Source organism: Chionomys nivalis, chromosome 20 (genome assembly GCF_950005125.1).
Source record: "Chionomys nivalis chromosome 20, mChiNiv1.1, whole genome shotgun sequence".
Lineage (NCBI taxonomy): Eukaryota > Metazoa > Chordata > Mammalia > Rodentia > Cricetidae > Chionomys > Chionomys nivalis.
The window spans coordinates 45504410-45764684 of NC_080105.1; the positions used below are offsets into that span (position 1 = coordinate 45504410).

The 260275-nt window shown below is 42.5% G+C and overlaps 8 protein-coding genes, 1 long non-coding RNA gene and 1 other non-coding gene across 11 annotated transcripts; 5 read left to right on the forward strand and 5 right to left on the reverse strand.

The window, feature by feature from the left end:
* Positions 1-15675: 15675 nt before the first annotated feature.
* LOC130862629 (ankyrin repeat domain-containing protein 36C-like) lies at positions 15676-108825 on the reverse strand. Its single transcript, XM_057752340.1, has 50 exons — positions 108584-108825; positions 107044-107158; positions 106709-106882; positions 103343-103449; positions 102161-102298; positions 99200-99261; positions 97313-97346; positions 96308-96419; positions 94710-94806; positions 91698-91768; positions 89705-89792; positions 86100-86294; positions 84395-84477; positions 80736-80829; positions 77596-77624; positions 77435-77507; positions 76623-76651; positions 76457-76529; positions 75107-75135; positions 71510-71576; positions 70755-70813; positions 70019-70047; positions 69637-69734; positions 66166-66242; positions 62673-62781; positions 59450-59523; positions 58757-58844; positions 55871-55944; positions 53850-53943; positions 50604-50677; positions 48803-48896; positions 46819-46886; positions 45195-45285; positions 44000-44028; positions 43835-43916; positions 41285-41352; positions 40508-40574; positions 39906-39976; positions 37493-37655; positions 36757-36898; positions 35109-35142; positions 31913-31976; positions 28702-28912; positions 26516-26687; positions 23458-23528; positions 22630-22747; positions 20670-20869; positions 19446-19680; positions 16783-16895; positions 15676-15721 (listed from the first exon to the last, which is right to left on the reverse strand). The coding sequence occupies exons 1-50, from the start codon at positions 108823-108825 to the stop codon at positions 15676-15678; spliced, it is 4827 nt and encodes a 1608-aa protein (XP_057608323.1).
* A 16955-nt stretch (positions 108826-125780) lies between these two features.
* Chrna6 (cholinergic receptor nicotinic alpha 6 subunit) lies at positions 125781-132378 on the forward strand. 2 transcript variants are annotated; one of them, XM_057752695.1, is made up of 6 exons: positions 125781-125859; positions 127326-127465; positions 128859-128903; positions 129709-129818; positions 129923-130901; positions 132247-132378. In XM_057752695.1, exons 1-6 carry the CDS (start codon positions 125781-125783, stop codon positions 132376-132378), a joined length of 1485 nt encoding a protein of 494 aa, XP_057608678.1. The 2 variants fall into 2 exon arrangements, with proteins under 2 accessions (XP_057608678.1, XP_057608679.1); XM_057752696.1 differs by lacking the exon at positions 128859-128903.
* An 11579-nt stretch (positions 132379-143957) lies between these two features.
* Positions 143958-167563, reverse strand: Chrnb3 (cholinergic receptor nicotinic beta 3 subunit). Its single transcript, XM_057752341.1, has 6 exons — positions 167515-167563; positions 157558-157730; positions 155610-155654; positions 147686-147795; positions 146613-147495; positions 143958-144092 (listed from the first exon to the last, which is right to left on the reverse strand). The coding sequence occupies exons 1-6, from the start codon at positions 167561-167563 to the stop codon at positions 143958-143960; spliced, it is 1395 nt and encodes a 464-aa protein (XP_057608324.1).
* A 5753-nt stretch (positions 167564-173316) lies between these two features.
* Positions 173317-173447, forward strand: LOC130863280 (small nucleolar RNA SNORA3/SNORA45 family). Its single transcript, XR_009055709.1, has one exon. It is a non-coding gene; the product is annotated as a small nucleolar RNA SNORA3/SNORA45 family (small nucleolar RNA).
* A 14514-nt stretch (positions 173448-187961) lies between these two features.
* Positions 187962-189098, reverse strand: LOC130862631 (protein Tex24-like). The gene has a single exon (XM_057752342.1). The coding sequence runs from the start codon at positions 189096-189098 to the stop codon at positions 187962-187964; it is 1137 nt and encodes a 378-aa protein (XP_057608325.1).
* An 8383-nt stretch (positions 189099-197481) lies between these two features.
* Positions 197482-213477, reverse strand: Eif4ebp1 (eukaryotic translation initiation factor 4E binding protein 1). The gene is made up of 3 exons (XM_057752752.1): positions 213276-213477; positions 200146-200322; positions 197482-198356 (listed from the first exon to the last, which is right to left on the reverse strand). The coding sequence occupies exons 1-3, from the start codon at positions 213415-213417 to the stop codon at positions 198325-198327; spliced, it is 351 nt and encodes a 116-aa protein (XP_057608735.1). The 5' UTR covers positions 213418-213477; the 3' UTR covers positions 197482-198324.
* Positions 213478-232398: 18921 nt separating this feature from the next.
* Positions 232399-234768, forward strand: Adrb3 (adrenoceptor beta 3). The gene is made up of 3 exons (XM_057752738.1): positions 232399-233725; positions 233899-233966; positions 234297-234768. The coding sequence occupies exons 1-2, from the start codon at positions 232533-232535 to the stop codon at positions 233936-233938; spliced, it is 1233 nt and encodes a 410-aa protein (XP_057608721.1). The 5' UTR covers positions 232399-232532; the 3' UTR covers positions 233939-233966; positions 234297-234768.
* A 7604-nt stretch (positions 234769-242372) lies between these two features.
* On the forward strand, positions 242373-247920 carry Got1l1 (glutamic-oxaloacetic transaminase 1 like 1). Its single transcript, XM_057752917.1, has 9 exons — positions 242373-242487; positions 244044-244225; positions 244585-244696; positions 244884-244993; positions 245190-245282; positions 245371-245521; positions 246211-246376; positions 247363-247505; positions 247733-247920. Exons 1-9 carry the CDS (start codon positions 242373-242375, stop codon positions 247873-247875), a joined length of 1215 nt encoding a protein of 404 aa, XP_057608900.1. The 3' UTR covers positions 247876-247920.
* Positions 247100-251557, reverse strand: LOC130863037 (uncharacterized). The gene is made up of 3 exons (XR_009055692.1): positions 251353-251557; positions 247803-247925; positions 247100-247452 (listed from the first exon to the last, which is right to left on the reverse strand). It is a non-coding gene; the product is annotated as an uncharacterized LOC130863037 (long non-coding RNA).
* Positions 251558-252421: 864 nt separating this feature from the next.
* LOC130863035 (40-kDa huntingtin-associated protein) lies at positions 252422-255918 on the forward strand. Its single transcript, XM_057752916.1, has one exon. It carries the CDS (start codon positions 252466-252468, stop codon positions 253594-253596), a length of 1131 nt encoding a protein of 376 aa, XP_057608899.1. The 5' UTR covers positions 252422-252465; the 3' UTR covers positions 253597-255918.
* Positions 255919-260275: the final 4357 nt, after the last annotated feature.

The following is a 260275-nucleotide window of genomic DNA, read 5'->3' on the forward strand; positions in this document are numbered from 1 at the left end:
TAATTTCCTCATTGTGGCGATGTTTGTGTATGATGGCTGAGCAGGTGATAAGAGGGTATCTGTCCCACAAGATGTCTTCTTAACATTTGCGGCATGGAAAGTTCCATTAGCCCCTAATTAGTTTCTCTTACATCACATGCTTTATCTTCTGAATTTTCCCTTTCCTTTCTTTCTTCTTATGTGCTCCCTACAGTAACTTACAGGAAGAAATATGAGCAGTATACTTTCAGAATAACAATGCCCAATTGTTACATGTTTTCCTTGCTTTCACAAGTGAGTGATGGTTTCATTGGGTTTAGACTTCTCGTTTGGTACACATTTGCATTGCTGACTCCTTTACCGTGTTTCCTCACCACTTGTTTCCTAACATACTGTGGGATTGGCATCAACTTATTATTATTGTGTACATTGTGAGTTCCACAAAGATGAATTTGGGGCATGTTTTCTCTCATAAACTGAAGAGTTCTTGGGCCATGAGAGGACCTAAAGACATATTCATTTAATCCGAGTAGTGTTGGCATTGAGAACTCAAAATGGCAGTGGAACCGTCCACTCAAACACTAAGCCCCTCTTGTGTCCAAAGAGTCTAGGGCAGAGGAGTAAGTAAAGCGTGAGCTTTAGCAGCCCCCTTCATCACTTGGCCACACACCCTATGTTTCTGAAAAGGCCAGAACAGCCTACTTACTGGGAAACTACAAATAAAAACCCAAAATAGGGTTAAAAAGAGAGACAGACTCTTTTCTTGATATGGAAAGGAGTGAAGTTTTCATCCTAAGTGAAACTGATTCTAGACTGCTTTGGACACAGTGGAAACCTGAATGGTTTGGATACTAGAAATAATTGCAGTAATTCTCTATTACTGAAAACATCACAGAGGTTATCAAAGATTTCATTTTGACCATAGGGCCTTAGGATGGGGAACTTCCTGGCTGCTTCTGTCAGCCAGACCACGTTTTACAGGCTGGATGTGCTGCACATTAAACCATATATTTCAGTTTCTCACCTGTGCATGTACGTGGAGGCTTTTCTCCACCATGGGCAGGTCAAGTCCTTCCGTTCAGGAGTGTGATAAAGGACTTCAGGAATGCTTGGTAAGGGGAGGCAGAAAGAGCCATTTCCTTTTTCTGAACTACATGACAATAAAATTCTGTTAAGTAAATGGGGTCCACACTGACCATCGAAAGCTCCATCTGCTTTTCCTGTGTGGGCCAATGTGAGAATAAATGCTGCACATTGCTGGTAGGGAAAACACTTTTCCTTCCCCCTCCTTGGCTCAGTAACATATAATTGTGTGTGTGATTTTATTTATTTATATACAATATGTATTCATCTACATAGGTATTTATGTCAATTTGTTTAGAATAGAAACCACAGTGTTGTTTGTTTACTCGTGACACATCAGTAAAATGGCTTTGCACATTTGTTCCTGCCTTTGATTTAAGTTTGGTGCTAGATTCTGCTTGTTTCTTCGCTCAGCATCAGGCTTTTGTAATCGAGTCCATCAATTCTTCCGAATGAGCAAAGTCCCAGTCATTCTTGTCGGCTTTATCAATATCTTACCCAGCCACTCTGAAATTTTCTCTTTTCAGGGACAATATTCAATGTGCCCCCCCTCAGATCACACACACATGCACATACGCACTCATGCACGCATACACGCACTCACTAAATCAATGATAGCCGTGTAGCTGCCCCTCAGTAAGAACCAACCCCACTTCTGTGACAAACATATGAGGCTGTCCCATAGCCTGCCACCTCCATGCTAATGTTGGGATAGGACATACAGCTGCACCTCAGAGCTTCTGAGACTCCAACCCTCCATCTGCTGCTGGCTCCTAGAAGACAGCTGTGAAGGTTTGGGAATCATTCAAGCAGGGCATGAAAAAGACCTAGAGTCTGTCTTAGGTATGGTTGCTATTGCTGTGATGGAAGACCATTGTTGGGGGCTGCAGACCCCTGGCCCCTTGACTTTCTTTGCCTGCCTCAGACCCTTTGCCTGCTGGAGTGAGAAGAGCAAAACAATTTGTTTACCTGTGCCTGCAGCTGCTCTGAGCACGAGACCTTGATGGCAGGGGAGTGGGTTCTGGTGAGGCCTGCAGCTGAAAGATCCCAAGAACTGGGGCGTGGCTTTCAGTTAAGGATCCCTATATAAGTGTACCCGGAGCACAATAAACTTGACATTCTTGTATCAAGAATGACCTGTGTCCCCCGTGTCTCTGTCTGTCTGTGTGCATGTATTTGTAAGTTTCCTGCTTAGTTCCCAGCTCACATACCATCCCATAATGCAGGCACCACACACCATGACCCAAGCAACTTGTTGGGGGAAAGGGTCTATTTGGCTGACATATCTTGAGTCAAAGTACAATGAGGAAGCCAAGGCAGGAACTCAAACCCCTCACGAAGCTGGAGGCAGGAGCTGTATAGACACTCTGGAGGAATGCTGCCTATTTGAGTGTCTCCTATTCATTGTATGTCTTCATAAGTGTGATCCTGAATAATCTAATGACATAGCCAATACTAGACTGTCTTGAAATTTCCTCTGCCAATGCCATTTATCCAGAACTCTTCAATTTAACCTCCAGCAAATTTTTAAGACAAGGGCAAAAAGCAGCCATTCTTTACCAAAATATCACAAGAATGGGCTCTAGAAACATTTACTTACATTTTAGTATAAATATAGCACATATGTGGAACATAAAATATATGATTACATATTCTATAAAATGTATACTATGTGTTATATACATAGTATACATTTAATAGTATACATTATAATACATTTATATGTAAATATTGCATCTAAATTTAATATTAGAAATAATATAACTTTAGTTTCTTCAAAATGAAGACTCATAAAAACTAGAGAAAAAGATTTTCATCCTTTTATTTATTTTGTTTAATTACTGAAGCTATTTCCGCATGGAAGAAGAATTAATTTTTCAAAGTTTATTTTTCCTTAGATGCAAATATACTTATGCTTGAGCTGGCTGAAGCGCAATGCCTAATGTCCTTTCTTAGGGATTATCCTGTTATAGCTAGAAAGTGAAAACAAAGAATATGTCTTGGAAAAAGAGAAATGGGGGCTCCCACCCCCACTCCCTGTGGAGAGTTCCCAATATTAGGTACAAGCTACCTGCTACCTCAGGTGGCAATGATAATACAATTCTTTCCGATCACCTTCCACAATTTTCAGAACCTTCACAACAGTCTTAGAGTCAGTTTGCTTTTCATATGAATTAAATTCAGGAGATTCATCCAATGTTTGTATACTCCTTCCCCTGTACTCCATTTAGAGACTTCTCTATTGTCTTCTGCTAACCTCTAATGATAGAAATGCATAAACTACGGTTCTCTCTCTCTCTCTCTCTCTCTCTCTCTCTCTCTGTGTGTGTGTGTGTGTGTGTGTTTGTGTGTGTGTGTCTTTGAATGTGTACTCATAGTCACATGTCACAGCATGTGTGAAAGCCAGAGGACAGTTTTTGAGAGGCAATCTCCATGTCATTTCTGTCACCCATGTGGTTCCAGCCACTGTACATGAGCTTCCAGGCACTCTGACTGGCATCTCAGCAGAAGCAATGTGCCCCCGGGTCCTAAGGATTGAACTAACGTTGTCATGTTGGCACAACTAGAGCATTTACCCACTGAGCTAGCTCCCAATATATCTTACATATATTTGGTCATGGTATTAATGTCAATGCATTGGGAAGTTGGCCAAGTATTTCCCAAAGACTACTGAGTATCATTTACTTTAATGATCTCTGCTATAAGAAAACTGATATAAATGAGAGGTAGTTTTCAAGCAGACACAAGAAATTTAAAAGGTCCAGAATATTCTCTCTAGCTTATCTGAAAACAATATAAAGGGTAAAATCAGGGAGGAAAAAAACTCAAATGTAACCCTATAACATATGACCCTGTGTGGAGAGAGGTCAAGGTGCAGCCAAGGGTGCAGCTGTAAGCCTAGATCTTAAGAAGATTTATGGTACCGACCTGCAGATGCTCTCAGTCAAGCAAAGGAGCTCAGGTTAAACACACTCTGTACAGAAGCCTGGCACTCTTCAAGCAAAAAGGAATACACTTCCAAGGAATCATGGATGCGACTCTGAAGAAGGCTTAAAAGAAAGGCCAAGCATCTTAAACAAAATTTTACCAATAACAGTCTTTCCAGCTTAGAGTAGAATGGATGAGAAGAGAGGAAAATAAAAACCTAAGAAAATTGACGTTTCTAAGCCCCCAGTCTAGCAAAGATGGACATCATCAAATAGAGGAAGCTACTATTTATCTGGGGAGAGAAAGGATGGAGGCTTGGAGGACCAAATGGTAGGGGCAAGGATCAAGAGGAACAGTGGATAAGTTTGTGAGGACAGAGATGGGTCATAATCAAAGAGTATTCTCTCCCTCCTCCCTGGAGTAGGGGCCCTAATAATATGTGCTCAGAAATAGTGCTGAAAGACAGGCTTTGGTTTCCATGGGCCTCCATCATTGAAGACAACTCACACCTGGGAGTGGCCTTGATGATTCTCTTTTTCCAGCCTCATTACTGTATACTAGCTGAAAGGATGAAATGAATTGTTCATTCAGGTCACAGACCTAGCAGTCACAAGGAACTATGTTGAGGAACCCCATACGTATCTAGCCCTGACTTGGAAAACAAGACACAGGACTTTTAAGCCAATGCTATAAAGAGATTAAACGCTAGAGTAGACGGAGTGCGAGTATTTTGTATGGGTAAGGTATAAATTTCTGTGGTCAAAGGGCAGACTGTAACCTTTGAAAGACAGTTAGTTACTAATAATTCCTCTCCACTGTTTGTACATTTTCTTGCCCTTCTATAAAATATAGAATCTTGCCCTCCTTTCTACTGAATCTATTCATCTAAATATAGAAGAAGTGTATGAGTAACCAATGTGTCACTGTGGCAAGTGTTTCAGAACCTGAAAACTTCTTCTACTTTCAATGGAGCCAGCACTTCGTAAGAGAATCAATTATTCAAATGAAGAATAACTCCCATCCAGCTGCCAGCTGTTTAGACTAGTCCCACTGAGAGAAGAGACATGTAATGAATACCATTTTGTGTGCTGTATCCCAGTAAAACTCTCAGCCAAATACAGTGATGTAGGCTAATCCAAGAAATATCAAGAACAGGTAAAAAACTAAACAAACAAACAAAAAACCCAGAAGTCAAACCAAAGAATAAGCAATAAAAAAAACTTACTCTGTTATAAAAATCTTGTAAAAAAAATTATGGGAAAAAGATAATTGAAGCAAAACTTATCACATTTCTTTTTCTTGTTATTTGTTAATTGTTTGAACAAAAAGTGTTTAAAACATGCATTGAAAAGTTTTTGTCAGTTTGACACAAACTAGAGTTATCTGGGAAAAGAGAAGCTCCATTGAGGAATTGCCTCTACTGGTCTGTGGGATTGTCTGTGGGGTAGCATTTTCTTGATTGCTGATTCATTCGGGAGGGTGCAGCCCACAGTGAGCCATGCCACCATGAAGAAGGTGATCCTGAGTTGTATAAAAACGCAGCCTGAGCAATTCATGGTAGCTTGCCAGTATTCAATGTTCCTTAATGTTCCTTTTTTCTCTCTCTCTGTTTCTGCCTCCAGATTCCTGGTAGAGTTCCAACTTGACTTCCCTCAGGGATGGAGTGTAATTGGGATATGTAAGCCAAATATACAGTTTCCTCACCAAGTTGCTTTTGGTCATGGTATTTATCACAGCACCAGAAACCTAACTAGAGAAACTGCATAAAGGTAAACCACAAGTTTATTTTTATAAGTCAAGAACTAGTTGCATGCCACAAGATTAACCATCATGAAAATAAGCAGGGTATTAGATAAAAATAGAAATCATGTGGTCCCCAAAGCCTTTAGCATAGCCAAGTAATTAGACTTAGAGACTATTCAACAGAGGACCATGACATTATGACTCTTGTTTTCCTGAGGAACTTTAATTATTGTAGCACATGAGTGGGTATATGAAAGTTGATTTATTACCATGCTTCACGTTGAATGTGCATCTTATAGATTTTCTATGTGTGCCATTTTTATAGTGATTTTTCAAAATATGAAAACTTTCTAGAATTGACAGAGAAAATCATCTCCCAGACTGGGAAAGCATAATATTGATCTAGATGAATAAGAATCACACACACCTGCAATTAACTGAAATCTGAAAACAAAACACAGCCATGTGAAGGCAATAAGGACATAGAGGGAATGGCTAAGCCAAAATCACTAGGAACTGGGGAGATCAAAGTAGGCCAGAAAGAAGTTGCCTTTACAGAAAATAATGCACGCACATGGTGTGCTCATTGAAGAAGAGTCTGTGCTTACTATAGAATATGTTTCCATTTTCTTTGTCCTCGAACCCGTTGCTAAGACACACAACTGTCCTTGCTTCTATCACATCAAATAGTCTTTGCAGTTTTAAGCTGTTATTTTCCCATTGTTTTGAGCTCTCAGTTGTTGACAGTATTTATTAAACACCAGACAGTGCAGGTGGGCATTATCCAACGCTCCACACTCCCTCTTTCCACTGTCCCCATACAAGTAAAGAAGTCCAAGTAAAGGAGCAGTGTCCATATCATTACAGCTAATACATAGGTCTCCAAAATTCTGAGACATATATCATGATATTGCACTGCAATGTACATTTCCTCAAGATCATTTTTAATGCTCAATGATTCACCTGCTTTATTATATGTCTACTATATATAATAGCATATGCCATATAGACTAGAGATGTCTCCTGGGAATGGCACCTCAATTTTTTTAGTTTCTCCAATAGTATGTAATTCAATTAAAAAAAAAAGTTGAGTGAAAACTTCTAGGAGTTGCTTGTGGATTGTTGACTAAATCAGAATACATTAGATATTCATGAGAAAACATACAGGGAATACATTAGAAGTTCAAATTCTTTTTAAGTTATACAAATAATTAAGCAACATTGTTTAAAAAAACCTTCTATCCTAAAATGCAACTCAAGTTAAAAAAATGACACAAAAGTCAAACATACTTTCAAAGAGAGTATAGTGTAAACATAGATGAACCACCACGTACATCAAGAACTCACCCAGTGTTGGTACCACACCAGACCCCTTCAATGGCAAGCACAACTTTGACAATATTAATTGTTGATTGTTTTGTCTCTTACATTTGCTTAGGCTATTTATCTTTTCTCCTTTAGGATTTTTTATGAGCCCAGTATGAACTTATGTGCCTCTGAAATGACTAAGGTAATGCAATCTTATTCTGACTTCTTTTTGTGTTTGCTTAGAAAGTCCTCAGCCCTCTCCACCTTTCCCCATCTCCCCCAGCAATTGTATGCACCTTGGAACCACGTTTGAGATTTGCATGGCTTTCATGGTCCAGATATATTAACAAAAACTATTAGACTAAAATAACTAAGGAAGATAAAAGGCCCTTAACCACTGAGCCATCTCCCCAGCCCCTACTCAGAACATTTTGTCTCAGCAACAGGAAAAGAAACTAAGATACCCAGTATGAAGAATCAAATGTAACAAGGTTACAACATTCAAACATCTTTTTGTGGTACCGCTATGAGCTGCCCAAGATGGTTCTAACAATCAACATTTCCACCAACATTTATAAGAGTAGCTGTTGTCTTGTATCTTTCTAACGCTGGAAAGTGACTCCAAAGTAGCAGCCTTTATTATTTTAACTAGACTCAGGGACATATAAGGTAATAGTATGTTGCTATGGTTTTGATGCAATTTTCTTTTATACTATTGAAGCTAAGTGTCTTTTCATACTGATGACACACTTAGATTCTCTGATAATACATGATTATCAAATTATCCTGCCTATTCTTCCCTGACTTATTAGTTTCTTTTTTTTATTTTTTAAGGCTAAAGTTGATTAAAAACTTGTTAGTTATACACATAAATTCATTTGTTTAACATTCAAAAATTAGTTCAATGCTCTGTTTTTTCTTCAATTTGCCTACCTTTTTAATGTATATTTCTTATATCTCTGATATTCTTCCCATTACAATTTTATTTTTTTCACCAAACTCAAACCTTTTGTATTTTTTTCTTAAATGTAGATCTCCTAATAACAAATTGTGGTTGTATTTTTTTTTCATTCCTGGAGGATAATTTCATGGCTCTAGAAAACTACAAGTTGTTTATATAAGACTCAGGAAGGCCTTATTCCATTCTTTTCTAATATTTTCATCAAGAAGTCTGCTGACAAAATTCTTCACAGATCTTGAAAGAGCAATGCTCAGCTTCATATGGAAAAACAAAAACCCCAGGATGACCAAAATAATCTTTCTGACTCTAGAGTGGTGTCTCTTACCATTTCTAGAAAATTCTCCAATATTTTTTCCAATATCACAGTTTCATTCTCCTGGGACACCAACTATAAATCTCCTCTCCTTGTCTTAATATTCTAGCTGTTCCTTTTCAAGTTTATTCTTGTCTGTTTTTATCTGTGTTACATTCTTGATAGCTTATATTCACCTCTGGCCCAGATCATTGTTCCTCTTTTCTTTTAAAATCTATGTTCAACCTACTATGTGAAGCCTAACAAATGAATCCTAAACTTGTTATTGTGTTATATAATTGTAGGACATATTTTTTTATTCTTTAGCAATCTGCTGCTTTTATGGCTCCTTCCCCTCCCCCGACCAGCTTCCCTTTTTCCTTCTGCTGAGTATGGAATAGTATCCTTATGTAGCTTACAGACTTACATTATGTGTTGATTCTTGTGTCACAAACACAAAAGCTGGAGAAATGATTTGAGGTCTAATAAAAGGTGTTACCTCTTTGCATTCTGCACGTCTGTAAAGTGGCAATGCAATGTGGTATTTAATTCAGTTCAGTGCTCTGGACAACCAGGCTAAGATGCTGAAACACTTGAGAATCACACATTTCAACTCCACCCCCCTGTGCTTTCCATCAGTTCAGAGTTTGTAATGGCTATCAAGCCTCCATCTGTTGAATGAGGGGGGAAGGATCTTCGATTCAGTTTGTCATTAAGTATCACACACACACCAACTCAGACCACACCGCATACACGTACACACAACATACACATACATACCAAATCACACCATGCACACACCACATACACACAAACTCACATCACATACCACACACTACAGACATACCACATACCACACACACACACAACACACACATACACACACATAAAATCATATCACATACTCACATACTACACGCACATACCACACTCACACACATCAAACCATACCACATACAGTACACACACACACTGCACCATACATGTTCACTCTCACACACATGCACACACAAAATAACATCACGTATCACACACATCCACAAACACACACTCATATCGCACCATACCATACCAGCCACACACACATACACAGCAGCTATCTTGCAAAATATAAATGAAGTATGAGATGAACACTCACGACTTAAATTCAACTTTAAACACATATTTCGAACTACAAAGTGGCACTAGTAACTTAACGAAAAGATTTTTGTCTAAAACTGTATTTTGCTGACAGATTTGTAAATATGCCAAGCACCAACCATTTCTAAGATGCACTTTATAGACTCTAAGGAACACACTAGAAGAATGTTCAACACATGCTCTAATCTATTAGCGTCAAGATGTTGTCAGACTCCTCAACAGCTCTCATTTCTCGCACAGCAGAGCCCTTTTCTATTCTTACAGTCCCATCCTGAGTGTCTGCTCCAGTCCTGCCTATTGCCTGTTGCTGAGAGTGCAGATGTGGGCTATCGTAAGTGGCAGTCGGCTCTTGGAAATGTGAACGTGCCAGAGGATGGCAGCAGAGCGCTGTGAAATGCTCACAGGTGCAGCGAGAGGAGGCAGATGGCGTTGAATTAGAAGCTGGGGAACAGTTAGTACAAGGGTGCCCCAGAGGAAGACCTTGTAGGAAGAATCTGGAGCTCCTTTGGCCTGGTCTTCCCTGTCCCGGGGAGATGGGAGAATTACCCCTTGTTAAGCAAGTGCCACACCCTTCATGTGTGTTATTTCATAGAATTGAACACTCTCACCAGCACAGCGTGGCGGGCATGTTCATTAAGGAAGTGAAACTTGTTAAGATGCTGACGTGTGAAAAGGTGCGCTCATTTATCTAGACACGACTAGGAACCAAGCCTGTCTTTGGGCCTAGATTGAAGCTTCTCTCAAGCTCTGAGGACCCAGATTTTGCTGTTTCAAATCTACGGTTTTTCTTCCCAGTTACTTTCATTTCTTACTCTTTGTCTTCCCTCTTACCTTTCTGAGAAGCCAAATAATTTATCCCACCTGAAATAATACAAATCCTAAATGCATATATTGAAAACAGCAGGAACAGAGATGTTTTGCTTGATTCGTGATTTTCAAAAATTGGATGACTTTAAATATCACCGACAAATGCATAAAACATAGTGACAGATCCATACAGTGCAATACATCTCACAAAAAAAGTATGAAGGACTAGAGTTCTGACACCATGCAGACTATTGGTGATTCCCAAAATAATTATGCCAAGCGAAAAAGAAGCCAGACACAAAACACATGCACTGCGCAATCCCAAACCTTGTAGAAGGGAAAACAAACAAGCAAAAACCAACCTGCTCATTTTTAAACCAGTTTCCACATTCTTTCAGCAGATGCAGCAATAAGCATATGGCAAGAAGAGATTTCCACTCGGGTTTAGAAGTATGATACAGCGTTAGGAACTGATAGCTGAAATGGGAAGACATGTGGGTGCAATGGGGTGGGGCTATCAATTTGTTTCACAACACCTGGATTGAGAAAAGGTTGTTTTATTTTTCTAAATTACGTGCCGAGTAGCACCCAGCCTGCTCTGACTGAAGCATCCAAGATTCCCATGTGGGGGCAGGAGACTGAGGTTAAGTTTCAGACCAAGGAATGTGCGATGCTTAACCTCTTGTCTACTTGATGTGACTTAGAATCACCACGGAAACATACTTCTGTGTTTGTCTATGAAGGTGGTTCCTGAAAGATTTAATGGAGGAGAGAACTACTCTGAATGTGAATTGCTTCATCATCTGGGCTGGGGTCCTGGACCACATAAAAAGGAGAAGGTGAGCCAAACCCTAGCATCTTTATTTCTCTGTGTCCTGACTGTGAATGTGATCCAATCAGTCTTCTCTAGCACCTGCCACGATGACTCCTTACCATGACAGACTGTCCCTCGAACTGGGAGGAAAATAAGTCCCTCCTTCTTTCCTTGAGTCGCTTTTGCCAGGTACATCAATCTGGCTGATACTGCCCTGGGATTTCTGCCATCAAGATTACTGTGGGGGAGACCAGACTGACTGCCCAGGTGGTGCATAAGTCTCTGGATTTTTAACAGATTCAGGGAATATTTGGTCTATACTTCCTGCTTCCTCTGGTAAAACTTGCCCTTTCCAGACATCTGTGATGGGTGTTGGTAGCTTGCCCCACCAGCCCAAGACTATAGGTCCTCTCCTCTGGGGCCACTTGATCACTCAGCTCTTTCCACATTATGCTTAGCTGTCCAACCTCATACTGGTCAGTAATGTCATAGCTAAATTATACCTTTCCTTTTTAACCAGCTCCTGGAATTTTCCTTCTCCTAGCTTCTGAAGAGCCTCCTTGTCTCTTGGCTGACACTGATGCTGCGCCCTCTCCTCATCTAGACTGCCTTGCTGACTGAGAAGTACAGGACACCTTCTGTCAACCCCACACTACCTTCTATGCCTGCCACTCTCAATCCCATTAAAACAAACATTTAGTACCTTCCTTCTTATTAAAGATATTCTCAAGCCCACTCACTTGTTCTCTAAGACCCCTATCTTGTCTGTGCTACTATTCCAGACACTTAAATGATTTTTATGAATAGCTGACAGCAGGCTTCTTGGTGGCCGCATAGACCTTAAAACTCTTCACAGAGTTGTGGCAATAAACATGGCTCTGGCCAGTACCTCCGCCATGAGGCTAGACTCTCAGAAAGCTAAGAAATGGGCTGGATCTAGCCGTCAAAGCCATGGCTTTAATCCTAGCCATATTGCTTAGCAAATTAAAGACTCGTGTAGTCAGAAAAAGAGGGATACAGTAAAGATGGTTTCAGAAGAAAAAGCCTCTTAACAGTTTACAGTGTGTTTTAAAATATATGTAGGCTTGGAAGAGAAAAGAAAAAAGTCCTTAAAATAAAAAGAGAGTAGTTGGCTGTGGTGGTACACATCTTTAATTAAAATCTAATCAAGGGCAGTACTTTGTCATCTTTGCTGCTAGTTGGTGACTGGATCAGGGCCAAATTTCCAAGAATGCAGTTAGAAAAGTCAGCTGCTGTTCCATGCAGATGCTGTGGTTCCAGAAGATGTCTCTAGAATACATCAAGACTGCCACACTGAGGCCTGTATCCATGGTGGAAGCATGGAGTATCTGCCCACCCAGTCACACTCCTGAAAAAGAGAGGGAACAAGGAAAACACTGCTGAAAAAATCATAAGAACTGAAGTAGAAGATGTGAACACCTCTGAAACATTCTCTATGTCTGAACCTAAACCATTCCCAGAACACAGGGAATGTCTTTTTGGTGTCTCAGGTTTGTTTCCCACTGCTGTGATAAAAACAGGCAGATACAAGCACTTAGAGGGGGAGGGACTATCACCAATCCAAGCTATCATCCACCAGGTCAAAGTGGCAGGAACTTGAAGTAGATAGTCATAGTACAACTACCCCAGAGCAGAGCGTAACAAGCCAATGCGCACACGCTGGTGCTCAGCCACACTCTACACTTAGACAGCCCAGACTCTCTAAGCCTAGAGAACAGTGATGCCAAAATCACAGGCTTTTCCACATTGCTCAGTGTCATCACTACACCCACCCCCAGGCATACCTGCCCCAAGGTCCATCTCCTAAGTAAGCCCAAGTATTACCAAGTTTATAGTAACTACTAACAATGAAAGAAATGTGTTAGAAAGTCTACAAGACAGAGCCAGGAGGAACCTACCAGTGATTCTCTGAATCATGATGAGTTAGTAAGTCATAGTGTCAAAGAACTGATGGAGGTCAGAGTGGAGAGAGAAATGATAGAAGACAGACCAGGGATTCAAGAGGAGAACTAGCCTCTGTCTAGATTTAAGCCTGACTGCAAATGATGCCCTGATATCAAGAGAGCATAAGTTAGACATGGGTCCCATCAAGAAGCCAAGAGCCTCAGCACGAGCCAAGTCAAACAGTACATTCTCCACCACAGACTGTATTACTGCAAAATGTCTAACAGTGCACAAACCTGGGGGGGAGGACTAACGTCAAACCTCTAAGCTTTGTTCTGGCTCAGAAATAGACACATGGATCATCACCCTATTAAAGCTGAGGATCGGTTGACTTTCAACCTATGTTTTTAAAAAATGAAATGTTAAAAAGAGTCTTTTAATTTAAAAAAATGTTTCTGATAGAACTGAAAAGTCACATGCAAAAAAAAAGTTGGCCTCTCCACAAATACTGTACGAAAATTAGATAAATATGGACCCTTAGGTTAGAGAGAAAACTATTTGCTTTGTCCGATGGTTAATCTTGTTTGACAAATTGACTACATCTGGAATCATATAAAACCCAAGCAGCTAGCACATCTGTGGGGGATTTTCTTGGATCATTTCGGGTGGGAAGACCCCCCCTAATCTGGGCCACAGCTGCTGATGGCAGCCTATAGACAAGGACATGGAAGAGGGAACGTCATGCATTCTGCTTGCCTGCCCTCACCCTCTCCAGCAAATCATCTGCCCTGTTGCTTGGGCATTTCTTTCCTGGTATTGGAACCTACTACTTCTTCAGGATTCTAGAGTAGACTAGAGACCAGCAGTTCTGCACTAATCCTCTGAGACTCTAGCGCTAGACTGGGACTGTTGCAGCCTCAGCCTTGTGCACTAAACAATTACTGGATTCTCGGTCTTTCCATGGGAAACTGCCATTACAGGGCCACCCAGACCACAGCCTGTAAGTCACTCCAGTAAATTTCTTTTTAATATATAGACATTCCTTCTATCAGTTCTGATCCTTTGGAGAACCCTGACTGATACACCCTGCAAACAAGACCCAAGTCTTACCCCCAAAACCCATGTAAATTTAAAAAAAAAAAAGGCTGGGTATAGTGATACCCACTTGTAATCACAGGGCAGGAGAAGCAAAGGCAGGCCCTTGGTGCCAACTATTCTATTTGTGGAATTCCAAACCAGCATAACCAGTAAGATAAAACTGTAAATAAACTGCAAAATAAACAACAAAAAAGGTTTGAGTTGTCACCCCGGGTCCTCTGGCCTTGCATGTACAAATAAATGCATGCTCCTGCATACAGACGCACTTGCACCTACCTATCATCTGTCTATCTCTCTATTTTTCCATCTCATATACACACATATATATGATAGCTAAATGAAAGAATTAAAAAATAGATATTTTAAAGCAAAATATAACAATAAAGCTTGACTAGAGCTGGCAATAACTACTTTGATTGGTCGCAAGAAGAACAAACAAATCAGTGAGACCTCAGGAAATCACGCTGTGGTGCCTGAAATAAACTCAGCGACAAACTGCAAAGGGCAAGTTGTTAAATGGAAAAAGTACTTGAAAATCAGATATCTGGTAATGCACCAAGATCTAGGATAAATAAAGACAACACATATAAAGAAAACTTCATAAGTCTTTTAAAATTGAAAAATCGTTTAAACGTCATTTCTCCAACAAGCAAGTTAGCAATACAATCAAGTGAACAAAACATGTAATCCACCATCCTCTCGTTAGTTATTACATATATGAACTTTACGTCACTGTAATGGCAACGTTTTCAATACAAAGTGACAGAAAACAAGTGTTGGCAAGGATAGAGGGAAGGGATACCCCTCCTGTCTTGCTGGTGCAGACAGTATGGAAAGCAGCATGCTATGGTCAGCAACTCCAAAATGGTCAGCAGGGGACCACGTGACTCAGCAACTTCACCCACAAATACTCATCCAAGAGGAAGGAAAACGTGCAGATGTGCTCCATAGCAGGCTGATTGCTGTTGGGGTAAACACAATTCATGGCGGGCCTCCACACCTAACAGTCAGCGACAGAAATAACAGCCTACGGCAGGAAGGGACCTTGACAGAAGCCAGACCACTTATTGTGAGAGTCCATTCCTTTGAAATGCCCAGAACAGGTAACGTATAGGAAGAAATGTCAACGTAGTTTCCCAAGGCTGAGGAAGGAAGTGCGTATAAGATGGCTACCAAGTAAGAAGTTTCTTTTTAGGGTGACAGAAATGCTCTAAAGTTGAATTTCAAATGACATCAACTGTGGCTCAATAGATCTTTTCCGAAATACTGACTTTATGCTCATGTCTTGGGGTCTTGTCCCTCTGTAAAGTTTCAGGACATAAGGGGGTCAACAGCAGACACTCTTAATAGGAAAAGGTGAGTTTAGTCCATACACTCAGTCTGCAATGGTCTTACAAATAGTCGTTTCATTTGTGAAGCATTGAGCAAAAAATTTTTTTCCAAAAAAAAAAAGGAAGGAAAGAAGAAAGAAAAGAAAAGAAGGAAGGAAGGAGGGAGGGAGGGAAGAGGGAGGGAGGGAGGGAGGGAGGGAGGGAGGGAGGGAAAAGAAAAGTGAGCTTTAGTTTTTAAACTCACCTCATAGCTCAAAAATGACCAGTTTTTGAATTTCCATGAGAACTACATTTCATGCCCAATTTTTGCCATTTTCAAGAGTTTCTCATTTCTATAAGAATGTAACAGATAGTATATTTTATCAGACTTAATAATTGCTTAAGCATGTTCTGATCATATAAAATAAATGTATCTATAAATTGTGACCTAAATTTAATCTAGCTTTTCTTGAAAGAATTTTATTTAATTATCTTAAGCAAAGAGTCTCAAGACAATTAATATATACATCAGTCAAATAACTGACTATATATATATTTTTTACAGGATTCTTATAAATAATATTGTCACGTTCCATATACTTATACAAAACATCAACTTATTATGAGCTTTAACCCAAAGTTCACCTAAAGAAATGATAAAACATACTTTATAAAATTCCTTGTTCATTTGTGTGTGTGTGTGTTTGAAACTGAATAGCACACACCTCTTGGGCACATGGGGGGTTACCTATGGAAAAGGAGTTTATAACATGCTGCATTTTATAACAAAAACAGAAAATATACACTAAATCCAGATATTTTTATTATTAAAGGTAATCAGAAGGCTTTGTATTCTAAACTTATTTAATGTTGGATGGAATCCAAACATGAAAAGAAAAAAAAACTTTAGAAATAAAACATCATGATCAAAGAAGTAGACTGAGAAGCCATCACACACCAAAGATGGTGTACTAGTTTTCAAGACCCTGGAGAATATTATGTTTCATCATATTTCATGTTCTAAAAGCATTCGGGCTAAGTGTGATGACACACACTTGAGGTTGCCATATTTGGAGAACTGGGACAATAGAATTGTGGGCTATAAAATGAGACCCCGCCTCAACAAGGGAAGAAAGAAGGCTCAGATCATTAAGTAAAACTTAAACACAGTTGTTTTGTTGTTATTTCACTGTGTGCGTGTGTGTGTGTGTGCGTGTGCGCGTGTGTGTGTGTGTCTCAAGATGTGACTCTGTTTGATGTGTTTGGCAGTAAGCACCTCTAAGCATTGAGCCATCTTGTAGACTTAGAAACAGTTCTTCTGAAAAAACATAAATAAAATGAATTTATATTTAGATTTTATTTCACATATAGCTAATATGAGCGGTTGACAATATTTGAAATACTAAAATCTTACCTAGTTATCTCCTTTGCTAGTTCGTCATTTTTCTTCTGCTGCTGATACAAATTATATTCTAAAGATTGCTTTAATTTGGAAAGTACTTCGATCGATTTTTCCTCGTCTTCCATCTTCAAGAAATCATAAAAAATAGCTTTAAAACCCTGGAGACTTATTCTTCTTTCTTAAAACTATGATGAAGCTGGGTGGTGGTGGCCCGCGCCTTTAATCCCAGCACTAGGGAGGCAAAGGCAGGCAGATCTCTGTGAGTTCAATGCCAGCCTGGTCTACAGTGGGAGTTACAGGACAGGTTCCAAAGGTACAGAGAAACCCTGTCTCGAAAACAACCAAACAATCAAAGAAAGAAACTATGATGAATATGCATAAAAAAATTTAATAAGTGTGATAAACCTAACACAACCAAGGGAAACGTAAAATAATTGATTTTTTTCTTATTTATCAACAGAGCTATTTTCAAATGTGTTTATTATTATGTGTATGGATGTTTTGAAAGCATGTTTGTCTGTGCACTGTGTGTGCAGTTCCCAGGAAGGCCACAAGAGGGTACTAGATTCCCAGAGACTGGATTTATCAAACCTGAATCCTTGGGAAGAGCAGTCAGGTCTCTTAACTACTGAGCTCTCTCTCTGGCCCCCTACTTAATTAGTTTAATTAAAACATTATTATAAAGAACTTGCAAGTAAAACAAACACAGCGAAATTAGCCAGGCCCAAAGTGTGCACATCGCAGGAAATACGGTTAGAACAGCCATTCTGCAACTCGGGACCCTCACACTGGATTTTACCCTTTCGCTGTTGAGTAGGTTTTTATGCACTTAAATCCAGCACTAAAAACATTTTAAAAAACATGAAAACTCCATGATATATTTGAAACAAGAAAAACAATTAGCTTTACAACCTCTTTAATGACTTTTCTAAGAGTTAATTATTACCATGAATTTTTTGGTTTGGATGGTGGATAAAAATATAAGGATGCATAAAGATATATTTGCTTCAATGAGATGCAAAGATTGGGCCCAGTGAATTTCAATGTGTGATGGTTTTCTATAATAAAATTTATATACTCAGAATCATTTATATTTTTCATTTTTCTTGTTCTTTAAGTTGCTAAAATGTATTTGGATAAAATGCAAGACTTCACGAATAAGGATTGTTAAAATTAAAGTATGGTTACATTTATACCCTAGTAAAAACATACCATAGAAGCATTTTAATAGTTGCAGATAGTCCAGGTTTACTTAAGTCATAATTTACTAAGTTATTTTTTTGAAAACCATTGTTTTATTTTCAGTGTATCTTTTTATCCTCGTGTGACTTTTGAATGAGATAAGCACACTCATTCTCTATAGGCAGTCTCTGGGAGTGCTAGTTTTCACCTGTGGCTAGGAAGTTTTGCCGCAAGCCTCATCCTCTCTATAGCGCATGACAGCATAACAGAGTCTGATTCACATGGTCCCATCATCCCCTCTCACTCACATCCCACTCAGCTAATGTGTGTTAGGATGCCGTGTCAACAACGAACCCGTTTTTCATTACCTAATGATACCAGCTTTTACACTAACATCAGATCCTCAACCGAAACAACTGCAATGAAAGATTTTGAGAGTCAAGGACACTTCAAGTTCTTCTGTTTCCTTTACTCTTCTTTTTCTGCCATAACTTTTGCTTTACCACATCAACCTGACTCTTCAGTGTGTGTGTGTGTGGTGTGTAGGCTGAAGATTGGTGTCCAGTGTCTTCCCCATCCACCTTTCCACGTTATTTTTTGAGGCATGGTCTATCTCTCTTGGTCAAACCTAGGCATGTATCACATACTGGGACAAGTATACTTGAATTTTTCTTTTGCCTATTCTGCCATATGCGAGCCGATCTTAGGTCCACAGACATGGACACTGGCTATGAGCACAATCACACAGCTGGTGAGTAGGGCAGAGGTGAAGCAGTGTCCACTTTTACATAAGAACTGGACATAGAGACTACGAAGAGTTCTTAATGACAGTTGTTTTCATTTAAAGGCTATCGGTACCACTGCCATCTTTGCCACCAGTCATTCAAATGGGGGTGAAATACAGAGTCAGGCATGGCCTTTCCTTGCTGACGTGAACAGTGGATCAATAAACATATGTTTTAAAATTGATACAAATACGCTTTAAGGTAAATCACAATTAAGGATATCTTCTTGTTTAAGAAAACGGAAAAACCTAGTTCTAAGAGTTGCTTTTGTTTTTCTTTCATCTAGTTCACACATTACTTCTGGTGACTTTGGATTATTCACACCCATATGTGGTGAAGTGTTTGTATGCCGGTGACACACTCATGATAAGTGTGCAGATCCAGGAATCTGCGGTGAAACACTCGAGCATTCTAAAGACCAACCAATCTGTAATCCTCCAGAAATGTCCGCCAATGCCACAAAATCTGCCCACAGTGACAGTCACTGTGAAATTATGTGAGTATAACTTTAAACAGCGTTTACAGCCATGCTATTGTATCACAGTTATTTACTCTAATGGGGAAAGACAGAGTGTTCACACTTTAGAAAAATGCATGTTTTGCTTTCTATTGTAAATAATATATATTGTAAGCAATTTGGTGATACACGGAACTTGGAGGGAAAAAAGGTTTCTATTGCAAGTCTGAAAACAGAGGAAATGACCATACCGTCACTGGGTAGCTTCGCATGCAGTCATCAGAAAACCGTGGGTTTCCTGGGAGAACCATGTTTCCACATGGGAAGAAGTGTCTGTGAGGGCAACTGCTTGCCACACAAGGGTTCTCGAGAGAAAACCTTGTTTCTGGTGTGTGCAGAGAAGATGTGTCCTGCTCCACTGTGATGTGAACTCGCGTGCAGGATTTATCTAGTCTCCTGTTCCTGTAAAGACCGAAAGGGTGTACACTATAATATGGATCTCATCTATCCATAAATGTCTTCTTGTATTTTAGAAGCACTGTAAGAATGCACAGAATTTCCCCCTTAAACAGAATCTTAACACTGAAAAGTGTATAGAAGCATGCCTGCCATGCAGACAATTACAGGTTTCAAATCATTCCAAAGGATTACTTATAAATTTAGGAAAATTTTGAGGTAACAAATACCCCCAAACAATATCAGAAGTAAAGACAAAGCTATCAAAGACTTATGATTTCACAGGTAAAAATGCTGCCCTCTGGGAGGACCCCACACCTATAATCCTTAAGGCTGGAGCAGAGATATTTTAATTCAAAAGGCAGTGACATGAGATTACAGATATGGTAACTATATGGTCATACTAGTAAGTTTACTAATATTCACTTATTAAATATTATATTGTACTCCTTAACTGTTCCTGAGTAAGATGGCAAAGATTTGTATGGATACTTGCATTTATTAAAGAAGTTTAGGGGGTTAAAAGAAAATCTCCTCAAGGACATTTCCAAGCTTCTGGTTTTAACACTTTGTCCAGAATATGGGTGAAATGAAGCACTGGACGATGGGCAATCATTCGTGGTAGCACCAAAGGGAACAGTCGAGGAAAGCTAGTTTAGGAAGCTCCAGACCATGTACAAGGAAAGTAGCTAGCCTAGGGTTTCCTTACAATCTTCTAAACAGCACCCAGACTTACTATTTCTATTTATGGGCTAGCTAACGAGCAAACGTATCGCTAACATCCACGTGAAAATACTAATGAAGAAAATCACATGTCTAATCAAAGGTGGAGGATATAACATAGTCTACACTGGAACCCCGTTTTGAAGGCCAGTCTTGTACGGTCTAAGATTATTCTCCAAAGCTATTTTGGCTAGCTTGCTCTTGCACTTGCTAATCTCATGCCCATTTCACTGTAAGTTCTGTCCTGTAGGAAAGCTAGGGTTCCTCTGCTTTCTGCAGTTCCTGGTTTTACTCACTTGTATAGCAATGCATTGCTGATCCTTAATTCTTCTATACACTGTTGCTCATAACTTTTCTGGGCACTTGTATTTGAGTCTTTTCCGGTTTTCATTTTGGAGGATTCAGACCGCAGACTCTGGATTCTGATTCCTGTCTGACCCATCAGGGAAATGTTCTCACATAATTCCTCCAAAGTTTCTTGAGTACCTGCCTGTGTCTAAAGCAAATTGAAACAATATGTTTAGAGAGAAATAGTCAAATATTTATTACAAATTTGATAGGTTTACTTTTGAATAAACTATTCAAAGAGCATTTTTAAACTCTTGTTTAAAATATTTATCATCAGGGACGGCTCAGAGATTAAGATCACCTGCTGATCTTGCAAAAGACTGGGTTTGTTCCCCAGAACCCATATGGGAATTCTGCAGAGCAAAAGCTCAATGTGGTTAATGCCCAGCTGCAAACACAGTCTGTCTGTTTCTCTGGAAAGGGAGAACCCATCGTAACAGAGAACTGGGGCATGAGTCCAAGGCCAGGGACCAGCCTCAGAATTTTCAAACCTGCATGAGTGTCTTTCTCAGTGCCTTGTATTCTCCATCCTACTCTGGACTTGGGGGTCAGGGGTCGGGAGTGGTTAGGACTTCAGCAGAGAGTTGGTTATGTGGGCTATAAATGACTTATTCAAAGGAGGTGTGTTTTCTAGGCCCTAGCCTAATACTATGGTCTAGTTACTGCATCCCCATCTGGACCCAAGAATGATGGTAAAGAAACGATTTTAAGTTGTGACTCTCTGGATGGTTTATCAGAGAAAAGGGGGTACCTTAAATGATCCAGAAACAAGTTGCATGCTGCGGGCAGTGTCCTTTGGAGTCAAATGCAGTAAGGACAGACCTTAGCTTACTGAAGGTGGACACTTTAGTAAGATGTTGAGTAATAGCAGACAAGACATTAGAATAACGGAAGGGAGGTTGCAAGGCTCCCATGAGAGCAATTTTCCCTACGCAGGGAAATGCACATAGTAGAATATTCTCTGAGTTAAGAACAGTGAGTGAGGGGATTTATTCCTTCAAGATTAGCACTGGAAACACTTGGTCTACAAAAAGCAGATCTTTTATCTGACTTCAATGATTTGATTTTTAAAGAGAGAAGGCAACTTTGAATTTACTGATTTTTTTTTTAAATGTGCAGAGGGTGGGGCCGTTGAACACAAGGTCTGATGTCTACTAAACAAGCCCTTGATGACTGGGGCACATGCTGAGCCTGTCTTAGATATTCTAATAAGTCTTTACCTCCAAGAAAAAATAAAGAATTTTAAAATCATTTAAAACAGATTTGAATAAAACAAACATACTGCCCTTTGAATGAAATGCCGGGGGCATGATTCTTTCTGACTCTCCAAGCTCGTTTCTATGGAGAAGAACCCCATGTTTGCATCCTTCCCACATCTACACACAAACAGATTGTGTTGAGTTTTAGAAAGCCAAGTTACTCCTTCGAGTAAGGTGTTTCTTTAAAATAAGCTGCCAGGACACAGTGTAATTTTAAGCACTTTATGATGTTGACCAGCACACTTCATTTCATCTCATTTTCTTTTGTGATAGTGAAATTGTCCATGAAGAACAGATTATCAATTGTTTTCCTCTGAATACTTTCTATATGTGCATATATAATATACTTTCAATATGTATGTATGTATGTATGTATGTATGTATAGATAAATACATATCTTCGTGAAAGCATTGTTCCAAAGATCTTTCCTGCAACATTATCAACTGGCACCAAAGTCATCTGTTCTATTAAATCAGCTGCTTGAGTAAAGTCTTACTGGTGTAAGCACTAGCAGTGGCAAGCAGTGGCAATAAGAATACACAAATATCTTTTCAGTGAGATACTTAATATATTCCCTAAAACATTGACATATATTTTTAGGGAAGAAAATGCCTTTTGGCATGACAAAAATGAATGATAGTGACCTACCAATTTTTCATTTTGTTCCAATTTTAAAGGTGAGTTTTGCAGACACCCACGAAGCTCTTCAATTTTCTTAGCTTGCTCTTTTACTTCAACTTTTAACTCAGAATGTTCTTGCTCAATCCTAAAAATGCATGTTTTAAAATAGTTATTCTCATAGACTAATTTTTAGTATCACATTTTAAATGTCTTTTTTTAATTTAGCTCACAAGATAATGGATTTTAATGCATTTTAGACATGCATATCATTAAACATTGTTCCTTCTTGTCCCTTGCCACCCTCCTCATCCCTTCTCTCTGTCTGCCCTACTTCCTCCCCACACCTGCCATCCTGCTCTCCTGCCACAGGTGACCTGCCACATCCACTTGCTCCCTTTCTGCCTTGCCCTAAGACCCCTTGCTCCCGTTCATCGCTCCTCTTTCATTATCCTATATTCCTATACAATATTACATCACTTTTGAAAAATTATCTGAAATAGAAATTGCATAAATTATGATATATTTGAAAAGTATGTGATTTAGAAATTGTATCACTTTCCAGTCTTACTTTGTAAGAATATAACGCAAAGTTTAGGTATGATACAAAAAGTCCTATAATTCTTCATTTTTTATCTATTTATAGTATTTGGAGAATAACCCAGGTTGACATTCATGTGAGTATATGTTCTATCACTGAGATACTTCGTAAACTCTGAAATGTGTTTCATGTGACTCCAAGCATATATTCCAGGCTTCACACCCATATACTAACTCATAACTGATGTACCTTCCCATTACACATCTTACTCGTTATATAAACACTCAAGTCACATCAAATGCTACTTCCAAGTATACCTTTGTAAGTGATCTTTCATCTTCTGGGCAGTTTTTAGAGTTTCTATGTGTTGTCTTTGTGATTCTTGCAACTAAATAAAAGATTGAAAATAATTTTACTAACATGGTAAATCTAGCCATTAACTGATAATATGCTAAAGTCTTTAGGAACTCATCTAGATCCCTTTCTGAACAAGCAGTCTCTGAACCTGGGTTTTGAAACTTCCCAGATATCTGAGTATTGCAGCTCACAAGGTCTGAAGTAATAATACTGTCTCTCTTGTCAACGAAACATGTCTTGACATTTCTACCAGACCAAAATATGTTATTTTTAAAGAGTGTATTATCTGATAATGAAAATAACGGCCTGAGAAATGGGAAAAAGGAACACCCTCATGGTATGTATGTATGTATGTATGTATGTATATATGTATGTTTATTGCATTCCAAATTCTACATCATCACTGTTGTACAAAGAATCCCTAGACATGTAAATGGCCACAACTCGGCCAGTGATATGACATAGTGACCTCACATCTCATCTTTTGTTGTTTCTCTGAAGTGTGTGTGGGACAGCAATATCTGCACAGATGCCCCAACATCTGTTTCATGTTAGCATCCTGTATTCCAGTCTCTTCATCTATGAGACTGACATCAAAGTATCTACCTCGCTGGGTTACTGGGCAGATTCGAATAGCAAATGTACACAGATTATGGTTATGTGACCCATGGTGGCACATCCCTGCTGGTAGCTTTAATATTATGGTGGTATTTTGTTTTGCAATAAAATTTGATCTCTTAAGGTGCAGCGTTTCCATGGGATAGGGACAAGAGCCCCAGAATGTGATTCCAGTATTTTGTAAAGCTTTCACTCATTTCACTGACAATAACATTATCCATTTCTAATAATTTATGGCTCAAAAGGCTGTCAAGATTGTTCATGAAGCAAGAATGATACAGCACAATGTAAGCAGCATGCCTTGGTCAAGTCACTTAGTAACAATATGCAATACTACCCCCTAAGAGGCTATCTGACATATCTGATCTGAAATTATTGGATTATACTATAACATCAAGATTCTCTACATATTCACAGGATAATATGTGATGTTTGCTGTTGTTTGACACCACACTAACCTTTCCTGTTCCACCTCCACACCTTCAGGAATATTCCACCCCATATATGCATAACAGGTCCTATATTTCTAATCTATAATCTGCATATTTGAGAAAACCTATGTTTATCACACTGAATTGAACTTACATTTAGTATGATGACCTCAAATTTTATTAATTTTCTTGGAAATGGTACAATTTTATTCTTTTTTAATGTGCATTGGTGTTTTGTGCCTGAATGCATATCTGTGTGAGGATGTTAGTTCCTATGGAGCTGGAGTTACAGGCTCCAGTTGTGAGGGCCGTGTGGGTGCTGGGATTTGAACCAGAGTCCTCTGGAAGAGCAGTCAGTGCTCTCAACCACTGAGCTATCTCTTCATCTCCACAATCCTATTCTTCACTGCCCAATAAAACTCTATTGTTTGTGTGTACCACATTCTCTTTACCCATCCAACTGTTTATTGACATCCAGACTGGTTCCATGTCTGAGCTATTGAGATTGAATGTCATAATAACATGGATTTGCAAGTATCTCTGTGGTTTTCGTATATCCCTTTACAGAAAGCCACGCCCAATAAGAATACAGAGTTGTGGAGCCAGTCCCAGTAGGGACATCTATCTACAAAGAACCTCCCTCACCTAAGGTTCAGGGAACATTGAAGACAAGTGAGCAGAAAGATTGTCAGAGCCAGAAGATCAGAGAGTTTATTAGCTGTGTCTCCTGGTAATGTCAGAAAGTCTCATCAACGTGACTGCCTGTGAGGTGAACAGTGACAAGAGTGGACAGAGGAAAGCCTGGGAGGCCTCAACCCCACACAAAGAACTGCAGGCAGCTAAGGAATACTGAGCATGGCAGGAATAGTCTTTCCCAGGGAAGAGCACACAAATTGGGTACCCAACACCCAATAGTGAACTCTGGAAACATGCATAAGTAACATTATACAGACTAAGCAGTCTTATTTAGGGATAGATAGATAGATAGATAGATAGATAGATAGATAGATAGATAGATAGATAGATATTCAATATTTATGGAATATTTGTTTAACTATGTAAATATATGTTGGATTTGTTTATGTTGTGGAATATTTGTTTAACTATATAAAGATATGTTGCATTTATTTAATTACGTAAAGACGTGAGACTGTTTCACCTTGCCTGTCTAAGGCGCCTGATAGGTCTGATAAAATGTTGAATGGCTAATAGCGAGGGAGGAGGTATAGGTGGAACTTCCAGACAGGGAGAGTAAGTAGGAGGAACTTAGGTTTAAGAGAGTAAGAGAAAAGGAGATGACAGGGAGACGCCAGGGGCCAGCAGACAGACACAGAGGGAGCAGGAAAGTGGGACAGACAAAACGAAAAGAAAAAGTAAAAAACCCCAAGGTAAAACATAGAGGAATAGAAACAAGTTAAACTAAGTTAGAAGAGCTATCGGAACAAGCCTAAGCTAAGGCCTAACATTCACAATTAGTAAGTTTCCATGTCTTTATTTGGGAGCTGGTTGATGGCCCAAAGAAAATTTCAACTGTGTGTGTGTGTGTGTGTGTGTGTGTGTGTGTGTGTGTGTGTGTAAAATAACAATTAATGAAAAAGGAACCATTAACTTGAAAGACAGTGGGGAAAGGTCTATGGGAGAGGTAGGAGAAAGAAAAGGAAAGGGGGTAATTATCTGATTATATTATAAACTTGAAAATAAAAGAAATGATCTTTAAAATAAGAGCAAAAATGATATAAATGAAAGCCATATGAATAGGAGAGATATGCGATGATATTATCTTGCCTACTGATGCGTCAGGTGTGTTAAGCTTCTGTAAGCATAGGACCATGAGAGCTTGGCTGGTAATGTAAACTGAAAGAGATATTTAATAGATCATATTTCTGTCATTAAGTACAACAAATACATTAGTTCACCAAAGGGGCAAAGTTGAGAGAAGATGCGAACGCTTTATTTGAGGCCGGTTTACCTCCTTCAAGATGGCTCTTGCACTCCTCAGTTCCATGTCTCGTGTTCTCAGATGTCTTTCAAGCTCTGCCATTGCGGCTCTTTCATTGAACTGCTTTTGTTTTTCGTGTAAATGTTTCTTAATATTTTTCTGAATAATTCTTGTCTCTTTGAATTCTTTGCATAAAGTAAACCTGAGGTTAAAGTGCTTATTGTGAAATTAAATTTGTCAGAAAATGCAATGTTCACACTGATCTTTATAGGTTAATTATTATTATTATAAATTGTATGAAAAATATAACACAAAAACAATAAAGTTACATTGTCAAATACTTTTACTTTCTAGTCTTATATTTCAAATTTTGTTACTTAAGACTAGGTTAAGCATTATATAGAGTGAGCAGGTAGTATTTAATAATATAGGTATATCATGATGTATTGTTAAATGTATGTATTAATTATTTATATATAAATGTAATAACAGTTAATATAAAAAGAGGCCATGAAGTAGAAAGAGAGCAAGCAATGGTATATGGAAGGGCTTAGAGAAAGGAAAGGAAATGGAGAAATGTAATTATAAGCTAAACAATTTTAAGGTAAAAGAAAAAGACTAGATTAAAAAATCTAACCTCATTTATGCTTTTTTTATGATTGCTTGGGTTTTTTGTAATTATTCTACCTTACTTTGTTGATCGCTATGTCTTTTATTAAAAACTTCAGAGTCCCACTTGGAACAAGACAATAACAAATAATTAAACTAATATTAAACATCATGTTCCTTCATGATAGAGAGCAGCCACACAGACATGTTGGCATGTGTCAGGTCCAATAGAAACCTGGGGCAAATGGTTAACTGTGGGGCCTATGAGCAAACCCAAGCGTGTGATGATCTCCAGGCTCATTCCATACCTGAGGCTCCTCTTCCCAACGCTTCCCACCCCGCCTGCTACCCTAAACTCCTCCAGCTCATGAGCTTTTCTTCCCCCAGCTTCTGCTTCCCATATAATCCTGTCATCTTGGTCGTGTGCTCTAGCTCTAATGACTCCTCTTCCACCTTCTCCCCGTCTCTCTTGGTTCCTTCTCTCTCTTTGCCCCCTTTCTCTTGACCCCCTCTCCTCTGGTCCTCTCTTACTGTCCTCTCCAGCCCTCCTCTTTCTCTCCATGCTCTGGACTCTTCCAGATGCCTCTGGCTATACTCTCTCTAATCGACAATAAAACCTTCTCTTCAGGCATCCCTTGGACTGACCATGCCCTCACCTTATACAGCATGTGTTTTTAATCCCAGTGATCTGAAGGCAGAGGCAGGTGGATTTCTGTGCTCTGGGCCAACTAGGGATATGCAGTGTGAGCCTGTCTTGAAAAATAAAGATTTCTTTTCTTATCTGTATATGAAAGTGATGCTGAAGAATCAGTAATTGTTTCCCATTTTACTCTTTATTCGATGTGTGGTGATGTAGAATAAGCTCGATATTTGTGTGACCTTCAGACCTGGTTAGCATGCACAAGGACCCCAGTTTCATCTTCAGCACACCAATTAAAAAATGCAATATTTGCCAGGTGGTGGTGGCTCATGCCTTTAATTCCAGCACTCAGGAGGCAGAGGCAGGCAGATCTCTGTGACTTTGAGGCCAGCCTGGTCTACACGAGCTAGGACTGTAACACAGAGAAAGCCTATTTTGAAAAAAAAAAAAAGTGTATTTTTTAAAGAAAAAGTTTTCAGTCTATTAATAAGACCATTTTATGCTCTATGGGTAGAATTATGAATGAATATAAACGTGCTTGAAAAAAGCTAGGAATATTAACCAAAGACATTTTTAAATTTCCTATATTTTAAATATATGATTTTATATTAATGAACTCACTAAAAGTAAATAATTAAGATTGTAAAAAATTGCTTATCTAAATGATAATACTTGCTGAATTATTTCTATGTCAATACAATAAAAACTCCACACAATATCATGTGGTAAATAGTGACCTTTCAATATAGATGATGTCTATCATGCACACATTAAAATTGGTATTTTAAAGATGATATATTTAATTATCAGTGATATCCATGATTACCAATTTTTTATTATTCCCAACAATTTCTTGATCCATAAGACACAGAATTTTTTTCCTGTGAAAAATCTATGATGAAACCAGTAGTTACAATACTCTCTCTCCATATCTCTGACATAGAGTTCTCAAAGTAGGGTGTCATACCTCAGTGTCCAGAATTCTTCATCCTGTTCCACTATTTCATCCTCTAACTTTGATTTCTCCTCTCTTCTTTCTGTTAGCTCCTTCTGTAGAGCAATAATTTTATTTTCTATTTTTTGATTTTTTTTCCTAAGTAGTTCATGGACTTTATTAAAATCTAATAATGCATTATAGGAACTGGGTGAATTCTGTATTTTTAATGATCCTCCAGAATCTGGATAAAGGAAAGAAGAGACGAAATAAAATACATTAATTAGTGTTTTATCTGTGTAAAAAAAAACTGTACATTTTGACCTCCTTTCATCTATGCTCTGGACAGAAATAGACTGGATGCCAATGATGAAAATTACATTAAACTAAATTCTGTAACAAGAACACACTAGATCTATGTTCTTAAAGTTCAGTAGAAAAAAAAAACAGATTAATGACCATTTGGATACCTGTGGTTAAAAAAACCACAAGAGTTCTGTGATCGCATAAGATTATCTGCAGCTGGAACAAGAAGATATCTCAGAGGAACAGATGGCGACGTAGGAAAATAATGAATGTGCCTGGAGCCGCTAGGCAGATGGTACAAAGGATTCTAGACCCTCTCCAAAGGTGCGGAGAAAACTGCGGGCTGCTTCTACCTAATGCAGAGAACGTTAGTAGTTAGTATATACGAAACAAACATGAAATAAAATGCTTTAAGCAATTTTCAAGACAATGGACTTCAGGTAGTGAAAACAATGGATTCCTAAAGTCCCAGCTCCCTGCTGCAAGAGGGATTTTAAGACAAAACACAGAAAGAATTGAAGATGCCAGCAAAGGTGAGATTGCACAATCGTGTTTAAGAATTGAAAGCAGAAGGATCCTAGGTTTGAGGCCAGCGAAGTGCTGTCTCTGAAACCAAAGAGAACTTCTGGCACTGAGGTTGTAGCTCAGTGAGAGGGAGAGACTGCCCAAGGCTCTGGGTTTACTGAAAATGTATCTACTGGGCTACTGAGGTTAGGTAACAAACCCAAGGATAACTAACACGTAATCAATGTCAGAGAGAGGGCTCAGTGGGTGAGGGTTCTTGCTGCCAAGTCAGGTAACAAAAACGCTGCAGATTGGAGTAACGTGATCGGACCCTGGGCAGGGAAAAGCATCACGAACACAGAACAGCGCAGTTCGGCAGAGAACCCCTGTGTGGGTGACCACGTGTTAGCAAACGACCCAGGCTGAAAGGAAAGCATCTGAAAAAGTTTAAGGAAGCTGGGACTGGTGCCTACACAGTACCAAGGAAAGTGTCCACACCCATTCGCCAGGCAAAAGATTTCCCTTTAACCTACTAAACACCCCAAATCCCAAGTTTCAGATCGCTGCACCTATATTATGGCTGACATCTGCCTGTAACTCCAGCTCCCGGGCATCAGACTCTCTCCTGGCCTCTATGGGCACAAGGCAGACACTCATATATACACATAAATAAAAATTAAGAATAAGGTAGTTATTAAAGTTTCACATCAAAAGCCTTACTTCAGCTTTAAGAAACATTTTTAAAGGATTAATATTAAGGTAAGATTTAAAAAGGAAAAAATATAGAAAAAAGCAAGCATTCTACAAAGACTCAATAGTGTCCCTCATAAAGCTTTATTAGGGCTTTTTTATTATTATTGGTTTTTTGTTTATATAATATGGTTTCAGACTTAGTGTTTTTATGGGTTTTGCTTGTGTGTGTTTCTTGTGCTTTTTCTTTCTTTTTAAAAATTTTTAAATCTTCATTCATTTGACTGTTGTTGAGAAGAAGAAGATGTGAAGTTGAAAGGGTAGAGAGGTGAGGAGAATCTTGGAGGAGATGAGAAAGGGGAAACTGTGATCAAAATATATTGCATGGAATAATTTTTCAACTATATAGACACATTTATATATACATCTACATACACACATATATAATATATATATTCATAGACCCTAGGGAGAATATCTTAACTTCTATAACATGAAAAATTAGAAAACTTGGAGATCTGGGCTCTTGTAAGCTATCAATCAACTGATATCAAACAGCTTGGAGTTTCCCAAGACTACAGAAACATAAAAGAAATTTACGATATTCTCTAACTACTACTCTGTGGATTTCTTCCTCAGCTTATGTCCCTGAACCCTGACTATGGATGGTGTGAAAACAAAAAATAACAGATACATATACAGAGAAAAGCTGGAATTGTGTGAGCTGGGATTTCTAACGGAGAAGCCTCAGCACTTGGGTATCTCAGTGTGTTTATTGCAGACATTGTTAAACAGGGAGACGGGGTTAGTGTGTGCAGCTAAATTAGGTGGGTTTGGCTAATCTTGGTAGGTGCAGTCTCTGTGGGGGAGCGGCCCTCAGAGAGTAAACACCAGAAGAGAGAAGGCTATGGTGGACATTTCCTGCACACACTCTCAACATTCACACCAGAGGGAGAATTTGTTGTCTTTCTGAGCCTCACCTAGGGAAGACTAGGCCACTCCCAGGGGGCAGAGTCACTGGGTCTTTAACACTGCCCGTGTCAAACAATACACATTAACTCAGAGTCCCACTAGTTCCCTAAAGCACTCTATGATATTCTCTTAATATACCTTGTATGAGAAGCAAGGGAAACTGTGTAATTTTATTAAAATACTTGAAATGCAGATAAATCTGACAAATATGGCAAATTTGTATATAAAAAACCTACAAAATATTTCTAACAAAATAAAATCCAATTTTGTAAATGAAGAGGCAAACTTTGTTGAAGAGTCCTAAGATCCATTATTAATATTTGAAATCTCCAAGTTTGCAGCAGAAATAATTGGCAAGCTGATTATAAAGTTCACATGGAAGTTAGAGATGTAGCTCCATGATAGATGACTTGCCTACTATGCACAGGAACTGGATACAAGAGAGAGAGACAGAGACAGAGACAGACAGAGACAGAGACAGAGAGAGGAAGAAGAAGGAGGAGAAGGAGGAGGAGGAGGAGGAGGAGGAGGAGGAGAAGGAGGAAGAAGAAGAAGAAGAAGAAGAAGAAGAAGAAGAAGAAGAAGAAGAAGAAGAAGAAGAAGAAGAAGAAGAAGAAGAAGAAGAAGGAGAAAAGATTACCAAGGAATGTAGAGTCCCTAGAATACTGAAAAATACTGAAAACCCTGAAAAGTAAGTGGGACCAGACTGCTGATTTACATACATATTCTAATAAAATTAACTCCCAAGTATTTTTGTGTTTAAATAACTCACCATCTCCTGAAACTGGTTCAGATGCCTGAGTTACATCGACCATAGCTCTTACTTCTTTTGTCACCTAAAAGATAAATACTATTATAAAAATATCATTGATATTCATACCACATAATGTACAAAGGTAGTGACTACTAATTTTATATAAATAAAGCCAAAGAATCCCCTGAAGAGAAATTTTTTAAATCAATACATTTTATTAGTTCCATAAGGGTTTCATATGATGTATTTTGATCATATTTACCCCCTCCCCCAATCCTTCCCAGACCCACCCTCCTCCCCTACCCACCCAACTTTGAGTCCTTGTTTTTTAACCCTTCAAGATCAATTTATACTGCCCAAATAATCTTACATGTGCTGCCTCTTCAACTAGGGGCTACCCTCTTAAAGGAAACCGTCTCTCCCAGCAACTAACACTTGCCAGCAGCTTCACAGCTAACAGTGGGATTGTGTAGCGAACTCCCCTCTCCATGTTGGGATTTGGTCTGGCTCGGGCTTACACAGGTCTTATACAAGCTGCTACCACCACTGTGAGCTCATGTGTAAAGCTGCCCTTTTGGGTTTAGAAAGTACTGTTTGCTTGTAGCCATAAACTACCTCTGGCTCTGACACCTTTTCTGACCCTGTTCTGCAATGATAGTGAAGCATTGGGAATGGGATTGAGGTACGTGTATTCTCTGCAGGGTTGAGAATTCTGCTATCTCTTATTCATTGCACAATAGCCTGATTTGGGTCTCTGTATTAATTGCCGTCTATTGCAAACAGAAGCATCTTAGATGAAGGTCAAGAGGTACATCGATCTGTGAGCATTAACAGTGAGTTTTAAGAAGTCAGTTTAGTAGTGTGTCCATTTAGAAGCATACTAGTAATAGATTCATCCCTAGAGCCTATGACCCAGTGACCCAGCTAGACATAAGGTCTCAGACTGCTAATTATACTGGGATGGGCTTCATCTCATGAAGTAAACTTTAAATACAATCACTAAGTAGCTGTTGCTCCTATGATGTTAGAGCCACTATTGCACCAGTGGGTCAGCTACAGTCATAACTGAAGTCATTACAGCACCAGCTACAGTCATTACTGTAGCTCACAGGATTCACAGTTAAGTCAGGTGGGCAATTTCATTTCTCCTGCAGTAGCTTGATTAACACCTTTCATCACTATGAAAGTAAACCAGTAGGGATGAAGCTTCCATCCATCCCAGTTGGGTGGTGTCATGTTCTATGACTCAAGGAGGTGGTGTCCTCAGGAAAACCCATGTCAGAATGGCTAAGGTCAACAAATCAAATGCCTACAAATGGATGTGTGGGGAGGAACATTTGTCCATTGTTGGTAGGAATACAAACTGGTGCAACAACTATGTGTATCAGCCTGGAAGCTTCCCAAGGAGCTAAAAATAGATCTACCATAAGATCCAACCATATAACTCTCTGCAATATACACAAAGGCTCCATATCCTACCCTAAAGATACTTGCTCATTTGTGTTCATTGCTGTTTTTTGTTTGTTTGTTTGTTTTGGTGTTTTTTGTTTGTTTTTTTGGTTTTTTTGTTTTTTGTTTTGTTTTGTTTTTGCTTTTGTTTCGAGACAGGGTTTCTCCGTAGCTTTTGGTTCCTGTCCTGGAACTAGCTCTTGTAGACCAGGTTGGCCTCGAACTCACAGAGATCTGCCTGCCTCTGCCTCCCGAGTGCTGGGATTAAAGGCCTTGCGCCACCATCGCCCCGCCCGGCTTGTTCATTGCTGTTTTAATCACAATAGGAGGTAATCATTCTAAGTAACCAAGACCCAAAAAGAGAGATGCCAGATGTTCTCGCTTATCTGTGGGTCTTAGCTTTGAATTTCAAGCATGCGTGTTTAATTCATAATACCCGAAGAACTCAGAGAATTTCTGAAGGGGCCATAGCCAGGTGCTTTTAAAGGAGAAGAGCTGGAAGGCATAGGTGAAAGGTGTTTACAGGGGATAATTAAACAGGAAGGGCTAAAGTGGGGATGGGGAGCAAAGGGTAGCGTAAAGGAGGGGACTTGCGTAGGGATAAATAATACTAAAGACATTTCGAAAAAGGTATATGGAAACCTCCTACTGTAGACATTTCTGTACATAGAGAGAGCTAAAATGGAGCTACCCGATCACATGGAAACAACCCTCTCTAGACACCAGAAACTAACAACTTCAAAGCCCAGTGCCAAGAATAGGTTTCTTCTTTTGGAATTGTTGACCCATGAGGCCCCATAGAACCCCAAATATCACAGCCTATTGTCATAGCTCTTGGTTACCTTCTAGAATTTAAAAATAAAATGGATGCTTTTCTCAATAGCTACTTTTTCATAAATATAATTTCTTTCAAAACCGGTGGTTTTAGACAAAAATATTCCATATTCTCTTTACTGTAGTGATATTTTATATGTAATCTAACAAATAAAGCTTGCCTGAAGATCAGAGGGCAGAGCTAAGCCACTAGTTAGCCATAGAGGCCAGCAGTGGTGATATACACCTGTAATCTTGAGACAGAGGCAGATGGATCACTGTGAGTTCAAGCCACCCTGGGTTACACTAGATAGATCCAGTTTCAAAGAGAAACAGAGCCAGGTGGTTTCTAAGTACTTGAAAGTTTACTCCCAGTTCTTCAGAGCCACACACCTTTAATCCCAGCACGAGGGAGGTGGAGACAGGAGTGACTGGCTGGGAGGAGAGAGGAATATAAAGTGGGAGTAGACAGGAGATCGGATGCAGTCTGAGGGTTTCACAGAGACAGCATTCAGTCTGAGGACTCCTAGAGATAGAATCACCCCTTTGGTCTGAGAATTTGATGGAGGTAAAAAGAACTTTCTAGCGGCTGATTGCTCGCTTTCTCTGATCTCTCAGCTTTCACGCCCTAATAACTAGCTCTGGGTTTTTGTTATTAAGAACAATTAGATTCATGCTACACTTTATCTTTTATTTGCTTTATATTTTGAGACAGGGTCTTCATCTGTGTCCCACACAGGCCTGGGACACATAATATATTCACCTGGACCCACACTCATGAATCCTCCCTACCTTGATTTTAAGTGTTGAGATTACTGATGTGTATGGGTCTGGGGCTTTTTATACTTTTTCACTTTATGTTTTATGGTGTATTTTAACTCAGAGTTTCATAAGATTTCACTGCCTTTTATGTAACACAGTGAATAAAGAAGTACTTTAGATTTCACAGTACCTTGTGTTTTCCCTTACATGTTTTCTTTCGGGGCCTAAAAAAAACAACACAAATAACTTTTAAGAAAATGATAAGCATGTAAAATAAAAATAAAATACAAAACTATTTTTATATCTATCAGTTTGATCTATCCTATTTATTGAGTCTAATAGGACGAGCATAATGTTATCTGCATTTTGATAGATAGCAATAAACAATATTAATTCTTTTTTAAATTAAACTTTTATAAATACTAAAATCTATTTGAAAAATATTGCTTGATTCCTTACTTAAAGGAAACAATTCAACAACAATGTTTAGAAGTAGATTTTCAAGATCAACTAAGCATGTACTGGCTTTGTGGGAGCCTAGTCTGTTTGGGTGCTCACCTTCCTAGACCTGGATGGAGGGGGGAGGACCTTGGCCTTCACACAGGGCAGGGAACCCTGAGTGCTCTTTGGACTGGAGAAGGAGGGGGAGGGGAAGTGAGGGAATGGGGGAGGGAAATGGGAGGAGGGGAGAAGGTGGAAATTTTTAATAATAATAATTTTAAAAGAGTCAGAAAATGCCTTTACTGGGGTATCTTTAGGCAACTCTGAGGCATTTTCTAGATTAATGGTTCTCGGGGGAGGTCCCAGTTCACTGTGGATGGTATCAGCCCTAGGCTGGTGGTCCTGGGTTTTGTAAGAAAGCAGACTAAGCAATCCAGGAGGAGCAAAACACTAAGTAGTTCCCCTCCGTGGCTTCTGCATCAGTCCCTGCCTCCAGGTTCCTGCCCTGCTTGAGTTCCAATCCTCACTGTTTTTAATGATGAACTGTTATATGGAACTATATGAAAAAAAAAAAAACAAACAAAACCTTTCCTCCTAAAGTTGCTTTTGGTCATGGTGTTTCATTATAGCAATAGAATCTAAATAAGACAAGCTTCAATCACGGTACCACTGAGTTCTGGTTTAACATGTATAAAATAAAGTTTTACTGAATGAAGCACACTCATTCACATATCACCTGCAACAAGTTTTTATACATACTATGAAATTACTCAAGACTTCTTTACCAATTTTATTTACGAAAAAATTGTAAAATCTGTGAGATTTGTCTTTTTCTTCTAATTTGACAACTGTCTTATTTAGAGTTTCTGTTGCTGGGATAAAATAAACTATGACCAAAAAGCAAAACAGAGAGGAAAAAGTTTATTTAGTTTACACTTCCACATTGCTGTTCATCATCAAGTGAAGACAGGACAGGTTACTAAACAGGGCAGAATCCAGGAGGCAGGAGCTGATACAGAGGCCATGAAGGGGAAGCTGCTTACTGGTTTGCTCCCCATGGCTTGCTCAGCCCACCTTCTCAAGTCACACAGGACCAGCTGCCCAGCAATGTCACCACCCACCATGGGCTGGGCCCTCCCACATTGATCACTAACTGAGAAAATGACTCACAGCTGGATCTCGAGGAGGAATTTCCTCAACTGATGATTCTAGCATGTATCAAGTTGACACACAAAACCAGCCATCACAACAACACTGATTATTACCTTTTGAATAAAATCCTTAACAATAAAATTTTATGCTCTAGAAAAAGCATAAAATTTATCACATGAAAATTCTCCTAAATAGAATTTTATAGGACAATAGCAATTATCTACTACTAAATATTATGCTCTTACCCATCATGATTTGCATTCTCCTTAATAAGAAATCTCTGGTCATTGATTTCTCCAGATTTTCTCTGTAGAACTAGTTCATCCATAGTAGAATCAGCAATACCACCAGCATCAGCATCAGTACCACCACCAGCAGCAGCATCAGTACCACCACCAGCAGCAACAGCAGCAGCACCACCACCACCACCACAAATAGCAGCAGCAGCAGCAGCACCATCAGCAGCAGCTGCAGCAGTGTCACCACCAGCAGCAGCAGCAGCATCACCATCAGCAGCAGCAGCAGCACCATCAGCAGCAGCTGCAGCAGTGTCACCATCAGCAGCAGCTGCAGCAGTGTCACCACCACCAGCAGCAGCAGCATCACCATCAGCAGCAGCAGCAGCACCATCAGCAGCAGCTGCAGCAGTGTCACCATCAGCAGCAGCTGCAGCAGTGTCACCACCACCAGCAGCAGCAGCATCACCATCAGCAGCAGCTGCAGCAGTGTCACCATCAGCAGCAGCAGCAGTATCACTATCAGCAGCAGCAGCATCACCACCACTAACAGCAGCAGTATCACCACCAGCAGCTGCTGCAGCAGTGTCACCATCACCACCAGCTGCAGCAGTATCACCAGCAGCAGCAGCAGCAGCAGCATCACCACCAGCAGCAACAATACCACCATCAGCAGCAACAATACCACCAGCAGCAGCAGCAGCATCACCAGCAGCAGCAGCACCACCACCAGCAGCAACAATACCACCAGCAGCAGTAGCAGAAATACCACCACTACCAGCAGCAGCAGTATCACCACCACTACCACCACCAGCAGCAGCAGCAGCAGGGGAGGTAAAAACAGCAGCTTCACAGGGGTATTTTGCTATGTCTATTCCATTGCTTGCACACATCTTTGTTTTTTCAACCTGCAACAAAAAGACACAAGTGAATTTTACTTCCTTCCTTATTAGAATTTTTGTTTAAACCCATATTTAGAAACATCACAGTTTGGAGCATGAGTAACAAATGAATTTTCCTGTTCTCTACTAAGATATCATCCCCCCATTTTATTTTTGATCATTTTTTTTCATTTTGAAAGTAAAATGTCAAGAAATAAAGATGCTCACAAAATTATAGGAGTTGATTTTCCAAAACTTGTAGACTTTAGACTCAATCTTTTAGGTTAAACTTGTCAAATAAAGAAGAAAGAAAGAAAAGAAAAAGAAAATGAGCAAGTTTACCAGAACTTGGCATGTAAAAAGTACAGTAACTAGTGTTGGCAAGTGTTGTAGTTACCACTGCTCTGCAGTGCTGTCAACGCCTTTAATCCATGCACTCAGGAGGCAGAGGCAGGCAGATCTCTGAGTTCAAGACCAGCCTAGAGCAAGTTCTAGAACACCCAAGGCTACACAGGGAAACCCTGTCTCAAAACAACAACAACAAAAGTCTATTAACAACAATACAAAAGCAAAATAATTACATGTTAATTCAAACTAAATGTAGCTGCTCAAAAGTAATTGGCTCCCATAGGCTCGTGGGGAGTGATATCATTAGGAGGTGTGGCCTTATTGGAAGAAGTCACTGTGGGTGTGGGCTCTAATTTTGCTATGTTCAAGTTGCTCTCAGTATCTCTGACCACTTTCTGATGGCTGAGAGTCAAAATGAGGACTCTCAGCTCCTTCTCCAGCACCATGTGTGCCTGCATGTCACCATGCTGCACTATGATGACAATGGACTTAACCTCTGAAAATGTAAGCAACCCCAATTATTTTTTTTTTTTACTTTTTAAGAGTTTCCATGGTCATGGTGTCTCTTTAAAGCAATAGAAACCTAACAAAGACAGTATATTTGGTTATAGTGTTACACATCTATACTAACAATTTGCGTTATGTCCAATTTAGTATATTCATTCTACTATCTTCTAAAGAGTGGATAAAATGTTAATAATAATTACTGTTTTCTTATGCTTGGCTCGAATAAGTTTACTGTTTATAAACACTAAAAGCACCTTTTAGAAGATATTAATCCATTATACTGAGAGCCAGATTGATTTTTATGACCCTACACAAAGCACAATTAAAATTTCAAGAGTGTAATTCTTGAGTGAAGCATCATTATTGAATGAAATAAAAATATTAAGTTGCTTCACCCTTTAACATCAACACAACTCAATAAAAAGTGATATAGTTCATATTTTTCTAGCCTTAAAGAAAGTGTGTTTATTATGTTTAATGCACTCCCTACTAAAACAAAAATAAAACAGGCTAGATGCTTTACCAGATGAATTCTACCAAATATTTAATGAGTTAGTAGACTGGATAATACATAGAAAAGAATGTTGGTCATGTTTGTTTTATTAAAACGAAATAGCTAGTATAATAAGAAACAGAAATATATGACATAAGTTATAAAAATAAATGTAAAAATTCTGGATAAGCAGATTCCAGAAGTATATGATTATACATCATTGAGAGGTTTCTTAAAGATTTATTTTTATGTTTGTGTGTGTGTACACAGGTACCTGCAGAAACCAGAAATGGTTTCAGACCTCTGGAGCTGAGAAAGTCGGGGTTAGAGAGGACTGGGAGACAGACCCTTGAGTTTTCTCATTTCCTGCTCAGAGATTTCAGCGATGTCAAAGGGATGGCTATGTTGGGTGAAGGCCTTATCTCCTGGTTTTCTAAAATTCTTCAGGTCAATAGTCAAGCCTTCATTCTGGCTGCTGACCAGCTGTCCATTTGCAAGTACTGGTGGGAGTGGCGGCCGGTGATGATGATAATGCTTCCTTGGAATACAGTTCTGCTTCTCCAAGTTAAAGATTTTATTGCTCTGCATTTTTGCACCTTTGACTTCAATTTGAACATAATTTAAACTCTTTAATCAAAAGATTCAAATTTGATTTTGCCTTCTTTATCATATAAAAAGGTTTTGCAAGTGGAGGCAAAATCATGATTTAGAATTTTTGGCCTCAGGAGCATAAAGTTTGCCTATGTTATTGTAGATTCAAAGAATATCTTAAATCACAAATAATTAAATTACTTAAAATTATCTATTGAATTGATATATATTTTACACAGAGAAGCTTGCAAAATAAGTCCACTTGTTTTATGATATAATATTTAAAAGAAAGAGACAACAGCATTGAAGGAGTTATTCAGATTTGAAAATCTACATACCAATGATTGATTGCTCTCTCTGCTATAACATTTGTTTTGTTCATCCCCTGATGCTGCTTCTAAATCTGGTTCTGTTGACAAAAAAAAATTATAGTTAAAAATACACATATATATATATACATATACACATACATACATACATATAGAGTCATCAATTTAATATGTATGGCTGAACACAAATTTATTGCCATTTATAACAAACAAAAATCCAGCTCTGCAATACAATTTAATTCAACCTGTGACACCCTCTTCATATAACTTCACACTTATCCAATACTCGACAGTTCTGTATCAAAAAATTGTTTCACAGAACATGAGGGATCCTGTTGGACGAGTTGGGGGTGGGACAGAGCTGGACATCCGTCAACTTTCTTCCTGTTGACACACTATACTCTACCTCTCTTGCTTTGCATACTTCTTCTTTGAACATACTTAAAATGTAGTCATACTTGACTTCCTGTCATGTCACTCTGAACTGAAAATGTCACTGAAACTTCATGAGAACATTCAGCACACTCCTCTATAAACATGCAAGAGCATCACTCCCCTTATCTGTGGTAAGCCCTCTTCTGAATGATTGGTACATGGCAGACACTTCTTACCTTCCTCTTCTTCACTTACAATATCCTTGCTTCTTTGACCCACAATCATGGATAAATGGTCAATGCCCTTTAGTTGAAGATGTTTAGCTGAATCCTGAAGATGAATGACAGCAGAGATTTGCATGAGTGTTTCCTAATTACTTTGTAGCTAAAAGCCAAATTTTCTACTTTATGAGCATGCATTCTGGAAAATAACAGATGTATGTATTGCAAACTTAAAACCAAACTGAAGAGAGAAAATCACGTGTGCTCTCTGGATCCAGTTTATTTTTAATTTCATTGGATGACTACATAAACTGACTGGATTGAAGGAATAGAAATTAGTAACAACAGTAGTTGGTAACTTTAGAATGCATAACTGTTATTTATATCCCATAATTTGAGGGCACCTAAAACATGTACTTAAATATATTAATTTCACTTGCTTGTCTATAGCATTAAGTATCTAGAGAAATTCCAATGACTCAGTTGTTTTAACAAAGAGGCACAATCATAAAGAATTACATAATATAGCACAGGAAACTAAAAAATAATACTGAAACCTATTGAACACATCCCAGAATAATGTTTAACTACCCACAAGATACTGTAGATTCTAAGTTCAATTTTTTTACAACTTCAAATTTTTTCTTGTTAAATATTTTTAAAATTAAATTTTTGTCACAAACTACTAATTATATAGAAAATCTTTAAACTCTAAAATATTAATCCATTTAGCCTATGATGAGTTATTTACTAAAATATTAATATAAAAAGTAAAATTGAATATGTACATACAGTCGACTGACTGTTTTCATAGTCATTACTTCTTTGCACCTCCTCTGATTTCGCTGATGAGTCTGATTCTAAAGAAAACATAAATATATGTACTTAAAGAATAAAAATTGTTTATATAGTGTGAGTCCTTATACTAAATGGTGAAATATTTAGTGAGGTATAAAACAAAAACAAACTCAGTAGGTTTCATTTAGATGCTCTATATTTATGCATATACATGTGTAAAAGTAATAGCAAAAAAGAGAACGTCCATTTGCAAAAGAGTAGAAGGGGACATTGAAGAGACTAGATGAGTGAGAGGGAGGAAAGGAACAGGATGAAGTAATATAGCTGTATTTTAATTCAATTTAATATGTCAATAAATATACTAAAAATAATTATACTAAGAATCAAAATTTTACTTTCTCAATTAAATCCTCCAATTAAGCTTAATTTTCAGTTTGACATTCTCTGACTTATAAAATACACATAGTTATCAAGATGCTCACTACAAATTGCTATCTTGATATTTAAATTTAGGTTCTTCTTTGTTGTTAAGTACTTTTGATATCTCATAGTTGGGACTTTTGTGTCTGTCTTTTCTGATTTTCATTTTATTGATACATGCCCTGAACTATATGCAAGTATAATTTAAATTACAATACAATAAGCACTAATCGACCTACTATCTAGTTTATGAAACAGGACACTCCCATTAGTAGACTTCATCTGTATGAGTCTCCTCACTGACTTCTTCCTCTGCTTCTCCTGTAACCACAATTTTAACATTTCTGACTACTATTTGTTTGAATTTCTGTATGACTCTGAATCCATGAAGCCATGAATTCCTAGGTAACTATATTTGCTTTGTCTGTTTTTAAACTCTGTATAAGTGGATTATTAGAACAGAAGAAGATAATGAGATGAGTATGACAAAAACTTAGAGGGGTTTACTGTATGTGGTTAAGAAGGAGACAGGCAAACAAGAGAGAGAGAAAGAGAGAGAGAGAAGAAAAGAGGCAAAAAAGAAAGAGGAAAAAGAGAGGATGGTGAGGGATGAAAATGAAGCATACATATGTTAAACTACTGAAATGATATTCACTAATTTGTATGATAATTAATTAGTAAAGTTGAATGACTTAAAATGGAAGACTGAGGAGGAGTCAGATATGCAAATTGTGTGTAGAACCTTAAAATTATTAGAAATAAATTAGAGTGGTTACCATTGATTTTTCAATTGAGATGGGTTACTATAAATGTGAAAGAAAAAATAATAGGAGGCGTGATGGAAATTGGTGAGGAACGGTTCGATGAAAAAAAAGCACTATCTAAAAGGAAAGCAGTCCTGAATGGAGTATGTTTCCACGGTCTCCCCGAGTGTAAAATTACTAAAGATTAGTCCAGAAAACATTTCACTGAAAGACTGGAAATATAAATTGTCCTCCCTAGATGCTGGTATTAGCATTATCATATGAGATACGAGAAAACTACATGGACAGTGACGTTGATTATGTATACTTTGATGTTTTCTCCTGTATGTGCACATATGTCGGTAAAATACTTGGAAGATTTCTCAGAGGTGTATGCATATTGCATATAACAGGCTCACCAAAACAATATTATCATGGAACAGAGTTTAGTTCACTGTCAGAGAATAAGAAGGACATGGAAGGTGGCACTGGGAGAAACAGGTAAATAAACAAGCAGGTGAATAGAGAACTCTAATCACAAGGAAATCAGAAGAAAAGCAGACAAGCATGGAAAAGGAGAAATAATAAATACACTGTATGAATATCTAACTTTAGATTTGCTACTGGCAGTAACTGAAGTTTGTAGTACAGAAATTACATAAAGTTTGCCCAGCACACAGTGTTTCCAGCCTGAATTAAAAAGCACACCGGTCTTTTTAAAACATGGCTTCTTTGTGTGTAATTCGGGATCACTCAAAATTCCTATGCATGAGAAATCTTTGCCCCAGTCTACCAAGTAAATGACTGTAAACACATGTAACTAATGTTTGAGGAAACATCATTAATTGTTTTTAAAAGTGGATTTTAAAAGTTAAACTTCCCTAGGAGTCAACAAAGCATGACATATCAAGTTGAGACAATACCAAGCTCCTCCCCCTGCATCAGCTTGATATGCCATGCTTTGTTGACTCCCATGGGAAGGCCTTACCTTTTCTGAGGAGTGGATGGGGGGCTAGAAAGGAGGTGGGAGGAGGGAATGGGGGGAGAGGAAGTATGGGAAACTGTGGTTGGTATGTAAAATAAAAAATTTTAATAAAAAAGTTAAATTCCACTAAAACCTCAGAAATACTATGTTTCCAATATAGGACTGTGGATATATTAGTGCATAAAAGTTGAAACACTTGTGTTACAGCTGATGATTATAGAAATTCTGTCTTATACTCACAAGCAGCTTGCGATGGAACAATGAAAGTCAAAATATTTTAATTATTTACATAAAATGCTTTCATCAGATTTGAAGAGCTGAGAAATTTGGATTCAAAGACTGATAATGTCAAATGCCCATAAAACACATGTGAGAAATTCTTATTTCTAAATTTACCTGCCATTAATGATATTTCCTGCTCCGTTGTTGGATCTTCAGTTGGTACAGAATCCTGCTTTTCAGTGGTAGCCTGCACGGACTGGAAGGGAGATATTTAATAATGTTTGTGCATGTCTTATATTGGGGAGCTAACTACACACAATAAAATGGAAACACTATTACCTTCAATTCGGTATATTCATCAGAAGAGCCTGAAAAGTGAGAGACATGTAACTAGCTATATATTGACATGACAAAGTCAATCAGAATTTCATGCTGAATTAAAGTAGAAAATCATTGGTAGAGTTATCACTGGGTCTACTTCCCTTAAGAGTGGGATTCAGTTTGATTTCCCATTGCTTATTCTGTATGATGACAGAAACAGAATTGAAACCAGAGGGAAAAAATGAATGTTACTAAGAAGAAAAGACAGATACCAATGTGGTGTTCAAAATTAATTGGAAGGAAACTGGCCATGATACTAAGGAATTTTATGGTTTTTCCACGTTATTGTAATTTAGGAAGCAAAATCAATCATAAATGTTCAATAGAATGGATAAATTATTTGTCTTCAAAAAATTTGTTCAAAGTAATCATCTTGGATGTTTACTTGTACAATACTAAAGTATAAAATGTTCCATTTTGGCATGTATTTGGGAAATATTATCAACGCATTTATCTCCTTCCATTTATAGAAAACTTTTAGTAAGCATGTTGTAGAAGGTCTATAAACTAAGCTATAACATAAAGCCTATGTTTTTGCCTCTAATGCACAATTGTCCCAATAAAATATAAGCCAATTTTTCAAAATCATTTTGAAGTTATTAAATTTCTACATTTGAAATCAGGATAACCTTTACTAGAAAATATAAATAAATTTATCATGTGTAGCTAATTTTTCCATAATTGCATGGGCTCCAGATAATGTGAATTATCTAGCATCTTTACAGAGACTCTAACAATCCTGACAATGACTGAAGCTGGCGTCTTCCCGGCCACAGCCCTGAGATAAAGGAGTCCCACTTTAATGGTCACATTGAGGAGGACAAGGAGTCCTGGGGTGTTTTGCTTTGCCTTTCAGACATGATGCAATCCTACTAATTTTCATTCTCCCCTTCCTGCCTCCGTTATAGACAGTCTTTCCTTCCCTTGGCACCTTGTTTCCGTACGCTCCACTGTGTACTCCGACCTCAATCTCTTTGCTTTGTTTCTCCATAGTCCCCCTTTTTTCTCCTAAGTAGCCCTCGCTTAAAAACCTAGATATTTGAAATAATACTGAGGTTCTCTCAGCGATTCTCTCAAGGTAAACAAGGCGTTATGCACACATTCCACAGGCAGTTGCCAGCAGTGAGGAGAATTTTGGAAATACAGCTCTTACACATCGTTTCCGTGGCTTCTGTGTTCTCTCCTTCTTTTGCCTCCATACGTAGCCGAACACTCCACTTTGGCTGAAATCGCTCTAGGATATGCTGTTGAATTTAGCATCATTGTGAATTAAATTTTTCCTAGTTATTTCTAGCTCCCCCAAAAACATTATTTACTCTTTCAAAAGCAATAACACTTTTAAAATATTGAAAGATAACCAAAATTCAAAGGAAATCCTCATATATGCTCTCCAAATCAATCTTACCTTCATCATATTTCTGACTACAAAAATTCCCCATGACTGTCAAATGATCCCATACCCATGTGTGTGTGGGCAGCAATAATTGAACTCACAGCTTTACCGAATGACAGAAGCATCAACAATAGCACATGAAGTTGAGAGAGTTACATGATACAGAGGAGCCAGAGGGAGATGTGGGGCGATCAAAATACACTGTATATATTTATGAAATCCACAAAGAATAAGCAAAAAAGCTATCATGTTTTAAATGAGCACTGAAGACACGAGGCAACATGTTTATAAACAGAACAGAATCAGTATGCACACTTGCATAACAAATTAATTTTATGATTTTTATTTACTGTCCTCAAAAAACTCTGAGCATTTTCTAAAAATATGTATTTCAATACATTCTCGTACTCCTATTGTTATAAGCCAGAATTACATCTAAGTACATTCTAAGTACAGAAACATTTTTTGTGTTGAAAGAAGAAATGTGGAATGAAACATAGATGTCTAAGTGGGCAAAAGTACATACCATGCAAGCATGAGGAGCAGAGTTCAAATCCCCAGCACGCACTTTCAAATACTTGGATACACAAAAGATGCACATGCAAATGACCTTCTCTGAATTTAGATTTCAAATTTGCTAAAGAAAAATCTCAGCAAATGTGATGTGGTGACATCATTTCTGATTTTTATGTGAAGCAATCACAGAATTCGACACCTATTTTTTTTGCTCTTGAATTATATAACACAATATCCTAATCTCCTCTACTTGATAAATGGAAATGTATCAAAATCATAGCAACCAAACTTTCACATGAAGGAATCAAGCAGCAGTTTCTATGTTCCAATAGCACGTTATTATTTGGAAAAAATCAATGAAGGCTAGACTCAGGAGAACTTCATTCTAATCCCACTGAGGGCATCTATGTATGACTCTATTGTCTCACAAGATGTATTAAAGACAACCAAGTAAAAGTTTATTTGGGGGCAACAATGCCTGGTAGTAAATATCAAATTTTTGATGGAATGGGAACCACGGATTTCATAATAATCATATCCAGGGATGATAAATACACATACTTGTTAATAAGTTAGACATTTTAGTGGTTAATCAAATTTAATATACCCTGTAAATAAGAAGTGAGGTTATGGGATTGGACAAAAAGAAGGAATGAAACATTGTGGAAAGCTGCTAAGAATAAAGATGAGCTTAGTCACTGCTGATGGTTAAAGATAGCTTACTGGGAAATAGCTTTCAAGATGCTAAATTACATATTAAATTACCATTTAGTGATTTTTTTACGTATGCCTACAATATAACTGGACGTGGATTGTGGTCACATTTTTATCAAAAACTAATATAAAATAATTTTTTATATTCACATACCAACTGTGGCTTCTTCTCACTGTCATGGCATCCTGTTTGTTCTTCTGATGTAAATAGTTTAGGGGATTCTGCTAACAAATTCATACAGAGAGTTAAAATTAACAATGTGAACAGTTAGAAAAACATGATCTAGCCAGGCGGTGGTGGTGCACGCCTTTAATCCCAGTGCTCGGGAGGCAGAGGCAGGCGGATCTCTGTGAGTTCGAGGCCAGCCTGGTCTACAAGAGCTAGTTCCAGGACAGGAACCAAAAAAGCTACAGAGAAACCCTGTCTAGAAAATACAAAAAAAAAAGAAAGAAAGAAAAAGAAAAACATGATCTATATAGTTATTCATTTAAAAACCTTTAACACTGAGCCAAAAAATGTGCTTTAATTTAGCAATTAAACATTTCAATTAAATTTAATGTTCAGCTGGATATTTATTTACTTTCTTAGGGGAATATGTACAACTATCAAGAATTTTATATATGAATAGAGAAACAGTAGGAGGCACCAGGTTACAGTTATGCAATATGTCAAATATTCACACAAATATTCCCAGTAAACAGAAATGAACACACACATAGAAGCAGTATTGATAATTATGTGCAATCATATAAATCATACATTGCACACTATTTCTACCTGGGGAGAGAAATATATCAAAACTCTACTTCCTTATTTGCAATTTCTTATACCTCATTATGCAAACACCGTCTTACTCATATTGCAAATGTATGTCTCTACTACTCTGACACACCTTTTTCTTCTCATAAAAGTCAGCAAAGGACAGGAAATCTTCCTGGCTCTCACTTTCCAGGTCAACATGTGCTTTTCTCTGAACTACCTTAGAGTTTCATTCTTTTTCAGATGCCTCCTTCCCATGTGAACTGATAAGTATTTCTTTAGATATCTAACTTTTTGCTTCTTGCCTAAAAGTGATGATGTTTAGACTACTTTCTTACCTATGATCATGATGATGATTATGATGATTACTTTATATGTATGGGTGTTTTGTCTGCATGTATAACTGTCATCGTGTACATAGCTGGTCGCTGTGGAGCCCAGAATCAGGTATCAAATTCCCTGAAACAGTGAGCCTCTAGTGGGTACAGGTAATTGACTATGGGTACCTTATCAGAGGTTCCAGTGCTGTTTATCGCTGAGCCATCTCTCCAGCACCCGTTTAGGTCATCTTTTGTGTAAGTAGTGTTGTTTTTATTTTGCTTGATAATTATTCACTAAATTCTTACTGGTTCATGACTTGGAATGTGTTGGACACAAGCAAATGTTTCAGTGGATGGTCGTACATAGGTCCTTCCTGGGGTGATTCCTGAAGAGTGAGGGCAGTGTGGACATGTGTGCTGATGTGGAAGGCAGGAGCAAGAGACAAGTAAGACAGGCAAAAAAAAAAGTGTTGAACTGAAGAAGTCACTGTCTTTGACAATAACTTGAGTACATGTACAACTTGGCTGCAGTCGTCTGTCATCATTTACTGTACAGAAGTCAGCTCTTTAAGACTTTGCATTTCTCTCCTCTACCCACATTGAGGAAAACAAAGCAGCTGCTGGCTCTCCTGTTGTTCATCTCTGAGACATTTCAGTGCTTCCATCTTAATTCTTCCTACATGTATAGCACGATCACCCTTTGTTTTGTGAAGGATTTATTTCCAGAATCTCCACTAAAATCACTGGCATGATTTCCCTGTATTTATCTTTTGTAACTTCACCCATTTTAATCTTTGTTCAATCTTTTTAAACTCTGTTTCCTAAAATTCTTGTTTTAAATAAAAGTCTGATGCTCTTTAACCTATAAAAGCTTCCCCACTGACATCTGAATGCAAATTCTTTCAGGAGTTCGAGGACACATACACACTGTAGTCACTAGAACTTCCTGATTCTTAAGTATGTCTTGGGCAACTTTCTTTGGTAAAGAGACTGTCTCCAACTTCCTGTTTTATTTCAGGGCATTCCCTGCAATGACCTTCTATTAATGGGGTTTTTACCTTTCTCTCCAGTGGCTCCGGTGTTTTCTCTGCTTTCTTCAGGACCCACAGACACTCGAGCACTCCACTTTGGTTGAAATCGCTCAAAGATGGGCTGGTAAAATGAGCATGGGTAAGGAGCTTGATAATTGACCATAGAAATCCAGAGGAGACATTACAGAAGAGTCTACACCGTACATCCTTAAACAAGAAGTCAACTTCAGAATGCCACACTAGTATTTGCAATAATCACAAACCACCAGAATTTTGAAAACGTATATGAAAGCAAATCTTATTCTCCTCTTGCTATTACAGGATGAGACACTAAGGTAATTTGAATGGACAGAAATGCTTCTTGTCTCAAAGCAAGAAATGCACAAGAAAAAAGCCTTTCTACCATGTGCTCTTGGGATTGCCCTGATCATTGTTAGAGAATTAAAACTCAAAAGATACTAGCTACAACTTTTACAAGAAAAGATCTGATTGCATAGAGAGACCAAGTCATATGGAAAACTTCCTTAGTTTACCAGTTAAATAAGAGCATGAGAAAATTATATATCCTGTGCAAGTTTTAAATCTTAAGACAGAATAATGAAAATTATAGGAAGCATTAATAAGGGATGAAACATAAAAACTTTTATAAACTAAGCTCCTGAAATGTGCCCCGCACTGAGGGCCAATTTGTGTCCATATGCCATAGCAATACAAATGACGGACGGCAATTTCCCTTCTGGTTAATTTGACCAAACTCAAATTTTCCACTTCCTTCCCTGTGTCTTCTGTCTGTGTGCAGTTTGTTACTGGTCTGCCTGTTGTCTCTCTGTTCTGTGAGTCTGATCTGTGTCTGTGTCTCTGTGTTTCTGTCCCTAACAAGGATCTTTCCTCTGTATTTGTCATAACAGAACTTTCCTCAGGAAAGGAACAAGGGCATTCTTACAGAAATGTTTAACAGAGTTTTAAAGGGGAGTAATCACCTTGTTGACCTTGAACACACTCAAAACTGTAAACGGCTCTTATCAACTATATCCACATATGGTTTCCAATATTTTTTGGATATTTATTATTTAAGGTTACTATCAGTATGTTGGTTGCTCTCAGCAAATGATTATCACAACACACACATACTCATACACATACGTTATTCTGTCCAGGGGAATGGAACAGTAGCTTAAAACTTATGGTGTGCATTTAGCACAGGTTATAAAACTGATTGCATGGGAAATCCAAAGCACAGTATGGTTAGTTAAATTGTTCTCTTAAAGTCAGATTAAGTTTAAACAAGCTGAGCACATAGTAGGATACTAGGCTAAATAATGGTCATAAATGGTCACAAGGGATATTATTAACTTGTCTGCAAGGTTCAGTCTCTTTGGAGTCAAGAGATATTTTAAGAAATATGTGCCAACATAGATCCCCATATTCATGTATCCTCCAATTAGAATTTTCAGTCATTGAGAATAATCATCATAGAATTAATCAGTTTCAGGAAGCATCATTCCTCTACTGTTCGTATCTTAAACTGCTTAGTCACCAGTTCAAATCTGGTCTATCTCTGTAGAGAAGATATTATAAGAATGGAACTCCTATAATATCAACAAGAAAAGGTCATGTAAGAAATCCAAGGGTCAGACTGAGGAGACATTAGTTACTGCAGATTCTGAAAATATCATGCATGGTCCAGTTGACAAAAGGTTTTAAAGTAGCTATGATTTATTAGATATGATCCCACTGTTCTCTACGGCAGTGTGAATATAACTGCTTCAGCCTGTCTTAAACGTTCACAGGTGGAAACAACCTTAGAAAAATGTCAAGTCCTGAGTACCTTCCGCTGCTTCTTATCACAGCCATTCTGTTTGGTCTGTTCCTCCTCCGGCCTCAGTTGTACTGTTGTGGCTCCTAAAAAATGCATATGTGTACTCAGACATTGAAGCGGTGAAATAAAACCTAGTTCATCTATTTAACCAGTGATTTAAAAAAAAATTGAAAAAAAAAAGTAACAAAGAATTGGATTTTTTTTCCATTTTCCTTTGTATTTTAATTATTGAGACACACGAGACAATCACAAGTTTTAGAAGGAGCTGGAGGTACAGTGAGAGGACCGTTTATTTTTCTGACATATCTGAGCATAACTTGACATCAGAATGCCCATATCTACTGGATACTTAGGATATATTTTCTTCAAAAACAGTGATTAAGTTAGGGAAAGACTTGGATTTTTAATTTAACAATTATTCACTTAAATATTCACCAGCTTGGGAAGTGTAATTATCTAGAGATTCATACAACAAATAGACACAGAGGAGGAGGCATGATATTGAAGTTGAGCACCATGTAGGATGCATGCATAAGTGGTTACGGTAAACAAAAACTAGCACAACTTTGGGAACAGAACTTATAGGTACACAGAATCCCATACAGCCACTCTACACACTATTTTCAATTTTAATTTAATGTAATTAAGAAAATACAACCTTTTATACCTCATTAAATTAACACTTGCAACATATCCTAAATGCTTTACTCTACTACTCTGGCAAATGGCTCCCTTCTTAGAAGACTTAGCACAGATTGTGACATCTTTCTTGAGTCTATTTTAACCCAAGGCAGAACACAAATGGCTCTGTATTTTCTTTATTTTTTTTTTTGAGACAGGATTTCTTTGTGTAATAGCTCTAACTATACTGGAACTAGCTCTTGTAGACCAGGCTGGCCTTGAACTCACAGAGATCCGCCTGCCTTTGCACCCCAAGTGCTGGGATTAAAGGCGTGCGCCACCACCGCCCAGTTTACAGTCTTTAGCTCAACACATATGTTTTCCCCATAGCTATCAAAGAGGAATTATTCTTTTTAAATATTTGCTTTATCTTATCTTTTGGGTATTAATTATTTCTCCAGATATCTAACTCTCTTTTCCTTTTTATTAAATTATTTTTTATTTTATATTCATTTACTATATTTGCATTATTTTCTCCTCCTTACCCTCTCTTTGGGCCCATCCCAGGCCCCCTCACTATCTTCATCTTAACTTCCTGGCCTCCTTTTCTTTATTAATACAACCTGTTGAGTTTGCTCTATTACTTGCGTGTATATTATACCATTTGATATTGGATAAGCAGTTAGAAAACTAATCCCTTGGTAATAAACAACAGCTGTCTAATTATACACAAAGGCCTCTCAACAAGAGAGAAATCTTGCCTGATACTTTAAACTTAGTCAACTACCTGAGGGGAGTAGGGTCAAGGAACCTGGAGGCCAACCTACTACGGACCCCTAAACCAGTATAATTTCTAACTTCATTATAAACACTTACACTGACCCCCACAGAGAAGTATAGATCTCACCCTCATCTAAGGTGCTTTTTTATACAATAAACAGACCATTATTCTCAGAAGACTACAACTGGGCAAAATACAGAGAGACTTTGGGAAGCCCATACACAAACCCAAACCATGTACCCAAGGTACAAGGAATACGACAGAAGAATGGCCCAGGGAGATTTTTAAGAACCAGAGGACCAGAGAGTCTACTGTGGGTTTATATCTTCTGTATGTGACAAGGAAGCTACACTGATAAAATCTAAACAATACGATTACCAAAACAAGGCCTGAACAACAACCACATCATTTGACTTGCTGAGGTGTATGGGGGTGGATTTCAAATGCTTTGCCCCTAGATGAAGAACTACTACAGGCAATTATTGACAAGAGAGAGGGAGAGGGAGAGGGAGAGAGAGAGGGAGAGGGAGAGGGAGAGAGAGAGAGAGAGAGAGAGAGAGAGAGAGAGAGAGAGAGAGAGAGATCTAACTCTTATTCCTGGCCTAAGGGGGACAATTTTGGAATCATCTTTTGTAGAAGAAGTGTGTGTGTATAATGTATATTACTCAAAAATTATCTCTTGAGTTGTGACTAGATTCATGCTCTGGAATGTGCTGGATATAAAGGAACATGTCAGTGATGCTCATACACGGGTATTATCTGAGGTGTCTCCTGAAGAGGGAATTCAGGAAGGTAAAGAGGAGGAAAGTGAAAGAAAACTGTGGAAGGCAGGACCAGAGAGGTGGAGAAACAGTGGATGACCAGAGCCAAGCAGTCCATGACATTAACTCAAGGAGGTGTACAACTGGCCACAATTGCATATGTGTACCTATTGGGAAGAAAACCTGGTTCTGAAAAGCCTGGTGCTCCAATCCCAGTGTCTTCTCAGCAATGAGGAAGAACACGAGTTGGTGTTTTGCTCTTCTCTTAGACACGTTGGTACTCTCCCTACATCTATAGCACCACGGCTGTCCATGTATAAAGAGCTTGTGTCCATGCTGTCCACTGTAAACACTTGCATGTTTCCTTCCTGGGATTCCCTGAAATCTCTCTCATTTCAATCTCCGTTACCTCTTCTGTAAATACTCCTCCGTGTCCTAAAATTTCCCAGGTTAAACAAAATCTTGAGTAACCACACTTCAAATATGTCTACTCTTACTACATCAGTAGGCACATATTATCAGGCCAGTCATTGACGCTCACAGGGTTCATGGCTGGGTAACACAGATGGTTACCTTTCTTCGGTCATAGCTCCACAAGACCTGGTATTTTCACCCTAATGCTCACCAGTAGCAAGGAGTGTAGGAGGCCTGGTGATTTGATTCTACTCTTAGTCTCTTAGATTAGACTCTTTAATGCTTCTGTCTTATATTTTTCCTATATTTATAATACCACTGGCTTTCATTTTGTAAAGATGCTTTCAATTATGTACCGCGACCTTATTTCCCTTTATTTACTGCTTGTTAATCATTTCCATTTCAATCTTTTTCTCTTCCTAAACATTCTTCTATTACCTCAAATTTATCATTTTTAACAAAAACTCTGATGATTTTAATCCTGCTTTAGCTCCCTTGCCAACACTTACAATGTAACCTCCTTTAGAAACTTAGGAAATAAAGATCAATGTCATGTACTATCATACTATTCCTCCAAGTTAGCATAATTGGAGTCTCCAAGTATGAGCAAAGAAGGTCTCCATCTTCCTGTTTTAATAGGTATTGCTTCAAATGACTTTTTATTAACAGAATTCTCACCTTTCTCTTCAGCCGCTCCTGTGTTTTCTCTGCTTTCTTCAGGATCCCTAGACATTTGAGCACGCCACTTCGATTGAAGTCGCTCAAAGATGGGCTGATAAAATGAACATCGGTAAGGAACTGCATGGAGGTTGCCTAAAGCCTTCCCAAGATACGTCGAGACTTCATATCAAAAGCAACTAGACATATATAAAGGATGCACTGTAGAAAAACATATGTAATGAGATCATAACATATGCTCTCTCCATTGCATCTGCATTTCCTTCATATGATAACTGGTCATAGACATCCAAAGGAGATACCATCATAGACAGAAGAGACTGAACTGTGTGTGTTTAAATAGGAAGTGAGCTTCAGAATACTTGACTAGCACATGTAGTCATCACATGATCACCTGGTTTTTAAACAAATCTTCCTCTATTGCTGTGACAGGATGGGACATTGGCATTTACATAGGCAGAAACATTTTCTGTCAAAGGAAGAAATGTCAAAGGAAGTGAATTTTTATAAAATAAGCTGTTGAGAATAAATGGAACACTCTTATACTTGATCCTCTTGGAATTAAAGTACTAAGCACATTGAATAAACTTTTAATTAAGAAAAACCTGGCTTCTCAGAGAGACCAGGTCAAGTTTGAAATTCTTCTTTGCCTTACAATTAAATAAGAGCTCGAAAATGCTAGATAGTCCATGTCAGAGTTTCCTATTAAGAGAGAATCATTAAAAGTATATAAAGCATTAAAAAGAAATGATGTGTAAGAACTTTAAAAACTAATTACATAATGGAGGCATTTTGAGCAAATGTAGCCAAATCATATGAACGTGTTAATGCCTAGCAAAGTTGTTTAAACACGACTTGGGTGACCATTTAGATAACTGGCTTTTGTAGTGACAACACAATATTGAGATGTCCCAAACCACCTCTAAATAACTACAGAAGAAAGCATTGGGAGTGTGTACAGTGTTATGCCAAAGCAAAGAGGTATAGAGTATAGAACACATGATCTGCCTCCACGCAGTCATAACCAAACTGTGCTGCCCCCTGGCCTCTATCCCCTCTGCTTGTGGTCATGGGCAAGATGCCTAAGAATCACTTCATTACTGTGACATTGCTGATGACCTCCAATTTGATCTTCTGTGTTAGGACTATACTTTTTCCTTAAATATTTTTGTCATATATAACACATTTATACTTTTCTAAGTACCAGAGGGTCTTTGACAGGGTGACAGGCTGGCTATAGCTCTATCTTCATTTGTCACACCAATTTAATTTTAATCTTTGAGATGATCCTCTTGTTTCAGCTTCTTAAGCACTACGGTCACGTGTGTGCACCAGCTTATCCATGATTCCTTGTCTCATCCTTACATCTGATGTCATCTCGATTTATTCAAACAGCAAGCAAAGTCAGTGTGTAATACTGCATTGTATTTGCTGATGTCCATCATTGAATTAATGATAACTTTAAAAGTAATTCCACGGAGCATAACACTAGAGAGCCCATTCTAGAGCATGGTATTCTATTTAATGCTAGTGGAGTCCAATGTACATACCTGTTCACTCACACTCCTGAGATAGCAAAGGCAGTAAGAGTCCAAAGAAAAATAAATCTTTTTACCCTCTGCTATGCCACTATGCTGTTGGTTGATAGGAAATCCGAGGGATTTTCAGTCATTGGGAATGATCACCATAGCACTAGTCGGGCTCAGAAAGGATCATAACTCCGCTGTTCATACTTTAAAGTGCTTGGTCTACCTCTGTAGGTGAGATGTTATAGGAATGGAAGTCCAGCAATAAGAAAAGGTTGTGGAAGAAATCCTAATTATTCTTGGAGGCTTAGGAGGAGTTAGCTGCTATAGATTCTGAAAATGTTATGCATGGCAACATAGACAAAATGTTCTAAAATTAGATATTAGACATGGTTTCATTATTCTCTAAGACAGTGTGACTTGTAACTGACTCAATCTGTGTTAAACATTCACCAATAAGAAGAATCTTAAAGGAAAACGTAAACTCCTGAGTACCTTCCGCTGCTTCTTGTCACTGCCAAACCTTCCTGTTTGTTCTTTCTTTGGTCTCAGTTGTGCTGTTGTGACTCCTGAGAGACACATAGTATAGTTAAAATCAGACATTAAAACAGTAGCACAAGCATCGTCATCAACTTATCTGGTAATACAAATGTTGAAAAAGTAAATGAAGAAGAGCTGGGTTTTTAAGTTAACAATTAAAGGGTTAGATTCATCTCAATATTCAACTAGGTATCTACTGGCTTGGGAAATGAATACAATTATCTAGAGAGTCATACTCCAAGCAGACACATATGCAGAGGCACCGTGATACAGTTAACCACATATGTGGAAGATACATGCACAAGTGATTCCAGTAGACACAAACTAGCTCGACTTTGGAAACAGAATGGGTTGGTGTGGTGCTTTGAAAGAAAATAACCCCCAAAGGGAGTGGTACTATTACGAGGTGTGACCTTGTTGGAGGAAGTGTGTCACTGTGTGGGGAGGCTTTGAGGTCTCATTTGCTCAAGTTTCTTTCAGTGTGACAATCGGTCAACTTCTTGTTGCCTGCAAGCTGTAGCAATCTCAGCTATTCCTCCAGCACCATATCTGGCTCTACACTGCCATGGCCCCTCTCATGAAGATAATGGACTGAACCTCTGAAACTGTAAGTGGGACACCTCAATTAAAGGTTTTCTTTAGAAGAGTTGCTGTGGTCATGGTGTCTCTTGACAGTAATTAAAAACCCTGAGACAGCACGTGGAATCACTACCACCACACTGCACACTATTCTCTACCTGGGGAAAGGAATAGGAATATTTCTTAGACATTTATTCTCTTCTTTTTTTGAGGCAGGGTTTACTCTGTAGCTTTGGAGCCTGTCTTGGAACTAGCTCTTGTAGACCCAGCTGCCCTTGAACTCACAGAGACTCACCTGCCTCTGCCTCAGATTCACCTGATTAAAGGCGTGCGCCACCACCCGGCTTCTAGATATTTTCTTAGCTAAATTACGTCTTACACTTCTTATCTCCTTCCTGTCTGAAATGCTTTGCTCTAACTTTTGATCAGCCTCTTCCTTCTTATAAAACTTCACTCCTGTATTGCTGGTGGGAGTGCAAACTGGTACAGCCCCTTTGGATGTCACTATGGCGATTTTTCAGAAAATCTTCCTCAAGACCCAGCAATAACACTTTGGAGATTCTCAGTCATACCAAAGGACATGTGTTCAACTATGTTCATAGCAGCATTGTTAACCATAACCAGAACCTGGGAACAACCTAAATGCCCCTCGACTGAAGAATGGATAAAGAAAATGTGGTACATTTACACAATGGAGTACTACACAGAAAAAAAATAATGATGATATCTTGAAATTTGCAGGCAAATGGATGAAAATAGAAAACATCGTACTGAGTGAAGTAACCCAGACCCAGAAAGACAAACATCATATGTACTCACTCATACGTGACTTTTAGACATAAAGCAAAGAAAACCAGCCTATAATTCACAATCCCAGAGAACCTAAACAATAATGAGGACCCTAAGAGAGACATACATGAATCTCTAATCTACATGGGAAGTAGAAAAAGACAAGATCTCCTGAGTAAATTGGGAGCATGGGGACCATGAGAGAAGGTAGAAGGGGAGGGAACAAAAAAGGAGGGGAGCAGAAAAAAATGTATAGCTCAAAATCAATTTTAAAAATTTTTTAAAAACTTCACAGTATCAGAATTCTTCCTGGATAATAGTTCTTATTCTTCAGGTCAGCATGTACGGTTTCCTTTTAACAGTCTTGGAAATTTTTCCATTTTTCAAACATTTAATTTTCATGGAAGTTGTCAATTATTTCTTTGGATTGTAAACTCTTTTACTCTTGTCCTACTTGTGGCAATGTTAAATCATCTTTTGTATAATTGGTATCATATTTATTTTACTAATAATCATTTCTTGGGGTTTTACTAGGCTGGCGTATGCTCTAGGATTTGGAGGATGAAGAGTAATATGTCAGTGATGATCATACACAGGTATTGTCTGAGGTGACTCATAAACGCTAAGTTATTGGAAGTAGAGACAAAAACAAGCATAAGAGTATATAAGACATGAGAGAGAGAGGCAAGGATTATTGATGGAGGAGTAACATTACAAGACATTAACGTATTTACATGTTTGACTGGACATTGCTGTTTATCTATCACAAAGAAAACCTAGATAAATAAGACCAAATATTGCAGCTCAACGTCCTCCCAGTAATGAGGCAGGCAGGATACATGGTGTCTTCTAATTTCAGGCTCTTATATTCTGTGGTCCTCTAACTTATAATAATTCTCCCTATATTTCTAATGCAATCACCCTTCAGTTTGTAAAGAATCTATTTGCACACTCTCCCCTACACACACCGGTATGACTCCTTTCATTTAATCCCTGTAACTTTGTCTACATTAATCTCTTTTTTACTTTTTTTTTATTTTAATCTTTTTAAACACTATTCCATTTCTTAATATTTCTCATAATATGTAAAGACATTAGTATTTCTGTTTATATATCAGCTCTCTCAGGGACACTTTCAATGATGTAATTTTGTCAGAAGCTTAAATATACAGATTTCTGTCATGAAAGACTAGATTTTAGTTCATGAATATTGACTGGGCAGTTGTCTTTGGTGAAGAGAGCAGTTCCATCTTCATGTTTTAACAGGCATTCCTTGCTATGACTATAAAGTTCTTTTGGGGGGAGCGAGTTTCAAGACAGTGTTTCTCTGTAGCTTTGGAGCCTGTCCTGGAACTTGCTTTGTAGACCAGGCTGGCCTCGAACTCACAGAGATCAGCCTCTTCTGCCTTCTGCGTGCTGGGACTTTATAAAGGCATGCGCCACCATTGGCTGGCTCAACTATAGAGTTCTTACCTCTCTCTTCAGCAGCATTTTTCACATGTATTTCAGGATTTACAGACACTCGAACATTCCATTTCAGCTGAAGTTGCTCAAAAAAAGGCTGTTAAAATTAGAATCAGTAAGTACTTGCACAGAGATTTCCTAACTGATCTCCAAGAACATCACAATACCTTTTCTTAAAAGCAAATAGCTAAAATAAAAGACGCATGTCCTGAAAAATAAACATAGATATGTAGATATATCAATGATAGATAGATAGATGACAGATAGATAGATAGATAGATAGATAGATAGATAGATAGATAGATAGATAGATAGATAGATAGATGACAGATAGATGATAGATAGATAGATAGATAGATAGATAGATAGATAGATAGATAGATAGATAGATAGATGATAGATCCTTATATATACTTTCTAAGTAACATCTCTATTTCTTCATACAATGACTGAGCCTAGAAGTCCATTGGTTTATGTTTTTACTTTGCAAGTAGTTTGAATTTGAGCAATGATGAAAAAATTATGCAAGAAACTCAAGGTCCGGGCACTTAGTTATTATAGATACTGAAATCAGCATGTATTGTGCGCTAATGAGGAAGAAGGGTACTGAAATTAAATGTTAGATGATGGTCCCATTTCTACTTAGGACTGCGCAACCTAGGACAGCCCCCTTCACCAGTGAAAATTCAAATTGCTGAATACCTTCCACTGCTTCTTGCCTCTGCCACACCTTCCTGTCTGTTCCTCCTCTGACCTCAGCTGTGCAGTTTTGGCACCTGATGAACACATATGTGAAAGATCATTCAAGAAAGCAGTGAAATAAACACTACCAGCTACAAATTTATAGATGCAAAAATTTCAAAAGTAAACAATAAAATGTTGGATTTTCATTTTGCAACAAAATTTTTAACTAATCTTGATATTCAACCAGATGTTTTCTGGTACAGAACAAAAATGTCATCATCAAAGCTTCCTAGATATTACATATAGACAATAGGAGTAAAAATATTCATCCCTTTATATATGTGCCAAAGATATATGCACTCATTATTCCAAAAAACAGAAATGAACACATCTTCAATAACAAAATTGTCAATGTGAATCACATATTTTCACAGTGCTCATTCTTCCCTACTTGCTAAAACTAACACACTGAAGAGCCTCTGGGCATATCTTTATTCTGGTTACCCCTCATTTCTGTAGTGTTTGTGCCTAAATATTTTATTTCCAGTCTAGAAGTGACAATTTTTTAAGATTTTGAAAAATAGTATTTTACTTGTTTTTCTCTAAAATTATTCACTGAATTTGACTGGAATTTAAAGGGTAAGCAAATATTGCAACAGCATCCTTACACAAACATTGTTGATTTGTCTATAACAAGAGGGTAAGTATATAGTGACCAGGATGGTAAGATAGCATGTGAGGCATTCTAAGGGACTCGCCGAGTTTCAGCTTGCAGATATGTCTAAAATTATAGGGAGGATTGAGGTGGACATCATCTTATTAGTAGTGCATGAGAAAGTCATAGAAATGATGAAGGGCTGGAAAGGGAGGGCTGAAAGGAAATAGGTCATTAAGGTTTACTGTATAGTTCTGAGTCAGTGAGCTCCCACTAAGTCAGGTCAGCTGTTTCAGCGTGTGTCCCCATCATGGTCTTTAACCCTTTGTTTATATTATCACTTCTCACTCTCTTTGGCTGGATTTTGGGAACTCAGGTCAGTGCTTTGTTATGGATCTCTGTGTCTGCTTCCATCAGTTGCTGGATGAAGGTTCTATGATGACAGTTGAGGTAGTCATCAATCTGACTGCAGAGCAAGACCAGTTCAGACACCCTCTCCACTATTGCTTAGGGTCTTAGCTGAGGTCATCCTTGTAGATTCCTGGGAATTTCCCTAGTGCCAGGTTTCTTGCTAGCCCCATAATGGTTCCCTCAATCAAGATACTTCTTTCTTTGTTCTCCCTCTCTGTCCTTCCCTCATCTCGACCTTCCTGTTCCCTCATGTTCTCTTCCTCCCCTCTCTTTCTCCCCTCTTCCTTTCCTCTGCCCTCCTTTCTTTCCCACTCCCACGTTTCCAATTTTCTCTTAAGTTCTTGTCTATTTACCCTTCCCAGAGGATCCATGTATGTTTCTGTTAGGGTTCTTCTTGTTATCTAGCTTCTCTGGGGCTGTGGACTATAGGTTGGTTAACCTTTGCTTTGTGTCTGATATCCACTTATGAGTGAGTGCATAAAATGAAGGGAAGGTGAAGCAAGAGGGAGGAGGGAAGAGAGTGGGAATGGGATTGGTATGTAAAATTTCAATTAAATAACAATCATAAATAAGATGCTTGAACACTAACATTTGAAGGGAAGATTCATTTCTCACTTTTGCAACCTAAAAAGATCAACTTAAGATATGAGAAGGACAATATTTTTGGGTGGCATATTAAAAACATAGAGACAAATTATCAAGTAGAGTACAAAACTGGAAACTTATGAAATCCTGAATGTAATAAAAAGGTTTCAAAACATTTAACAATACTAACTCAGAAAAATATTTAAGAAAAAAAATAATTGGAAGAGGGTAAATATAAAGTTGGACCCCTGGACAGCTAGACACTAAAGCTGCTTTCTCTTGAAACACAACAAGAATTAAGTGACACCATTGTTGCTTACTTTCCCCTTTCTCCTATCTCCCTGTGTTGGTAAATTTTATTTAACATTTCTCATGAATGTGTGTTTCTTGTAAAAAAAAATAATTAATAAACTATATGATGAATAGGTTTCAGTTCATGCCTGTTGTACATAAGTGAAGCCTTACCCCAAAACAATTTATGTTGAAAAAACTATAATTATAGCCAAATCAGAAGAAAAACCATCCAAAGAATATCAATTCAATGAGTATATAAATTTGGATTTGCTCGTCAGTAATTGTGTTTGCATGTAACTGAAACTGTTCTATAAATATGAAATTTATTCTTTTGGTTATGGATAGTAAGACAACCTGTTTTATTACATTGCAATATGTAAATTTCTGGTGCAGTCTAAATATCATGGTTGACTAGGGCCACTGACTTAATGAGCACGTTAATCAAAACACAAATTATATAGATAATACCTACAGACTATTTCCACAACATATTAAAAAATACTCTCTGCTTTTACTAGACCAGTTTTTATATACTTTGTCTTTGAGAATTCCATACATTGGGCTCTCATCATCTTCACCATAGCTCCTCCCAGATCTAGTCCTATACACCTCACTTTGTGTCCTTTTTAAAAAAATTATGTTCGATTTGTGCTGCCCATGTATTCTTGGGTATATGGCACTCCACAGGTGATGTGGGAGTGACTTCCCACTGCTCCTTCTACACACAGGAGTATGGTCAGTATACCTGGGTCTGCACTTTTACAGAACACTGACGCCGCCTCTCTTAGGGGAAAATAGGGCTTCCTGCCCACCTCCCTTCTGCATGCTAAGACTCATTTGGCCTTGTGCTTTCACAGGTTTCGGACATTCTGTCATAACCTCTGTGACATAATACATGATATTCATAGGATACTCAGCACTCCTGGTCATGCCTCAGCCTCCCGGTTAACTGGATGTGAATGCACAGATGACTTTGAGGAAATGCTCAAGATGTGCATTCTGGCGACGAATACCTGATCTCAACTTATCACTAGGAAACGTATGGATTCTAATATTGGGACACAACTGAGCTGATACATAAGCACCAAAGTGCGCAAGTGGAAACTCTTCATGTAGAAAACCAAGTCTTAATCAGCAAATAACTCAGTTTTAGATAATGATGGTGAAATGATATTCACATTTCATATATTTAATCCTTCCATTAAATTAGAGAAGTATATTGTAGGGAATAAAAGACTGGACATTTTGAATAGTCATAAGTGCTAGTTTCAGGGAAATAGCTATTGATAAATGTACCTGCCGTGAGTGATTTTTCCTGCTTCATTGTTGAGTCTTCCATTAACACTAAGTCTTGATTTTCAATGGCATCCTGCATGGGTTTGAAACAAGATGTTTGATGGCACGCCTATACGTCATACGGTAGGAAGTTAAAGATACAGAACAAAATGATAACATTTTTACCTTTAATTCAGTGTATTCAGAAGGAAGACCTGGAAAACCAGACACTCGCAATTAATTGCATGTTAGCATGACAAAGTCAGTCAAAATTTCATGTAGAATCAGTGTGAAAAATAATCACCAGAGTTATCATTGGGACTATTTCTTTTAAGATCAATGTTTGATTTATCCTCACTTTGCTTGCTCTGTTATACTCTCATTAGGAGATAAAGTAAAAGTCAAGTACAAAATGAGGTTTTTAACTTTAATGAAATGAAACTTTTTAAAGTGTGATTACGATTTCAATAAACACAGCTAAATAGAAAAAGACTCTGGTATCAATGCCAGTGTTTCACTCCTAATTGATGGAAGGAAAGGTGACCTCTTTCATGAAAAGTTATTATCTAACCAGATGTTAAAATGAACAGTAGCGTGACACTGGAGATATTGCCAGTCCAACTTTCAGAATAAAAATCTGTTTTCTCCACATTATTAATTCAGGAAGGAGAACATAGTCATAAAATCTAGGGAAATACACAAGTCAATGTTTTGTTAAAGAAAGCTTTCCAATTTGAATAACCTCCATATTAATGGTAAAAATAATTATGCAATAAGTATTTCTCCTTGCTGGTAGATAAGGATTATCATGAAGACTACATTTCCTTTTTCATTCTGGTTACAATACAACCCCCCCTTTTTCTTCATATGACAGGGTTTCTCTGTATAGCTCTTGTTTTACTGGAACTTGCTTTGTAGACCAGGCTGGCCTCAAATTCACAGAGACCCACCTACCTCTGCTTCCCAATGCTGGGACTAAAGATGTTTTTTAAAAATGCCCTACATTTTTAAATAAATATTTCGCATAAGGTCTGATCAGTATCTAAAATGTGATAAAATCCATAAGAAGTTTACAGCAATAAAATAGGATTGTCAAATAAAAATAAACTGAATTTTCACAAAATTAGCATATACTAACCTAACCAATTACCTTTGTAATCAATACAACAGTCAATATAATGTACAATCCTGGTGTGCTTTTTTCCAAAATTTTATTGGCTTCTTGTATTGTGTGAGTAGTCAATTTGCTTCAAAATTATTTCCTGAGTCATTGGGATCTGACACCAGAATTTAAAACATGAAAGCAAGTGTGTCAGGGATAGATGGTCCTTCAGAAATTCTGAAAGATGGAGGGAAGACCCAGGGCATGAAATGCTATAGCAAAGAAGCGTTAAATGGCAAGAATATCAGTCTAAAGGTAGTCATAATTAGTAGAATCAGAGTACCTGATAGTAGCTGGGAAAAGCTGAAAAATATAGTGTTCTGCAGGAGTTGCATTGTGAAACCTTTATATGAAGCTTAAAGTTACATGGTGTAATTCCAAGGAACATGGACAGTGATGTTTGCAGCTGAACTTCACATGCATCTTTGCCACTAAGATGCATCTTCCTGCACGGCTAATATACTGCCATCCTCTAAAATAACTATTTCTGCAGTCTCTACTCAAACAAAACTACCCGATTTTTCTCCATGTCCTTCCTATGCTCTTGAATGTCTTCACTTTTATTTCAACCCCACTACTACTTCTCATTTTCTAATATTCACCAACTGAGAAACACTCAGTAGTGTAACTCATCTCCAGCTGAGAGTGTGACTCTCGATTTAACCCGTTTTCCCAGACTTGGGGATGTATGGTGCTCATATGTCTGCAGATATATAAGCAATTGAGTTGAAACTTTCAGCGTCATCCTCAAGAGCACTCTCCACTCCTTTTAAGGCAGAGTCTCTCCTGCCCTGGGGCTCACCACTGAACCCAGGCTGGCTGGTGAGTGAGCTCCAGGTAGTCTCCTGCTCCTGCTTTCCTATAACACATGTGACCAGGCCTGGCATTTCTATGTGAGTCCCAGGGTTCAAACTCATATCCTTACTTAAAATTGAAGAACATTACCAACTGAGTGTTTCTCCACCTCCCTCCATTTAAAAATAATATAACTTAAATATGTAATAGGTTATGTTGGGGTGGGTAGGAAAATATCTCACTCCCTCTGTCTTAAGCATTGGTAGATTTAAATTTTTTTTCAAGTGTGTGTGTATGTGTGGTGTGTGTGTGTGTGTTCAATTAGCACATGTGGAGGTCAGAGGTCCCAGTTGCCTCTCAATTTCCACCTCATTGAGCCAAGGCCTCTCTTTTTCTTTCAGCTGGAGAGCTGGCTGGACACTGCTGCCTGATTCTCCTACTCCGCACCCCCATTTGGCTGCAGATACGCACCACCACATGAGGTTTTGTACATGGGTCCTTGGATCAGTCTCGGTTTGTCAGGTTTCAGTAGCAAATGCTTTTATGAAAAATCTCCCTGAGCCTCTTGAATGGAATTTAATCAAACAGAGTTCTTACCTTTCTCTTGGTCACTTACTACATTGACTCCTCTTTCATCTTCAACCATGGATGAATGTGCAGTGCCCATTGGTTGAGGTTGCTTGAACATATTTTTAAATTAGTGTCAATATTAAGTTGCATAAAGATTTCCTAATCGATTTTCAAAAAATTTAATTTCTATTTTAAAATTAATTGTATTTAAAATGAAACAGTCATGGATGGAAACACAATCTAATGAAGATGGAAAGAAAGAAGGAAGAAGGAAGAAACTAAGGAATAAAAAAGGAGAGAAATGCACTTTACTGGAAAATGTATATTTAAATCAGGAGACCGGAGTTATTCTCTTATACCTACAACTATCTATTGAATATTCACTAATATTTTATGTGACAATTTGCTAACTAAAATTGATTCAGTCAGCCGCTGAATGATTGAAATTTATTCTTTGGAGGAAAACACCAAAAGTCACATTCTATAGTTATTATTCTCCTTAGAGGCAATAGGGTGGGTGACATGTCTCTCAAAAAACAGAGATGCTGACAAGTAGAGAACTAAATGATGCACTGAAACTTTAAGTTGTGAAATACTTAACAATAGGTAATACAATTTTGAGTCACTAAGATAATAATTCCTTAGCATGAATTAAATTCAGGGGAAATAGCTCTCATACTGCTCAAAATTTTAATTTCTGACTGATATAACTCAAATTTGACTGCCTTCAACATGTGAAGACATTAAAGGACTGAAAATCACCCAAACATGATCTTTTAATTGAAACAAATCCAAGGATAAGATTTATTTTATGCCACTATTGATTCTAAAACTAGTGTGTTGCCTAGCTACATAGTTTGAAATTAAATATTAAATCATAGTCTGTTGATTCTCAATGGAAGTCAAAAAGTAACTACATATGATCCATGAATTCAGCATTTGCCAGTGAAAATCTTACAACAAGAATCTATTTAAATATGTATGTACCTTTAGATGTTCCCCTTCATTGTCATCAGGCCATTCTTGTTCTTCCTCTGATGATGAGTATACATCTGACTCCGACAAATACATATAATTAGTTAAGATAAGCTACAAAGACAATTTGATAAATAATACAGAGAGAAAATCTAGTAACTAGTGCTAATACAAAATAGGCATTCAGTTACTAATTTAGGAACTTTGATTTAGTCACATCACTGGAGGAGAAATATTTTATCAATATAAACCTACAATATCAGCTATAATCCTGCAGCAACAGTTATCTGCCTGCATGATCTACAGGTGCAATAGAGGCACAAATATCATGAGAGTAACCTACCACTTACTGATTGAACTTAAGGCCCATTCTTGAACCCTCACTGAAGAGTCCAAAAATCTGAGATTGGAAGGCCATGGTTCTAAGAGAAAACCTACTGGCACTTTTCTGCTAAAGGAATATGCAATAAGATGACTCCTAATGATATGATGAGGTCACCATAGAACAGTACTTCACTCAACCCTCATCAGAAAAGCTTCTTCTTGTAGTGGGTAAGAAGTGACCTAGAGAAGCACAACTAGACAATGCACAGTGAGCGAAAGACTTTGGAGCCCTCAGTCCTAAGTGGGATGTCTTTATCAAGCCCCTCCCCTCAGGACTCAGGGATCTATGCGCAAGCAGATGTAGATAAGGTGTCAGGCCGGAGCAGATGGGTGATTCTGAAAAGAAAGCATCTTTCAGGTGCAGCAGGACTGAAACACAGATGAGCTCATGGAGATTTGGGCAGCATGCGTAAGACCTGCGCAGATTCAAACCAGACAAAATGCCAGAACTACAAAGACAAAGTGGACACAAATTCCCACCCCTAACCAAGACGCTATTTGCAATTGCTACCTTCTGACAAAGGGGAAATCAGTCACTCAAATGGCATGACACCATAGTGGCAACCACACTCTAGGGAAAGTCCCATGCCCAGGAGTCAGCACAAAATGAACTCCATATTTTTGGGGTGTGTGTTCTTATTTGGTTTAGTTTTATCTTGGTGTAATTTTTTGTCTTGTTGATTTTCTTCATTTGTTTATTTTGATTTCCTTTTCATGATTTTTATATGAAAAGGGGAGAACAAAGTTGGGTAGGTAGAGAGGTGATGAGGATCTGTGGAGTTGGGGGAAGGGGAAAACACTAATCTTCACCTGTTCACTTTAAGGTATCATGTATATTTGAAGGTAAGATGAGCTTGTTGGAGACAGCAGAAAAACGGATTCTATTTCACAATTAATTCAGTTAACTTGTGTCTCTTGATGGGGAAACTGAATCCATTAAATATTTGAAGTTACTTTGAAAGGTGTCTATTGATTGCTGTCATCTGTTGCCGCTGCTGTTATTGTTTGCTGTCTTCTTGGTCCTACACTAACTTAGGAAATGGATCAACTATCAGAAGCTCCAATATGTCACTTCTACAATAAGTCAGTTCCTTGAATAAGGCCTGCACAGAGCTCAAACGCATATGCACAAATTATTCTACTTAAGAAAATGGACACACCAGGAAGTAGCAAAACTGAAACATAAGAAAACCAAATGAGATCATACTGGACATTCCTCTCTAATAGTCCTACGTTACCTTCCAATACTATGATTGATTGTGAGCCTAGCCTTTGACGGCTGAGCCATCTCTCCCGCAAGCTATGGAGGAGGGATCTGTTTCAGCTTATACTTTCTACTCTATCACCAAAGCAGGAGCTCCCAGCAGGACCTGGGAGCAGGAACTGAAGCAAACAGACCACAGAGGAAGGCAGCTTACAAGTTTGCTCAGCTTGCTTTCTTACATAACACAGGACTGCCTGTCCAATGGTGGCACCAATGCAGTCAAAAATTAAGAAAATGCCCCCACAGACTTGCCAACAGGCCAACCTGATAGAAGCACTTTCTCAACTAAAGTTTACTATTCCCCCAATGAATCCAGCTTGTATCAAGTTGACAAACTGATTAACCAAAACAACCATGTTCGTCAAGAAACAATATGGAAACCCTGTCTTGGGAAACCAAAATACATAAATAAATAAATAAATAAATAAATAAATAAATAAATAAACAAACAATGTGAAAAATTAAACCTTACTAATATGTTATATGAGTGACATATGTGTGCATTTAGATTCATTCTCTAAATGAATTAAAATAAACAAATGAAGAAAATAGGTAGATGGGTCAATGTTATAAGGATAAGGATTTGGAATTAAAACTGGTAGTAACAATTCTTGTAAGGTCTCTGGATATTTTCTATAGTAAAGAATATTAATACTACAGGTTAAAGTAAAAACTAGAAAGTATAGTACAGTATAATTTATATGCATAGCAATGTACACTTAAACCGTACCTACATAGCAAATTCTAAGACAGCCAGGCCTACCCAATGCAACCCTGTCTCAAAAACAGCTAATAAAATACTGTTGGCCAATACACTGAGCAAATAGTTCTTCCTATTAACACATACTGGGAAACAAAATGTTTCTCTGACTGCAAAACAGGATCAAAAGAAGAAATTGCCTTGACTTTATCTCCATTGTTCAGTGAAGAGAAAATGGAAGCTTTATCTAGCCAAAATTTAAATCTTTCTCAAATCATCCTAATAAAAGAAGAGGAAAATCCTGCTTGAATAGATTCATATTTCTGTATCTGTAGCCAGAAGCTGCATATTTGGGGGCTTTGTTGTACTTTTTATTACTCAATTAAAATCTTAAGACTAAATAATTCCATATTTCCCCAGCAGTGTGGAGGTCAAAACAAGTTTACAATCCTGACTGAAAACAATCTCATCTAAACCCACGGCCCTCACTCCTATCTACCAATCGTCCCATTATCCAGGGGAAACTAGCAAACTGTGCAACTGAATAGAACCCATTCTTACTTAGATTCTTTCAGCTGTACCATATGTAGTAGCCTAATCTTTTCTGCATTTTGATCAAATAAATTTTTCCGTAAAGAAGAAATCAAATTGGATTTAAATTACCAAAAGACTAGGTATCTAAGTGCAATTAATAAAAATACTTTGAATTCTTAGTGTACATAGTATACTTAGTGAACTACTCAGATAGCTCAGAATACGTCATACATGTGCATATCAAGAAAACTCTAGTCTCTACACTAGTTATTAAGCAGGTACCTCTACAAACAATATTCATCTAAGTGTTTTCAAACTATGCAAAATCCATTGACTTTTGCACATGCGTGCAGGTATTCCGTAGGAAGCATGCTGATTCAGAAATGCGAATTTTGGGATACTAAGCTTATAGTCAGAAATGTGAAGAGAGTATGTTAAGTTACTGAATAACTTTTTGGAAAGATAATGTCACAACAGTGAGACTTCATTTGTGCCAAATCCTCACGTGAAAGTTGAAGAGCAGGGGAATGAAACTTCAAAGACCATGCGCATTCTATGTTTTGAAGCATTTTCCCAGACAGATGGCAGACTGTACCTGGGCCAAACGCTTTTACTTCTTTCCTTGCTGGTGCTTTGCATGGAAGAGGAGTTTTCTTCTGTATGGGTTTTAAAACAAGACATGTAATAGCCGTTGTGGGACTGTATAAACAGCTCAGTGGTTAAGAGCATTTGCTGTTCAAACAGTAAGACCAGAGTTGGGAATCTGATACCCAAGTAACAAGCCAAGCATCCACCAAACACATGTAAACTCACCCAGTGCCGTTTTATGGCCTCTATGCATGCATAGGCAAATCTACAACCACACACATATACACATACCCTCAGGTGGATAGACAAAAATAATACATCTCTTTAAAAGTAACATTTGTTTGTCATAAATAATATGAATTAAATGATGCAAGATAAAATATAAAACGTATTACCTTCCATTGAGCATATTCTTCAAGGGAGTCTAAAGAGTCAGAGACATATTATTTATGAACATGATAAAGTTAAGTATACCTTCCATATAGAATTACTATAAAAATATTCCAGGTTTCTAGCTTTAAAAATATTACTAATTTTAGTTTGGGGGCACCCCTTTTGTTTATCTCTTCTTATTGAAGGAAAACAACCTACATCCGTATGGCATTCCTAATTGTTGGAAAACAAAAGCAAACTGTGATTATGGGATGAATTTGTGACCCAAAATTATTTTTAAGCTCTGACTGTAGGAAGAAACAGAATGGCTCTTTAGCAAGACAGTTCAGGGTCATTCATGCCAGTACTGAATGAGAGTTTGCCATGACCTCCATATACGACAAACTTTGGAAGCTCAAAGAGAAAGGAGAATCTGAGCTCCTGAAAACATTGCTCATTTTTGCGTGTGTGTAAACTACTCTTAGGACCGTGTTTCGGGGTTGCCCCTAGTTTTCACACCTGAAACATTTTTAGTGAGCACTTTGTTTTGTTGTTGTTGTTGTTGTTGTTGTTTTTGGTTTTTCGAGACAGGGTTTCTCTGTAGCTTTGGTGCCTGTCCTGGAACTACCTCTTGTAGACCAGGCTGGCCTCGAACTCCCAGAGATCCTCCTGCCTCTGCCTCCCGAGTGCTGGGATTAAAGGCGTGCGCCACCACCGCCCGGCTTTAGTGAGCACTTTGAAAATAGTGTGTGAACCTACACCACGTGGTAGAAATAAGAAGTGATTAGTGCTGGCTGATTGCCGAAGGTTAAAGATGCCTGAGTTTTACAGGCGAACAGGAGATTACTGAAGTGTTCCATGTGAAATGTAGCCATGTTTACACAAGACACAGTCCTGCCATTGCAGTGAATGGTTATCACTGGATTATATCAAATAACCTGCATTTCTACAAATTGGTTGCTTCTTTCACTCTAGATGGGAAGTTAACGTAACTAGAGCCTTTGCTGCCTCCGTGCTCTCCATGGTCAGTGGAGAACTGAGTGCCAGCCACTCGCCATGGTTTTCCCCCCTCACTCTTCTCGAACTCACAGAGATCCACCTGCCTCTGCCTCCGAGTGCGGGATTAAAGGCGTGCGCCACCACCGCCCGGCACAGGAAAATATTCTATACTTGAATTTGGAGGATAGCATGAGAATCTCGTATGAAATGAGTTGACTACTCTCAAGTTCCTCAGCTGTGACTGACTCTACATGGGCTTCCCAACCCTTCACTGTCTTTCTTAATCTTCACTATTCCTTCCTGTTCCCCAAAATCCTTAGAGGAAAATACCTCATGATTTAAATCTTCATTTCACTTTCTCAGTAATATTCTCAATTTAACCTGCTTTGAAAAAAATAAGATCTAATTATTGCCACTTAAAATACCCTGAGCAATTTCCTTTCACTGGGTAAAAAGCTCAGTATTCCTTGCAAACAAACATGTTGTCATGTAATGTTTGTAAATAGACTTCTTACCTTGCTCCTCATCATATCTTATGCTTTCGTATCTTTCATCTTCAGAGAAAGATAAATCATCAATGCCCTTTGGACAAAGTTGTTAAAAATACAATGTTAAAATTAGTGTCAGTAATGAGTTGCACAGATTTAATAATCACATCCTCAGAAATTATCTGTTTCCTATTTCAAATGTAATTAAATTGAAACTACAAGAAGCATAACTGAAAAACTAAATTATAGATTCTCATACATATTTTTTGAGAATCATTAATCTTATTGGGTCTCTGATTATAAAATTGACAATATAATTTCAGAGGAGACACTTGCATAGATATTAGAGAAGCCAACATTCGTGATTAAAAAAGGAATTAATTTCAGAATATCAGTAATTTTCATTCCTCATAAATTACAAATGATTTTAAATTCATATATTATCAAATTATGACATGTGTACTAGTCATATAATAAACTTATGAACAGTTCCAATGGCATCAATATTTTTAATATTGAAAGAAGAAATATAAAGATGATTCAAACAAAACTTTGTGGTGGTTACTCCATTTTTTATGAAATTAGTAAATGTTTGGGCACATTTTTACTAAAGAAAGTTATTCTGTTGTGGTTGAATAAAAATATTTAAACATTAGCTATTACCTATAGGCTTTTTACAAGCAAAACCAAACTACAGAACTACAAAAACCCTTCAGATAATAAAGAGAAGCATGCTTTCACTCGGCATGGATAAGATGCAAGTTGTGTATTTAAACTCTGTGTTGTCTGTCCAATCCGAGCATTTAAAGAACAATCATGAAGGTAATATTCTGTCTTGCTTTGAGCAAACCAGGAAGTTCCAATATAATACCTAGATGTGGACCACTGCTTTCTTGGATCCCTTGTCCTCTTGCTACAATTTGTCATGGCTCTTGTTTCTGTTTCTTTAGATGGAAACTTAATCCTCACACTCATAAAGATCATTTCTGAGCAAGCATTTCAGCCCTCACTCTTATAAATACACTGAATATAGCACTCATTATCATTCTGCCTTTTCATATTAACTGTTTCTCAGTGAGGAATTTCATATATAATATTCACTAATTATTTAGACATTTGTGCTCATATAACCTCATTTGCTATGTCCATGTTCAACAGTTTAGTGTTTGATATTCAGTAACTGGAGAGTATTCAACATAAAATGTCTGCAGGGAGCAAAGCACCACCTGCTACATTTCAACAGCATATTCTAATAAAATCCTTACAAATTATAAATCCATATTGTGGCATGCATTTATGTACAGATTCAGTGATAACTACAATCACTATATGCTGTAATGCTGGGTAAAGTTAGTCCCCTGCAGTACTATATTTAATAAATTTCTTCATTGAAAACTTTTTTTGATTTGCTTACAGAACACCAAAGTCTCCATTCTGGAAGAAATTACTCTTTATGGATAATGGGATTAACTATACACGTCTATTCTCTTCCATGGCAAAGACAAGTAAAAACACTAGGGACTAAATTAAATAATTCAAGCTCAGTCTTTGGCAGTACTGATTGGTAATAGGCAACATCATATTTTGAATCATTAGAAAAGGTAACTCTTTAGAAGGAATCAAATCCTGGGGTTAGCACTCTGATACTGCTCAAAACTTCTGCCATTTAATCATAACTCTCAGACTTTTTAAATACCAAAAATAATGGAAAACATATTAAGAATCTATAAACGTACTTTAACTTATCTTACACCAGTCTGCTTAAGTACTTTGAAGGGGTGTTAAAACTGAAAATTAAATGATCCATTGGCTCTCCAGGGCAAGGAAAATGGCACTTTCATGTGGCTCCTGGCACATTGTGTACCAATGAAAATGATGATCTTTAAAGGTTTTAATTTTAATATTCATGTACCTGTCTTTGAAAATTCCTGTCACCACACCATTCTCCTCCAGAAGCTTTTATAGTTGGCTCTTCTGTAATATAATTAGTTTAAAAGCTATAAAGTTAGACAAAAATGATAGTTGTTACAACCCATCCCAATGGGTACATCGAAAAAGCAACCCCAGGCTTAGGGAACATTGCAGGAGGGGATGGAAAGTTTGAAAGAGCCATATGTCAGGGACAGAATCAATGTTAAAAATTGTTAATGTGCAAACAAAATCAACAATATTAGTGGCATGAGTAAGAAATGGAGGGATGTAACTTAGTAGGTTGAAAGGTGCAAATTGATGCAATGTTTATTTGGAGATTTACTGAATAGATAAAATCATAATCAAATAGCAAAAAAAAACTTAAAGCTTTTGAATGAGTACAAGAATAAAAACAGATTCCTGTATAAAAGACTCTGCATTATTGGTACCAAATGATGTGTGAAATAAATAAGATGATTAACAATTGGTCTTGCACATCTAATAATTCCTTTGGTATTCTTTAGGAACGCACAGCTTATAGATATCAGGCTCATCTAAAAAGGATATACTGAAATGTCATTGGTATAAGAATATGTGAGGCCTTAGGATCCATATAAAATCAAATTGGTATAATAAATGCTGAATCAATGATTCAATAATATGCATAACATGAATAGAGTTTCTAATGACTATTATAAGAGACATTCGGCTATTTTCTCTAACATAGAATATTAATTCTACATATAGGCAAAAGTTGGCAAAGATATCTCATCATGCTGTATATTACATTAGTTCCTGCAGCAATCCTGCTGCCACAGTTAAGGGCACTGATGTAGAGAATAAATAAATGAAAATAAAAACTGAACAAGACAGAGCCGGGCGATGGTGGCGCACGCCTTTAATCCCAGCACTCGGGAGGCAGAGGCAGGCGGATCTCTGTGAGTTCGAGACCAGCCTGGTCTGCAGAGCTAGTTCCAGGACAGGCTCCAAAGCCACAGAGAAACTCTGTCTCGAAAAAACCAAAAAAAAAAAAAAAAAAAAAAAAAAAAAAACTGAACAAGACAAATAAGCAGTGTGTCAAACTAAAAGAAAGCATAATTTGAATTTGTAATGAGCAATAACTTGAAATTTCACTCATACACCAAAATTATGCTTGCCAAAGAAAGATTTGTTCAGTTGTCTAAGTAGTTGACTTTACAAATAAAAATCATACAGACAACAGTCCTATGTTTTTAAACTATGCAAAAAAAAAATCATTGGACTTTTATACCTAGCACAACTATTCTGTAAAAAAAAAAATGACAATGTTAGTATACCAAGACACAAAAGAAAAAATACTGTGTTAGAGTTAAAACTTTGAAAATATTATTTTGAGCAACTAAATGACTTGTGTAAACAATGGGACTTAACAATGATAATTTAGTCTTTAAAAAAAAAAGTCCTCCCATCAAATTTGGAGGGCAGAGAAGTCAAAATCAAGAAGATTGTATAGATTTTGCATTTTTGAAGCACTTTTCCTACATAAATCAATATTGAAGAATTTACCTGAGCAGTATGACTTTACTTGAGTTGTTGCTGGTGCTTCATAAGAATCTCTTCCTTCAAGGGGAAACTGTATAGATTGTCAAAGAAGGTATTTAACTATGTGTGTGTGTGTGTGTGTGTTTGTATAATATGATTTTAATAACTCAGGATAAGATATAAACTTACTACCTTCACTTGAATATATTCATCAGGAGATTCTAAAAAAAAAAAAAACAGAAATAGTTACATGTAAGCATGACAAAATTTACCATACTTTCAAGAACTGCTTTATAGCAAAAACACTCTTTGTGGTTAGCTTTTGCAGTGATTCTGTTCACTCTAGGGATGTGGGAAGTTTTTAGTTTTGATTTTCAAGTGAAGGAAAGACACACAATAAAAATTTACTGGAAAATAAATAAATTCCATAATTTAATCAAATGACAATTTTCAAATAAAGATAATTAACCCAGTGAACATTTCTAATAAAAGTTATGTGAGTTGGGCAGTAGTGGTGCATGCCTTTAATCCCAGCACTCAGAAGACAGAGGCAGGTGAATCTTCGTGAGTTCGAGACCAGCCTGGTCTACAAGAGCTAGCTCCAGGATGGGCTTCAAAGCTACAGAGAAACCCTGTCTCAAAAAAAACAAAAACAAAAACAACAAAAAAAAAAAAAAAAAAAAAAAACATGTGTATTCATTAAAATGGCATTTTTAATGGCTGGAGAATAAAAGGTACCAGTAATTTTAGAATGAAATCAGGAAATCAAGATAGTATTCCAACAGCCAAAACTGATTATAGCATGGGACAGACTGTATCTTCAGCAATGAGTACTTCACAGTCATTTATCCTAGTGTTCTGTGAGAGTTTACCACGTCCTTCACTTTATATATTAGTTATGAACTATCACCACCATTCACTTCTTATTAAAGAATGGTTCTGAATTTATCACCCTGGTTATTTACTTGTAGAATTATAGCACATAAAAAACTTTATTTTTATAAACACACACATGTTGACTATATTTAGTATAGCATGTTGGATTTTTCCTTACTTTGCAAATTTTTAAATTTTTGAGAATTCATAGATTTTTAATTTTTGAGAAATCATTTATCATATCCATTTTTTCCTTTCCTGCTTCAACTTTCTATGTGTCTCTAACTACCTCCTCTCAAATTCAAAAATTTTTTAATTATTATTGTTACACACACACACACTCATTTGCAAGCATATGTGCAACCTACTGTGTCCATTTAGTATTGTTTATATGTAGATGTGTTTAGAATTGATAATTTGGGATTGGATAATACATCCTTAATAGTCATTGACTGCCTGTAGCTCTTCCTCTAGAGAGCAGCAGACATATTACTTTGGGATCTTAAATAATTAATTTTGAAATATTCAACACTAGAAATTACATTGCATTATTTATATCAAATTCTTATATGAAATTTAGAGAACACAGAAGCAAAAATTTAGAAATTTTAAACATTTCAAACATTTATATTTATTTGTTCATAAATATTAATATTATTAACTCACCTACTAGAAACCATTTCCCATGCTTTGTGTCACAGACTTCATTTGGAACAGAATCATTTTCCTCAACAGTAGTCTGTGTGAATTTAGGAAGTAAGGTACTTAGTAACTCTTGAACTTTTCGTACAAGATGAGGTCAAATTTTCAGGAAAAATAAGAGAGAAATTACCTCTGATAGAGGATAGTCTTTAGGAGTGTCTAAAAATGTCAAAGAGAGGAATAATGAATTCCATGCAAACCTGATATTGACCATGTACGTTCATGGAGAATTATATAGAAAATAATCCTCATGAATGAGAATAGGTATTTTAATGCTAAAGTTTTTGCATGGTTTATTGTGTTCATACAAGCCAAGAAAAATAACAATTGGAAAAAATAACACAAGAGCTAAAAATAAATTAGAATTTTCTGAAAATAAGAGCATAATTCAAAGTAATATCACACTGGTCCATAGTGGCACAAGCATTATGCTGATAACCAACAAATATCTGAGTTTATTTAGCCTACTGAAGGAAAAGTCTTTAAAGAAACAGAGCACAGACAGTCATAGATTAAAGGAGTAAAGATAATAAAATAAATATTAAAAAGTAATAGAGTAAAAATAAGCCATGTATCCAGGTTCTGGCTATTACAAATAATGCTGCTATGAACATAGTTGAACAAATGCTTTTGTTCTATGGTAGGGCATCTCTTGGGTATATTCCCAAGAGTGGAATTACTGGATCCTGGGGTAGATTGATCCCGAATTTCCTGAGAAACCACCACACTGATTTCCAAAGTGGTTGCACAAGTTTGTATCCCCACCAGCAATGGATGAGTGTTCCCCTTACTCCACAGCCTCTCCAGCAAAGGCTATCATTGGTGTTTTTGATTTTAGTCATTCTGACAGGTGTAAGATGGTATCTCAAAGTTGTTTTGATATGCATTTCCCTGATCGCTAAGGAGGTTGAGCGTGACCTTAAGTGTCTTTTGGCCATTTACCTGCTAATAATTGTATCACTGGACTCATATCCCAGGCCTCTTTTGGAACAGATTCTTGCTCTACAATGGTAGGCTATATTAATTTAGAAAAAAATTAATGACTCTTGTACAGGTTATAGAAAATGAAATTAATGATTCAGAATAAAATGAAAAGTAACTACCTTTGATTGAGGACATTCCTTAGAAAATTCTGAAGTTTCAAAGAAACAATCAATTAAATACAAATATGACAATATTGACTGTATATATTTATAAAGAGAGTATGAAAAATAATTATCATGGATAACTTGATGGTTATTTAATTTTGTTTTGATGAATTTTTACTTTGTTTCATTTTTAGACAACTGAGGAACATGACAGAAATCCAGTGAACAAAATTAAACTGTAGCTGTAGTTATACTTAGAATTATCCAAAAGAATACAATCTAAATAAATTAATAGGAAAGACACATATACCACAATATGATATTTTTAACTGATGGAAAGAAAACCTATCTGTGGTCTCAGGAAAAAATCATAATTATGAGGTGACATTTCATTTATTAAAGCTTATCGCTGAACAGGTCAGCACGTACCTCTAATAAAACATTCCAGAAACATTTAAGCAATATTATTAGAGCTATTCATGTTCTCCATGTCATGTTCTAATTTTTCCATCACCTGTCAATCATAAAACTTCAAAGAGATAAATGATTCATATGTTACAGTTTTCAAATTTGGTCAATTTGGGTATTCGTGTGCAGAATGACACTGCATAAAAATTTTCCTCAATGGGCACACATGTGGACTTATAATTAGACATTTAGAATTAATTTCCTTTTTATGGTATACATGTCTTTTTTGGTAAATGCTTTTTGAAAGATACGTGACCCTAAACTACAAGAAAAAAAGTGTAATTTACACAAGAGTGTAAATTTATGTCAAAATTTGTATGTATATATATATATTTGTTTGTGTGTGCACCACTAACAAAAAATGGTTAATTAAAATCACTTTGTGAGATATTATTGACAAATAAAAAACAAACTAGATTGTCACAAGAGGATTATAAAGTACTAATTTGCTACATCTCAAATCAGAGCAGTGCTTTATATGTTATGTATTCAATAAATAACCATATATGCCCTTTTTCACAATTATACTATTCAGTGTACCATGAGAATAGTCAAGTAGAGTTTCATCAATTAACAATCTTCTAAGGAATTTAGCTATCATTTCAAAACCAGATGATTCTGCATTCAAATTAAACTCTTCTGAATCCCTAAAATCATTGTAACCTACATCATTTACAGGAATTACTGAGTGTTGTAGTTCATCACATGACTCTCACTCCCTCTTTGGTTCCAATAACTCATACAAATAGCAATAATTCTCATTTCCATTTGAATCAACATATAGCAAAGATTTCTGAGATGACTTCTCTACAGTTCTTTAACGTTCACTCCAAATTTGTGCATGTTACTTTTTCTTTTTTCTGTGTTGGTTAGTTTTTAATCAACAAGACACAAGATAGAGTTGTTTGAGAAGAGGAAACCCCAGTTGATAAAACATCCCCATTAGATTTGCCTGCAGACAAGCCAGTGGACAGTTTCTTGACAATGATTGATGTGGAACATTCCAGCCCCATTGTGAGTAGAGCCACCTGGGATTTATAATAAAGCAAACTGAGCAAGGTTGGAGGAGCAAGTCAATCATCAGCATTCTTTCCTGGCTTCTACCATAGTTCCTGCCTCCAGGGACCAACCTCAGCATCCCTTGATAGATATATAACCCAAATAAACCCTTTCCTCCTCCAGTGGCTTGTGGTCATGGTGTTTATCACAACATTAGAAAGTATAATAAGATATTTCCTATCTTCAGTTCCACTGGGTAACCTTCTCAGCACATTACTTTCTTTTTGCATTGCTTTAGTAAACTGATCTTACAAGTTCCCTTCCTTATCATTTGGTGTTGAAACAACTGTAGAAATTAAATCATCAAACATGGCAATAGATACAGGATTGGTAATCAAAGAAAATCTCATTGAATCACATTTTCTCAATGACATTTCTATGTTCATTCTCCCCCCCCCCGCCGCCGAAATATTCTCAGAAATAATAATAATAATGTTTAGGTTTTCTTAGATGTGGTCTTGAACTATCAACCAAAGGATCTTTTTCATTTTCTTTAATGAGAAGTCTACACACTGGCTGTTCATTGTCTTTAGAACACCAACTGTACCACTAGACACCTTCTTAGAAATGAAGAATTAAAGCCAGAAGGTGGTGGCACATGCCTTTGATTCCAGCACTCAGGATGAAGAGGCAGGTGGATCTCTATGAGTTCAAGGCCAACTTGATCTACAGAGCAAGTTCCAGGACTGACTCCATAGCTACTGAGAAATCTTGCCTCAAAAGACCAAAAAGAAAAAAAGAAATGAATAATTCCAGAAAAGTTGAACCAAAATTATTTTGAACATTGTCCTCAACAGGTGGATCATGAAACTTTGAGAAACTCTGCTCAATGAGTCTCTTCAAAAATCCCCTTTGCTCTTATTTAACTGTACCGAATCTAGTTTCTATTTGGTGCAATTTTCCCACCATGTCTCCCAATTTGAATAAGCCATTACGTTTTGAATGCTCTTTGGGTCTATTGATGGCACCCTTAATCAACCTATGACTAAAGCCTCATGTTGTTCCTTTCTGTGATGTCATTTTAGGCTCATATGGTATTATATTGGGATTTAAGAAAACTTTTCCACTGACATTAAGTAATATATACAGCTGAGAATAGATATTGATTATATACAAGATAGAACACTGAAGAAGGGTCTAATACATCACATCTTTATGTCTTCCCCAAAGTGAGGAAACAAGACTATAGGAACACATTGTTCAGTCTCTTACACACAGTTCCTCATTAGCAGATCGCTTTGTAGTGTTTTAACATGAGTAATCCCCCACCCATGATTTTTATATGAATTTCCTGCCTTCCCCTGCATGCTGCCTTTCTTCATTCCCTTCATTTCCTCTCTATCTTTTCTACCTTTCTTAATCTATCCCCATTCTTCTCCACCCCCACTTACTTCCTAAACTCCCTTGGTCGTTAAACACCAGAGGGGTAACTTATACCCTTCTCCTTTGTGATAGGCTTCATTTAGCCTGTCTTCAAACTTGTCTTTGACATGTGTGCTACTGAAGCTTAAAATATCCTGTTACTCAGTACATATTTAGGAGGTAACTTTTCTGGCTTGAGGTATATGTAACTCCTTGTGCTTCAAACAAATATTCTATTATGGACTTTTTATTGTCAGATTCCTCACCTTTTTCCTGACACATCACCATTTTTTCTCCTCTTTGATCTTTAACAATTGACAAATAAGCAACATCCTGTGTGTGAATTTGATTAAAGATAGCCTGTTAAAATAAGCACCAGGAATCAGTTACAACATTTTTTAATAACGTTCCTGCAAAATCTCAGTTTTCTATTTTAAAATCAATTAAATTTACCTTAAGGGGTAAGGAGGGGAAGAAATTGGAGGGAAGGAAATGGAATGTGGATCAGACTCAAACATATTATATATATTTGATTTAAAAATAAAAAATTAGATTTAAAATAAATATATATTGAAAATGTCTTACAACAAAAATGACTTAGCATGATGTTTTATTTATATAAATTTGTATATACACATATATTATACGCTTGCAGGTGTAACAATAATAAATAAAAAGAGCTTATCAGTTTGAGAATGGGGCGTCTTGGGAAGGGTTTGAGGGAGGGTAGCTAGGAAAAGGAAGATGGAAAGTGAAGCAATTCTTTTCAATTAAAATATATGTCAAAATTTTTATATAAAAAGTCATCAAACAAATCTCCTAAAGCTGATAAACACATTGACAAAAGTATTAGAGAACAAAATTAGCATGCAAAAATTAGTAGACTTCCAATGGCAATGATACCGAGGAAGAAAAAAAGAAAAGACCTTTTTTTAAAATCTTGAAATTATCTCAACTAATGAAGTGTACAAGCACACAATGAAAACTTTAAGATACTGAAGAAGACACCAGAAGATTGAAAGACCTTTTTGTGCTGTTTTTGTTTTATTTGCAATTTGACATCAACTGGAGTCATATGAGAAAAGGGAAGGTCAGTTGAAGAATTGCCACCATCAGACCAGCCTTAGGGCAGGCATATCTGTGGACATTTTCTTGAATAATGACTGATATGGAAGGGCCCAGATCACTATGGGCAGTGATGTGGAAAGGTGACCCTGGTTTATGTAAGAAAGCAAGCTGAACAAGTCAATGGAGAAGAAGCCAGCTCCTCCACAGTTTCTGCTTCACTTCCTACCTCTACATCCCTTCTTTAACACCTACCTGGGCTCCCTGGATGATTAGCTCGAAATCCGTTAGATGTAATAAATTGTTTCCTCCCCATGTTGCTTTTAGTCATGGTTTTTATCAAAACAACAGAAAAAAAACAAACAAACAAGAACATCTCATATTCTCATGTATATACACAAATATGTATGTTTTGTGTGTGTTTGTATGTGTGTGTGTGTGTGTGTGTGTGTGTGTGAGAGAGAGAGAGAGAGAGAGAGAGAGAGAGAGAGAGAGAGAGAGATCAATTGGAGCCACCCTACACAGGGGAACCATATGATGTCCAATATCCCAGTGCCTGAGTGTGAGATACCTCCTCCTCTCAAGTTGTTGCTCTGATATATCCCTGGGAACCCCTCTCCAAAACATCAGAGATTTTCCCATTGCCCTTGCTTGACCATCATGGCTTGGTAAGACCCTATTGCTGAAGGCACCACACACATTGGTTATAGAATGTGGATAAATCAGTTTGGGACTGACCAAAACCTTCCCCCATGCTGGTTAGCTCTCACGGTACTTATATACTATAAGTTTGCAATGGAAGTAGCTGGAGAGTAATGTCATCAACAGTCTTACCCACCCCATTGAGAACCCTGTGGACTGCAATAATGATCGTCATAGAAAAATAAGCCTATGATTCTAATGGTGGTGTGAATGTTATGGAGGTAATCAGTGACTTCCTGGTTTAAGGCCTGCTCCACAGGAACAAACGCATGCCTGGCACTGTGTATTTGGCTAAAGACCCATGATTTAGTGGGTGAGCCCATAAGCCCCAAGGGTGTACCAGTTACTATTGTTTTACTAAGGAGGCATAATATTAAATCATCCTCTCAGTTTATATGGCTCTTCGAGCAGGTCTTAGACCCCCACAGAGAATTGTGTTCATGTATAGTAGATTATAATTAACACGGAGACTCAAAACTGGTCATAGTACAAAAACTAAGTAACTATGGAGAGCTCAAACACAAATGAAATGTTTGTATCACACCACTTCCCCAAGATTCAGAGAACATTATGGAAGAGGGGACAGAAAGATCGTCATGGCCAAGGGTTGGGGAGGACCAGAACAAAATGGTATCTTCAGGATGTGACAACATAGCTATACTTAAGAACTCATTATAGCTGTAATTGCTGGAACAAGAGCAAGCTGTTCAGTATTCTCGAAGGGACTGGGAATGAGTTTATGAGTCCTCTCCCCTAATTGAAGAGTTAAGGACAGTTAATGGTTTGGGGAGAGGGAAAAACAGTGTTCCTTAAGGGTGTGGCTGTAGTAGGTAGAACACACTCCAGTGATAGAAAAGGATCATGGGGGACAGAACAGAGAAGGAGATATAGAGATGGGAATAGTAGGAGACAAGAGTTACAATGGAGAAAATAGAGGGCAGTGCTTTGACTTTGAATGTGTATTACAAGGAGAGAGGAAAGATGGAGAGATAAATAACACTAAGATGTTTGAAAAGGACATAAGGCGATGTATTATTTTATGAACTTAAATATTTGCATTATATATGTGTGTATATCTGTATATATATATGTAAATATATGTATATATATATATATAGAGAGAGAGAGAGAGAGACTCAACTAATAAGTCTATGACAATTCCTGTTCTCCTCTTCAAAATGTCCTTCTGTATTTATAAATGTCTTCCCTGAGCTTTTATTTCTATTCATGCTATCATTCCAACTATAAATGTAAATAAAACAGCTTTTCCCACATCTGCCTCTTCAGGGCATCCTACCAGAGTGTGCCATCACATCTGAATACATCAATCTTTCCTATCTTGACATCAAGTATGGACAGTATATGAAAAAAATAGTGTTTACTGATTCTATTTTTTGCTTTGTCATAACTTTGTATGTTGAGTGCCTAATTGCCTACTTCTTAGCTGATACTCAGTAATTGAAATTATTCAAGGTCATTCAAGCAAAATGACTGTTGTGAGGCCTGAAACACTAACAAATTCAAACAGCATATGCTTTTCAATTGTTTCCTCCAAACTAGACATCTAGACACTGACATGAAACTCATAGACAATTTGCACTAAGTTCAGTACTGAAATACTCTAGTATTCAGTAAAGCCACTGGGTAACATTTTAATGTAGTTTCTGCCTCCTTTTATTGAAGTATAATGAACTTGAAGGTTACTGTTTGGAGCACAGCACCACTGTCCCTAATGGAAGGTACCTTCTCTTTATAGGCAGTGGGACTAATTGTATATGCCTGTGTTATCTCCCACAATAGGACCAAAATGAGTAAGCGAAACTTACACATTGATAGTACTGACTACTCATTGGAACCCTCGGTTTTTTAGTTTCTTGGAAATTTGATCTATTCTTTAAATAGGTAAGTGGCCATAAGAAGGGAAAACAACATGAAAATTATTTTTTTTCATATATATCCAAGGATCGGGTTTATCTGTTACTTTTAGATTCTAAAAATATTCTGGATTCCATAACTAAGCAAATGGTGTTAAATTAGACATTAAATCGTGATCTAGTGATTCTGAGGGCAGTTTGAAAAGTAGCTTTCTCTGATCCATTTTACATTATTTTATAATGAGAAACATCAGTTTGTAATCCAAATTTAATTACTTAATTACCAGTGGTGGATTCTTTTCAAAGCTGTCATAACTATCTGATTCTTCTTCTGATGTCAATTTTACCGCTGGTTCTTCTGACAAGTCTATGCATGTGATTAAAAGAAACCATGAAAACATTTAGATAACATGATAATGATTATTGCATATATAAAAAATTAAATGCTAGAAACAATGCCAACTAGACTTTTAATTTTCTAACTAGAATCTTCAGATAAGTTTACTCTTCAACAAGAAAACTACTGACTTATTTAACTATCAAAAGCTTCTGTGTATTATTGGTTAATAATCAAGTGTGTCATGTATACAACACACACATCTCAAAGGGTCAGTAACAATCACTCCATTAAACACCAACAAACACACTTTTGAAACCAAACTGAAAAAAAAAATAAATGAAATCATTTATAATAACTGCATACTTTTCTGCATTGAGTCACATTTCATAGTCTATTGGGCACTTTCCTCTTTGACTACTCATTCTGTGTAATTGGAGAACTTGAGATTTATGTTGGTAAAACTGACTGGTTATAGACAAGATCGTTTTCTAGTTACCCTAAGGTAGCGTTAATGTAACTCAGAGCTGAAATGCTACGGTCACTATTCCTACAGGCTGACTTTCTTCTGTGAACACTCAGTGTCATAGGCTGTCTTTCTTCATTTTGATTCTCTTTGCCTGAGTGATTACTCTTGCTTTCTACAACACTTCCCTTGGTGCTTTTGTTTACTTTCCTTTGTATCTTTGTCATTACGATTGCAAATTATTTCTTTATATATCTATTCATTTTGCCCCTGGACTACATAGGTGCTCTGGTGTATTATTCTTGCATACACAGCAATAATTACTATTATTGGGACAAAATGATTACTGGGACAAAAAAAAAAAACAGCAAGAGCACGACATACTGGAACAGCAAATACTGGAATACCAAATAGGGTGTGTGCTGGTGTAGCAATATGGTGACAGGAATAACATCATCATCACTATACACAGCAGAGTCACTTCTCTAAGTGAGCAGACCAAGAAAATGGCTCTATGCAGAGATGGGGATGGAAGTTATATTATGAAAACATATATAATTATACGAGGCTTATACATTGATATTTATTAAACTAGTCCGTGTTATCATTTGATGTGGGCATGGAGCGCTCTAAATGCGGCAGAGACGCCAATGTGAGGGAGCCTTGAGTAAGTGGATGAGAATGATTTAGTCGACGGTAACGCTGCAAATCTAAATTAAAGCAGCCTCAAGCTGAGTGGAAGTTTCCAGACAAGTCTGAGTTCTAAAGTTATCAGTACCCAGTAAGGAACAAATTCTATTAAGTGAATAAATTTACAAGCACCGTTCTATGGAGAGTTAGATGTTACTCATCACTTGACAGGGTATGAAGGGATACGAAATGAGCAGCCTGCTGTGTGTAAGATGGTTTTGTTAAGTTTGTCTTTTGCCATAGAATTTCTGATGCTGAAGGAACCCATGACCGTGTTGAGACACAAAAGTAGAAACAACGAACTCAAGTTGCTTCTCCAAACCAGCCCCTTCAACTTGGAAATGTCTTCTGTAAAACCTATGTCAACAATGACGCTGTGTTATTTAGCACAAATTCTGCCATTCCATCTAATCTAATAGGAGTGAAAAGTCCGTGGAGATTTCCAATATTTAGAGTTTATCTTTCCAGACTAACTGACTGATAGCACAAAACTTACCCTCTTGGATACTCCATGCTTCCTTCATCTCTACTGCTTTATTTAGAACAGAATCATTCATTTCATTGATAACCTGAAAGAGGTTTGAAGGAACAATTGAAGAATAATTGTACATTTCATTTAGTGTGATGCAAATTATCCAAAGTGAAAACATAAAGGCTATTACCATCAAGGGTGAATATTCCTCCCCAGATTCTATTAAAAAAAAAAAACAAAGAGATGATCAATGATAAGTCAATCAATCGTGAACTGATAAAGAGTTTGAATGGAACTCAGCCCCCCTGGCTACCTTTGCAAATGATAAATTTACACTTGGGCTTCCCAGGCTGTGAATTGGCTTATTTTGCTTTTGTGTCCCATTGGGATCATAACATGAAAAATATATACACTAATGAAAAATTGAAATCCAGTTTTGATTAAACTTGCTCAGATTTTCAAAACGAGGTTATTATGTAATGACTATAGCAGAAACACAAAAGGCAATATAACACTATGAATATGCTAATAAATGAGGAGGAAAGGGACTGCTAATCAGAGAAGCAAATAGTGACCCTGAGTTTATATCAACTGTCAAAGCCATTGTAGAATGGAACAGTATATAATTCAGAAGACTTCTGAGCCTTGCTTGTTGGTTGTTTTGTCAACACAAATTAGAATTACCTGGGAAGGGGGAACCTAAATTGGCTGAACTGCCTTCATAAGACTGGCCTGTGGAGCCGGGCAGTGGTGGTGCAAACCTTTAATCCCAGCACTCGGGAGGCAGAGGCAGACAGATCTCTGTGAGTTAAAGGCCAGCCTAGTCCACAAGAGCTAGTTCCAGGACAGGCACCAAAGCTACAGAGAAACCTTGCCTCGAAAAACAAAACAAAACGACAAAAAAAAAAAAAAAAAAAAAAAAAAAAGATTGCCCTGCGGGCATGTCTGTTGTACATTTTCTTAATTGGTGGATGGTGTAGGAGGTCCCAGCCCACTGTGAACAGTGCTACCTCTTCGCAGATAGTCCTGGGTTGTATAAGAAAGCAAGCCAAACACGTCATAAGGAGCAAGGAGTACACAGTGTGTTTCTCCATGGTTTCTGCTTCATTCCTGCCTCTGGGTGGGTAATAACACTCCCTGATTCCAATAATGTATGCAGAAACGCAACAGTGTAATATGGTTTGACCGAGACTACACTGATAGCATCTAAAGTGAGTTCTTCTGTGTCTCCTCAGCATGAGCTTCCATGCCTTCTAGGCCATTTCTCTCTTACCTAGACAATCTTTCCTTTAAAAGACTACCTATAAATCTTGTTTCAATTTTATATAATTTATGGATCATTATGACCACTTCATTCATCTTTGTCTTACAAGAATAGTTAATAACTAAAGAATTATATTTTATAACCTTATAGAGCTCCACAGACTTAGTATCCTAAGAATCATATAGAATTATCCAGTTTCCATACATGTTTGTTTATTTCTTTCTGGGTAAGAACAAACTCAAAAGTAAAGGCAAAATGTACACCTTATTTGGGGCCTACTGTGCTTTCCATAATATACAAAACCCTACCTAGGACTAAGCAGAGTTTATCTAGGTGACTCACCAAAGTTTGAGAAGCTGGGGTCAACACAGCTTCATTCCAAAAGCTAATACATGTCTATTTGAAATCTGCTCTAAGAATTTACATTGCCATCACCCAAACTGAGACTAGATAAGCAGTCACAAACTTTATAATGGACTTTTAATCTAATCCCATGAGTTTCTTCTTTCCAATTCTTGAATTCTCACTTATAGAGCATTACCTTCTGAAGTGATGGTGCTTACGAATGGAATATATATATAAGATATATATATATATATAGTGGATCAATTGTTACAGTTATATTGTTCTTTGTTAATAAGACATGGATTTGAAAAACCAAGTATTTAAATCCTTAATGGGTTCTCACCAATGAAGATATAAAAGGAACACATTGTTCTAGTTTTAGACAATCTTGAGATCTAGGCACTCACGACACATTTTCCTCACAAGTCAAATACATTACTCTGTTTTGCTGCATTTTTTATTTTTTCAGTTTAATTAACAACTTGGCACAACCTAAAATTCCCTGGAAGGGTGCTCTCTATGTAAAGATAATCCACATTACATTGGCCTGCTTGCCAGAGGCTGATTATTTATTTAGCTAAAAACAACTATAGAGTTATTGAGAACTCTTCCAATGGACACGTTTAGCTTTTCTGGATAGTTCTATGGGTGAACTCCAGCCCAGAAGCTCTCAGAGTTGTTCCCTATGAGTGCACAATGAACTGTTGGCCATCAGTGACTTCTAGGCCAGGTGACTTTGGACACAGAGGATGCCCCACCTTGCAGGTCCTCAGAAAGGTGTCTCTGCAGCAGGTAGATGACAGGACCTTTCAAGTCAGACTCCTCCTCTGTGGATGGGTGACCTCACTAGGCTCACTTATATAACCTGTATGTAGCATACTTTCCCTGCTGCAGACATGTTAGGTAAGTAGGAGTCCACTAGAATGGAAATGTCTTTCACTATCTAGTAATTGGTGTTTGGTGCTTCAAAACCCACAACATAGGGCCAGCCCAGTGTAGGCAGGGTTTTCTCTGCCTCCTTGGTCTCCTGCTTCCTCTTAGGATGTCTGGATGTCACACTTGAAACCTAGCTTCTTAATTTCAACCACAACAAAGCAACCTGCACAGACTGCAGCCTTCCTTGACCCTCTTGAAGACACCCATGTCTCTTCCCTTTGCTTTCCCGCTCTGGGTGTCACAAAGGGATCCAATGCCACTCTCTGTCTGCAGGTTCTTCAGCTCCTTCTCAAGGTCTGGCACTGACCCTCATGGTGGCTGTGGTGGCTTGGGGAGGAGCAGAGGTGAACTTTTCCCTTACGCCTTCTCAACTTTGTTATATTCCATGAGGTGTAAAATGCCTCCACAGTGAGTAGCACCATTCCCTATGCAGGGGAGACTGGGCTGTCTACGTGAAGAGGGGAATGAACACCAGGATGTATGTATCCACTATTCATCTCTGGCTGTGGTCATAATATGAGCAGCCAGCTCCTGATAGTGTGACTTCACTTCTAGCATGAGCTTGACCCTGGCATTTTGAGTTTAAATAAACCACCTCCTGTATTTTGTTTCATTCAAAGTTCTTTATCCAGAGAAAACTCAGACACTAACCCTCACTGCATCTAACATACTTGTTCCTTATTGTCACTGCCTTATCATTCTTCATATAAAGAGCTGAGAAAAATGGTAGTAGGAAAACTAGAAATATAATTCAAAATTCACCTTCCTTAGTGATACTCTCAAACTCTCATTGAAACTTGATAACACATTATCAGTTTTCCTTATTCGACATTTATTGATGATTTTCTTTGGTTAGTAGCATACTTCAGCCTCCTGTCATAAACAAGCATCACACAAAAAAATGACTTTTTTGCCAGGTGGTGCAAGCCTTTATTCTCAGCACTGAGGATGCAGAGGCAGGCAGATCTCTGTGAGTCCAAGGCCAGCCTGGTCTACAAGAGCTAGATCTGGGGCAGCTAGGACTGTAACAAAGGGAAACCTTGTCTTGAAAAAAAATGACTTTTCCATAAAAGGTACTGCCTACCTGTTGCTGGTTCATTTGTCTTTTCTCTTCTTGAATCTGCTTCCACAGATTCTTTGCCAGACATATTCGGAAGATTCTCATAGATGCTCTGTTATAATAAGGAGTGATCATGAGTTGTACAAAATCCTCCCAATCGATTTTATGAAGGTGTCAAATTTCATATAATAAAATCACATGTAGTTGAATATAAAAGGAGTACATAATAAAAGCTAAAATATTTGAAAATAGAGCCTCATAGTGCTCTTCAGATCCATTCTAACTTTTATCTTCATGTGGTCACTGACTATGTAAGCAGCATGGAAGGCCAAAAGCACATACAGCTAGATAGTAACAGATGGTTTATATAGTTTAGTCAATATTTTACTTTTATGTATCAAAATCTACTTTGCATGCCCCACAAAAATAATAGAATTTTTAAAAGAAAATGCATACTTAAACAACTTCTCATAAATGCACTTTATGGACTCAACACTGAATATCTGGGGCACTTAAAACGCAAAAGGCAGTTTAGAATCTGATGCAATATGCATCACACACTACTGTTGGTACAATCAGAACTGGATATAATTATGAAGTTTCTTCACATAAATTAGGGATAAAAAGTCTGTATTTTGTTGTTAAAATTGCTTGCTGATTGGAGAAGACAATGGTCTGAAATGGCAAGTTGGGGAGCAGAGGCAAGATGGCGTATTGGAAGCCATAACCATGAGAAGGGAGGGAGAAAGTGATGGGAAGTACTAGTAGTGAAATGAGCAGAGCATAGGAAACAGAAATAAAATGAAGACTTTTCTCTACAAAGAAGCCAGATGCACCCCAACCGCACCAATATGCTCATGCTGAGGCAGGTCTCACCAGTGAAGTATATCCAAGAACTCCAGCCGCCCATCACCACGAAATTCTGACAGTGAGGTGGTTCACATTGCTAGAAACCTAAACTGAAGGTAATAACTCAGCCCTCACAGAGGGGAAAGTGGAGTGAAACCAAGCAATGAAAATGCAGTAGAGATACAAAATGGAATTAAATCAGCCATAAAGAAAGGAAAGTCGCGAAGTTTTCAAAAACGTCAATTTATTTGAAAGTTACTATATGAAGTGAGGGGACCCATACTCAAAAAAACAAATCCCAGCTATGCTTTCAGAAGCAAATCCTAGCGTCTAATTTTTATTATTCTGAGGGGGGGGTATAGGCAAAGCTTATCAAACTAGAAAGAGGACCATGAGATAGGGGGAAAGACTCTAAGAAAATGGCAGGGGTAATAGAATCTACGAGAAATGAAAAAGGGGAACTAATGGGGAAGGAAGGGTGTGATGTGAGGTGAGGAGGATCAGCCTAAACTACTGTGAAAACACCATAATGAAACCTCTTATTTAGTATGCTAATTTAAAAATATTTAAGTAACAAATTTTCAAAAGAAATTCTCTATGGAATGGCTGGATAATATTGCACAAATACTATGTATTATTATATAACCTTTCCCAAGGAAGGAATTTTTAAGTGACTGACTGCACAATTCCGTTAGCTGCGCATCTCTGTGTACGTAATATATTACAAGAGTAACGTGATGATTTCGAGACGTATCCCACGCCCTACTTCCTGGTTACACAGGTTAAGAGCCAACTAAAGAAATTAAAGACACGTTCCTCCTGTCAAGGTAGTCACCTTGATTAGATTCCACTTGGGCTTTCATTAGAAGTTACTTCTCAGAAAAAAAAAATCTTCTCTAAATTTAAAAATCCACGGCCACCAACAGTCCATGCTAACTACAGACCCCTTTAATGCTGTGTAAATTATTTTTCAAGACATGGTTTCTCTTTGCAGCAGGACTGGCTGACCTAGAGCTCACTCTGTAGACCAGTGTGGCTTTGAAATCATAGAGATCGACCTGCATCTGCATCCCAAGTGATGGGCATACATCTCCACTGCCTGGCTTCATACAACGTTCTTAAACAAGAAAAACTTTTTTACCAGAAACTCTAATTTATGTTTACATACCAATGAGTGGATACTTCCCCTCTCATCAAATCTACTGTGATCTTCCTCTGATGTCACTTCTAAGTCTGGCTCTACTAATAAATATATTTAGTTAAACAAATTGTTAATACATCGTACATAAAACAATAATCTTTATAGCAATAGATGGAGGTATCTTAAAACTTGTGTTCATAAAAATTCCATTTTGAATTTCCCTAATTAGTTTGTATCCAGCTTCACAGTTAGCTGAATATACAGCTCTTAAAAGCGTTGCTTCCAGTCATCACCAGTATTTGGGTCAACACTAGAGTTCGACAGATTCCAGATGTAAGAAGCGTTTTGGAGATTCTTCCATACATTCAACCACCCAACAGAAATAAGCGAGCCCTCAGAAGTGAAACTTAAAATCATCACAGTAATGAACAGAATGCATACGAGTGCGCGCTTCTTTATTTCTACTACGAACATTTAAAAATAATCCACTAATTATTTTCTAAACAAAAGTTCCATCATTCTCCACACCTTCGTCTTTCCTACCCTGTTCCCTATATTTGATTATCTCTGTCCACCATTTTAACAGTTTTTGTCTCATCTTTTAATACTTTTTGCCATATAAAGTATTAAGTTATGGCTCTTCCTATACAGATAAATTTTTTCTTGTGTTTGTCTGAGTATTTGTTGATTTTTTTCAACTTTATCTTTATCACTAGAGCTTCAAATTATTTATTTACATGTATGATTCCTTTTTATCTACCCAAGTAGGAACAATCAGCCATTCCAGTGTAAGCAGTCTTTATTACATTTGACTCAATAATTGTTTACTGTATTTTTTCTAAGCATGATACCAGCTTGATACTTAAAATATGAGGTTAGTCAGACACCGGTAAAGAAACTGCAAGTATATGAAAGAAGAAACGTGAGCGACAGACGTTTGGTAGGGAACAATCTAAAAGCAGATTATTAGAAAAGATACCACCGGCAGTCTAGTAATTTCACAGCAAACTCAAGAGTGGAGCTTGTGCTAAGGATACAGTGTTGGATGTAAGTCATGAAAGCCTTCTCTAGAATTTTAAGAAGGTTGGACCTTTTCATTTCAAAATGTTAGCTTGACAAACTCGCAAGTTGATTGGAGGTTGAATGTGCACAGCATTGCATAAATGGAGGTAGATGTTTTATAAGAAATTACTGGGGCAAGATAAACACTATCCAGACCATAACTGGTGGAATGTTTATAGGAATGTTTAGTTATAAATTTATCAGCATCTAGTACAGAACAATTTTGTTAAATGAATAAATGTTTAAGTAGGATTGTATGCTTGGAGAAGTAGACTTGTCATTTGAGAGAACTATAAAGGGAGTTCAGTTTAAGTTGCTTGTAGTGCACATCTTACTAGGGTGTGGGGACCAGGTTGGTGTTTTGTTTTGAATGAATTGATTCTTTAATCTACTAAAGTCATCAAGCAATAACATCACAGTGCAGTCTGGGCTTCCGGATAAATGACGTGAAAAACGTTTATGAAGCAACTGTAATGCGTATGTGATGTTGCATGCAAAGGCTGGTGCCACTACAGAGCAACTGGAGTCTAAAAGATAGTCTTAGCTTAGGAGAAAAGGGAAGGCACAAGTGATGTCATATCACATTATATAATTTATTGTGTTAGACCTGATTCCATGAAATAATGAGATAGTGGCATAAAAATACAAACAGACAATTTAAAACACACAGAGATGTGCATAACCAATAAACTGACCAATTATAATAAAATGAACATTGTCTATAGATCTAATTTATTATTGTGCTGCTTACGAGGTCTTTGAAATTGTGTCTTAAAGGGGAGGCTCTTGTGTTTCAGATTGCTGGGTAAGTGAATCAACGGGCAAATAGCAATTCACTCAGCTACCTAACTACTATTTTACACTTGGAGACCAGCCTTGGGCTTTCGCAATTACGCCCTACAAGTCCCTAACGGTTATAGGTATTAAATCAGGCAAACTTTAGGGGATAAAACATGAAAGAAGAAACTTCTGATTTAAAGCATTCACTTCCTACACAATTTCTTAGCCCTGAAAATGCCAGATACACAGATGAGAAAAGAAATTTAAGAATGAGTAAAATATACTCAGAAAAATATCTGTGCAAAATGTCATAAAAATAGCAATTTTGGTATGGCACAGAAGAACTCATAAAATTTATTATTTCCCATATTAGAATAGTGAGATGCTGTGTTAACTGTTTGAAGGACAGCTAATGTACATTAAATAAGACACATTCGGAAAGGCAAATCTCACGTGTTTTATCTCCTGTGTAGCATCTAGACTTACATATATACAAATGGCATAAAAGCAGAGATAGTATTATTCTTGGAGAAGAACACCAAGAGAAGGGATGGGGTAGGACAAGAGATTTTCATGGGGAAAAACATGAACACAGTAAGGATGTATTGTGAAAATGCTATGATTAAACAAATTCTTTTATCCCTGAATTAAAAATAGTTGTAGGGGCTAGAGAGATAGGTCTGTGATTAAGAGCATGCAGGGGGGCCTGAGCTTAACTCTCAGAATCCACTAATATCTCACAACCATCTACAACTCCAGTTCCAGACAACTCAGCGCCCTCTTCTGGCCTCCACTGGTACTTTACTCACACAAAGAACTCATAAAATAAATCTTTAAAAATAAACAACTGAAAATAACAATGATTTTAAATTTTGAATAGCATGTTCTTCTATTTTCAATTATTTATTATTATTGATAATTGGTATCAATTTGACATACCTCTTCAGTGCCTGGTGATTATGGAGAGGTGAATGAGAGACTAAAGGTTCCTACGTCTTGGCGTTCCATCAACCCAACACTTTGCAAAGGAACAGCAATAACCTCATCTTTGATTTGAACACACATGTGTTGAAGTCATTTGAAGTAAGCTCGCATAAGTTTTCCTAATTAATTCCAGTATTTGGCTATTACATTACCAATGCTCGTGTTATAAACCACATTCTCCAAAATGAGACCTCTGTGATATAAGGAGCATACCTGCCACTTTTCTTCTTGCTGAATTTTCAAATATTTTGTCTATAGCCGAAGATAAACTGCCAGCACAGCTCAGAGGAGCACTCTCAGAGATACTCTGCTAAAATTAATATTAAAATTAGTTGCATAAAATTTTATCGCTTGAAGATATATGACTTGGTCATTTTCTAAGCAATTATACAAAAAAAAGGAGGATGTGTTTAAAATCTCAGTGTTTCAGTATCGAACCTTATACATGCCTCTCTACATCAGGCCCATCTTTGTGGCTTTCTGTGCAAACTTTATAGGGCTAACAATCCCACAAACCAGACAAGGCAATTTATAGAAAAAAAAATATTCATAGGCAAGACTCTTACTTCCGTGCATACTTCCAGAGAGGAGCTACAGGCATAGCACCTAACTCTGAGATTTCACATTGGAAACAAGGGGGCATTTTAAACATGTGCATGCGTAAACACAGGCAACAAGGGATGCTAAGAGAGGGGGAAACAGTCTTCCCCAGAGAAAAACAGACCAATTAGTTACCCATATAAGCAACACTATACAGACCGAGAAAATTATATTTGTATGTTTAGGAACACACACAGAGACATTGTGTAACAACAATATTTTAAGGAGACCATGAATTTAAAAGAGAGAACAGGGAGGTACATGGGAGACTTTGAAAGGGGGAAAGAGGATGGGGCAATGATGTAGTTATAACCTAAAAAAATGTATTTTTTAAAATATGAAAATAAACTTTTGCTATGTGATTAGTATGAGTTTCTGCATTTAGAACTGGATTTTAAATGTAATTCTTTTATTTAATTTTTTTTATTTTACATACCTACCCTAGTTCCCCCTCCCTTCTCAACTCCCAACTCCCCTCCTCCCCCACAGCCCCACAGAACTGGACTTTCTTTGAAGCAAAACATAACTTTGACCACATAAGCAGCTTTCCTGGCACTCCTCATAAAATGGCTTAGAAAATGCCCAATATTCCCTATAATACAAACTTTGAGAAACAGATTTTTAAGTTCTAGATTTTCACATTTCTAATACTGTTAAAGTTTAAATACAGAATCAAAGATAAAAATAGAGGACACACTCTTCTAAAAGATTATAGAATACCAAAATTCAAAGCGTCCTTAAAAGAAAACATAACAAAAATCAAAAAGACAAGAAACATGAATTTTTTTAAAAGATAAATTTAAAATGTAAAGAAAAAATTCTGCTAGATGCCCTGTGCTGTTGAACCTAAAGGCATCATGGAAATTGATTACTATAATAGCACACTGAGTATATTAAAGATTCACTTGGGCATTATCAGTCATGTTAATATAAAAGTCACAGTAAGCTACGTTTATCCAAATAATCATTGACCAAATTTCAAATATTCTCTATTATTGGAAGCCTATTGCTAGTACAATTTCTCTTGGGCTCTGTATTTTCACCCCATTTCCCCACAGCCTCCCAGTAGTTGCTAGGCCTTTTCACTGATTACCACAATTAACAATTGCTGTCTGTGGCTGCTCACAATCTTATTTCTGCTGATTGACTTTCCATGTGCTAAAATGGCATCTGGACCACTACTAAACCTTGGGAGGAAAACAAAAGCAAACCTGGGGCAAGGAAGCGCACTCCGCAGAGGGGCATTTGACCTTGGTGTCACAGCTACACTCATCTTCCTTCAAGACAGGCAAGGGAAGCCCGGGACTAGAACAACCGGAAATCCTACAAAGCAAAGTATGCAGCAAATATGGGTGGGCACAATTCTGAAAATTTTAGTTGACCGAATTTTTTAAAACAGAAGCAAAGGAAGAAGAAAGAAAACATAGAAGTTGATACAGAGAAAAGGTTATTGTCACCATAAAAAGAGAGAGGAGGAGGAGGAGGAAGAGGAGGAGGAGGTAAAACAAAAATGTCATTGAACTAAGTATGTATAGAAACCTAAAGGAGAAACAAAAGTGAAAAAATCAGTAAGTAGGGAAATTAATTTCCAAGTATCCTCTAAAAAGGCGTTAAATATAATATGTATCCACATGCTATGCATACGGATATAGTCTTCACTCCCTGACAAGAACATCCTCTCCTGGCACATTCCTATTGTCCAGAGTGCATCCAAGCAAGGTGTACCAGACAATTGCTGGTACTCAAGACAGGGTACTGGCTGGCACTGTGATTATCAAAATTTTAGACAAATTGTTGGGGGTGTATCTGCACTTCTCAAGAAAATCCTAAAGGAATTTCTATATAAACTTGACTTTTGTTATTGATCTGACATAGAGTTGATCAAGATCTCAGGGCTACCCAGGTCCTTGCCAACCTGTGGATAAGCAAGAGCATGAATGAGGGAGCCAAGCCAAATAGGAGTCAAATCATAGGCATGGGATCCCAGCTACAGTGCCTACTTAGTGAAGAATAAATAGCTATCATAGCATATACTTTGTCTACTGTAAGAAATATGACAAAGAACAGTGTTTTAAATACAAAGCATGATGTTGTGCTTTATATTTAGATATATTATATACATATATTAGAGTAGAATGCTAAACAAATATTTATTTCTCATCTTTCCATTCCAGCACTTCAATAACATACATATTTTATCAACATGTAAAACTTACCTGGCCAATGAGTCATTTCCAGAATCCATTTGTTCTACTAAATAAAAATATAAAATTCATTTTAAACAGATGGAAGAAAAGTATCAGATATTAAAAATCTATGACTCTGATTTTTCTAGAGAACATTCATTTGGAAACACGCCATGACAATCTTGTACAGTAGATATGAATTGTACAGCTGAAGGAGCAATCAGTGCATTAAGACCATTTCGGTTGTTAATATTTATGGAACACAAGGAGTAAGAAAAATGTATGAAGTTTATGAAAGTTCAGTGTGTGTATAATGACCATAATCCTAAGAAACGAATATGAGACTAACTTAAAATGTGGTCATTATGTTATAAACTGAGAGTGTCAAGCAAACTGCATGATATAACTGAACTAACAGCATGAGGAATATTAATAAGGGAATATAATTTACAGCCACACCACCCTGAACACTCCTAATCTCATCTAATTATCTTATTATAACAGAATAGATATTTTCCAAGTAATCCATTGAGTTTCTCAGTTTGGGATGACTCTCCTTATCCCAATGACACTAATCTATGGATATGACATCCTGCAGGGGTCGGGTTCATACAAAAGGGGACCAGGTGCAAGGGCCAGGCAAAGACCATCCACATGCTAATAGAGTTCAAGAGTCCCCTGTGTGCTGCTTGTTCTAGCTAATCCCCCCCCTTTTTTTTACTTTATATTTATTCTTTGTGTCTTTCACATCCTGAATCTGATTCATGTGCATGCCCATGGCATGTTTTCATAAGCATAAAAATGTTTTCATTTTTTAAAAATATGTAAATAAAGTGTCTGAGGGTCCCTGAAGAAAGAGTACCCTAAGAGGCACCGAGTTCCTCACCAATGTCCTCCTCTGTGGCCACATTCCTGATCAGGAAGTAAGGGCAACCCCAGATCTTTCACCTGGAGGTGGAAGCCTAGAACCTCTGCTGGCAGAGCATGCCCTACGTGACAGCGGAGCAGAAGAATGGCCATGCCTCAGAGTGCAGGGTCCAGACTTTTGAGGCCATCAAGACAGAGACCTTCCAAGTTCCCCAATCATTCATATGTTGAGACCAGTTAAGCCATATCAACATCATGAAGAAATGGTCCTAAAGCCAAAGCCGTCTTTCTTCATGTTTATAAATACCAGGCTGCTCTGTCCTTACCTGGTCCTGGAGCTGAAAAACTGTGAGTTATGTAACAGTGTGACCCCCTTCGACAAGAATCTTATGAAAACAAGCATATTTAATAAATACATATGGCTTTTGACATGAAAATTCCTTGTCATTAGAATGTCTGATTATGAGCAAAAATAGGAGTGGGGGCTGGAGGTAAAGTGAACTATATAGCACTTACCTAAAGAGCAGGAGATCTTGGAGTCAATTCCTAGTTCCACAAAAACAAAGATGCTGATTACTTTTTTTCTCTCCCTCTGTCTTTGCCTCTCTGTCTCTCTGTCTCTGTTTCGTCTCCTCTCTCTCTCTCTCTCTCTCTCTCTCTGTCTCTCTCTCTCTCACACACACACACACACACACAGAGACACACACATAGACACACACACACACTTGCTCTTGCTCTCTCCCATGAAACACACATATTCATGGATTTGGGGGTTGTCTGTGTGCATATGTCACTTGCGTGTGGAATCCAGAGATCAATATCAGGGTTTACCTCAATGACTCTGCACGTGATTTTTTTTCTTTGAGACAAGGTCACACGCTTCTTGTTGTGACCCTCATGTAATTATTAACTGAGATCATACTGTAGACTATCCAGAAAGAATTTAAATAAAGGTAAATGTATTTTTCCACTCTTTTTAATGAAAAATTTCTTAGTCCGACATTTTTGTGTATGGTAGGACTGCAAAGAGCAACTCGTTATAAGACTTACCTGGTTCATTATCTTTTTTGTTATTATGTATGTTTTCCTCAAAATCCAGAAGCATCTGTCTACTGTCATGTGAAAATAATAAATACAATTATTATTTTAATACTTATTTGTGGATGGACACTTAAAAGAAATCCCACACTAGCTCAGAATTGAGAAACAGATGGTTATTTATTTAGGGGTAGACTCACAAATCAGAATACTCTGTTTGAACGGAGATCAGAAAACAAATTCCGCAACCAGAACAGTGAGGCCGGAAAAGGGGCCGGACACATGCTCTACATCGGCATAGATAGTATAAGAGGCCACACCCCAGTGGGCAGGTAACCACTAGATGTTAAGACATCCTACATCACTTATTTAAAAAACATTTTTGCATATTTGATTCTTAAGAATATTACAGGGGTTAGGGATATAGCTCCATTAGCAGAGTGTTTTCTAGCAAGCACTAAGCCTGGGGTTCCATCTCTAGCATCACACCTAACCATACATAGCGGCACACACCTGAAATAACAGCTTGTGGGAGGTGGAGGCAGAAAGATCAAGAAGTTCAAATTTATCCTCAGACACATAGCAAACTCAAAGCTACATGGGGCCCATGAAACCCTGTCTCTAAGTAGAGAATATTACTGAAAATAGCAGAGGCCCAACTAGAAGTTTTTACCCCATGCTTGAAATTTATGGGCTCTAAATCTTGTAATTAAGTCTATAATGAAGAAGAAAAAAATGAAGTAAAAAAGTGCATTAAATAAGAGAAATAAAGCTTAAGGCATAGACTGGATTGGCTCACAAGCAGTGAAGTACCCTGATCTCAGAAATCACCCCCACTCCATAACTAACAGCCGTCAACTACTGCACAAGTTGTTCCCCACAGACATTAAGTGAAAAGTAAAAAATAAGGATTGTGCTGTTTGAGTTTCTTTTAAGATTTTATTGGCTAGTATTAAAACATGTACAGGGAAATAAAACAACAAAGTATTTTCTGATGTTGAGTTCTTTCCAAACTTCAAATGTGTGGAAGATTCAAATATTACAACTGCTTGGAAAATATTAAGCCCTTGTTTTAATTATGAGATAATTTGTATTGTGGCTTGTGATTCAGAGAAAATGAATGGTTTAACAGTTTGACACTAACTACTTTATGATTTGTTACTTCCTTAACTAAATGCCTGGAAAGTGAATCCACTCCAAGACCTGATTCTTTGCTTTCCTCTTCATCCTCCCCTGCCTATTTTAAATCATCGTATTTATCTCCAAATGACTCATAAAACAAAACTCTCTTTTGCATGTAGATACTAATGAAACCTGATGTGATCTTGCTCTCTTAAGTCCAACTGTTCTTTGGATCCAGAGACATGCTTAGCTGCTTTTTGTGAGGAAGAATTAAAAAAAAAAATCTCTGTAAACATGAGATCAGGACTGAAATAACTTGGGAAATTGCTACTACTATAGACAAAAGGAGAGAGAGAATCCTTTGAGTGCCTGCCCAAGAAAAACTCAACAGCAACCCTAGACAGGTTGATATAGGGCATCCAAGCACCTAGTAAAAGGTGCCCAGGACATGATAGAGGCTCTGGTGCATTATATGATGGGGTATGGTATTAATCAATAGAGGAACCTTGTGATTTTTCTGCAGCATGATTTGAACTTTTATACAGTTCATATTTGTCATCAGAAAGACACATGAATTTCTCAAGGTGAATTGATCACAAAGGTCAAAGCTAACAGGTGGTTTCTATGTGAGATGCTGAATGAGTGGGAAGGGTTAGATTGCTAACGATGTATGTGGTAGAAGCTAGAAAAGTCCCATTGCCAGAAGAGTGTGGCTTGAGAATATTGCTGAGTTTAAAAACACAAGTACACATGAATTTGAGATACTGTAACTTTCAGTTCTGAGTGTATATTATCATAAAAGCTTAGAAGTCTGGCTCAGTATAGACAACATGGTAGCTAAGATTAACTGCTAACAAATTTCAGGGCATGTTTTATTAGTGATGGAACCAACAGAAACAAAGAATGATAGGTTATCCTCTTCCTTCCTCTCCATCTGACATTTCGAAGAAAATTGGCTTCCTTGAACCTGGGAATCCCTCCAGTTACTGAGAAGTCAAGGAGGAGGGTACAGAAAACAACTCCCTAAAGAAAGCAACACAACTGTCTACTGAACTGGGCATTTCAAGATCCAAGCAGCTACTTGAAAAAAATCAAAAATAGATACTCTCTTTTTTTTATTTTATTTTCTTATAAAGAAAAACATTTAATTGAGGTGATCTCTTACAGTTTCAGAGGCTTAGTCCATTACCATGGTGGGGAGCATGGCAACTGGGCATTTGGTGGTGTGCAGGCAGACATTGTACTGGGAAAATTCTACGTCTTGGTCCAAAGGCAACAGGAAGTGAACTGAACTGAGACACTGGGTATGGCTTGAGCATATATGAAACCTCCACAGTTACATACTTCTTCCAACAAGGCTATACCTACTTCAACAAAGTCACACCTTCTAATAGAGCCACTCCCTATTAGCTTATGGGGGCAAATCACATTTAAGTAGTTCTGTTCTTGTCTAGTTCTTCAACTCTAGCTGACTAGAGCCAGATATAGATGCTCTTTGTATATCATATGTAGGGGTTATATTTGGGGATGGAAAATGCTGATATCCATAAGGTTAAAGGTCTTTAGATCTCTTAACTGGAGATATAGTAAAATGAGAAACCTGCCTAGCACATGTAAGGTGCTGGGTCTGTTGTTCAGCACTTACCAAAAGGAGTCCTAAGCTTAAGCATTCCATTGCCAGTGCTGCTCCTAACTATTCTGCTTGATTCCTAGCTGGCTAGATGGGCTATGTCACTGCCACTCTAAAACCACCCACACAGTGCAATGACACCGTAAGTGGATGATGTGATAGTTGCATTCGATTTTGAATGTCATTGTAACTGTAATTAATATGTTAATGGAAATACTTACAAAGTACAGTGACCTTCAACAGCGTAGCGTAACGCTGTCCATCCAAAGACATCCTTGTAGAAAAAATCAATGCCTTTTTGAAGGAGTAACATGGCTATATCTTTTGATCCACATCGTATAGCATACATCAAGGTGTTTCTGAAATAGCAGAGGGGTAGATTCACTATTATGAAATAAATGAAATCAGTTAAATCAACATAGATTTGTCTTACCAACTTAGTATCTAGCCTGTCTGTCTAGAATTGACATCTACATCGCATCCCTTCCTCAAGGCTTATGGACCATCGGGAAGAGGATGCAAGAGGGTTCTATGAGCCAGAGGTTGAGAAGGAGTGGAGTAAAACAGTGTCTTCTGGGCCTGGCAAGTCTGCTGTGTTCAAGGTCAGCTGTGGCTGCCTACACAGGATCAAGCCAATCACTGGCAACCTCTTAGCATGGGTTGGGGAGCCCCTACTCCTAGCTAAAAAACTATTGACAGTTGACGGCTTCTAGGGGAGGGAGAGTCAGGTGTCTTTAAGGGTGTGTCAACCAAGCTCTGGTGGATGGCACCACATCTAGAAGAACATGGGCAGCACAACCTGAGGTAGATACGTTATTAATTTTTTTAAACAAGAGGACACAAAGTTAGGGTAGGAACATGAGGGATGAACAGACAAGAGTTAAGGTGGACAGCTGGGGTGAGCATGATCAAAATATATGGCGTTAAGTTCTCAAAGAGTTAATAAAGCATTTTAATTCAATTAAATAAGTAAAAAGAAAATTTAAAAATAAAAAGGAAACACCATTAGATGGTTAACAATCTTACTGTGGATAAAAAAATATCATACCTCTAGTTCATACATTTTAAAAACAAATGAAACTCATTTAGCACATAAGTTCCTAAGATCAGAGGATCAACAAAGTCAGATTACAAATAGCAGTCTTCGGTCAGTACTATGAGGCAATGTGACTCACACACAGAGACACGCTTGCACAAATAAAAGATACATATTATTTGTACAGCTCACTCCAAACAATTGCTTTCTTCTCTAACAGACCAAACGGATGCCCATGTCGATGTCTTCATTGTATCCTTGTGAGTTAGTCCTCTTCCTCCAACCAGCCATGTTTCTGAACTGAGTGGTGGTTACTAGTCCAGAATACTACTGATGTTCTAGTTCTTTTTCGTTCAAATGACTTTACCTTCGCATGTCATCTACAACATGTATGTCTGCTCCTTTTCTGACTAAAAATTCTGCCACCTCTACCCTCTTTTCTCTGAGTGCCAGCAAAAGTGGTGTGAAGCCATCCTGCAAAACAACAAAACCAATCTTTAATTCAAAAAGGTACATGTTTTCAGCTTACCTAAAGGTCTTATAGAGGGCCGTACAAATAAAAACATGATAAAAGCATGAAATCACAGAGGCTAAGCCATCCTTCCTCCTAACAGTGCCGCCTTTCACTTCCTCCATTCCCTCTCTGTGACATCTCCTCTCCTGCCAAGAGTGTTCACATGAACCTAACCCTTCCCAGTGCCCACTTCAAACTTATATTTCTACCTCAAATATTTGTTTCTGTTACAGCATTCATTATTTGAAGTCATGTGATTGCTCCCATATATGCTAAAAGCTTCTTAAGGATAGGGGCTGCATCTTCTTTACATCAAGAAACCAAACCCCAGCCGGGCGGTGGTGGCGCACGCCTTTAATCCCAGCACTTGGGAGGCAGAGGCAGGCGGATCCAAACCCCGCACAATGGCAAAGGAGTTCATAAGTTAGTGAGTCGATGGCCAAATTTTCATTTCTATAGCAAGATTTTAAAGTAAGTACACTTGGATCTAAGACAATATGGCTGTCTTCTGCATGAGCACCCAACTGTACAAGTCTCAGGTGAGACAGGGCTTCATTCTTTAGGGAGCAATGTGAAGTTCAGGTTTTTGCAGAGATTTCCTAAAGCTTAACAGTGGGTTCAAGTCACGAAGAAAATTCAGCGTAGCCAAAGCCTCTTTGAGCCCATTTTTTCTGTGCTTTCATTGTTGCTAGGGGGGGTGTTTTCCAGTGACTCTGTACAAAGCAAGTGTGTTTAGAAAGATCAATATCCCAAAATGTAATCAAAAACAAAAAATGCCAGGCAGAGGTGGCACACGCCTTTAATCCCAGCACTCGGGAGGCAGAGGCAGGTGGATCTCTCTGAGTTCGAGGCTAGCCTGGTCTATAAGAGTGAGTTCCAGGCTCCAAAGCTACAGAGAAACCCTGCCTCAAAAAAATAAATAAATAAACTTTGTAATACTTAGTTCTTTCTGCCCTTGATAATTTACATTCTACTTGTATTCAGTTCTCCTGGTTTCACAAAATAATTACTAGTCACATAGAAGCTGAAGTTAAATGATTCCTGTGGACTTCGTAATGTGTGTGTGTGTGCACATAAGTGTGCATGTGTGCTTACAATGCCAGACTGATAATGTCAGGGCGCTATCAACTGAACACTTTCACTGAGATTGGCTACCAGACAGACAACTGTTCTTTAAGTGACAAGGTGATACATGGTTCCCCATCTTCTGATACAGAAACCCTGCTTGAAAAAAAAATTTAAAAAAATAAATAAAAATAAAGGCAGATCTCTGTGAGTTCAAGACCAGCCTGGTCTACAAGAGCTAGTTCCAGGACAGGCTCCAAAACCACAGAGAAACCCTGTCGGGAAAAGGAAAAAAAAAAAAAAAAAAAAAAAAAAAAAAAAAAAAACACAGAAACCCTGCTTGTAATTCACATCTTTGGCTCTGTTAATTTGAATAATGTGGTGGCAAGAAACTTTTAAAAAACACAGCCTCTACTTACTAAATTGTCAGAGACCTTCTAAGTGGTGTATTGTTATTGATGGCTACAAGAAAAGTGGTTTATTCTGTAAGCCAGTAGTCATTGCTGATTGTGACGTTAGCTTTGACTGTCGGCTTGGCACAACTTAGACTCACCCAGGAAGAGAATCTCAGGGAGGGAGTGCCTACATCGGGTTGGTCTGTGTGTGTGTGTCTATGGCAGATTGTCTTAATTAATGTGGAAACACCCAGCCTACTATGACTGCCACCATTCCCTAGCTAGAGGCTCCAGAACTGGAAGAGTGAAGAATTCAAGCCCTACACGAGCAAGTGGATATCCATGCATTCCCTTCTCTCTGCTTTTGACTATAGAGGTTACGGACTCAAGCATCCGATGCAGTGAATTCCCAGAAATGCTGGACCTAGAACTGTAAAGTAAAATAAACCCCTTTGCCCCTAAGTTGCTTTTCTGTGAGGTATTTTGTCATAGCGATGGAAATGAAACTACTTGATAATAATGCTCCATATTTTGCTTCTCAACACAAAAGTAAAAGGAAAGTTAGGGCAGCACTATTGGGAAAGACACATTGGCAGGAAGTAGCATCTAACAACATCTGGTCAAATTCTAGATCCTCTAGAGATGTCAGGACTTTAGAACCCAGGAATACCTATGTTACCTATATGGGGTTTCTTTCCTAAGCTAGAAGTTGTTTCAGAATTCCAAGGAAATGTTTTCGGAGATTTATGCCCATTACTTATTAGATGTACTGAATCAAAATCCACACAACTACATCTGAGAATTAGAGGCATGCAAACAGAACTTCGGTTTGTCTATATGGATATGGATAATTCTCTTCATCATTCTGACTGAAAGGACTCAGTCACTAAAAACAGGAAACATGTTACCCAACACATTACTCAGAATGCAACAAAATTTCAATATAAACAAAAAGCAAACTTAAATAGCCTCTCACCCAGCAAGCAATGGTAGATTTGAGGACAGGGTATAGTCTTTACCTAAGTGGATGTCTCTTCCAGAAAATATACTAGCAAACTGTTTGATCCTCCACATAATTATTGCTTAGGCACTACCAGCCTCATTTCTCCAGAGTCCCCAACTGATCCCTAGACATGTTTGTAATTAGATATTTTTCCTGCTCAAACTACGAATTACTACCTTCAACATGGAGAAACGCCATATCAGCACACAATAACTGATTTATTTTTAATTCCTCTGGCTTTATTCCCTCAGAATTAAATTTCTCATTTAATTCTAATTTCCAGATACACATTTCTGATTAACTTCCCTCCACGTCTTTTCTTCTTCAACCTTAGGCCTCTTGACAAGAGTTTGTCAAGAGCATCACGATTTCCATTTATATAAGTGCTTTTGTTGTCTTCGAGTTTTAAGATGCAGCCATTCCCAAAGTAAACTCTGCTGTTTACTCAGGCCGCTTTGGAAAGGTCAAGGAAAATGGTGAGGAAAAAGATGAAAAATGAGGAAGTTTTACCTTCACCAGATTCAGTGGTTTCTCAAATATTTCACATTAAATGTGTAAGAGAAAGTTGTGCGTCAGATGTTTCTTTCTAAGTACAGATGTTAGACTCACCGCTTCTACAGCTGAGTCCTTCCCAAGTATTTTCACTCAGGAAATTCTTAGGTTTCTAGATATAAAATGTTGACCGCCCCCCCAGCTTTGCCACTATTAAAAACATGTATTTCAGACATTTTGAGATGAAAATGCAGTGAACTGTACTTTGGTCTTTTGTTCAATATCGGCGTGGTATTCAAGCAGTAGGGCAGCCATGTCTTCGTGCCCGTTGTACACAGCATAGTGCAGCGCACAGTTGCCGCTGCTATCCCGAATGTTCGGATCAGCACCATGCTCCAGGAGAACGGCCGCACACTTCTGTTTCCAGCATTGGACAGACTGCATTTTATAACAAAAAAGTAGACCGTTAGCTCAAGGGATTCAAGGTAAACATCCACAATTTTCATTAGCAAGCTACCTGTAAATGGAGGCAGCGTTCTTTCTGTCATGGGCCCTTCGATCACACCTAGCTTATGCAGAAATTAATGCCTGCTACCTACCTTCATCAGAGGTGTGATTTGTCTCTGGTCAAAAGCATCGATCTCACAATTGCTTTTCAATAGAACGTCCACCACTGGGAGCCGGCCATAGACACAGGCAAAATGCAAAGCTGTCCTGTGGAAATGAGAGGAGTTTTTCTGATGGTAGAGAGCACTGTCTCAAAATCCACAATTATTCATGCAATTATAAGTGAGCCATGGATAGATCACATGATCTCCTTCCTCTAGTCAAGTCCTCAGCCATAGAGTTGCTCATTTGAACAGCCCAGAACAGCTTGCTTGGACAGAGAAAAGCATGGCTGGATACGAAATTATTTTTGTCTCATTTTCCTTTCTTTGTCAAAAAGAAAATTAATTGTATTGTTGCTGTTTTGCTTGTATATTTTGGTTTCCATTTTCATGTTTTTATGGGGCTCGTTTTGTGTGTGTCTTGGGGTTTGGGGGTTGTTTACTGGTTTGGTTTTAAAGAGAGAAAGGGTATGGATTGGGTAGGTGGTGAGATGGAGAATATCTGAGGGCCGCTGGGGAGGGGAAAGCTTGATCTAAGTATACTGCATGAAAAAACATTTTTCATTAGAAATAAATAAATAAATAAATCACCTTTGAATTAAATTCCCCTTGGGTTTAATCCTGCTCTGAGCTAAGTCACTTGCTAGGTACCTCTCACTTTTCCTATGCCTCAATTTCCTAACCCATAAAATTAGAAACAAAAAAAGGATATCTAGGTAATTCTCTTGCACCCAGCCCTTGACTGACCTGCCCACCTTGGGAAAGAGTGTCCTCTATTAATCTCTGTGTTTGCATCTGTTTGATTTTCTAAAAAATCCAGTTCTGCTCCATAAACAGGTCATAGGACACTGTTATAAGAAGCCCCCCAGAGAGGAAGTCGGAAGGAGGAAAAAAGGTCAAGAGGGTGGAGGAGGAACAGGAATAGGAAGGGAAAGGAGGACAAAGAGGGAGAAGAGGAAAAGAGGGAGGAGGTAAAGGAAAAGGGAGAGAAGGAGGAAAAGGAAAGAGAGAAGGAAATGAGGAGGAAACCGAAGAACGAGAAGGGGGGAGAAAGAAGTGAGAGGAACTGCTATTTTTTCACCACCAGCACGGAAGATCTCCATGTGGTGCCAGCACCTCAACACATGTCCCTTTTCTTAACGTGGCACCAAAGATCCGTGTGTATGCTGTGACTAGAATACAGGCTTTATTTACATCACCTCCAGACCCCAACCAATACTAGGTCTCTGTGAAAGCCGCGACTCTCCAGCCACAGGGACCTCAGTACTTTGGCGTTTGACGACAGCAGACCCAACCAGACTCTGGTTGCCAGCTCTGTTGAACCACTCAGAAGGCTTCTGGGAAGCAATTAAAGTTCCTGTTTGGCAACTCGGGACCCCTCCCAGGAGTACAGGTATCAGGTGCAGAGCCCCAGAAGTACCGGCAGATCCCCATCCGTCACTGCCCACCCGAGCTCCTGGGGAAACCAAGTAAAGAGACAGACCTTCTCCCATGCTGGGCGCCCGCCCGCCCTCCGTCCCCCATCACCTACCTGTTCTTGTGGTCCCTGTCGAACACGCTGCATTGTCCAAGCATGATGAGAATCTCCATCCGGCCCGCATCTCCCTCCGCGGCAACCCGGTGGATCAGCCCCACAGGTCTGTATGTTGTATGGTATTTTGGATAGTTGGGATATTCACCGAAGAGAAACTCAGAGACAGTCATTTGTGGACCATCACAGAAACCGAAAGGTGTCTTTTCCCTAACCCTAAAGAACTTCTTGGCAAAGGCCATTGGCTTTACGTCCCTTCCCAAATTTTCATCTTTTCTGGTCCCCCAGCCCAATATTAGGTCTTAGTAAAAAACAAGACTCGCCAGCAACATTTGCAGAGAGGGGCTCAGGACTTAACCGTCTCCCAACCAGAGCCTTATACTGTTGGGAAAAGCATGGTTGCCAAGCAACACTTCTAAACAGTGTGCACGTGCTAGCTTGTACAAATGAGCAAGAGCGCTCGCAGCTCTTGACACCGGTAGCATCTCTGAGACAAAAGTGAAGGTGCTGAGCGGGCAAACAGAAGACAGAGCCAAGGAAAAGGCACTAGGAAACACATAGGTGCAGAGACACAAAATTCACACACAGAGAAAATCTGTAAAAGACACAGAACTGAAAGTCATAATATATACAAGGACAAAGAGCCCCAACAGAGCATTGTGTGACAAAGAACCTCCCAAACCGCCCTTGAGTTTATTTTGGATTGGTATCGAGTCCTGGGCATGGAGCCTGCCTGCCCTTGAACATCGTTTGTATTCACAGGGAGACTCCATTGGAGAAAACTAATTTATTTTTCTTTTGAGAGCAGTTATCAATTGGAGATAACTTCTTGTTTAGAGATTGGGGGTTTTTACCACTTTCCCCCTCAGATATCTGTGCATACACATCACACACACCCACACACACACACACACACCCCACAGAGGAGAGAGGGGGAGGGAACAAAACTAATAAAATAATTCTCAATAGGAATTGCACATTTCCCCGGCTGTTACTGGACATTGCTTCGTATTTCTATCCTAGGAATCAGCTCTTGTTTAGCCATGCTGTTGATGCAGTCAGAATGAGTGGAGCAGCTCCGGGCAGGAAAGGCGGGCTAACGGTGAAACAGGGAGGCTTCTCTTCCCTTCTTTGCCTCTTTCCGCCTTCACCTTCCTTGTTCCTTCTTAACACTTTCCAAACATTGTCTGCTTTACCCGCTTACCAAATGCTTTTCTCTACTTCGGCAGCTTATCCTTGGGTCCCTGAGCTTTTCAACTGGGAGCAAGGAATGTGGGTCAGTGGTTAGACATCTTCTTCGTCCACAGATGGAAAGAAAACAGAATCAGGTGCGTAATTCTCTGGGAGTCACAGAAACATACGATGCCAAGTCTGGAAGCAGGGTGACCACAGGTGGTTTCCTACTTTTCTAGAGACATTGTCCTCCGCCACTTTACATCAATACTTTAAAAAGAAATTCTAAATACCCAGGGTTTCTCTGAGTTGGGAGAGCACTTAGCCAGCCTGCAAAAGGCCCTAGGCACAATCGACAGTGCTGTATAAACTGGGCATCGTGGTATTTACCTATAACCCCAGAAATCTGGTGGTGGCAGCAGGGCTATCAGAAGTTCAAGGTCATTCTCAGCTACACAACCAACTTCAGTCAAGCCTTGGATGAGTGTAAATAAATCCCCACATCCCTAAATTAAAAGCAAATAAAACAAAAAGATAAAACATGCTTAACTGGGAGTTAGGATGCACACTTGCAATCTCAGCACTTAGGAGACTGAGGAAGGAGTGTCTTGTATTTGAAGCTAACTGGGGCTGCCCAGAGAGTCTGGGACAAGGGCTAGGATATGGTCAATGTTAAAATGCATGCTAGTAAGTGCAAGGCCCTGGGTTCCACCCACAGTGAAGCAAAGAAGGAGGAAAGGGCATAAAATAGAAGACATTCTTACGGCCAATACATTAGAAAGTTGGAATACAATAATATTTTTGAAATTGCTTGCTTTTTAAAAATTTATAAACAGTAACATCAATTAGGATATTATCCTGGATTAAAAAGTAACATGAAACTTGTATTATTAAAATTATTGTAAGATTTTCTTTTCTTGCTTGCAAAATGTATTACCTTGCTCTGCACTAAAAACAAGGGAGCACTTTGGACATAGTTATGTAAGACTGGATATCTGTCTTTTTTTTTTTGACACAGAAATGCATGAATGAACATTCTTCAGACCTCTTTCCAGCTGTCAACTCGATTTAAATTCAGAACAAGAAAACAACGTGTCTATGAAAAATGTACGTGGAAAAGGCCTTTAATTATGTATAATTTGTGAATCCACTACAGGATAGCACAGTCAACAAAGTAAATGCTATTTTAAACAAGTGCTAACACTGAACTTCAGAAGAATCCAGCATGCTCACCAGTCCCACCGTATGCATGAAAAGAAACCAATACACCAAGTAATCAAAATAGTGGTGATTTGGAGCCACAGGAGAAACACGAAATTGCTAATTGCCAATTGTAGAAGGAGCTCACATGGCCCTATCATGCACATCTACTATCCTGTAAACCCGAGGAAGGGGCTGAGCCTCAGGAATGGGGCGGAATAAAGCAATGAGCCCTAAGAGTGGCAAGAAAGGTAACATTGATGGTGCTCCTCATCAGCACTGAGCACTTCCTGTGCCCCAGTCACCACAGTGATCCTTTAAATTCTTTCTGTTAATCCCCCAGCCATTGCTATTGTGAGACAAGACATTATTTTATATGTGAGCACAGTGACAGTCCAGGAGGTTAAATAACTTTCCTAAAACTCCCTCAGAGCTGGAAAGTGGCTGAGCTAGGATTCCAATCTGGATCCATCTGGATCTAAGCAAACACTCTCAAACTCCTGGAAAGGCTTTTAGAGCCATGAATACTTTATACATTGAATGCTGTAGAGTCCTTTCCGATCTAGGTCATGGTCAGCACCACTTCCACTTTCCTTCCCCTTGGCTCCTCCCCTGTGCACAGAGCTGGGAAGCTAAGGCTGATGAGAAAATGGAGCTGGACCCTACACCCAGTGCCAGGCAAAAAAACGCAGTCAGGTGTGTCTGGTCTCATACACGCAGACTCCTAACTCTGGGAGAACAGTGGGTACAAGCCCAGCAGGGCCTGTGGTTTTCTCCTTGCACTGCTGGGGATGGAAGTCTAGGGAGCATTCTCCTGCTGAGCCACACCTAGCTTTGGGCTTGTTTGTTAGCCCTGCCATGGAGTCCAATCAGCAACTACCAGGGAAGGACATACCCTAGTGAAAATGATTGTAAAGACAGGACTCTGGGAATTCTGGACCTCCATTCCAGGCTCTTGAATTATGCCTTCTTCCAATTATCTGGGGACTTTACATGGAAATAAACATGCTCCAACTGAAAGTTTCCTGATGCATAACCAATTTCAGCTTCATTACCACTGTCCTAGAACCCAGAAGTCAGTGAAATACAGTGTACTACACTGCGGGAGCCCCAGCTGTGTGATTAGAAATGAGAAAGCAGAGGCAACTGCTACTAACTTCCTAGGGCTCTATAATAAATAAGTCACCACAGATTGAGTGGGCTAATATCACAGAATGTTATTCTTTCATAGTTCTGAGGATAAAAGCTCAAAGAAAATGCAGCTGTTGGCAAAGTCAGGCTCTCCTGTAGGCTCCTCCAGAGAACCTCCCCTTGTCTCCTCCAGCTCTTGATGACCCAGGTGTACCTTGACTTACAGCTTCCTACTTCAGATCTCTGCATCTGTAGCTACAGGCCTTGGTCTGTGCCCCTGCCTCTTTCTCCTGTTTCTTCCAAGGAAGGTGGTGATTGGATTTACTGCCCTGTCCTCCACCTTCCATTCCTGTAATTTTTTTTTCTAGAGTGGGATCCTTCATGCTGCTCAGCCTGACCTCAGACACTTGGGCTCAAGCATCCCCCTGCCTCAACTTCCTGAGTAACTTGAACTAAATGCCACACCTAACTAACAACAGATTCCACGCAAGGGTTGACATTAATATATCTAGGAACTTTTCATTTCAAATAATTCACCTAACTTTGACAAACATACATTGAAATACCCCTTCACAGTCGCTCCCTTCTGCAAGAGCAGCACTGACTTCCGTACTCCTTGTTCCTGGGTGATATGGTCTCATTCTTTTCTCTATTTTCTTACTTTTTACTTTTATTCCCTGTCAATCTAGCTAAATGGTTGCCAATTCTGATTTGATGTTTTCAAAACACCAGCTTTTGGGCTTCACAGTTTTCCATTTGGATTTTAACTCTGTTTTGTAGCCATCTCTACTCTAACCTGTTTTATTTCTTTCTTCTGCTTGTTTGGGGTTTCTCATGAAGTAGAGGATCAAGTTCTTAGTTCGAGGAATTTTTCAGTCTGTGTGCTGACAGCTGCACATTTCCCTCTCAGCGACTTCCACTGCATAAGTCACAATTATTAGTTTTTTAACCACAAAAGCTTTCTGTTTCTCTGTCAGTTTTTTCTTTGCCTCATCAGTTGTGCAAGAATGTGTGTTTAATTTCCATGTTTTCACAAACTTTCCGTCTTCTGTTAGTCATTGCAAATTTCACCAGTGTGATCAGAGAGTACGTATTGTCCATTTTCCCCCATCCCATCAGGTTAGACCTCGTCTAACCTGGAGAGTGTTCGATCTTCTCAGCTGGATGATTTGTGTCATCTGCTCTCAGTGCTGCCATTGATACACTTGGACTCATGTTTGTCTTTATTATTTTTCGTCTTCTCTGTGTCTTCACCCTGTTTGCTCCCTGTGTCTCCATCACTGTGCCGTTCTGTGTTATGTGAAGTTTTCCACCGTAAAACGTTGATGCCTTTAACGTGTGGCCTTGTGAAGATGTTCCAGATCCTGACCACTGCCTCCACCTTCAAGGCTCATAGCTCTAACCAGGGCACAGCACACACCCTGTTTCATTCCAGACTGACTCTTGTCTCAGGCACCACTGCCTCTGCAGGAAGTCAGCTTGCCGATCATGCAGTTGACAGTGGAGCTGCTCATTCTGCTGCAAGTGTAGGGCAGAGACTGGGCTTTCAGGGGGTTAGATGTCCTTAGGAGGTGGTTGGTGAGGGTGCCTGGATCTGAGGAACGAGACAAACTGTGATTCTTAATCAAGGTCACTCAGGAGATAACACTGTAGGTCTCCACAGTGGGACCATAAGTTTACAAAATCTGTATAAAGAAAGCCACAGTGTGCTGTTCCCATCTAAAATAGTAGAAGTCATGAAAGCTTTGAAGACAGAAGCCTGAAAACATGGTTAAAATGCAACGTTCCCTGCTTCAAACAAACAAACAAAAAAATATGCATTACTGCTCTTCCCAATGAAGAAAAATATCAGGTGCAAAAGTCACAAATTAAAACATTGCAAACAGGGCTGGAGAGATGGCTCAGTGGTTAAGAGCGTTGCCTGAGTTCAATTCCCAGCAACCACATGGTGGCTCAATCTGTAATGAGGTCTGGTGCCCTCTTCTGGCCTGCAGGCATACACACAGACAGAATACTATATACATAATAAAAAAAATAAATAAATATTAAAAAAAAAAACATTGCAAACACACACCCTGAAAGCAGGAGGCTCGCAGGTAAGGCAGGTGGCATTGCCCTGCAGGTAAGGCAGGTGGCACAGGCTCACAGGTAAAGCAGGTAGCATTGCCCTGCAGGTAAGGCAGGGCTCCTGCACAGACTTGACCCCAGCGAGATGAGACAAGTGGTGCCAATCTGCTGTCACATACAGGTAAGTCAGCACTGGAGGTTTCTGAGGACCTGGCTTCAGAAGGGACTGTGGCCCCCATCTCTCCTGTTGTCTTTCTGATGATGTGATTTCTTCCACACGTGCGTGAGTACAGCTGCGCGACCCCATGTCTCTGCGGGTCTTTGTCAGAGCTTAGAAAATATCATTCATTACTTTTGAGTCCTCCACACAATAAACTAAATAAATCTGCTTTTCATGTATTTACAGTGCCTCAGATATTTCATTAAGGTGACCACTGAGTTTACCTTCAGAATTTGAAATTAGGGTATGGAAATTCCATGCCCCAACATGATACAAACGAAAAAAAAAAATCTTAAAGACAGTGGTCATAATTTTGAGGGTTTTTTTCTCTAGCAATGGTGTGGGTGTTTGAAAGATTAATCTATTTATTAGCTAAGATCAAGGAGATAACAATAGGTTCTAACATGGTGAGGATGAAAAGGCAAAGCGAAAACAAAGTTTGAATAATTTAGATAAAACCTGGCATTCTAAGTGAAGAAATCTACCAAGCCAGGCCAACGTTTACACTGCCTGACCTTGTTGGGTCAGCCTATCATGACTACATCTTTTGGGTGAAGAGGCATTTGCAAGGCCAGAGCTAGAAGACAGGGTTATGGTATCTTTCATGCTAGTGTGAAATCAAATTATATCAAGGCCCTGAAGCTGAAGGTCATGTTTATATAATATTAGACAAATTGCAAAGCTCAGGCTGCTTTGTTTCCTGGAGGCTTAAGCCACATCCTAAAAACTCTTACAGAAATCCAACTTGTATTCTGCAAGGCCTCAAGAGAGCTTGTAGCAAATTTAATCAAATGATAATTGGGTCTCAAATTAAAATTATACATAATCCTAAATTGGACTTAATATGAATATTTGGAGAAAGTAAATTTACTAGACTAAGCTAAGATCTTAATAGATGACTAAAAGCTAATCAAAGAAAAGCCATTGAAGTGCTTGTTTTTCACTTTTCTGGATGTTGTGTTAAGAAATCTTGAAATTAATTCCAACTCTTTTCTTTTGCTCTATTGTAATGTGAAGAACAATGATTGTGTGGTTTCTTTAAAGCTTCATCCCATTATTTTCTTTGTGTAGCGCTTTAAAAACCTGACATGTAATAACTGTACATACATACGTGTGATATTTAAATATGACAATATTTTTTAACTATATATAGTGTGTCTCAACCAGACCATATTAAGTAGCTGTGATGGTAACTTTTGTCAACTTGACAAAAAGTCTAGAATCTCCTGGCAGAAAAGCCTCCAGGCAAACATTATTTGTTGGCCTCTGGGTATAGTTTTGAATATATTGAGATAAGAAGACCTACCCTAAAGGAGGACAGCACCATTCCCTGGGATAGGGCCCTGGGTGGCATAAAAGGATGAAGCTACATAAGCAATAGCATTAATGGTCTCTACTTTCTGACTGTGGATGTGATGCAAGCACCTACACCATGGTGGATAACACCCTGAAACTGTGAGTCAAGATAAATCCTTGCTTCCTTGGCTGCTTTTTACAAGGTATTTTTATCACAGCAACACAAAGGGCATAAGACACTAGACTCTTCATTAGTTGGAATATTCACTCCTCTTCTGTTTGGGGAACATCAGTTGTGCTATAAAGCACATGTTTTGACACATGTCTAGGTACAGAGCTGAAAAGGCATTGTGTATTTGAGATTAGTATTTACCTTAGAATTCTTAGGTAAACTTGGTGCCTATGCTAAAATACAAAAAGTGTCTGGCCACTTTCAGCATCTGAAGATATGATGCTGAGATTCTGAAAATGAAGACACATAAACACTGTGCGCTCACTTTAAAGAAAAGGAACAATGATTGACTTTGAAATTCACAAAAATAAACAGTTCACACTATACAGTGCTTCTAAAAATGTCCTATGTGTCCATATAATGCACACTGTACAGTGTTTCAACTGCGAAGTCCTATGCACAGTGCACAATGTATAACACTTCTTCTGCAAAGGTCCTATGTACAGTGCACACTTGTGTTTCATCTTTTGAGAATTCTCTGTTTAGCTCTGTACCCCATTTTTAATTGGGATATTTATTTTTTGATATCCAGCTTTTTAGTTCTTCCTTTATTTTAGATATTAGCCCTCTATTGAATATGTAGTTGGTAAAAAAAATATATATATTTTCCCATTCTGTAGCCTTCCACTTCAGGCAAATGTAGCCTACAAAGTTTTGGTAGTCCCTTGAACAACCCTGACCAACAACTCAAAAGCATACTGTGGGTTTTGTTAGATGTTCTATAGCTCTTTGGAGGGAATTTCCATTTAAAATATATATGTAAATTTATAAGCTAACTTGTGTGCATTATAGGCATTTTACTTAGGTGGGTAATGCTCTGATTCCTCGAGACTTTTTCTGTCATTCTTACTGTTATTTGTGTCCTGCTGTTCCCATCTCCATTGCTTTTCTCGCCGTCTCCACCCTGGTCCTTTTTACTTTCCTGGCTTCTGCACTTATCCCAGGTTATGTACTGACATCTGAAGATTTGGAGCTAGGAGACTCCAATGAGAAAGAATATTCAATGTTTGTCATTCTGGGTCTAATCCCCATAATTCTTACACATGACATTTTTGTAGCAGACAAAACTGCAAGAAAATATGCCCTTCCATGTATTTTTCTTGATTATCTCTTGATATGACCTTAGTTATTCATTATTAAGCTTCCTTTCTCTCACATTCCTCACACTGAGTTGAAACTTAAAACCAATTTAAATTGGAGATCCAAATCCTTTGGTTAAATTCCCTACAAGCTCTCTTGGTGCCTTGCAGAATATAAATGGGGTCTCCAAGTGAGTTTTTTAGACATGACTATAAGGCTCCAGTAAATAAAACAGCCTGACCTTTCCATCATTGCCATTTGGTCATTGTTATATAAACATGACTTTAAGCCTCAAGGCCTTGAGATGATTTGATTTTATGTTTAGCTAGAAAGCTACCATAATCCCCATAGCATTTAAAATGCCTCTTCACACAAAAGACGTAGGCATGATATAGGCTAGCCCAGCAAGATCAGGCAGCATGAACTGGATTGGTTTGGTGGATTTTTCTCCCCAGGAAGCTAGATCTTGTCTAGTTGTTTAAACTTTGTTTTCTCTTTGCCTTTACAGCCTCACGGTCTTAGAATGTATTGTTGCCTCAGTTAGCTTGTTCATAGTTAAGAGGTCAATCTCAAACACCTGCCTCATTGCTAGGGAAGTAAATTTCAGAATGGTGACCACTGCTGTTAAGATGTTTTCTTTTTACTGAACCAACAATCAGGGAGCCTGCATGAGTCTGAATATATATAGTTTTGTGTATATGTGTGTGTATATATATATATATATATATATATATATATATATATATAGAGAGAGAGAGAGAGAGAGAGAGAGATAGTTGTGTAGCTTGGGATTCCCATGGTTCTATGAACAGTGGGAACTGGGGCTGTCTCTGGCACATCTGCATGCTTAGAGGACCCTTTTCTTGCTGTTGGGTTGCCTCATCCAGCCTTAATATGAGAGGATGTGCCTGCTTTTCTTATAATTGATATGTCATGTTTGGTTGATATCCCTGGGAGACTGCCCTTTTCTGAAGAGAAAGGAGGGAAAATGGATCTAGGGTAGGGGGATGTGGTGGGGGGGAGTGGGAACTGAGAGCAGATGACACAAATCATCCAGCTGAAGGAAGATGGGATGGAACTAGATTTAAAACCTGGATTCAGCTACATGCTCTCTCCAGGAAACACACTGGCTACAAAGATTCAGGTAGGTTTAGTTTTATTTTTAAAAAAAAGGGTTTTAAAAACACAAAGCACCTTAAAATGTCTATAGTAATATCAATAATAAATTAAAAATGCTGCTAAACATACATAAACATTTAAGAGATATGAATCAGTCAGAACACTGATGACATATAGTTGTTATAAGCATGTATGTATCAAATGCCAGAGCACCAAATACATGAAAAAAACCTAACAGAAGTGAACACATCAACATAGTAGAAACAGCAGAAACAGCTGCAGAGGACAAAGCCTCACTTTCAGCAACATTGGAACAGCAAGGTAGAAAGAAAGGTAAGATTCTACCAGAACAGCCAGATTCTTCAGGCGTCCATAGGACTTTTTATCCCTAAGCAGCAGAAGGACACACTTCTGAGAGATGGAACACTCTCCAGGTTAGACGAGGTCTAACCTGATGGGATGGGATGAATGTGATGGGGGAAAATGGACAATACGTACTCTCTGAACACACTGGTGAAATTTGCAATGACTAACAGAAGACGGAAAGTTTGTGAAAACATGGAAATTAAACACACATTCTTGCACAACTGATGAGGCAAAGAAAAAACTGACAGGGGTTAAAATAATAATTGTGACTTATGCAGTGAAAGCTGCTAAGAGGGAAATGTGTAGCTGTCAGCACACAGACTGAAAAATTCCTCGAACTAAGAACTTGATCCTCTACTTCATGAGAAACCCCAAACAAGCAGAAGAAAGAAATGAAACAGGTTAGAGTAGAGATGGCTACAACACAGAGTTAGAATCCAAATGGAAAACTGTGAAGCCAAAAGCTGGTGTTTTGAAAACATAACATCAGAATTAACAGACATTTAGCTAGATTGACAGGGAATAAAAGTAAAAAGTAAGAAAACAGAGAAAAGGATGGGACCATATCACCCAGGAATGGAGGAGTACAGGAGTCAGTGCTGCTCTTGCAGAAGTGAGCGACTGTGAAGGGCTATTTCAACACATGTTTGTCAAAGTTAGGTGAATTTTTTGAAATGAACATTTCCTAGATATATTAATATCAACCCTTGAGTGGAATCAGTAGTTAGTCAGGTGTAACATTTATTTCAAGCCACTCAGGAAGCTGAGACATGGGGGATGCTCTAGCCCAGGTATCTGAGGTCAGGTTGAACAGCATGAAGGACCCCATTTTAAAAGGGGATAAATAACAGGAAGAATGGGAGAGAATGAAGATAAAGTAGAAGAAATATTGGAATTAAAAAACTTCCAATAAATGAAAGAGCAGGATCACATAAAAATTAAGGACCAACATTTAACAAAGACTTCCAAAAGTGAAAGTCTCTCCCAGAGTATAAAATTAGTATTCCTGTAATACAATGATCAGAAAAACCATCACAGAAAATGAAAACTAAAACCAAATCATTTACAGATGAAAACCCACAAAGCAAGTAAAAATAATAAAGTTTCATGTTTGTGTTCTCACAGGATCCCAGTATATAGCTCAGTTTTATCTCAACTTTGAGAGTGACCGTCCTCAGCCTCCTAGATTCTAGGTGGGGTGCTGTGTTACTTAGGGTTTCTATTGCTGTGATAAACACAGTGACCAAAATGCAGCTTGGGGAGGAAAGGGTTTATTTAATCATACAGCTTGTAATCTATCAGCCAGAGAAGTCAGGACAGAGACCCAAGGCATGAACTGGAGCAGAGGCCATGGAGGAGGGCTGCTTACATGGCTTGCTCATGCTGCTATCTTATTCACACCAGGACCAGCCACATAGTTGGCTGGGCTCTCCTTACCACAGCAACTATTAGTTAAGAAAGTAGTCTAAAATTATCTTCAGTTGTACACATTTATTCAGGCATTTTCTCAATTAGGATTTCTTTTCCCACATAACTACCTTCTGTCAATCTGACAAAGAACCAACCACAGCAACAAGGACACATCATGGCGCTTAAGATATTCATGAGCATTTCCAAATCATTACCTTCTATGAGAAAGTAAGAGTTGTCTCCCAAGCCCAGATTTAAAACTAGGCAATGGAAGTGAGACAAACAGACAGAAAGATAGACAGGATGGGAAGAGAGAGAATGCATGTATGTAGTTATGTGTGTATTTGTACATGTAAACCCGGAGGATACCCTCTGCTATCTGCCATTCTTCAGGTTCCATCCACCTTGTTTTTGAGTAAGGGTCTTGCTGGCCTGTACCTATTGGTGAGACTGGCTGACTCTGTTCACCACTGATTATAGCACAGGTTTGCTGTAAATGATGGATTTCCCCCTTTCCCCTGTCTAGAAATGATGACTCTGCCTTTGATCATGAAGGACAGTTTTGCTGGGAATAGAACTCTAGGTAAATGGACTCTCTTTCTGCTTTTGTCCTTTCAAAGCACTGCACCATTTTCTCCCTTCCTACCAGCATAGCCATCTGAACCTCATTCCTAGTCCTCACCAGCTGGAGGGTACAGCTTTGGCATTGGAAACTTAGACATGCTCATCAATGGGCAGAGAAGCTGGGGGCACTGAAGACTCTTTGGAACAAGGCCAGATTCTGCGCTACTTTGGGATTAGAGCTGATTTACGTAGGACCCTATGATTAATATTATGTTCGATTGTACACACACTCTGGTGAGGCCTGAAAATCAAGCTCCTACACATTATTAGATTTATCTCACTCATCCTTGAAAAATAGAAGACCAGTGCAGCACTTTGATTCCTTCAAGGAAGGCAATTGGAAGTGTTCTGGAGCAGAGCTTTGATTTGACTGTCTCTGGACAGTGGATGCTTTCTGTGGTTTCAAGTCTTTATTGCTTTTTAAAACATGTTTGTAGCCAGGCGGTGGTAGTGCACGCCTTTAATCCCAGCACTTGGGAGGCAGAGGCAGGTGGATCTCTGTGAGTTCGAGGCCAGCCTGGTCTTCAAGAGCTAGTTCTGGGACAGGCACCAAAGCTACAGAGAAACCCTGTCTCGAAAAACCAAAAAAAAAAAAAAAAAAAAAAAAAAAAAAAAAAAATGTTTGTCCTAACAAAAACTCAGTCCTTATGAATGTTCAATGGGTGCTTGAGAAGCCAATATGCATCATTGGTGGCTGCATTTCATCAGCTGTCACCACCCCAAGACCACGGCAGGACTCACCCCAGTGCCTACTGGGGTGTTTCATAGGAAACACAGTACCTGCCCAGCATCTTCATCTCCCTCACAGTTTGTTTTAGGACAGATTTGCAGAGACACACATGCCCCAGAAATGTCCAAGACAATAATATCACAAGGGCATGCTGGGAATGGGTCCTTTGCAAATGTTCCTTTGGTTCTCTTGTAGAGGATTCTCCTCAGATGGCTACAGCTGGCCATGGGCATCAGGATCAGCATAGAGCTTTACAAGTTAGACCCCAGAGCCGCAGGAGCAGCAGGTCTAAGGACAGGGCTCTAAATCCAATCACCACCTTCCCTGGAAGAAACAGAGGAGAAAGAGGCAGGAGCAAAGACCAAGCCCCATAGCTACAGATGCAGAGATCTGGATTAGGAAGCTGTAAGTCAAGGTACACTTGGGTCATCAAGGGTTGGAGGAGGCAGGGGAAAGTTCTCTGGGGGAGCCTACAGGAGAGCCTGGCTTTGCCAAGAGCTGCATTTTGTTGGTGCTTTTACCCTTTTATCCTCAGAGCTGTGAAAGTATAGCATTCTGTGCTATTAGTGTTATGATTCATGAGGGCACAACCCCAGCAGGTCCCCTGGCAGGTGGGAGACCGACACATATGCCAAGCAGAGAGAGCTTGGGCATAGAGTTTGTCTAGTGTGTATTGGTAAGGGTATAAAGGTAAAGGGTTATGGAGGAGAGGAGAAAGAGAGAGGGTGGACATAGAAAGAGAAAAAAGAGGAAGGGGAAAGGGAGAGGCAGAGACTACCTCTTCAGAACAAGGGGAGAGAGAAAGAGGGGGAGAGAGGAGGCATAAAATCTGTTTGTCTCAGGAGGAAGGGGGAGGGATTGGGAATGAGCAGGGCTTGTCTCTTAAAGGGACAAGGTACCTACCTAGGTGACAGGGCAGGCCAGCAGATTTATTATTGCAACAATTAGCCCACCCAATCTGTGGTGATTTATTATAGAGCCCTAAGAAATCAATGGGACTTGGCATTGCTTTCTCATTTCCAGTCACACAGCTGGGACTCCAGCAGTAAAATACATTTCATTTCACTGAGCTCTAGGTTCTGGGACAATGGTTAACAAAGCTGGAATTGGTTGTGCATCAAGAAACCTACAGTTGGAGCACATTTATTTCTATGTTGAAGACCCCAGATAATTGCTCTAAAAAGGCAGAATTCAAGAGCCTGGAAGGGAGGTCCAGAATTCCCAGAGTCCTGTCTTTGCAATCATTTTCACTAGAGTATGTCCTTACTGGTAGTTGCTGATTGGACCCCATGGCAGGGCTAACAAGCCCAAAGCTAGGTGTGGCTCAGCAGGAGAATGCTCCCTAGACTTCCATCCCCAGCAGTGCAAGGAGAAAACCACAGGCCCTGCTGGGCTTGTACCCACTGTTCTCCCAGAGTTAGGAGTCTGCGTGTATGAGACCAGACACACCTGACTGTGCTTTCTTGCCTGGCATTGGATTTAGGGTCCAGCTCAATTTTCTCATCAGCCTTAGCTTCCCAGCTCTGTGCACAGGGGAGGAGCCAAGGGGAAGGAAAGTGGAAGTGGTGCTGACCATGACCTAGATCGGAAAGGACTCTACAGCATTCAATGTATAAAGTATTCATGGCTCTAAAAGCCTTTCTAGGGATTTGAGGATGTTTGCTTAGATCCAGATGGATCCAGATTTGATTTCTAGCTCAGCCACTTTCCAGCTCTGAAGGAGTTTTAGGAAACTTATTTAACCTCGTGGATTGTTACCGTCTTCACATATAAAATGGTGACTTGTCTCACAATAGTGATGGCTGGAGGATTAACAGAGTAGAAGTGACTCCTCTAATGGCTGGCACAGGGGAAGTCCTCAGCACTAGGACTTCCCAGCATCAGCGTTTACCTTTCTCATCAAGGCAGTTACCATGCTCTATCCCACTCCTGTTCCACGGGGTCTTCCCTTTGTCTCTTTTAGTGAATATCATTTGTTAAATAACTTTTACAAAGAAAGAACAAGGAAGGTGAAGGGGGGAGGAGGTAAAGAAGGGAAGGGAAACCTAGCTGTTTCATTGTTAGTCAGCCTTTCCCAACCAGATCCCCACACCTCTCCTCCTACTGTGTCAACAACATGATTGAGCAAGGGCTGATTCCTAGAATATAAATATGAAGTAATATCCAGCAACAGCACGGGAAATGTACAATTCCTTTAAAAATTATTTTATTAGTTCTCTCTCTCTCCTTCTCATGGTGTGTGTGTGTGTGTGTGTGTACCATGTATGGACAGATAACCACTGAGACCACTGAGGCCAGAATAGGGAATCAGATCCTTGGAGTGGGAACTATCTGCTGAACAGGTGTTGAACTCTCTGGAAGAGCAGCAAACACAACTAACCAAGATCCATCTGTCAAGCCCAACTCCTTTGTTTTTTGAACTGTTACTGGTGATACTGATTAAGATAAGGACGGTGCTCTAATGAATTGAGATGTTACTAATGATATTGATTAAGATAAGGGTGATGCGGAAGAATTACGATGTTGTTGAGGATACTGATAAAGATGAGGGTGAGGCTGTAAGATGGAGGCTGTTACCAACAGTCGCAGTCTTGCCTGAGGCTACAGAAGCAATGCTGTGCAGAACACATTGCGAGGAAGCATCTCAGAGGCCAGCACGCAAACCCTTATTGAACTGCTTTTCTGCTGCACAGGCTAGTGGATATTCCGAGCTCTGGGTCTTAAGGAGCGAAGGTACTAATTGGAAGGTATTCAAGTCTTTCCCCCTCTTTTCTCGGGAATAGCTCATTCTATAGTTAGCTGTCAGGAAAAGGAGGTTTTTTTCCTTGGAGGTCTAAGAGGAGATAGAAGTGAGGAACTGTCCCCAGAGAACAAGAGGAAATCACTGAGAGGCAACTGTCACCAGACAAGATCTCAAATGCATCTTCTCATGAGGCATCATTACCATTAGACTGCTTCCCTCAGAGTCTCACACAGCAGCAAAGCTGGGGTACACACACAGCTCAGTGTTCAGTCATGTGACCTCCACAATCAAGGCTATTAGCATCAACTAAGGACACACAGAGCCCGAGGTTTCCAGAGAGTTCCTCAGAAGCAGGCAGAGTTCCCAGAGTTCTCATCGACTTGACCCCTAGCACTACAAAAAGAAACACCCAGCAAAGGGTCCCGGGTAGCCTCTTTGCATCTGTCATACAGATTTAGCTTGTCAGCTGAAGACAGCAGGCACCACCAGCTGTGCCTCCCTAAGGCCCCTCCTCTGCTACAGCCCTAGGCAGGCCAGCTGTGAGCCTCCCCGAGGCCCAGAAGCTAGATGTGAAAGCCCTGTCCTCTTCAGACTCTAATGTGTGTCCAGTAGAAAATACACGCATACAGCAGCTACAGTGTGCACTTTCGGACACAGCCCCCTTGATCCGTGACAGCCGAGTGTCATCCTGACTCACTTTGTGTCTCCTCAGGCTCTCTGAAAACTCTGTGGTACTTGAGGAAAAGACAAAGCCTAGATACTAAGGAGAGGATTGAAATGATGTGTAAGAACTGAGGGACGCAGGGTGAGGCCCCCGCCTGTGAGTTCTCCCTCTGCAGATTGTGCCGCTTTCACAGTGGGGCCCTAAACTCTGAGAACTCCTTGAGAGCTAACATTTTATCATCTAGTTCCTCTTTAAGCAATGCTGAGATCTAAGCCAAATGGTCAGCTAATCAGAACCCGACCAGTATCACAGCTACAAAGAGAAGGGGGAAAGAGCAGAAATCTAATCAATACCGGCCCCCTCCCCAGGGAACTAAACAGGAAAGTATCTGGTGGATAGCCGTTCTCATTCTTTGCGATTTGATCTCTCTCCTGATGTAGGGTCACAGCACTCCGAAGAGCAAGGCACTTGGAGAGCTGGCATTAAAAAATGAAAGCCGGCACAAGCGTGCCCTCTAAACTGTGCCAAGGAAGACAGGAATTGGGGTTATTTTAAACAGATTCCTCTCCAGTAAGCCTCAATTAAACAGCAAACTGTGTGAATGCTTTGGTGCTGGGTGGGTGTGTGTGTGTGTGTGTGTGTGTGTGTGTGTGTGTGTGTTTTCTGTAGTGGGAGTCAAGTAAATATGTGCTTAGACCCCTAAAGCAGCTGTTAACCTACGGGTCGTGATACCTTGAGTCAGATGACCTTTACACAGTGGTCGCATATCAGATATATGATATCCCGCATTTTAGGAAGGTGGAGAACCCTAAAGAATAATAGGTGCGGTGGCAGGTCTCCAAGGGGCCTGTCTCATCGTGTCAAGTCCTGCCTTCCTTCGCCTCTCTTGCACAGAGATCTAGGGTGACAGGAAATGAGACAACCCTTCTGAAGCGGCAGTCTTGGCTTCCCTTGCCCTTCGCTTCTGCTCCGTCCCACGATGCTGGGAGCAGCTGTGTGATGTTCCGTGTTTTCATTTCGCAGAAGATCCGTGTGGGTCGCCACGAGCTTCCGCGGCTTTAATGGTCTGATTCCTGCAGCTGTCTGACAGCTGCGTCTTTCACCACCCTCTGGGTAGAAATCAGAATTCAGGTGCTTTTATCATGCTGACGGGCCGGGACCAGGGGTTCCTTCGCTTGGGTTTGTGTCTGAACCTATGTGGATTCTTGGCTCCCTTGAAAAGTAAGTTACTTCTGCTTACATCCTAGTATGATTTTAGCTCCGTGCATTCACTCTCCTTTCTCAGCTTGTCTACATCCAAATGACTAGGGGGCTTTTATTAGTTAGGTTTAACCTAACAGATGAGATTTGGGGAGCAGTGTGGGAAAGCATTGCAATATGCTGTAAATCGTATTTCGTATTTCTAACTAAAGTATGTCTTCCCGGTGAGCACACAGAGTCATGTTTTCATAGCCGTTCATGCTATCAATGCTCTCCACTTATTTATTTGTGACTATATGTAATACATTTTTCAAAGAGCAATTTGTTAGTTGGCACTTATCACGCAGCTTGTCAACCTTCCCGTTGTCAGTAACTGGCCTCATCTGGGAAACCTGTCTCAGTGTCTGTACCAAGAGTGAGCTTTCTCGTCTTAAGAGTTGACTCAGACATGGCTGCTGTGTTACTGTGCTACTGGGTTTCGGGGTGGGGGGCTGATGGAGGGCTCAGCAATAAGAGTCTCACAGGGGGGACATGGCAATAGGAGCCAGGAAGGTTTCTCGCTAGCTTCTGAATAAATGTTTCCATTGTTTTTAATTACACTAACGAGAATGACAGCTGGCAGGCAAAGGTTTTCTCTCCTGGGGCCCTCCTTCCAAATGAACACCTGAAGTGGCTTCAGGGAGAAGCACAGCAGTTAGTCTCTGGTTCTTTCCATCTGGTCAGGATACGAATCTTTTGGGGAAGTCCATGGCGTATTTCTGTAGTCAAATATGAACTGTACAAAACAAACTGTGGGGGGTGTTTCACTGGGGTGTTGGGGAAGTGAAGTGTGCTAAAGAAACTAATTTCTTAAAGAGTTAGAGACACAGGTGGCACTACTGGCCAGACTTTAATGGCTAAAAAGGGTACTGAGAATCAATTTGCAATTGCTTTTAAGGGACTTTAAGTGAATTTATTTTAAAAACTCTGCATTTGCACAAATCTAAAAATAAATGATTCCAAGGTATATTTTTTAAAGGTCGTGGCTTTGGAGGTTTTAGGCAATGATTCGATACTATGTTTGTCTGGTGAGGGTGCCAGCCTTGCCAGGTGTAAACCTACAGACCTCCACAATTCCCACAAAGCTTCTGGTTCAGAGGTCATGCTGTGAGTTTTGTTTAGTGACACAAAAATTTCCCTCCTCATGGCTTTCTATTCCACGACATTTATGGTGCCCTTGACTTCCATGGGCAGTCTTCTCGGGATCACTTTGTGGACACTGTACTAGTTCTGAGAAGCCTATGTAGTCGTTTTATCTCCAAGTTGAAACAAAGTAAGCACGGTTAAAAAGGGGGTGGGGTTGAGTGGCCCTAGTGCAAACAGGTAGGTGTGGGCCTAGCTGGTGCTGTGCTGAGGCTCTGGCTGAGGCAGTAGCCTTGGGCCAGGGAGGAGTTAGCTCAGCCCCTACCCCAGTGCTTCCCTGATGCTTTCCTCTGTGTACCACGCAGGCTGCACAGGCTGTGCATCTGAAGAGCAGCTCTTCCGCACACTGTTCGCTCGCTACAATCGATTCATCCGGCCGGTGGAAAACGTCTCTGAGCCTGTCACTGTGCATTTTGAGTTGGCCATCACACAGCTGGCCAATGTGGTGAGTGCCTCGGACTCCAGACGTATTGCCAGGGGACTGCGTTCCCAATGCGCATGCACTTTGTGCACCTGATGGGCCCAGAACTCTGTCGCACAACTTAAAAGTGAATGTCGGATGACCTGTAAAGGGTCGTTCCAGGCCCTGCGTCAGGCTTTGCATGATTAGAAGTTCTTTCAAAGTCAGATTATAAAATACAGACATGAAGTCTAGTGGAATGGAGGCTCTAAGTGAATTATGTGTCATACTCTGTGGCCTTCTGTAAGTTCCTTTGGGATCATTTCAAGGGCAACTGGAAGTAGGCTCTTTTGTTTTCCTTTTATTCCCCCTTGTTCTAAATAATCTTTCTCTTGTCCCATGGACACGAGGTAGAAGAGTCTGTTTCTCAAAGTCCAGAAGGGGTCTTATCTCCAGGGCCTGGACTTCAGCCCCAGTTGTACTAGTAGATAGACTAGGAAATTAAGGGAACCCTGGAATGTCACCAGAGAGAGCATCAGAGATGGTCCTGAGACTATCATATACATAGAGGAAGCCTGTCATCTTCTAGACCAGCCCAAGGATAGGGAAGTGGTCCTCCTGCCCTACAGCATCTGTCCTGTGGGTCATTCGAGGTGACTTCTCTAGGTATACTTAGGCAGACACCACCAGGCTTATCCAGTGGACTTTGTTGAGCCAGCCTGGTCCTTTAACTCTTGATTGGATGTGCGCATATTCTGGTAAATAGTGGGCTCATGTTTCACATGCCAGAGGTTTCTTCTTACCTGGCTAGACCCACTTGATCGATTAAAAACTATTTATCTCATATCTCTTCTGACCCCTTCTTGATTTTACACTGGGCAAGATGCATGTGGACTGGGCTGCGGAGAGTAGAGAGCTAAACTGGGTGTCCCCTGCAGTCTGGTAGGACTGCCCCTCTCCTCAGCTTCACCTCACACCCTGATGATGGACTCTCTCTCAAGACAACTGTCTTAGGGAGAAAGGATGGCAGCCAGTGTCCTGAGTAGGTGGATTTTGACATTGGCATGTGGCTACTAATATAATTCATATGTGGCATATAAACAGATTAAATAAAATGAATTTCTTTTTGTATAACAGAACAGCCTGTTGCCCCATCACTACACTTTTAGCCATAATTCTTGCTTTAAGACTTGTTCCCAGAGAACTTAGACAACAATGCAGACACTAAGACAGACTTACATAGATCAAATCTACATGGGAAGTAGAAAAAGACAAGATCTCCTGAGTAAATTGGGAGCATGGGGACCTTGGGGGAGGGATGGGGGGAGGAGAGAGGCAGGGAGCAGAGAAAAATGTAGAGCTCAATAAAAATCAATTTTAAAAAAGACTTGTGTTAGCAAGTACATGGAAGGCTGAAAAAATTATTTCTCCCTCCCAGGATGAAGTCAACCAGATCATGGAAACCAATCTGTGGCTGCGTCATGTATGTGTCTCATGCGTCTCTCCCTTTGAACCATGCCCACGTGTGTCCGCTCAATGACGAACCCACCCACATTACCTCTTTCCCTCCACAGCCTATGATAGACATAGAATATGCTCTGTTTGCAGCTGGCTTAATGCAGACAGTGTGTGGGTAGAGCCTAATGTCTTTGACATAGAGCCCTCTGCCCTTTCTACTTTCTGCTCTCAGACCTCTTCTTATCAATTACTGGAGTCCCAAGTCTGATATTTACTTTCCTCTTTGATAGCTCTAGGAAGTCAATGGTTGAGGTCTGGAGAGCATATTATATAATCAGTAGCTGACTTTTATAAGTTATAGCAGCGTCTTTGCTCTTTAAAGTCTAAATAGTGTACACAGTGCAACGGACTCATCCTCATGCATGCAAATTGTGTTTTATCATTAGGAACAAGTTGCTACCCCAGTTTGAACTGAAGTAATCCATGAAACACAATATGAAGCCTTAAGCTTGTTATAGGTATGCTAAAATCAGCTCAGCTATTTAGCTCCCATGCCCATGGTTATAATCCTCTGCTTTTAATAGGAATCAATGTAATCTTCAAAATATCTTATTTTTTAATCAAGAAAATTATTGAACTTACATGAACATTTGGCTTGCAGGGAGTAAAAGGGTTTGGGACTGGGGTTCAGAGAGGGCAAAGGGTAACAGTAATCAGAATCCCCAATGTACAAGGATCACATTGTTAAAAAGCAAATTTAACAACAGTTAACACACAGCAAGAACACCACCACCACAACCAGAAATGGCTCTTTGTTTCCTTTCTTTTAGATCTGGAAGGACTACAAATTACGTTGGGATCCAAGGGAATACGATGGCATCGAGACACTTCGTGTTCCAGCAGACAAGATCTGGAAACCAGACATTGTTCTATATAACAAGTATGTGTGTCTAGACAGATTCACAGTCAATTGCCAAAATCTTTGACCCAGGTGACCCACAGAAAAGGGACCGTGTTGCTAAAAGTGTGTGGCTTTTCTTGCAGTGCTGTCGGCGACTTCCAAATCGAAGGCAAGACCAAAGCTCTTGTGAAGTACGACGGCATGATAACCTGGACCCCACCAGCCATCTTCAAGAGTTCTTGTCCTATGGACATCACCTTCTTCCCTTTTGATCATCAAAACTGTTCCCTGAAATTTGGTTCCTGGACTTATGACAAGGCTGAGATTGACCTCCTGATCATAGGCTCTAAAGTGGACATGAAAGATTTTTGGGAAAACAGCCAATGGGAAATTGTCGATGCCTCTGGCTACAAGCATGATATCAAGTACAACTGTTGTGAAGAGATTTACACAGACATAACCTACTCTTTCTACATCAGGAGACTGCCCATGTTTTACACCATTAACCTCATCATCCCCTGTCTCTTCCTCTCCTTTCTCACCGTGTTGGTCTTTTACCTCCCTTCTGAGTGTGGCGAGAAAGTGACTCTTTGCATCTCTGTTCTGCTTTCTCTGACTGTCTTTTTGTTGGTGATTACCGAGACCATCCCATCCACATCTCTTGTGATCCCACTGGTGGGTGAGTATCTACTGTTCACCATGATCTTTGTCACCCTGTCCATTGTGGTGACTGTGTTTGTGTTGAACATACACTACCGCACCCCAGCAACGCATACCATGCCCAAGTGGGTGAAGACCATTTTCCTTCAGGTTTTCCCCTCAGTTCTGATGAGGAGGAGGCCTCTGGACAAGACAAAGAAGGCAGGGGATGTTAAAGACCCCAAAAACCTTCCTAAGAGACCGGCAAAGGTCAAGTTTGCTCATCGAAGAGAGCCCAAACTTCTGAAGGAATGCTGCCACTGTCAAAAGCCAAGAGAGATGGCTCCTGGCAGGAGACGATTAAGTCAGCAGCCTGCACCATGGGAGACAGAGAATTCAGAGAACTCACCAGACATGGAAGATGTGATCGACAGTGTTCAGTTCATAGCAGAAAACATGAGGAGTCACAATGAAACAAAGGAGGTGAGCATATACCCCTTTCCTCCAGCCCGCTGTGCCCCCAGCAAACCTATAGGCACTTTACAGACTAGTCAGAGTATCGGTGGGAGTTATGCTTGTGTTACAGTCAGACCGAATCATCTAAGAGCAGCTCTATTATCGTGCAACATTGGAGAACCTGGATTAGAGTTTACGTAGCTACAATGAGATGATATGTAGCCCTACAACACATCTCCAATCTGCATTTACTTACAGTCAAATGCACCTATGCTACACATGCAAGACAGGTTGATTCGTGGAACAAGCCCCAACACAGCAAACAGTAGTAAAGAGAGGGAGGGAGACTGCCCAGGGAAAGGCGAACTGACTGAGGTGTTGCCTGAAGTCGCAGTGATGAAGGACACGAGCTCCTTGGCACTCAGCAGCTCGGGTTTCACTTCCTCTACTAGAGGCGGACATAGACCTGAATCAAAAGCATCTTGGAGATGTGCTCAGCATGCATACATTCTGCTCCTGTCTCCCACACTCTCACGCCAGTAACTTGCTCTCCCTCCCCCAAAGCAAGGACTCAAAGATACCATGCCAGCTCCCCTTGCCACCCCTTGACTAGCTGAGGCTTCCAGAAGCTCTTGCCAGGTGTCCGGAGTTGTTTCATAACTATAGTTCCCTGCATCTTTAACTCCTAGTAAAGGAATATCAGGATCCCCAAAACCGCCCTGTTGACGCACGGGGAGAAACTGAGAACACCTGGCCTAACACGTGTCACAGGACAGGAATGGCCAATAAGCTCCCCTCCAGGCTGGCATCATTTTCTGTGTAGGAGATACAGTTACTACTGACCTACCGTGCCATGCAGGTCCCCTAATACACAACCCACAGAGGCCATAGCAGAAGGCTAGAAAGAGTTCAGGTGTGCAGAAGCTCTCTCTGGTAGCATCACTTTGAGGCTTACTTTCGGGTGAGGGGTTCTCAGTCATAGCCCACATCCTCCAGCCTATTCTCTCACTGCTTCAGACTCAGGTCCCCAAAAGGCCAGGCTCTATTTATGCGCAAGTGACAGGAGTTGGATTCTCAAGCAGAAAATTTGGGAACTGTCCCTAGAACCAGGAAAGGACGCTTGTCACAGGAAAGGGGTCATAAAAGTCTTCGGCACCGGCCATGGCCACCCATGATGTATATCTACCCTCCTCAGACAATGAGAACCACGTAAGAGACACGGGCAGGCAGACATAATACCAATAATTGATTTTGAAAGTATTGGAGAAAGTTGCTTTGTGGGAGAAAAACACTATTCATAAGACAAAGCATGTTTTCCTATGATCCTGGTTTTCAAAGCTAGCCTTGATTTTTTTTTTTTATCACATTTCAGGTAGAAGATGACTGGAAATACATGGCCATGGTGGTGGACAGGGTCTTCCTCTGGGTGTTTATAATCGTCTGTGTGTTTGGAACTGTGGGGCTATTTCTACGGCCACTGCTTGGGAACACAGGAAAGTCTTAATCTTTATTTTCCTTTTGCCTTCTGGGTCTTTTAGATGATGTGTTTGTTCTAAACTACTTACCACAAGAAAAGGCCAAGCACCCCGTCTCCTAACCTACAACAAGAAGGGAAAGGCAAACCATATTACAACCTTAAGAGCCTAGATAAATATCTCCGTTGTGCAGGGTGTCCGTTAGAGCCTTTTACCACCAGAGCTGCAGTGTTCCCCGGCCAGAAGCACTGACTCAGTTTCCCTATGCTGTGCACACTTTGTTTCCAGGAACATGCATGACCCTCACAGAGCTAGGCCCCCCATCTAGCACCAGTCCACACTGAAAAGTGACTCTCTTGTATCTGAAGCTCCTGTTGGTTGTTGCCATGATGCACAAGACTGGAGAGAAACTCTGGAACACTGCTGACATTCGCAACACCTGCCTACTCCTGTGCCCTACTGTCTTGTGCACGTCTCTGTGACGGAGCTCACAGTTCTCCGGCACACGCATGGTTAAAGGAGAACAGATGGTGTCTCCCTTAGTGGACTAGTCAATCAGTTGTACTATTGACTTTCTGTCTGTGTGAAATATCACCTGAGATATCCAATGTGAAAGGAGGAAGTTGCTGTGAATTCATGGTTTCAGAAGCTTTAGTCCCTGATCCCTGAGCCCCATTGCCTCTGGACCTTTGGGGAGGCAAATCATGACAGACATGCCCAGTAGAGGGCAGCTGTCCACTTAATGGTAGCTACCAAGAAAGCAAACAGAGAGGGAGAATCTAGGGTGCCAATATTCCTTCCAAAGGCACACCCCTATGACTTAACTTCTTCCCAGAGGGCCTCATGTTCCAGAATCTCCACAGTACAGAGGACTGTCTTTAACACATGTCCTTGGGTGTGATCCAAACCACAGCAGTATGGTTCTGGCAGGACACTTGACTGGTACCCAGCTCTGTGCTAGGTGCTACAAGGGTAACACAAATAGATTCTTTCCTTTGCAAAGTTACAGGCTTTTAGAAAAGTCATACATGACAAGATCAACAGGATCGGGTAATGGAGAACACATTTACAGCAACCCAAATGAAAGAATCTAACTGGGAAGGACCTAAAACCACTCTTGTGTTTCTAATAGGTATCTGTCTAGTCTTTCCTCATGAACCCTTCACATGCTCACTGCATGGAGACAAATAAAATTTGTATGAAATTTTAATCTTGTGCCATTTGGAGCAATTTCTTTTCCGAGTGGGAGGGCATTGGGAGTTGTGTGGTGTTCCATACCAGTTACCTGTTGGCGTGACTGTGCTAACTTGCAGGTATGTCTTAGACAACAGCCCGCAGAGTCCAGTAAAAGGAGCTGTTTTCAGTTCCACTCTCTCCTAGCAAGTCCCTGTTCACGTGCATAGGTATTTTCATGATTCAGTTTTACTATCTTATGCTGTTGTCCCCAAAACAAAATCAACAATCTTTGCCAGGGCCTGTATGATGGACTGTCTGACATCCTTGAGGAGTGGACACCTGGTCCCCTTTCGGGATAAGGCTGCGGAGACAGCGATACCTCTCTCTGGACAGAGGCTTCATGATGGGTGGTTTGATAGGGGCTGACTCATATTGGACAATGTTAAAAAGGGATCTCTGAGATCCTCAAGGATGCTGAGTAAGCCGTGGGCCTTGCCAAAAATCCTCTACAGGTTGGGGGCCACTTTAGTCTGTGCTACAATGGTGGTTCAGCTACACCAAGTAAATAGATGTCTTGGGTAGTGGCTCCATCCTCCTGCAGATCTGGGTGGCCAACCATATGACTTTGTGGGGTTGTTTATTGTTGTTGTTGTTACTGCTGCTGCTATTGCTGTTTTTAATTAGAACATTTGTTTTGCTGTGCTATAAAAGTTCCTTACACACTGTTCAAACAAATTCTCCATCCAATGTTAGCATACACATTTTGTGAATTGCACTGTATGAATGAAGGGTAAGAATGATCTCAGGCAGGGCCTGGAGGAAAGCATCTCAATGCTTTCATGCTTGAGAGATCATTAACATTTGAGAATTCTTCAGACTTCCTGGCCTAGCTTCCTAGGAATTACCTAGCAATTATCAAAAGATTCTCTACTAAACAAGCTAGTAACACAACTTTAAAAAGAAGTATGCCACATTTTTTTTGGAGCAGGGGAGCCACAACATTTTTTTTTCATAAGAACAAAAGAAAACATGAACTGAAAATCTGTAAATAAGCACTAAACAAATTGTTAAATACATATTTAAGGGTTTTAATTTTAGAATATTTCTTGATCATGATCCACATTATTCACTGAGAAAGGGCCTCTCAGTCAAATCCAAAGTTCACAAATATGACTAGTCTACTACCAACCTGGTCCAGGGATGGCCCCTATCTGTTTTCTAAGGCTGGAATTACGGGCAAGCTGCCACACCCACCTGACATCTACCTGTGTTCTAGGAATCCAAATCCAGTCCCCTGCCTGTAGAGTAAGTTCTTTAACTGCTGAGTCACCTCCATAGCTCACTGGTTTTTGTTAGACCAGTCCAAACAAGTTAGAATCCAATCATTCTTCCCTAGAGATCACAAACAGGTGCAGGTGCATGCACACGCATGCACACATACACTTTCCAATTGGTGTTTAGAAATGTCTAAAATGGGGGCTGGGGAGATGATGGTTCAGGAGTAATAGTTACTATTCTGCCCAAAGACCAGTTGAGTGCCCAGCGCTCATGCCAGGTGGCTCCCACCTACCTGTGGCTACAGCTCCAGAGGATCTGATGTCCTTTTCTGCCCTGCACACTTGTATCATACATTCATGCACACACTCTCATACACACACATGCCCACATATACTTAAATAAAATAATGGAAGTAAATCTTTAGAATATCTAAAAGGTCATTGCACCTGTCCAGATGAGCAGGGATGCCATTATCCCTTGGGACCTGGGGAATAAGGACACTACGCTTCTGTACTCTGTGAAACAGGTTGATGTTGAACTTTTCCTGTCAGAATAGCCACATGACAGACACCCCTGTGAGAAACCAAGACTCTCTTGAGGGTCCTTATTTGGAGCATAGTGCTAGAAAGATGAGCAGACATTCCCTCACATAGCACCTTGCAGCGAGAGCATCTGGCCTGTTGGGGTGAAGCAGAGAGATCCTTGCCTAGTCCTTTGTGACCCCCCAGAGGGTAACTTAAAAGCTTAAGAGTATTTTTACCTGCAAGTCAGACTGGCTATAACCAGTATTAGTTACCTCTTTGATGGCTATGATGGTATATTTGACAAGAATCACTTTATTAATGAAAAGATTGTTTGCATTAAGTTGAGAGGCTATATAGTCAGTCTATCATGGCAGAGAAGACATGGAAGCAGGATCTGAAGCAGTTGGCCACATTACCTCCATGATCAGAAAGTAGAGAAACCAGGAAGTAGGACTGGATATGAAACCTCAAGCCCCATCCTTAGAGAGTCCCTTCTTCCAACTAAACCACACCTCAAGGCCCACATTAGCTGTGAACCATGTATTCAAACACATGACCTAGGGAGTCATTTCATATTCAAACCACAACACAGGATTTCTTCATGGAGCTGTTTCTAAGTTACTTGAGTAGATCATCATACTGTTTCCGATTCTCCTGGATACCTTCAGATACTATAATCTTCAGGTCTATCTGAATCCCCATTGGTGCCCACAGCAGAGACCATCTTCCAGTGTTCGGTGGGCGTGTCTAATGCAGCAGTGGCCTGAACTGATTCCCTACAGTGGACAACCCTGCCCAGAGCTTTGACGAGCCACACCAGTTGCTCTCAAAGAGTTAGTCAAAGATAAAACCAATAACCATGAGCCAAAGATAAAATTCTACTTTTATTTTCATTGTTTTGTTTTGGCATACTGGACAGAAAATGTACTGAAGAAGAAATGCAGGCCAACTTAAAGAGAAATAGCCATCAGCATAGTTAAGAGGACCCATTTTAACACAAAACACTGCTTGTTTTAAAGACAGAACTTTGAGGCAATCTAAAGGTTCATCTCAGCATTTCATTGAAACATTATCCTCTGGACATTACAGTGGTCCATGTGTCTAGTTAGATACCATCTTTCCAGGGTCCAAGGCAATGGGTGTTACTAATTGTCTATGTCCTGTAGCCACAGGCTATGCTACCCAGCTTACTACGGGACGTAGAGATGATATCAAACTGTCACCATCTGTACTCAGTAATTAATCATAACAATAATGATACAGCAGCCAGAGCGAATAGGATGCAAAGTGGTCCTCACACGACCATCTATGATGTATTCCTGACAATGATGCAAAATCAGGACAGTTAGGATCACTGTAGTCATGTCGGACTACAGGAAATTCAAGGGACAAAGGAACAAGCCAGATGGTGTTTGAAGCGAAGGGACTGAGAAATGAAAAGGGGAGACGTTCTCGTTGATAGTAGAGTTAATCCTCCCAAAAAAACATTGCCAAGGAAGAGACTAAAATGGACTGAAGAGACACAACAACCCAACCCTGCACCAGGTCTCATTTCAGACATCCTAACTACAAAGCTAGAGTACTTCTGAGTCAGAAAAAAACACAATTAAAATAAACTATTTTGTTAAATATGACGATATTGTTTAGGAAACGTTCTCATGTAAAAAATAATTCATTCTGGTCACGAGAGGGGAAGAGCTGGCCCCGCCCCTCACCAGCTGCAGCACCGGTAGCACTGTTGACTGGGGCAAGGGTGAGCCAGCCACAAGAGTGTGAGCGGGAGAGTACTGGCCCTGCCCCTCATCTGCCATATGGTGGTGTGGTCAAGGGAGAGATGTCCTCCTCTCTCCACCTATCCCCCATTACCTACGGCAGGTGAAGAGCTGGCCCTGAGGTTATGAGAGCAGGAGAGCTGTCCCCGCCCCTCACCAACTGCAGCACTCAGGAGAGCGGCCCCTGCACCTTGCCTGGACAACACAGTACAGCTGGCCCTGGTGGTGGAGGTGCAGATGAGCCAACCCAGAAGGGACGGAAGTAGAACGAGCCCCAATCCTTGCTCCTTGCTGCATAGGGTGAACTAGCCCGGGCAATGCTGGAGAGCTCACCCTAGTGGTGAGGATGGGTGGACTGACCAACCCTGCAACCATTCAGGTCAAGAACCAGGGCTAGGAGTGGGCCCAACCCAACATTCACTCCATCTGTGATCTGCTGGAGCACATGAAGGGGCTGGCCCTGCAGATCCAAAGCTGCAGGACCTCCACAACACAGGGCAACAACAGGATTTTCAAGAGGAATCCCAGTGAGGGCTCAGTATTGATAGCATAGCAGAAAACAGAGACCTCAAACCAGACCAACGACTCTTTGCAATGAATACTTGCAAGTAAAAATATATAAACCAAAGAATATACTGTGTGACTCACTGTGTCACACTACAGCTTCCACAATGAGATCTTTCTCTTTTTTCTTTCCTTTTTTCTTTTCTCTTATTTACTTTATTTTGGGGGGGAGGAAGAGCATTGCAAAGGCAGAGGAGGGATACAAATAGACAGAGAAATTAATGGGATTGAGATGCATAATGTTAAATCCACAAAGAATAAATAAAAGCTAAAAAAAATAAAATTCTCTCAAGGTACACATTGAAAACAATGCACTGAGCTAGAAATGTTGGGGCAGGCTACACAAGAGTACACCATGTGGGTAATCCAATCAAACATTTCTAGTATTCAGAAGGTGCCATGGAAACTTCCTAAGGAAGGAGGCAACCAACTATAATGCCTATGAACCACATCAATAACTAGCAAGTCAGGGTAACACTCCAGGTGCAGTAGTAGCGCACAAACCTTGATGGTAACCAACAGCTCTCTAGCTGGACTTAAGACTCTCTCAGTAGCTAACTACTAACCTAGTTAACTACTCAGTGCTACTGAAGTCATGATCATTAGGGGAGAATCTACAACCGCTAATTCAGTAAGCCAGCATAATCCCTAACAACAGTCTAAAATAAAAACATTTGTCTTTATATCTACCAATGAGTGTAGTCTTCACCCCTCATCAAGGAAACTTCTCTTGGCGACAGATGGAAAACACTACAGAAAACTACAACCAATCAAAACACATGGGCATGGAGCACAGTCCCAAGTGATATGTCTACAAAAGACTCCCACACCTAAGACTCAGGGAACACAGCCAAAGAAGAGGCAGACGGATTGTAAGAACCAAAGAGTCAGGGAGTTTTGTGTCTCTTCTTAACATCAGAAGCTACATCCACAAAGTGTCACCAGTATGACTGACCACACATGAACTGAACAAAGATGATACCAATAAACTATTGGGGGCTGCGGACCCTTGGCCCCTTGACTTTCTTTGCCTGCCTCAGACCCTTTGCCTGCTAAAGTGAACTGAGCAAAACAACTTGATTACCTGTGCCTGCAGCTGTTCTGAGCACGAGACCCTGATGGCAGGAGAGCGGCTTATGGTGGGCCTGTGATGGAAAGATCCTGAGAGCTGGGGCATGGCCAGAGCCCTATATAAGCTGCCCCTGCGCACAATACAGTTGGCCTTCTTGTATCAAGGATAATCTGTGTCCCCGTGTCTCGGTCTGTGTTTTTAAGTCTCCAGATTAGTTCCCGGCTCGCGAACTGACCTGTAGTGGCACAGGTGCTATGATAAGCAAGCCGAACTGGACGCAGGAAAGCCTCAACTCCACACAAAGAACCGTAGATAGCTGCAGAAAAGCTGGGAATGGGAGAGGTGATTGTCTCTAGGGAAGAGCACACCAATTGACTCTCTAGTGCCAAATGGTCAGCCCTGAAAACATACGTGCACATAGCATTATATAGACTGAGGAGGTTACATTTAGAAACATATATTTGTAATAATACATAAATGCATGCAATAACAATTAGTGAAAAAGAGAGGCCATAGATTTAAAAGAAAGTGAAGAGGGGTATACAGGAGAACTTGGAAGAAAGGGGAGGGAGAAATGTTGCAATTAAATTATAACCTTAAAAATAACCTTCTGGGACTGGAGAGATGACTCAATGGTTAAGAGCACTGGCTGTGCTTCCAGAGATCTTGAGTTCAATTCCAGGCAATCACATGGTGGCTCACAACCAAATGTAATAGGATCTAATGTCCTCTTCTGACATGCAGGTATACAAGCAGAGCATTCATCCATAAAATATGAATCAATAAATAAAAATTTAAAAAAAAAACTTCTGGGATCTGGTTTAATTCATGGAAACACATTAAATAAGCCTTGTCTACACTCTCAGCCCTCTTAGACACGTCGGGGACACAATGGAGATATTGGACAAGTAAGGAACTCACCCTCACCAAACAAGAATAATCACTTTCTAAACCACATAGTGAAAGTGGGGAGATCTCTGGGGCTGTGTTCTGTCAAGACCCCTCAAGAGCTGTGGGGTGTGAGCAGACACCCAAAGGATGAGATCAACCAAAGAAACTATCTGTACAGGTTTGTTTTTTTTTGGGGGGGGGGGTTGAGACAGGGTTTCTCTGTGGTTTTGGAGTTTGTCCTGGAACTAGCTCTTGTAGACCAGGCTGGTCTCGAACTCACAGAGATCCGCCTGCCTCTGCCTCCCGAGTGCTGGGATTAAAGGCGTATGCCACCACCGCCCGGCATCTGTACAGGTCTTGCAACACCCATGCACTGATTGGAATCAGCTGTCAAAATTTGCCCATAGATTTTTCTTCCTATGCAGAGGAAGTTAATCTTTTTAACTTTCCTTTCTCTCTCTCTCTCTCTCTCTCTCTCTCTCTCTCTCTCTCTCTCTCTCTCTCTCTGTGTGTGTGTGTGTGTGTTTGCTATGCTAAGGCATTTGTGCAGGTGGCACTGAAGGACACCTTAATGGGAGTCAGTTCTCTCCACCAGGTGTGTTATGGGTATTAAACTCAGGTCCTCGGGCTTGGGAGACACTGCCTTTATGCGTTGAGCCCTCTCTGCAGGCCGAGGATTTCTTTGCTTTCATGTTATCTTTTGGAGTACTCCCCCGGGATCATTATGCTATGTAAATATTTATCCTTTTCTATATTTGAAACTCTTAATATCGTCTTCCACTTTAGCTTCTGGTAAAAATAAGCCACGTGCACATACTGGGGTTTAACCTTTCCTTCATTTGTAACTATCTGTATTACATCAGGGAAAGTTTGTTGTAGAAAATGGCTCCGGATGGTATTTTTCAAAATGTAAAATTAGATTCAGCTCTAAACACTTTTTCTGATATTAATACTGCCCCTTTTCCTAGCATATTGACAGGTAAAACATGATGAGTTAGAGTCAGGGCAAAGGAGGGGGATGATAACCATTCGTCCTTTCATCCCATTATCAGGAAGTCACAGGTAAGCCTTGATTTTCTGTCCTTCGGTAGCCACACGGCAGACTACATTCCCTCCAAGGAACAAAGCTCCTGTGAAGAGTCCTGTGGTTCTGCCCTGAGGAAACTACAGAGCAAATGTCCAAGTGCAGGACTGAGAACCTCAAAGGTCATGAATCCTCCCTCTCCGCTTGCTAACGATCCCCAAGCTAAAGTCCTCCAGGACACAGAGTCAGTTTAAGGTCCGCTGCTCATACTGCTGGCTAGCCACAAAACTAGGACCAACCAGCCTCCTTCCCTGGTTTTTATTTCACTCCCAGCACACTGTATTCCACCTCATGTGCTGGATTGGCACAGATCTGAGCAAGGTGGCAGGGGTGGGGGGCAGTGTAGGCTGTGCAACAGGCCCTGAAGAGGCTCAGGCAGAGATTCCCCTTTACTGGTTATGGCTAAGCTCAGTGGGAACTCCAGACCAGGGTTTAAACCATCCCTTCTATAAACACACTTAAACACCATCAGAAGCGTCCAAGAAAGACCAGCTAGAGAAGTGTGGCCAAGGACTGAGTCAACCATAAACAGTGAGAGGTGGCTGCAGGCTGTGGAGCCAGGGGTGGAAGTATGATCCTGGCAGCCTAGGAACGGAGACAGCCCCTGTGCTACTTCCGCTGTGTGACATGAACAAGAAGCTACCAACGAGGACCTTGCTCATACATACCGACACTGACAGCCAGAAAGGGACCAACTGCAGGATGTGACTAAGGCATAAGAAATAAGGCAGCACAGATCGGACTCAGGGGGATATTTTCTAAAATAAATAAATATATTAGGACATGGAGTTGACGGATGGGGATAGGGAGTAGATCTGGGAGAAGTTATGGGGTAGGAACTGGAGGTAAATAGGATCAAAATAAGTTGTGTGCAATTTTCAAATAAGAAAATGTTATGTTTTTACAAAGAATTTAAAAGTATAAGAGAATCGGTATAAGTCAATCAGTGAATAGACATGGAGAACAGGCCTGTTAGGGTCCATGAGAAGCCACATAGAAGACCACCAGTCATGCACTCAATCCGCAAGAGCGCTTTATTAAAATTCCAACATGTTGGGGTGGCACGTGGCGACAAGAGAAGCCCGCAGGCTCCTTTTAAGCAAGATTAGCAGAATTTCAGGGAGGGGACATTAGTCTGGGGGTAACTGGTGGGTTTAAGCAAGTTTACAGGTTGCTATAGAATTGGTTGGTGACCCAGTGGTTAGGGGCTTTTCAGCTGCAGGGTAGAAGAAGCTACCTCTAGTTCTCTTAAGCGTGCACAAGGCTGCAGGGCACCCTCTGATTGGTTGTCCCTGGGTTGCAGCTTTCCCAAGAACTGCTTGCTCAACTCCAGCTGGTTCTAGTAACTGCAACTAAGGCCTGGTCTCTGGGAGGGTTACTGTCATGGACCTTGTCTGGCTCCCCCAGCCCTCTCAGGCCCAGCAATGACAAGATCTCTACCAGAAATTTCAAGAGGAAAAGAGAGAAAATGGAGAAAGATAGTAAAAGAAATAGTAGAAAATCATCATAATCTGAAGATGTTAGTCATTGAATGCAGAGAGGAGATGGGGGAAGAGAAGGGTGGAGAGATAGACAGAACTGGATGGATATCCCTGTCTGCTTAGACACAATATGGCATATCTAGGTCTAAAGATAAAAGGAAATGCTTAAGAGGATTAGGAAGGAAAAAGTATGAACTAGCAGGAATAAGAGGACGCAACTCTTACTGTGTTTTGCAATGACGATAATCTGAAAATAAAACCTTAGATTGGGGCTTTAAAACCTCAGGGACAAATCACTTAGAAGCACCAGTCTAAAATAAAACAGAGCAGAGAGTTTCAGCACTGTGGAGAACAAACTCCTTTAATAAAACCTGGGAGGGATTCTGTAGCAGCAGCAGCAAAGTCAATCTGATAAATGTTCCCTCTCAATCCTAGAGGAGCCATGGGATGGGGTGGGGAAAGGAGGGAGACACAGGGAAAGGAATACAAAGGCAGAGACTCAGTGGAGGAAAGCAATTCTATCTGTGGTGATTTGAATAGGAATGACCCCCACAGGCTCCCGTATGTTAGTACTTAGTCATCAGGGAGAGTCACTACTTGAGAGGAATTAGGAGGTGAGGCATTATTGAAGTAAGTGTGGCCTTGTTGGAGGAAGTGTGTCACGGGGGGGGGGGTGAGTTTTAGGGTTTCAAACACCCAAGCCAGCCTCAGTGTCTCTCTCTTCCTGTTGCTTTACAGATCCAGATTACATACAACTCTAGGCTAACTCTCCAACACCATGTCTGTCTGTGTGTCACCATGCTTCCCGCTGTAATGATAATGAACTAAACCTCTGAAACGGTAAGAAAACCCCGCAATTAAATGCTTTCTTTCATAAGAGTTGTAATGGTCATGGTGTCTCTTCACAGCAATAGGATACTGGGTAAGACATTATCCAAATCATAATCAAAGAATATCCAGCACTTTTAATTTCCTAAGAGAAGAAAGGTGTGCATTAATGAATGCAATTCTAGTAACTAATGGCTGCTTTTCTGTTCTAACTTATCTTGATGAGATCTCACAAGTCGCAAATCACCAGAGCTCCTACTGGTACCATTAGGAAAGCTTCGCAATGCAGTGAACCAAGTTCCAGTCACACCTGTCTTAGAGAGTTGTCACAGCCAATCAAGACCAATGTCAATGAACACCATATTTGTGGGACATTCACTGACAAGTGGCATCTTGGACCAGTGTGCTCACAGTGTTCTAGGCCAAGAGTTGTACCTGTATAGTTCCTGAAACTGTTGTCAAAATGTGGTCAACTCACATTGGTAGAGAAGAACCACATGGCACCAGTATGCAGCTCAGGCCAGCCATCAAGAGAATGGGCAGATACCAGGGGTACCAGAATGGGCAAAATGCAGGCATTTAGGGATGAACAGCTGAAATAGTTCGGGAGATCAACAGATGCAGAAATTCAGGGGATAGAGAGGTGCAAGCATGCAGGAATGAATAGCTGTAGGAGTCTGGGGCCTCCTGCGCAAGAACGGAAGTTGGCGTCCTCTTTGAATTGTCCAAATCCATCTCTAAGGGCAGCAACCCATTACATTAAATCAAACCCACATTTTCACAGGGTCCTCCAATCACAGAAAGCCCAGACAATGGGACGGGACAAGGGCCCTGCAGCTAGTGCGGGCATCTGCATTCTGCGCTCATGCCAGTAGCTGTCAGTCCTAAGGCGGGGCTTGTCTCTTGCGTGTCTTCTAAATGGGTCTAGAGGGTTGTTCCTAAAGGAAACGATGAAGCCACATCTTCAAGGCCGGAATGAAAATCAGAACGGAGCCCACAACGGAAACTGTCAGGAAGAGCCACAGGAAAATGCGGTCAAGAACTTGGGCCACAAATTTCCAGTCTTGCACGACCTGCAGAAGAGAAAAGGGCACCTTTCATTCAAGAGGCCCAGCGGGGCTTCTGAACCCATTAAGGGGTGTGAAACGAGCAATGTTGGAATCGGGACACGTTTTAAAGTTTTCAGAATCTATATGTACATCGTTAACGGCATGGGCTTAGTTCTAACCAGTGATGTTTTTCGTTGCACCCCAAGAAAATAACTTGCAAGTTGAGTTTTGAGGAACATTTATCAACAGTGAAAATGTACACAGAGAATTGTTTGTATACTTGGAAATATTGCTAATCAAACACACATACAAATAAAACTCATTTTTATACAATGCTTCCTGATATGCCTATGAAACCAACCACAGATTGACATCTTTGGAGCAGTTTTAAGGAAGTGTCACAGGGCTTTCCTTCTCTCCCACATGTGGGCGTGGATCCTCCAGCTCCAGAAGACATCACTGAGGAACAGAGGGAATGACAGGTAGAACAGGCATTATAAGAAAGGGGTCGGGGCTGGAGAGATGGCTCAGAGGTTAAGAGCGTTGCCTTAATCTTCCAAAGGTTCTGAGTTCAATTCCCAGAAACCACATGGTGGCTCACAACCATCTGTAATGGGGTCTGGTGCCCTCTTCTGGCCTGCAGGCATACACACAGACAGAATATTGTATACATAATAAATAAATAAATAAATAAATAAATAAATAAATAAATAAATAAATGTATTTTTTACAAAAGGGGGGGGCTATGGGGCCTTTAGTGAGGCTGCGATTCTGTAGGAGAATGGGTCCCAGGCTTGCAGCAGCAGGTGCAAAAAGGGACAAGCCATGAGCTAGGGAAATCTGTGAGAGAAGCATAGGAGCTCACTTTTGAAGGGACACAGAGTCCAGCTTCTACACTGCCCTCAAGCTAACAGCAGTTGCACAGGAAGCTTCAGAGCATAATCACAAGAAAGAAAACACACCCAGTGGAAACCACTTCGGATCTTGAAAGAGGAGGGAGGAGAGGGAAACGGATGGAGGAAGGGAAGGATTTTCTGTATTCTAGGGACACACAGGACCATCTCCCCAGGAATCTCGCAGCAGGACTGAGTCTCATGACAGATTGCCAGGGAAAACCAGGACATGGTACAGGGAACTGCTAACCAGCTGAGTGCTGCGATCAATATTTTCAGCTGTTGATAGGATTTGCTAAAGAGGAATAGAGCAGGAGGCCCGCTCGTTGGAAGGAGGGGAACAGCAGTTTGTTTTGTTTTGTTTTTGGCTTTTCCTGAGTTTTCCAAGTTCAGAAACAAAACTGTAGCATAAAACATACAAACAAGATAGAGTAAGATGTTAACCGTAAGTAGTGGGATTATTAGTGACTGTGGTCCTCTTGTCTGAGTTTTCCAAACTATCTGCACTGATCATATTTTTTTTTTTTTTTTGGTTTTTTCAAGACAGGGTTTCTCTGTAGCTTTGGTACCCATCCCGGAACTAGCTCTTGTAGACCAGGCTGGCCTTGAACTCCCAGACATTGATCACATTTTTTTAAACCCACTTAAATGTTTATATTAGATTTACAAAAGATACAAAGAAGTAAGACAGAAACTCCCTCCCTAATAGCTGAAGCATATAGCTGGTATTTTTCTAGCCTTTTTAAAATCAATTGTATAAAAAATATGATAAAGAGTTAAGAGAGAAGACAAATCAGGCTGAAGCTATGAGGACAAGATAAAATATAAAGCATGCTTCCAAAAACAGTTCCCTAGACCTGTTTGTGAGCCGTGATCTAGCTTTCAAGAATTTTAGAGTAGATGACTGAACTCTGCGTGTAGATGGTGTAATCATAAAGGCTATTTTTCAGCCTGAGTACTGATAGATTCCAGTCATTTCTTCCTTGTCCTGTCCTTCAAGGCAGCTTCCAGAAAAACGAAGCTCTGGCAAAGTAACATGTCACACAGGATAGGAGTGGGTCCGTGGCCAAAATGGCGGTGCCTCTGAAACTTGGGCATTTCTGGTTTTGAGACAGGCTCTCATTGTGTGAAAACTGTTGATCTCAAACTCCTGGCATCTTCCTGGGGAGCTGGGGGTTCCCAGATAAAATCACCTGGTACTTGTTTTTCAGTAATGTGTACACTAAGTAACCAGTTCCTTTTCCCTTGATGAAGTATCTGTTGTGACTAAACCTGTATTACTTTCCAACTTTTGATTCTTTCTCTTCACTAAACACATTTCAAAACATTGGGCTTTAAAACATCATAGCATGAAGAAGTGAAAATAACCTCAGGCCGGGATAACCCATTTAAAGGTGCAATTGAAGTCTTTTAAATGGAATTGAGGAATTACAGAGAAGCGCGCTGAAGCTGCAGCTACTTTCTTTTAGTCATTATGCTTTGTGAACTTTTATAGAAATTTAATCTTAAAATTTCTAGCACTTACTGTTCTTTTTTATATGGTTTACAGTGGCCAGCTGATAATGCCACTGTAAACAAGAACCGTATTCCGTTGTTAGGGACACCAGTATGGCGCCCTTGTGCCCTCCCAGTCACGTCACAGCGGACTCACCTGGCTGATGAAATGTTCTTTCTTCACGTGCCTCGAAATGTATCTGATCGACTCAGCCGCGCTTTCCAGGAAAGCGACCAGAGCTCTTTCCCCATCGCTAGCAGGAGTCTGTTTCTTTTTCCCTGAGACTTTGCCCCGCCCTGTTGCTCTTCTCTCCTCTTCATCCGGGAAGGAGAAGCGCTCCATGGGGTCCTTCATACAAAGCCATCTCGGGAGTTTTTGCAGAAGCAGCCTCTTCACCCAGGGGGCCATGGGATGGTACGTTGAAGAAGATCTGTGGTGAACATTAATGACGAAAACCGTGACGATGATTGATAGGGTAACAAAAATCATAATAAAGAGGAGGTACTCGCCAATGAGGGGGATGACTTTGGAAGAAGACGGGATTATCTCTTCAATTACTAAAAGAAACACCGTCAAAGAGACCAAAACCGAGGTTGATAGTGAAAGCTTTTCCCCTTCATCGGAAGGTAAGTAGAACACCAGGACCGTGAGAAAAGACAGCCCCAGGCAGGGGATGATCAAAAAGAGGGTGTAAAATAACGGCAGGCGTCTCAGAACAAAAGAGTAGGTCACAAACGGATAGGAATAAAACCCTTCTCTTCTGTTACCCTTCATCCCCTTTGCATTTAGTATCTCCCACTCTCCGTTATCAAAAAAGTCTTTCCGGTCCACATTTTCATTGATCAGAATGAGATCAACCATGCTACCATCGTAAGTCCAGGATCCAAACTTCATTGAGCAGTTCTGCCTGTCGAATGGGAAAAACGTGACATCCATGGTGCAGGAACTTTTGTAGCTGGCAGGAGGAGTCCAACTGACGGTCCCACTGGATTTCACAATGGCCTTGGTCATGAGGGAACCTTCGAAACGACCGTCAGCACTGCCACGAAAGTAGTTATGCTTTAGTGGTTGACTACGTGGCTATGCTACGTTCCTCTCCCACCATAATGCCAATCACTATTCTACAAAGAGGCCGTTTTGATACATAAAGTAAATTCTTCCACCCAAATCAGCCCTTTCTATCTCCTGTGTTAATCTGACCAATACAGTCACTATTCTAAGATACTTACTTTTCAAAGAGAACTATGTCAGGAAGCCAGAGCGATTCTGATGGAACCTTTATCGAATTAATTCCACCGTATTCTTCAGGATTCCAGCGCAATTTTTGGTCTGTCCACTCCTGCATGAAATGATTATTGCGGCAACTTTATTCTGACAGCTTAGTACCTTAGAGCTTGGGATCTTCAAATTTCTAAAATTTACCAGCCCACCGTTTTGTTATGAAAGGGATTTTCACCCAGGTTAGACCCTGGCATTCTATCTAGGATTGGGCGAGGCTCATGATGCAGCATAAACCAGCCTGGCCTCTGAACCTCCACATGCCCATGTGTGAACCAGTCAAGAGGCTCATCACAAAGGACATTGATTCACAACTTGTGTTTCTACCATATTTCCTCTTAAGAAACAAACAGAAAATCACAACTGTATGGGAAGGTGCATGCCTCTAGTCCCAGTACTTGGGAAGCTAAGCTAAAAGGACCATGAGATGAAAGCCAGCCGGATTTATACAGTAAGACGCTTTCTCTAAAGTAATATCTGATCTCATCCAGTTTATTCCAGGAGGATATGTTCAATGAGATTTCAGTCCCTTGACAATGGGAACATATGATTTTGGCCTGTTGCTGTGAAATGTCCAGACCCTGTGACCACTCCTGATGGCTTGGTCACTTTTAAGCAGTGAGAATGCATGGAAGACTTTCCTTTGATGGCTTCTGTAAAGTGATTTCTATAAGCTCCTAATTAGCATTTTAAATTAGGTCCCTATTATTCTGGACCTCCATATGTTTGGAATTTTTTCAAATGTTAGAAGGGTGTACCCAGCATGAGGCTTCCTGGAGCCCAGTGATGCCATCTATGTCATTAAAAAATCAAGAATTGGAAGATGGGTGACTTAATTGGATGGCAGAATATTGAAATATGAATGATGCCTAAAAAGCGCAAATCGCTTTCTAAATATTTATGTTTATACCCATATGTTTGTGAGGCTCTCAACCTTGGTCAACGAAACTTTGTTTCTAGGAGATAGTGGTCAATACAGGGACCTTAACTGTTGAGACCGGCAGTTACGGAGGTGTGTGATTGGGAGGGCTCAGTGGTAGATAGGACTTCTGGAACAACCACCCCAGACCCTGCCATCCCACCCATGGGTCAGGGAACATCACAGAAGAGGGGACATAAAAGTTGTAAGAACCAGAGGTCACACACATCTTCTGGCCATGACAGGGTGAGGTACTCCTGAACCCACCAGCGCTATGGTTACCTACACAAAAAGTGTACAGGATCAAGCCAGTCAATATTCCTGTACAGAAGGGGAAAGGACCCCAAGTTACCACTCCACCTGAGCAGTTATTGATGGCTGATAAGGGAGAGAAGGAGTCTGCTCTCTTTAGGGGTATAGTAGATGCCCTACACCCATGCCTACAGACAACTGTAATCAGACTCAGAGGATTATAAAAGACAAGAGGGTTATTTTTTTAAAAAAAGACATAAAATTGAGTGGGGGAGCTCCTGGAAGGAGTGGAAGAAGCAGAGGATGAATATAAATAAAATATACTATACACAACACAAGTATAAAATTATCAAAGAATAAACTTAAAATGTCATATATTTTAATTACTTTTGCCTTAGACTTACTATACTAAGAGAGATTAATTCTTGATTTGATAATTTTTTTAATGTTTTTACTCAAATTATCTTTTTATATTATTTCCTGTTCCTTCCAGCAAAGCAGCTTACACGGATTTAGTTTCGGCATAAAGGACCCATGTTTGGTCGTAGCTGGCATTTTCATCTCTGTCTTGTTTAAATAAATACTGATTTATTATCTCTAAAAAACAGTTCTAGAATGGATGGAAGAGGGATTACTGAGACTTCACTCCTGGCTGGGAGCCATTGGCAGTTGACTACTGCTGAAGGAAGATGGGGAACTGTCTGTCACAGTAGGGCAAAGGTGCAATGCTTATGCCCTGGTGGATGGTCCTACACCCATGCACATATGGGTAGCATTATATTGGATTCAATGAATTATATATATTTTTAAATAATAGGACATGCAGTTAGAAGGGAGGCCTGCTGAGGAGGCTGGGCGGGGTTGGACTGGGCAGTGGCGAGAGGATATGACCAAGACCTAATGCATCTATATGAAATCTCCAAAGAATTAAAATATTTTTAAAAAGGAAAATAAACTTGAAACTTCTGATAAATAATGGGAGCTCTTCAAAGGTGAGATCTCGCTACAGAAAAAGAAAGAGAAGGAGAGAAGGAGGAGGAGAAAGAGGAAGAAGGAGAAAGAGGAGGAGAAGGAGGAGAAGAAGGAGAAGAAGAGGAGGAGGAGGAGGAGGAGGAGGAGGAGAAGGAGGAGGAGGAGGAGGAGGAGGAGGAGGAGAAGAAGAAGAAGAAGAAGAAGAAGAAGAAGAAGAAGAAGAAGAAGAAGAAGAAGAAGAAGAAGAAGAAGAAGAAGAAGAAGAAGACGACGACGACGACGACGACGACGACGACATAGTTTCATTGCTTTGGGAAGCTAGACTCTACAATAGTTCAAATAGTATGTAACTGCAGGAAAACATGCATAGAGGACCAGCAACTAAGAACCAGACTAACTGAAGCATTTTCTCCACATTTTCAGCTTCTCTTTGTTTTCTGCCCCATTTGGAAAAACACACACAACTCCCTCCTTGTGACTACCTTGGCTCCTGCTGAGAGACTCTTGGAATCATCAGAGAGTGCCAGGCTCAGAAATGTCCACACACAGTGGCTTTTTTGTTGTTGTTTGTTTTCTTCCCTTTACTTCCCTCTCAGTTACCATTAAGGAGTCTGCTCCCAATAAAATCCCAGGCTGTGCATGGCTCTGCGTGCAGACCTCAGTCAGTGCAGCACCAACTACTAAGACTTTCTTTACCCTCATGTGCCACTGCCTCTTTTGGGGGGTTGGGGACCAGTTACTCAAGGTCCCTTTGTAAGCCGGGCTTCACTGAAATGCAGGCAGGTAAGAGTTAACTCTAGAACAAGGGGTGGGATGGGGTGCTCTATTTTCTGAAAGCCCAGGTTGTTGCTGTGTGATTTAAGGCTTGATTATGCTCTTCGTGTTCAGCCATGTGGACAGGTGACCTTAATCTGTTACATCTCATCAAAATATAATTTAGATTTAACTCTTTGGCAGGGTATTTGGGGCTGCTAGCAAATGTGTTCCCAGAAGTTACTAACGTGATGATCAGGAGTTGCTCGCTTTGCCCGTGGATCTTCGTGAGAAGCCCCTTTCTTATAACCTAACATTCTGCTTAATGTGAGCAATCCTATTTGCAGAGAATGAGCTTGGCAGCAAAAGAATTTAAGCTGTGCTTTGATTCATAGAGCTATGAAGTATTTTATCTAAAAATAAAAATAATGTCTGTCTGGCCTAAATAACGTTAAAAAGAATTTGAAAATGTAAATTTATCTAAAAGATTTTCTATGGTCCTATTTTAATACACTGACACTCTTGGGAACTAGTTCCCCGTGGCTGTCTGCACTAGGGTTTCTATCCCTGCGCTGAAACACCATGACCAAAAGGCAAGTAAGGGAGGAAGGGGGTTATTTGGCTTATACTTCAGCATTGCTGTTCATCACCGAAGGAAGTCAGGACAGGAACTGATGTAGAGGCCACGGAGGGGAGCTGCTTACCGGCTTGCATCTTCTTATAGAACCCAGGACCACCAGCCCAGGGATGGCACCACTTGCAAGGGGCACCCTCCCCCCATTATCACTAAATGAGAAAATGCCTTACAGCTGGATCTCATGGAAGCATTTCCTCAACTGAGGCTCCTTCCTCTATGGTGACTCTAGCTTGCATCAAGTTGACACACAGAACCACCCAGTACAGTGTCTAAAGTAATATGGCTTTCTCTTTTTAAAGATTTATGTGTTGATATAGTATGTGCCACGCCTATGGAGGTGCCCATGGAGGTCAGAACAGACCTGCCTGACTTGTGAGAGTAATAAATACATATAATCACTGAACTTCCTGCTCTTAGTAACATTTGCTAAAATACTTTGGAAACTGAAGTCTTTCAAAGCAACAATATTTCGGAATACTTTTTTGAATTCAAATTGAGGAGGGGCAGGTGTGTCTATGATGAAAAAGAGGTTATGTGTCTTTCGTACGTTGAGAAATAGAAAAGTATATATTACATGAAAAAAGTTAAATAAAATGTTATGGAAAACTTACAGGATTAAAGACATGCAACTTCAACTTTGAATGCTTGCAAAGTGACCTGTGACCTCTCTCTTTTATGTACCATGAGCTATATGTCAACCTTTAGCATATAAACTGGCTGACATGATTTGATGATTCTACTATGTCTAACCAGTATAATTCAGATGGAAAGCCTGCCATTTCAGCAGCCTGTTAATTTAAATCTAGTTATTTCTATTTGCCCTGACTCAACAGACATTTTACCATACATATATGATGCACTTGTACTTCAGAAAAGGGTTTTATCAGCATTTGTCACCTCTCTCTCTCTCTCTCTCTCTCTCTCTCTCTCTTCCTCTCTCTCTCTCTCTCTCTCTCTCTCTCTCTCTCACACACACACACACACACAAAACGTGGTGTCATCTCAAACCAGTGGGGACAGATTCTGTCCCAATGATGAGGAACAGACCACACCAACCCACAAGATGGTTGGTCAACAACACATTCAGAGAAAATTGTTCACAGACAAAGAGAAAAAGTTATCAGACTCAAAATAAAGCCATACTGGGCATGGTGGGTCAAACCTGAAATCTCAGCACTTGGAAAGAAAGCAGGCAGCAGGAGAGTTATGAGTTTGAGGCCTCTGAGCTACTTTGTCTCAAAGCCAAGAGCAAAAACTTGTGGTTTTCCTTGTGTGCTGAATGAACCTGTCTATGAACCCTGACCCCTGACCTCTTTCAGATCATGACTACCAATAGAATCTCAGTTTACTAACAGGGTTTGAACCAGGTTTTCCTGTCACTTGCAAGTAAGTGATTCTCAGGCAGTGTGGGAAGATTCAAGCATAGTCTAGTCACCCCAAAACACAGGCACACAGCCCAGAGCACCAGAAACAAAGGGTACAGGCAGGCTACCTGGAGAGGCACTACCCTCACAGCTCATGCTGAAAAAAATCAAAATTACTGAGCTCAGTCAATGAGCGCAACCTGTATTCATTCCTCCACTTGAAACCTAAGTCCTGCTGGAAAGCAAACTGCTGGCTTCTTGACCTCAGTTTCCTTTCCTTCTTAAAAACAGATGGTCCCCCCTTAAAACCTGTATTGTCCTGTAAAGAAGAATGACCAGGTTTCTAAAGTCCCCGCCTTGCTGCAGGCTCTTCACATGGTATTGTAGCTTCTAAAACCGCAGGTAGTGATCCCATTCAGGATCCTGTATCAGTACCTACCATGCCCAGTGTTAAGTCATACTTTGAAAAATTTGGAAACAACCGTTTCCAAATGAGTAACAACTAAAAATTTCTTCTGAACTAAACAGGGCACAAATCTGAGTTGTTTCTGGCAGGGCGCACCCATGTGGCTTTAGGCCTGAACTTGGGTTCAAGTGCACACTTGGCACTTGGTGCATCACTGTACTCTGCGATACCAACAAATGCTGCCTAAACCTTCCTTCTAGGCCACCATTTTTTGCTAATTACAGAATTTTGGTTGCACATACTGTTTGTGCTCTACAGAAACTTAATGATTTGGTCATAAAAATCAAGATTTTGGTATTTCCCACCGTCTTTTCTCACCGTAAAAGTAACAAATTAGTGTATCTTTGGAGTCTAATGTGTGAAAGTGTTTGATTTTTAAAAGTGTTGCTTACAGTGCTGGCTTGAGTTTCATAATTTTCTCTTAGCATGAGGACAGAATTTCCAGGGATTTCTGAAATGGCCCTGAAGTCACTTCTTCCGGCCTATATGTAGTCACACAAAGCAGCATTCTGACCATTGGTGGAGACAAAACCAAAACACCATGCAGCCCTGAGAACCAATAAAGATGCTCCACATCCCACAGGGTTGCATATTTGCCGAAGGTTTAATTTTTAGTAATAAATAAATAAGCAATTGCATCCATCTCGTAAGTATGCAAACTCCCTCTCATCTGTAAGAAATGGTAAAATTACACACACACATGCACGCCAGGAAACCGTTTTTAAATGAGTTGCTTCTTATTTTATCCTCAGTAAATATTTATTTTACATTTCTACATACCTATATGTTTAAGGACCCCACAACATTTCTTGGACAAAAAAGGGGTAAAGAATGAAATAATTTCACAAATACTGTTTTCGTTGTGTCACTGAATAGGCCACACTAACTGGTACTGAGCACGGTACTGGTCCCCAGCACTTTATGCCTTCCCTGCCTGAGACACTCACACAAGCTACCAGTGTCCCGTGAAAAGACGGTGTTGGCATTCTGAGGAGAAAACACGTAGGCTGAAAGTGGAAGGGTGAGGAGCCAGAGCCTGGCAGGTTAGAGAGACAGCGGTGGAACTGTGAGTGGAGAGATCCTGAGAAGAATGAAGGATGGATGGATGGATGGATGGATGGATGGATGGATGGATGGATGGCAAGGCATTGGGCCTTTAACATGACGGTACAGAGTCTGAGGGGTCAGGACATTGCCCTTCTCACATGGCTTCAGAAAGTCAGTTAATAAGATATTTATGGTCTCCAGAGATTTGGTTGCTCTCTGAAAGTTCGAAGAAGAAAGACAAGCGGGTCTGAAAAATAAAATCAATAGAATAAAAATAGGTCCAGCTAGAGGAATCCCTCTGCCTGTGAGAGCTGGGCCTTGTAAGGTCATGGTTGAGGGGAGACGTTATTGGCTAGTGTGGGAGAGAAAGGAGGAAAGAGGGGGGACTGAATGCTTTAGTCTTCATTTTGAGTAAGGCATGCTGGAATGGTTGAGACAAGTTTCTGTTGGTTTGCTTAGGTGTGAAAGCATTGTGAAGTCATGGAAACTATTGGGAAGACAGTTCATGTGGTCCACAAATCCACTCCGGTCTGGTTATCGGGCCTTCTATTTGACCTTGGCACCTGTGTTAAAGATCTGCTATTCTTGGGAGCATTCCCGGACTTTCCCCCATCCCAGTGGCACCTTCATATAATCACAGGCTCTTTTATAAACTTATTTATGATGTCCACTACCTAGAGTAACTTTTCCTTACATCACTACCCCCCATCCTCTCCTTGAAGGCGGAACTGTTCTCTCTCCCTCTCTTCCAGGATCTTGCACAGTGCCTGTCACTCAGCAGACTCTCAGTAAATAGTGCTGAATCACTGTCAGTCACTGTCTGCCCAGTGTCACCCCTGCCCCGTACTGTCCCACCCCTGACGAATAGAGCCACAGGAAGCTGCATCCCCACACACCAACAGGGCTACTCTCCTGTGTTCACAGCTGAAGATAGAACAGACCCTTTCCAGGCGTGCCGAAATCTTCCCCCGAGGAACCCAGCACACTTTCTAGTGTTTTTCAGATGGTACCATGATGGAGGAGGGTCATCTTTCTATCTGTTGCTTTCATTGGTTAATTAATAAAGAAACTGCTTGGCCTCTGATAGAGTAAAATTTAGATAGGCGGAGTAAACATAACAGAATGCTGGGAGAAAGAAGCCGAGTCAGGAGTCGCCATGATTCTCCCACTCCAGACAGACGCAGGCTAAGATCTTTCCTGGTAAGCCAGCTCATGGTGCTAGACAGAATATTAGAAATGGGTTAGATCAATATGTAAGAGCTAGCCAATAAGAGGCTGGAACTAATGGGCTAGGCAGTGTTCAAAAGAATACAGTTTCCGTGTAATTATTTTGGGGCATAAGCCATGCGGGCGGCCGGGTGCCGGGGACGCAGCCCTGCCGCTCTTATTACTACAGTACCATGTCTAAGAAGAAAGCACTGGCAGACCCTGGGCGGGCTGGCAGACATAGCTTCAGTGACCTCACCTGCTTGAGCCACACATTTGTCGTCATCAGCTGGTTCTTCTCATCCTAAGAAAGAGACAAATACAAAGGGTGAACGTTAAACAGCATCTTCTGGACACAGCACAGAAGCTGCAAATATTAACTGAAAGCAGTGCAAGCCCAAGATAGACCAAATCCCAGACATAGACCAAATCCCAGAGATAGACCAAATCCCAGAGATAGACCAAATCCTAGAGATAGACCAAATCCTAGAGATAGACCAAATCCTAGAGATAGATAGAGCAAATCCCAGAGATAGAGCAAACTCCAGAGATAGACCAAATCCCAGAGATAGAACAAATCCCAAAGATAGACCAAATCCCAGAGATAGAGCAAACCTCAGAGATAGAACAAACCCCAGAGATAGAAAAACCCCAGAGATAGACCAAAACCCAGAGATAGAACAAATAACAGAGATAAACCAAATCCCAGAGATAGAACAAATCCCCAAGGATAGACTAAACCCCAGAGATAAACTAAACCCCAGAGATAGACCAAACCCTAGAGATAGACCAAATCACAGAGATAGACCAAATCCTAGAGATAAACTAAACCCCAGAGATAAACCAAAGCCCAGTGTGGAGATGGGCATTGGGCAGGAAATTCCACTTCTAGCTGTGGAGTTATTGGCCATTCTTAGCTTCTGGAGATGAAGAGACAGTTTTCTCTAAGAGGGTAGCCCTGGTTAAACCAACCATGATGCACACGTCCAAGAATATTTAGGCAGTATAAATCGGTGTTGAAGGGCTTTCATTTAAAGGTACGGTGTTGGGTGAGCAGGGAGGGACCAAATCTGGAAAGAGATGGGAGCCTTCTCAAAGCAGGTTGGATGAACCTCTCAAAGAACCAATAAAGGATTTTAATAGTTGACAGTTAAAAAGAATGAAAATGGAGGGTTTCAGGTTTTGGGATTTTCCTTAGGGAGAATCCTGAGTGTTTAAACCCCCAAAGATCAAAGATTCCAAATTTAAGAATAAGTCAGTGATATGTCACCATACAGCATTCCGCAGATTTGCTTAAACGAAACTACATATTAGACACTGGGCGGTGGTGGCGCACGCCTTTAATCCCAGTACTCCAGAGGCAGAGGCAGGCGGATCTCTGTGAGTTCGAGACCAGCCTGGTCTACAGAGCAAGTTCCAAAACAGGCTCCAAACCTACAGAGAAACCTTGTCTCAAAAACAAAAATACATATTAGAACAAGCAGCAATTCATTATGGAGATACTTTTATCAACTGAATAACTCAGAAGGCTTTTGATGGCGCAAAGAAGAAAGAAATTAGAGCTGCAGTTAAGACAAACTGTGGACGGTTTTCCAGAAGCCATCCTGGGCTACTGGGCCAGCCTAGAGAGGACAGAAGGCTTGAGGCACACCGGAGAAGTATTCTAGGACTCTGGGGCCCATCGTTGGGCGGGTTCCTGCATTTGGACGATTTGAGTCTACAGCTTTCTCCACAAGCATAAACATAACAGAAGTACAAGCCCAAGAGGAGAGTGAGCAGAGAGGCTAGAGAGAGGCGAGTTCAGGGAAAGTGGGAGCCACCCGGACTGGAACAGGGCTCTGTCATCACTGCCTTATCTTCCTCTAGACGTAGGAGCCCTGAGAGCCCAGCTAGTAGACAGCAGCAAGCTGGGCTCTAGCCTGGTTGAGTCACCCAGGCCTTCATCATCCCTTCTCCCCTGCTTCCAACCTGGGGCCAGTCCTCTTCCAGTTCCCCTGTCCACCTTCTACCCAAGAGTCCTACAATGCTGGCATGGGGTGACCTGCCATTCCTTCCTCAGGACATTTCACTGGCTCCTTGGGGCAGGTTTCTGCTCGCCATAGCCTATCTGTAAAATGTCAGTGTCAGGACAGGGACAGACAGATGTCTGGAATCACAACAGTTAAGGATGGGGTGTTGTTCTGAACGCAGGATGGAGGATGACTCACCACGTCCACGAGCTGAGATATTTTCAATCCAAAATATACTTTGATGATGTCGCTGGAATTCAACACAGGGCGAACCCATTTCTGATAACCTTGGAACAGATGTCTGAGGAGGGCGTCTTCATGTTCAGCTACCGAGCTGAGTCCTTCAGTGGCTGTGAGAGTCACCCTGGAACCTGAATTAAGTGAGCAACAGAACAGCTGACCCAGCACCCTGCACCTGGAACCTTCATCTGTTTCCCATCAGCTGACTCAGCAGAGGCAGTGAAGTGAGGTGCTCTGCACCCCACTTTCCACCCTAATTCCCTATACCACACTGGCAAAACCAGAGCCTTCTCATCACTGTGTACACACGTGGATTCCGGAAGTATCACCTATAGCCTCCACCTTCCCCTCCACTTGAGGTCTCATCGCAAATGCCAACTTCTTACAGAAATGTACATTGCCCATGTACTGGTTCCTTCGTGGCACCTTGAATTTATCTTTTGTCAGTTGGTTGTATACACATGTTGTCATTGTGTGTATTTTATATATATGCTATCATTGTATTGTATTGTTACAGGTTATCCCTGTATATTTGTTGTATAAATGTACGTATGCATGTACAATCACATTATGCATGCATATTATTGTATACATGCATGTGTGTTACATTTGTATGTGTGTTGTCTATGTAGTTTATTATGTCTTGTTGCCTTTGTATGTGTGTTGTATATGTATAGTTTTAAATACGTTGTTGTGTGCATATTTACATGTTCTCATTATGTGCCCTCAAACTTCAAGTCGACGGGCAGACAGCATCTATTATATGTAACACATGTACTACTCCACATTCAGAAAAGGGCCTGGCCCAAAGCAGGCACTCATTTTTTATACTTCTTTATTGACTCTTTGGGAGTTTCACATCATACACCCCAATTCTGCTCACCTCCCAGTTTCCCCATGTCCTCCCCTCATCCCTGGCACACACCACCCACAAAAGGAAACAAATCAAAGTAATAAAACAAGAAAACAAAAACAAAAAAAACCCTCAAAACCAAAACAAAACAAAAAGCACAACAATAGAAAAATCTCTTTGCTTTCCCTTCTTCCCTGCCTCTCCAGCACCTCTTCATCCATCCTGGCGGCACTGGAGGATTCAGTGTGCCGTGTAGTATACCTCTTTGTCCCCTCAGCTTTACGGCAGACACTCATTCTTCAGACAGAATAAATGAAACATGGAAAGGCCTATGTCTTTACTGAGGACCCACTATATTCTTTGTTTTCTGGTCTTCTTCCCGATGCCGTCTTCTGTTAGGGGTCCTTCCCTCATCATCTCTCAGGAAGAGCTTTGCAAGCTCCCGAGTATGGAAGCCCCTAAAATGACCCTGACTTAAAATTGGAGCCTCAAGTTGGGGAAATGACATAGAAATGTAGTCTAACGAGTATTTTTTATATTAAAGCATGTGCTGCAAACCTAAAGCAATGTGCACCCTAGGTACTGTTTTCAGCCTCTCTATGAATGGTCCATATCCTGTTGGTAGCCTAGAAGAATTGAATCTGTAGGATTTCCTTCACACAAGAAGACCTCTGATCCCACAGAGACACACACAACGACCAACCATCACAAGCAAAATGCTCCCTCCAAGTTTACTAAGCCAAACCCAGGAATTATCAGTTGGATGAAAGCCCTTTCTCTTCCACTCAAGAAAGCATACGTATAAATACAAAGTGCATTAAAGTGAGCAATAGGGAGAAGTGTGGCCTTACATTTGGGCTTATTCATTTAAAAACTCATCCTTATAAAACGTTAGTGCTTTAGCTGTTATTAGTAAGGAGAGAAGCATCCTCCTTACTAACAGGGCAGCTGCTAGGTCATCCATGGGTCAAGAGACCTAAAAGCTTCCTGGAAATGTCAGGGGAGTGACAGGGAGATAGAGATTCCCTGGAACCTCCTGATGGAAAATGTGTTCTCTTGGCTCCTCATTCTCTAGAGTTCAAACAGACACACCCAGGTGGCTTCCCAGCATCCCCACAGCCCACCTCCATCCATTACCTCCATGTCACAGACTCTGGATCCCTGAGCATGTGCTGTTGTTCTGTCTCTCTAGACTCCTTTCCTACCGCACTGAAGAATTTAATCCCAGAGGAGGAGTGGGTCCTCACTTCTCCCTCCACACAACCACCACACTCTCCTAAGAATGAGAGAGAGCAATAGAGGTCAAAGAACACCCACCCAACAGAGACAAGGCCTAGAATTACAGTCGTCCTAAACCTGGGTACTTAGACGCCAGCATAAAAGCACAATCAATAACATCCAGGGCAATATGTAGCCACTAGAGGCCAGCCACCATAGCACAGGTAGCCCTGAGAAATGCAGCTTAGCTGAAGTACAAGACAAGAACCTTGAATTAGCCGTTATGAATAAATAGAGGTCCTTAAAGAGGAAGTAAATAAATCCCTTAAGGAAACCTATGAAAACACAGACAAGCAGTAGAGGAAAATTAATAAAACCATTCAAGGTCTGAAAGTATAAATAAAATCCATTTTTTAAAAAAAAAGCTACGGAAATTTGGATTTGAAAGATTTAGGAACTATAAGAGGAACCTCAGAGGCAACTCTCACCAACAGAATACAAGAGATTGGACAGAGAATCTCACGCACTAAAGACAGACAGGAGAAATGGATGCCTTGATCAAAGAAAAGGTTTGGTCAAATGGAAAAGAAAAACTCAGACAAAAACATCCAGAAATCTGAAACACTATGAACACTATGAAAAGACCAAATGCACACCTTTAATCCCAGTACTTGGGAAGTAGACATAGTTTGAGGCCAGCCTGGTCTACAAAGTGAGTTCTCGCCAGGGTTACACAGAGAAACCATATCTCAATAAATTAAAATAAGAATAAGAATAGGAATACAGGAAGGAGAAGAAACATAGGTCAAAGGCACAAAAAATATTTTCAACAAAATCATGGAAAATTTCTCTAACCCAAAGAAGAAAATGCCTATCAATGTACAAGAAGCATACAGAACACCAAATAGACTGGACCAGAAAAGAAAGTCCTATTAGCACATCATAAACAAAACACTAAACATATAGAACAAAGGAAGAATACTAAAAGCTACAAGAGGAATAGACCACTTAATATATAAAGGCAGACCTATTAGAATCTGACTTATCAATGGAGACTCTAAAATCCTGTACATATGTGATACAGAATCTACGAGACCATGGATGCCAGCCCAGACTACTATACCCGGAAAAACTTGCAATCACAACAGATGGAGAATATAAAATATTCCATGATAAAACCAAATTTAAGTAGTATCTATCTACAAATTAGCACCAGAGGTGCTAGAAGGGAAACTTCAACCTTAAACAGGACATCTCTATCAAATCCCTCCCTCCCCCACCCCCCCTCTCGGTCTCTCTCTCTCTCTCTCTCTTTCTCTCCTTCCCTCCCTCCCTCTCTCTCCCTCTCTTTCCCTCTCTCTCCCTCTCTCTCTCCTTCTCTCCCTTCCTCTCTTTACATGTTCTTTTCATACATATTATGGCTTCTGGTTTTATGTTTTTTATGGGATCCCGGAGTGTGCAAACGTGTGAGTCTCTGCATCTGTATCTTTTTCTTGTGACTTTTCTTGGACTCTTTCCCTTCTGTTTGTATCCCTCTATTCTCATGTATTTGTTTTTTTATTCTTTAGATGTCTGTTTGTTTTCTCATGAGGGACAGAAAGGGGGTAGATCCGGAAGGGAAGGAAGGTGAGGTGAAGCCAGGAGGAGTAGAGGTGAAGAAACTATAATCGGGGAATATTATAATGGAAAAATCTATCTTCAATAAAAAAATAAATAAATAAAACCAGATGAGGATTGTGACTTTCTTGCTCAAGTCTTCAGATGGTTTCTCTCAAGTGTAATAGAAAACACCAGTCTTTACCTAGGCCCTCTGCCCTCTGTCTCTCTCCTAAGGACCAACTCCACCCACCTAGCCCTCATCCCTAATTATTCACTTCTGTTCCATGGACCAGCATGCTCTTTCCAGAACATTCCAGGACTCTTCACCTCTAGAAAGCTCTTTCCCTGGCTAGCATCATGGTCCTTCCTTCCTTCTTTCAGGTGCCATCTGTTTTAAGAGGCCACTGTAGCTGACACTATCTAAGGATCCTCTCTATCTGTCCTGAATTCACTTCTCCTTCCTCTGGAGCATCTACTCTTGCTTCATGCTCTCCTGTAATTGAGTATCTTCCCTGATAGATAATGCACGCCATTGTCGACTACAGAGAGCTTGTCTCCTACACACAAAGTCCCAGTTCCCAATGCAGGAACTGGCACACAGTCACTGCAGAGAAAATGGCTGCTGAGTGGCCAGCCCTTGCGTAACAAGACAGCCAGCTTCTTGACTTCTGTTTTGATTGAGGGATTTGGAGCAGTTTGGGCCAGAACTGAACTGCTCTAGAGAAAAATGGAGAATATATACATGATCCCTTCTCATCCTTCACCTGTGGCAGGCAGTGCCCCTTCTTGAAGACAGCAACATTGTTTGACAACACTAACGCAGAACTCCTGTGTAGACCTAGGAAGTTGAAGAGTCTCTATTTCCACATGTGTAGGATTCCACGGTCTTGACAACAGCCAGTGTTGAAGCTCTTATGTAGGCCTAGGAAGTTAGGATTCTTCAGTCCTAAACACAAGCCATCAGACAATATGCCCTACAAATTCAACAACTCTCTGGTGCTCTTCTGGTATCAAGGACCTACAGCATCTCCTCTTGCCATCTCTCTCTCTCTCTCTCTCTCTCTCTCTCTCTCTCTCTCTCTCTCTCTCTCTCATTAATCAGCTGTAATCCTTGTGTAGATTTTTTTTCCCAAAGTATCAGTGGAATGTTCAATACAGCATAGGTAATCTGTCTAGTTATTTGATTGATAGCACTTTCGTTCAAGATATCTAGGGCAGCAAGGAAAACTCCAGCAACTACCAAATAAAAAGACAAATTTCCACATCCTCCAGTGTCTTTTTTTTACTTTTTTAGATTTATCTCATCGTGTGTGTATATGTGTAAGTATGTGTGTACGTGTATGTGTGTATATATGTGCATGTGTATATGTGTGTATGTGTGTGGGTATGTACGTGTGTGCTTGTGTGTATGTGTGTGTAACCTGTACATGTGTATGTGCATTACATGCATGCCTGGTACCCAGAGAAGTCAGTCTTCAGGGGTTGTAGATCCCCTGGAACTGGAGTTACAAAAGGTTGGGAGCCACGATGTGGCACCCAATTAGGACAAATTATTTATGATGTTGTCTCAAATGGTAGATTGAGGCACTCTAGGAATGCTAAAAACTACAGAATAATGTCTTGTAGGTACCTATACATGTGCGTGTACACACACACCCCACAGGTTTCTTAGATCAAGCAACCCTGTTCTCAGAGAATTTTTATGTGAGCGAGGTCTTCCTGAGGACAAACAAGACCCTTCCCTTTGAAATTTCAGCCCCACCCAGAAAACTGCACAAACGATTGTACAAATCTTTAGAAGGGAGAGAAGGCTGCAAGTTGTGCCGTAAAATCTAAAATGGTGACATCCAGATCGTGCTTTTCACCTGGCCCCGAGAGGAATGTGTGACTCTGCTCTCCCAAGGAAGGGAACGCATTTCACATTGTATCACCAATCTTAAAAGATGGGGCTCCCACAGCATATAGACTTGTCCCGATTCGGATGGTTAAATATGTGTGCCACTCAAATCATGCGTGGAAGGCCCAATCCCAAGGTCAGGACGTTTGAAGATGCAGCCTATGAAAAGGAGGAAGAGGGGAAGGGGCTATGTGAGGACCCAGAAGAAATGATCTGCCCTCCAAGAAGGGAGCTCTCAAAAGGAACTCTCCACCCTGATGAGGTTGTACTTCAGCCCCAAGACTGGGAGAAATGCCTGCTGCTTAAGTCGCCAACTTGTAGGATGCATTGTATTATGGCAGCTGGAGCTGACTGGGACAAGTCTGTTTTGACCAAAGCAAAATTCACCAAATAAAAATAAATAAACATAAATGCTTTAGTCGCTACAGCAGGAACAGAGGATGAGCCCACACAAGTTAATGATTTGTCCTTTTAAAATAAAATATTAATGACTCTGGGCATGTTTGGTTCTTTGAAACTGTAGCCTTGTTAAATATTTGATGATGTGTGATGAATGAATTCACAAATGATCATGTTCCATGGCAGACAAGGCAGTGGCCCTGGCCCGCTGCTCCAGGACACAGAAAATTACATGTCATCAAGATTTCAGGGAGTGATGCACTTAGCGCTAAGCTGGAAGAAAATAGCAACTTGTGGTCTTCAGGCTGATAGGTCAGACGGTTCCACCTGCCTGTGGTTACCTGAGGGTGGTGAAGGGGGCGTGATTTAGCTCCTCCCCTTGCTTCTACACAGAAACAGTCTCAGCAGCTTGATTCTAGGCACACGAGTTCACTAGCGTTGCTATTTTTGATGATGTTAGTGACTCCTTCAGTGCCCAGTGTACTTTACTGTTTACTGTAGTCTAGATGTTCAGCGGCTCCCAGGCCCATGTGTTGGGTAGTGTCTATTGAGATGTACTGGAATCTTTTAAGAAGTAGAAAGTGGGGGAGGTCCTCATGGTATTGAAGGGTACATTTGAGGTAATTGTGGGATTCTGGAACCCTCTTCCTTTGTGCTCTGGTTCATGATGTGAGAAGTTTTCCCCCCAACTCTACCCTCCTGCGACAATCTGCTGCCTCACCACAATCCCTAAAGAAGATCAGACCAGAAACTCTAACTACAAGGTAAAATATTTACCCTCACAAGTTGCCTGCTACGTGTATTCTTCTACAGGTACAGAAAGCTAAACATCATCCTGATGTCTGATGCAACCTAGTGCTTAGAAGAGTGTGAAATTCTAAAACTAAGGTACAAATAACATCTGTTTGATCTCAGAAGGGCACTCCATGCTGGTGTTTTATAAATAACTCAACCCTCCTGTCTAGCTGATGTCTGACCTTTGGGCTTCGTCTCTTTGCCCAGGGCTTCTTTAGAGGGAGTATCACACTCTTATCGTTCTCTTTGGAGGGAGACATAGAAGATTTTATAGGAAAGGAGTGTTCTTGTTTCAAATTTAGCCCTTATCTGTTTACTTTGAACCCATCCCATGGACACTGAATGCAGCAGGCATAAACATCAGCCACCTGATGCAGCTTTCTCGATCCCTAGTCTCCCACGTCTTCTCCTGTTACCCATTTCCCCACTTACATGCTCTGATCTTTCTTGGCAAAGTATTTTCTTTGCAGCCAGACAGGTAAATTCTCAGGTAGAGGACCAGAAGAGGAAGGAACAAACAGAGCCAGAGAACACGTGTTGAGAGGCAGAGATGGGGGTTTCTATGCCTGCTGCTGATTGTTTCTGCACAGGGAACTTGGAGCTTGAAGTGCACTCTGAGAGTGGTACTCCACTTGGCTCAAAATACCAAACTCTTGCCAGTATCCCCATCACCAAAGCAATAATCCAGCAGATCCATACTGAACACCAGTGGGTACAGGATCCAGAGTTAGAGGTTTGATATCTGGTCCTGATTCAACCTCCTCTTAGGCAAAGCATGTGAAAGATAAGCAAGGGATAGACAACTATTGTGGCTCCTTCAATGCCTACAGAATCTTGACATCCATGCAGCGGCCCAAGGTGTGACCCACTAATAAATGAGTCTTTTGGTTTTGTTCAAAGAGAATGCTTAGTATGACAATCCTTGGGCACAGCCCTCAACTGATGCCCAATGCCAGCTTCAGACTAAGACTTTATCTTCTGGGCTCTTTATTCTTGACCAGTTTTCCTGGCCTCAGACTGCCAGGGCCCCTGTTCTCTTCCCATTCCCATACTAAATTTCCCTTTAGGAGGATTTGACAAAAGCTCACTCATTCCAGGAAATAAATAGCTGATAAGAAAACAAGCAAAACTTCCCATGGTTCTTTACGATTTTGCTAAAGATAGCATCTTTGTTGATCTTCAACTATGAGAGCAAAGAAATTATTAAAATATTTTAAGTAATTGAATAATTTCAACAATTATGATTGAGAAATACGATGTTTTTTGACATCTTTTGCTGTATTTTGGCTTGGTTTTTCTTTCCATTACTATGCCACAGAAATGGTAGCCACTCCTGCCAACATGTGGACCTGGTACTCGGGGTGAAACCAAACGGTAAATATTTAATAGATCCTTCCAAGCATGGAAGCTTATTAGAATGACTTTGCTCTAGTCTCTCATGTATCCACACATCCTGGAAGTACTCCCAGGGTACAGGAGATACGTAATAAATATTTATTGAATGAGTAACCAGACATCATCCTGCGGAAAGAGTGCTGGGAAGACCAATAAGCCAGCGTCCCTTCTCTTTGGGAACACGCACAAGCCCTCAAACGTGAAAAATCAACATGAGAGATCTCACACAGTACTATGCATTTGTTCTTATTTACCAAATTTAGAAATATAAAAAGTGAAAGGGTATGCAGTGTCGTCTGAAAAATAAATCTGTGTAATTAAATAGTTTTACAGTGAGTTGTAAGATTAAAGAACTTAAGGAAGGGAGCGGGGGGAGGGGGAGTCTGTCCAAAAATCTAAGCAGATCCCACTGGCTGCAGAGGTTTCAGAGTGAGATTGATTTCAGGTCATTAGATTGATTATGTCTTTGATCTACAAGAAACATTTACTCACAGACTCCGTGCCCACACTCTTGCAGCCTCCACACTGGGTTAAAAGCACCAGGTTCTCTTCCAATTCCAATTTTCTAAAGCAATAGTTACTGCACGCAGAGGATGAAGCATAGCTGAACCTAGAGAGTTTATGCTAATTATCTTTGCTAGATGGTTCCCTTGGGAAGCGCATAGTAAGAACCAATTCTTTCATAGTAAAAGGAATATTCTCATAAATTAAGGCAAAAAAAAGTCAGATATATGAACATTAATTGTATGCTAAGTACCCAAAAGTTGATTATCATTTTTATTATTGGAAGGCTATACTTAAGACTCTTCAGAGGACAGGTCTGATGCTATTTGGAAGTCTGCTTGGTGTTTCTCTGCACTTAGATATTTCGCTGCTTGCCTCTGAGGGCAGGCGTGGTGGAGGGCGATTTCTGAAAGGGAGGATGATAGTGCTCTTGTGGACCTCTCAGCCTTTGACCTTTGTAAGTCTAGAGTTTAGTTCTAGATGTTCATTCCCAATCTGACACTTGCAATAATCCAATAGGGCAAAAAAATATTACTGAGAAATAAAGAAAAATTATTAATGGAATACCACGTCCCAAAATCTTGCTCTTAGCTTCATGACAAAACTTTTTTGTTTCTAAGATGTATAACAGTTAAAAGACTCCAAGTTCCAGAAAACTGGCCACTATCCCCGGAGTGTTCAGAAGAGCCTTCCTCATCGCCTGCCCCCCTCCCTTTATATTTTTATTCTCACCTCCTATTAATTCCCTTTTCTCATCAGCAATCCCTCTTTCCATTAGGTCATATAGCACAGATATTCACAGGCATTTTTATTAGAGTATTGAAATATATTAAGCCCCTTAGTTTACAAAACTTCATTAAATTATTAACAGGTCTATGGGCTATGTTATACAAAATGTCTGCACAGAGACTCGGCGATTGTTAGTAGACATGACATAATAATGTCCACCTGGCAAATTTCCACAGAACACTTTAACAGTCCTGGGAACAGCACTGAATGCACTCGGTAGCATTTCCCTCTTTTATGTCAAGGGAGATTTCAAAGAGCAGCATGCAGTCAAAGAGCAAGTCTTAAACCATCCTCAGACTGACTTCTTTAGCAGTCTGTTTATAGAGATCTCGTGGAGTTATCTGTCTGAGCCGCACTTTAAAGGTTACCCTGAAGGGCTCAGTGTCTGCTCCGACTGTAATGTTGAAGCTGTTGCTTCCCCTCCTCTGAACAACCTCCGGCTGCACTTAGTTTAAGGCAGTCTTACCTGGGAGAGTGAGACTGAGAACCAAAAGGACCAGGAAGAAACCTGCCATGGTGTCTGACTTCCTTTCAACCACACAGCTCCTGGGAAGGAGCAAGGTCGGAAAACAAAATAAGAGTGGTCCAAAGTCCAGACGGAACCCGAGGGGATCGTGACCAGCTGCCTGAGGTGAAAACAGTCATCTCCCTTCGGTGTGGGTTTCTTAAAGTGCACTTCACTGATGCCCAGTGAGCTGTCAGGTCTTGTGAGGCTAAAACATCTCTGGGTCCTAACTCCTGACTTGTTATTTCACTCTCTTGCAGAGGGAGATGGGATGAGAGGGAAGGATGAGGCTAGACAAGTTAGGATTATTCCTGTGGTGTTTTCTTGTGGTTGTCAATCTGTGCATTGAGAATGCCTGCCTCTCGTGGTCTCTGTCGTGGAGACCAGTGAGGCATTGCTCACTAGGGCTTTTCAGTTTGGACCAGGAGCTCACAAATGAGATGATGCCCCGGACCCCTTCCATATCCAATGGGACTAGCGCATCTTGATATCAGACTCTTTGGTCTACCTTGAACCTGCTGGTCCGCCTCCTCCTGGCTGCAGGAGACGAGCTGGTGAATGAGTCATCTCTCTGCTTCTCTCAGGAATCTGAAACATTGTTCTTCCTGTTCCACCTTCTTCGTGGTGAATTAAACAGCTTACTTTTCCTCTATATACACGCACACATGGGGGCAGAGCTCTAGCAGGTATAAATTTGTTCAAGGAGCAAGTGTAAATTTGAAGCCACATGAATAAGGTGGCCAGAAAGAAAAGAAAATTACCTAAATGTGCACGTTTTTCTCGCTGCTCTGCAGGACCAATGCACAGCAGCCAAGGAAATGCTACAAGTGGCCAACCAAGCAGAAATAACCAGGAGTTCTCCATCGTCATCACTGGAGAGTCAGATGCAGTCGAGGGCAGAACTCTGTAGGTCCATGTTGTCTGATGCTGGAAGGAGCTCTTGTCACGCACAGGGCCTCTGGGCTCTCCTGGTCTGCCTCCATAAAAGGCATGCACGCAGCAGTGATGAGAGGGGAGTGAGGTAAAACAGGCACCGTGTCCACAAGGAAAGCAGGTCATGCTGAGTCGGTTTAAGACTGTGAGAGCAGTGGTGTCCGTCAGCTAATAAGAACTCTTGTAATCAGCCTTCCTCATCCACCCACCATCAAGGTTCTGGCCCTCTCTTCTAGCACACATGAACACACTTGCACACACAAGTCCACATGCAACCAAATAGCTATATTTTATTCTTGAATTTAACTGTTAATTTATACTACAAACCTTGATGCTGTCAAAAAGAAAAAAAAGGAAGTTATCCAGTACGGTTGTGGGTGGTTCCCAAGCATAAGAGGGTAGGTCCAGGGCTAAATGAGTGAGTGTAAACGAGGCATTGGCTGGCAAAAGCACATCAGCCTAGGAGAAAGTCTCTAGTGGTTGGATCCATAGCTCTGCCACACTTAACAAACTGGACCACTTCTAGCATGCTTGTGTGGAAGGGCGCACTGCAGCCCTCCGTGAGGGCAGGAAGCTTTATGATCTTGATAGAGTCCTGTGCATTTCCCAGACCTACCCTAACTGTCCAGTCAGTCCAAAGCTTGAAAGAAACACGAATCCCTGGGTCCTTTCCTCCAGAAAGTGATGCAGTACAACTGGACCTGGACCATGAGGTTCTGAAGAGAGGCCATGTTGCAGGCCACCATCCTCTGACTGATGGATTCTCAACTTGTGGGTCTCGACCCTCCCACCAAAGACCATCAGAAAACACAGTATTTACATTATGATTCATAACAGTAACAAAATCACACTTAATGAAATAGCAACGGAAATAATTTTTTTGTATTTGGGGGTCACCACAGCATGAGGAACTGTATTAAAGGGTCACAGCATTAGGAAGGTTGGGAACCACTGCCTTAAAGGCATGGAAGATGCATCTCAGAGAACTACATAAATGAAAGTACCAGGTGGTCACTGAGCCAAACCCAACTGCATGGCTTTATCGTCCACTGCAGATGACAGTCTCAAAGGGCTAATATGCTTGACCCATGCTAACTAGAGGTAATAGCTTAACTAGTGACCAGATTTACATGAATTGAGAATAAACATGCTTTTCTGCTGTATGGTTTTCTTTAAACCATCATTCATTAAAACGACTACACTGTATCTATTAGCATGTGCACACTCACACACACCTGCAAGCTACGGCGTGTGTACACAGATCTGGGACAACCTGTAGGAGTCAATTCCCTCCTTCCACCACACGAGTCCCAGGCATCAAACTCAGGATGTCAGGTTTGGCCACAAGTGCCTTTGCCCATGGAACCAGCTCACGGGCCCTCTTTCCACAACGTTTTACCAAGTTACACCAACTATATCTTCTCGAGCACTCCATTTAATCAATGTCCTTGGTTGCGGAGAGTGCATTACACAATCCCTAAGACTAGCGTTGAGCAGCTTGGCCTCCATCTGGCCCGTGCCCATATTTTGCTTGGAGTAATGGGATATGGTTTAAGAAAACATTTACCCAGAGAGGTCAAGAGACTGGTGGTCTAGAAAAGGAGCTATTAGGAAGGACAGAGGGCTGGGATCTGAGAGTAGGAAAAGAGAGCCTGAAGGAACTATATGTTTGCTGTGTAAAGCTTGCATGTGACAGCTAAGCACCCCACCACCATCTTTCTCCAAGCAACAAAACCAAAGCCTGGGACGGTAAACCGTTATGGAGCCACACAGTGAATGGCTGCAATGTCAGGGTCAGAACTGATTCCCCTGCAGCCAGCACTCGAACCTTTGCACTGCTTCCAGAGCTCTGGGTCATAAGGACCATCCCTGAATCCAAGCACTCGCCTGTATTAAAATGGTGGGGGGGGAAATCATACAAAATACAGATAATTCATTCAGTTACAATTTGAGTCAGTCTTGAATCATCAGTTTGCCTCTGCGTTCTACACATCTGAGTTACAGCTCAAAGTAGGAGTGGAGCAAGAGCTCTCCTTTCTCCTGGGTGGAGAACATGTCACTCCCAACACAGTATCTCCTGTGAACAGTCAGAACTGAAAAAAGAGAAAAAAAAAGAACTGAAAAAAGGAGGTTGTCATTGTTTTCGTCAGAGTCTCACTAGCCCTGGCTGTCCTGGAACTTGCTGTATAGATCAGGGTGCTCTCAAACTCACAAAAATTTGCCTGTCCCTGCCTCCTGAGTGCTGTAATTAAAGGCATGTGCCGCTACACCTGGTGAAAAGGCAGTTTTCACGCCTTACTTCCTAGGCCTGGCCACAGTGCAGAGCCCTTACTGAGTCTTTCCATTAACTGTTCCTTATGGAGGTAGGGCCAGTGAAGGTTGGGTGTGGGACTTGAGAGCCCTCTGGTGGACTGTCTCTCACACTGCAGGTCCGCGCAGACAAGCTCCTTTTCAAGGGGCGTGTGCTTATTTGTTTAGATATTAATTTTCCTTACATCTTAATAAGAATAATAAATTCTACCTACTTTCCAAACTCTGCACAAGCAGGCAGTGCGCATCATTCAGCCGCCCCACCATTCTACCGGCAGCTCCCAAGGAGGAGACCTAGAGCAGTTACAGCCCGCACGGTGGAGACTCAGGTGAATTTGCTAATGCTGTGGCTAAGCGGAGCTCACACCCAGGCCCCAGGGACTGTGTGAGCACCGCCAAGTGACTCGCATGGATGCCCTTCACATTGATCGTATATGGTAGCGTTTCCCAGACCTGCTCCCACTGTCCAGTCAGCTCAAAGCTTGTAAGAAACACAAATCTTTCCTCCAAACAGTGACAAGGTACAATTGAACCTGAACCATCAGGTTCTGAAGAGAGGCCCTGTTTCAGGACACCGTCCACTGAGTGACATCTGCTTCCAAGTTAAACCACCACAGGAGTGAGGTACAAACAGTGAAAGTGGAACCAAACCACACTAACGTCTCGCAAAGAGGGTCGGGGAGGGGTCTTGCAGTTGTGCCAGCTACAAAAGGCTCTGAAGTGAAGGTCATTGGAATAGAAGAGGCGTGTGACCTTGGAAGAGGTCCGGGTACGTGCCTGGCTGGTAGAGCAGGACGTGCCTTGGTTCTCAGCGCCTGCGCTGACACCCTCCCCACGCCACCCCCTTTTTTTCCTCTCTCCCGTGGGAAGGCACATGTACCTCTACTGCTGTCTCCAACCTGTCATCCATTGCGCTTCTTCCTGTCGAGGTGACAGTCGGGACACTATGAGTCAGCTTAGTAAGGTCTGAAGTATGAAAGGAAGCCTTGTCTGAGACCAATGGACTAGACACCTATTGCGATGTTGGGGGCTGTGGACCCAGATCCTGAATTTCCTGTAAACAACTTCTTATGCTTGCAGCTGCTCTGAGCAAAACAACTTGTTTTCCAGTGTTTGCAGCTGCTCTGAGCATGAGACCCTCAGGAGTTCCTGACGGCAGGCGAGTGGTTTCTGGTGGGGTGGCTATCAGTCAAGGATCCATACCTAAACTGCTCTGGTACACAATAAAGGGGGCATTCTTGTTTCAAGGATAACCCGTGTCTCTGTCTGTGTGTCTTTGTGTGTTTAAATCTCCAAGCCCTTGCCCGGCTTGTGAATGGTCCTGTAGTGCACACTCCGCAATACAGGTGTAGTACCGTAGTACACATAGTAGTACAGACAGTATGTTCTGAAGGTGCCCATTGGCCAAGGGATCCATACCAGATGTTTAAGTACTGAAGTCAACCACTGAGGCCAAACCTGGACAGGATAAAAGGGGATCCCTGGGCAAGAAATAGGAACCAGATGGAAACAATGTACTCAAGGACCAGGGAAGCTGGGAATTTGGGGGGTTTGGGGGTAGTGCAGGGAGGAGAGGCAGGAGCAAGCTAGGAAAATGCTCTGGATTTCAACACTGCGGGTGCACACTAGAAACGCAAAGATGTCTTGACTGGGACTTAGATTAGTATTATAGGGAGGTGATGAGCAGAAGTCTAGGAGGAGGTGATAGGTAACGGTGGTGGGTTTCTCTGGTTGGAAGCGCTGGCAGGGGCAGTTACAGGTAATGATGGCATGTTGTCGGATCCAGTTAGATTGGCAGGTTGCCTTGATTAGTAGGATGGAGGGGTGGTTACAGATAACCGTGTGGTTGGGTACATGGATTAACGTGGCAGGCAGAGGTGGTTACGAGCAATGCTGTATGTGGTTGTTGGCTAGTAACATAGCTAGCAGAACTAGTTACAGACAGTGATGCTTGATAGGCAATGGAACAGGAATCAGAAACCTTGACTTCTGCCGTTTAATAACTGTAATTTTGTACAAATAACTGTTGTGGCTTCAGATGTCCTATTCCTCGGGATGGGTTAGACGAATAGACGAATAGTCAATCCCAGCTGCTTGGGAGGGTCTCTCAGGAGCTTTAAATGATACTGCTCACAGCCATCCATAATTCCAGTTCCAGTGGATCCAATGCCCTCTCCTGACCTCTCTGAGCACCATGAAGTACAAAAACATTCAGTTAAGTTCCCAGCAAAGATGCAGAAGTTCATAACCATGTCTGGCAGCAGTCCAGATTATCTGGTGCCCTCTTCTGGCCTCTACAGGCACTGCATGCATATGGTATACACACACACACACACACACACACACCACTACATGAAAATACTCAGATACAAAAATAAATCTTAAGTAAAAGCCGTAACATATCATATTCTTTTTTTTAAGACAGGGTTTCTCTGTGTAGCCCTGGCGGTCCTGGAACTCTCTTTGTAGACCAGGCTGGCCTCAAACTCACAGAGATCCACCCACCTCTGCCTCCCGAGTGCTGGGACTAGAGTCACATCCCAACATGGTGGTTGTCCTGGTGTGCTAGAGTTCTTGAAGAGAATCTGCTGGTCTTGATTCACTGATAGGGGTCTTCAGAGTCCATGTTAGTGCCCAGATCAGAAACATGTTCTACCTGAAAAGAAAAAAAAGACATGTTTCACCACCACTCAGAATATCATTTTCTTTATCTTAAGTGGCATCATGAATAATACATCTAGAAATGTCAGAATAATGAAGCTTAAAATTGTTTAATGTTGCTCAATTGTTTAGCTTTATAATAAAACATTGAAAAGGTGAATGAATTTCCTGTAAATTATTTATCATTAGTCAAAATGTTCTGATTAGTGATATTATGAAGTATAAACTCAGGTTTATTAGGAGTGGATAATTGCTTTTCTTATGTAGGGATCATGAGAATTAGCAGTAAGTGGTCATTTGCAAATGGTTAATAAGTTTTCATGATTTTCTATTTCCTATAGACAACTATACTTAATGTCAGAATCTCTTACCACACAAATGGATTTGCTATTTTTTGTATTTACTGGAAGAGTTAGAGATCATAAGGATACACTGATATTATTTTAACTTATTGAACAAATGTATTTTTTCCTAAATATTAAATAAAACTATTAATAAACATTTGCCTGGTTTGCATGTGAATTCAACATTTGATTGGTCAAATCACTGCCTATTGTTGCTGGTCAGAGTTTCTAAATGCTTTATATCACTTGGAAATTCTGCCACTTAAAAAATTAATAAAATTTGTCTGGTATATATTTTGAATTTCTGAGAAATGTATCTCTGTGTCAGTATTGGATTTTAATACACATAAGAAAACTACATTTTAAAGTAAAGAAAACAGAACATCTGGATCGGGCACCAAAACATTTATCGATTTAATTGGCTGAGTATGAGGCTGGGAAACTGGATATTTAAACCATTTGTGGTCCTGGCCATCCTAATCGACAGCCACAGCCACAAGCCACAGCGCCATGGGCTCTAAGCTCCCTTCGAGGGTGAGAAGTCTCTACTTCTGTGTTACAACAACAGGACTCACTGTCCTGCTGTGCCCAGGTCTGTGCTCTGTCCAGGAATTCCTCACTCACAGTCGAGACAGAAGAGAAGCGCTCAAACTAAAACGTGAATGCACTGTGGGTTTTGAGATTCCACGAGGCTGCTCATCTCATCTACCTCACGCAGCTTCGTTCTCCATCCACCCCCCCCCCTCCACAGCCCCCCTCCCCCCCATTGTTAGACTGCAAAATGCTCAGCCCTGAGTTCAATTCCCAGAAACAACGTGATGGCTCACAGCCGTCCGCAATGAGATATGGAGCCCTCTTCTGGATGAAGATCTGGAGCCCTCTTCTGGCCAGCAAGCATACATGCAGGCAAAACATTGTATTATACATTTTAAAAAATCTTTTAAAAAAAAATGTAACGGGGGGGGGTCTGCTTCAATATGCCTTTAACTCACAGCTGAACATTTTTATGAATTTGGTCCTTTCGTTGAACGTGTTCGTTGCTATTGAAAGATAAAAGGAGAGAAGAGGAGGAGAGAGCTGTTCAAGCGTAAGAAAACCAGAAGGGCTTGTGTGGAAGAGTGCAGAGGAGACAGGAGATGCAAGGGCCAGGAAGAAAATCACAAACGGAAACACTAAAGCATGTTTTGATGAAGCCTTGATAGCGAATGAAATGTGGCCTGAGCGAGGGAGAGATAGGTACAAAAGTTGACTCAGGAGTCCCTGCATGGGTACACGACACGGAAATTAAACCATTAGTGATACTTCAATGTTAGAAATACGTGAAAAGACTAAAAGAAACATCCATTTCGCTCACGGTTTTCACTCGGTCTTGGTAGGAGTAATAGAGCCAAGAGACTGGACCAAAACATTTCATTTTTATCCAGAGACCAGCGATGGAACAGAAGTGGAAATGGGAGGAACCCCGTGACAGAGGTCACTTTCCCCACGAGGAACCCGGTGGCAGCGGTCACTTTCTCCGCGAGGAATCCGGTGAAAGCGGCCACTTTCCCCACGAGGAACCCGGTGGCAGCGGTCACTTTCTCTAGAGGAATCTGGTGACAGCGGTCACTTTCTCCGCCAGGAACCTGGTGGCAGCGGTCACTTTCTCCACGAGGAACCCGGTGACAGCGGTCACTTTCTCCACGAGGAACCCGGTGACAGCGGTCACTTTCTCCGCCAGGAACCCGGTGACAGCGGCCACTTTCTCCACGAGGAACCCGGTGACAGCGGTCACTTTCTCGGCCAGGAACCCGGTAAAAGCGGTTACTTTCTCTGCTCTGTTTCATCTTCGCCTTCTGGCATCTAGGAAAAGCCTGGTTCCAGGCACAGAGTCCCTCCTCTGGCTTAGCTGTGCTAAGCCCCGACCGTCATTGAGTGTGGTGATGATTTGGTCCTTCCTGAGTCTTGGGGGTGCCATCAACTACAGGTTGCAGTGACATTTTCCTTCTCCTCTCTCATCCTTGTAACGGTGTCTTCCACACCCTCTTCATCCCTCTGGAATGCCTCTTGGAAAATCTCCAGCCTCTACACCTCACACCGGACCTGAAGACCCCTATTTGCTTTTGCAATCAAATTTGGCCTCAATATCTTTTATAATCAATTCAAATGGCCATGTAAAGGCATCCTCGATCCTAATATTATTCAGGACCTTTACAAATACTGCGAGCAACTGAGAGGCCAATGATAATGGCACTGGGATTTGTCTATACTGCATGTACTGGCTTTTTGGGATCCTACTCTATTTGTATGGACAACTTCCTAAGCCTGGATGGTGCGGGGAGGGCCTTGGACTTCCCACAGGGCAGGGTACCCTGTGCCCCCTCTAAGGACGGAGGGGGAGGGAAGTTGGAGGAGTGGAGGAAGTGGAAATTTTGATTGGTATTATTTATAAAGTAATTTAAAAAAAAAAACAAATACTGCGAGCAATAAAGGAAATGAAAAAAGAGTCCCTATTCGTTGCGTTCAAGCTTTCTCTTTTCTCCACTCCAAGCCCAGCTTATTTTTTGTGGGTCTTCCCCCCGCCCCACCTCAACCACAACATCGTGTAAATGTCCTGTCTTTTAAGTTGCCATTAATGGATCTGTAAGCTTGCTGTACAGTGGGATCTGGAAGCTGAACCCAGTAGGGGGAGAGAGCAAAGGAGTAGACCAGCTGCAGTTTGTCCATACCTGGCACACGCTCCTCCCTGGCTGGTGCATCTCTCAGCTCCTTCCTGAAGCATCCTCTGTCTGTGGTTAGGGCTCAAAAAATTCCTATCTTTAAGCCTTTTTTTGTTCTCGGCTTACTGGATTCCATTTTACTGGAATTTGGATGTCTTTCAGGTATGAGTGGCATTAGACCATTGTTTTATGCTTCAATTGAAAGCTGGCTCTGGAGTTCGGGTATGGTTTGCCCTCCTCAAGACCCAAACATGCTTGTTTAAAAGGTTTCCTCCAAAATATCTGTCCTATGTCAGGCAAGCCACCTGCTATGCACTCAAGTGACCCCGAGTTGCTCAAGCCACCTTTACTTATACTTAAACAGTTTTTTTTTTCTTACCACGGTTATGTGAACAGATTTTAAGAAATACATCCCAACTTAAGGGATACATCATAATCATTATGAAAGCCCCCGATACAAGGGCACCCTCATACATCAAAGAAACACTTCTAAAGCTTAAATCATACATTAAACCCCACACACTAATAGTGGGAGACTTCAACACTCCCCTCTCACCACTGAACAGGTCAAACAGACAAAAAATGAACAGAGAAATATGAGAACTAACATGTTATGACTCAAATTGTCTTAACAGACATCTATAGAATATTCCATCCAAACAGAAAAGAATATACCTTCTTCTCAGCACCTGATGGAACTTTCTCAAAAATTGACCACATGCATGCTTGGTAACAAAACAAACCTCAACAAATACAAAAAAAAAATTGAATAAGCCAATGTACCTTATCAGATCACCATGGTTTAAAACTGAAAGTCAACAGCAATATTAATTCCAGAAAACCCACAAACACATGGTAATTAAACAATGCTCACCTGAATCATCAATGGGTCAAGGAAAAAAATAAAGGGGGAAATTAAGACTTCCTAAAATTCAATGAAAATGACCACACAACATACCCAAATTTATGGGACATAATGAAAGCACTGTTAAGAGGCAAGTTCATAGCACTAAACGTCTACATAAAGAAGCTGGAAAAATCCCACACTAGTGAATTAACAGAACATTTGAAAACTTTAGGACAAAAAGAAGCAAACTCACCTAAGAGAACTAGATGGTAGGAAATAATCAAATTGAGAGCTGAAACCAACAAAATAGAAACAAAGAAAACAATACAAAGAATCAATGAGACAAAGAGTTGGTTCTTTGAGAAAATCAACAAAATAGACAAACTAAACAAAAGACAGAGAGAGAATATCCAAATTAACAAAATAGAAATGAAAAGGGGGACATAACAACAGACATGGAGGAAATACAGAGGATTATCAGGTCATATTTTGAAAACCTGTACTCTACAAAATTGGAAAATTTGAAGGAAATTAATAGCTTTCTGGATAAATATCACTTACAAAAATTAAAACAAGACCAGAGAAGCAAATTAAACAAACCTATAACTGCTGAAGAAATAGAAATAGTCATCAAAAGTCTCCTCCCTACCAAAAAAAAGGCCCAGGACCAGATGGTTTCAGGTCAGAATTCTACAAGAATTTCAAAAAAGAACTAATACCAATACTCCTCAAATAATCCCACAGAAGGAACATTGCCAAACTCTTTTTATGAGGCTACAATTACCGTGATACCCAAACCACAGAAAGACATTACTAAGAAAGAGAATTACAGACCAATCTCACTCATGAACATTGATGGAAAAATACTAAATAAAATACTGGCAAATCGAATCCAAGAACACATCAGAACCATCGTCCACCATGTCAGCTTCATCCTACAGACGCAAGGATGCTTCAACATACAAAAATATGTCAACATAATCTACCATATAAACAAGCTGAAAAATAAAAGCTACATGATCATCTCATTAGATGCCAAAAAAGCTTTTTGACAAAATACAACATCCCTTCATGATAAAGGTCGTGGAGAGAGCAGGGATCCAAGAAACATACCTAAACATAATTAAGGCAATATAGAGCAAGCCAAAAGCCAACATCAAAGTAAATGGAGAGAAACTCCCAGTGATTTCACTGAAATCAGGAACAAGACAAGGTTGTCCACTCTCTCCATATCTGTTCAATATAGTTCTTGAGGTCCTAGCTAGAGCAATAAGGCACCAAAGGGAGATCAAGGATATACAAATTGGAAAAGAAGTCAAACTCTCACTGTTTCTGATGATATGATAGTTTTCATAAGTGATGCCAAAAAATTCTTCCAAGGAACTTCTACAACTTATAAACACTTTCAGCAATGTAGCAGGATACAAGATTAACTCAAAAAATCAGTAGCCTTCCTGTACACAGATGATAAAAGGGCTGTGGAAGAAATCAAAGAATCAACACCCTTCACAATAGCCACAAATAGCAAAAAAAAAATATCTCAGAGTAACTCCAAACAAGTGGAAGACTTGTATGACAAGAATTTTAAATCTTTGAAGAAAGAAATTGAAGCCAGAAAGTGAAAAGATATCCCATGCTCTTGGGTAGGCAGAATATAGTAAAAATGGCAATCCTACCAAAAGCAATCTACAGATTCAACGCAATGCCCATCAAAATCCCAGTGAATTCTTCAAAGACCTTAAAAGAAAGGTACTCAACTTCATATGGAAAAGCAAAAAACCCAAAACAATCCTCTACAATAAAAGAACTTCTGGAGGCATCACATTCCCTGACTTCAAACTCTACTATAGAGCTACAGTACTGAAAACTGCCTGGTACTGGCATAAGAACAGACAGGAGGACCAATGGAACCAAACAGAAGATCCAGATATTAATCCACACATCTTCGAACACCTGATCTTGGATAAAGAAGTAAAAAATATCAAATGAGTAAAAGAAAGCATATTTAACAAGTGGTGCTAGCAAAACTGGATATCAACATGTAGAAGAATGAAAATAGACCCATATTTTTCACCATGCACAAAACTCAAGCCCAAATGGATCAAAGACCTCAACATTAAGCCAGCCACATTGTGCCTTATAGAAAAAAATGGGACGTACACTTGAACGCATTGGCACAGGGAACCACTTCCTAAATATAACCCCAGCAGCACAGACACTGAGAGAAACAAGTAATAAATGGGACCTCCTGAAACTGAAAAGCTTCTGTAAAGCAAAGGACACGGTCAACAAGACAAAACGACAGCCTACAGAATGGGAAAAGATCTTCACTAACCCCACATCAGAGAGAGGTCTGATCTCCAAAATACACAAGGAACTCAAGAAATTGGACACCAAAAGAACACATAATCCAATTTTTAAAAAATGGAGTACAGACCTAAACAGAGGAATCTAAAATGGCTGAAAGATGTGTAAGGAAATGTTCAACATCCTTAGTCATCAGAGAAATGCAAATCAAAACAACTCTGAGATTCCATCTTATACCTACTGTAAGAATGGCCAAGATCAAAAACACTGATGACAACTTATGCTGGAGAGGTTGTGGGAAAAAGGGAACACTTCTGCATTGTTGGTACAACCCCTTTGGATGTCAGTGTGGCGATTTCTCAGAAAATTAGGAAACAACCTTCCTCAAAACCCAGTAATACCACTTTTGGGTATATATCCAAAGGATGCTCAATCGTGACACAAGGACATGTGCTCAACTATGTTCATAGCAGCTTTGTTTGTCATAGCCAGAACCTGGAAACAACCTAAATGGCCCTCAACCAAAGAATTGATGAGGAAAATGTGGTATATTTACACAATGGAGTACCACACAGCAGAAAAAAATGACAGCTTGAATTTTGCAGGAAAATGGATGGAACTAGAAAACATTATTTTGAGTGAGGTAACCCAGACACAGAACGACAATTATCACATGCACTCACTCATAGGTAGTTTTTAAACATAAACCAAAAGAAAGCCAGCCTACAAACCACAATCCCAGAGAACTTAGACAACAATGCAGACACTAAGAGAGACTTACATAGATCTAATCTACATGGGAAGTAGAAAGTAGAAAAAGACAAGATCTCCTGAGTAAATTGGAAGCATGGGGACCTTGGGGGAGGATTGAAGGGGGAGGGGAAAGGCAGGGACAAGAGCAGAGAAACATATAGAGCTCAATAAATATCAATAAAAATGTATAAAAATAAGTTTGAAAAAGAATGCCCAAGTCCACAACTTAGCATAAAAAGTTGCCTGGTAGAAACAATATATACCTGTTGTGAAATAATCTTTTGTACACTGTAAAGATGTGTTGCTCTCGTTGGTTTAATAAAGAACTAAATGGCCAATAGCTAGGCAAAAAGAGGTTAGGTGGGTCTTGCGGACAGGGAGAAAGCTGGGATGAAGAAGGGCAGCATCTCCCGGAGACTCAGGGAAAAGCAAGATGAACATGCCATGTTGGGGAAAGGTACTGAGTCACATGGTAGAACATAGATACATGGTTAATTTAAGTTGTAAGAGCTAGTTAGTAATAAGCCTAAGATATTGCCTGAGCATTTATAATTAATAAAAAGTAAATAATTTTTTAAAGAAAAACGTCTTTAAAGAGACAGAGTACAGACAGTCATAGATTAAAAAGGAGTAAAGAAAAATAAGCCATGTAAAGATAGAAAATTCACGGTGTCTGGATTGTGCATATTGTTGTGTTTTCTTTGAATTTTTTGACTGTGAAGGTGCTAAGTTAGGAGAGATATTTCATTGTATGGACTGCTAAGTTAAACCAACATAAAGGTATCTTGATTCCAAAATTTGAGTCTAAGGATATGGTTGCTTTGGAGAAGAGGTTCTTCTTTTGTTTTCACAGATGAGAACCTGTGGACTGTTTCCAGACCAATATGGTTTTATGGAACAAGACCCCCTAAAAGGTTGCTATAAATACCCCTGCAAAGAAAATACTTCGCCCAATAAACAGCAGGAAGAAGTTTGGACAGAACTACGCCCATATTCCCAAATATTGTTTGTAAATGTTTCTTTACTTTAAAGGGGGATATGCTATAGAGATGGATACTTTGCATTGGTATGCATCTTGCTTTACTGATGCAAATTTAAGGTCAATTTTGTTATATGTATATGTATTTCTGATCTTGATTAAGGTATTGTTTGTGTAGCCCATTTAAAAATGTAATGTATAATTAAGAAATATAAGTTAATAGATACACATCTATAATAGTTAAGCTTGTAGTCATGTTAAATTTTCTAGGTGTATAGAGATATATTTCAGTTAGATAGGTATTCTTCAAATCTTTCAGAGACCTTCAGAATATGGCATTTAAAATGTTTAAGAACTTAAGACTGTTATGATGGTGAGACATATTTGCTCCTGGCAGCACCAATTACTAAAAGAGGAAGATGGGCATCAAAGAGGCTCCTTATGGAGTTTGTTAGATGAACTGGACATGCAGGATCCACAGAGAAATGACTGCTAAATTTGCCTAAAGGTGAGATGATCCTTCAGGGTTCCTGTTCATGAAAGAGTCTGCTAGACATTCTGCAGAACACAGAAAAATGTGACAGACAAACTGCCAGTACAGGTGCAACTATCTTTGAAATTTCCTGCTTTGTGTAAAAGTCTCCTGGATACTAAGGGCCTGTAAGCTGAAGATGGATGCCCCAATGGTACAGAAGAACTTTGGGTGACTATCCAGGTAGTAAGATGTCTCTGTCAATTCGAGAGTTTTGGAAGTTGCTTACAATTTACTTCATGTTTACTTAGGTAATTTTATATCCTTCTGGAGTCTTTAATGGAGTTGAAAAATTTATAGTTATAGTTTTCCTTAGTTTTGATAAAAGATAAATTAGATATAAATATTGTAACTGTAGTTCTTGCTTGATACCCGTTTTGTTATATGTAGTTTTGCTATGTTAAAGTTAAAGCCTTCCTTTTTGTTTAAACAGAAAAGGGGAAACGGTGTTGCTTTCATTGGTTAATAAAGGAACTGCTTTGGGCCTACAGCAGAGCTGTAGGGAAACAGAACTAGGTGGAGAAAACAAAATGGAGGGCTGGGAAGGAAAAGGCAGAGTCAGGGAGAGATGCCATGGAGCTGCCAGAGTCAGACATGCCAAATCTTTACCAGTAAACCACTGCCACGTGGCAATATACAGATCGATAAAAATGGGTTAAATTAATATAAGAGTTAGCCAATAAGAAGCTAGAGCTAATGGGCCAAGCAGTGTTTTAATTAATATAGTTTCTGTGTGGTTATTTTGGTTCTGGGTGGCTGGGACGAACAACTCCTCCTACACAACTTTCCCCCAGAATAACCTTATTCTAGACACAGAGTTCAGCACTTTTGCAGGCTTAACTATCAAGCCAGACGCAGCCTGCTCTCACAGCACTTATGTCAACAGGCAGCTACTTGTGGTTACAAAGTTAAAAAGTAGTAGACATGGGTACAATGCTATAAGGACAACAATATTCAAACCCAGACGATTATTTCATGTCTGCAAGGTGTGACTGATAAAGTAAAACTAGAAACTGCACAAAGAATCACCAATATAATGAGAAAAGAGCCTGCAAGATGCACAAATTTTGCAAATTCCTACCCTATCCCATGGATGACTGATCCTTGCCAAGTGAGTGTCTGATTCCACAGGTGTTTTGTCCCAAGGAAACCCGTTGGACAGGTAGACATATGCCTATCTGAGACTAGGCTGTATGGCTCCCAACAATCATCCAAGAGACTCCCACCTCTAACCAACAGCCCAACCTAATAGGGTCTGGAAATTGCTCCATGTATGGTTGTCAGACTGACTCCATTCCCTATAACTACCTTAGCTATCTCTCCTCCAGGGCCTAGCCTCTATGCCTGTTTTCTCTGGTTTGTTTTTTTTGTTTTGTTTTGGTTTGGTTTGGTTTGGTTTGGTTTGGTTTTTTGTATGACAATTCCTTGGAAACAAAAATCATAAAAACAGAGCTTATGATAATATTTTTAGAGACAATTTTTTAATAAGGTAGAAGAAAGCATGCAAATGAAAGTCTAGAGAAATAAGTGATTTAGGGTGATGAAAATGCTTCAGATTTCTTTCTCCATCCATGATTTGTTCTTGTGGTTAGTCTGCTCACCAGCAGGTTGCCAAACGGAGACACTTATCCCAGTAACACCTAAATCAACTTCTAAAACACCTGTCCCCTATGTTTGCTTTCTCTATAAGCAAACTAGAGATCACTGTCAACACTGGCAAGAAACTTATGGAGGCTGCCCTATTTGGGCCTATAGGAGACATGATGCATACCCAGGAAGACACTCTTCTTTTTTTGCAGAATGGGGATTCTTTTATATTCTAATTAAGGACCTATGGCACCCCAGATGGGAGACAGGGATCATTGGTAAACTCTACTATGGTATTTATCACAGCTGCCCATCAGGCATGTTCAAAACACAGGGTGCACATCCCATTCTCTCAAGAAATGGTCCAACTCTCCTCAAAGGTCCTTACATCCCCAATATCACCCCTTTTAGGTGATACTGATCCCATCTCCCTGTCACACCGTCTCATTTCAGACCCTAACCTCTGTGTACCAGCTATTAGGTAAGGCCTTGCCTGACCGCTTTGAAGAATATTGGTTGTGTATCCTCCTTGGTCAGCCTTACAACCAATTGTGGCCTTATTAGATTCTTTATTAGATTCTCTCACCTTGCTTGTTATATTTTGTTATATATACATGTGTGTGTTATATTTTGCTGAGCCAATTACTACTACTACTACTACCACCTCTCTCTCTCTCTCTCTCTCTCTCTCTCTCATAACACTGAATGCTTTAACTCTCAGGAACACACTTTATGAGCACCCTGGATTCCGCAGACTATAATAATACCATACCCCCTTAGTACTATCACCCAGCCCCTGTGTCTAAACATTCACAATGCCTCAATTTTTCTGTAACACTCAAGTATACCACGACCCACTCACTAGGTGCTATGGGACTTGTGCCCTGGTGTTCCTTTTCTCAGAGCTATGAGTGGCACCCAGTGAAGAACCCTTGCCAATTCCCATCACCGGGTTTATAGAGACACAGCATGAAAAACGAGCAATTCAGGTCATACCTTGAACCCAATTCAGGTTATACCTAGCAGCCCTGGGCATAACCTCTGGTGTCACCTCTGGAGCCACAGGGCTGACTACCTTCCTAACTATTTACTATTGGCTGTCCTCACAGTTTATCCAGGATCTCCAACGGGTGGCTGAGATCATCCTCTCCCTCCAGGGACAAACAGACTTGCTGGCTGCCATAGCACTATAAAATTGGTAAGGATTAGATTTACTAACAGCAGACAGAGATGGTCTTTGTCTTTTCTTTGTAGAGGAATGTTGCTTCTATGTTAACCAACTAGGTATGGTAACAGATAAGATCTGACAGTTCCACATGGATCTTTGAAAATGTAAGAAACAGCTTGAACCCGATAGCCAATGAGCACTGATAGTACAGTGTGGAACTGGATGCTACCTTTCTTAATCCCTCTTCTCTTTTTCTTTTTTTAACTATAAACTGATTGGCCTAGTAGCTCAGGCTTCTTATTAACTCCTATACTTAATATTATCCCATATTTCTTGTCTGTATAAGCCACGTGGCTTGGTACCTTTTTCGAAGAGGCAGTCACATCTTGCTTCCTCTGAGGCTGGGTCACAACTGCAGACTGAAAGTTCCCTCTTCCCAGAATTCTCGTTGCCCCACCTCTACTTCCTGCCTGGTCACCCTACCTATACTTCCTGCCTGGCTACTGACCAATCATCATTTGTTTAAAATACAAGTGACAGGGTACAGACCATTGTCCCACAGCACTTCCCCCCGCCAAAAAAAAACTCTGAATCTTTGCTCAGTTTTTATCCTGACCTTTATTCATAATAGCTTATAATCAACATTCTAAACAAAGTAAAATATCGACAGTCCATTTTCTGGGAATTTGGGCGTAGTTTTCCAGGCTACTTCCTGCTGATTGGAGGTGTTGACAATCTTATGGGGGACCTAAAGAAAATTTAGAATCATGATTAAGTCGTGACTGAAGTATCCTGTGGGACTTGATCATCTCAGGCAGCAGTCTTGAATCTATTCTGGATGTATAACTCAGACATCTGGGCCATCCGCTCCTATCAGAGATTTCTCAGGGGATTTTCCTCGATCAAACCTGATTTTTCTTAACCTGGAATGAATCCACAACCTCTCATTTCCTGTAGAAACAAAAGCAAAACCTCTTCTTTAAAGTAATAAACCTTTTTACTTCAGTTTTAAAGTCAAGGTATTTTCAAAATACCTATCTTGGATTAATTCAGCAGCATTTATAAATAAATATCTTTTAGCAGTTGTCATTCCTTCCTCAGCATTCAAACAATTTGAAGAGAACATAATAACATACATTATCCAGATTCTCTGTATGTTTTCCATCTTTATGTGGCTTTATTTTAAACTCTATTTCTTTTATTTTTATTTTTAATTTTTGGCTTTTTGAGACAGGGTTTCTCTGTGTATCTTTGTCCTGGAACTCACTCTATAGACCAAGCTGTCCTTGAACTCACAGAGTTCCACCTGCCTCTGCCTTCCAAGTGCTGGGAATGAAGGTATGTAACACAACACCTTGAACTCACAGAGATCAGTCTGTCTGCCTCTGCCTCCCAAGTGTTGGGGTGTGTCACCACACCTTGAACTCACAGAGATCTGTTTGCCTCTGCCTCTGCCTCCCAAGTGTTGGAATTAAAGGTGTTTGCCACCACACCCAACTACTTTCTTTTTTATTTTTTATTTTAAGGATTTTATCCTTTCTTTTCCAAGCCTACACATATTTTAAATACAATGTAAATCATTTAGAGGCTTTTCTATCTGAAAGTATCTTTACTGTATCCCTCTTTTTCTGACTACATGAGTCTTTAATTTGCTAAGCAATATGGCTAGGATTAAAGCTGTGGCTTTGATGGCTGGATCCAGCCCATTCCTTAGCTTTCTGAGATTCTAGCCTTATGGAAGAGGTACTGGCCAGAGCCATGTTTATTGCCATAACATTATGGCATTTCAAGGTTCCTGCCACCACCAAAAAGCATGTTGTAGGCTCTTCATAAACACCATTTAAGTGTTTGGTGGCAGGGCCTCTTAAAAGAACTACAAGGTTTCACAGCTAAAGCTGTTGGCTGAGGTTTCTGTCCTACTCAGTTCCCACAGTCATTAAGTCCCAAAGAAATCACACAGAGGTCTACATTAATTATAAACTGATTGGCCTAGTAGCTCAGGCTTCTTATTAACTCTTAGCCCATAATTCTTGTCTGTGTTAACCAAGTGGCTTGGTACCTTTCCTGGTGAGGCAGTCTCTTCTTCCATCCTCTGCATCTCTCTTCTCCTTTTCTTAATCCTGCTAGCTGCACTCCAACTTGTAAACTTCTTGTCTAGATTCTATGACAACAGATTCAAAAGATTTCTAGCCAGTTATTATTACAGGATCACTGGTCCCTGGCTAAAGAGCCAGAGGCCTGCAGCACCCAGTTACATCCTGATGATGAAGATCAGGATTGCCCCCAAGGATAACGATCCCATCAATCAACAGGAAGTAATTTAATGACGATGGCACCACCCTTCCCAACCCTCCATTATTTATTAATAAACAAAAATGGGGGGGATGTGGGGTAAAAAGGGTCAAGGAAAAACTTCCTGACCCTGACTTGACCCCAGGACCAGAGCTTGAAATCCCACCAATCAAGAAAAATATATAGCTCAATAAAAACCATAAGAAGGAAGGAAGGAAGGAAGGAAGGAAGGAAGGAAGGAAGGAAGGAAGGAAGGAAGGAAGGAAGGAAGGAAGGAAGGGGGAAAAGGAGGAAAGGAGGGAGGGAGGGAAGGGAAGGAAGGGAAAGAAGGAAGGAAGGAAGGAAGGAAGGAAGGAAGGAAGGAAGGAAGGAAGGAAGGAAGGAAGGAAGGAAGGAAGGAAGGAAGCCCACCAATCCCTGAGCTTGCCCCAGAATCAGACTACAAAATTCCTCTGATCCCACATCACCCTGGGAAGCTCCATCCCACAAGACATCCTATATAAGCTCTGTACCCCGCTCAGTTTGCTGCTGTTCTCACCCTAGAAGCAACCACCCTGATGGATTTTCCCCTTTCTTTCGTATGCAGTGTGACAGTTTTCACTGGCTAGAACCCAGCTTTAACAATTTATTTGTGCCAAAGTCAGAGCAGAGCAGGACTGTAACACTTTCCCTGGAGAAACTTTCCCCTAGGAAAGCAGAATTGTAACACTCCAGGGGACCTGAGCAGAGCTATAACACTTGCATTGGGAAAACCTTTCCCTGGAGCAGGGCTGTAAGCTGCTACACTTACAGTGACTTTGTGGTATTCCTTGGCTCCTGACTCCCAGGATCGCTTTCCATTCAAGATGCAATGCTTACAATAAGCATTCACATCTACCTAAACATAAACCAATCTCATAGAATGCACAGCCCTTATGAATAGGTGATATTTGATTTACCTTTCCTCAAAGTCAGCCTGGTCTTTGAAGCACACCCGTCTTTTGGTCCCTGATAGCTTTAAGTATGTGCACGAGCTACAAGAATAACTGGGGTCCCCTGAATTGTGGGGTCCCAGCCTTCCTCCCTAGGCTGCCACTTATGCCTCACTATGTTTCTTCTTGAAGCACCCTGTTTGCTGTCCTGAAAAGGCAGCTGTATTTTCCGTCTGGTGCCGAACACCCAGAATTCTTTATCATGAGATTTGGCCATTTCCAAGGCCTGCATCTTCCTCCTGTTTAGAAGCTGGGATTTGGCTTCTGCCAGCAGATTCTGGCCCAATACCCTTGATGGTCCCTCCAGGAAAGTATTTTCCTGCAGGAATTGAGCTTGTGCTTCCCTTTCTTTAGAAGCTTTCATGTCTTCCAGTGTGTCTTGCCCTGATGGCTCCGGCTTCAGCTTTTCTCCCGGCTTCTCCTCTCTAACTGATGGAGGGCACACTGCCTGCATTGGACGTCTAGAATGGGGCTTGATCTTCTTGCCCTGCAAAAAGATGTTTTCGTCTAAAGGAGCAACGTGTTTGTCGTATCTGTAGGGTCCTCGTGGCTGTCTGAGTTCTATGTCTCCTCCTCCTTCCAGATGGTCCCTCCTCAGATCCTCTAGGTTCTTTAGCTGCTGACATTTCTTGGTTGGGTTTTTGTTGTTCACAACCACCTCTTGTTGCAGGAACTGCCTGGCGTCTTCTGGGGTTTTCTCTGTTTGCTTCCTGACTTTGCCAAGCAACGCCATTGTTCTCCTGTTCACCTGCGCCTCCCACGCTGTTACTGCTTTGGGACTGTTCTTTGGCAAATCCAAGTGTCCGGGAAATGTCCGCCTGTGCCCCTGGCCTTCCGCAGAGTCACCCCGCTGGAACCTTTTGGAGACTATGTTCAGACAGCCTTTAGGGTCAGGGGAATGGCCCTCACTAACAGAGCTTGTAAGCCGTGGAAGATGTTCTGGTTTCTTCTTGCCATGAGATAGAAGCTCTTCTATGCTAAACTGTTTATTGCCCAGACCTCTTCTATGTTCTGGGGCCTCCCAGAGGAGTTTAATCTCCCGGAGTGCCACATAAGCCCTAGGGGCAGGCCTAGGGGTTTGTTCCACTGATCCTTCCTGGGTCCTGGTATATGGAAGTCTCCTCTTCTTCAGAAAGTGAGAGAGCGATTCTTGGGAACACATGTTCTCTCACCAGAGCCTCGCTCTTCTTAGGCCCTACCCTGAGGTCAGGGAACCTCTCCTAGCTGCAGATTCTCTCTCTCTCTCTCTCTCTCTCTCTCTCTCTCTCTCTCTCTCTCTCTCTCTCTCTCTCTCTCTCACTAATACAATTCCAGTACAAATCACTACTCCGCACAGTTCCTCCAACCTCTGGTATCCACACTGTACTGATGCTTCCTGGGGGTTGAGGACTAAAGTACCCTCTTGTACATCACGGTCCAGAATGCTAGGGCTTATCTGTCTCTTTATGATGCAGTGGGCGGGGCTGGAGGGAAGATGGCTGTAACTCAGGCTGGGCCCAGTATTAAGGAGTATTTCATTCTGCGACCTCTGTCATTCCAGATGTTAAGGGTAACAACATCTAGGAAAACCACCCACAGCTTGAAAGGCACAGGCACGTTATAAGTGGGTGAGAGGTGACCTGTGACGGACAGTTGAGGAGCAGGAAGAGTGGCCTCTAGGGAGTTAGAGGGCCCGTGAGCTGACTTCCTGGGACTGGCCATGGATGTCAGCTCCTTCAGCCCTGCATAGCCTCTTGTCAAGGAATAAAACAACACTCACTCCAGAGAATCAAAAGGAGAGGCTTATTCTAGAAGCAAATATGAATGCCCATGGTCCAGAAGAATCATTTTTGGTTTCACCAAATATCATTTTCCAACAAAGTAGCCATTTCATAATGTTTTTATAGTAATAGAACAAAGAAGACCAGAAGTCAAGATAATTTTCAAACACACTGGTGGAAACAGCAGGTAGGCAGACTACGGCAAAGCACAGACGTCGCTGCTCTCAGCCTCAAAGGCGGTATGATGACGTTAGCTTTAGGATCGGAGGAAACCTGCTAAGTTAACACGAAGTGAAAATTCACTAGATAGTCACAAGGGTATTTTATCAGAAACAGGGCTGAATAAAGAATGGCTATTAGGAGGCAAAAGGCAGCCCCCGAAATAAACTAGAATTAGACTCTGGAGCTGCACCTCCCTGGCCTCGTCACTGGAAGGACAATAGAAGGTTAAAACTGAATACTGACAGAGGCAGAGGTGGGAAGTGAGGTTAGAGAGAAACGCCATGGTGACAAACGCAATGATCAAGACAGGAAGGGTTGATAACTTTTTTCCTCATCTTGAAAACAATGCAGGCTATTTCCTGGAGATGACCACAAGCAACTTAGTAAGCGCACTAAAGCACTCTGTGAGAAGTCCATTGCAATAGCATATTCCCCTCTCTGAGAACAATATACTGCTAGTATGTTAATTTTTGGTCTTTGACCCATGTAAACATTTTAACATTAGATCAGTCACGGTATGACTTGCATCCTATTTTTTTCCGGTAATGGGCAAAGGCTCTTCGGTTTCACCAACGATGACCGTTGTTATTACCGGGGCGGGGGCAAGCCCATACATATTAGCATTGTTTTTCTTAACCATTTCTGTTGTGCTAATTTGTCTCTTACTCTTTTAACAGTAAGTATTATTACTTTTAATTGGGTTTTTAGGACTTCAAATATAAGGACTGTATTTACCTCATCCCCCTCCTCCTTCTAACTCCTCCCATTTCTCAAATTCACAGCCTCTAGCTCTTCAATTATGATTGTTATACACACATATATGGCTGACCTCCTGGGGCTGGCTAACCTGTCAGTGGTCCTGTCCCTGGAGAAAAACTGTTCCTCCCTCTTTCAACAACCACTACTTGTCTGTAGCTCTTCACCAGGGCGCAGGCGTGTGAGCTCTCCCCCACTCCACTCTGGCCTGTCAATTGGTGTTATCGCTCTTTAGGCCTTGTTTGGGCGACTCCATTGTTGAGATTTCCTGGGTTCGACTTCCCTGTCTGATAGGACACTATCAAAGCAGATGTCCTGCCCGGTCCTCCGGCTCCCGGTCTTCTAGTCCCCTCTTCCGCAATGGTTCTCTGAGCCTTAAGTGTAGGGGCTGTGTTGCAGACATATCGACGAAGGCTGGGCACCATACAGTCTTTGCTCTCTGCATTCTGACCAGTTGTGTTTCTGACCAGTTGTGTGTTCTCTGCAAGGAACTCTGCAAGAGAAGTTTCTTAGACGGTCGATCTTTTTGGTTGTAGTTCCTGCTCTGTTCTCTTTGAGATACACAGGGTACACCATGGCACATGTGTGGTCAGAGAACAATGTATGGGAATCTTCTATCTCCTTCCTCCATGTGGGTTCCAGAGATTGAACTTAGGCCATCGGGCTTGGCAGCAGTTACCTATGTCAGCTGAACCATCTCACCGGGTATTTTTGGCCTTTGCATATTTCTGATACTAACTTTCTGTTAGAGGAACAGTTTGAAGCAATTGGGGGGGGGAGGTGCTTTTTTGTTTTGTTTGTTTTGGGCTATTCTGTAGGCTATCTGTTTATCCTGCTCATTGTCTTATTTTCTGTGCAAAAGTTTCTCAATTTGTTATGGCCAAATTTGTCTATTTTTTTCACTTGAAAGGAGGTGTCTATGTTAAAAAAAAAACATAAATATGAACATGACCAGCAAAAAATTCTTTGGTATTCCTGCCTCCCCCTGATAGTGTGAACTGGATTTAGTGACTTTCTACTGAACAGTAGAACATGGGTAAGCAAAGGTCTGGGTGTGAGGACACAATCCTAGGGTCTTAAATGCTATACTATTAAACCACATCCCTTTCCCACTGAAAATAACATTTGTTAATTGCTGGGTTTTATTCTTGATAATTTTCATAACATGTATCCAACATATTCTAAACATATCCCCCCAATTATTCTCTCTCATACCCCACTCCTGCTGACCCTCTTGTTTTTCCCAACTGCTCTCCCTCCTGCTTTAAGTGTGTGTGTGTGTGTGTGTGTGTGTGTTAAGCACTATATGGGAAGGCATTTGTCTATTTTGTTCAATGAGTTATTTCAGACTTCAAGAATAATGCCTGACTGTAAGCATTTACTGGGTAAATGCTATTACAATTCTCTAGTTGGATATAGTGGGAAAATTGCAGGGGATGAGGCAGCGTGAACGCCATTGTCTGGATCTGGAATATCTTCCCAGGGTCCATGTGCTGAAGACGTGGTCCCCTGCCCATGGCACTGTTGGAAGGTTGTGGAAACTTTAAGTGATGCTACCTGGTGGGGCCGTCTTCTGGGCGCATGCCTTTCCCCACTCCCTCTTCCTTGCCAGGCCTTTATTATTTTTCTCACTGTTTATAACAATACATCTGACAGCAAGCAACGGAGGATGCCTTAGTTAGGATTTCTATTGCTGTGGAGAGACACCATGACCATGGCAACTCTTAGAAAGAAAACACTTAATTGAGGTGGCAGCTTACAATTCAGAGGCTCGGTCCATTATCATCATGGCGGAAGCATGGCAGCACACAGACAGGCATGGTGGGGGATACATCTAGATCAGAAGGCAACAAGAGGTGGACTCAGGCACTGGGCGTGGCTTAGGCATACATGTGACCTCAAGCCCACCCCCACTTTCTCCAACATGGCCATGTGTACTCCAACAAAGCTACACCTCCTAATAGTACCTCTCCCTATGAGCTTATGGGGGCTACCTACATTCACACTATCACAGAGGGTTTCCTCTTCATTATAATCAGAAGAGATATGGTCTCGCTAGTTAGCTTCAGCTGTCAACTTGACACAGCCTCAACTGCGGGATTGCCTCAAGCAGATTAGCCTATGGGTGCATCTGTAAGGAATTCTCTCAATTGTTAATGGATGCAGGAGGGCCCAGCCCATATGGGCTCTGCCACCCTAGGTCAGCAGGCCTGAGCTGTATGAGAAAATTAGCTGAGTGAGCCAGCAAGCATCTTTTCCCCCATTGCTGCGGGAGCTCCTTCTGCCCCTTCAGCCAATAGCCTTTAAGATAACAGCCCACTTGGGTATGGTCTCTTTTGCTTTAAAAAGCAGCACGTTAGCCATGCGCTCACTCTCTTGCTTCAGACTCCACTTCCAACTACTAGACTCCTTTCCTGGTCGCACTGAGGGCTGTTGTCTAGAACAGTGATCTGTAAGTTTTCCCTTTAAATAAATAACCCTTTTATTAATCATAATTCTAAACTGGTGTGGGATTGTTTTGTGACTTAGGCCTTCATTTGGCGCTCCAACGTGATTGACTAGCAGGCATACACACAGACAGAATATTGTATACATAATAAATAAATAAATTCAAAAAAAAAACCGAGCTTAATTCTAGACATGGTGGACCTGGGAACCTGAGTGCACAGAAGAGATGGCTATCTACCTACCTGCCAACCTGAGGACAGTTAAACGCAGTGGCCAGCTGACAAGCCAAAATCAACACCTCTGTGGTGGGCTGATAGTGTCCTGCTCAGGGTAGCCCACCCTCAACTGCAGAGAACATGAAGGAAGCTGTCAGGTTCAAGGTGATAAATCGGAAAGAACTAGAATCCTCAAGAGTGAAGAGACAGGAGACAAGTTTTCCTGGCTAGTTTTTGTCCACATGACTTAATCTGAAGTCATCTGAGGAGAGAAACTCTCAACTAAGAAAATGCCTTCAGAAAGTGCCTCCCTGGACAGGTGGCCCGAAGTTGTATAAAAAGCAGGCTGAGTGAGCCATAGGAAGCAAGCCAGGAAGTAACATTCCTCCCTGTCCTCTGCATCACCTCCTGCCTCCAGGTTCCTGCCTTGAGTTCCAGCCCTTGCTTCCCTTGGTGATGGACATTTTAAGATATAAGATGAAATAAACTCTTTTCCTCCATACATTGTTTTTGTTTGTGGTGTTTTAGCACAGCAATAGAAACCCCAATGGAGACAGTACCCCCACAAATGCATACAATGTGTTGGGTTTTTAGCTGTTTGGGAATTGTCAAAGCTTGGGTTTCAATTGCTGTAAAGAGACACCCTGACCACAGCAACTCTTACAAAGGAAAACATTTAACTGGGTGGCTTACAGTTCAGAGGTTCAGCCCGTTATCATCGTGGTGGGTAATGGTGGTCTGAGAATTCTACATCTTTGATCCACAGGCAAGAGGAAGTGGTCTTGGACACTGGGTGTGGCTTGAGCATATGAGACCTCAAAACCCACCCCCACAGTGACTTCCTACAACAGGGCCATACCTATTTCAACAAAGAAGCACCTCCTAATGGTGCCACTCCCTATGAGCTTATGGGGCCAATTACATTCAAACTTGTAGTTAGCTTGTTTTACTCTTTGCTCTTTCAGGACCCGCCACCCAGGTGTATTCTATATACCTCTTTCCTTCTTACTCCATGGCTGGCTGTATGGCTGGGTGACTGATCCCTGGCATCCCCTCTCCTCCTTTTCTCAATCCTTTATTCTATTTGTTCTCTCTGCCTGGCAGCCCCACCCATCCATCTCCCTCCGAGTTATTGGTTGTTCGGCTCTTTATTAGACCAATCAGGTGTTTTAGGTAGGCCAAGTAACACAGCTTCAGAGTTAAACAAATGCAACATAAAAGAATGCAACATGTCTTTGCATCATTAAAGAAATATTCCACAGCATAAATGAATGTAACACATCTTCAACTAATCTTCCACTACAGAAACTCCCACGGGGGGGCTGGAGAGATGGCTCAGTGGTTAAGAGCATTGTCTGCTCTTCCAAAGGTCAAAGGTCCTGAGTTCAATTCCCGGCAACCACATGGTGGCTCACAACCATCTGTAATGAGGTCTGGTGCCCTCTTCTGGCCTGCAGACATACACACAGACAGAATATTGTATATATAATAAATAATAAAGTTTTTAAAAAAAAGAAACTCCCACGGGTATTAATGCTGGTGAGACATTTATGCTCTCTAGTGTTCTGGAAATGTCAGAGGGAATCAAGCGGTTCAGCTGGAAAGCGGAAAACAGACATGAACCGGGAATCTGGGTTTGTTGTTCAACTGCTCAGAAAACGGAACTGCGCTGAACAATCCCAGAATTGGGAATTAGAGGCAGTAAAATGAGGAGTTCAAGAGTTGCCTGCACTATAGGAGACCGTGAAGAAAAAAAAAAAACTATATTCATGGTTACAGCGCAAATCTAAACCATCCTATAAGTGTTTTGTTTTTGGTTGTGTGTGTGTGTGTGTGTTTTGTTTTAACCTTTGGGATCCTGCTTCTCTTTAGAAAGCAGTCTTTCTTCTGACTTGCGCATGGAATGCCTTGGAAAGGGTTTATTTAATACTCATGTGGGGACGAGCCATGCACCAGTAAACACTGCTCCTAGTTGTCCTGGGAGGACTCAGCTGGCAACTGCAGGCCTGAGTGGTGGGCCAATCAGACGGCAGTTTGGCCACAGGCAGGGTCCACTTTGGTCCAATGAAGAAACATGATCTTGACAAGCTTATCTCAAACCAAGAGTTAGCGCCCAACATTCTGAAGCTCCTCCCTCTTCTTCCTGCGGCGAGGGTCCGTTGCATATAATCGACAGAAAGAGTTCTTAGGTCTTCAATACATGCAGCACCTTCACTTTCTTCCCGATGGGCTCTAAATGAAATAACCTTACCTGAGAGATGTGAGCAGTTCTTTGGTAACACCTGCCAGCAGATGGCAGCACTCAACCAAGTATCAAAGCAATGAAGCCAAACTCTGCTCCCGAGTTTGAAGAACGTGGGACACCTACAACGTAGCTTTCTGTGCCGTGGCCTCTGAACAAGCTGGGGAAGGGTTTGCCTCCGCCTTCACTATTCCTGCTGGGCACATTCCACTTATGGTCCTGTGCTGTGTAAAATTCAGAGGCCCCCGACCTTAGCGGTGTCATTTATTTATTCTTTTTATTGATCTCATTTAGCCCGGGCTGACCACAGATTGCTAAGGAGACTGTGTGGCTCTGAATTTCTGACCCACCCGTTTCCACCTCCAGTCATGCACCACTATGCCCGGTCTATGTAGCGCTGGGGACAAACTAGGCAAGCACTCTACCACGCATGTGCACACACTCTGGCTAAGAAGGGCAGCCTAGTGTCTGATGACAAAGTCTTGCTCTCAGGAAGTGATTTCCTCCCTTCTCATACCCATTGGCCTGCTGACATCTATTTCTCTTCTGGCATCTTCATCAAGCACTGGCAAGCCTCCTCTTCCTACAGTCCATTCTCCACTCACCACCTGGTTGAGCATCATCACTCAAACATGCCAAACTTGTCAGCCCCAGTAATTACTCTGGGGACACTTGTTCTCAGGGACCTTGAACCACAGGCTACTCATGACCTCTTGGGATAAAAACCACTACAAGGGTTAGCTACTCTCTAAGATTCTTAAACCTCAGAACCTTTAGTTCCCAGAATAGCCACAGCCTCCTAGGACTAGCTAACCACAAGTATTGCTTAGTGACAGTTCATATCCATGAAATTTCACAACTTGGGAACACAGGCCATACCTGACAGCTTCTTTGTATTTCTGGTTTGTGGTACCCCTGTCTACAGTTGCCAGGGAGTTCTTCAAATACAAACAGTGGTTCTGATCACGACAGAGGGTGGGCATGCCAAACCGATGGGTTTCTTATGAGAGCATCTCCACAAAACATCATGATTCCAATACATAGAGATGTCAAGATGAACAGACCAGACTCATCTCCCCACCATTTCCCTTCCTTCCTTGAAAACAAGGGCTAGGCTGCAGAGTTTTGACATCACACAGCACCCAGCAACAATTAACCCTGTAGAGCCTGGGTCTTCCTCTGCAGGACACTTTTCAGGGAGGAAAGCTGCTAACTTCCACAGGTTTTATGACTTCTGGTCCTCCAGGGAAGTATGTACTGACCCTGAGAAAATGGGAGAGAACACTGGCTCACCCACACGGGTAAACAAGACCTCCTGTGAGATGTTAGGGGGATGAAATGTTTGCATCAGGAAGCTAACAGATAAGGGATAGGACTTAATCTCTGTCTTAACCTAGCTGAAATTTCCGTTGTTGCCTTTGCTCCCTGGCCTCAAATGCCACACACAGAAGAGACTACACAATCCATGTGCAGTCTTGGGTGCTTCCAAGTGTTGGGTCCTTCCATACACCACCACACGCATTCCAGCATCCTTTGCAAGGGGCAGGAAATCAGCTGGAGAAAAGGCCGGTAAAAGCTCTGGCCACTGAGGCCCACTGGTAACAAACCACTATAATACCAGAACCTACACACGGCATGCTCACCCCTCAGCAGGTCCTGTAGTGAGAGACCTGGCATACCACTCAGTCTGGCTGTCAGGACTCCTAAAAACTGCTCTTCTTCAGGAACTGGTAAATCACATTCACACACGAATGTACCTTATTATCACCCTCACTCATCTTGGCTCCCCGAGACCTTTGAAACATTCAGTACCCACTTCCTCCCATTCTCATTCCCAGCTACACCGTTTCCTCCAAGCCTCCCCCTGCACGGACCACTGATAACCCATCGCATACAATCTGCTCAGGCTACCTTTTTTAATAGGTACATGGTATACTTCAGTAAAATCCGTAAGGCAGAGAGATTATCTCTTCTGCATGCCCCAGCGGGAGCACATACAAACAGATGATTGATTGACAGTACGAGGTGCCCGTGGATCAAAGGCTCCCCCAGTGGCGCAGGCGCAAGGGGAAAGGTGACCACCTAGCTGGACAAAGGTAATAATACTTGCTGCTAAAAACAAGAATCACAGAGTAGCAGGGTTCTAGCCCAGTCCCACAGAGAACGACTTTATCTCCATCCAGACTTCTCAGCAGTAAACAGTAAGGCTGCCCTGCTTACCTAGAGAGCTGGAGTTTGATAAGCACAAGAGATAACGCAAAGAAAAGTTCACCGCAAGCATGGAACAGAGAGTAACTGTGTTATCGCTTCAAGTTGAAAACAGTTCAGACAGGGCCCAACCTTGGGCCTAGGGTAAAGGTGGCTTTTATTTCCTCTCAGGGAAAGAAGTAAAAAGGGTAGCTTTCCCAGGTACCCCAGCCCAAGGAAAGGGTGGGTGTGCTCCAGAGGCTGGGGCTGGAATTGCCAAACGATCATCCTGACAGGTTCCTCTGTGTCCACTTCCTGGCACCGGATGCAGGGTGTGGACAAGAATCATCCCCCTGGAGTAGCAGCTCAATATCATCAGAGGCACAAGGAGGTATGTGCTGGTGTTCACAAAATGGAAGGCGGAGCAGGGGCCGAGCTAGGAGCAGGGCTGGGTCGCCCACACCCAACATCTGCCTGGTGTTAAGGCCTGACTGCTGTGGCTCTCCTTCCAAGGGCCTCAGGGGCCCAGAGGCATCACTCCGTCCTATGGCTGGTCCCTTAAATGTCCATCTCAAACTGTGACTCTTCACCTGTGGAGAGAAAAGACAGAGGGCCAATCAGCAAGAGGCAAATGGAAGCCCTCCAGGCTCAGAGGCCAGGAGTTCATTCCCATAGGTCCAATGGAGGCGTGCATGCTGCCAAAGAAAAACTGACTAGGCTAGGAAACAAGACTTCCTCATAAGGGAGGTGAGGGCGCTGAACTGTCTATAAATTCCATTTACAATACGTGGCCGTGGGCTGGAGCTTTGTTTGTGTCCAGTTAAAGAAAGCTAAAACTATGCACCCCCAGCCTGACACCATATGGGGCTACCTGGCCACTATTTGGGGGTTCAGAGCTAGAGTATCACCAGAAACAATGTTGAAATAATAGCAGCAGGGGCTGCGTCCCAGGCACCCGGCCGCCCGCATGGCTTATGCCCCAAAATAATTACACGGAAACTGTATTCTTTTGATCACTGCCTGGCCCTTTAGTTCCAGCCTCTTATTGGCTAGCTCTTACATATTGATCTAACCCATTTCTAATATTCTGTGTAGTACCACGAACTGGCTTACCAGGAAAGATCTTAACCTGCGTCTGTCTGGAGTGGGAGAATCATGGCGACTCCTAACTCAGCTTCTTTCTCCCAGCATTCTCTTTTGTTTACTCCACCCACCTAAGGTTTGGCCTATCAAATGGGCTAAGGCAGTTTTCTTTATTAGTTAACCAATGAAAGCAACAGATAAAATACAAGAACCACCTCCATCAAAACAAGGAGTAGGGTAAGTTTACCCTGCCAGCAAGGAAAGGATGGCTCTCAGTTCGTCGTGACAATTCCAGGTGAAGCCTAACTTAATTCTCTGCCATCTCTGATTGGAGGTAAAAAAAGTTAAGGTGCAAGACAGTGTGCAACCACCAAGAATCCCTCCATCCTTGAACACAGGGCAGGGAACCACACATGTAACCTGGGAACCTGTCATGCGGCTCTCTGCACGCATTCAAATCCACCTTCCCAGTGCTACCCAGCTCCCTGCCCACCAGGGTAATCAGGAACCACATCCCACAGGGCCAGGGGGGTGTCAGCAGCTCCCCGTGTGAGTCTGGGGTACTGCCTTCAGAGCGGAAAGTCAGAGGTGGTATCCCTCAGACCAAGGGTGCGCAGGCGTGCTTACATAACACCGTCATGGGGACATGCTTCTATAACAGAGAGCTCAGAAGCTCCGGCCAGCCAGTCACTCTGCGTGCTGCCACAAAAACATGTTCACACCCCACATGCGGCTGCCAGGGTGTCTGCTTTGATTACTTTGGGGAGGAGGGGGAAACCAGGAAGGACCTAGCTATATAAATGTCAAAGCTAGAGTAACAATAGGAGGCATTGTCTGCCTGTCTCCATCAATAATCCACTGAAGGGCCAGTCACCGGCCAGGAGGCACCCCGAGTTTATTTCTTATCTTGTAGGCATTTACGTTCCTAGAGGGAACATGCACCGTGTCTTTGATACGTTGTCTCTAGCTCCAAATATACGAAGCGTGGCGCATGTGTGTTGGGGCTTGGCAAGCAGCGACACAGAAAGGCAGGCTGATGTCGGGTGCTGTATAAAGCCACTGCCATTCTCCATCAATTCCTCACTAATTACCCTACCTGATGCATTCACAGCAGCTGCGCACAGGTCCTTGGACCTTTGAAGGGGGCAAGTTAGTGCCAATCAGAGTTCTGCTCCCCACCAGCGCCCCACCCCCTAGGCTCCCCACAGCTCCTTCAGAGAGGGTGGACAGTCGCCATCACCCCCCTTCTCTGAAACTTGACAGACAACGCAGAGCCCAGACAGGCCCAGCACCCACCGCCTGCCCGCTTTTCTTCCGGGCTGTGCAGGTGGCTCTGGCTGACTTGCATGGGAGGCTCATCGCTGGTCGGGCTAGTGACCCCAGGAATGGCTGGCAGGTCCTTCGGGGGTGTTTTGGCCACAGGTGAGTTCCGACACTCCATCAGGAACTTCCGGTCATAGATGATCCTGGTTCCTGGTGGGGAAGGTGTAATAAAGACACTGATAAGGTCACCTGGAGCCCCTTGCCTGTTGTCTTTTCCACTTCCTAGAAGTGTGGCCACAGCAGAGGCAGCAGGTTCTTTTAGACAACCTGGACCAAGGGGGAGTAAAGCTGGCCCTGGGACCTGGCCAACCTGGCCACTGCCCACCCCAACACCACTTGGGGTGCCCCTCCCTCATGGACGGTTCGCTGGCCACCAAGATGTGCCTTTGGTTTCTCAAAGTTCTGAACATCCTATGCCATCTCTACAATCCCTCCACCCAATCGCCCCTCATCTCCCCGTCAGCTGATTCAGCAGATCCCTCAGAAGAGAGTTGGAGTCAGTCATTACACCCTACCCTGCAGAACCCCGGTAGGTGGCTCACCCAGAACAGAAAGACAGTGGGTCACTACCAGCAGCAGAAGACTTATCCCTGCCCAGTCTTTGCAGAAATAGGAAACACTTGACCCACTCCAAAAAGGTCTTAGGCTGAGCCCTTCTCCAAACCCCCACTACATCGACCTGCATTACCCCCATAGGGGCTGATATGAAGGTCACCCCCATTCTACCCAAGCTCCTATCACAAGTTAGTCTTATTCCCCAGTGAGGACCAGTCTCAGTGAACTAGTCTCCAGCAGTAAACCACATCCAGGACCCTTCACCTCCACCCATACAGCTCCCTCCTCATCATATAAGGGAGCATTTCCCAAGGTAAGGGAGCAAGATCACTATGGGTGTGGTGGTTTGAAAACCTATGGCCCCCACAGACCCTTTTGTTTAAATGCTTGGTCCATAAACGGCACTGTTGGAGGAAGTGTGTCACTGTGGGGGCGGGCTTTGAGGTCTCATATGCTCAAGCTACACCCAGTGCTGGACAGTCTCCTTCTGCCTACAGATCAAGATCTAGAACTCTCAGCACCATGTCTGTCTGCACACAGCCGTGTTCTCCACCATGATGATGATGGACTAAACCTCTGAAATAAAGCCAGGCCCAATCTAATGTTTTCCTTTTTAAGAGTTGCCGTGGTCATGTTGTCTCTTCGCAGCAACAGAAACCCTCGCTAAGACAATGGGAGACCCATGAGGTGAGGGTAAGGAATGAACTTATCCTTGGCTTCCTGTGGCCTCAAACACAGCACCATGGCGGCACGGTCTATTTTTAACCCAACAGCACATACCGAACGCTTCCTTTCCAACAAGTCTCGAGTCTTAGGTTCCAAGCCTCCAGCAGACAATGGCATCCAGCTGGAATTTAAAAACTGTCTTTGCATTTCTACTTATAGCTACTTTCTGCAGATGACAAAGAAATCTGGTTTCTCAAACGCAGTAGTGGTATCCGGTTTCTTCGTAACAGAGAGTGTATGTCATAAACTACAATATTATATAATGTGGTACCACATGCAATAAATCAAGAATTGGCAAGATGGCTCAATTGGCAAAGGCACCTACCTGCCAGCAAGCCTGATGACCTGAGTTCAAAACCAGGAATGCACATAGCAGGGGAGAAGCAATGCCCACAAGCTATCTGCTGACCTCCACATGCATGCTGGGTAAACACCCACCCACACCCGCACCCATACCCATACCCACACTCTCACTCCCTCCCTTTCTCCATACACAGATATTTTTTTAATTCAGTGAATTCTGGCTTAGGATTAGTCCAAACACATGCTGTTGCTGTCTTCCCCACTTCTTTAAATGAATGGCTTTCCTGACATGGATGATGGTTTTGTACCGTCTGGAGAATGATACACGAATACTCTTGGTTCTAAGTGATTAAGCACACAGCACACCCAAGTTAAGAATAAATAGTGAGAGAGATGGCTAGACGGACAGATATTAAACCAGTCAAGCATTCAGCAGAAATGGACTTGAAGGCAGCTAGCTGGAGTTCCCAACACAGAGAGTCGGAACCTCATCTGAGGCAGAGTCCCCTCAGGGGAACAAAGAGCAGACAGGAAACATCCAATCGGACGTTAACACCAAGAACACCCAGCAGTAACCGACTAGGGAAGCTGAGGCAGGCAGCTGGAGTTCCCAACTGAGCTCTCTGCAGAGATAAGCTTTCCAGGGTTGAACTTCCCTGCCTTCTCTCCCTCCTTCCCTCCCTCAAGCTTTAACAACACAGCATAAACAGTGACCTTGGTTGGCAGTGGTTCACCACCTAGCCTCTCCCTAGCTGCTCAGCAGCAGTTACACTCTGGTTTGTTTTGCTGTTCTCTTCCCTCCTGTGACACCGCAAGGCCATCTAGACGGCCGCCTTGGAGGACAAGGGCTGCGAGATAAACTGTCTCGGTGTGAAAGGGCAAAGGATGACCCAGCTTCTACTGCCAGCCCATCAGTCAGCTCAGAGGGCGCAGGACAACTGTACCAACACAGTGTGCACCGCAGACGACTATAAAAACAAAGAACAGATAGGAACTAAAAGCGTTGAATACGCTTTACATCCTTCAGTGGGAAACACTCAGCCAAGATACCACGCTTCGTAAGCAAGGTCATCTCAGTATGAAAACTGGTTTTCATCTTTAATAAACAGTCAAATTTTATGTATGTCAAAAAATCTTTAAATAAATTTAAGATTTTATCGGTTAATGTCTGATTAGCGTATCTATCTCATAGACCTACACACCTAGTATGGTATTTAATAAAAAAAAAAAATCACACTAGAAGAGGTTAAGGAAAAGAAGTCCTGATCACAAGGTGTGGTGGTGCTTTCTGAACTCAAGAGGAAGAGGCCAAAAGATCTTTGTGAGTCCAAAGCCAGAACGACCTACGGGCCAAGCTCCAGGACAGCCAGGGCTACAGAGACCCTGTCTCCTAGTATAGGACCCTGGGAAGGCACACCTTTGGGGGTGCCTGTGAGGACACACCAAGAGAGGATTATCTGAGGGTGAGGGAAACCAGCAAAGCCCCAGCATGTCCCTTCTCTCTGCCGCCTGTCTACCCTAAAGACCCGCCTCTGCCACACTCTCCTGCTGCCATGATATTCTGCCCGAGGGCAATGACTGTGGACTGAACTCAGAAATCACAAGCCAAAATAAATATTTCTGTTTTAAGTTTTTCTGTCAGGGATTTGGTCTGTGATGAGAACAGTATAAAAAAAAAAAAAAAAAAACCCTGTAGAGGTGGACAGAGTGTTCGGGCTGTGAGTCAGCTGTGTAGCTGGATACAGAACCTACTGGGTGCTGGGGTGAGAGTTCAAAGTTTAGTGTTGAACTGCGTGGAGCAACATTTTATTTCTGAGTCCTGAAACACAACTGTCTCATTTTACTAGCTCGACTGACTCTGTACGAGCTACCACTTTGTCTACTTGTGCCTCGTTGACCTCTCAAAGACCTTAAATGGGCCTGTTGATACCGTCAGCTTCTGGTGTGGCTTCCAACAGTGGCCCACCCAAGAGAGGCCAGTACACACACTAGCAATCATCTGTCCATAAAGGTTTAAGGTGAGAGCCAACCCTGTTGGCGGAGGTGTGGGTGAATCAACCCTGATGCTATGAGCACGGGAGAACAGTTCCCATTACTGATCTGTCTTGAGGCAGCATAGGTGGGGAAGAGAGGCCCTCCCACACCCCAGCCCATTAATGCCTTAGGCAGGTGGGAGAGCTGACCCTAAGGTCGAGACCAGAACTGGCCCCGCCCAATGAACTAGCCAGGGCAAAACTGGAAAACCCACCCTAGTGGGCAAAGACTGGGCTGACCAACCCTGTAACTATCCAAGCCCAGAACCAGGACTATGTGTTGGCCCACCCCAACACCCAGCCCATCCGTGACTGGCTAGAGCAAAGGACAGGAGGAGAGGGGTGGAGTCAGTCCTGTGGACACAGGGCTGCAGATTCCCACAACACAGAGCGGCAATGGGATGTCCAGGAAGAGTCCCAGTGAGAGCCCAGTATCAATGGTGCAGCAGAGACCAGGGGCCTCAAACTAGATCAATGATTCTTTTCAATAAACGCCTGCGTGTAAACATGTACGCATAAAGGGGTTGACAGTTTATTGCGTGACTCGGTGTGTCACACTGCAGCTTCCATGACGAGATTGTTCCCTTCCTTTTTTTCCCCTTGTTTTCTCTTAAATTTTGTTTGATTTTGGGGTGGAGTGGGAGATGGCTGGGATCAGAAGGTTTGATGTGAAAGACACAGAGGATAAATAAAAAGGATTTAAGGTGACAGACAAGCTGCACCAGCTGCTCAGCCTGTTCACAACAGGACCCAATTTCAAGGTCACAGTGCAAACACAGCAGAAGGAAAGGAAGCAGACTTGAGGGCAGTGTGGTGTGGGACAGGGAATCCTCCATCTCTCTCCAACACACAGAACACAGGAACTATCGTGAATTTAGCATGACTGACAGTCTTTAGGACCATAAATTCCAGGAATGTACAAAATATAAAGTCCTTATTAAAGGCGAGCATGGTTTAGTACCGATGCCACTTTTCCTGGACACACAAGTGAGGAGACATTCCCCGAGGATCTGGTTTTCTCACCTGTCAACCCGGGGTGCTAGGCTGGGCTCAGTGAAGCTATATTTTAAGCACTAGCCATCACCACCTATTTTTAGGAACTCGTTGTTGGCAGGCCCTTAACGTGCAAATCGCATGGGCCTTGGAGGCAGAGGCCCTGAGCTCAAACTAGGAATCACTACCTCAATTTCTGAGTCCCAGATCTTTCTGTATCACAGGAAGAAGATAACAGAAAACTCACACCTCGAACAACAGATGCCAATATCCCTGAGAGCTAGGGTAACAGCTCATCTGCCTTACATGGACAAAGCCCTGGGGGACCGAAAAATAAATAAAAATAAGCCAGACACGGTGGTGCATACTCAAATCCCAGCACTCGGGAGACAGAGGCAGTAGGATCTCTGTGAGTTTGAAGCCAGTCAACAAGTGAGTTTCAAGATAGCCAGGACTATGTAGAGACACCATCTCATAGGTAAACAAATAAATAAATGGCTGGACATTATCCCAGGGCTTGGGAGATATGGGCAGGAGAGCCAGGAGTTCAAGACCAACCTTCACCACACAGCATGTTTGAGGCTGGTCAGGAATACATAATGTCTCTGTCTCTAAAACAAAACAAAACACATAGATAGCCAGCCACCCCCATGCCAATGTTCTCACCCTGGGAACATTAAAGGTCACCAGGCTTTTACACAGGTTTTTAAATCTGTGTCCAGAACAAGATTAGTCGTTCCCTAGACAAGACCTTTGCTTTGAGTCCTTGTCCTTTCCCCTAAGGTTTCCCGCATTCTGCTACTGGAAGTGACTTCTGAAAACTGAGCCTCCCTGCCACCCTTCCCCCCCCCCCCCCCCCCCCGGCATCCCTCACAGGAGCACGGTTTCCCCCTACACAAGACTGCAGGTGTAGGGGAGTACAGGATAGACTTCCTACCACAACTCTCCAGGGAAAGTGTGGGGGTAGGGTTGGGGACTGGGGACTCTTTCCTAGCAGAGGCAGGAAACACCCAATGCCTGTGCTTAGGAAGAAAGCAGCAGCCTAAGTGTCAAATGTTTTGCATGATTTTTAAAAATCACTTTGAACAGAAGTTCTGGACAACCTGGAGACAAATCTAAAGGCACACTTGGGTCTAAGCAGACCACACCTGCGTCCCTCTATCCTCCTCGCCTGTACATCTATAAAGATGAAGTTTCAGTCCCAAAGAACACACAGAAGCTTACATTAATTATAAACTGGCCTATTAGCTCACGCTTATTATTAACTAGTTCTTACAACTTAAATTAACCCATAATTCTTGTCTATCTTTAGCCATGCGGCTTGGTACCTTTTCTCAGTAAGGCATTTTCATATTGTTTCCTCTAGTTCTGACTGGCAATTGTGTCTCTGCCTTTCCTCTTCCCAGAATTCTCTTAGTCTGGTCGCCCCACCTATACTTCCTGCCTGGCCAATCAGCGTTTTATTAAACTAATACGAGTGACAAATCTTTACAATGTACAAGAGCATTAGTCCACGGCACATCTACACATACAAAATAGGTGAGAGGTGCTTATGTATAGGGAGGGCCTTTCTTGCTGGGCAGTCCCTTTTCTTTTTTTATTGTAAATACCAATTCCAGTTCTCCCTCCCTCCCCATCTCCCACTTCCTCCACCTTCTTGGCACCCCACCCCCTCATCCACTCCTCAGACAGGGTGAGGCCTCCCATTGGGAGTCACCAAAGTCTATCTCATCACTTGACGCAGGACCAAGGCCCTCCCCCTGTATCTAGACTGACCAAGGTATCCCTCCATAGGGAATGGGCCAATTCTCCAAAAAGCCAGTTCGTGCACTAGGGATAAATCCTGACCCCACGGTCAGTGTCTCACACACTGCCCAACTGTCACCCACATTCAGAGGGCCTACTTCAGGCTGGGCAGTCTCTTAAGAAGCAGAAGACTTACTAGGGGGAAGTGTTCTATGAAGGGACAGGAAGTGAGGCATGATGATTCATCCCAGCACTTGGGAGGCAGATGCAGAATCAGCAGTGTGACAATGTGATGTCATTCTCCCCTACACAATGTTTTTCCAACGCAAGGTTGGGCTAAAAAAAAAAACTCAGAAAACAAAAACCAAAACACACACAAAAACAGAATCATAATAATAATAATAATAATATTTCTCAGAGATCAGGTATCTAATGAAGCTACCAGAGGGAAATCAGTCAGGGGCAAAGAGCCCCCATTCTTCCTCAGAGGCTCTGACCAGGATAAAGACTTTTACAACAGAATGGTTAAAATTACTCTAAGGTTGGACAAATACCTTCCCCTCTCCTGACCTCTCCCCAAACACTTCAAAATGCACCTGTGCAGAGTGTGGAGGCCACTAGCCATTACCAAGAGAGAGTGCCCCGCACCCCCCCTCTGCCCCCCATCCCCATCCTGTCCCATCCAAATGCTGCTCCAGTGCGAGTGAGTGGGGGCTGTTAGGGACTTTACTGTCTTCCTCCAAGCCCCGGCACGCCCCTCAGAACATGGCATTTGGAGAGGTCTTCATAAGCAGGGTCAATACGAGGCCTTCGGAGTGGATCCTGACCCCGTCTCACTGGAGGAGGTGGAAATCTAGACAGAGACCCACAGATGGAAGACCGGAAGAAGGCAAAAGAGAAGGGGGCCATCTGCAGGCCAAGAAGAGAGGCCTCAGAAGGAAGCAATTTTACTCCCACCTTAGATCTGCAGTTACCAACAGTGAGGAAAGGAGCTTCGCTGCTTACGCCACCTGGATGGCAGGATTTTCATACGGTAGCCATAGCAAGCTAACAGAGACCGGCCAGAGCTTCCCTTTTTCAGTGCCTGGGATTAAACCCAGGGTCTCAGACACACTTGTTCTTCCACTGAGGTACTACTCTAATCCAAACACACATCTTTTTAAGTAGGACGTCTGCTTTGTTCATTTGAGCGTTCTGTGACTGGACCTTATGTGGCCCGGTCTACTCTCCAACTCAGTATGTGGCTGAGGCTGGCTGGCTTAGTTACTTTTCCACCTTTGTGGTAAGACACCATGACGAAGACAACTTACAAAATAAAGCATTTAATGTGAGGCTTACAGTCTGCGACTGTCATCACGGCAGGAAGTATGGCAGCATGGTGCTGTATGAAGCAGAAGCTGGGAGCTTTCACACTTACCTACTAGTGTGAGACAGTAAGAGCTAACTGGGAATGGCATGGCTTTGGAAGCCTCAAAGTCAACCGGCAGTGTGACACACCTCCTCCAACAAGACCACACCTCCTAACCCTTCCCAAACAGTTCCACCAACTAGGGACCACTCATTCAAATACATGAGTCTATGGGGGCCATTCTCATTCAAAGCACCCACACTGGCCTTGAACATCTGATCCACCCATCTCCATCTCCATGAGTACTGGTATCACAGCATGTGACACCAGAGTCAGCTAAGAAACCCGCTTTTAAACCTTCACACTGTATGTTGCCAAACCAAAGCTCTAAACAGACTGTACCTCCTGTATTCTCATCCTGACACAAGTCAATTGCTTGTGCCCAGAAAACCCAGGTCTTGAGTTTTACTGGGAGTGCTGAGCTGGACAGTGAGTATGAGCCCTGTAAATAATGTTCCTAAAACCTAACATTCAGAGGAAGCAAAGGGGGGAGGGGAAAGAGCAGTGTTTGAACACTTGAGAAGTAATGGTGGCCTGACCAGGAATTAAGGTCATCTTCAAATCTGAGGCCATCTTGGCTGAGCTATGAGGCCATCCTGTCTCAAAATAAAAAAGGCCATCCCCTCTTCCTCTTGCCCCCTCTTAGAAGCTGAACTGCCCCCAAGAACACAAAAATACTTTTTGTGTGCCGTGACAAGGCTCCCATACCCTTGCCCTAGGTGGCCTTGCTATTATAAAGGTGTTTACAAATTCAAGCTAAACTAAATGTTTTGGGCCCCAAGAGGGCAATCCCCCCAGCAGCAAGGACTCACACATGTGGATAAGGCCACCTTGGACCTTGAAGCCCAAGGCAATACAGCTGCAGCATGACTCAATGCTATCAAAATCCGTAAAAAGAAGCAAACAGACCAGAGAAGTAAACTGCTGTCTAAGTTACTGAGTTTGGGGCTGGCTTGTTAAAAGTCAATGGCTGCCCAGTACAGCCACCTCCACCCTGGAGACCGAGTGGAAACCCAGGGCTGAGGGGAAAGAACCTAGATGTCCTAAGGGAAATTCTAGGCTTCCTGTCCCGTTCACTTTCATCTTTTCTCCAGTTTAAAGACCTGCCAGGGCATCACACATACCAAGAGAGCACCGCGCCACTAAGCCACACCCAAGCACAACTTGTCACCTTCCGAACACTGGACCTGGCGTTAGATCCCGGGGACATCAGGACTACTCTAGAACATCCGGTCTAACCCCGAACAAGCCTGTCAACAGGCTCCCGGCTATAATTCAGAGAAAGACAGCTGGCCTTGAGAATCACTTCAGACAGTAACGGATTTTTTTTGTTTGTTTGCTTAAACACATGGGGATTCATATACACAAATGAACATTAAGAGAGAAAGAAAGAAAAAAACCTGTCACCCCAAGCAATCCTTTTCACTATTGCTATTCCTTCAAACTCATTCTCGTGAACATCAAATAAAGGTTCATCTGCAAAAAATGTTTCAGTATCTTACACCAATAAATAAAATGAAAACAGCCCACCCTTACCTGCCTTCCTTTACCAAAACCGGTAATAACTTTTGCCATTATGATGGGGGAGAAACAAACTCATCTTTCGAATAATGAACACCTGCCACTTTGGGAGGATATTGGGAAAAAATGCAACCTCTGAAGGCCACTAAAATCTAGAGGCTCACCTAATTAGACTGTCATTTATCAGGGAGAAGAGTCCTCTTTTGGATATCAAGCATGTTCTACAAAACTACAACAGTTTGAGGTCAGCCAAGGAAGGAAGGTAGGAGGGAGACCTAGTCAAAGAATACAAAATGATGATCTCACACTAGGAAACATGAAATAAATCCCACAATTAAATGAGCATATGTCACAGATGTGTGTGCTTGTGTAAGTAAGGATAGTGCTAAGGCTGCTCTTAGCTAAACTCTAGTAAACACTGCAGGGTTAATTATAGTCACGGATGATTACATCCCTGGAATTTACGGCTCTCATAACTGAAAGTCTGTGACCAATATCTAGCTCCCCTCACTCCCAACATAGCCATTCTGTCTTACACTTGATATTCATTCCCCGCACCCCTCCTCCTCCCTTCCTTCTGTGTGATGCTAGACACAGAACTTAACCATCACCGAGTTCACCTCCAACCCTCCAAGCTTTTATTTTTTATTTGGGGGGAGGCTCCTGTGGAAGCCAGAAGAGAGCACCCCTCAAGCTCGAATCACGGTGGTCAGGGGTCCAGGAGCACCCTGTAGGTGCTGAAGGGCGATCCTCCCCAAGAGCAGCAAGCACTTTTTAACCCCTGAGCCCTCTCCTCAGCTCCATGTTTGCACTCTACTTGAGCTAAGTCTTCTGACTAGCTAGCCGTGCTACCCCCAAGTCAGACTATCTTCCTAGTCCAGACCTAGTGTCTGTTCTTGAGCCTCTTAAAAAGCAACAGGGTTCAAGGGGAGTTTGGAGTGCTCTACTCGACCCCCTCAATTCAGTAATATGTTCTGGAACCTAATGTATAATGCTTCCAACACTTTCAAAGGAAGCTCAGATAGGAGCGAGATGAGGACCATTCTTCTACCTCCTTCACTGCCTCTGTAGCCCAGCTCTCTCAGTCTGCCCTCAGTCCTCAACAGGAACTTCTCCCCTCTCCGTGACTAAAGCCTCAGGACATCGAGACACCAGCATCAGTGCCAAGCCCCCTTCCCCTCTTCCCAGCACTACCACAGCTAACAGTTGGCAGTCACTTCAAGGTCAGCTCCCAGACACACACACACACACACACACACACATAACCTGGAACTCACTATGTAGACCAGGCTGGCTTCGAACTCACAGAGCCCCACCTCCCTCTGCCTCCCGAGTGCTGGGATTACAGGCGTGAGCCACTATTTTCGCATGCACCATTTTTGTTGGCTTAACAAAACAATGTCATCACCATCTGCCACCTTAGCCGCTTGCCTGATTAACCTCACCCGGGCACTACTAGGTACAAGCACCCCCAAAAATTTCTGTAGGTTAGAGGTCAAACATCCATTCTGGGAATTCACGAGAAGAGTCAGTTTATGGGATTGTTGACCATCTCAAAGACTAGCAGGTTCACTCCCTTCAGAAATGGCTAAGGTTCTCTGGGTACCTAACTGCAGACCATTGGGTCAGCCAGCAAGGGGTTAATGACCACCTGACCAGGGGCACGGGAAGGGAGATGGCTTGGGCTACCTGCTGTGTCCTGGCCTCAGCTGTAGGGGACTTACTGCAGTATTTCTTCAGGAAGACCTCACACTCCCTGCAAGTCAGTCGCAAGCCAAGACGTGTAGAAAAAGCCTGAGTTCGGGAATGCCTAACTTCATGCCTGGACAGAATCTTCCTTGCCAGGCTCCTGGAGATCGGAAAAGGCAAATAACGTGGACAGGTTTTGCGTGTCCCTTTCCCCTGGAATCCCTGAGTCCTCAAAATGGAATGCAGCCCAATCACAGGTGGAATGGTTAGGCCAATGGCTCAGGCCTGCTTCACGCTTCTCGGCTATATATTCCTATAGATTCGGAGGACACAACAAACCTCAAGGTTTGAACTCTATCTCCCAGCTGGTCCCTGATCTATGTAGGAAAATTCAAAAGTCCGATGAACATGCAAGGAAGAATAGGTCAGAGCCATTAAAAATAGTCCAAAAGGTTGCCCACAGCCAAGGCAGTAAGGAAGCCTGGATGGCCAGATGTACAGCTTTAGTCCCAGGATGGCCAGATGTGGTGGTGTATAGCTTTAGTCCCAACACACTGGAAGGCAGAGCAGATGGAGCTCTGTGTCCTTAGCTAAAGAATAGACCTGTTGGATACGGCAGAAATGAGCAAGGCTTTCCTCAAGCTGCAGCCTGTGTACCCCACAAAACCCTGACAAGCGCCAGCTGGCTTTGGGGACTTCAGTTTGCCAACCGTGACACGTCCCAGTCCACAGTGAGAAGTGGATCTTCCTCACAAACAGTACTGTTGGCTATTGCTACTCAGCTACCCGGTCCGTCCGGAAATAAAAGGGCTCGAGTGTCTGCATAGCTTGTGCTTAACACAAAATTCTGCAAGACAAAGGGTGTAAAGAGCATGAACTAGAATGAACTAGATGGCCAACTCCTGTAAGCAGAGGCCAGAAGCCTGCAGAGAACTTTTCCTTCGGCCATTGTCACCCTCTACCTGGTTGCTACTTCTTGCTGAGTCTAGGAACACACCATGACAATGCATAACGGCACGTGCTCAAGGAGCGGGGCCTTGGTGCAGTGTTTTGAAGACCGAGAGGCACAAACCGGACACTCATCTCCAAGATCCCTTCCTCAGTGACTTGGTTCTGGGATCTGGCTGCGTTCCCTGGTGTAGGGACAGCTGCCTGAGAAAACAGACATGTGGCCTGGCCCCGCCTGGAGTAGCCCAAGGTTCAGCGTAGCGCCAGGAACTCTCCTGTTTTTTAAGTTGTAAGAGGAGAAGCTTGGGGGCGGAGACCAGGAAGGGGAGAAGCGCAAAGTGGGTGGGAGCAGCGCGAGGATGGGAGGGAAGTAGCGAGCCACGAGTATTTCATCATGCAAACGGGCGTATAGGTTTCATCAGCGCCTATACTGGGGCTCCCGGGCAAGCTGGGAATGCCTGGTTCCCGGAGGCCGGCCCCCTCCCACGCCAACTCAGCTTCCTCTTCCTCATCCACGGCCGCTTGGGCGAATTCAGCGCTGTGCCCTCCCCCAAGTACCCGAGGAACGTGTTGTTCTGCACAACCCTGGACGCGGCGCCAGGCCCCTTGCATAGAGACCTCCCTCGGTAAATCGGCTTCGTGCCACAGGTGGCCCAGACGTGCTCCTGGGGCAGGGCGCGCCCTCAACGCCCAGCCTCCATTAAGGAGCGAGTGTCCAACGCCAAACGAGGGTTGCCCCGTGAAGGTTAAAAAGTGTGCGTGCAGACGTTATTTATTCCAAGGGAGATCAACTAAACTTCATCTCCACGCCAGGCCCTTCCCCTGATCCGTGGGCCACCCAGACCCCCAGCCTGTTACACACTAGAACTGTCCTGACACCCAAAGAGGCCGCACTTGAGCACATGGTGATCCTGGCAGAGTGCCTATCTGTGTGCTTGGGGCACTCCGTGGTCTCTCCCAGGGAAAAGCTATCGCGGGCAGTTTGCAGCCCGATCTCCAGACCACGCTCCAGAAGGCAGGCAACCGAGACGGTGACCCTCCTGCCTTCCCGACGCCCCTTGTCCGTTCTGTCCAGCTACGAAACCCCCCGAGCGCCGCCACCCCCGTCGCACGTGCGACTCCGGATCTCCGCGTGTCCTCCAGGTCCCGGAGATCGCCCGGGACCCCCGGCCCGCGCCTACCTCCCGGGGTGGTGCTGAAGAGCGTGCCGCCCGGGGTGGTGCTGTAGTCCCCGGGCGGGAGCTGCACGCCATCGCCGAGGGCTACGCGGCGAGTGGGGATGGCCCGGCTGGGAGTCTGGCTGCAGCTGCTGCCCCCCGACATGTCTCCGACGTGCCTCCCACGACCCTCCAGCAACCCCGCGGCACCTCGGCCCAGCCCTTCTCGTGCCCGGCCCGCCCCTTCCGCCTGGGTTCCACGCCCCCTGAGACTTGCGGTCCGCCGGGCCCCACCCTGCTTCAGCCCGCTGCCTGCAAGCGGTTCCCAGCTGCTGACCTAGGCGACTTCTGCCCTCTCCAATGCTCTCTCCAACCCCACTGTTGGCCCCTTGTGTTCCGTGGTTCCTTCCCGAGGCAGTGGGAAGAACTATATAGGGGTGGCCGTGGAGAAGCTCTCCGTTTTGGTGGCAACGTTCTCAGCGCACTAGACGGCCCGTTCTCTATATTAGAATGTGATCCCTCCATCCCCACCAGGTCCTCCGAGAAAAAAGTAAGGGTGAGCTGATCCTTTGCCCCTCTTAACGTTTCTTTAGCTTTCACTGTGCGGTAGGAGTCAGAGCAGCGGCTGAACAATGCACATTCCTGTCCTTGAAAGGAGTGGTGGATGAGTAAGAGGGAACTAGCCAGCCAGCTGGGAACCGAATATAAATCTGCTTTGGAATGGGCCGGATCGAACCTCCTTAGACAATGGGCTGGGAAGGACTAGAGCTGGTCAAAGACGTTTCTCCAACAGTCCTCGAACTGGCACTTTGTCTGGTAGGGAGGGGAGGGAAAAGTTGAGGAGGACGGTCATGTCTAACAGGATAGAAAATCTGTGTCAATCTCCATATGGTAGGGAATGTCCAAAATCCCAGCACTGGGGAGGCTGAAGCCGTAAGAGGATCACGAGTGACGGCACAGTCCAGGTTACATAGCAAGCAATCAATAACAGCCACAAATAGCAGAAAACTGAAGTTCAGAAAAGGACAGGGTTTGCACAAGAACACACAGCTGATGAATGCCTGTTGAATACATGCCAGTCTTCAATGGGGTCCAAGCTAGCCTGTCTCTCTCCACACAGAGCAAGCCAGGCCACCTTCCTCCTTTTGGGAGGTGCATTTTGAGAGGAGTTTTGCTTTTGCCTGGTTTGTTGCCCTGAAGGCCCTAGATTTCCCGGAACTACAATTCCAGGGAGGGCCTACTTATAAAGCTCGGCATTCAATCTGGGTATGATGCTACACACTTGTCCCAGCAACTGGGAGGCTAAGTCGGAAGGAACTTCTAGCCTCGGCTACACAGCAAGATCCTGTCTCAAACAAGAATGCTTGAGCTGGGCATGGTAGCTCACAGAGTCCTAACACTGGGGTTTCTGAGAGGAGAGTATTACCTCAAAGTTGAGGCCAGGCTTGGTTACAGTGAGTTTTGAGGCATAGCCTGGGCCGGGCAATGTGAGACCCTATCTCAAAAAGTGAAAGAGAGAAATAAGGGGGGGGGGGGCTTGGAATTCAGCACAGTTAGTTGGGAGACAACTTACCTGGCATGTACTAAGTTAAATCACAGAAGAACTGGATGTGGTGACACTTTGTTAGCTTGTAAATCCAGTGCTCAGGAAGTGGAGCTGGGAAGATCAGCCGTTCAAGGCCACCCTCAGTTAAGGGTCTATAGATAAGACCCTGCCTCCACCCCCCATTTTAAAAAAGGAATAGGAAGGAAGGGAGTAGGCTCCGAAGGAACTAAAAGACTGGTGATCTCTAAGCTTGAGACCTCTTGGATCTTTATCAGAAGCCCTATAGTTCCTTGCACAAAGATAGCTACTGTGGTTGTTTGAATAAGAAAATCCCCACAGGCTCATATATATTTGAACGATTAGTACAGGGAGTAGCACTACTTAAAGAAGGATTAGGAGGTGCGGCCTTGTTGGAGTAGGCACAGCCTCATTTGAGGAAATACGTCACGGGGTGAGCTTTGAGATTTCAGAAGCCCAAGTCAGGCCCAGTGTCTCTGTCCCTTGCTGTTGCCTGTGGATCCAGATATAGAACTCTCAGCTACTTCTCCAGCACCATGTCTGCCTGCGTGCTGCCATGCTCCCCACCACAACAATGGACTGAACCTCTGAAACAGTAAGCCAGCCTCAATTAAATGCTTTCTTTTATAAGAGTTGCTGTGGTCATGATGTCTCTGGACAGCAATAAAACACTGGCCAAGACAGCCACTTGTAAGAATAAGGCACTTGGGTATGTTCAGGAGGTAAAGACAATTGCCAACAAGCCTACAACCACAGCGAAGAGGGCCCTAGGTCTGAGGTAAGGGCCGTATCCCAGCCTTAGTAGTTCCGTCAAGTAGCTCTCCAGTCCTTAGTAAACTTCCCTCCTGGGCCTGGTGACCCAAGGACACTGAGCATGGCCATTTCATAGCCTTTTACAAATTCCCTGCTGAATTCTGTTGCTTGCAGACCCATTTGCCTGTGGTGATTTCTGCCTCTTTCAGAGCAGGAACTCATTCATATCATGTCTTTTAATTAAATATAAAAGGATAGAGGGGTTGAGATGGCCAAGCAGATAAAAGTACTTGTTGCCAAATCTAACAACCTGAATTCCATCCCTAGAACCCACACGGTGGAAGGAGAGAAGGAATCCCCACAAAACACCCTCTCCCCTCTACACGAGCACCATAACATGTGTTTACATGTACCCATATGCATACACACAAAATAATTCTGTATAAAAGAAGTTTTAGTGGATGTAAAAGGGCCCAGGCATGGTGGCCGACATGGGTTCTCCCGGTCCTCCGGAGGTCGAAGCAAGAAGATCGGGAGTTTAAGGTCATTCTGGACGGCATAACACAGTTCAGGTGCAGCCTGGGCCATCTGACCCTGTGTGAGAGGGAAATTGGGGGAAAAAGACCCCCTCACAGACATGGTGAAGCCAACACTTCTCACTTCTGATGTGGAAGTGAGAATTTCTCACAAGAGCAAAGCAGTCCTACTGCACAGACTCTCCAGGATCTTTTCTGACACGGCCTCCCTAGAGACAGTGTCAGACCCACCAACTTGGGGATTTCAGATTCCCGTCACGAGAGGAGACTGTGTCCTGTGTGTTTTGAGGTGCTTGGTTATCGGTTGAATTTCCACAACTCTGCTCCTCTGGCTTGAGTAATTCACCACAGCAGTTTTTAGAACTCAGGCAAGAACCTCAGTTACGTTCCCTGGTTTATCATAAGGAATGTTCCAAGTCTGCAGTGAGCAGCCGGACTGGAAGATGCACAGGGCCGGCATGGGAGAAATGTTCCCAGCAGCAATAGTCAGCCGAGAGCCATCAGTGGGAACCAAGCCAGCTGGTATCTTCACCTGGGACATTCCAGTCTCCAGACTGGGGAAAAATCAAGCTCTAGCGCCTCTTTGTCATCTTGTAAAGACACTAATCCCCCAGTAGAACGCCCTGTTGACCTTCACAGTCTATTACTCTCCGAAGGTCATACCTCTCAATATTATCACATTGGGATTTAAGTCTTGAAGACGTGGGTTTGAACATTCAGATCTACAGAGCCTAGAATGGGACCCTTCTCTGGTCCTCTGCCCAGGACCCTGGCACAGCTTCAATGTGACTGCCCCTATCTTCCCTTCATGTCTGACTTACATAGAATCCCTGCATACATACATACATACATACATACATACATACATACATACATCTTATCTAACAGAACCAACACTGTTGGTAATGACACAGATCTCCAAACTAAGGGTAAAGTGTTAATTCCACGAGTTTATAGACAGAAAAGTCATGGGTTCAAATCCACTACCTATGTCTGTGGACTTCACAAATCACTTTGGCAAAACCGGGGTTGCCTGTGTAAACATGGGGCCACAGTGGACTTAGAGGGACTATAAAAAGCTACGCAGAATCCTGTCTTCTGGTTCTCGGGCCTGGACAGCTGCCCAAACTCAGACATCTATCTCTCTTATCTGAAGCATAAAATAAGGCAAAATGAGACATTTATTATGAGTGTGAGTGTCCTGGGGGCCTTGTCCTATTAGAAGAGAGCCTGGTCGGTCTCTATAAATTCTGGGTCGGAGGTTAGCAATTACACATGAGAAAGCCTGGGCATAAATAAAATCGAAAGAAAGGCCTGGGGTGTGGTGGGAAGGGGCTTGGCTGGAAGTCGCTTCTTTGAAGCTACGGTGGAGCGGAGCAGAGCGTGAGAAGTGCAAGAGGAACCCAAGAGGCCACCATCAAAGGAGTGATGCCCCAGGGATGCTTTGTAGCCCCTCAGCTCCTGGACCAGGGCGCCCTCTAGTGCCTTTCTGCTTGCTCTGCATTTTGCTCTCCTTAACCTCTGTCCTAAATAGAACTAGGCTGTCCTTAAACTCATTATGAAGCAGAGAGGATTACCAGGAACTCCTGATCTTCCCGCCTCCTAAGTGTTGGTGGCGTTCAGTTCCCAGGACCCTCAGCATGGCTCACAACCATCCTGAAGTCATTGCAGAGAATCCAACACTCTCTTCTGGCCTTCAAGACACACACATAGTTGCACAAGCATACATGTAGGCAAAGCCCACAAACACATAAAAAATAGAACTTGATAAAATAATAAATAAAATAAAGGCATGTCTTAAACTGACCAGTTGAAAAGGTGTCTAACTTCCCTGTTATCTTTTGCCTTACTTTTTCCTCTCAGCACCCAGCAGTCAGGCTCAACAGCCTCATGGCTGCCTCTTCCTTGGCAGATCTGGTTGCCAAAGCTGCATCCTCCTGCCTGGTGATGCTGAGTTAGTAGCCCTCCCTTCGCCCTCTGCCCTTCCTGGTTTTCACTTTGGCTTAGAAAGGACTTGGGGGAATCTTCCTAAGCAGTCGTTACACAAGGGCAAGCATCTTATTTCTGACAAGTGGGCAGGGACTTGAAGTCAACTGTTATTTAACAAGCTGAACGACGTCCCTTCTTAAGCCACTAGCAGAGCATCCTGAAAGGTGAGAGGCTCCTTCCAGTTCTGCTGACAAAGTCTGTGACCTTGGACCCCACCCACAAGCATCCCTGCCTCCCACGTGAAGAGGGATGCAGGATCTGATAAATGTGGGTTCAGTGTGGGTTTCTCCAGCTGTTACGGTGTTTCCTCAATCGCCTTCCTTGCCTAGGGGCTGTTTCTAGTTGCTCTGATTCCTAGACACCAAGAAGCTGGAAAGGTGCTTCTGCTTACTGCTAATCTACCACCAGCTTCTCCTCAGGGGACTTCCAATTAGTGGATGTCTAATTGGGGGCTTTGCATCTGAGTTCAGGAGAGATATTTGTTGATGATTTTCCTTTCAGTGCTGAGCCGACCCTGTTTGGTAGTAGTGGCCTTGTAGAATGATGAACCGGAAGATATCCTTGTGTACTGGAGGAGCCGCACAAAACTGGTGTCTATTTTCCTTTGCGTATTAGGTAACATTCTCCAGAATTCTCCGGTGTCAAGGTGTGGTGGCTCACACCCGTAACCCTGGGATTTGGGAACAGAAGGAAGAAGATTACTGCAAGTCTGAGTTCAGTTGCTTCTCATGGTGGGTTTCAGGCCAGCCAGGACTACGGAGTGAGTTCCTGTCCCGTTTTAAAACGGAACAGACAGAATTGTCCAGCAGAATCATCAGGGCTGCAAGTTTTCCCTTTGGGGAGAGTATATTGTTTAAATCACAACTGCCTTGTCCACCAACGCTCAAAAAGACTGTGGCCAAGTGACAGGTTTCATACTGCCGTATTTATCGGATCCTGCATCCCTCTTCACGTCCTTCAGTCCTTTAGTCCCAAAGGAACACACAGAGGGCTACATTAATTATAAACTGATTGGCCTAGTATCTCAGGCTTCTTATTAACTCTTTTTTTTCCCAAAAATGTTTATTTATTTATTATGTATACAATATTCTGTCTGTGTGTATGCCTGCAGGCCAGAAGAGGGCACCAGACCCCATTACAGATGGCTGTGAGCCACCATGTGGTTGTTGGGAATTGAACTCAGGACCTTTGGAAGAGCAGGTAATGCTCCTAACCTCTGAGTCATTTCTCCAGTCCCCCTCTTATTAACTCTTATACCTTATATTAGCCCATAATTCTTGTCTGTGTTAGTCACGTGGCTTGGTACCTTTTCTGGTAAGGCAGTCACATCTTACTTCCTCTGAGGGTGGGACATGACTGCAGACTGTGCTTCCCTCTTCCCAGCATTCTCATTGCCCTGGATCTACTTTCTGCCTGGCTACTGGCCAATCAGCATTTTATTAAAAATAATACAAGTGACAGGATAAAAGATCATTGTCCCACAGCACATTCTCTTTGGGTAGATACCTTGCTCAGCCTAGACGTAGTAGGGAGGGCCTTGGACCTTCCTCAAAGCCTTACTTACCCTCTCTGAGGAGTGGATGGGGGGATGGTGTGGTTAGGTGGAGAGAATGGGAGGAGAGGAAGGAGTGGGAACTGGGATTGGTGTGGAAAATGAAAAAAAGACAGTTTGTGTTCTTTTCTTAAAAAGAAAAGAAAAAACTTCTACATACAATAGTAAGGGGGGAAAAGGAGAAGGAAGTCATTAGCATATTTGAATAAATGAAAAATATGTAAATAGTTCTCATTTCTGTAAGCAAGCACAAGGTTGACTTCAGTGATCGCCTCTTCCTATTGTGTTCTCAACATTTCCCTTCTTCTCAGCCCCTGCCAGCAGAAGGAGCAAATAAATCCTCATTGTAATTCTGAAAGAAAGAAAGAAAGAAAGAAAGAAAGAAAGAAAGAAAGAAAGAAAGAAAGATAGATTACCCTGAAAGGATTTCCTTCTGCAGCCTACAGAGGGGACCCAGATACTACAAGTGGCTGAAGAGAACCCCTAGTGCGGAGTAGGAGTTCTCTATCCTAGGTGGTGGGCATGGGACTCAATGCCCATCCTGCTCCGTACAAGGCCAGGGATTCCTTTCTCCCTCCACATTACCCTGGATTCCTTCCTCTGATGCCTTCTTGGGGCTACTACTGGTTATATCGATACAAGAAGCACAGACAGTGAAAAGCTTCTCACCCCCCACCCACTGCCAAGGTAATACAATAGCTGGAGGGGAAGGCGTGTGAGCATGTTGCGTGCATGCATATGTGGGTATGTGTGAACTTGTGTGCATGAGTGTGTGTAAGTGTGGGCTTGTGGAGCTGCTTAAAAGTTGTGCAAGCAATTGTAAATGGTCACTCCTACTAAGATGAGCTGCCTTCGGGTCACCATGAGCACATTAAGTAACCCCTCACCCATGCTCCTGTAAATAACCCAAGAAACTCTTTGGCTCACCAAGGAAACCTTAGGTGGAATCATTTCTGGGTTGTCTTTGGTACCTTGCTTGGGGTTTGCTCATGGCTCCCCAGAAAAAGTCCTTACACACTGGAATGCCCTCCAGTGTCACCATGGCATTGGCCTTGCTCTCTAATCTGAGGTTTGATATATGTGAGTAGAAAGCCAAACCAGGGCAAAACTTAGCCCTAAATGATCAGGGATCGGTCATACAAATCCTCCCAGAAAGAGCAGCTGCCTTGAGTCAGCACGGCATGGGAACTGAGCGGGCCATCTCATCACAGGCCTTGGTTCATGTTTCTCTTGAACAACTCTCCATTGCCCTTGCCCTGCAAGGTCCCAGGCTGGCCCTCCATAACACACACACACACTCCCCATTTTTAGGAAGCCTGTAAAAGGCTCCTGACAAACATTTAAGTAGTTACTAACATTAGGCAGCTGACTTGTGCATCCTCCGGCTGACCTCTCCCAGATGCCAGGCTTGGCTTTACCACAACCAAGAAAGGACAGTGGTCCCTGGGGAAGATCTCTTCCAGCAGAGGAAGGACTGGACACTGTGGTCAGCTAGCATGAAATATGGGAAGGGAGGCTCTCTCTCTCTCTCTCTCTCTCTCTCTCTCTCTCTCTCTCTCTCTCTCTCTCTCTCTCTCCTTCCCTCCCTCCCTCCCCACTGGGAAGTAGAAAGTGGGAAGGATATAGTCATGAGGGATTCTTGGAAGCAAGCCATAAAACAGCAATTGCCCACTTAAGTTCCGCATTCCTAAAGCTTTAGCCTCACTCTTGTCTGCACCCGGTGGCAGAAGGCAGATGACTGGCAGCTGCCCCTGGAACTCCACATGAAGCACTCAGAACTGTGGGCCTCTTCATAAGTGGGGCATATCTGATTCACCACAAGAGGAATCAAGGACTCCCCCAAGAAGTCTCCAACATCATTCTGAGTTCTCCTGGCAAGAGGAGTCAGCCCCTGTGCTAGCTTTTAGTGACGAAAATAAGAGGATCGAGCTTGTAAGGATGGAAAGTTTGTTTTCTCGCAGTGTTTCAGAGGATTCGGCCATTGCTGTGGGGCCATATCGCTTTTGACCTGGAGTGAGGCAGTATATCATGATAGACGAATGTGGTGGGGGAGGTCTATTCATCTCATGGTTGCCAGGTAGCTGAAAGAAACAAGAAGGAGCTAGAGGCCTAATGTCCCCTTCAAGGGTATGTCCCCAGTGACAACTTCTTCCATATAGTGCCTACTTCTTCAAGGTTCTAGAATATCCTGGTAGTACCATAGACTGGGGACTAGATTCTTAATGCCCTGCTTACCGTCCTCGTCACTGGCAAGTTAATCTACTCTCTTCTTTCAACGTTCCTGTGGTGTTTTAAATAAAAATGGCCCTCAAAGCCTCATAGAGAGTGGCACTATTAGGAGGTGTGACCTTGTTGGAGTAGGAGGAAATATGTCACTGGGCATGGACTTTGAGATTTCAAATGTTAAAGCCAGGACCAGTGTCTGTCTCTTCCTGCCGCCTGCCAATCCAAATGTAGAACTCTCAGCTACCTCTCCAGCACCATGTCTGCCTGCATGTCTCCATGCTTCCTACTATGATGACAATGGATTAAACCTCTGAACTGTATGTAGGCCATCCCCAATTGAATGCTTCCCTTTAAAAGAGTTCCAGCAGTCATGGTGTCTCTTCACAGCAAGACAATTAACTAAGGCAATTCCTTCACTAATATTAAAACCAACTTCCAACCAGGGTAATGGAAGTAACTTGAATATTGGGGAGTCTTTAGGACCTAACAGACCAACTCCAAAACAGGTAACCCACTCCAGGCATGGGGCTTTTTATTTATTTGCTAGTCTGTGGTCTCTATGAGAGGCATTGTGCCCACATTACAGGGCAACTCAATTTAAACACTTTTTCCTGTGTGTGTGTGTGTGTGTGTGTGTGTGTGTGTGTGTGTGTAAATTATGGAAGCTTCTACAGGAGCAGGTTTCCAGCTAAACCCTTTAATGTTAGCTTTTCCTCTTCCATGCTCACGCCTCTACCCGGCCCTCACAGTTCCCTCCTCACTTAATCCTCCTGGACCCCTTATTTCTCATTTCCCTTCCAGACCACATGCATTAAATATGCTTTGGGGCAAACATAATTTCTTTCTGCCAATTTGTTTTTTATTTATTATGTATTTAAATTTTTATTTTACATAATTTTTGAGACAAAGTCTCACTGTGTGTCCCAGGCCAGTCAGGAACGCATGGCCCTCCCAAGACAGGATTGCAGGCGTCTACCACCACACTGGCTGTTTCAACAGTGTTTAAATGTACAACTCAGAGGCATTAATTACAAACATGGTATTGTGCAATCATTGTGACTATTTATTTTTAAATGTTTTTCTTGACCCCAAATAGAAATTCTGCTCCCATTAGGGTTAAGCAATACTCTCTCTTCTCCCTCCCTTCAGCCCCTGGTTAACTCTTGCCTACTTTCTGTCTGACTATGCCTATTCTAAATATTTCATGTAAGCGTACCCACACGATATTTGTCTACTCACGTCTGATTTATTTTGCCTCGCATAATGTTTTCAAGGTCTGTTCATGTCGTAGCAATGGGTCAGAGCCTCATTCATTTCAGAGCTGAAAACCCCTTTGTACATACCCACCAAGCTTTGTGGGACATTTGGCTGCAATCAGCATGGTGTCTAGGGTTCTACTTGTGTCCCTGTCCATTCCTCTTGGTTGTAAGCTTGAAGTGGGTGTCGTGACATCAGGCCAAAATGCAGTCTTGGACTCTTTTGTGAAACAGCATTTTCTACAGTGACTACACCATTTTACAGTCCTGCCAGGAATTGCAAGGGTGTCCCCAACTCTCAATGGCCTTTTCAAAACTTGCTCTTTTGGTTTTTAATTTTTGTCATCCTAGTAAGCATAAAGTCATCTTTAGCCTGATTTTGATTTCCCTTTCCCTGATAACTGGTGATACTGAACATGTCTTCGCATGTGTGTTGGCCATTTATTTATCTTCTTTGGATACGTGCCTATTCAAGTCCCTCTTCCTTGATGATCATTTCCTATGTCCATTATTCCAAGAAAAAACACTAGTGATTTAAAACCATTCCCATGAACGCAACTGTACCGTGAAGCAATCGTCAAGTCCGGTTCTCTGCTTCTGAAGCTCAGTGTGGTGGAAAGGATCCCAGTAAAAAGCCAAGACCCTAGGCAATCAGTACAGGCTATAAGATGCCCTTCTAAGCTTCAACACCCAAAAGCAGGGTTCTGTGCAAGACTGCTCATTGTGGTGACTGAGTTCATGTGTCACCATTATGTAACTTGGCTAAGGGATGCCTAGATGTGGTACTTTGAATGAGAATGGCTCCCATAGGCTCATATATTTGAATACTTGGCCCCTGGTTGGTGAGACTGTTTGGGAAAGATTAAGTGGTGTGACGTTACTGAAAGAAGTCCGAGGTGTATCCTTTGGGGGTGGACTTTGAGGTTTCAGTAGCCCGTGCCATTCCCAGTTACTGTGTTTTCTCTCTCTCTCTCTCTCTGTCTCTCTCTCTCTCTCTCTCTCTCTCTCTCTCTCTCTCTCTCTCCTCCCTCCCTCCCTCCCTCATGCTTGTATGTTAAATGTAAGCTCTCAGCCACTGTACCAGCACCCTGCTTGCCTGCCTGCCTGCGGCTATGCTCACCACCATGATTTGATGGTCATGGACTGTACCCCTCTGAAACCACAAGCCCCCAAATCAAATACTCTCTTTTATAAGTTGTTTTAGTGGTAGTGCTTTGTCACGGCAATAGAAAAGTAACTAGGACACCAGACATCTGATGAAACATTGTGTCTGCACAGGGAGGCAGCTCCTGATAGACATTACCATTTGATCAGTAGACCCAGAAGAAAGTCTGCCCTCATCAATGTAGTGGTGGGGGCTTCGTCCAATCTATTGAAGGCCAGGGATCTTTAGACTCAGTCTGAATTATACAGCACCAGCTTTAAAATGGGAGGTGATGAGAGCTCTTGGCCTCCATAATTACAACAGCTAATTGTTATAAATCTCTGTGTGTATGCCTCTCTCTCCCTTCCTTCATATGTGTATACAGTATCCAATTGCACTGTTTATATGTAGCATAGTTTATACATTGTTTTATTACTGTATTAACTGAAATCCCAGCTGCAGCTGGCCAGCTAACTTTCAGGCCTCTCGGCTGTAAGTGCATTCCCTTCATTTACCAAAAACGGTCCATGTCTCAAAGTTTCTCGCCAGGAGCAAATACTTGCCACACAGGACATCAAGCCAAACAGGCTTCCTTTACCAGAGGCCCATTACTCCAGTTATATCACCTACTTGGCTGTAAAAGAACTTTCCCTCATAGTCCTCCCAAAGCATCTAAGGCCCTCATGTGTTTTTCCCCTTAGGCAAACACTTCTCGGGAAGAGTCCTTGTAAAAAATCTTTTATCCAAAAACATAACCTCCTGTGTTCAGTTTCTGTACGGCAGCAGATAACCTGAGACAATCAATGTATAAATAGAAAGGGTTGTTTGGGGTTACCATTTCAGAGATTTCACTCCATAGTTTATTAATTACCTGGTGGAGTATTGCATAATGGTAGGGAACCTGTAAAAAAAGAGAGATGAGAAAGACAGGAAAGAAGGAAGGAAGGGAGGGAGGGAGGGAGGGAAGGAGGGAGGGAGGGAGGGAGGGAAGGGAGGGAGAGAGGGAGGAAGGGGAAAAGAGAAAAAAGCTCCTTTGCAGAGTGTCCCTGAGCTGAATGACAACACAGCAGAGCCAGCCAGTGATTTATTCCCTCCGAGCAAGCGGTGCCTTTGCTGGTTTAATTTGGGCTCTGCTTTCCATACTTTAAAAGGACTTTCCCACGACAGACTCAAGACCTGAAGTCCTGTGTGGTCAGCACCACTACTGAGAGATGAGCACTGAGAGACGCAGCCAAGTGTGCTGGCCCCTGACCTTCTGCTTCTGCACAGGGTTGAAGATCTTTTTTGAAACCCTGAGCTTTGGCATTTTATTCCCAACTCAATGGATAAGGCATGCCCATGTGGGGTAGAGTCTCTGGGCATTTCTGGGATGTGGACTCGCACCTGTGATCGCATTGGACTTCGTTTGGGTGCACATGGCTGCGCTTGTGACTGTGGCAATAGTGAGCCTGGAAGAGCACACATCCGAGTTTTCAATGGCAGTGTTTGTGCCCTGGGCACAGCTGTGCTTATCTGTGTGCGTGTTTGACCGGGGGAGTGTTCTCATGGACGTTCTCTGTCTCTCTGAGTGCCTCTGCTGAATGTATTGCCATCCAAAGAGAATGTCACACAGCCCTTTTTGGTTCCTTAGAACAATGGCTCCCTCTTATCTCCGAACCTTAGCTTTGCCACCACACGAAACAAGCTCCAGTGGATTCATGCCTTTTCCTTCTGCTTCCTGAGAGAGGATGAGAGAAGGGAAGAAGCCCACACAGCCCTGGCTAGGACTTTTCTCCTTCTTAATGCCATTTCATCCTGATATTCTGTGCTATCAATGGGGCCCCTGGGAGTCACAGTATCCCTTAGCCTTCCATGTCCATGGCGTCATTTGAAAATTATAATAGCAAAAAGAGAAGATCACTTGAGAAAGTCAGAGCTGCCTCCCGTTGTCCCGCATCTCAGGACAGAATTGACATTCCCAGTATGGTTTACATTCTCCTCCTCTTTGTCTCCCTGCCCCCCTCCAGGACCACTCATGTGGTCTAGCAGAGAGACTGCCCCTATGACAAGGCCACCCTCCATCCTCTGAGGAAGCCTAGTCCTCTCTGATTTGCCTCAAGTCAGCATCTACCCTTCCTTTTCTCAGTCTTTGTGTTTGGTTTGTTTCTATTTGTTGTGTTGTATTGGGATGCTGGTGCCTGAACCCAGGCTTTGCAAACCCTTGGCTAAAGCTCTACCCTGAGCTTCGACCCAAGCTCCTCATCCTCCCACTCTTGATGCCCCCATTTCTCTACCGAATCTGCCCTTTCGCCTGCTTCAAAGGACCAGGGAGCAACCAAACTACAGGAAGCAGAGACTATCCTTCTTATGTACCCTGTCTTCTTCTTCCATCTCCCTAACCCTCCAAACATTCCCAAGTCCCTGCCCATAGAGTAAGAAGAGAAAGTCCCTTGGCTCAGACCTTCGAGAATTGGCTTTCCTTCCCAGCTCTGTCACCCCATTTTTTTCTGACCCTGCACAAGTCCCTCAGTAAATCTGAACAGTGCTGTTTATACAAGGAAAATATTAACCCCACTCCCTTCTGCTGCCAATAGCTTGCAGCCCAACCATGAAGCAATGTTTCATGGAGACAGCGGAGACAAGCTTGAGTGGAAGAGAGGCAGGATATGTGTCTTGTTAGTGCCATTTTTTTTTTGCTTGGCCATGGCAGCTCTTATAAGGAAAACATTTAATTGAAGTGGCTCCCTTACATCTCAAGGGTTTAGTCCATTATCATCATGGTGGGTCATGGTGGCATGCCAGCAGACATGGTGCTGGAGAAGGAGCTGAGTGGAGGAGGAGCTACATCTTGATCTTGCAGGCAACAGGAAGTGATCTGAGACACTGGGTGGGGCTTGAGCACATATGACACCTCAGAGCCCACCTCTATAGTGATATACTTCCTCCAACAAGGCCACACCTACTCTAACAAAGCTACACCTCCTAATAGTGTCATTCCCTATGAGCTTATAGGGGCCAATTTCATTCAAACTACCCCCAGCAGGTCTCTTCAGATACATCACCTTTGATGACTCCTAGAGATACTTTATTTCCCTTCCCTATCATAGACAAAACCACCCTTCCCAAAGATGCCTACCAAGACAATGGGACTCCTTTGACAGAACAAAGTAAAAAAACCCACTCCTTTTGTGAGGCTGGGGATTGCCTACCCAGGGGCAGGGGCTGAGTCCTGGTCCATTCCTTATCAATATGCCTAATGAAACTACACAAGACAGGTAGGGGCCTGGGGACAGTGTATGAGTGATGATGAGAAGGTGGCGGTCCAGGTGGCTGCACCCCCACAAGAGTGGTCTTCTTGCAACGATTCAGGTTGGATGACCCAAGAAAATCCATCTTCCTTCCATTTTATATTTATTTCCAGAAGTAAAGGGTATTCCCTCCCAACTATAAAATGGATGACTTGCCTCTTCTTGGGTGGGTGGGGGAGGTGGCATTTCCCCCCACCACACACCCATGGCTGATGGAGGAGGGTCATCTGTCTATCTGTTGCTCTCATTGGTTAATAAAGAAACTGCCTTGGCTTTTTGATAGGGCAGAATTTAGATAGGTGGAGTAGACAGAACAGAATGCTGGGAGAAAGAAAGCATAGTTGGAGACGCAATGGAGCCAGCCGCCAGGTCAGACATGCTGAATCTTTCCCGGTAAGCCACCACCTCGTGGTGCTACACAGATTACTAAATATGGGTTAAAGCAAGATGTGAGAATTAGCGAATAAGAGGCTGAAACTAATGGGCAGTGTTTAAAAGAATACAGTTTCCGTGTCATTATTTCGGGTAAAGCTAGCAGGTGGCTAGGAGCCAGGAGCCAGGCCACAGCCCACCGCTCTTCTCACTACACACACCCACGTCTGACACGTGGTCTTAGACAAGTAGAAGGCCACAGTCACACAAGCCCTCCCTGCTTTTTTCCTGCTATGCCATGTAAACATATGTTCAAGCACCCAGTCATGATGTTCATGGGACCACAGCTCCTGTTCACCAGGAGGGACAAACATCCTGTTATTAGGACTTCTGCCAATCAAGTGGCTGCCTCTGCCGGCTTTCTCACCACAGATTGCTATTCTTCCAGACACAGAACCCACTTCCTTGGAGCTCCTAACATATAGCCAGAGACCTTGGGGTCCACCCTCAGCATCTTAGAGGCACTCACTCACTGATAGCATCCAAGGGCATAAAACAAAGGTCATGGGGGACCGATGGCCTGAGCAATGCTCTCCCTGGGCAATGTATGTGTCTATCCAGAGTTGGACGACCTCTGCAGAGCAGGCAATGCTAATTCCCCAAGGCCCAGCCATTAGGATGGCTTCCAGAGCAGCAGGCCACTGGTTTCAACCCCCAGCTGGTCACCAAAAGTGATAGTGAGGGTGGACACAGACATATTGTCTGGGAGAGAAATGAAGCAATGGCTTCCAAAATTACAAATGTGTGTGCCTTATTTATATATAACAATTCCATTCATAGAAACATCCACAAATACATTTACACCAATATGAAAAGCCTAATTATTCATTGCAACATCATCTATTAATAAAGACAGGATGTAAACCAGGTGTCCATTAGCTAGTATTATGTATTATATCCATTCACACTAAAAATGGGCATCTTTTGTGTGTTGATCTAGAAGGATCGGAAGTTGGTTTCTTATAGTTAAAATTTAAAAGTACAGGATGAGGTATATCTGTGTGGAAAAGGTGGCTAAGAGAAAATGTTTTTATACTGAGTTGTTTGTATATCAAATGTTATTGTAAAAATTAATAAGATTCAGGAGTAGTTACTTATTGAGTTAAACAGCGCAGTGAGAGCAAGTTTCTGGTATGTACATTTTCTATATTGTGGATAATGTGAATATATTATCTTTTAAAACTTACAAAGTAAAATTAAAAAAAAATAGAGCCAGGCAATGGTGGCTCACGCCTTTAATCCCAGCACTCAGGAGGCAAAGGCAGGCAGTTGTTTATGAGTTCAAGGCCAGCCTGGTCCACCAAGTTCCAGAACAGGCTCCAAAGCTACACAGAGAAGCTCTCTATCTCAAAAAAAAAAAAAAAAAAAAAAAAAAAAAAAAAAAAAAAAGGAAAGAAGAATAGTGGCAAAATAATGGAAGCATCCTGAGGCGTGAGAGGAGAGAGAAATACTGAAGAAGAAGGAGGAGGAGGAGAAAGAGGAGGAGGCAGAGTACTTGGGCGTGTACTGGGCGTGGTAGCTCTGCTGGCTCACAGGCCTTGGAGAACAGGGGACTGGTACATTTCTTCTCACGCTGTTTGATTATGGGACCACACGCAGGTATGCCCTTAAGGTTTGGGGACTCTCGGTCTTTTTCAAAGACGTAAACCTTTTGGCACACTTTCTTCAAATAGCGAGGTTGTTGACTGAAGAAGTGACAGCCTTTGGGTATATCTCGGGACAACACTCATTCCCCAACCTCCTCTCATGTCCTGGGAAAAAATTGCCAAATGGCATGTATTTGTTTCAGAGATTGCTTGCTTGCTTGCTTGTGGGGAGTCTCATGACACCCCTTTGCGATAACTGGCAGGGTTCTGGTGTTGCAAAACACGACTCGGGCGCAATCAGCCTGATGAACAGCGAGAAGCCGCAGCCAAATGCAGCCTGCACCACCTTGGCATACCAGGACGGGGGCAGGGGCCGCAGAGGGGAGATGTGTAGGCTACGTGGGTTGGTTACTCCACGGGACAGGGAAAGTGTTTGCTCGAAAGCCCCTGACAATCCTGCTCATGGGTGAGTGAGCTGCTGGGTCCCTGGGAGCCCAGCTGGTCCCTTTTCCTCAGGGATAATTTTAGGTTCTCTTGTCCTCTTCCAACCTTTCTGACTCCCAGCCCCTGGCTCAGCCTCCCAGAGGGATTGCCTAGACCAGTGACTATACAGTGAGCTTTTGAAACATAGAGCTGTTCAAGAGAACATGCCAGGGGGTCACCCTGGAGGCATTTTCCACTGTACTTTTTTCCTCTCTTGTCCCATTGTTTCAGGGGAGGAAGCAAGACAGCTCAAAGTCCAGTCCTGACCAGCTTCCCACATCTCTGGGATTACACGTTCAGGCCATCACTTTAGGTGTCTTTATTTATGGGACCTGGGAATCATGGAACTCAGATCCTTCTGTTTGCAAGGCAAATACTTCAGTGACTGAGCCATCTCCCTAACCTCCAGAAGCTCATTTCTAAGCCTTTCATCCCCACTCCCGGTTTGGAAGGAACCGTCTTAAAAACTGGGAGTCTGGGCCGGGCGGTGGTGGCCCAAGCCTTTAATCCCAGCACTCAGGAGGCAGAGGCAGGTGGATCTCTGTGAGTTCGAGGCCAGCCTGGTCTACAAGAGCTAGTTCCAGGACAGGCTCCAAAACCACAGAGAAACCCTGTCTCAAAAAACCAAAAAAAAAAAAAAAAAAAAAAAAAAAACAAAAAAAAACTGGGAGTCTGAAAGGCAGAGTTAGGCCCTGTAAGTCTGAGTGAGGGGAGAGAGCGAGGCACTGGTCTTCTGGTAAGGGAAAGTACTGTATAAGAGGCTTCAGAGGTGTTCAATACCAAGCTTATCCTTCTACACACTCCAGCAACGCAGCATAAGGGTTTAGGAGGATGGCTCAGTAGGTTAAGAGCGCTTGTTCTGCAAGCCTGAGGGCCTGAGTTCAAATCCCAGCACCCAAGGAGAGAGCTGAGCATGGCCGCACACGCCGATAACCCAAGCCTTGGGAGGCAGAGACAGACGGAATCCCAAAAGCTCGAGATCAGCCGTCCTAGCCAAACAAAAGCTTTCTGGCCCAGTCAGAGACACTGCCTCAAGGTAATAAAGTGGAAAATAGGGGAATATACGTGATGTACCCACACCTTCACACGCACACAGAGGAATCCCTCAGTTCTAGCTTCTTAGGAATAAATCTCCAAGAAAACTCTTCACCATGGGGGAGGTGACAAAAAAATGTGGGATTTTTTATTTTTGTTTTTTGGGTTTTTTTTTTTTTTTTTTGGACAACTGAGGGTGGTGCTCAGTGATTCTCAACCTTCCTCGTGTTGTGACCCTTTAATACAGTTCCTCAAGCTGTGCTGACCCAACCACAAAACTGTTACTACTTCGTAACTATAATTATTCTGCGGTTATGAATCAGAATGCAAATCTCTGCTATGTAGCCCCTGTGGGTAAAGGAACACTAGACAAACTTTAGCTTCAAACTCTCTCTCGGTCTCTCTGTCTCTGTCTCTCTCAATGCCCAGTCTCAGACATGCTAAGTATGTGCCCTACCACTGAACTACACCTCCAACCCCCTGTCTTCCTCTTTTTCTTTTTCTTTTCTTTTTTTTCTTGGCTTTTCAAGACAGGGTTTCTCTATGGTGTTGGAGCCTGTCCTGGAACTAGCTCTTGTAGACCAGGCTGACCTCGAACTCACAGAGATCCACCTGCCTCTGCCTCCCAATGCTGGAATTAAGAGCGTGTGCCACCACCGCCCCACCCATTCTTCACTTTTGATGTGTCTTTATTACTTAAGAATTTGAAGGGGCTTATCTAGAAATCTTCTAGGAGAAATGGGGGAGGGTGCAGGAAGGAGATGGAAACCAGGGCGCCAAGTCAAATGAAAGGGACACCTGAAAGGTGGTGATGTCCCAGTAACTGAAGAGAAGAAAAAGAACTAAAAGGGGAGGGGACAGATCTCATCTGCAGGGAGAGAAAAGGACATCAACCACTTGCTATTGCTCCAGACAAGGGTTGGGAGTAGTGGCACACGGAATTGTAATCCCAGCACTGGGGGGAGGAGGCTAGAGGCAGAAGGATCTAGAGGTCTGGACCATTCTGAGCAACATATGGAGAGTCTATCTCAAACAATAAAATACCTTAGGATTGTTGTATTGGGAGAGAGTCATCTTCCTTGTTGGGCAAAGGGTAGGGTGGAAGGCCTTTCCAGGGTTGCTGCAGGCCTTGCCAGGAAAGAGCTGCCTAGCTCCAGGAAACCGGTGCTGAGGGAGTGCCACGGCAGGCTGTCCCTTTCTACCCTCCAATTCCCACCAGAGGCCTCTCCTCTCCTGACTATTGGACACTGCGCCTTTAAAAGCAGCCACTCCTCCTGGGATCTAGGGTGTGGGGGGTGAGAAGGGGAAAAGCTGACAGACTTACCCCAACAACTTAGGGAAGATGGCCCAGGCAGGAGGAGTCGCTCCCAAATCCTATTGTCCCCTTCCCTGAGCCAGGGGGTCAGGGAGAACTTTCCCACCCCAGGCGCGACAGGAGATGGCTCCGTGGCCTCACAAGAACGGCTCTCTGGCTTTGTGGTCAGATGTCCCCACGTTGGACCCCAGCGCAGCCAACACGAGTGGGTTGCCAGGGGTGCCATGGGCAGCGGCATTGGCTGGGACGTTGTTGGCGCTGGCCACGGTGGGAGGCAACCTACTGGTAATCGTAGCCATAGCCCGCACGCCGAGACTCCAGACCATAACCAACGTGTTCGTGACTTCTCTGGCCACAGCTGACTTGGTAGTGGGACTCCTCGTAATGCCACCGGGGGCCACTTTGGCGCTGACTGGCCATTGGCCCTTGGGTGCAACTGGATGCGAGCTGTGGACGTCGGTGGACGTGCTCTGTGTAACCGCCAGCATCGAGACCCTGTGCGCCCTGGCTGTGGACCGCTACCTAGCTGTCACCAACCCTCTGCGTTATGGCACACTGGTTACCAAACGCCGAGCTCGGGCGGCGGTGGTCCTGGTGTGGATCGTGTCCGCCACCGTGTCCTTTGCGCCCATCATGAGCCAGTGGTGGCGCGTAGGGGCTGACGCCGAGGCGCAGGAGTGCCACTCCGATCCGCGCTGCTGTTCCTTCGTCTCCAACATGCCCTACGCGCTGCTCTCCTCCTCCGTCTCCTTCTACCTTCCGCTCCTGGTGATGCTCTTCGTCTACGCGCGAGTGTTCGTCGTGGCTAAACGTCAACGGCGTTTACTGCGCCGGGAGCTGGGCCGCTTCCCACCCGAGGAGTCTCCGCGGGCTCCGTCGCGCTCTCCGTCCCCTGTCACAGGCGGGACAGGCTTGGCTCCGGATGGAGTGCCCTCCTGCGGCCGGCGGCCGGCGCGGCTCCTGCCGCTCCGGGAACACCGCGCCCTGCGCACCTTAGGTCTCATTATGGGCATCTTCACTCTGTGCTGGCTGCCCTTCTTCCTGGCTAACGTACTGCGCGCCCTCGCCGGGCCCTCTTTGGTTCCCAACGGGGTTTTCATCGCCCTCAACTGGCTGGGCTATGCCAACTCTGCCTTCAACCCACTCATCTACTGCCGCAGCCCGGACTTCCGCGACGCTTTCCGCCGACTTCTGTGCGGTTGCGGTGGCCGCGGGCGGGAGGAGCCACGCGCTGTCGCCTTCCCAGCCAGTCCCGCGGGAGCCACAGCGGCTCGGGCCAGCTCAGCCGAGTTCAGGCAGAGCCGGCCGCTCAACAGGTAGGGGACATAGGCAGAGAACCGGGGACTCCGAGTGGGGAGCCCTTCTGTCTCCGCTTTTGAGTTTGGGGCTTGGGGGCAGGGGTGGACAGGGTCTTTTGCCTAGAAAGGACAGAAAGGGAGTAGAAACTAAAATGGAATTTAGGGTCGTTCAGCTCCAATTTCCCTCAAAGGTTTGGTGGCTATGGAGGTGAGCGGCCATTTCCCCCATGAAGGACCACCGAGATCCAGCAAGGAACCTGTGAGTTGAAATTTGAACTGCATCCCTCCCTCAGGGACTGGGTCGGAGCTGTAGGGTGAGACTGGGAAGGAGGGTGCTGAATGGTCCTTATACCTTTGGAAAGTAAAAGTGCTTTTCAGGGTTCCTGAGACACCACCCCCTTCCCACTACTGCTTGGTTCCCGCCTCCTTGACCAGTTACCCTAAGAAATATTATCTCCATTTTGCAGGACTTCTGGGAGTTTTCGTGTTTCTTTTGGGGGGAGGGGTTGTTTTGCTTTGCTTTTGCCAGAAAAACAAGAAACGACTTCATGGATGCAGAATTTTGATAATGCCCCTAATTTCTACCCAGAGTGAGTCCCCAGGCTGAAAAACCTCATCTCTCGGGAGCCTGCTAACTAGACTGCAAGATGCCCTGCGAAGGAGAACTCTTACCGAGTGGGTTTCACCGAAAGACCCACGGGGAACTCTTACCGAGTGGCTTTCACCAGAAGGCCCACCTGGAACTTGGCTACTACCTCAGGCCACCTGTGCCCGGCTGCCCTGGGAGCAGCCCTACGGCTTTGAAGAGATGCCCATCACCCTGCTTGTGTGTGTGCTGTGTGCTTAGGGCAAAGAAAGTACCCCTACCTACCTCCCTTCTTTCTGCTTTCCTGACCCCAGTAAGCTTCTTGTGATTCTGTGTCTCTGGCTGGTTTGAGGGCAGGAAGCCAGGGAAAAAACAACCAAGTTTGAGGTTTTGCCCCATGGCTCTCTCATCTTGCATTCTGCACAAACCAGCTCTGATCTACCTCATAGTTGGGACGTCCAGGTTTGGGGGAATTCCAGGGTTCATAGAAGGTGAACCGCTGGAATGGCTCCCTCTTCCATTTAAAATCAAATTAATAAATATTACTGAATGTAACTTGTCCTTTTGTTCTCTTTTCTCTCCCGTTTGTTTTCTTTTCATAATCCCCTTGCTGGCTTCCCCGGCTCGGTGCTGCCTTTTGTCAGGGGCAGTAAATTCGGAGTAATCCTTGCCCCTTTCTTCCTAATCCTCGTCAGACAAAACCAAAAGGGCCTTCTGTGTAAATGGGACTAGCGAGTCTTTGATTCTCTTTCCTCCCTGCTCTTCCTGTAACTCTGGGGATCTAGTTGCGAGAAGCAATGTAGTCACCCATGACTGGACTGTCTTTCTAGAACGAGGGTGCTTGCTGTGCCCAGGACCAAGAGTAAGATGCTCCCATACCACAAACCAGAGTGGGTTAATAAGGTCTCATTGACATCAGCAAACACTTTGGTTCTGTGCTTTGTGTGTCTGTGTATCTGGAAGCTCACAGATTTAGGAAGGGGCAATACGTCTTGTGTTATATTAATAGATATGTATACACACACACGTACATGTTTCTGTACTTCTGTACTGCCTATCTTTCCACTTCCTTCCTGGTCTGAAGAAATTATCCTCAAGAAGCAAAACTGGAGTTATGACTGTCTGTTCATATGACTTTTTCCCTCATTTCTGTTTTTTTTTTTTTTTCATTCTTCTCTGACATGTTTCTTGCATGGAAGCCACTGGAGTGTTATGTGGTGTCCTCTTTAACTCCAGGAGCAGAGACCATGAGCAGGCTGAGTGAGAGTCGGGAAGGTCAGTTAACCAGCTAACGTTTAGCACGCCTGTGGCAGAGTGTGCTGTGCGTTGACTGGGCTTGGGGGCCCCAGAGGTACAAAACCTCACATCGCCCACGCGACAATGCTACGTGCATTTCCACATATGGGTGTTCCCTGCAAATTGGACCTAGTCTATGCAGCTCCCTTTTCTCCTAGAGCTCAGGTTTTATTTCTCAGGATGTTTGCATACCAAAGATGACTTTCTCCTTTCCAAACCAATGCCGTGTGCGATCTCTGGTGTCTGAATGTAGACGGTTTCTTGGCAGGGATTCTGCTCTTGAACTATGGCCCTCGGTAAGGAAGTCTTGGTGGAGCCTGGGGATCAGAGGGCCTCTTCTCTGGATCTCTGGATATTTTCCCAACATCGCTGAGGGAAGTTGCCCAGGCAAAGGAGAGAGTAACTTGGCGGGGGGAGGGGGGGTCTTTGGTTTTTATAGACTTGTCCTTGAAGAGTGTCCAGGAGCCCAGACTGCTTGGGTCTTGCTGGACACATACCGGTGTGCCGACTCTCAGCCTCCTTTGGAGTGTTTAGACTTGAACGAAGCTGCAGATTCCATCTGCAGATTGTCACCAGTGGACCTGACAGCTGAAGAGACAGCCTTTCTAGTCCCTTCTCCAGCCAGGTGTCAGACTGAAGGAGATTTACATCCTTGAATGAGAGGCAAACTGCTTTTGCGGACGACAGCGCTTGAACTGGGAAGACAAATGGCCATGCTATGAACCTAAAGATGTGAAGACTCAAAGACCAGTGGGAAATGGAGAGTTCTGGAAGCCCTGACCAAGAGTCTGGAAGTAGGAGAGTGTAGGGGGCCGAAATGACAAAGAAAGGGGGCTTGAGTTGAACAGGTGACCTACCTCTTGGGTGAAACCGCAAAAGAACAAGCTGAATTGGAGAAAGGAGGGTGCTGTAAATTAGCTTTTCTGGAGCTCTTCCCATGGTGGTCTCTTCTAGGCACAGATGGGTAAGTGTAGGCTGTGGGCTTCGTGGGCAGTTACTACACTAATTCCATACCGACTTCATTCCCCAAACCTGCAGAGGAGACCTCCCAACCAAAGAAAGGAAATCGTTTGTAGGGAAAGCGATAGGGGTCTGGAATTGTCTTTTTTTGAGGGTCTAGCTCTGTAGCGCAGACTGTCCTAGAACTCATGGTCTACCCATCCCAGGCACCCTAGTGCAGAGATTGGAGGTGTGCCCTACCATGTCCCCTGTTAGAATGGCTTTCCTGGCGGGCCTTTTAAACCTCAGCCTTGTTGCGCAGACACTAGAAGTGTTAGGCGCCCCCTGGTGGCAATATGAGATACAACAGGAGTGGAATGTTCCCTGTCTAGTTAACAGTTTTAAAAACTAAAAGACTTAGTCCAAGTAGGTGTGCGGACACACCTATAATCTCAGCTCTCCAAGGGGGTCTCAAATTCCAGGCCAGCCTTAGCTGCACAGAAAGAAATCATTTCAAAAAAGAAAAGAATTTAGTTCAAACCTTGATAAAAAAAATAAAGAACCAAAGTTCTTTCTGTTACTAGACTGTTTGCCTAGCTTGCCTGCCACCCTGAGTATGAGTCCCAGCATCACAAAAACTAGCTGGGTGGTGATGGTGCACGCCTATAATCCCTGCACTTGGGAGGCAGTGGCAGATGGGTCTCTGTAAGTTCGAGGCCAGCCTACTCTACAAGAGCTAGTTCTAGGACAGGCCCCCAAAGCTACAGAGAAAAACCTGTCTTGAAAAACCAAAACAAACAAACAAACAAAAATTGTACATGGTGACACCCATCTGCAAACCCAGCACTGAGAAGGCGGAGGCAAGAGGAAGGTCTGGAGTTCAAAGTCATCTTGTGATACATAGCAAGTTGGAGACCAATCTAGGATGCCTGAAACCCTGTCTCAAAATAAGCATATGTATGCAAATATATACACACATATACATATCTACGAGTGGTGAGTTGGCTAGTCAAACAAGCTTCAGAGCCAGGAAAAAAAGAAAAAAACAGTAAAGGTGCATGTCACACACTATGATAACAAAAGACAAAAAATAAGATAGAATAAAAATTTTTAAAAATGCAGTCACACAGGAATCACATAGTGTCTGGGGCTAATCCTACTCAATGTTTGCTCTCTCTCGCTCATTAGTTATTTTTTTTTTACTTTTAGGTTTGGAGGTTTCAAATGTTTTCATTCTTTGAAAATGCCACCCATGATATGACGTATGTTGTCCTTTTGATCCCCCACTGCCCTCCCTCACCCCCTTATTCCCACTGAACTCCCTTCTCTTCAGCAATGCTCCCTTTAACATCCATTTCTTTTTTTAAAAAAAAATGTTTATTTATTTATTATGTATACAATATTCTGTCTGTGTGTATGCCTGCAGGCCAGAAGAGGGCACCAGACCCCAATACAGATGGTTGTGAGCCACCATGTGGTTGCTGGGAATTGAACTCAGGACCTTTGGAAGAGCAGGCAATGCTCTTAACCTCTGAGCCATCTCTCCAGCCCCCATAACATCCATTTCTTTGATTGTTTGTTGAAATGAGTTTCTGGAATGAACGCGGGTGGGAGGTTATATCAGCAAATTATCAGTGGCTCCATCACTGACGAAAATCGCCCTGCCTCCCCCAGCAAGACTAACGGCCAGTCCTTCCTCAGAGAGGGTGGGACCTCCCTCATGAGCCCCTCCTCCCTCCACGATGGATTCTTTTATATTATTTTGTTTACTTTTGATATTATAATTCAATCATAACATTTCTCCCTACCCTTTCATCCCTCCACAACCTCCCACATACTTCTCTCCACCTTCCTTCAAATTCATGGTCTCTTTCTTCATTCATTGTTACTGCATGCATGTGTGTGCATTGTGTACATATATATTCCTAAGTAACCCTGTTCAGTTCGGATAATGTGACTTGCATGTGTGTCTTCAGGGCTGACCATGTGGCAGTGGGCAGCCAACTGATGTGCTCTTCCCCAGAGAAGGCCACCTCTCTGGTCCCCCGCTTTCCTGAGGAATCTCTCCTCCATCAACCTGCATAACACCTTCTGGTACTAGAAAATGTAGCCAGTCCCAGCTCAATTTCTCTATGTCCTGCCACCAAAGTATGTCATGTCTTCAGCAATAGGATCTAACCATCTAGTTCTTGTGAGCAAACAAAGCAATAGCAACGGCCTATATTGTCTGGGGGACTCGAGACCTCCTTGAGCAACACAAAGTTCCCTTTATCTTCTCTACACGTACTGCCAAGAGTGTGTGAAGTCACACATTAAGTCTTCAGCCATTTGTTTACATATGATTCAAACAGAAATGCTACCTCTGCATTCAGCCCGTGCAGATTAGTTTGGAAGAGCAATCAAGACCCTACACGACGAAAGCAGTTTGGAAACAGAAGGGCTGCTCCAGCATAACTTGGTGGAATGAGACTGGAGCTAGAACAAGTTCCTGGCCTACTGATTTACATTCCCATAGCCCTGCTTGTTTTGTGGGGCTTGTCTTTGGTTACTATGAGATGCTCTGCCTGTTCTTTCTTCTGAGAGTCGGACCCATCTCAGATTAATTCCCTTGACTTTATAGACCCTCCACTAGGGGTCCCCCTTAGGGTCTTACCATGTTCGGACTCTGGTCTGGCCTTGGCCAGGCTTTTGGTCTTGGTGGTATCTCCCTACAGCTTTGTCAATAAGATAAATGGTAGGGATAAGTAGAAGGCATAGAGAGAGCAAAAAGCATTTCTAATGTCAGGACCTGGCGGCCCCTTAAAAGTAGATACTCATCTCCCCCTGGTTTCCTCCCCTCTCTGTTTTAATGTCATTTATTGATTTATTTTATCTGTATGGGTGTTTCTCCTGCATGTATATCTATTCACTTCATGCATGCTTGGTGCTGGAGAAGGCTAGAAGAGGGGTTCGGGTCCCCAAATCTGGAGTTCAAGAAAGTTGTGAGCTGTGATGTGGGTGCTGCCTGATCTTACTGTAAAAGCCAATTTCTCCATTCTTTAACACGTGGGGCCCAGAGAGAAGTGAGATGCTAGCAGTTTCCTGGTATGGCAAGCGTTGGTTCTCACGGGGCTGTTCACGCCTTCTGCTGGCCCCATGGCTTCTCCCCTATGGCTTCTCCCCCATGGCTTCTCCGGCGTTCCCATTCCTCTTCTATCACAGTTGTGGTCACCTGAGCCTCACCCAGAGCTCTGACGTCCGCTCATCCCAAGCACTTGGCCCAAACTCGTAAGCAATCTAAGGAAGTAGCTTTTGCTCTTGCCGTTTTTTGCCTGCCTTCTCACATTTACGTTCAAGGTAATTTCCAAGGATTCCCAAGGTCTTGCGGGGTGTGTGGAAAGTTTGTGGGGAGCATGTACAAAGTCCTCCAAAGGAGTGACAGTGGGGCCGAGTTTAAGGAAATGTTAGCTCCGAAAACACCCTCATAGAACTCTCTACACCCACCCCACCCACCCACCCGCCCTCTAAAGCTGATGCATCGTCTTGTCGGCTCCCTAGCGCTATCTTGTGTCTTCTTCCTAAACAGCTACCAAGAGACGGTTTTGGTTTTTTTAAGCATTTCTAAAGTTTTACAGACGTTGTGCGCTACCTCCGCAGCTCTGAAGACGTCACTGCCACTGCAAGCCTGAAAATAAGTCCCCACCTACAAGATGTCAAGATCTGCGGCAGAGATGCTGCCCAGTCATAGATAGCCCCTTCTTCCACTCCTTCTCCCGAGGCTTATACTTCAGAGTTCAAGCCTCCGGAGGGCAGAAGGGGGCGCGGGGGGGGGGGGGAGTGGATTGAGGAAGGTGGGATTTCCCTAACATCCTATGACCTCCATGCTAGCTGCTTTCAAGCGCGGCAGCCCCACGCCTCTTCTGCCCAAGTCCACCCGAGTCACCCGGGGCATCTAGACCGCTGAGGCTGAAAAGCTCACAGCCGCTCCAGCCCGCGAACCGCCTAGGCTAGGTTCCAGCGCTATCCTGGTGGCAGTGGGGGCGGACCCGCGGCGAGCAGAGGAAGTGCTGGTCTTTGGGGAACCTCAGGTTCCCCGGTTCGCTAGTAAGGGTACTCAGCCTGAGCTAGCGCTGGCTCAGCTGAAGTTTGCAGAGGTGGGAAGGGTGACGAGAGTGTGATTGGCGGAGTGGAGGGGGCGGCAATGGAGGGGGAGATAGATAGCTCCCCAGTTAATAGCCCTGGCTCCTCTTCCAGAGGTCTAGGTCCAATTCCCAGCATCCGCACGGTAGTTCTCAACTATCCGCCTTCTCCCTGACTGCCCCAGCCCCAGGCGCGAGGTTCGCACAAATACATACAAGTAAAATGTCCATAAGTAAATTTAAAAAAAAAAAAAGAAAGAAAGAAAAGAAAAGAAACAAACAAAAACCCACAAAGCCAGGTGTAGTGGCACATGCCTTTGTACCAGAACTGAGGACGCAGAGGCAGGAGCTCTCTGAGTTTGAGGCCAACCTGACCTACATGGCAAGTTCGAAGCCTAGCCCAGCCACATACTGAGACCCTGGCTAAGGAAGGAAGGAGTTACAAAGAAAGAAAATAATTGGAGCGTGATGCAGTTTCTAGGTGTGCAACCTCTTGCTAACCCCTTTTCTGTCACACTATAATATAGAACACTCTCATTTAATTCCTTTGCATTTCAAACAAAAACTGTTGTTTTGTATTGTATTATTGAAACAGTATCTAAGTCTATGTAGCAGAGAAAGACCATGAATTTTTAAAATTCTTCGGCCTCGGTCCCTCCTGACAGCTAGAGTAACAAGCGTTTGTCATTGTGCCTGGTTTATGCAATACTACAGGCTGAACTTTATACGCGCTAGGCAAGCACTCTGCCAACCCACCCCCCAAGAAAAGCTGTACAAGATCTGTACCCTGTTCAGTGTGCTGCTGCTGTTCACCCTGGAGGCAGCCACCCTCCTGGATTCTTCCTTCCTAATAAATCTCTTGAGTGAGGTTTGTTGTGCAGTGTGACATTTTTGCCAAGCAGAGCCCAGATGTAACCACTTGGGCCAGAGCCAGAGAAGAGCAGAACTTTTGCTGGGGAAACTTTCCCTTGGTGGAGCAGAGCTGTTACACTCCAGGGGTCCTGAGCAGAGCTCTAACACTTTGCTGGGGAAACCCTCCCGTGTGGAAACCCTCCTCCTTTCCCTGCAGCAGGGTTGTAAGTTACTACACTTAAAATAACTTCGTGGTTTTCCTTGTCTGCCAAGATACCTTTCCATCCGAGCTGCAACACTTACAGAAACCAGAACACCCTTTTTACTGCTTTTAAATCTCCAGGTCTCTGAAGAATGTGCTTCAAGCCCTAAGTTCAATGCCCAGCACCGAAAAGAAAATTGGATTTTCTACGCTCACATCATAGTGTGATTTGAGTGCTTACCCAACTCCTTGCAGAATGGAAGTCGCAAATACATCCCTTGGTTGGCACTGTTGTGTGCCACGGGATGTTTGCCTCTGTTGGGGGAGCCCCACATAGCTTGATGGCTTGCCAGGCTTGTCCTGCTTTGTAGAGACTGACTTGATATTTTTAGTTGGATGACGTGGGGCTACAGAAGGCAGTTAAGTTAGATGGGGAAAAGTGCCCAGGAATCCCATGTCCTTTATCACTTCTTCCCGTTGCCTACTCTCCCAGAGGACTCTCCTCCAGTGCCATGGAATGTTCTTGTGACCCCTGAACTTGCCACCACGGAGACTGAGAGTCCTAAGGTTCTGTTGCTCTGACAAGCCATTGTCAGAGCAGTGTCTGCATCAGAGCTGCCAAGGTTCTGGGAGGAAGATGTCTGCAGTAGTTGCTTTTGTAAACACTCAGCTATGACTAGTCTTTCTGTGTTTAGTGACATACCCCCAGCCCAGAAGCTGGAAGGCAGCTTACTAAAGTTCTACAAGCAAGACAATTATTCTAGCAAGATGTTCCTGGCCTACAGAGGTAGGGGCCAGTCATTTCAGGTCTTAAGATTTTCTTCATATTTTGACTGCCTCTCAGCGGGCAGTGCCCCCGGTGGAGGAATGAAGAATAGCCCCATGCCTCTGCAGCTGGGAAGGGTTTTAGTTTTTTAAGGGAACTGCCCGGAGCATAGAAGAGCAGTGAGTGTTCCAAGTCACCCCATGCCCTGGGCCCTTTGCTGGGAACTTCTGGGAATTTGGGAGGAGCCATCTTCTGTCTCCTCCCACCTTTTCTTTAGCTGCCACTGTAACCTCCCTCCATCTTTTGTTTGTTTGTTTGGGGCCCCACTGCCCCCCCCCAAAAAAAAAAACCAGGCTGGCCTTGAACTCACAATGTAGGTAAAAAAGACCTTGAACAGATTCTCTTCCTGCCTTCATCTCCCAAGTCCTGGAGGCACCACCACACTTTGCTTTCCTCTAATTCTTTTGTTGGTTTTCATTTATTTGTTTGTTTGTTTTAATTTTTTAACTATATGTGGGTGTATGAGAGAATGTGTGTGTGTGCGTGCACACATGTGCACGTGTACATGAACGTAAGTGTACAAGGTGGCCAGAGGCATTGAACCCCCAGAGATGGCTTTACAGGGGGTGATGAGCTACCTGATATAAGCACTGAGAACTGAACTTGAGTTCCCTTTAAGGGCTAATATGTGCTCTTAACCACTGAGCTATCTCCCCTCCCAGGGCTCTCCTTCTTGAGTCCAAAAATTAAGCCTTGGGGGAGGGGGTGCTTGCCTAGCACGCCTGAAGCCCTTCCATCAATCCCTAGCAAATAAACCAGGTGTGGCACGCACCTGTAATCCCAGCACCTGAGGGGTGTAAGATCAGACGTTCAAGGTCATTTTCAGTTGCAAAGCAAGTTCAAGGCAGCCTGTGAGGCCTGATACTACAGAGAGGGAGAGGATAAGGAAAGCAGACAGATGGACAAACAGACAGACACAGAGAAAGAGACAAAGAGACACAGAAAAGGAGAAAGGCTGACACAGTGAGCCCTTCTTAATATGAAATCAGGCCTCACCATCACGAAAGCCAGGGCATATATTTTGTTTAACTTCTTTAATGTCTGATTAATTTTGTATGTAACCTTTAAAATGCATAGGTTTCAGCTCCTTTGTTGCGTTCTGTTTTGTTTGTGGTTTTTGTTTTTGAGATGGGTATCTTGCTATATAGCTCAGGCTGGCCTGAAACACACTATAGACAAGGCTGGCCTCAAAATGATCCTCCTGCCTCCCCTCCTCAATGCTGGGGTGACAAGTATGGACCATCAGGCCTGACTTTGCTGAGGTTCTTGGTGGTGGGTGGTGGTGGTGGTGTTTTGTTTTTAAACACAATCACTAACAGCACACTGTTTTATAAAAATAAAGAAGCCAGAAAGGCAGCGAGGGCAGGGGGAATGAAGGCGGTGGGGGGTTAAGCTTAACCTTTCGTGGGTACTCTTCATAGCGCAAGCCAGACTTGTGGTTTATGAGCTTCTGCCAAGCCCAGCCCCGGAGACCCCGAGGTCGGGCATCCAGAACTCCCTTTGAAGTTTCTCCACAGTCTGCATGACCGATGAAGGCCATCCCTGGGTTTCCCTTGTGGTACACAAGACTCGCCTGAAGATCACCCAGGACCCCTCTCTGAACTATGAGTACCTGCCCCTGCTGGGCATGAAATCATTCATCCAAGCCGCCTTGGAACTCCTCTTTGGAAAGCACAGCCAAGCCATTGCCGAGAAAAGGGTGAGACCCCGAGAGGAGGCAGACCCAGGGCTGCACAGCATCACAGGGGCCTCCCCCTTGACAAAGGCAGTTTTCCCGAGACTCCGAACATCCATAGCTTTTACATGGGGAAGCAGAGCTGGGGTCCAAACCTAAATCCTCATTCAGACACTCAGTTGCACCCACTCATGCTGCTAATTTAAAACCTGTAAATAGATTCTTTTAATATAAAAGAAAAAGGAAGAAGACTGGAATGCTCAGTGTGTATAAGACCCTCAGATCAACCCCAGCACCAAAAAGAATTAAAGTCTGAGTCTGAGATGCGCTGGGGTTGCCGCTGCTCCTGTAAAACGTGCCTTTCGTGTATCGCTTGCTCACAGGTAGGGGGTGTGCACACTGTTGGTGACAGTGGGGCCTTCCAGCTTGGGGCCCAGTTTCTCAGGACGTGGCGTAAGAATTTGAAAAACGTCTGTATCGTCTCGTGCCAAAAGGGTGAGTGCTGCCAATACCCGTCTTGTGTGTAATCTCCACTCTTGCCCTCACTTTTCGGCAGGAGAAAAATGGTGGCCGTGCCAAGCTACGCCCGTCAGTCAGTAACCCTCACCCTGCTCTCTGGTATCTCTGCCTCTGTGTCTCCATTTCCACGGATGCCAGCTGGTAGGGGTCTGTGTTCCCACAGAACAGTACGGACTCATCTTCCAGGACATGGGTTTTACAGTCTATGAATACACCATCTGGAACCCCAAGGACCTGTGCTCAGACCCCATCTTATTCTTCGACGTGATGGAGGTAAAGGGGTCCCCACTCGGAATCTTCTCCCTCTATCAACCTGGTTTGTGGGCCCTCGCCGGAGGCCCTTGCTGAGCTTGGATTGGCCAGGTTTTCTGGTGAGAACAAACCTAACAGAGTATTTCCCCCCTAACCGCCAGGTGTCACCTCTGTACCGTTAGAGGTGGTGCCTTGACAAGATAGTGTCTTCCTACAGCATATCCCAGCTGACAGTATCCTTGTGATTGGGAACATCATTGACTGCAGACTCACACAAAATCAGTGGACAAAGCTGATGTCCATCATTAAGGTCAGCCCAGCTCCCGGCCACATGGTCCCTCCTCTCACCTCTGCTTTTCCCCCCAGCAGCAGCCTCATGCTTCTCTTTTCTCTTTCAGAGCAAGCGCCTCTTCCCATTCTTCGACATTCCCTGCCAGGGTCTGTCCACTGGCGACCTGGAAGAAGACACCAGGCTCTTACAGTACTTTGTGTCTCTGGGGTTTGAGTTCTTCTGCAGCCAGTCTCTGTCTAAGAATTTTGGCATTTATGGTATGACAGGAGCAGAAGGACAAGGAGAAAAGAAATGGGGAAAAAAATTGTTGCCATATCTATTGCACAAGTGTTTTTTTGTGTGTATGTGTGTATGAGCTTACAAAATGAGTTTTTAATAATGTTCTCTCTGTGTGTGTCTCTGTCTCTGTATTTATGTCTCTCTCTGCCTCTCTCTCTCTCTCCCTCAAACACACACACACACACACACCAGACACTGTACTCACTCTTATTTTCCCCACTGCCCTCCCTTACCCCTCCTCCAAAGGATAGATGTTTTTGATATCACTTATCCCCAGGAAGGAGCCTAGTACTCCAGAAAAATCACAGTGCGGGCAGAAAAGAGCACCCGTGAGCTAGAAGTTGGGCTCTGTCACTGAACCCAGATTACCCAAGACACCCGCACTTGTTCTATCTAGTTAAAATTTCACCCTCTCAGGCCTCTGCCTCCTTGGCTGGAAGATGAGGAGGAGGTACTGAGCAAATCTCTCGAGCTCTCTCCTTGCACACCCTTGCTTATGGATACTCTTTCTGCAAAAAAAGAGGCTCGGGACTTCCGGGGCCAAGCGCTAGCCCGCCTGGGCTGAGCCGGTGACGCCATAGCTTAGCCCTTCCCCTTACAAGGTCGGAGAGAGAGGGGTAGGTGAGGTTCCGACCACGAGGGTGAGGCTGTCTTGTCCACGCTGCAGATGAAGGAGTTGGAATTCTAGCCGTGGCGGCCCTCAGCAACCAGGATCTGCTGTGTGTCCTCTCCCAGCTGATGAACTACGTCGGGGCCCTATGGGGAAACCCTCCCGCCACGGGCGCCCGGATAATCACGTCCATCCTCTGCAACCCTGCTCTGTTTGGAGAATGGTACGGGGTGGGAGGGTCTGGACAAGGGAGCGTGCTAGGGCCCTGACGGTTCACGGGATTCACTTGGGTCCTTTTCCTACTTTGTGACCTCTTTATCCCACTCATTCACGCACACATTCATCAAATTTCACTGAGGCCCTCTGTGTGCCATGCCAAGGGTGGCGCTGCCTTGTAGGAGTGGACAATGGCACCTGTTTTGGAGATAAGCCACTGAGTTAGTTATCTAAACACTTCAAGATTGCATTGAGATGAAACCCGTTGTTTTGTACACAAGCGCAGGAGAAAGAGAGAGAGACAGAGAGAGACAGAGAGACAGACAGAGAAACAGAGAGAGACAGAGAGACAGAGAGAGAGAGAGAGAGAGACAGAGAGACAGAGAGACAGAGAGAGAGGAGAGAATCTGAGCCTGCTACATTGTTCAGCAGGTAAAGATACTTCCTGCCAAGACTGATGACCTCAAGACCTGATGATTCCCAAAACTCATATGATGAAAAGAACCTAGACCTACACACACACACACACACTAAAACTAAGATAGCAAATCTGGGAGTCTACTTTGCTTGCTTAAATTAATCTGGGGCCTGGGTTTCTCCCCGGGAAAAGCAAGGTTTTGTGTTCACTTTCGGTTTAGAAAGTTCAGTTGACAGCACCCCTTGATCCTATGGTGAGGCAATGCACGATGGTACAGTTTGGGGTAACAAACGTTCACTTTATGATCTCCAGAAGGCAAACAGATGTAAAGAAAGAGAGATCCACCCCCAATGAGCTAACATCCTCCCACAACCAATAGTGACACGGCCTTTAACACACACAAGCCTTTGGGAGATGTTTAAGACCCAGACAACAACAGAATCGGACCTCCTTCGACCACAGGTGCCGCAGAGCTCAGGTTCCAGCCTTGTGCTGCCTGCATGTAGGAAGAGGGGAACACATGTTGGGCAACAAGGAGACCTCTCGGTCCCATTTCTTGCTTCTTTCCTTGGTAGGAAATACAGTCTGAAAGGTGTCGTGGAGAACATCATGTTGGTCAAGGAGAAGGTGAAGGAGAAGCTCCGACTCCTGGGGACCCCTGGGTCCTGGAATCACATCACCAAACAGAGTGGGACCCACGGTTATCTAGGGCTCAACTGTAAGTTCCAGAACTGTAAGACCCTCCCCTTCCTGACCTCAGACCTGTCTTAACACGGAGCAGCCCTGACTGGATGATTAGTCTCCAACCTTGCTCTGGGCTTTCCTCCCACTCCTGGACAAGCAGGGCTGCTGCAGAGAACTTTATGGGACCCCCACAAATGACACTTTTTATCCTATACTTCTGCCTGGGCTTGAGAGGAAGTCTGAGTCCTGTGCCTGTCACAGACCCACAGGTGGAGTTCTTGACCAAGAAGAAGCACATCTACATCCCCAGGAGCAGCCGTATCAACTTCACCTGCATCAACGCCAGGAACATAGACTACATCACGCAGAGCATTCACGAGGCTGTGGTGCTCACCGAGGGCTGAGGGGGCTGTCTTCTCAAAGACGTCCCAATTGAAATGGAAATTTAGGTAGCCTTTGAAAATAAAGTACTAAATTAATTATTCATTACTATGCTTTACCTTTTCGTTTATTTATGAAGCATGTGCTGGCCTGGGCAGGGAGGGGCTTCAACGCCACACATGCTAAGCATACATGGAGCCCTGGATTCCAGTCCCAGGAGATTGGGGGCGAGGGTGCAAGAACAGTTACCCTCGTAGGACATGGTTCAGTTTGTAGCCGTGTGACGAGTAACCAAGTGAATAGAAGTCGGTATGTTTTAAGAGGTGTGTTTGTGGGACACACACACGTGTGCACATGTGTACACTCTTTCAACTGAGTGCAGTTGTATAAATTCATCTGGTGTATCTTACAAGGGACTTACAATGAGGGCAGATAATGAGGTTGGTTTTCCCATTGCACGTCAGGATGTGTGGTGCCCCACCATTGGATGAAGGTGGGAAGTACGGGCCTTGTGGGATTTGTCTTTATAGGCACCAGACTAATGTAATTCGTGGCCATTTTCTGGGAATCCTGGGTATGGACCTGGCCAGTGTCTATCATCCTGGCCAGTAATTTAACACAGCTTGCTTCAAAGTTGACTCAAAAATTGTGGTAGTGGCCTTATTCTTGCCCGGTGGGATTAAAAGATCCCTACTGATTTGGGGGCGCCGAATTGGTGAAGAGCTGCATCCCATCGGGCTGAACAGAATTTAAACAGTAGAGTGGGAGTGGACAGGACTCCACAGCATTTCCTAGAACTGAGAAACCCATCGCCTGCCCGAGGAAACTTTAGAACTAAGAAATGAATTGCCTATCACTTGAACTTCAGGGGCAGTCACACCTAGCGGCTACAGAAATGTCACCTTCCAGGTAGGGGACCCAGCACATCCTGTGTAGTTGAGGCAACCAAACTTGTTTGCAGGAGCTAAAATGCGTGGGTTGTTATCTTATGTGAACAACAGCCCCCAGCGTTCTAGGAAGTTACCCATCCTTGGGCAAGTGGGGCTTACAGGTTAAAGACACTTTTGTTTTATAGATCTCTAAGTACAGTCATTTAAACTTTACTTTAGCCCTCACATTCCCCCACCCCCAAAACTTAAAACATAACTCTAGCCCTCACGTTACCTCTGCCTAACAGCACCTGTTTACCCTGCCGCCCCCAGGTACTCATTCGAGACAAGTAGATGCCCTCTACCAGCAGTCTGAGATCTGTCTGGTCCTCTCTTCCAGACAAGGCCAACCCATCCCTGAGTCCTCCAAATCTGACCCAGGCCACAGAGAAATGAGTTTGCTCCACACAGCATACTTAGTAACCCCCACAAGGCCACTCTCTCCCTCTCTCCAGAGTCCCTGGTTGGCTAACAGTGCAGCTTTTTCCTCTCTGTCTAGCCTGTTTATAAATTCTCAAGCCTCCTAAAGGCCTCAGGTAGTAGTCCTTTAGTTGACCTTGGCTGTCAGTTTGACTGGCTCTATTCTGTGAAGATACTTTCTGAAAGGATTAACTGGATAGAGAAGATCCTGCCCCCACTCCCCCCCCATCCCCCACCCCAATCTCCAGCATGGGCAGCACTTTCTGATGGCAGCCCAGATATAATGAAATCTGGGGGGAAGGGGGCAGTGTTACTTTGCCTGCTGACTGTTCTCCTTACCGGTGACTGCATCTACCTTGTTGCTGCTACTGCTGCTACCATCCTTCACTAACAAAGAAATCCAGCTTCTTTGGCCTTCCGAGGTGGACTGAAGAAAAGGAATTCTCCAGGCTTCCAGTACTAGATTGGAACTGCTGAGGGATCCAGTCTGCAGCTTCCAGGGCTCTTGACTTCTCCAGTGTGCAGGCAGCCATTACTGGGCTCCCTAACCCATACCATGTTAACCATTCTCATAAATCCCCTTTGTAACATATTCAACCAATTCTTTTCCTCTTGAGAACCCTGACTGATACAGGCAATGCGGCCAGACAGGTTTGTGCTCTTCACTCAATACAATTCTACTCCTAGGAGGAGCTTGGAAGGTAGGAGATGCAGCTCTGTTGGTAGAATGCTTGCTTAGCATGCACCAGAATGGCATAAGGATGTGGTAGCTGCAGCCGGGCGGTGGTGGTGCATGCCTTTAATCCCAGAGTTTGAGGCCAGCCTAGTCCACAAGAGCTAGTTCCAGGACAGGCTCCAAAAGCTACAGAGAAACCCTGTCTCGAAAAAAAAAGAAGATGTGGTAGCTGCATGCCTGAAGTCTCAGCAGCTGGTAGGAGGAATGGGAGAATCAAAAGTTCAAGGTCCAAGGCCATTCAGGGATAGGAAACCCTGCATGAGTGGTGTGTGTGTGTGTTTGTATGTGTGTGTGTCTATGTATGTGTGTGTCTATATGTGTGTGTGTCTTGCCTATGTCTGTATGTGTATGTGTTCTTATATATGTGTACATGTGTGTCTGTGTGTGTCTGCATGTGTATGTGTTCTTGTATAGGTGTATGTGTGTCTATGTGTGTCTCTGTATGTGCTTGTGTGTCTGTGTGTGTTTGTGTCTTTGTAGTTTGGAGAACAATGGTTTGAGGCATCAGCAGCCCAGCTGCTGTCTTGTGTTCCTCCAATGAAAATGCAATTCCTAGATGGAGGGTTGTATGATGAAAGAAAATGAGCTTTTCTTCATTTTCTTACAACTTTTGTTAAAAAGGAAAGTCTGGTGATTTGGAAAGCATGCTTAGGAGTGAGATAGTCCTGGGTTAAAATCCATGTTCCGTCTTGGTCTGTCGGACACTAGAGAAGTTACCTGTAGTCTCTATGAGTTTTTTTCCTATGTGAAATAAGGCCAATACTCTTCTGTACGCCTGGTGAGGGCTGGCGAGCTCATTAGATCACTCACACGCAGTCTGACTCATGGCCAGTACTTGATGAGCTAGCAGGAGTCTTCTAGAAAGTTCCAGCATCACTAAAGTCTCCAGGAAGGACTGTAAGGAACCCCCAGGGCCAGGATGAGTTAGGAATGACAGGTGAGTGGCCTTGTTTATCCCACTTCCAACGAATGTCTGCAAATCTATTTGTTTTTATTTTGTGAAATAGGTTCTTGCTACCAAGCCAGGCTAGCCTTGAGCTCACAACCTCCCTCCCTCAGCCTGCCAGGAGCTAGGACTTTGGGTGTGCACCACACTCCTGCCGGTGTGTCTGTGGATTGTAATCCTTCTGCCACACCACTTCCATCTCCTCGCTCTTCTCTTCAGTTTCACTTTTGTGATGTCCTTCGTCCCTCTTCGATTTCCTCATTCAGTCCACAGCCACACAGAGCAGTGGTACCCACAGCCCTGGATTCTTCCAGATAGGAGTACGAGACAAATGAAAGCCCCAGATGTGTATCCGGTGACCCTTAGTCTTTCTGGCCTAAGGTACGGTCTATGACCCTAAACTCAGGGTCAGAAATTAGGGTTCAGCCTGAAGATCCAAAAGGCAAAACAACCACTCACTGGCTCTTACCTCGACTTCAGTCTGAAAATGGCGATCCTGCTTCCTGGAATCTCAAGAGACTGTGTGACTGAGAACTGTTTCCTCAGTTGGGCGGTGGTGGCGCAGGTCTTTAATCCCAGCACTCGGGAGGCAGAGGCAGGCGGATCTCTGTGAGTTCTAGGCCAGTCTGGTCCACATAGTGAGTTCCAGGACAGGTTCCAAAGCCACACAGAGAAACTTCATCTGAAAAAAAAAAAAGAAAGAAAGAAAGAAAGAAAAAAGAACTGTTTCCTCCCATTTTATAGTCCTCTCTAGGGCTGGGATTAAAGCCATGCACCTCTGTCATTAAAGACGTGCACTGCCCAGTTTCTATGGCAACTAGTGTGGCTACTGGGATTAAAGGTGTCATTATGGCTACTGAGATTAATGGGGCATGTCATTGTGGCTACTGGGATTAAAGGTATGTGTTACCATAATCAGGTCTGTAAGGCTAACCCAGTGGGACTGTTTTACTCTCAGATCTTCAGGCAGTCTTATTTATTAAAATACAGTTGAAATATCACTACACCCATGTACCTAGAAAAACCACATGTTCTCACTTGCACATAAAATACATGTGCAACGGCAGGAGCTCGTGGACCCCGTGAGCCCCATCTGCCATCTCCTCAGTATCTGAGTGACCCTAGCAGAACAGCAGCCACGTTCAGTACCTCCCCAGGCCGTCACCCCAGAGTCCCAGCAGCGGGAAAGCAAGCCTCTACGCCCCCTTCTGCCTTCGGGGATAGCCTCTGCCTGAAAAGAGGTGAAAACAGCGAGCCTTCAACCACAGTTTGAACACCCACCCTCAGGCAGTGGAGAAACTGCAGCTTCCCGGTTTCAGTAAACCCTCATTAGGGAAGCCCTGCTGGCAGTGTAGACCTGGCAGGGCGTAAGCGACAGGTGGCAAGAGAAGTGTGCCCTGAAATACTTCTAGGACTGTGACAAAAAGCGAAGCGTTAATCTAAGTAATCTTAATAAAAAACCGAGAGTCTGGGAGATGATGCTTGACCCCAGTGAGGACACAGCGCTTGCCTGGATGTAGCTGCGGCTGCGTTCGTCTGCGCACCCTAACCGGAAGTCAGGAGGCGCGGCCAGCCAGCTAACATGGCGGCGGGCTCCGCGTCCTCCTTGGGTGGCGGCGCGTGGCCCGGCTCCGAGGCCGGGGACTTCTTGGCCCGCTATCGGCAGGTGTCCCACAAGCTCAAGAAGCGATTCCTGCGGAAGCCGAACGTGGCCGAGGCCGGGGAGCAGTTCGCGCAGCTGGCCCGTGAGCTGCGCGCCCAGGAGTGCCTGCCCTACGCCGCTTGGTGCCAGCTGGCCGTGGCGCGCTGCCACCAGGCGCTCTTCCACGGGCCCGGGGAGACGCTGGCCCTCACCGAGGCCGCCCGACTCTTCCTTCGGCAGGAGTGCGAAGCCCGCCAGCGCCTCGGCTGTCCGGACGCCTGTGGCGAGCCTCTGCAGGCGGCCGCCAGCGCCCTGGGCGCCGCCGTGCGCCTTCACCTCGAGCTGGGCCAGCCGGCCGCCGCCGCCGCCCTGTGCCTCGAGCTGGCTGCCGCCCTTCGCGCCCTGGGCCAGCCGGCCGCCGCCGCCGGTCACTTTCAGCGCGCTGCCCAGCTGCACCTGCCCCTGATGCCGCTGGCCGCGCTGCAGGCGCTCGGCGACGCCGCCTCCTGCCAGCTGCTGGCGCGCGACTACACCGGCGCCCTGGCGCTCTTTACACGCATGCAACGTCTGGCACGGGAGCATGGCGGCCACCCGGTGCAGCACCCCGAGCCTCCTGGGCCCCAACCGCCCCCGTCGGGACCCCAGCCGAGACCTGGCTCGGCCCCGACCCTGCCCCTCCCGCTGCTCCCGGACCAAGCCCCAGGCTCTGCTGCGCCCTCTCCCCGCACACTGGGTGCCTTCGCAGACATCCTTGTCAGGTGCGAGGTGTCCCGCGTGCTGCTGCTGCTGCTCCTGCAACCACCGCCCGCCAAGCTGCTGCCCGAGCATGCCCAGACTCTGGAGAAGTACTCCTGGGAGGCTTTCGACAGCCACGGCCAGGATAGCAGCGGCCACCTTCCCGAGGAACTGTTTCTGCTATTGCAGTCCCTGGTCATGGCTGCCCACGAAAAGGACATAGAAGGCATCAAGAAGCTGCAGGTGGAGATGTGGCCGCTGCTGACTGCTGAGCAGAACCACCTCCTTCACCTTGTTCTGCAGGAAGCCGTCTCTCCCTCCGGCCAGGGGGTCTGAAAAGTCACCTGAACCAAACAACCTTTCCTCCTGGTACCAACTTGTTTCATCTTTGGGGACAGGTGATGGAAGATCTTGTGATCTTGCTTCTGTGTTTTTCTCGATTCTATTGCCACCGTGGTAGTTTAGCTGTGCTTGCCTAACTTGTTACATAAATTAGTGCCCGCCAGGTCCATGCATACTGCCTCAAACGAGGTAAATTCATCCCATCCTTAAGGCTGCACGAGACTGCACTGTGTAATAATCTGCTTTCTTTATGCGCTGGTCAGTTGCTGGATAAAGTGTTGATTCATTTTCCTGGTTGTTCTAAGTACAGAGACAATAAACATGGGAGGACAGGTGTTAAAAACAACAACAAAAACAAGAGTCTGATATGGGGTAAAGACCTAGAAGATCGGAGAACCAGGAGCAGCCGCCAGTTGCTTCCTTCCTTTCTCGGTCCTCAGTTGGAAAGGGCTGATGTCCCATCTCCACAGTGCTGGGATTAAAGGCCTGTGCCACCACTTCCCGGCTTCAGTGGTTAACTAGTGGCTAGCTCCGCCCTCTGATCTTGTCAGAACACAAACAAAATATCACACAATCAAAATGGACTCTGATTGTATGTCCCTACCGAACCGCACACCTAAGATCCAAATGTGGCTGGGTATGTTATTATTTGCCTTTAATCCTAGCACTGGAGAGGCAGCAAGGAGTACCTTTACTGTGAGGCTAACCTGATCTACATAAGGAGTTCCAAGCAAGCCTGAACTACATAGGGAGACCCTCTCTCAAAAACAAAGTAAATTGCATGTGTATTTTCACCAAAACACCTTTTGCTTCGAGACAGCATCTTACCGTGTGATTTAGGCTGTGTCGGAATTCACTGTGTATCCAGGCCGATCTCAAACTCAAGATCCTACTGCTCACACCTCCAGAGGACTAGGAATGCAGCCGTGTGCTAGCATGCACAGCCTTGCGGTTTACCACAACTTTGGCTACATAGTGAGACACTGTTTCAAAATATATACGCTATTTATTTATTTATTTATTTATTTATTTATTTATTTATTTATTGGTAGTGTGTGTGTGCACGCACACATGCACACACTCATGCCATGGTGCCTGCCTGAAAGTCAGCGGACCACTTACCAGAGTCGCTTCTCTCCTTCCACTGCATGAGGCCTGGACATCAAACTTAGATAATCAGGCTACAAAGCCAGCTCAGAGTTTACCATAACCTTGATAAAAGTACCTGGGCCTGGTATTGGGATGTATTTGGCACAAGGCTTGTATTAGGCACCATTCCTAGCAACCAGAAAAACAAAACAAACAAAACAAATGACAACAAAGCAGGTGTAGGGACACATACCTGCAGTCCCAGCACTCAGTAGCTCAAAGGACCATAAACTCTGCACACAAAGGTTGAGGCTGCAGAGGGCCGCATTTCAAAGAGAAAGGGCATGGGTGGAAGGGGGAGTTTCTGGGCAATAAGTCTTCCAGACCTTTTAGGGTTAGTCCCAAGAGGACTCAGTGGCAGGATGACCATCTGTGGGCTGTTTCCTCAGTAGTAAATGATGGGACAGTCACTGTGGTCCAGCTGGCAGAATGAACAGAGAGCTCCCTGGTGAGTTTTCTTGGAGAGGGGTTACCAGGGCCCACTGGCTTGTGTCTGCTTTTTTGGGTCTCAGCATCTGTGAGAGATTTTCTGGTTATCAGTTTTTGGGACAGCAGGTGGCGATGTTTAGCAAAGTTGGGCACTGACCAGAAACCTGAAACTTTGAACTTGAGAATTGGTGACCTATATCCTAGTAACCACCTTCATGACCACAGCCAAATACGGTTTGGGACATTGTTGAAGACCAGCCTCAATATAACTCATACTTTCTAAAATAGGAGCGAGAGGATTAGTATTATTAAGCAAAAGGAACAGACGTGAGAGAAATAAAAGAAACACAGAAGCATCGGGAGTGACGCTCAGTGAGCACTGAATCCTGAACCCTTTCTGTATTTCCCACATGCTCATATGCTTCATTCCAAAAGGGGAGAGGGGAGGCAACAGACCTCATTAACATGATGTAAGGGATAGACTTGAGTTTTCTGACCTTTATAAAGTCCAAGGAGTGGATCCATCTCCACACCCCAAATACTAATTGACCACACCCTAGGTCAGGATCTCCTGTTTGTAGCCACACCTGTTGACAACAGCTTTGAAAGCAAAAATAAACTCGCTGACCTCCAGTCAAGGTAGAACAGGCTCACACCTGTGGATCCCCACAAGACTAGGACTTTTCTTCCTATTTAAGTTTTTGGGAGCTCCTCGGTGGTCCCAGGAAGGAAGGCAGATCATGAGAGACAGAGTGTGTGTGTGTGTGTGTGTGTGTGTGTGTACGTGTGTGTACGTGCGTGTGTGCTTGTGCTCGCTGCCTGGATTCACTTCCAAATGCCTCTGGAATGCTGTTCTGCCAAAGCCCTGGGTGGAGGCCACCTGAAGTCTTTCTGGAGCCGTGAAGAAATTCAGAGGCATCCCAATGCTTGCTCCGCCTTCAGTAGCTCTGCACACAAGGCCTTCAGTAGTTCTGCCAGCTCCTCATGGTACTGGGTTTGCCAGCTTTCCTCAGAAAGCTAAATTTGAACCTAGCAGCCAAATTTGAATCCAGCACTTGGGAGGCAGAAGTAGGAGGATCTCTGAATTCCATGCCAACCTAATCTGCAGAGTGAATTTCAGAACATCCAGGGCTACACAGAGAAACCCTGTCTCAAAAAAAAACAAGAGAGAGAGAGAGAGAGAGCTGAATTTGGGCTGGAGAGAGACTTAGGAGGGCCATGGATTTCATCCCCAGAAGAATCTGGAACTCTGCAGTAAAACACTGTCTTGGATAGTTTTATATTTGTTAAAAGGAGTTATTACTTTGAAAGCCCTTTTATTACATTTGTGGGGCAGTCACCTGTGCTACCACACTTGCGCAGAAGCATAGGGACAGCTGTCAAAAGTCAGTTTCGTTCTGACACCACAAATCTCTCCTTCTGTCATGTGGGTCCTGGGGACTGAACTCGGGTCATCAGGCTTGGCAGCAAACACGCTTACCTGCTGAACTACCTCAGTAGCTCCTTATATTTTAATTTTTACTTTTATGTGTATGTGTGTGTGTACCAGACGAGGGCATTGGATCCCCTGCATATGGGGTTATAGAAGGATATGAGCTGCCAGTGTGTGCTAGGACCCAAGGCTGAGTCCTCTATAACAGCAGCAAGTGCTCTTAACCACAGGGACATATCCCCAGCCCCACCTTAGACATATTTCAAAATGAAATCATAGGCGGGGCAGTGGTGGCGCATGCCTTTAATCCCAGCACTCGGGAGGCAGAGGCAGGCGGATCTCTGTGAGTTCGAGACCAGCCTGGTCTACAAGAGCTAGTTCCAGGACAGGCTCCAAAACCACAGAGAAACCCTGTCTCGAAAAACCAAAAAAAAAAAAAATCATATATTTTTAAAGGTTTGTTTTATCTGTTTTTGTGTACTCGTGTGGGTTTGTGTAGGTGGGTGCGGGTGCTCTTGGAGACCAGAAGAGGGCGCTGGATTCCCTGCAGGTGGAGTGACAGGTGGTAACTATGAACTTGAGAACTGGGTCACCTATACAGCCTGGTAACCAGGATGTAATTAATGTTGGATTCCCTGGAGTTGAAGTTATAGGTGGTTATGAACTTCACCACATGGGTGCTGGAAATCATACAGCTCCCCTGGAAGAGCAGCAAGTGCTCTTAACTGATCTCCCTCCAGCCCCTCAGTTTATTTACTGTGTGGGCATGGGTGTGAGTGTGACAGAGCATGCCCTGGAATCCAGGAGATAACTTCTGGGAGTTGGATCTCTCTCTCCTTCCTTCACGTCTGTCGTGGAGATTGAACTCTGGTCATCAGACTTGGCAGCAAGCACCTTTATCCATCGAGCCATCTGGCTGGCCCCTTAGATGTATTGTTAACTTCCAGTCATCATCATCATTACTACTATCATTCAGCAAAGAACAGCACACAGACAGGTTCAGAAGGCTTGAGCCAGTTGGTGGCCTGAGGCACAGGACCTACATGGGGGTTAGAACCATGAAGTGAGAGATTTCTTAAGCCCATTAAGTCAATCCTTGATTAGCTCCCTGGGCCTTGCTTCCACTGGAGACAGGGTTCTGGGACTGAAAACACAGCACTGGTTCTGGAGTAGCCTTCAGGGGTCACAGCACACTGGTCTCTGGTCTCCTTGTTTGCCTCCACTTTGCCTTTCTCTCTGTGCTCCGGTGTATACAGTTAAACTTCACGCATGTGGTTGGGAGACAGCCTTGAATCCTTCTGTGGAACAGTGCAGTGAACAAGTAAACAGAAAACCCCATCTCCAAAGGATTAAAAGCTTGATACTGGCGGAGCCACATGTTAGTACAGAAACTGTCTTCTCTGGGTGGCCAGAACATGAAAGCACTGGGGGAGAAAGGACCAACTTCCAGAGCAAGGTGGCAGAGCCCCCCTGGCCTGAACCTCTGGCAGCAAGATTCCTGAAGTGGAACCCCTCGATAGGTATGTCCTTGTAATCTTTCCCCAAACCTCTCACTAGAGAGCTTATAAATCCGCAAGACCAGACACTGTTAATGACTTTTCTGAAAAAGAAAAGAAAGCTGTGAGGGTTAGGAAGTGGCTCAGGGGTAGAATGCTTGCATAACATGGCAAAGTCCCTGAGTTTGACCCCCCAACAACATAAGTGCATGATCCACGTGTGCACTTACACAGAAGCTGAGATAATCAAAATGTAAACATAAAATAGCACAGAACTGCTGATCCTAGTATGGCGTGGTTTAGTTTGGTTTGTTTTGTCTGTTTTTCATTTTTATTTCTCATTGCGTGTGTTCTTCTAAGAAATCACCTTCCTCAGATTAGGGAGTCCATCTTGGGACTCTCATACACGCCTCTTCCAAGGCTAGCCCAAAGATAGCACAGTGCTTGCTCACCAAGATTCCCAAGACTCTGTGCATACCTCCTTCTCTTCCAGGTGGCTGACACTGAGAATGCCTCTTGTCCATATCAGCCCACTGTATCGAGTATGGACCTTGACAAAAGCCTGTGCGTGGGTAACAGGGCTTTCAATCTGCATGTTCCCAGAACTGAGCAGCCCTCACTTGTGGGAACGCAGGTTCCCCTTCCTTGACAGGTATTCTTTCTAACAAGCCATTTTCAAACAATGTTTCTTAACTTCCAGCACCCATTTTGGCTGGCTTCTTTTTTTTTTTTTTTTTTAGTTTTTTTTTTTTTTTTAGTTTTTTTCGAGACAGGGTTTCTCTGTAGCTTTGGAGCCTGGCCTGAAACTAGCTCTTGTAGACCAGGCTGGCCTAGAACTCACAGAGATCTGCCTGCCTCTGCCTCCCAAGTGCTGGGATTAAAGGCGTGCACCACCACCGCCCAGCTTTTTTTTGGGGGGGGGGGGACAGGTTTTCTCTGTGTAACAGCCATAGCTGCCCTGGAACTTGCTCTGTAGACCAGGCTGGCCTCGAACTCACAGAGATCTGCCTGCCTCTACATCCCCAGTGCTGGGATTAAAGGCATGCACCACCACCGCCGGCGTTGGCTATCCATTTTAACTGCTCCCCTCCCCCAGTAGAAGGTAATAACAGCCTACCAAACCTGTGGAAGTATTTCCCCGATTTCTGTGAAGTATTTCAATCAAAGGCATCTGAGTTTTTAAAAGTCATCCTTACCAATGACTTAAATTTCAAAGGATTTTAGAGATGAAAGAGATCATAGAGGTTACTCGGTGCCGTGGATGTCATCTTACTGCCACTCCTGCAGAGAGCTGAGCAGTGATTACCCCAGGGAGTAAAGGATGGGAATAAGTGACTTACTGAAGACCCCAGAGCTGCTAAGCACTTAAACCAAGATTGACACCAAGAGGTATTCAAACACCCCTTTTCTGGACACATATTCATATCAGCCTTTCAAATTAACTAATCATAACGAGAACCTTCTTTACGAAAATAGCTGATGCAGGGCTAGAGTTACGAGTGCTTCTCGGTCCTGAAGACAACCAAAGTTCAATTCCCAGCATCCAGATGATGACCCACAACCAGCTATAACTCCAGCTATAGATGTGCGCTACAGGCTCCAGACACTCGCATGGGGCACAAACACATATGTCGGCAAAATGTTCACACACATGAAATAAAATAAACGTAAATAAAAATGTCCAAGTAGCTGGTGAAGAGCTGGGTGTGGTCTCACTAGCAACCCCAGCGGAAGTGGAGAAGGTGAAGTCAGGAGCATCAGGAGTTCAAGGCCATTCTCTGCAACCAGACCAGCCTGAGCTACAGGCGGCCCTGAAAACACACAGAAATGCGAGTGGAAATGCCAGGCCCTGCATAACAAACCACGTGTCCCGCATGTACCTGTGACCCCAGCACTCAGAAGGACAAAGGAAGGAGAATCGCTAGGGCTTTCTGGCAGTCAGCCAAGAAAATATGAGCCTCAGGTTTATCAAAAGACCTCACTTTGAAGGAATAGGCGCCTGGTGGTGGTGGTTCAAGCCTTTAATCCCAGCACTCAGGAGGGCAGAAGCAAGTGGATCTCTGAGTTCAAGGCCACCCTGGTCTACAAAGTGAGTTCCAGGACAGCCAGGGCTACATAGAGAGACCCTGTCTCGTTGGCAGATGTAAATAGGCAAAAGCCCATAGAA

Excerpts from the sequence above, each read along its gene's own strand:
- LOC130862629 (XM_057752340.1), bottom strand. The coding sequence starts at position 108,825 with ATGGCCTTTGCCAAGAAGTTCTTTAGGGTTAGGGAAAAGACACCTTTC. Across the intron at positions 59,524-62,672 it reads GGAAAAATCACTCACGGCAG|GTGCCAAAACTGCACAGCTG; the intron begins GTACATTTATCA and ends TGTGTTCATCAG. Across the intron at positions 15,722-16,782 it reads CTAGCAAAGGAGATAACTAG|AAATGAGAAACTCTTGAAAA; the intron begins GTAAGATTTTAG and ends ACATTCTTATAG.
- Chrna6 (XM_057752695.1), top strand. The coding sequence starts at position 125,781 with ATGCTGACGGGCCGGGACCAGGGGTTCCTTCGCTTGGGTTTGTGTCTG. Across the intron at positions 125,860-127,325 it reads ATTCTTGGCTCCCTTGAAAA|GCTGCACAGGCTGTGCATCT; the intron begins GTAAGTTACTTC and ends TGTACCACGCAG. Across the intron at positions 130,902-132,246 it reads GTCACAATGAAACAAAGGAG|GTAGAAGATGACTGGAAATA; the intron begins GTGAGCATATAC and ends ATCACATTTCAG.
- Chrnb3 (XM_057752341.1), bottom strand. The coding sequence starts at position 167,563 with ATGGCAGGTTTCTTCCTGGTCCTTTTGGTTCTCAGTCTCACTCTCCCA. Across the intron at positions 157,731-167,514 it reads TCTCAGTCTCACTCTCCCAG|GTTCCAGGGTGACTCTCACA; the intron begins GTAAGACTGCCT and ends CACTTAATTCAG. Across the intron at positions 144,093-146,612 it reads AAGAACATTTCATCAGCCAG|GTCGTGCAAGACTGGAAATT; the intron begins GTGAGTCCGCTG and ends TCTCTTCTGCAG.
- LOC130862631 (XM_057752342.1), bottom strand. The coding sequence starts at position 189,098 with ATGTGTTCCCAAGAATCGCTCTCTCACTTTCTGAAGAAGAGGAGACTT.
- Eif4ebp1 (XM_057752752.1), bottom strand. The coding sequence starts at position 213,417 with ATGTCGGGGGGCAGCAGCTGCAGCCAGACTCCCAGCCGGGCCATCCCC. Across the intron at positions 200,323-213,275 it reads CTTCAGCACCACCCCGGGAG|GAACCAGGATCATCTATGAC; the intron begins GTAGGCGCGGGC and ends CTTCCCCACCAG. Across the intron at positions 198,357-200,145 it reads GGAAGAAAAGCGGGCAGGCG|GTGAAGAGTCACAGTTTGAG; the intron begins GTGGGTGCTGGG and ends TTCTCTCCACAG.
- Adrb3 (XM_057752738.1), top strand. The coding sequence starts at position 232,533 with ATGGCTCCGTGGCCTCACAAGAACGGCTCTCTGGCTTTGTGGTCAGAT. Across the intron at positions 233,726-233,898 it reads CAGAGCCGGCCGCTCAACAG|GTTTGGTGGCTATGGAGGTG; the intron begins GTAGGGGACATA and ends TTTCCCTCAAAG.
- Got1l1 (XM_057752917.1), top strand. The coding sequence starts at position 242,373 with ATGACTAGTCTTTCTGTGTTTAGTGACATACCCCCAGCCCAGAAGCTG. Across the intron at positions 244,994-245,189 it reads TATTCTTCGACGTGATGGAG|CATATCCCAGCTGACAGTAT; the intron begins GTAAAGGGGTCC and ends GTCTTCCTACAG. Across the intron at positions 246,377-247,362 it reads CCTGCTCTGTTTGGAGAATG|GAAATACAGTCTGAAAGGTG; the intron begins GTACGGGGTGGG and ends TTTCCTTGGTAG.
- LOC130863035 (XM_057752916.1), top strand. The coding sequence starts at position 252,466 with ATGGCGGCGGGCTCCGCGTCCTCCTTGGGTGGCGGCGCGTGGCCCGGC.